Source organism: Oncorhynchus mykiss, chromosome 22 (assembly GCF_013265735.2).
Source record: "Oncorhynchus mykiss isolate Arlee chromosome 22, USDA_OmykA_1.1, whole genome shotgun sequence".
In the NCBI taxonomy this organism is placed as follows: domain Eukaryota; kingdom Metazoa; phylum Chordata; class Actinopteri; order Salmoniformes; family Salmonidae; genus Oncorhynchus; species Oncorhynchus mykiss.
Genome location: NC_048586.1, coordinates 1 through 270,682, shown reverse-complemented (window position 1 = coordinate 270,682; position 270,682 = coordinate 1). Strand labels below are relative to the sequence as shown.

Sequence of the window (270,682 nt, the reverse complement as noted above, 5' to 3'; positions counted from 1 at the left end):
ACTTTGCATAGATAATAAGCAGAGAGTAGCACCAGTTCAGGAGTCTTATGGCCTGGGGGTAGAAGCTCTTAAGAAGCCTTTTGGAACCGCTTGCCGTGCAGTAGCAGAGAGAACAGTCTATGATTGGGGTGGCTGGAGTCTTTGTACATTTTTTGGGCCTTCCTCTGACACCGCCTGGTATAGAGGTCCTGGATGGCAGGAGGCTTGGCCCCAGAGATGTACTGAGCCGTACGCACTACCCTCTGTAGTGCCTTGCGGTCGGAGGCCGAGCAGTTGCCATACCAGGCGGTGATGCAACCAGTCAGGATAATTTCGATGGTGCAGCTATAGAACTTTTTGAGGATCTGAGGACCCATGCCAAACCTTTTCAGTCTCCTGAGGGAAATAGGCTTTGTGGTGCCCTCTTCACAACTGTCTTGGTGTGTTTGGACCAAAGTAGTTTGTTGGTGATGTGGAAGGAACTTGAAGGGCTCAACCTGCTCCACTACAGTCTGGTAAATGAGAATGGGGGGCGTGCTCAGTCCTCCTTTTCCTGTAGTCCACAATCATCTCTTTTGTCTTGATCACGTTGAGGGAGAGGTTGTTATCCTAGCAGCAGCCTCAGCTCTGCTTCAGGGATGGTTAAAGTATGGAGGGATGCTCAGTCAAGAGTGACGAAATGATGAGCTGGATTGGGATGAGATGACAGGCAATTACCATCAACACTTCCAGGAGCTGGGCTTTATATGGTTGTGTCCTCTATGGTTGGATTGGCTAATTTACTGCAATGTCAGTGATGCCACCACAAGTGGTGAGTGACAATAATCCAGTTTGCTTCCATTCTGCTCCTGAGGTGCATGTACAGGTTTTGTTCCAGCCCAGTATTAATTCAACATCGTAAAATTAAAGTTAAGGTTGCAAAGGGAGGGAATACCACTGGCCATTTTCTAAATGTAAAAAACAACCATCTTTTTGGGAAACTTTTCATGTAAAATATTAAAATTAAAAATGTTCTATCTGAAAAATAAATTCACAAAGTAAAGCATTATCCTAAATATAACTCCTCAACTTAGTGAATACTGTTGCTGTAATATGAGGGTTACAGAATAGAACATACTTGATATTTTTGTTTTTTTAAATAATTCTACTATGCCAATATTAACCATGTACAACCATCCGGAAGTCTCTTGAGTGTGTGCAATCAGTCTGTTATATGAGACTGTATAAATATGGGTGCATTCCATTTCTGACACATGCTAGATCTTACAACGCCTGGATAGGTATTTTACGTATCAGCTAACCACATTATATGTTATAGCAATCTGGTGCTCGACGGCACAGTCGATGACGTGGCACGCAACCATTGGTTGTTGCATGCAATGTCTGAGCAAGTAAACATGACCAATGATTGCGTGCAACTTCGTCGACTGTGCAGTCGGGCACCAGATTGCTATAACATGGTTACTTTACCGGGTCAGATTCCACTTGCCTCCAGAACAGAACTGGATGTTTTTTGTTTGTCGCACAATTCTCTGTAAACCCTAGACACTGTCGTGTGTGAAAAGCCCAGGAGGCCGGCTGTTTCTGAGATACTGGAACCGGCACGCCTGGCATCGACGAGCATACCACGCTCACTGGTATACCGGACACCTCCGCAATGCGGGGGGGACCATGAGTTATGGGGGCCCGTGTGCCTGTCATCGATTAATGCGCCTGGACAGTCAATAAATTGGCAGATGCAAACAGATTATCATCTTCAGCAGAAACAGTCCTTGAGGGTTTGAACAAAAATATTTGTTTTCGATTTAGTTTGTGCTTGTGAACAGGCGTTTACAGTCCCTTATCTCTGGTGTATCACGGCATACATCAATCAAGACTAAGTTTAAATTGTGTGCAGTGCAATGGACATATTATGCACAATGTCTCAGGAAAGACTGTTTGGGTTGGCAATACTCAGTATAGAAAACAGTCGGGCCCGCAACCTGGATGTACAGACAGTGATGAAAAGATTTGCACACAAAAAAGGACTTCGGGACACCAGGGGAGTCTCTCAAGTTGGATTTAATAACATTTACCTTGAATTTTGCAGTCCATTTGTGTAGGCTATTAGCCTGCTAAGTTCAACAATAAAAAGTGGCTGAATTTATCTTCAAGCCGACAAATTTTTTCCCCTCATTGTTGACTGGTTTGCGTACACCTTTCCATCCAAGCTGGGAGACAGCGTGAGAACGGCTCATGTCATGCAGGTTCAGGTAGCCTATACAGAACAGTTCTACATTCAAAAAAATTACTCTGACCTTGCGGGGGGTCCAGAGAAAGAGCTTTACGCCAGTGACCATGCTCAAAGTTGCTTAGGTCACTCGTTTTGCCCATTCTAACGTTCAATTGAACGGTAACAGCATTCAACACCATAGTACCCTCCAAGCTCATCATCAAGCTGGAGGTCCTGGGTCCAAACCCACCCTGTGCAATTGGGTCCTGGACTTTCTGACGGGCCGCCCCCAGGTGGTGAAGGTAGGAAACAACATCTCCACTTCGCTGACCCTCAACACTGGGGCCCCACAAGGATGCGTGCTCAGCCCTCTCCTGTACTCCCTGTTCACCCACGACTGCATAGCCATGCACGTCTCCATCATCAATCAATCATCAAGTTTGCAGATGACACAACAGTAGTGGGCTTGATTTTAAAAGCATTTATTTAATTCATAATATTTAGTACTAACCATTTAAAACATGTTATAATTAGTTAAAACATTTGACTATTCCTTTCTTACAGATAAAGGGCCCGGTTATAGGTTTATACACCCGTCCGTTTCCAATTCCCCATGGTCAAGACAGGCTCTCTTGCTCGCTCCAGCATGGTAAGTTTTCACTCCATAGATAGATCAATCGTTTTGCATGTAGACCCTGGGTATGTCTTAAGGATAGAAGCGGCCAGCGACGTAATTGTTCACGATTTTGGAAAAGATTGTCCAGATTATTCATCATGGTTATGAATATATGGTAATCACACCATTTAAAGCTACACACTGGCATAAAATAGTTTACATCCTTGCAGGCTTTTGGAAAATACATATGAACTGACAGATTTTGTCGCATTTGTACTATCATATTGTTCACATGCTAAAATTGTCACTTTGGAGTCTGGGCTACACGCCATTGAAGTGATTCTTATGGCTTTCAAATCATCGCGCACGCACACCAACTCTTCCAAAGCATAGGCGGGTAGGGATGTACCACTCAGGGCCTGTTCAATTTGACACAACGCTAGCCGCATCTTAAGCCATTTTTCATACAGCGCAGGAGAAAAACTCAAGGGTTTTGCATGATAAAGGGGGTTGGGACCGCTGTCTGTGAAAATCTTCACAGTTGAATCCTCAGTTGGATTATGTAAGCCATATGTCCATCACTCGTATCCAAAACTCATTTAAAACATTCAGGGGCCTCACACAAAAGGTCCTCGAGGGGCACAGTACCCCCAGAATTGGCCTAGGAGACATAATTTTCTGTTTAATGTTCTGGGTTTATTTTTAAATCTTGTTTAGTGACCACTTTAATAAATGGATCACATATCTTATTTTACTCATATCACATGTACGTACGTACAGTATATACTACATTTTATATCATCTATTGCACCTTGCCTATGCCGCTCGTCCATCGCTCATATACTTACATGTACATATTCTCATCCACCTCTTTAGATTTGTGTGTATTAGGTAGTTGTTGGGGAATTGTTAGATTACTTGTTAGATATTACTAAACTGTTTGAACTAGAAGCACAAGCATTTTGTTATACTCGCATTAACATCTGCTAACCATGTGTTTGTGACAAATAACATTTGATTTGATAACTGAATGCCTCGATGCCTGTCTATCTGATTTACAGTGCATTCGGAAAGTATTCAGACCCCTTGACTTTTTCCACATTTTGTTGCGTTACAGCCTTATTCTAAAATGGATTAAATCGTTTTTTAAAAACATATATCTACACACAATATCCCATAATGACAAAGCAAAAACAGGTTTTTAGAAATCTTTGCAAAATGTATTAAAATAAAAAATATCACATTTACATAAGCATTCAGACCCTTTACTCAGTACATTGTTGAAGCACCTTTGACAGCGCTTACTGCCTCGAGTCTTCTTGGGCATGACGCTACAAGCTTGGGACACCTGTAATTGGGGTGTTTCTCCCATTCCTCTCTGCAAGTCTGAGGTCCTGAGAGCTGTGGAGAAGTTTTTTTTAAATCAAGGATCTTTCTGTACTTTGCGCCGTTCATCCTTCCCTCGATCCTGACTAGTCTCCCAGTCCCTGCCGCTGAAAAACATCCCCACAGCATGATGCTGCCACCACTATGTTTCACAGTAGGGATGGTGCCAGGTTTCCTCCAGACGTAATGCTTGTCATTCAGGCCAAAGAGTTCAGTCTTGGTTTCATCAGACCAGAGAATCTTGTTTCTCATGGTTTGAGTGTCCTTTAGGTGCCTTTTGGCAAACTCTAAGCGGGCTGTCATGTGCCTTTTACTGAGGAGTGGCTTCTGTTTGGCCACTCTACCATAAAGGCCTGATTGGTGGAGTGCTGCAGAGATGGTTGTCCTTCTGGAAGGTTCTACCATCTCCACAGAGGAACTCTGGAGCTCTGTCAGAGTGACCATCGGGTTCTTGGTCACCTCCCTGACTAAGGCCCTTCTCCCCTGATTGCATAGTTTGGCCAGGCGGCCAGCTCTAGGAAGAGTCTTGGGTGGTTCCAAACTTCTACCATTTAAGAATGATGTAGGCCACTGTGTTCTTGGGGACCTTCAATGCTGCAGAAATGTTTTGGTGTCCTTCCCCAGATCTGTGCCTCAACACAATCCTTTCTCGGAGCTCTACGGACAATTCCTTTGACCTCATGGCTTGGTGTTTTGCTCTGATATGCACTGTCAACTGTGGGACCTTATATAGACAGTTGTCCAAATCCTGTGAAATCAATTGAATTTACCACAGGTGGACTCCAATCGAGTTGAAGAAACATCTCAAGTATGCACCTGAGCTCAATTTCGAGTCACATAGCAAAGGGTCTGAATACTTATGTAAATAAGCTAACCCTGTTCTTGCTTTGTCATTATGGGGTATTGTGTGTAGATTGATGAGTAAAACATGTATTTAATCCATTTTAGAGTAAGGCTGTAATGTATCAAAATGTCGAAAAAGTCAAGGGGTCTGAATACTTTCCGAATGCACTGTGTATAACAAGCCACCGCCACGTTATCCACGGTCAGTGGGAGTTAACCATTTTTGTGTACCTAAAAACTGGCCGCTGAGTGTATCTACTTTAAATCTACTAGAAACTCATGGACAACATGGACACAGATAGAGATATGGGAAAAAAATAATATATATTTTTTAAGATTATAACAAATGTATTACCATTATTCCATAGATTTCCCAAATGTCTGAAAATGTCAGTAACTTTGATAAATTAGTTTTGCAACCCTAATCAAAGTGTTAGTAATGATAGACACTATCTTTATTCATAACATGGATGGATCAAACTCAAAGGGTTGTGTGATATGGTATGGTGTATCGATGATGATTTTGGTAAAAAGGTGTGAAATTAACATGTCACACTGCATTAAGATGTGGTAATGGAATATACTGTCAAAAGTGTTTATACGTGTAGCTGTTAGCTGATACAAGGTGTGCGTTTCCAAAGGGGATTTCCTCACACTCTTTATTGTAAAAGAAGGCTTTGGACTATGTCAACTCGTCAACACACTGTTTTTATTGGTCAATAAACGAGATCACCTGAGATCATCTAGTGCTGAGGAATTATGTGATACGCTACCGTAAGATACCTATGATTAATGTTTTCATTTTTATGATGGCACCATCTAGTGTCATTTATGCACTTTTGGGAAACATATTCTGAGAAACCTTGAGAATTTTTCATTACTTATCTTTTGTAGATTATTAATTGGGAGCGTTTGAAGTGAGATAGCTCCCTGTCATAGTTACTTTGAGTTACTCTGAGTAGAAGTTGCATAAGGACAAAAATCTAACTTACCCTTCACAAAATCCTGACCTCAAATTTAGGGAGGAGACAAACTGACCTTAGATCAGTATCTAGGAGCAACTGATTAATACTCAGTCAAAGTTCGCCCTGTGCCTCTACAATAACACAGCTGTTTACAGTTAGTGCATTCCTCTGGCGTCGTCCATGGTTACGCTATGGGAGGGTGCACTACAAATCACGTCCTGTCCTCTGTCACACCCTCCCGGGCTATGCACTTTTCTTCATACCTTCCGTCTGCTTCAAAGGGCACTTGAGGCACTCCCAACAACCAAGCTAACGATGAGTGACGTGCATTCATTTCAACGATCAAGTCTGACTCTGCTTTTCACCTGAATGTGTCTTTCCCATGAGTGTCTAAAAACCACACCTAACAACCTTCATTCCTGTCTGATTGTAAGATCTTTGAACTTATACTGTCCTAACACAACTTGTGTCGTGGAATTAATTTGATATGAGGCACTGGTATTTATGGTGTGACGTGAGCAGTTTTTAAAAATGTATATCCAAATTATACAGCAGGAGTAAAATAAGTACCCAGCTAGCACTTTCGGTTTCTTGGAAGTTGTGGGAATTTTATATTTATATATATATTTTTTTTTTTTAGGTTGCGGGGACGTTCTGAGAAAGTTTAAAACGTTTTCCTGGGAGTTTTTATTAAAGCTCTAAGAACAGCTCTATCAAATTGAAATATTGCACCTCACCTAGATTTGAGTTAAAGAGAGGAATTAAGCAAGGTTGTCCTATCTCTCCGTACCTGTATTTATTAAATCAACTTTCTGCTTTTCAATGGCAGGTTTTCTTGTCATGGTACTTAATTCAACGGCTGTTGGAAGGAGAGGACCAAAGCGCAGTGTTGGTACGTGTTCATACTTTATTTGAACTGAACACTGAAATAACAAAAATAACAAAGAGAATGAAAGACAACCGAAACCGTCCTGTCAGGTGCAGAAAGACACAAAACTACCCACAAAAACCATGTGGGAAAAAGCTACCTAAGTATGGTTCTCAATCAAAAACAATAGACAGCTACCACTGATTGAGAACCATCATTTTGACCCCACGGGGGGAGATCTTGCGTAGAGCCCCAGATCGAGGGAGATTATCAGTGGTCTTGTATGTCTTCCATTTCCTAATAATTGCTCCCACAGTTGATTTCTTCAAACCAAGCTGCTTACCTATTGCAGATTCAGTCTTCCCAGCCTGGTGCAGGTCTACAATTTTGTTTCTGGTGTCCTTTGACAGCTCTTTGGTCTTGGCCATAGTGGAGTTTGGAGTGTGACTATTTGAGGTTGTGGACAGGTGTCTTTTATACTGATAACAAGTTCAAACAGGTGCCATTAATACAGGTAACGAGTGGAGGACAGAGGAGCCTCTTAAAGAAGAAGTTACAGGTCTGTGAGAGCCAGAAATCTTGCTTGTTTGTAGGTGACCAAATACTCCATCATAATTTGCAAATAAATTCATTAAAAATCCTACAATGTGATTTTCTGGATTTTTTTTCTCATTTTGTCTGTCATAGGTGAAGTGTACCTATGATGATAATTACAGGCCTCTCTCATCTTTTTAAGTGGGAGAACTTGCGCAATTGGTGGCTGACTAATTACTTTTTTGCCTCACTGTATATATATATATTTTTGGCAGTGAAACGAGAAAAAAACGAGAAAAAAACTCACCCAAATGTATAGCCCCTTTGGAAAATATTAATGGACTGTTTGAAAATGTGAAGAAAAAAAAGTTTTAAAATGGTACAAAATAAAAAAGTTTTACATAAAAAAAAAAATGGGAATCACATCGACGGCATTGCATGTTCCCCAGTTTGGGGAATCTAAGGCATTTGTAATATAATTTACCACAAACATGGTAGCCGTAGTGGTGCTATGTTTAGGTCTGAATCCTGATTGATTAATATTAAGAATACATTTTACAAATAGAAAATAACGCAACTGTTTTATGACCAATGATTCTGGTATTATTGGTAGACAAGGGAGCCTGGAAATAGGTTGTTAATTATTAAGATCCCTACTATCCATTATGGAGTGGTAACAAAAAATCTGCTTTCCACACTTTTGTAAGATTTCTTGATGCTAAAAAAAATTAGGTGTGCTGCATATTTAAGCAAAGACTGGTTTCAATTGTCAGCCCCTAACTTCTTGGTGTCAATAGCTAATAAGGCATCAAGAATGTCTGTTTCTGTGAGTTGCCAAAAAGGATAATCCTGACTACCATTTCCCAAGTCACATGACGTTGACTGATCATCCATCGAGGCAACTGGAGGCTGTGTGTGGGAAGAACAGTCAACTGACTGACCAAGGCCAGTATGACCACCATTTCTTTACATTTGGGAACCAGCTGAGGAAAAAAATGCTAATTAAAATTAGCACAAATCTTAACTACTTGTCACTGGAGAGGGTCACTGCAGACCCCATGGATTGTGTGTGTGACAGACCATCGAAGTTTCGAAGCACATATGGATAGAGGGGTGCTGTAGACGTTCTTCAGAACCTCAACGATCACCTGGCGGCTGCAGCTTAGACCCACTGGACCAAGAGGGCAAACTACATACAAGTAAGTGGTTTTGCTGTTGGTAGCTATCTTGCAATATAAGCTGAATATCACAATGAATCAAAATGAATTGATCCAGGAGTTAAAGTAAACATTGTATTGGTTTCTGATGCAGCTGGACTCATTTTTGTCACTTGACTCATTTAGTCAGTACACTAAAAAGTATTATATAAAACTCCTTTATATACAAATGTACAAGAGTTAGCAATATCTATACCACAGTGCAGTTGCGAGCATACAAGGTATTCTATATTATACTACAACATCTGTCTAACTGAATATGGATGTTGTGTTGACTGAATGTTCCAGTCAGGGTCCTGAATGTTCTTCAGCCGGTGAACCTCGTCTTGTGTTGAAGGGGTGGGTTTTGGGCTCGTGCACTTTCTTCACTACCCACTGCCTTGACCTCTTGTAGAAGGTTTGTTTGTACTGCAAGTCTCCAGGAAAGACATGAAGACAGACCATAAGGATGTGTAAACATACAAGAAACCATGGTAATGGTTGTGTATGTGTTTTGTTACACTCAAGGGTCAATGATTGAGATGGGCTGTTAGCAAAGGTGTGAAAAGTTTGAGGTTGGCTTAACTTGTAGAGGGTTAGGGTTAACTTGTAGACAGTCTAGTGATGTAGGGGTGGCAGGTAGCCTAGTGGTTAGATCGCTGGACTAGAAACCGAAAGGTTGCAAGATTGAATCCCAGAGTTGACAAGGTAAAAATCTGCCGTTCTGCACCTGACTGTTCCTAGGCCGTCAATGAAAATAAGAATTTGTTCTTAACTGACTTGCCTAGTTAAATAATGGAAAAATGAATGTATTGTTGTGTATGAGCACCTACAGTTGTAATGTTAAGTACCCAAGCACAGCTAACAATAGAAAGAAGGGATCGGGAGACAGGCACAGGAATGCGTAATAGTTTTAAAAATGTCTTTACCCAATTACAGCGTGCCATGTAAAGGCACGGGGACAAAGACCAAACAAACACGTATACAAAACACAGGGTTGAGACCCAAACAAAAGAGCGAGGATTACCTCGAATAAATACACCGGCCCCGAGGACGATCACAGGAACGCAGTGCGGGTTGATCAGGACCTGATGCAGCTGCTGAAGTTGCATCGTTGTCGGAAGGGCCAGTTGCTGCTGTTGAAGTTGCAGTGCATCACTGCAGTCGCCCGAACAGTGTAATGAAAACCTGAAGCAAGGCACCAGCCCTATGTACTGTATTACATACAGTAGATATAAGTAGTAAGTAGCCTTGCACAAGCCTTGGCTGCCTCCTTTTTCTGTTGCGTGAGGCAGCTTGATGTATACATTCACCACCTGGACAGAACACTAGTCTATCGCAGGGTCTATTACATAGATATAGTAAGAAATTATTATCCTTCAAAGAATTGATGCTAGTGCCACTACTAACGCAGAACATATCTGGTATCTGTATTTCTTGCCTCACAAGATGGTTAATTTAGTTCATGACAGGTGTTCAAATATCTTGTATGATATAAAACATGAAAAATGGCCCATAGACACGCACATCCACTGTAGGGCTATGCTTCTCATACATTCCTGTTGAAGCAAAAGCTGGTGACCTTAGAGGTGTCCCTCCTACTCTACTCCACCTAGCTGATTCCATTCTCTGTGAAACCCCAAACAATACATGCAGCAATCAGTGGAGTGCGAAGATGAGGAAAGAAAGAGAGAGAGAGAAAGAGAGATGTCTCAGAGGCCACACCCTCGGGTGCCATTGGCCAGTTTGGTGTCCCCTCCCTGGAGGTTAAAAACATGGATAGAGAATAAAGAAAGGCGTAATAACAAGTGACTAAACTAGTGACTGATAGACTTGTAAGAGTACCTAGGCGTTAGTAAAACTTTTGAATATCTGTTGCGTGAGTGGACCAGCTTTCAGCTTCCAGGGGTATGTAGCCTGTCTCTCTGCCAAATCATATACGCAAAGTCAGTGTTTTTTATTCAGTATCATTAGAAGGCCGGAGGTATGTAAAGACAAACGTATGTTTCGTTTTTCGTATTTCTCTTATCACAGAAGATTTGAATGTATGTTGTTCGTTGTAACATAGGCTGTTGTGTTAATTAAGATAATGTGCTATGAAACAAAAGTATGTTGTATTGAATGAATATGTTCACAAAATGATCTGCATGTGTGAATGTATTTGTCAGAGCATTTAAATGGGTTATGAGAATTCTGTCATGAATAGGATCTTATATACTGACTGTAAATAATGATATGTACATATTTTTTACATTGACATGAAATTTGAAAATATAGTCTAATTTCTTAAAATCATCTATAGATAATGCCTATTGCAAAGCTTTAAAAAAAAACTCTATATTCATAATGTGAGCTGTTAATCAATCTCAAATCGTAGCAGCAGTCTGCTCTCACCTCATGTAAAATGTAGAATGGGAGGCAACAGGGATATGACAGAGTTAGAGCATTCTTTGTGACCTGGTCCCTGATCTGTCTGTGATACTGTCTTGCCAGGCATGACAATGACCATATGAGTTGGCAACACAGCACAAGCAGGATACTTTTTCTGTCTAAGGTTATGAAGCACAGCTGGAGTCCTTTGCTAGGAATCAAACTGATTATGCATTAGAAATGAGTAACACAACATAATCTACTCTGGATCTCGGTGCCACCTCTAGATTGACATTAGCTGTATGAGTTACAATAACCAATCCATCAATCACTATTCAATAACTAGTGGTTAAAAAAATATTAAAAGTCGTTTTTATTTATTTATATTCCTTCTCTGTAGGCAGATACAAAGCCATATATAGAGAATTATATGGCTCTGGACAGATACTGTACTTCCCAGCTCAGATACCCAGGCCTGCTAATGAAAGGCTTGCTAATGTTTTGTCAAGGTTGTGCTCTCACCGAATAATGTGGGTGTTAGTGGGAGAGAGTATACTCCTTATCATGAATGGCCTGAAGAATGTTGCTTATGTGCAGCTCTGTGTTCCTCTGCCAAAGGTGTGTATAGGAAAGGTGTGTCGTTGAGGGTGTGTCTGCGTCTCACTCTTTGGGGCAGAGCAAGACAGACAGGTTTGCGGGCTTAACTGGTGAGTCAGGGATTAGAGAGCACTGGCAGTTGGCACTGTTGGTACAACAACATAATGTGGACAAGGGTTGTTATCTGAAGAGCAAATTCTGCCTATGTCGACATACTACAGTACAGACAGATAGTTTGGTCTGTCGTGTGTGAGTGTTGTGTCGTTGGGCTGCGTCATGTTACAGCAAAATGAAAAATGTCCATTGCCTCTGGGTCATTCTTGAATTGGAGTGACATTTGCATCCATTTTTGAAACTCCTTAGTTAGCAAAAATCTGAAAAAATTACCTTGATCTTGGTTTCCGTTTCCGGTGGCATGCATTGAAACATGTGGCTTGCTCATTTGCAAAATAACAATGAATTAACAGACCTATTTTAAAATAGTTATCAACATATAATACTATATTAAGTTATTACAAGGAACAACTAGCAGCTTTATTTCGCTCCAGCAGCTAGCATAATCTCTCCATTCACAATTCACCTGTGGGAACATGGCAGCTCTCAACACCCGACAACAGAAAGAGTTGGCTGCTACTATTTGAAAGATTGCTACCTCTCTTTCCAAAGTCAAGACAGAACTTAATTTATTGATAAGACAGAGAGCACAATTTGCCACTCAGGCCTGCTAATGAAGACTCATCCATTAATTTCACGATAATCGTCCTAGTCGTTTCCTCACCAACTGTCATGTACTGTCATGTTGTGTCTTGTCTCTGTCCTTTCCCTTCACCCTGTCTCCCTCTGCTGGTCGTTGTTAGGTTACCTTTTCTCCCCCGCTTTCCCCCAGCTGTTCCTTGTCTCCTCTAACTACCCATTCACCCCGTTTCCCACCTGTTCCCTTTTTCCCTCTGATTAGGTCCCTATATCTCTCTCTGTTTCTGTTCCTGTCCTTGTCGGATTCTTGTTTGTTGTGTTTCATGCCTGAGCCAGACTATCGTCATGTTTGCTGTAACCTTGTCCTGTCCTGTCGGAATCTGCCGGCCTATCTGAGCCTACCACAGTTTGGTTATTAAAGAAGCTCTGTTTAAGTTAGTTCGCTTTTGGGTCCTCATTCACTCACCGTAACACCAACAAGCTACACAGTAATGATCAATTAGTTGATAAAGCAACCATTGAATCTGAAACAGGAGAATTATTATCCGTTTTTTAATTCTCTGAACAGCATATTGTTAGAATGAACTGAATTCCATCTGGTTATTGGGACAGACATGAAGGCCATTTTGGCATTCAGTCATAATCACATCATCAGGGCATCCTTATGGTTAGAATGTTTGTGTTTTCAGAAGCGTGAAAGCATTCTCACCCACCTGGAGATCTGATCTGAGTGTATTATCAGTCGTCACGCTAAGATGTTGGTTTTCCTATCCTTGTTGTTTAAAACTGGGAATGGTAAATGTACTGACCTGGTCCCTGATCTGTCTGTGATACTGTCTTGCCAGGCATGACAATGACCATATGAGTTGGCAACACAGCACAAGCAGGATACTTTTTCTGTCTAAGGTTATGAAGCACAGCTGGAGTCCTTTGCTAGGAATCAAACTGATTATGCATTAGAAATGAGTAACACAACATAATCTACTCTGGATCTCGGTGCCACCTCTAGATTGACATTAGCTGTATGAGTTACAATAACCAATCCATCAATCACTATTCAATAACTAGTGGTTAAAAAAATATTAAAAGTCGTTTTTATTTATTTATATTCCTTCTCTGTAGGCAGATACAAAGCCATATATAGAGAATTATATGGCTCTGGACAGATACTGTACTTCCCAGCTCAGATACCCAAGCCTGCTAATGAAAGGCTTGCTAATGTTTTGTCAAGGTTGTGCTCTCACCGAATAATGTGGGTGTTAGTGGGAGAGAGTATACTCCTTATCATGAATGGCCTGAAGAATGTTGCTTATGTGCAGCTCTGTGTTCCTCTGCCAAAGGTGTGTATAGGAAAGGTGTGTCGTTGAGGGTGTGTCTGTGTCTCACTCTTTGGGGGCAGAGCAAGACAGACAGGTTTGCGGGCTTAACTGGTGAGTCAGGGATTAGAGAGCACTGGCAGTTGGCACTGTTGGTACAACAACATAATGTGGACAAGGGTTGTTATCTGAAGAGCAAATTCTGCCTATGTCGACATACTACAGTACAGACAGATAGTTTGGTCTGTCGTGTGTGGGTGTTGTGTCGTTGGGCTGCGTCATGTTACAGCAAAATGAAAAATGTCCATTGCCTCTGGGTCATTCTTGAATTGGAGTGGCATTTGCATCCCATTTGCAACCCGTTTATGAAAATCCTCAATGATCTGAAATGTGACAAAATGACCCTGATCTTGGTAGCTGATTTGCTTGATCCCTTTCTACTGCATCTTTCTTCCCCCCTCATTGGAGAACCTTGGACGCACATTTTTTATTTAAACGTTGCTTCCGGGTCCCTAAGATCTGGAAGGCGGAGCATGTCCTCTCCCTTTACTAAGGTGGGGATCCTTCTGACCTAGATAACTACCGTCCAGTTTCTACACTATCTTGCCTTGCAAAAATATTAGAATCACTGGCAAACTTTTTTAACTTCAAATGATATTGTTACCAGTCTGTTTTAGACCTGGACATAGAACCGTTTCAGCTGCTATGCTTGTCTTAAATTTTATATAAAATTGCTTAGATCATAGGAATCACTGTGATGCCATATTTATAGACCGATCCAAGGCCTTTGATACTGTTGACCATCACCTGGTCATTCAAAGTCTGAAATGGGCCTCGACTAGGCGTCTTGCAAGTGGTTTGGGAACTATTTGTCAGATTGGACACAGTGTGTGCTTTCTGATGGTGTCAAGTCAAATTACCTTGATATTACTAAAGGTGTCCCATGGGGGTCGATTTTGGGACCTGTCCTCTTTACTATTTATATAAATAATATTGGTCTATCTGCAAAAATCTGTTACATTAATCTATATGCAGATGACACTGTTTTGTACACTATTGCCCCTAAGGCTGACCAGGCTATGTAATAATAGATAATGCCTCTCCCTGAACAGTAGGAGGCAGATTGTACAGGCAACTTTCCTGTGTTACGTCCGTCATTAGATGAATGAGACCAAAGCGCAGCGTGGAAAGTGTTCATGATTTTTAATACTGAACTCCGACAAAACAACAAAATATAAAACCGAACGTAAAGTTCTGCAGGGCTAGACAGCAACTATTCAAAAACAAGAAAAAGGGCTGCCTAAGTATGATCCCCAATCAGAGACAATGATAGACAGCTGCCTAAGTATGATCCCCAATCAGAGACAACGATAGACAGCTGCCTCAGTATGATCCCCAATCAGAGACAACGATAGACAGCTGCCTAAGTATGATCCCCAATCAGAGACAACGATAGACAGCTGCCTAAGTATGATCCCCAATCAGAGACAACGATAGACAGCTGCCTAAGTATGATCCCCAATCAGAGACAACGATAGACAGCTGCCTCAGTATGATCCCCAATCAGAGACAACGATAGACAGCTGCCTAAGTATGATCCCCAATCAGAGACAACGATAGACAGCTGCCTCTGATTGGGAACCATACCCAGCCAACAAAGAAATAGAAAAACTAGAATGCCCACCCAACTCACACCCTGACCTAACCAAATAGAGAAATAAAAAGGCTCTCTAAGGTCAGGGCGTGACATCCTGCCAGTTCTTGACTACGGGGACACCATTTATTGGAATGAAACAGCCACTACTCTTAAACCTTTGGATGCCATGTACCATAACATCCTTGGCTTTATCACAGGTGATAGCTTAATACGCGCCACTGTATCCTGTATCCAAAGGTAAATCTAAAAGGTAAATCTAAAAGGTAAATCTAAAAGGTAAATCCGCTTTCAGTTTTAACATTCCACGTTTTTGGATTCACTTTCAAAATGAATTACATTTGAATTCCCTGTTGCCATTAGGACAGTTTTAAAACCCTGATGATAAATCAGTTCACCGAGGTGTGGATTGTTTTGATTGATGACTTGAATAGTTTGTTTATGATGCCTGTGATGTTTGTGATGTTCTAATGTAATGTACTTGTTATTGTATCTTGTTATTCTATCTTATATCGTGTAGTTTATTTTTCAATTATATGTCCTCAGGGCACCAGTGAAAATGAGACCCTGGTCTCAATTGGTTTCACCTGATTAAATAAAAGTGAATAAATAAACTACTGAACCATCCAATGATGGCTCCTGAAAGGACTGATCTCTATAATATATAAACAACTTTTGGAAAGTTACAGTAGCCATTAAAAAAGTATGGTCTACAGATCTAATTGAATCTAAACAATCCTTTAAAACTGGAACAGAACATGGAAAAATATGACCTCCGAATCACCAATTTATATATTTTAAGTTTGTTCACAGACTATTTAACACCAAGGAAATGTTTTACAATTAAATTGGCCCCAACTCCCAACTGTTCACTGTGTCCCCTAAATCAGGTAGGCACATTCTGTCATATGATGTGGGAGTGCCCTGCAGTTGAACGCTTCTGGGGCAAAGTTACAAAATTCATTTTGAAGTGCATGAATTTAAATATTCAATGCTTTGCATCTATTATGTTACTTATCGATGATAGCCCCTTGAATCTCTCAATCTATCAACATGGGAAACATGGTTCCCGGGTGGGAAGGGAGGATGGGGACTGAGGGCTAGGCTAATGGTTTTGGTTCATCTTTGTATGCATTTCTTTGATCATTTCTGTACCTGTAACACCCCCCCCCCCCCCCTTCCTCCCCCACAAAAAGAGACCAAAAAAGTACATAATTGGTTACCAAAAAAAATTGGTCATTGGTGTTACCGTCATTGGTGTTACTACTCCTACTTGTGGGACAATGTTATCAAGATGGTAAACATTTTTTAAAGCAAATCAGCTGTCATAATAGTTGATTTAGGATGGGAAATACATTTTTAAAAATATAACCCTAAAGACTTAGGATTTTGTGTAGGAGTTGGATATATTTCTCTATAACAACACAGTTGTTAAGATGACATAAGATGACAGGTGACATGTCCTGGTCACCTCAATGCTATAGTTTCTCTGAATGTATATATTACCCCAGTAGTGGCTTACCTTGTTCTTGAACACAGCTCCATATTGTCATACAGTAACAGTATTGTGACCAATAGCACCACCCTGTGGATGAATGATGGGTACTGAATTTAGAATATTTCCCTTTTTTCCAGATTCAACAAAAGTGACAATATCAACATGTCTTATTCCTACTCCAAGAGGTCTTCTTCTACCAGTACCGGTAAGTAACTATGTGCCTAGTGAAAGTCTACACACCCCTTGCACAGTTTTCACATTTTGCTGCCTTCAATTTTAATATGAAAAGGATTAAATCAATATTTTCCCACTACTGATATAATTTTGCACGCCCAATTTTTCAGTTTTTGATTTGTTAAAAAAGTTTGAAATATCCAATAAATGTCGTTCCACTTCATGATTGTGTCCCACTTGTTGTTGATTCTTCACAAAAAAATACAGTTGTATATCTTTATGTTTGAAGCCTGAAATGTGGCAAAAGGTCGCAAAGTTCATGGGGGCCGAATACTTTCGCAAGGCACTGTATGTGTTCGGGTAAAATGAACATTTTAGTTTTATTCTATAAACTACTGACAACATTTCTCCCAAATTCCAAATCAAAATATTGTCATTTAGAGCATTTATTTGCAGAAAATGACAACTGGTCAAAATAATAAAATAGGTGCAGTGTTATGAGACCTCAAATAATGCAAAGAAAATAAGTTAATATTAATTTATAAAAAGCACAATACTAATGTTTTAACTGAGGAAGAGTTCAGAAATGAATATTGGTGGAATAAACCTGATTTTCAATCACAGCTTTCATGCGTCTTGGAATGCCCTCCACCAGTCTTTCACATTGATGTTGGGTGACTTATGCCACTCCTGGTACAAAAATTCAAGCAGCTCGGCTTTGTTTGATGGCTTGTGACCATCCATCTTCCTCTTGATCACATTCCAGAGGTTTTCAATGGGGTTCAGGTCTGGAGATTGGGCTGGCCATGACATTGTCTTGATGTGGTTGTCCTCCATCCACACCTTGACCGACCTGGCTGTGTGCCATGGAGCATTGTCCTGCTGGAAAAAACAATCCTCAGTGTTGGGGAAAATTGTCAGAGCAGAAAGGAAGCGTTTTCTTCCAGGACGACCTTGTACGTGGCTTGATGCATGTGTCCTTAACAAAGACAAATCGGCCTGATTCCAGCCTTGCTGAAGCACCCCCAGATCATCACCAATCCTCCACAAAATTTCACAGTGGGTGCAAGACACTGTGGCTTGTAGGTCTCTCCAGGTCTCGCACCCACTGCCCAATCTCCAGACCTGAACCCCATTGAAAACCTCTGGAATGTGATCAAGAGGAAGATGGATGGTCACAAGCCAACATTTTCTACAATGTAGAAAATAGTAAAAATAAAGAAAAACCCTTGAATGAGTAGGTGTGTCCAAACTTTTGACTACAGCTAGTTTTCCGTTTTCCCCTACCCACTCTGAACACTCCTGAGACAGTACTAGCAACATTTTTGGTTATGAAATTGCTCATTACTCATAGCTAAGAAGCTATTTTTGTTTATTTTTGACCATTTTAATTTAAAACAATCACAATAAGGTACTTAATTGTTACCCAGAAATAATTTGAAATTGAGATAAAACATCTGCATTGGACCTATAAGCACCATAGTGATATCTCTGAGCAGTTTCCATTCTCCCTCACAGCTCAGTTAGGAAGGATGACCATATCTTTGCAGTGTCTGGGTGATATGATACATCATCCACAGATGAATTACCATACTTGACAAATACTCAAAGGGATATTCGGTGACTTGGAATGATTTTGTAACCTCCCCTGATCTATGCCTGTCTAAAAAATGCATTCAGACATGCTTCTAAAGATCATTGGTGGCTCTGAGGTTAAATCATTGTTTAAAATGCACTATCCAACTGAGGGACTTTACACTTTACAGAGACAGGGGAAGTTAGTCTTAAATAGTGAGAACCATTTATTTTGCAAACGGATGGACCTCATTCAACAAATTGTGGGATTTTCCATGAACATATTTTTACCTGAACTTATTTAGGTGTGCCACAAGGGGTTTGGAGACTTTTGCAATCAAGACTTGTTTGTTTTTGATTTTGTATTAATTGCAGAACATTTCTATAACTGTGGAGTAGGCTGTGGAAAACAAATCCCAATGTAATAACTTTCAGATTGAAATTTAAAAGAAGCTAAATGTGAAAACTGTGCTGTAGACTTTTGCTAGGCACTGTACACAGAATAACACAGCATATGAGCATGATCCGTGCCACACAGCTGGAATTTCACATTCCTAACAACAATGAGGTAGACATATGATTTTCACAAAGGCTGTCTGTTTTTACTGTTCTTATACACCCAGTGTTCACTCCTCCATTTGTCCATTCATTCAGCCATGTTTTGTGTCCCAATCCACCCCTAAGCTTTGTTAATGGAGCAAAAGCAGAATGGCCGTTGTGTGAGGACTTAACAGCAAGGGCACTAGTTAAATATTAAGGGCGGGTAAGAGTACCTAACTCCTCAGTGGATTTTGACAGAGGGTGCGGTTTCACAGTGTCATAACCTCACAAAGGGGTCAGCATTGTAACCGGTGTTGAGTAACCAGAATGACTGGATCAGGTTTAAGACAAAGACCGTCCCTGAGTTAGATGTACTAATAGGACAACAGTAATAGTTATGCACTTTCAATTGTGATAATATTGTCATTATTATGCAGTACTGATTTTGTTCAGTCTATATTTGCTATAAGATCAATGTATAGGTCAATTGGTCAGTGTTTTGTGTCTGTGTGTGGTGTTGTGCTGGTTGTAGCTAAGAGCAGCAGTCCCAGCCAGGCGATTGAGGACCCTAAGAAGAAGACTTCTCTGCTAAAGGACAGAAGTTGGATCAGGAGCAACGCAGATCAGGACGAAGCAGTCGAGTGAGACACTGGCATCACACAACAAACACACCACACGAACAAACATACAAACCACACACACACACCTCCACCGATCTTCTGAATGGAACATTACTGTAGGGTGTGGTAGAAGTTTAGGACGTGACTAAACATGGCTGCTGTGTCATTACTGTTAAATAAAAAAATATTAGTAGTGGTTGCTCAAACAACAAGAAACTGCCTCTCAACATGTCCTCTTCTTTTCTCTCATTTAGCCAGGATCCAAACTTTGGCAGAGTGGTTCTGAACAAATACCGGTCCAATGAGGCTCTTGACAGGTAAAAATTCTTATTTCCTGATACTGTATCTCCCGAAGTCCCTTCCCTCATATATCTCCTCATCTTGGCGTATATAGATCCATGAAAACCCGAAGCACTCTAATAATACACATTTTCATGGATCTTTCATGAATACTTACTGAAAAAACAGCAGCCTCCTTCGAGATAATGAAATGAAAACCACTGATCATTACTGAAAGATTGCGGTCTACTTACTACATCATGAGTGTTATTATCCAAGGTTCAATATAATCATAGTAGCTCTCTTTGACCTATGGTTTTAACAAACGTATTCATTCACAGTGCTGAGCCTGCAGACTCAAAATCCCCTCAAACGACAACCACCAAGACATTGTCCTCCGTAGAGGCACTAAAAAAGAGGTATCAATATCACTGTACAACACACACTGTCATCCTCCTCAGAAACCAATATGTGTCCTATACCTAAAGTGCATATCATAAATATTCACTCCCCTTGGATTTCTTCATATTTTATTTTGTTACAAAGTGAGATTAAAATAGATTTAATTATACGTTTTTGTCAACGATCTACACAAAATACTCTGTAATGTCAAAGTGGAAGAACATTTCTAAAAAATATGTATTCATGAAAAATAAAACACTAATAGATATATATTGATTAGTAAGTATTCACCCCCCTGAGTCAATACCCCAGCAGCGATTATGGCTTTTTGGGTAAGCTTGCATTGTAAAATATTTGGCCATTATTCTTTTTAAAGTTATTTATGCTCTGTCAAGTTGGTTGATGATCATTGATAAACAGCCATTTTCAAGTCTTGCCATAGAAAATCTGGAAAAATCTGGAAAATTCACTCTTCTTGGTAAGGATCTGCAATATAAACTCAGCAAAAAAATAAACGTTCTGAACAAAATGGAGGGGGGGTGTCAAAATCAAAAGTAACAGTCAGTATCTGGTGTGGCCACCAGCTGCATTAAGTCCTGCAGTGCGTATCCTCCTCATGGACTGCACCAGATTTGCAAGTTCTTGCTGTGAGATGTTACCCCACTCTTCCACCAAGGCCCCTGCAAGTTCCCGGACATTTCTGGGAGGAATGGCCCTAGCCCTCACTCTCCAATCCAACAGGTCCCAGACGTGGTCAGGTGATTGAGATCCGGGCTCTTCGCTGGCCATGGCAAAACACTGACATTCCTGTCTTGCAGGAAGTCACGCACAGAACGAGCAGTATGGCTGGTGGCATTGTCATGCTGGAGGGTCATGCCAGGATGAGCCTGCAGGAAGGGTACCACATGAGGGAGGAGGATGTCTTCCCTGTAACGCACAGCTTGGAGATTGCCTACAATGACAACAAGTTCAGTCCGATGATGCTGTGACACACTGCCCCAGACCATGACGGACCCTCCACCTCCAAATCGATCCCACTCCAGAGTACAGGCCTCGGTGTAATGCTCATTCCTTCAACGATAAACGCGAATCCAACCATCACCCCAGGTGAGACAAAACCGCGACTTGTCAGTGAAGATAACTTTTTGCCAGTCCTGTCTGGTCCAGCGACGGTGGTTTTGTGCCCATAGATGACGTTGTTGCCGGTGATGTCTGGTGAGGACCTGCCTTGCAACAAGCCTACAAGCCCTCAGTCCAGCCTCTCTCACCTTATTGCGGACAGTCTGAGTACTGATGGAGGGATTGTGCGTTCCTGGTGTACCTCGGGCAGTTGTTGTTGCCATCTTGTACCTGTCCCGCAGGTGTGATGTTCAGATGTACCGATCCTGTGCAGGTGTTGTTACACATGGTCTGCCACTGCGAGGATGATCAGCTGTCAGTCCTGTCTCCCTGTAGCGCTGTCTTAGGCATCTCACAGTACGGACATTGCAATTTATTGCCCTGGCCACTTCTGCGGTCCTCATGCCTCCTTGCAGCATGCCTAAGGCACATTCACGCAGATGAGCAGGGACCCTAGGAATCTTTCTTTTGGTGTTTTTCAGAGTCAGTAGAAAGGCCTCTTTAGTGTCCTACGATTTCATAACTGTGACCTTAATTGCCTACCGTCTGTATGCTGTTAGTGTCTTAACGACCGTTCCACAGGTGCATGTTCATTAATTGTTTATGGTTCATTAAACAAGCATGGGAAACCGTGTTGAAACCCTTTACAATGAAGATCTGTGAAGTTATTTGGATTTTTACGAATTATCTTTGAAAGACAGGGTCCTGAAAAAGGGATGTTTCTTTTTTTGCTGAGTTTAGATTTGGCCTTGTGTTTTAGATTATTGTCCTGCTAAAATGTTCATTTGTCTCCCAGCGTCTGGTAGAAAGCAGACTGAACTAGGTTTCCTCTAGGAGTTTGCCTGTATTTAGCTCCATTCGGTTTATTTTTTATCCTGGACAAACTCCCCAGTACTTGCCGATGAAAGCATTCCCATAACATGGTCTTGTGCATACAGTTGAAGTTGGAAGTTTACATACTCCTTAGCCAAATACATTTAAACTTAGTTTTTCACAATTCCTAACATTTAGTTCCTTGTCTTAGGTCAGTTAGATCACTACTTTATTTTAAGAATGGGAAATGTCAGAATAATAGTGGAGAGAATTTTTTATTTCAGCTTTTATTTCTTTGATCACATTCCCAGTGGGTCAGAAGTTTACATACACTCAATTAGTATTTGGTAGCATTGCCTTTAAATTGTTTAACTTGGGTCAAACATTTCAGGTAGCTTTCCACAAGCTTCCCACAATAAGTTGGGTGAATTATGGCCCATTCCTCCTGACAGAGCTGGTGTCACTGAGTCAGGTTTTTTGGCCTCCTTGCTCGCACACTCTTTTTCAGTTCTGCCCACAAATTTTCTATCGGATTGAGGTCAGGGCTTTGTGATGGCCACACCAATACCTTGACTTTGCTGTCCTTAAGCCATTTTGCCACAACTTTGGAAGTATGTTTGGGGTCATTGTCCATTTGGAAGACCCATTTACGATTAAGCTTTAACTGATGTCTTGAAGGTAGGACTTGAAATCCATCCACAGGTACACCTCCAATTGACTCAAATTATATCAATTAGCCTATCAGAAGCTTCTAAAGTCATGACATCATTTTCTGGAATTTTCCAAGCTGTTTAAAGGCCCAGTCAACTTAGTGTGTGTAAACTTCTAACCCACTGGAATTGTGATACAGTGAATAATAAGTTAAATAATCTGTCTGTAAACAATTGTTGGAAAAATGACTTGTGTCATGCACAAAGTAGATGTCGTAACCGACTTGCCAAAACTATAGTTTGTTAATTAACAAGACATTTTTGGAATGGTTGAAAAGCGAGTTTTAATTACTTCAACATAAGTGTATGTAAACTTCCGTCTTGAACTGTAGATTTGCAGATGCTACCACAGGGGCAGCGAAATGGTTGTGTTTCTAGCTCTAACAGTGCAGTAATACCCCAAAATACATACATAACCCAAAAAGTAAAAAAATAAAAAAGAAATGATGCAGCCTTGAAAATATGGGGAGTGGTACTCAGTGATGTCTTGGAGAATTACTTCAGTGCCTTGTTGCAAACACGATGCATGTTTTGGAATATTTTTTATTCTGTATTGGCTTCCTTCTTTTCACTTAGTCCTTTTGGTTGGTATTGTGGAGTAACTACGATGTTGTTGATCCACACCTATCACAGCCATTAAACTAACTTTTTTTAAATCACCATTGGCCTTATGGTGGAATTCCTGAGTGGTTTCCTTCCTCTGCATCAACTCAGTTAGGAGGAACGCCCGTATCTCTGTATTGACAGGCTGTATTGGTACATAATGCTCAAAGGGAGCTTCAGTCTCTGCTTTTTAATTTTTTAAAATTTTTTTTATCGCTGCCCTTCTTTGTGAGGCATTGGAAAAGCTCCCTGGTCTTTGAGGTTGAATCTGTGCTTTAAATACACTGCTCGACCGAGGGACCTTACAGATAATTGTATGTGTGGGGTACAGAGATGAGGTAGTCATTCAAAACTCATGTTAACCCCTTTATTATTACACAGAGTGAGTCCATGCAACTTATTGTATGATTTGTTAAGCACATTTTAACTTATTTAGGCTTGCCATAACAAGGGGGGTGAATACTTACATAACCAAGACATTTTAGTTATACATTTTGTATTCATTTGTAAACATTTATATAATTATTTATAGAAATACATCACAAATAAATCAATTTCAATCCCACTTTGTAATGCCCAAAAAATCCAAGGGGGGTGAATACTTACACTGACTGATGACATGCACTCTAAAAGTAATCTGATTGCAGATTTGGTGGGAGTCAGGATGAATTGAGCAAGGGCAGGTCAGTAGGCTTTTCTCCTCCTTTACAGAACTCACACCTTTACTTGTTGCAGTAATATGTTCCCAGTAGACAAAATTGCATGAAAAGACGCAATGGTCAGGTTGTAAACTTGAAAAATATGTCTTTACCTGGTTATAATCTGGTTAGCTGACATCACTTTAAACCAAAAAAACAGATTCCAACCAGAAAATTACACAATTATGACACCCATGCCCACATTTTGTCCACTCAGTTAGCAGTTATATTATTGTTAATAAAATTTAATTTCCCCTTTTGATGTAGCACCCTGCCTTCAACTTATGGACGTACTAGCACATCCTACACAAAAAGGTAATGTTCGAATGTGAACAGAATTGTTTTGTAAGTGGATATTTAGCTGTTGTGAAAGAGATGATCTCCAAATGCTGTCTTTTGTTTGTTACAGTACCTCCCCACCGAAGTCAGATTGTCTCAAGACGTAGGTGACCCTATACGATCATGAATTCCAGTTGTGCTTGTGCACTGAATAGTTTGTGTAATAAAATGTATTGTCCATGAAATGTCTCATATTCAGCCTCTACTAATGTAATGTCATTACAGAACCACTGTCTCTAAAACAACAGTCACAGAGGAACCTAAGAAAACAAGGTAGATCATTAGTTTTACACTTAAAAATTGTGAGTGCTTTTATTCTGTTTCTATTTTTCCTTTTTTTGGAGTGGGGTGGGCAAGCTAATCATCTATTATGCAAGGGAGCTTTGGCCAAGTGTATTCACCGCCTTTATAAACGTATTGCTATCAAAGGTGACACAGTAACATTTTAATGTTTTGATATCCTGTTGAATTCATTCCTTCAGCACCACAACAACTACCACCACCATAGGTGGAACAACTACTGAGACTACCATCTCCACAAGCCAGCGTGTGAGCAGGTATGGCATTTACATACGCACACCTGTTTTAGTTTTACTAATCCCCATCAAAGGATGTACAGAAACATTCTTGGTTCTGTTTACAGATCCCCAGTTGTGAAATCGCCCACCACCAACACTGAGAGCTTCACCGACCGAGTCTTCAGCTCCAGAAAAGGGTAAAACTGCACCCTTTGAAAATAGGGGTGGCAGATAGTCTAGTGGTTAGAGAGGCGAGCAAGGAACGGGAGGGTTGCCAGTTTGAATCCGGGTCGGAAAAATCTTTCGGGAAGTGAGCTGGCAAAGGCTTGCTGTATCAAAATCCTATGTGCTATTTTGTGACCTTGAGCAAGGCACTTAAACCCCCACAACTACTGCTCCACGGGTACCCAGTGTGGCAGCCCTCTGCTCCAAACTTTTCAACCTGTATATGTGTCAGTGTCTTTCAGAGGGGTTGGGACAAGTCAACATTTGGTTTGACCTTGTGTACAATTGTCAATTTAAGTAATCTTAATACAACACCGTATTAAAACATCTATGGCCTGTACTATAAATAACCATGATGCTATATATGATAAGCTTGTGATAGGCCTGTGAGGGATTGCAGGGAGAATATGTTTACCTGTGTTGGCAGAGGACCCAGACAGGCCCATTGATCATACAATCATGTTCCTGCTGCAGCTTCTCACACAGAGACATATATACGAGCACACATACTTTTCTTTTTTACCCCCAGTGCTATTTTCTTTTCCCTGCTGCATCCAAGAGGATGTCTTATCATGTCAGTGGTAGGCAGACTGGTGACACAGCTGGCAGCAGGGCTGTAGACTGACATGCAACTTGTTGAGTGAAGCTTTGAAGTACCATTCTGTAGTGTTTGCGTAATTGCGTTTGATGCACGATTTAGTTCTGGGGGGAGATGTGTTAGACAAGCGAAGTAGTGTCCTCTAACATTCTAAACAAAAACTCTCAGCCCGTTTTTGGTGAGTCTATGGGCCAAATGCCCCCTTCCGAAATTCAAAAGATGTGAGCACCTGTAAAATCATGATTTGTCCAAATTAATTACATAAGACACTCTACTCACCACCTTCAAGGCCATGCTGAGAATGATGTTGCTGTTAATTATAATACACATATTTTTGAAATACAAAATACTTGTATTTAAATTAAATAAATATATTTTGTAGTTTATTTTGGTACACTTGATCTTTATATTATTTTGTAATTGTATTTTGTCAAAGAAGTCAAAGTGACCACCCCTAAAGTGTAAGATCAGTCTTGACAAGGCTCATAATGACATAATAATTATCCCCCTTAGAGTCTATTGACGCACCGGCGAATCAATCTAAGTAACATAATAAGAAATTCCCCATCAAAATCCGTCAATTTAATCTAGAGATACTGTGTCTGTTTTTTGCATGGACTGTGTCTCAATCTACCACATCCATCTATGGTGGCCTCCCGCATGTGAGGTGGAAGGTGGCCAAGCTACAGCAGTGTTTGTCAGACCATGAAAATGTGTCTTCTCATGAAACGTCTGTAGCGTCGATGTGCCAACTTCTTTTTGTAGCGTCCGAACCGTTTGAGTTACAAACTACTGGGACCCCACTGTGGAAAGGGGAGATTCTCACGAACACGATGTGTCATGGGAAACGTCTGAAGGTAATTAGTACCGGTAAAAAAATGTAATGCAATTATGGAGGTAGTTTTATGCCTAACCCCCAAAAGTTAGTAAAATATGTGTAAAACAAAATCATATATAAATACACACTACCGCATTTTTTGCAAATCAAATTGATCAGAAATACAGTGTGGACATTGGTAATGTTGTAAATGACTATTGTAGCTGGAAATTGCAGATTTTTTATGGAATATCTACATTGAGGCCAGAGGCCCATTATCAGCAATCATCACTCCTGTGTTCCAATGGCACGTTGTGTCAGTTGATCATTTTAAAAGGCTAAGTGATCATTAGAAACCCCTTTTGCAATTATGTTAACACAGCTGAAAACTGTTGTTCTGATTAAAGAAGCAATAAAACTGGTCTTCTTTAGACTAGTTGAGTGTGTGGAGCATCAGCATTTGTGGGTTCGATTACAGGCTCTAGATGGCCAGAAACAAAGACCTTTCTTCTGAAACTCGTCAGTCAATTAACCTTTATTTAACATGGCAAGTCAGTTAAGATGAAATTCTTATTTACAATGACGGCCTACCCCGTCCAAACCCGGACGACATGGGGCCAATTGTATATACAGTATATACAGTATATATATTTCCAGAGCTTTCTTATATCTCCTAGATATAGGACAGACACTCCAAAACCGTAGTCCTTAAGATGTTTTAGCCATTTATGAATTTGTTATTCAATGCATTATGGTAGTGAAGGCCAAATTCAATATTTTATCAAATCATTTGTTAACTTTTTTTTTTTATACCTAAAGGGCTCCTAGAATTCTAAATCAAATAGCTGAATGATCCATTGTATAACCATCTTAAAACCATTCCACATGTCAGCTTAGAACCCCCCTCCCCAGCTGTAGTAAATCTGGCAGAGATTTAACAGTAACAGTAACAATGCAATAGGAACAGTAATGTAACATGCGATGGTAACGTGTAACGGTAGCGGTAACAGTAACATATTCCATACATAGAACACCACCTTCAAAGCCAAAAGTGAGCGAGAAGTCAAAGTGACCACCCCCAACGTGTAAAATCAGGCTTGACAAGTGACACAATAACATAGGATGTGTAACATGTGCTATACTGTATGTCTGTATAATCTCCAAACAATATAATCAATTCAATCCATGCAGAATCTGGTTAATAATAAATGAGTTACTGTTGTCTTGGCAGGACTGAGGATCAGTTAGTCAGTAGTCTGATACCAACATCCGTCAAAACGGAATACTTGATCCCAGACAGGTAAGATCTTTGTTTAACAATTTTTTCATCAATAGATAAACATTCACATTATTTTTAAGATTTTAGAAGGCGATTAAAAAACGTTCTCATACTTGATTTGGTCGTGTCCACATTCACCAATGAACTAGTGTAGGAATATTGATGAATATTGGTCAACATATTGATCCATTTCTTCCATGTTTCTCAAGCACGACAAGTGTCTCCAAAACAGACACTGTGACACTGAAAACCACTAAAAAGGAAAGCACTTCTGGGTGAGTTTGAGCAGCGATATGCACTAAACACAAACACACAATGTGAACGACTTTTACAAAACCGTAATGAAATGCTATATTTCCCTAAAAACACATTCCTTTTTATTCAGAGATGTCAGCAAGAAACCCCCCACTATCCCAAAGGGGACTTCCTCAAAGTAAGCATACTGACCTTCAATTGAAGGCCTTGGATTGGTCCATTATTTTCATATTGTCCCTTCTGTCAAATATGTTTTGTGCAAAAATCCATTTAGCTAACGATAATGACTTTGGTGTTCAAATTGATATAAGGGTGTTGACATTGAACATAATTTAATAATGTATCTAATTACAGTATAATTATAATCTTCACAGGACCGAGGATGACCTCTTTGATACTCTCCTGCCGACAACCATGAATGCTCGCTACTCCTCCCCTGACAGGTAAGGTCTCCCTTAGGGAGGTGTTCATGTTATTCCAGATACTGCAGGATACTGCACTCTGTATTGAATTGAAAGGTTCACTAAGAAGTCTGTTGAATCCAATAAACTTCTACAGTACCTGTGTAATATAATACATTTAATTCAGTACAAGCTAGAATAATCTATATTATTCAATATTGAGACTTGCGAAGCAAGGTGGCTGTCTGAAAGGAGCCTCCCGATAAAACCCTCCCAATTTCATCAAAGTTCGATAAAATAGTCAATTTAGTATCATTGTTTTTGAGGGGAAAGTTATTTTTATTTGTTTTATCAAAGTATTTCAACAATGTCTGTGTTGAATTCAGCTTCAGCACGTACACGTAGCACAATCGCTAGCGCTTCGTCTAAAAGGGCTAGCATGGCTGCCTTGAACAGGCAGAACATAGAACCCAGCTCGTTGTCGGCCTTGCAATCATCCCTACAGAAGGCGATGGAAGAAATGGGTAGAGTCAGCACCATTCTCGAATCGAATGTTCCTCAGGTCATGCAATCTCAGATGGATATGCAAGAAGATGTATTGGGCGTATTTACAGAGGCTAGATGAGGCAGAGGGTTGGATATCAACGCTGGAGGATGACTGATTAAGAAAGCCGAGAACAACGGCAAACTGTATGAGGACCTCCGCAGAATCGTGCAAGACACAGCTAACTGAGACAGGCGCCTTAATTTGAGTTTTGTCATGTTAAAGCAACATAAGGATGAGAGAGGAAAGATGTGTGTTGAAGCACTGATAAATGGTAATAAGGTTAATATGTGTATTAATATTTATGCACCAAACAAGAAGGATCCTGGGTTTTTCCATAAGGACATGGGAAAAATAAATAGTGGCGGGAGACTTTAACCAGGTTCAAGATGGTATCCTTGATGAAACTACTTATTGTAAAACTGTACCAAGGAACAGCGCAGCAATACACCTATTAATGAGGGATCTTGGTCCGGTAGATATATATGGAGACGTGTAAATCCTAGGAAGAAGGAATATACATTTCATTCACATAACCATAAATCTCATTCCAGGATAGATTACTTCCTAATTTCCAAGAGTATGACTAAAGATGTGATAGATTGTAAAATGGGGTTATTGCTTTGACTGACCACGCAACAGTGGAATTATCTATAGTAGTTGAGGCTGATATGGCTAAGAAAAGCATTAGATGGAGGATGAATACATCCTTATTCCAAGATGAAACATTTAATATTTCCCTCGAAGATCTCAAGTGTTTTTTTTCAAACAAACATTATTTCCACTGACAAATTGATTACGGTGTTGGAGAATTCTGAAACGTATGTTTACGGGCAAAATAATAGCACACACCAGTAGAAAGAAAAGGGAATATAGAGTTGAAATACTCGTCTCAAATTAAAGAGTTGGGAAAAATAGTTATCCAAGAAAAATATTGAGTCACTGTTGAAAAGTCTGTCATCTGACGATTCAATTACATGAGATCTATAACAAAAAGGCTGAATATGTTTCGGCTGAGGACAAACTTTTATGAAAGTGGTGGAAAAGCAGGTAAATTATTGACAATTGAAACAAAAAGATGCCAGTTTTGTAATACCAGCTATCAAAAATGGAAGTGGGGAGGTACTGACTGGTACAAAATATAATAACAATGTGTTTTGTGACTTTTATTCAACTCTTTTTGTGTCTGACTGTAACTTAGACCCAGCTAAATTGAATGGCTTTTTTTCAAAGATAGAGTTTCCAGGGGTGTCCCCAGAACAAATAAAACATTTGGATGCTCCTATATTAGAATCTGAGATAAGAACAGCCATCATATCAATGAAGTCTGGAACATCACCAGGATTAGACGGCTTGCCGGTTGAATATTACAAGAGGAACATTGACGTATTAGCTCCTATATTAACACGGCAGAAGCTCTGGAACTGGAGCAGCTACCTGACGCTGTTAATAAGGCACTAATTTCATTCATTCTCAAGAAGGATAGAGACCCCACTGACCTAGGGAGTTTTTTGCTTTCAAAAGTACTAGCCAGGCTGGAAAAGGTTTTGCCTCATATTATTCACACAGCTCAGGTTTGTAAAAAGTAGAACCTCCACAGACAATCTTAGAAATGTGCTTCACCTCATGTCAAAAAGAGTACTCAGCCTTTCACCTGGATGCAGAGAATACATTTGATAGGGTGGACTGGGGCTTTTTGACAAATACCCTTAAAGTTTTGCTTTGGCCCTGGATTTATCAAGTGGGTTAAGGTATTGTACTCCAATCCAATATGATCGCTTCCTTTTTTAAATTTGTCGAGGGGAACACAGCAGGGTAGTCCTCTCACCTCTCCTTTTTACTACATTTTTGGAACCCTTGTTAATCATCCGAACACTCAAGTGGTCCACAGTATATAACATTTCTGATTATAAAAATTGGTTTCATCATGTGATATTTGTAGATCAACTCAAACTGAGCATATCATTTCCATTGTTTATACTTACAGTACTACAACCATCACCAATAAAGAAGTTGTCACTGTCGACAGCCCCAAAGGGTAAGTTTTACTGATTTAATCAAATCGATTTCAGCAAAATACTTCTCAATATTAGTAACGGTTCATTATCTGTGTGTGAGGTGAGTAACCAAAATGTATCCCATCTTTGTTTCCATTTAGGGATGTCAAAACTGTGAAATCTCCGACCTCTACAACTAGGACCATTACCAGGTAAACATAATAACCTCTAAACAAGAACCAGTAGTTAATGATATATTCTTCTTCAACAATATTGTATTTACAACTTATATGATCAACAGTTACTGTCCTTCATGCAACTTAACTATAGCTTTCTAGGGACTGCATATTGGACCGATAGTTGACATCAAATTATAACATTTCTGTTGTCATTTCAGTCATATTTCACAATAACACATGGTTGATGATATTACTAGATATTTCATTAACCTTTGATAATATCTAGTAATATCATCAACCATGTGTAGTTAACTAGTGATTATGATTGATTGTTTTTTACAAGATAAGTTTAATGCTAGCTAGCAACTTACCTTGGCTTACTGCATTCGCGTAACAGGCAGGCTCCTCGTGGAGTGCAATGTAATCAGGTGGTTAGAGCGTTGGACTAGTTAACTAGTGATTATGATTGATTGTTTTTTACAAGATAAGTTTAATGCTAGCTAGCAACTTACCTTGGCTTACTGCATTCGCATAACAGGCAGCCTCCTTGTGGAGTGCAACGAGAAAGAGGCAGGTCGTTATTGTGTCCTGCGTTGCATATAATCTGACTGAGCATACAAGTATCTGACTGAGCGGTGGTAGGCAGAAGCAGGTGCATAAACATTAATTCAAACAGCACTTTCGTGTGTTTTGCCAGCAGCTCTTCGTTATGTGTCAAGCATTGCGCTGTTTATGACTTCAAGCCTATCAACTCCCGAGATGAGGCTCGTGTAACCGAAGTGAAATGGCTAGCTAGTTAGCGCGCGCTAATTGTCGATGTGTTCCTGGTTTGAGCCCAGGTAGGGGCGAGGAGAGGCACGGAAGCTATACTGTTACACTGGCAATACTAAAGTGCCTATAAGAACATCCAATAGTCAAAGGTTAATGAAATACAAATGGTATAGAGGGAAATAGTCCTATAATTCCTATAATAACTACAACCAAAAACTTCTTACTTGGGAATATTGAAGACTCATTTTAAAAGGAACCACCAACTTTCATATGTTCTCATGTGCTGAGCAAGGAACTGAAACGTTAGCTTTCTTACAAGGCACATATTTTACATGGAACATATTGCACTTTTACTTTCTTCTCCAACACTTTAAAAAAATATATTTAAACCAAATTGAACATGTTTCATTATTTACTTGAGGCTAAATTGATTTTATTGATGTATTATATTAAGTTAAAATAAGTGTTCATTCAGTATTGTTGTAATTGTCATTATTACAAATAAATAAATATAAAAAAATTGGCCGATTAATCGATATCGGCTTTTATGGTCCTCCAATAATCGGTATCGTTATCGGCGTTGAAAAATCATAATCGGTCGACCTCTAGTAAAAACTGGTTCAATCAACACTATTTCCACCCCATTTCAACCCCCAAAAATCTATATGACATTGAATCCACGAGGAACACTCAATGGATTTGCAAAAACTCATCAGCATTAAGGGCATTTAGTTTTCCCCCACTTTTAACCTAAATCCAATGACATAGTGAAATGTTTTGTTGAATTCACAATAGTTGACAACTCAACCAAATCAAAATTAAAAGTTGAAGTGACGTCTACGTCTAGTAGGTGGTGTCAGACTGACTAATGTACAGATAATAATGAGTTGTTTTTTAGGATGAAAGGTGATTCGCAGACTGCAATGCAATCATCTCGAGAACAACCTATCAGAGATGGATTTCACAGCCCATAAATCCTCACAAGTCTTTGAAAATAACCTACAATCCCACCCTATTTCCTCACACACAGTGAGGAATACACCTCAACCAACACCCGTAGAAGCTACTCCAGCAAGCCAGACAACAGGTACGTAATGCTCTTTAAATTAATCTGATGAAATGGTTAATGGCATCATGCCTGGGATTGTATCTATCTTTATCACTAAACATAGTTTCAAAGCCAATGCCACTCACAAAGCAGGCAGTACGCTTGACCTCATCTTTACTAGAGTCTGTTCGACCACTACTCTCACTACCCTCACTCTCACTACCCTCCAGGTCTATGATCACTATTTTGTTTCCTTTTCTGTCTCCCTTTCCTCCAACCCTAGCCACTCAGCCCCTACCCAGATGCTCATGTGCTGTTGCAATCTTCGCTCTCTCTCTCTACCACTACTCTACTTTTCTATTCTACCATCTCTCCCTTCTGCTAAATCCTACTCCCTCCTGTCTCTTGATTCTGCCTCTTCAACCCCACATTTCTCCTATTCCACATCCTATGACTCCCTCTGTCCTCCTCCCGGCCTAGTCGGCCCTCCCCTCCTGCTCCATAGCTGAGTGACTCATTGTGAGCTTACAGAAAAGGTCTGCGGACAGCTGAGCGAAAATTTGGGGAAACTAAACTTCCCGGAGGACCTATCATCCTTTCGCTCCCTCCTCGTCACACAGGAAGCGGCGCCAGTCCTAATCCAGGCAATTGTCCAGGCATCTCTCGTCTGGACTACTTCAACTGGATGTTGGCCGGACTCCACTGGACTCCACATCAAACCCCTGAAATTCATTCAGAACGCTGCAGCCCGCCTGGTGTTCAACCTTCCCAAGTTTTCCCATGTCACCCTGCTCTTCTTCACACTCCACTGGCTTCCAGTCGAAACTCGCATCCACCTCAAGACCGTAGTACTTGTCTACGGAGCAACAAGAGGAACTGACCCTCCCTATCTTCAGGCTATGCTCAAACCCTACACCCCAACCCGAGCACTCCCTCTGGTCTCTAGTCTCTTGGCCCTCCCACCCAGATGGGAGGGCAGCTCTCGCTTTGTCCAGTCCAAGCTCTTCTCTGTCCTGGCAGCCCAATGGTGGAACCAGCTTCCCCCTCAAGCTAGGATAGCAGAGTACCTGCCCATCTTTCGAAAACTTCTTCAGAGTATTTTAAATAATCCCAGTGCACCCTCTTCTCACCCCAACCCCACTCACCCAAAAAAAGGCTTTTGTGAACTCTCGCAGTTGACTTTTTCCCCGCCTTACTATCTTGACTTTTCTGATAGCTACTTTATTGAGAAAACCTTTACTATGACTGATATGTGGTTGTCCCACTTAGCTATCTTAAAATGAATGCACTAACTGTATGTCGCTCTGGATAAGAGCGTCTGCTGAATGACAAATGTACAGTGCCTTGCGAAAGTATTTGCCCCCCTTGAACTTTGCGACATTTCAGGCTTCAAACATAAAGATATAAAACTGTATTTTTTTTAACCTTAAGTTAATACTTTGTAGCGCCACCTTTTGCTGCGATTACAGCTGTAAGTCTCTTGGGGTATGTCTCTATCAGTTTTGCACATCGAGAGACTGAAATTTTTTCCCATTCCTCCTCGCAAAACAGCTCGAGCTCAGTGAGGTTGGATGGAGAGCATTTGTGAACAGCAGTTTTCAGTTCTTTCCACAGATTCTCGATTGGATTCAGGTCTGGACTTTGACTTGGCCATTCTAACACCTGGATATGTTTATTTTTGAACCATTCCATTGTAGATTTTGCTTTATGTTTTGGATCATTGTCTTGTTGGAAGACAAATCTCCGTCCCAGTCTCAGGTCCTTTGCAGACTCCATCAGGTTTTCTTCCAGAATGGTCCTGTATTTGGCTCCATCCATCTTCCCATCAATTTTAACTATCTTCCCTGTCCCTGCTGAAGAAAAGCAGGCCCAAACCATGATGCTGCCACCACCATGTTTGACAGTGGGGATGGTGTGTTCAGGGTGATGAGCTGTGTTGCTTTTACGCCAAACATAACGTTTTGCATTGTTGCCAAAAAGTTCAATTTTGGTTTCATCTGACCAGAGCACCTTCTTCCACATGTTTGGTGTGTCTCCCAGGTGGCTTGTGGCATGTTCTTCATGATGCTCTCTGCGCTTTTAACGGACCTCTGAGACTATCACAGTGCAGGTGCATTTATACGGAGACTTGATTACACACAGATGGATTGTATTTATCATCATTAGTCATTTAGGTCAACATCGGATCATTCAGAGATCCTCACTGAACTTCTGGAGAGAGTTTGCTGCACTGAAAGTAAAGGGGCTGAATAATTTTGCACGCCCAATTTTTCAGTTTTTGATTTGTTAAAAAAGTTTGAAATATCCAATAAATGTCGTTCCACTTCATGATTGTGTCCCACTTGTTGTTGATTCTTCACAAAAAAATACAATTGTATATCTTTATGTTTGAAGCCTGAAATGTGGCAAAAGGTCGCAAAGTTCAAGGGGGCCGAATACTTTCGCAAGGCACTGTAAATGGTTGTGATTTTTCTTATGTGCACCTATATGACAATATATATTATGTTACTACACTAGTGTCAGTGTCACCAGCCCCATTGTCTACACCACGTCTACTACCTACAAGGACAGCAGGTACGTTAGTATTAATCGACTCCTACCTGGCAGTGATTTGCATGCAAATTAACTAGACCACCTCTAGGCCACCATCGACATCCATTTTGAAGAATACATGTAACAAACTGTATTTGAACGATTCCATTCTCATCTTCAGCCGGGCTGAGGACGATCTGTTCGATTCTCTCATGTCAAAACCCACCAAGACGGTGTATTCTACTCCTGAAAGGTGAGATTGCAGGAATGCATATCATCTCATATGGGATTCCTGAAAGACAGGACAAGCTCTACTTTATGTTGTTGATAAACCAAAGTATTAGCGATTACACCATATAAAGGAACAACCTCCTAATTATTTATTTTTTCATAAAATGATTGTCAACTCCTTCAGACACCATAAAAGGCATTACATTTTTTAAAACATTTTTTATTGTCCAGCAAGTGTTTAAAGGCCTTGATCATGTCATTCTAACATATTATTTAAATATTTAATACACATTTTCAAACATATATACTATATTTTTTTTATAGCACAATATAATGCTCCAGGGCTAATTTCATTAGCACAAGGATTGTCCCAACTTTCAAGAATCCCGTCATCTATGTCATAATCATCATGCTTTCAAACTGTGCTATTTATATCCATGTTTTCCTCTGACTGTGCACATGATTAAGATATCACATGTACAAACAAAAACATGTATTTTATGGTTATTACATATAACAGTTGTAACAGACCAATAACATAGTTACAACATATGACATAGTTATCTAGCCACAAATAAAAAGCTGCTGATGGTTTTGATAAAATAACTCCCCTAGCTGATGCAGTCTGGCCTTGCATGAGGTCCATGCATGCTCTCTCATACAGCCATGTGATGATAAGTCCCTCTAGGACTGTTTTGGAGAGAGACCTTTGCTCTTACTGCCGTAAGCCCATGAGTTCCGACCCCAAGATGGTGCTGGAGGATATGAAGATCAACTGCCACACTACCTGCTTTAAGGTAAACTATTGAAATACTATATTCTAGCATCCATGCCTGAGTGTGTGTACAGAGGCCTCTGTCTTCTTATCAGATCTGCAATATTGTGATAGAAATATGTTACATTTGCACCACTACATCCAATAATTGATTGATTGGATTACATCCAACCATCTTCTCATTGAGATTATCGGACTCTGTGTCTGCCTTGAGATGTAACAATCAATACACATGCATCATGATCTTCTTCTTCGCCTAATGAGAGTTTCTGACATTGTGTGTCTCTGTGTTCTCAGTGTGAGGTGTGTAGCAGTGACCTGGGCCATCTCAAGGCAGGGGACAGTATGTGGGTCTACAGACGCACTGTCCACTGTGAGCGCTGCTTCGAAGTCACCAGAGGTAAGCACATTTAGAAACACACACAACTAGAGCTCATACGGATGATTTACTGTATACACTGTATCAATATTTCACAAATAATGGGTCAAAATTGACTGGCTTTCAATTGATTTGCTTAATTTTGGGGGCATAAGATCTCCAAACCTATGTTGGGTCACTGTGAGGTAACACATATTTTATTTTACAGAAAAATGGCATCGTTGAACCTCAAGTTCACGTGGATGAAGATGGGGTCTTTATTCTATGGTCGTTTAAATAGATTGAAGTTTTGAATTACATTTTGGTGACATGGGTCCTCCTTATATAGGTACGGAAATGTATAGCATATTTTTCAGAATTGGGTATGAATTCTTGTGTTTATAAAATGGAGAGGATATTAATATTTTACATAACCCTTGACAGTTAATGTTTTCATGCATGAATATACTATATGGGATATGTAATCATGGTTATTATCTCTGTTATTTTTTATTTTAGTAACCTATAATTACTTGACTCTGTTTCTGAATCATGATAGGTTAAACATCCACAGTAAAATGCATGTAAGCCAAACATTTTATTTTTTATACCTGTCTCAGCCAGCTGTTTGTCTCCATAATCAACATATTTCACAGGCAGTCAGGCTACCAAAATAGGCTTACGGTAAGATATCCATATGGTGCAATAATTAGGGCCGGGGGTTGGTTGTGTGTGCAATACAAAACTATTAAGCATTCTTTATTAAAATTGACAGAAGTTACACAAAACAGTTTGTTTTCTTTAAAGTACGGTTTTTGTATGCATTTTGAGTAAACATACCGCTCAGTACAAAGCGTAACGCAATCTAGCAAACGCTCAAGCGAACTGAACGCACCCCAATGTAAGGCTCGACTCTGGAGACAGGAAGCACGTACATGGAGTAGACATTTAACTAAACCAACGGACATGGAACAGGACAGGAACACACAACGACATTATACGGGGAACACACAGAGGCAACAGACAGATAAAGGGGAGGCAATCAAATAATGGGTTCAGGTGAGTCCAATGATTCCCTGCTGCGCGTGATGGTAACCGGCGATGAAGCGCAGGTGCGCCTAACGATGTTAGTGAAGACAGTTTGGCGCCAGAGAGGGAGAGCGGGAGCAGGCGTGACACCCAAAGCATGCGCCAAATATCCCCTCCCCTTCCGAAATTTAAAGGAAAAAGATTGGTTGCGTTGCACTATTTTACCTATCAACTAACCACAACATACAGTATGTTATCTGTCAATCCATGATCTGTAATCTGTCAATCCATGACACAGTCAATGACATTGGCACGCAACCATTGGTTGATGCATACAACGTCTAAGCAGTGGAATGCTTAAATAATGATTTGCCCAAATGATCAGGGACAAAAAAATCTGTGCATTGGGACAACATTCTTTGTTAGTCGTCGCATCCCACAGCCTGTTGACAGACATTACCATACCATCCTATGTTAAGTGCGTCTCTCCACGAAAGATTAATTCAACCCCTAATGCTGTGGTTTATATGGAACAGAGGAGGATTCAAGGGGACTGCTGCTTGCTGGTCACCCACTGTTTTGAAGCAGCAAGACATTTGAGAAGCTAAAGAAATGCATAATTAATGCCTACATTTGTTTTTGCCAAGTGTATTTTATTAAAGACACCTTAATGCATACTTAATATATCATGCGAACAAAACATTTATATATTTACAGTTGAAGTGGGAAGTTTACTTACACCTTAGCCAAATACATTTAAACACAGTTTTTCCTGTTTTAGGTCAGTTAGGATCACCACTTTATTTTAAGAATGGGAAATGTCAGAATAATAGGAGAGAGAATGATTTATTTCAGCTTTTATTTCTTTCATCACATTCCCAGTGGGTCAGAAATGTACATACACTAAATTAGTATTTGGTAGCATTGCCTTTAAATAGTTTAACTTGGCTCAAACGTTTCGGGTAGTCTTCTACAAGCTTCCCACAATAAGTTGGGTGAATTTTGGCCCATTCTTCCTGACAGAGCTGGTGTAACTGAGTCAGGTTTGTAGGCCTCCTTGCTCGCACACGCTTTTTCAGTTCTGCCCACACATTTTCTATAGGATTGAGATCAGGGCTTTGTGATGGCCACACCAATACCTTGACTTTGCTGTCCTTAAGCCATTTTGCCACAACTTTGGAAGTATGTTTGGGGTCATTGTCCATTTGGAAGACCCATTTACGATTAAGCTTTAACTGATGTCTTGAGATGTTGCTTCAATATATCCATATAATTTTCCTGTCTCATGATAACATCTATTTTGTGAAGTGCACCAGTCCATCCTGCAGCAAAGCACCCCCACAACATGATGCTGCCACCCCCGTGCTTCACGGTTGGGATGGTGTTCTTCGGCTTGCAATCATCCCCCTTTTCCTCCAAACATAACGATGGTCATTATGGCCTAACAGTTCTATTTTTGTTTCATCAGACCACAGGCCATTTCTCCAATTGACTCAAATGATGTCAATTAGCCTATCAGAAGCTTCTGAAATCATGACATCCTTTCTGAATTTTTCCAAGCTGTTTAAAGGCACATTCAACTTAGTGTAGGTTAACTTCTGACCCACTGGAATTGAGATACAGTGAAATAATCTAATTTGTACTATTTTCTACATTGTAGAATAATAGTGAACACATCAAAACTTTAAATAACACAATCCTGTAGTAACCAAAAAAGTGTTAAACAAATCAAGTTCTTCAAAGTAGCCACCCTTTTCCTTGATGACAGCTTTGCACACTGTTGGCATTCTCTCAACTAGCTTCATGAGGTAGTCACTTGGAATGCATTTCAATTAACAGGTGTGCCTTGGTAAAAGTTAATTTGTGGAATTTCTTTCCTTCTTTTTGCGTTTGAGCCAATCAGTTGTGTTGTGACAAGGTAGGGGTGGTATGTAGAAGAAAGCCCTATTTGTTAAAAGACCAAGTCCGTTTTATGGCAAGAACAGCTAAAATAAGCAACAGAAAAAAATGAAGGTCAGTCAATTAGGAAAATGTGAAGAATTTAACACATGCGAGGCCATGTGTTAAACAAAGTGAGTATGGTAGTATACTTAACAACCAAAGATTTATAGAGTAAAGGCGGGTTTATATTACGTCTATCGACATGTCTGTAGACAGTTGTCATTGTGACATCATGAACATTCTATTGTTGTCCGACATCAAACTTGTCGTTGTAGTTATGAATATATACATTTGTATAAACACAAAAACAACAGGCTGCATGACATCAGCAGCCTGGTGGTCCGACATAGCATAACTGGTGTATTTTAACACAAATTATCCCATCCTTTTAAAAATTAATGTCAATCTAGCAAAAAGCATATGTCAAAAAGCAACTTTTTAACAATGTTTGCTGGCTAGCCAGTTCAAATAATGCCATATCATAGCTAACAACGTATTAATTTGTATTAATTATTACAGGAAAATAAACTCACAACAATATAATTATTTACAAGTTAATGGTGAGCTAATTACAGAAAATAGCTTATGGTTGTGAGTGTGATGAAATGAAAGCAGGGCATTCTGACGGATAATGTTTTTATTTGGACTCTCTCCAGTTGGCCTAAAGTTATATCCTCGACTTTGGTGCAGGTCATGCTGTTCTTCACATTACCGTCTCTGGTAAACACACACTATATCAAGTACAATTGTATTTTTCACATGCACAGGATACAGAAGGTGTAAATGGTACTGTTAAGGTTTTCTTCCTCCTCCTCTGAAGAGGAGGTGTAGCAGGGATCAGACCAAAATGCAGCGTGGTTATTTGTAAACATCTTTAATAAAGATGAAAAAACAAACAATACAAAATCAATAAACGTAACGTAAAAAACCTAAACAGCCTTATCTGGTGCAAACAAACACAGAGACAGGAACAATCACCCACAAAACACTCAAAGAATATGGCTGCCTAAATATGGTTCCCAATCAGAGACAACGATAAACACCTGCCTCTGATTGAGAACCACTCTGAGATATAAATTATATTACTACACAGATCATACAAACAGCACAGGAATGAAATCATCAACATGTATTGATCACATCTTTACTAATGCTGCAGAAATTTGCTTTAAAGCACTATCCAGATCCATCGGATGTAGTGATCACAATATAGGCCCATAACTAGGAAAACTAAAGTTCCAAAGGCTGGGCCTAATATAGTGTATAAGAGGTCAAACAAAGTTTTGTAGTAATTCCTATGTTGATGGTGTAAAGAATATTTGCAGATCTGTGGTGTGTAATGAGGAGCAACCAGAAGCTGCACTTGACATATGAAATTGCTTATTCCAGTTACTAATAAGCATGCACCCATTAAGAAAAGGACTGTAAAAAGTGTTCAATTCCAGTGGATTGAGGAGGAATTTAAAAATTGTATGGTTGAGGGGGATGAGGCAAAAGGAATGGCAAATAAGTCTGGCTGCATAACTGATTGGCAAACATACTGAAAATTGAGAAATCCTTTGACTAAACTGAATGAAAAGAAGAAGAAACTATACTATGAAACAAAGATAAATTACATAAAGAATGATAGTAAAAAGCTTCGAGCACCTTAAATGAAATTTGGGGCACAAACTCATCATTCATTGAATCAGATGGCTCATCCATCACAAAGCCCACTGATATTGCCAATTACTTTAATTATGTTTTCATTGGCAAGATTAGCCAATTTTAGCCATGACATACCAGCAGCAAACACTAACACTAAACATACAAGTATAACTGACCAAAATATGAAGGACAAGAATTGTAATTTTGAATTCTGTAAAGTGAGTGTGGAAGACAATGACAAGCCATTGGGGTCTGACAACTTGGGTGGAAAATTACTGAGGATAATAGTGGACGATATTGCCATATTTGCCTTATCTTCAATCTAAGTCTACTAGAAAGTGTGGGCCCCCTGGCCTTATCAGGGAATCAAAAGTCATTCCGCTACCCAAGAATAGTAAAGCCTTCTTTACTGGCTCAAATAGCCAATAATTCAGCTTGTTACCAACCCTTAGTAAATCTTTGGAAAAAAATGTGTTTGACCAGATACAATGCTATTTTAGTGTAAAATTGACAACTGACTTTCAGTACGCTTATAGGGAAGGACATTCAACAAGCACAGCACTTACATAAATGACTGATGATTGGCTGAGAGCAAATGATGATAAAAAGATTGTGGGAGCCGTTTTGTTAGACTTCAGTAGATCATAGTCTGCTGCTGGAAAAACGTACTGTATGTGTTATGGCTTTGCACCCCCTGCTTTGAGTAAAGCCAGTGTGTCTATGTATGCAAATGACTCAACAATATATACATCAGCTACTATAGCGAGTGAAATCACTGCAAATCTTAACAAAGAGCTGCAGTTAGTTTCAGAATGGAATAAGTTAGTCCTAAATGTTAAAAAAAACTAAAAGCATTGTATTTGGGACAAATCATTCACTAAACCTTAGACCTCAACCAAATCTTGTAATGAATAATGTAGAAATTGTGCAAGTGACTAAACTGCTTGGAGTAATCCTGGATTGTAAACTGTCATGGTCAAAACATATTGATACAGCAGTAGCTAAGACGAGGAGAAGTATGTCCATATTAAATCGCTGCTCTGCCTTCTTAACAACATTATCAACAAGGCAGGTCTTACAGGCTCTAGTTTAGTCGCACCTGGACTACTGTTCAGGTGCAACAAAGAGGGACTTAGAAAAATTACAATTGGCTCATAACAGGGCAGCACTGCTGGCCATTAAAAGTACACAGAGAGCTAACGTTAATAATACGCATGAGAGGAGGAGAGACTGACTTCATAACTACTTGTTTTTGTTGACATGCTGAATTCACTGAGGTGTCTGTTTAAACTACTACTACACAGCTCGGACACCCATGCATACCCCACAAAACATGTCACCAGTGGTCTCTTCACAACCACCAAGTCCAGAACAGACTATGGGAGGCACACAGTACTACATAGAGCCATGACTACATGGAACTCTATTCCACATCAGGTAAATGATGCCACCTGTAGAATCAGATTCCAAAAACAGATAAAAATGCACCTTATAGATACGCACATGCACACACATGCTAGCACACAAACTCTACACACACATACAGTGTAATATTGTTGTGTGGTGGTATTAAACATGTTGTATTGTAGATATAGTGGTGTAATGATGTTATATCTTTAGTTTTATGTGTGATTCAAGTGCCTTAAAACCTCTTAAGGATTAGCCCCTTTTTAAACTTTTCTCCTAAAATGAGGAAACACTTAGAAGTTTATGGAAATGTGAAAGGAATGTAGTATAATATAACACAATAGATCTGGTAAAAGAATATATAATGAATATATAATTTTTTGTACCATCACATTTGAAATTACTCCAGCCCAGGTGCAATTTAGATTTTGGCCACTAGATGGCATCAGTGTATGTGCAACGTTTTAGACTGATCCAATGAACCATTGCATTTCTGTTCAAAATGTTGTATCAAGACTGCTCAAATGTGCATAATTTGTTTATTAATAACTTTTCATGTTCAAAATTGTGCACTCTCCTCAAACAATAGCATGTTATTATTTCACTGTAATAGATTCTGTAAATTGGACAGTGCAGTAGATTAACAAGAATTTAAGCTTTCTGCCAATATCAGATATGTCTATGTCCTGGGAAATGTTCTTGTTACTTACAATCTCATGCTAATCGCATTAGCCTACGTTAGCTCAACCGTCCCGTGGAAGGGACACCGATCCCGAAGAAGACTCCAGGAAAAGAAGCTGCTATTGCGGATCCCTAATAAATACATATAAATACAAAGTAACGTTAGCTAGCGAGCTAGCCAGATAAAGTTAGCTAGCTAACAATACTCTTTAACTTGCAATAAAAATGACTTTCTGAGAAAATTACAAAGTATACTATCTGAAAATGTAGCTAGCTAGTCTCTCTTACCTGTATACATGGATCAATGCTTCTTCCGCTCTGTCAGGGATGCCATGGTTGCCCTTAGTTTTTAGATGGAATCCCAAGACAGGTGTTTTATACAACAACCTGTAGCTATGCTCCTGAGCTCAATTTTGAGTCTCATAGCAAAGAGTCTGAATATTTAGGTAAATATGGTATTTCTGTTTTTCTGTTTAATACATTTGCTGACATCTGTTTTCGCTTTGTCATTATTATTGTGTGTAATGTCATGAGGGGAAAAAAATAATAATACATTTTAGAATAATGCTGTAACATAACAAAATGTGTAAAAAGTCAAGCGGTCTGAATTCTTTCCAAATGCACTGTATTACTTTCACAATGCAACTTGTTTATTATAATATTAATAATAATAATAATAGGCCTTTAAACTTTTACATTCACTGATAAAATATCTTGCCGGTCAAATTTAGTGAATTTTATGTAAACAATATCTGAGACTCCGTGGATGGTGGTCATAGAGCTTTAGATGGTAATTTGATGGTTCCCGGAACAGAAAAGATTTGGAAACGTTGCTCTAAGGTGATTAATGTACTGTAGTAGTTCACCAAAATCCAAGTAATTTACACGTTTATATCTGGTGTTACCAGGCCATTTCTGCCACTTAAGGCAGGTTATTTCTGAAATATAATGGCATATTATTGAAGATCCACTCCTCACAAATACACATTGTTGTTTTTATATATGGCACTGAAAATCCAATGATAATATCTACTTTCCAAATTCTGATTCAGTATTTGGTCGGCCATATTGGATTATGCATCAAGAAAATGTTGGCTAGCTCTTCTAATATCAATTTATTTATGCCTAAGAGCATCTCTAGCAAATTTGATGTTTTTATCTGGCGTGTAACGGTTTCATAAATTTGTCGGTAAGACCCAACTTACAGTGTAGGTAGCTAGCGTGCCAGCTAGCATTGTTGCTATGGGATTGTGCACCTTACATTGTTTTGCTAAGTAGCTAAACAACTAGCTGCTGGTTGATGTTTTCCTTTTTTTCAACCAGGGCAGACAAAACATTCACCTGCACAAACTTTCCACTTAATTTAAAGGAGATATGTTCCTTAAAATGTTTCGTGTAACTGACTTAAAGTTAAGGGATCTTAAAATGTTTCGTGTAACTGACTTAAAGTTAAGGGATCTTAAGATGTTTTATGCAACCAGGCGCAGGAATACATGGTGTTTTATTGTATTACAGTTTAACATTGAAAACTGTAATACAAGTGTCTAAGTAAGTATGGATTTATAGGAATTTATATTTTAAAAGTAGAAGTCCATAGAAGTGTTGGAATTAATTTTATTAACTGTATTTATCAGAACGATTGGCACTTATTTCTAGTACTGTTATTGTTACAGACAAATGATCAGAATTATTTCAGAAAGTGTTGCATTCATAATAGCTCAAATGTAGCTCTGCACCCCTTTCTCTTCATTATCATGACTGTTTACACTGCAGTTCTTTTAATGTTCATACTGAGTAACATTTGCACATATAGGGGAGTTGAGTCTTTTTCTATAACACACTGTGTTGAAAAGGAATGACTGCATTTTACAAAATAATGCCCATTGTCCTACACATTTAAAGGAATTGAATGCGTTCCGTCATGTCTCTTTCCATCATTTGTGAAAACCCTTATTGCTGAAACAAAATAATTATTTTGTTCTATGCTGGAAATCAACAGCAGGGTTGTTTTATGTAAAATAAAAGAGAGAAGAACAGTAATATATTTGAAACAACAGTGGGCTGACATGAAACACGTATGTTTCATTTTAAATTCAATATTTCCCAACTCTAGTTCATATTGTGATAGTTTTGCTCTATATCTTGGCTGTTGGTACTGATCTAATCTGAGTGAACCTCTGCTTACAGTAGTTTACATGGTAGGAGGCCCAATTCTCTGAAATTAATAAGGTGGAACAGAGTCACTGAGGCTAAAAAGCTTAATTTTTAACAGGATTGTATGTTGTTGATGAATCTCTAAGGCAACATTCCCATTGAACAGCTATGAGGTGAGAGAGCCTTTTCAGTTTTATTTTAGATTGTTATTTTCCAGAAATGTCTCAAAAATAGGCTAGTAGCTATTGTTGACTTGGTTGAAAGTACGAAAAAACAGCAAAACAGATAAGCTGGTGAAGACTGAGTAGATATTATTGTTGTATCTTTCTTTTGGGAAAATAGCCCAATAATTTAAGAGCATTCTTTTTGAAATTGTATTGGCAAATCAACGAAAGTGTGGCTGCTGTGCCTTGTGTGGAGCCGAGACGTCACAATGCCAAGTAAAGCACAAGAGGTAAGTCAAAGCGCAAGTTGGAAAGTTTGTTGAGAAAAGCAAAATAGCAGGAAGTTGACTGTACCTGTGTAATGTGGTTTAGAAATTATGCATGTAAATGCTTTTGTAAAAAGCCATGAGCTATTACAAGTCCTTTATAGTCTCATAATGCACAACATGTAATAAAAATATTTATTAAGTACTATTCTACTTGGAAATTCATTTTTTCCCTCCAGGTCATCTTCATTAAAGTTGTTTGATGCAGTTTACCAGCACACTTTGTTTTACTACCAGGGGCGAGAGGTTCAGGTTCATCATAACATTCTTTACCAGAAAGTAGGCCGAGCCTCTTTGAAGTAACTTACTGTAGATCAATTCATTGCTCTCTTTTTTTTTAACAAAAATATAAACGCAACATGCAACAATTTCAAAGATTTTACTCAGTTACAGTTCATATAAGGAAATCAGAAATACATGCCCTAATCTATGGATTTCACATGACTGGGAATACATATTTGCATCTGTTGGCCACAGATACCTTAAAAAAAATAGGTAGGGGCATGGATCAAAAAACAGTCAGTATCTGGTGTGACTGCAACACATCCCTTTCGCATAGAGTTGATCAGGCTGTTGATTGTGGCCTGTGGAATGTTGTCCCACTCCTCTTCAATGGCTGTGTGAAGATGCTGGATATTGATGGGAATTAGAACTAGTTGATCCAGAGCATCCCAGACATGCTCAATGGGTGAAATGTCTGGAGAGTAATGCAGGCCATGGAAGAACTGGGACATTTTTAGCTTCCAGGAATTGTGTACAGATCCTTACATCATGCATTATCATGCTGAAACATGACTGATGGCGATGGATGAATGGCATGACAATGGGCCTCAGGATCTAATCACTGTATGTCTGTGCATTCAAATTGCCATCAAAAAAATGCAATTGTGTTTATTGTTCATAGCTTATGCTATCGCCACCATGGGGCACTCTTTTCACAATGTTGACATCAGCAAACTGCTCGCCCACATGACACAATTTGCATTGACTGCGGTTGTGAGGCCGTTTGGACGTACTGCCAAATTCTTTAAAATATGTTGGAGACGGCTTATGGTACAGAAATTAACATTAAATTATCTGGCAGGAGCTTTGGTGGACATTCCTGTAGTCAGCCTGCTAATTGCATGCTCCCTCAAAACTTGAGACATCTTTGGCATTGTGTTGTGTGACAAAACTGCATATTTTAAAGTGGCCGTTTATTGCCCCCAACACAATGTGTAACGGTCATGCTGTTTAATCAGCTTCTTGGTATGCCACAGCTGTCAGGTGGATGGATTATCTTGGCAAAGGAGAAATGCTCACTAACTGGGACAAAATTTGAGATAAATAAGCTTTCGTGCATTTTTCAGCTCATGAAGCATGGGACCAACACTTTACAAGTTGCGTTTATATTTAGTTTTAGTGTATTTATAAAGCTATTTTACAAAAACTGCGCTGACCTAACATCAATTATTAACCTTTAGACATAAGAGTTACCATACCCAGTCGCAGGGATGGCCAACTCTAGAAATCCCTTCAGTCTCCTCAGAGTTAGGTAAATCAGCTTTTAATTTCTTTGCACCCCATATATGGAACAATCTACAGAGTTTCCGACAACTGGATGTATTGGTGCCTTTCTGGCAGGTTAAAATTATGAATGGGGACCTCTGCTGAGGAATTGATTGTTTTGAATTTTGTGTATTTGTATTATTTTGTCAATTGTGTGCATGCAGGGCTCCCTTGCGACAGGGATCCCTCAACTGACAAAGGTAAATAATAATCAAACAAAGGTTAATCATCACAAATGTAGCCTTCACTTAGTTTTTGTCTGTGGCACACCGTAGCAAAACGTTTTGCAACGAAAAACAGCCGTTTTAACTTTTTTAGATTTCGGTCCCTCAATTCCACCTCCGCCACATTTTGAGCCTATTGTGTTTTCTAGGATGCTGTGATCAACCTGAAGTCTGTCCAGGAGATGTCCAGGGAGCTGGGGTTTGAGTGGACTGTTCTGGCCTACGAGCTGGGCTTCTCCAGGACTGAGGTTCATCAGTTCCATACCACATCCACAGAGAAGACGGTCCAGGCCAGAAGCATGCTAGAGTGCTGGTGAGTGAATGGCCCCGTTTGAATAGCTTTCCAATGCATCCTTCTTTCCTCCTGTCCTTGATATAATCACAGATATAAGATGACTGGATTGGTTGCTTTGACCTATCCATATCTCGTACAGATCTGTGACTAGGAAAGGGGTCAAGGGGATGCATTTTTGGAGGGTTCGAACAGGGCCTCTGTCATGGAATGATTCCCTAATGTAATGTGGAAGAAATGTCTTGTAAAGATCAGACATGAATCTTTATTCTTTGTCAGAGGGGCATTGTCTTTGTTCTACACACAGGTAATACCATAATAGGTTTATATCATAATGTACCCTGTTTAACTCAGCCTATGTCTCAATAGAGGGCTGCAGTGTGTGTGTATAAGAGAGACAGATGATTACTGATCATTCTTGTGCTATTAACGCATGATTGGATTTATTCTGTAAAACAGATGTATTTATGATCAACAGCATAGATACTAACATCACAAGAACAACACTTGAAATGTACATAGTCATAACATTAATTGATTATAGAAAATATTAATTTCCAATGCAGAGACATAATGTTAAACCCTCTTCCCCTCGCTCTATTCCTCTATCAATCTATTCCTGTATCTCCCTCCCATCCCAGGTATGAAAGATCTTGGGACAAGTCCAACAAGACCAAGTTGCTGCAGAACGGTTTGGAGCGTGCCGGGCGCCGCGACCTGGCTGAGAGGCTGCGTTGCCTCCACTGGGGCCACCAGAAATTGAGCCGCAGGGTGGAGCTGCCCTCCGCCTTCCCCTTCCTCATCACTGTCCACAGGACCATCGAGAACCGTGACGGCCTCCGCCGGATCAATGACCTCAGCCGCAGATTCACCTGAGGCATGAGAAAAATATGCCTTGATACACCTGAAAACACATGGACATACAGATATACACATTCTCTAAGCACATGCAAACACACACAGGAAGACATCTATTGATCTATCACTGATGAGATGGATGTCTGTACAGCCACTTCAAATAACTGATTGGATTCACATTCAAAACAGTCTTTGAAAAATATAGACAAATAAACAGATTTTAGATAATGGATTTCAGTGCGTCTTCTTTTTTGAAAACACTGCACTGTCACTACATACCATAAAAAAGTTCAATAAAATTCAGAAAACCGCCAACATGCAGTATTACTGTAAATAGTCAGTAATATATAGCCAGTAATAAATAGCCAGTAATAAATAGCCAGTAATAAATAGCCAGTAATAAATAGCCAGTAATAAATAGTCAGTAATAAATAGTCAGTAATAAATAGCCAGTAATAAATAGCCAGTAATAAATAGTCAGTAATAAATAGCCAGTAATAAATAGCCAGTAATAAATAGCCAGTAATAAATAGTCAGTAATAAATAGCCAGTAATACATAGCCAGTAATAAATAGCCAGTAATAAATAGGCAGTAATAAATAGCCAGTAATAAATAGTCAGTAATAAATAGCCAGTAATAAATAGCCAGTAATAAATAGCCAGTAATAAATAGTCAGTAATAAATAGCCAGTAATAAATAGCCAGTAATAAATAGTCAGTAATAAATAGTCAGTAATAAATAGTCAGTAATATATAGCCAGTAATAAATAGTCAGTAATAAATAGTCAGTAATAAATAGTCAGTAATAAATAGTCAGTAATAAATAGTCAGTAATAAATAGTCAGTAATATATAGTCAGTAATAAATAGCCAGTTATAAATAGCCAGTAATAAATAGCCAGTAATAAATAGTCAGTAATATATAGTCAGTAATAAATAGTCAGTAATAAATAGTCAGTAATATATAGTCAGTAATAAATAGCCAGTTATAAATAGCCAGTAATAAATAGCCAGTAATAAATAGTCAGTAATATATAGTCAGTAATAAATAGCCAGTTATAAATAGCCAGTAATAAATAGCCAGTAATAAATAGTCAGTAATAAATAGCCAGTAATAAATAGTCAGTAATATATAGTCAGTAATAAATAGTCAGTAATAAATAGTCAGTAATAAATAGTCAGTAATAAATAGCCAGTAATAAATAGTCAGTAATAAATAGCCAGTTATAAATAGCCAGTAATAAATAGCCAGTAATAAATAGTCAGTAATAAATAGTCAGTAATAAATAGTCAGTAATAAATAGTCAGTAATAAATAGCCAGTAATAAATAGCCAGTAATAAATAGCCAGTAATAAATAGCCAGTAATAAATAGCCAGCTCTCCATATCGAGGTCAGAGGTAGTTTCTCTGGGTTCAAGTAGTGAACTTCAAAGTATCCTTTCCTCCTGAGGATGTGAAATTAACTCAATTATTTTGAGTTAGCGATCTAGCTAACGACTTCCTCAGGTGTTGAATGAGCACCAAATTAATTTAGCCCATTTGATGTTAGTGCCCAAAAAGATGTAGACAAATACAAAAGTTCAGGAATCCTATTTTGACAGTAAATAAAAGGAACAATTGCCTTACTGTCTAACCCAAAATTCATGAAAATAACTGGTTTAGGTTGCACATCCAAATATAGGACACTCATATTTTCCATTGTCTGACCGCAACAAAATGTTGGTGCAACCAAATCATTGGCTCGTGCCCCAAATTAAATGTTAGTATGCAGCCCTTTGACTATGCTTTCAGACATAGGCTATAATTCACATAATCAATATTATATTTAGGACCATTATGCTCTTACACAATTCTCAATTTGGAAATAGTTATCATGACACAAGGCGAGACCCAGATGCAGACACAGGAGGCAGATGGTTGGAGTCTTACAATGTATAACAATCCAAAGGTCTAGGCAAGAGAATGGTCGTGGACAGGCAAAGGTCAAATCCAGATCAGAGTCCAGGAGGTACAGAGTGGCAGACAGGCTTGTGGTTAAGGCAGGCAGAATGGTCAAGGAAGACGGGTACAAAGTCCAGAAACAGGCAAGGGTCAAAACCGAGAGGACTAGAAAAAGGAGAATAGCAAAAAGGAGTACGGGAAAACCGCTGGTTGACTTGGAAAACATGCAAGACAAACTGGCACAGAGAGACAGGAAACACAGGGATAAATACACTGGTACAGAGAGACAGGAAACACAGGGATAAATACACTGGCACAGAGAGACAGGAAACACAGGGATAAATACACTGGTACAGAGAGACAGGAAACACAGGGATAAATACACTGGCACAGAGAGACAGGAAACACAGGGATAAATACACTGGTACAGAGAGACAGGAAACACAGGGATAAATACACTGGCACAGAGAGACAGGAAACACAGGGATAAATACACTGGTACAGAGAGACAGGAAACACAGGGATAAATACACTGGCACAGAGAGACAGGAAACACAGGGATAAATACACTGGGGAAAATCAGCGACACCTGGAGGGGGTGGAGACAATCACAGGGACAGGTAGAACAGATCAGGCCATGACAAATAGTATTGTTACTAAATTAAATAATGCTATATAAGAACACGTTTTAAAAACTTTTTACAATATGTCTGCGAGTTAGAAGTGAAAGTAATCAAAAAGTACATTATTCCACAGGATTAGGCTACTGATTTGCCTACTTTATTCATCAAGTAGGCTAACTGTAATCAGTAACATCAGCAAACTGCTCTCCCACATGATGCCATACCCGCTGTCTGCCATCTGCCCGGTACAGTTGAAAATGGGATTCATCTGTGAAGAGCATACTTCTCCAGCGTGCCATTGGCCATCAAAGGTGAGTTATAATTCCAAACTACAGTCAGGTCAAGATCCTGGTGAGGACGATGAGCAAGCAGATGAGACGGTTTCTGACAGTTTGTGCAGAAGTTCTTCAGTTGTGCAAACACAGACTTTCAACAGCTGTCCAAGTGGCTGATCTCAGACGATCCTGCAGGTGAAGAAGCCAGATGGAGGTCCAGGCTGGCATGGTTACATGTGGCCTGCGGTTGTGAGGCCATTTGGACGTACTGCCAAATTCTCTAAAACGATTTGGTGGTGGCTTATGGTAGAGAAATGAACATATATTTTCTCTGGCAACAGCTCTGGTGGACATTCCTGCAGTCAGCATGCCAATTACATGCTCCCTCAAAACGTGAAATATCTCTGGCATTATGTTGTGCTGCACATTTTAGAATGGCCTTTTCTTGTCCCCAGCACAAGGTGCACCTGTGTAATGATCATGCTGTTTAATCGATGGATTATCTTGTCAAAGGAGAAATGCTCTCTAACAGGGATGTAAACAAATTTGTGCACAACATTTGAGAAATAAGCTTTTTGATCTTTTCTGGGATCTTTTTGTTCAGTATACATTTTTCAAGTAGGCTTCTTTCAGGTTCTTTCAATCGCATTCAACTCATACTACACCTGTCTGCCTATTTGTCTGTCTTGAGCTATCGCTAGTGAAATTGTATCAACTGGGTCGAGCTCGCTAGCGAGCTTGCAACACTGATTCAACTGGGATCTGGAATCAGGAGGAGACACACAGTTCCAAGAGGAAACCATGAACAAGCTACGTGTTACATCTTCGGTCGTTGTGGGAAAACATTTGTAACTGCTGCTTGCAGTTCTGAGCCAAACTAGATACTAAGGAGATCCTTAGGGATATCGACGAGCATTAACAGCTTTATGTTAAGTAGTGTTAAATCGTACTCCATCGTGGAAAGATCCGGCTACCTCACAAAATAACACTAAACCGACAAAAATAATAAAGACAGATTCATCTACATACAAGGACAATTTACTTACCATTCAGGTAGAGGCTAGTGCTCTAGCTGGAATCCATGAAACACTTGAAAAGTTGTGTGAGGAGGTAGCAGGGCAGAGGGGGAGCTTGGAATTTAGCCAGAGTGAAATTCTCACGCTTCAAGGAGAGAACAAGGCACTCACAGCCAAAGTAAAAACCCTCGATTCCAACATGGATTGTCTACTCAGGTAAAACAGGGTGATGAGGGAGTCGATACTAGATATACAAACCCGAAGTGTCTAATTATCCAGAGGGGAGACTGTAAAGAAGGTTGCATTCCACCGAGTGCACAGAGTTGGAGCTCGGAGTGACAAATCAAATCAAACGTTATTTGTCACATGCGCCGAATACAAAAGGTGTAGACCTTACAGTGAAATGCTTAGTTACGAGCCCTTAACCAACAACGCTTTAAAAAAAATAAGTGTTAAGGTCCTTGTGTAATTGTAATGTGATATTGTACCCCCTAGCTCGATTGTCCATTAGAAGTTAATACTATCACGAATATCCTACCAACGGGACATCAAAAACTGTAACATCTTATGTTTCACGGAATCGTGGCTGAATGATGACATGGATATTCAACTAGCGGGATATGCGCTGCACCGGCAGGATGGAACAGCACACTCTGGTGAGACAGGTGGGGGGGGGGGGGGGGGGGGGGGGGTGCATATTTGTAAACAACAGCTAGTGCACGAAATCTAACGAAGTCTCTAGATTTTGCTGGCCTGAAGTATAATCTTTTTTTTCTATTGGAGGTATTGTATCAAATCTTTTCCATATGTATTATATTCCCTAAATCCCGTAACCACATTTCAAAGGTAGGTACAGTCTCCAATTTCCAATATGAGCCTTTTGGCAAATAGAGTACAAAGAGAGACAGCTTTCCCTTCCTGGTTATTCCCATCAACTGTACCAAACAGAGCAATGGCTCTAGATAAGTAATCAAAAACGAGAGCCCATTAAACATGTAACTTAGGACATGTCCAGAATAAGTGGGTCAACGTCCCCTCATCCTGCTTGCACCTCTCACACAGTGGTGAGGTGTCCGGGAATATTTTATGCAGTTTTACTTTTGAGTAATGTAACCTGTGTATCACCTTAAACTGAACATGGTTGTGTCTGGCATTCACTGAACTGTGGTTTATATTCCTGAGAGCTTCTACCAGTCCTCATCTGAGATTTCTGAACCAAGTTCTTGTTCCCAAGCCCTTTTAGTGGTGTCTGTGGATACCTCTATGTGGGCCTGTAGCACATCATACAGTCTAGAGACCGACCCTTTTGAATGGGGTTTGACAAGGATCAAGTCCTAAAAAAAAAAGTATACCAGTGACTGAGCCTACGAGTTACTAGAAAAGGCCAGCCAACCCTGGTATACAAAGTGTAGTGGTGCGTAAGGGTTTTGCAGTTTAAAATAAATCTCAAAGTGCCATGGTAAAGGGTGTCAATTGATCTCAAACACTGAGCGGAAGCATTCATATATAAAATATCCCCATAGTCTAGTAAAGGCATAAACGTAGCTGATACTAGCCTCCTTCTGGCTTCAAAAGAAAAACAGGCCTAATTCCTAAAATAAAATCCCAATTTCAGCTTCAAGTTTTTGTAAGTTGTTGAATATAAAATATATTTATATATATATAAAATTCCAATATATTTATGAGGTTACAACCTCAATCTCTTTGCCCTGACAGGTGGTAATAGGTGAAAGGTTTAGAGGTCTATGTATTGCTTTAGAAAACACCATTCGTTTAGTTTTGTCAGTATTGAGGATAAGCTTCCATTGACACGAGGTATGTTGAACAGTATAAAAAGCAGTTTGCAAGTTCTGGAAAGCTTGATAACAGTATCATCAGCATAAAAATGAAGTTGCGCATGTAATTGAGTTAGTAAATAAAAAGCTGTTCACTCACAAGGGTTTCAAGTATTTTCACCAGGGGTGACAGCTTTGAGATTGGCCTATAATTATTTAAAAGAGTTGGATCTCCCCCTCTTAAAAGTGGTAGGACAAATGCTGATTTCCAGATCTTTGGAATTTCATTACATTCCAGGGTTGGATTGAACAGATATGTAAGTGGTTCAGCTATGAAATCAGCTGCCAGAATTAAAAAGAAGGGATCCAAAAGATCAGGACCTGCCGGCTTTGTCTGATCTAAGGATTTCAGGGCTTTATGTACCACCTGCACTGATTCATGCACACAGGGTTGAACAGAGACAGAGGACACTGAATCAAACAGCCTACTAGATGATACAAAGTGCTCATTGAAACAATTCAGCATTTCAGTTTTGTCATATACAGCAACATAGTCCTTTAAAACACATGACGGTAATTCATTAACATTACTGTTACCAGACATAGACTTAATAGCCTTCCAAAACTTTCTAGGGTCTGTAACGATTGTCGTCGGGAGAAGGAGAAGAGGACCAAGGTGCAGCATGGGAAGTATTCATAATGCTTTCAATAAATACGAATACTTGAACAAAAAACAACAACAAGCCTCCCGGGAGGCGCAGTGGTTAAGGGTGCTGTACTGCAGCGCCAGCTGTGCCACCAGAGACTCTGGGTTCGCGCCCAGGCTCTGTCGTAACCGGCCGCGACCGGGAGGTCCGTGGGGCGAAGCACAATTGCCCTAGCGTCGTCCGGGTTAGGGAGGGCTTGGTCGGTAGGGATGTCCTTGTCTCATCGCGCACCAGCGACTGCTGTGGCGGGCCGGGCGCAGTGCGAGCTAACCAAGGTTGCCAGGTGCACGGTATTTCCTCCGACACATTGGTGCGGCTGGCTTCCGGGTTGGATGCGCACTGTGTTAAGAAGCAGTGCGGCTTGGTTGGGTTGTGTATCGGAGGACGCATGACTTTCAACCTTCGTCTCTCCTGAGCCCGTACGGGAGTTGTAGCGATGAGACAAGAAAGTAACTACCAAACAATTGGATAACACGAAATTGGGGAGAAAACAGTCTAAAAGTTCACCAAAAAAACACACACACAAAAAAAAAAACAACAACACGAGAAATGAACAGTTCTGCAAGGTGCAACACACACAAAACAGAAAACGACTACCCACAACCCATAGTGGGAAAACAGGCTGCCTAAGTATGGTTCTCAATCAGAGACAACGATTGCCATACTGTGGGATATGTGTCCTTACGAAATTCCTGATTTGGAGGTATCTGAAAAAACGTGTTGTTGGCATGTTGAACTTTCCCTATAATTGTTGAAATGAAGCTAACTGACCATCCATGTATAAATGACCAATTGTTGTGAGCCCCTTCTTCCTCCACTGTGAAAACACCACATCATCCAATGCAGCGTGGAAAGCATGATTCAGGCAAATTGGGCTGTCTATGTAAACAGTGGGTGTTAAGAAAATTCCTCATCTGTTTCCAGATCCTAAGCGTATGACAAATGACTGGGTTAGAGTCATAAGTTGATTTTTTTTGTTGATGGGCTATTAACAAGTGCAGGGAGTGAGGAACGTTGACACGAGGCCTGCTCAATCAAAAGCCATGAAGGCACATCCTTCTGTCTCATCGCAGGTAAACTTTCCCTCCAGAAAGACACAATGTTCAGATTAGCAGCCCAATAATACAGTTTAAAGTGAGGAAGGCCAAAGCCCCGCTCTATATTGTAGTTGCATAAATGCTTCTTTGAAATTCTGGCTGCCTTGTTATCCCATAAAAATGGAGTTACTATTGAATCCAGTTTCTTAAAATAGCTTTGTGGAATGAAATTGGGTAGACATTGGAAGAGGTAAAGAAACCTGGGTAGGACAACCATTTTAATAGCATTTATACGACCAACCAAGGAGATAGGCAGAGTTTTCCCAAAATCTTTATTTTGTTTAAGCTGATATATTTTCATGTCCCAATTCGCTTTCAATAGCTGATCTGTCACTACAAGGCTTGTGAACTTGTCCATCACTGTTCTAAACGGGGTAGATTGCATAAATTACACAAATACAATACATAAATACACAGGCCGTGATATTGGCATCAACTCACTTTTTTGCCAGTTTATCTTGTAGGCAGAGAAGGAGCCAAATGTTTTTATCAAGTTAAGTTAGGGTGGAATAGAAGTTTTAGGCTTGGACAAAAAGAAAAGAACATCGTCTGCATATCGGGAAATGTTGTGCTGTGTGTCCTTTATTTTAACAGAAGCTATATCGGCACATGCCCGATTGCGAGTAGCAAGGGGTTCCATGGCTATAGCGAAGAGAGCAGGCGAAATAGGTCACCGCTGTCGGCACCCCTTGAACAAGCGGAATGACTGCGACATTTCATTTCTTTCTAACTATGAGGATTTCAGGTTTTCGATCATCCACCTGAAGGGAGAGTGGCGGGGGAAAGCTTGTTTCATCTCAGACAGGGGATGAGGAGCACACAAGACTTTGCACTGGACTTTTGAACTCTGGCCGCCGGTGCGGGATGGAATGAACGGGCCCTGATCGACCACTACAGGTGTAGTCTACTCGAGGATGTTCATCGGGAGCTAGCCTGCAGGGACACCGCCCTTACATTTGACCAGCTGGTGGACCTATCCATCCGGCTGGATAACCTGTTGGCCTCCCGTGGACGTCCGGATCGGGGACCGTCAGTTCCATCCCCCAGCACCTCCGATCCAACACCTATGGAGCTAGGAGGTGCTGCTATGAGGGGGACCGGAGGGGGGGCCATTCCTTGCACCACCTGTGGCCGCAGAGGGCACACTGCTGGACGGTGCTGGGGAGGTTCCCCAGGGAGTCGAGTTAGCAGGCAGAGCACTGGTGGATCATCCCAGGTGAGTAGGCAGCCGACTCACATGTTTGTGTTCATAGAATTTCCTGAGTTTTCCCCGCATTCCCAGCATAAGGCGCTAGTAGATTCAGGCGCAGCTGGGAACTTTATTGATCGTTCATTTGCACATAGTTTAGGGATCCCTATAGTTCCTGTTGATATGCCCTTCCCTGTGCACACCTTAGATAGTCGACCATTAGGGTCAGGGCTGATTAGGGAAGCCACCTCTCCCTTATGCATGATAACGCAGGAGGGTCATGAGGAGAGAATTAAACTCTTCCTTATTAATTCTCCTGCATTTCCCGTGGTGCTGGGCCTACCCTGGTTGGCCTATCATGAATCCACTATTTCGTGGCAACAGAGGGCTCTCAAGGGATGGCCACGTAAGTGCTTGGGAAGGTATGTAGGTGTTTCCATCGGTGCAACTACGGTGGAAAGTCCAAACCAGGTCTCCATCGTGCACATCCCCTCTGAATATGCCGATTTGGCTCTCGCTTTCTGTAAAAAGAAGGCGACTCAATTACCACCCCATCGACGGGGGGATTGTGCGATAAATCTCATGGTAGACGCAGCACTTCCCAGGAGTCATGTGTATCCTCTGTCACAGGAGGAGACCGTGGCTATGGAAACATATGTCTCCTCTGGGGCAGGGATACATTCGGCCTTCCACTTCACCTGCCTCGTGGTGTATATTGATGACATTTTGATATACTCCGCTACACGCGCCGAGCATGTGTCCCTGGTGTGCAGGGTGCTTGGTCAACTGTTGGAGCATGACCTGTACGTCAAGGCTGAGAAATCTGTTCTTTCAACAGTCCATCTCTTTCCTAGGGTACCGCCTTTCCGAGTCAGGAGTGGAGATGGAAAGTGACCACCTTTCAGCTCAGCTACGCGGAGCGTAACTATGATGTGGGGGACCAGGAGGTGGGCCATGTTTTTCACCTGTTTTGTTTTCACCCTATCTTACAGACCAGGTTCCCAGAACGCTAAGGCGGACGCACTTCCCTGGATGTATGACACGGAGGAGCGGTCCACGGATCCCACTCCCATAATTCCGGCTTCTTGCCTGGTGGCAAGGTTGGAGGTTGACGCGGACATCGAGCGGGCGTTGAGTACAGAGCCAACCTCTCCCCAGTGTCCAGTTGGACGTACCGTCTGTACGTACCGTCTGCTGTCCGTGACCGTTTGATCTGTTGGGCTCACACGTCACCCTCCTCTGGTCATCCTGGCATTGGTTGGACGGTGCGCTGTCTTAGTGGGAAGTACTGGTGGCCCACTTTAGCTAAAGACTTGAGGGTGTATGTTTCCTACTGCTCGGTGTGCGCCCAGTGCAAGGCACCTAGACACCTGCCCAGAGGGAAATTACAACCCCTACCCGTTCCACAACAGCCGTGGTCACACCTATCGGTGGATTTTGTGACGGATCTTCCTCCGTCACAAGAAAACACCACGATTCTGGTTGTTGTGGATCGGTTTTCTATGTCCTGCCGTCTCATTCCTTTGCCCGGTCTCCCTACGGCCCTACAGACTGTGGAGGTCCTGTTTACACACGTCTTCCGGTACTACGGGGTGCCTGAGTATATAGTGTCTGATCGGGGTCCCCAGTTCATATCTAGGGTCTGGAGGGCGTTCATGGAACGTCTGGGGGTCTCGGTCAGCCTGACCTCAGGGTTCTACCCCGAAGGTAATGGGCAGGTGGAGAGAGTGAACCAGGATGTGGGTAGGTTTCTGCGGTCTTATTGGCAGGACCGGCTGGGGGAGTGGTCGGCTTTCATCCCCTGGGCAGAGATGGCCCAAAACTCCCTCCACCACTCCTCCACTAACCTGTCTCCGTTTCGGTGTGTACTAGGTTATCAGCTGGTCCTGGCACCGTGGCATCAGAGCCAGATCGAGGCACCTGCGATGGATGAATGGTTTCGGCGCTCGAATGAATGGTTTCGGACGCTGCCCATGTACGCCTTCAACGGGCCATCAGGCAACAGAAGGTGAACGCCAACCACCACCGCAGTGCACCAGGAGACCAGAAATCTGTCTCTCGACCCAAAAACTGCCCCTTCGCCTGCCCTGCCGGAAGCTGGGCAGTCTCATGAGGAGACTGAATGTGGTATGTTATAGGTTACAGCTTCCCCCTGATTATCGTATTAACCCCTTGTTCCATGTGTCTCTCCTAAGGCCGGTGGTGGCTGGTCCGCTCCAGCAGTCTGAGGTGCGAGAGGTTCCTCCGCCCCCTCTGGACATCGAGGGGGCCCGGCGTATACTGTGCGAGCCATCATGGACTGCCGAGATCCTGGGTGCCGGTGGAGGACATCCTGGACCCTTCCTTACTGTTGGAATTTCACCGTCTCCACCCAGATCGCCCTGCGCGTCGTCCTTGAGGCCGGTGTCGGCGCGTCGGGGGAGGTACTGTCACGACTTCCACCGAAGTTGGTGCCTCTCCTTGTTCGGACGGCGTTCGGCGGTTGTCGTCACGCCGCTTTTTAGCAGCCACCGATCTACGTTCTTTTTCCATTTGTTTTGTCTTGATTGTACACACCTGGTTCCCATTACGTTACAATTATTTCCCTATTTAACCCTCAGGTTCCCATTATGTTTTGTGCGTGATTGTTCCTTGTTGAGTGTTAGTCTTCTGTATCATGGTGTGTTTTTCCCTGCGTGGAATTTATGATTGTTTATTTTTCGAGTAAAGTACGTTATTTTACTCACTTCTGTGTCCTGCGCCTGACTCCGTCCTCACCTCTGCACACTGACACTTGACAAGTTGGGTCTACTCTTCATTATAAAACAATTGTTTTAATGGTTTAACATCCATCAGAAGCTGCTATCAATTCATGGTGGCTCTGAATAAGTCTTGACGGAGACAGAGCTTGTTTTGCCAAGGAAAGTGAAAAGGACTGAGGGAAAGTCAAATGGAAATACATGGAAAGGAACATGGAAGAACCTCAAAGAACATTGCATTTTCAAGATCATGTAACATCAAACATAACGTCAAAATGGATCTCATATTCCTACCCTGACAGAAAAACCACATGATTTCAACTTACATTTTATGTGAAATCATGTGAAAACATGTTTTGGAACACAACGTGATCACATTTTCACATGTGTAGTTTAATGTAATCACATGTTGCTTTACATGTTATCACATTATCTTCACATAAGATTACAGGAAAACATGTTCACGTGAAATTCATGTGGTTTTTGCATGAACGCCCTGCAGTTCCACACTCAAGGTTCTTAATAATGCTTTAAAATGCACATGTACGATTGTGCATCTGTAATGGGTTGAAAACAAAGTCACTAAAAACAGACACCCATTTATTATTTATCCCCCCCCCCAATGGATCTTTTTACTATTACAGGTATGTAACAGCACTTCAAACATTCAAATATATACACAATATGTAATAACATGCTATTTAACAACTTTGTCAAGATATTATCACGTTAGGAAAGGTTTTGTTTTGGCTTTGTGTCGAACTGAGTGAGAGAAGAACGTGATTTACATTGAGTGAGAGTATATGTTAGCTTGATGCTAGCTGAGTCACAGAGACTATGTTTACTGATGAGTTGACTTGTACTGGATGTTGTCTAGGAGATTATTTTATAAAGAATCAATTTGTTAGGGATTTCTGAGTTGGTTTCACATGTTATTGGTTGTTTTGTGTAAAATTGTGCTCACTAGCTGGTAAACTGGCCGAGCACGCTCAGTCTGGTGGACTTTTAGTGCATACAGTGAGAGAGAGACAATTTTCTGGAGGTGCCCCTATCTTAAAGCTGAATGTATTGTTGGCACTTTTCTATAGAGGTAGCGGTATATAGAAAAACATTCAGTTATTTATGGTTTCATATATAGGTGTTTCTATTGTATGAATTTGAAATACATTGGGGTTTTGGAAACCATACGCTAAGACAGGGTTATTTTTTTAATACTAATTTAGGTAAAGTGTATACTAATTTAGGTAAAGTGCATTTATGTTGTGTAATTTAAAGTGTGCACTTGTTTGATGTGAATATTTTCAAAGTACGAACAAGAAAATAAGCAATTGAACAAGAGAAAAAAAACATTCTTCAGAATAAAGAAAGCGCCAGAACTTTGCAGATGTAAACTTGTGTCCATTCTTTTTACTATTGCAGGCCACCTCAGCTACATGTACTCTGTCTGCACACGCATCCACGCATGCACATACACACGGACAAACACACACTAATGTTCTCTCTCTTGTGTTTGTCAGCAGTTCATCGTGGCCCTGTCGTTCGCCTCCGTCACCAAAGCTCTGTCAGGGACCTACATGAAGAGTGCCATCACTCAGAGAGACACTTTGACCTGTCCAGCTCTCTCATCGGACTCATAGACGGCAGCTTTGAGATGTGTATCAACAATAACATTGAGTTGCTTGAGAATTCATGTAGTAAAAACCAGATACAGACTACAGTATCTGTAGTTTAATGTAATCACATGTTGCATCACCGTTAAAAACTATACAACAACATTAAGTATAGTATTTAAGAGAACATACAAGGTGTATATATAAAAAATTAAAATAACCATCCCTTTTTTTGTGGTTCAATCAGAGTCTGCTCTCAATACTGTCCAGTTTTATAGTGTTCCTATAAATTGATTGACTGACATTTGTCCATGACTCTACTGTGAAACCCCTAACATTGTTTAATGTGATGCTATGTTGTTGCAGCCTGGTATGCAAACTGATATGCCATTTTTTGTTTAAAAAATTGTGTTTATAATTTGCGATTCCTGGCTACTGTAGTGTTGTGGTTTCTTGCAGGTAACCTGCTGTTCCTGGCTGTGGTCAGCCATTTTGGGGTGAAGCTGCACCGGCCCAGGCTCATTGCTATGGGCTGTTTCCTCATGGCTGTAGGATCCTTCCTCACAGGCCTGCCACACTTCTTCATGGGACGGTAAAACAACTGAAATACTGGTTAAACTTGTACTTGTAGAGGTACTCCAATGCGGAGGATAGTTTCACTTTAGAAATAAAGAAATGTATCCAGTTGTTGATTCATCTCAGTTAATTTAGAACTAAAGTCTTGCGTAATTGGTCAGCTGCTTGATTATGTTTTGGGGCCATACATGTTAAGAGAAGGGATTAAGAGATGCTATAACTGTGACGTGGTAAGGTTGGACCCAGGTGCAGAGAAGAGACCAGAAGATAGGAAATCGTTTATTTACCTGGTAACAGCCAAGCGTCACGTCCACAGACGTCTCGTGGCGGAGGTGAGACACATAGTGGGTCACCCTGCCAACCACATGCTGACAGAGAGAGAATACATGGTAAGGCCAAATGGAATAAGTGAAGAAAAGCCTAATCTACTACTATTTCAGTAGTATTTACTTCTTACCTGGATCCAAGTGATGGACTGTACTTTGGTGGCACAGTAAGGGATGCCCTCTGGACTAAGCCTGGCTGTCTCCTTGGAGATGGCCCACACCAGTTGAATCTCCAGGCCTCTCACCCTACTCACGTGGTGCATCCTCACCACCACCTGCTGTTGACATAAGCAACAAAACAACATCAACAAAACCACTTCAGCAATTGCTGTGACACATTTCCATCAAGATCAAATGACTGACCATGTAGATTAGGATTAGGTAGTTACAAAAACACATACCCGGGATCCCCCACGCATGTAGGTGATGGGGCTGATGAACTGGAAAGTTCTCCAAGCTTTAACCACCGGACCGGAATTGTTCTGCACATTACAAAACATTCATGTTGGAAACAGTAAACATTGTAACCGTGATGTGACTGTGTGTGTGTGTGTGTGTGGGGGGGTCTCTTACCCTGATCACAACAGGCCCACAGTACAGGGGGCTGAACCTAATCAGAATCAACTGCCAATTGCCAGTGGCCTCCTAAAGCAGAAAGCAGACAAGAGATTTGTTTCATGTCAAAGAGACACAACTTGAATATCTGGGATATTTTTCAAACATAAAACTCCAAACTTTCAGAAAATTGTACCTCAAGGATAGTCTGCACATATGGCACATCCTCAAGGATGATAGCAGCATTCTGGACATCAAGGAGGACTGGCAGCTGTGTAACATCTGGCACATCATCCAATGGCACATCCAACTGGACCTCATCCAGGACAGTTGTTTCTAAAATGAGGAACATTGGAATATAAAATAAACTATTGTTAGTTAAAACATAGCAAGATTGCTAATACTAGCTAGCTAGGAAGCTAAAGTCGATAACTTAGCAACAGTTACTTAAGTTAATGTTAGCTAGCAAGCTGGCTAGCTACAACATCTCTAGCACATTTCTGCCAAGTCCGAATGATAGAAATACACAACATTTCGCAAATTATAATGACATTGTTAAATGTAGTAAAAGAAGAGCTGTAAACTCCACATACCCTCTTCGAAGTCGCTGTCCACCTGTCGACGATCACGAACCCTGCAAAACAGAAAAAGACAAGAAAAACAAGCCACAAATGAATTTGAACAACCTGTCGAAGCATTAGGCCGCCGACGTCCACGCACTCTCTCCGCCAGTCTTGAAAACCCAGGCATTTTCCAGTCGATTGTTCTCAGGTCTCAAAAATCAAACAAGTTTGTTGTCAGCAGCAAACTGAAGTTGTTGTTTTCGCACAGAAAACGTTCCATAGAACGTCGGTTAGATAACTCTTGGCAACCCACGTTCGAAAATGATTGTTTACAAAATTGACAACTGTGTTGCCATAGAAATGAGTTTGGAATTCTATGATTCCCTTTAGAATCCGTTAAAATTGCTTGTCATCATTCTAGTGACGTCGATGTGCTCCTTCGTAGCTCAGTTGATAGAGCACGACGTGTTGCAAACATTGCTAAGAAGATAGATAATAATTTCAGGGATTTTTGTGATGATGAGTTATCTGAAATTGAGATAAAAGACTGTATTAAAAGCCATAAGGACAATAGGTCCCCTGGAAATGGAGGTTTAATAAGCAAGTTTTATAAAGCATTCAATGATAAATTGATTCCTTTCATTCTTGCTATGTTTCACGAATCAATAGAAAATGGGGAGTTACCGGCGTCCTTAAAGCAAGGTGTAATTACTTTGATTCCCAAACTTAATAAGGATACTCTTTATATAGACAACTGGAGACCCATTAGCCTGTTGCATAATGATGGAAAATTATCACATTAGATATTTTCGCATCAGCTCTTTTTCAGAGCATATTCTGATTGGTCAAAAGAGCAATTTCTCAAAGAAATGACGGAATTTGGCTGCCTGTCTCAACGAAGCAATAGAAACCTGGACATGCTCCAGCTGAAATGTTCCATCCTGTCAGTACTGATGTTGAATGGCATTAAATACACTTTTTTTGATCTCTCCCGTCCGCTGTAGGTTTGTTGAACATGAGTGGAAATGAAACTCCAGCACACTGGTAGCACTAAAGACGTGTGAGTGTAACTTTTCCAGGTGAGTTGAATCTGCCTGTGGGTGCGGTGGGGATATTCCTGGGAGGTCTACTGATGAAGAGGTTTTAGCTTGGCGTTGTGTCTGGAGCCTAGCTGTCTTTAGTCACCTCCTTCATGGCCTACGTCCTCCTCCCTCTGCAGTCTGGCACTAAGTGTGACAACGTTCAGGTGGCTGGTCTGACCGTGTCCTTCAACAAGTAAATATGACATCTGATTGGTTGGTGGGTGGGTTGATAAAAACAAAAGTTTTGATCAGTGGAATATGAGGGAGAGTTAGACCAAAACACACATGGGCTTGTGCCGGGGCTCCCTCTTGTGGGAATATACAGTATGGTTTTTACTGAGCCAGGATTCCTGGCTATTTTGTCACTGTGCCTATGTCAATGATAGTTCAGCAACAATTATTTAAACATCATTATTCCCAGCCATTTTCTCTGTCCCCCAGGTCCCCTGGTGTACAATGGCAGCCTGTTGTCAGAGTGTAAAAGAGACTGCTCCTGCTTGGCTGGGGAGTGGGACCCTGTGTGTTCAGACAACGGCATCACCTACACCTCCCCCTGCCTCTCAGGCTGCTCCAGCTTTACAGGTTACGGCAAGAACACGGTACCAATACTATTAATGTACTGAGTGTACAACACATTCACAGTGATGCTGGCCCATGTTGACTCCAATGCTTCCCACAGTTGTGTTAAGTTGCCTGTATGTCTTTTGAGTGGTGGATCATTCTTGATACACACGGGAAACTGTTGAGCTTAAACAACCCAGCAGCGTTGCAGTTCTTGACACAAACTGGTACCCCTGGCACCTACTACCTTGCCCCGTTTAAAGGCACTTAAATATTTTGTCTTGCCCATTCACCCTCTGAATGGCACACATACTCAATCCATGTCTCAACTGTTTCAAACCGTACAATATTTTTTTAAACATAAGTTATTTTCAACCTTTAACTGGGCCTTGTTGAGGCCTTATGTAAGTGGGTAATTGCTGATTGACAATAAAGTACTATTTTAATGTATGGGGAAAAAATAGTATGCAATTCCTATGTAGAGAAGGTTCTCTCTGGTAGTTGTTCAATATGAATTCAACTTTTACAGGGCACTCTTGTAAAATAGATGTTTAATCTCAATGTGACTCCATGTTTAAATAAAAGTTAAATACAATTTAAAAAACATCAACACAAACACAGGATATGGGGTACACATGCTATCACATCATTACATATTAGGCCCTACTGCACCTGCATTCCAGCACCATTCCAGAATCTGGAATTGACTCAACATGTTTGAGGTGGGGGATCAATACATGTGGGGGAAGAGGTGGCTGTTGAATGTATGATTCTGATATGTACAGGTAAGTTCATGTCCATGTTTGTGTCCGTACTCTGAGGTGTGTTTGAATATGAATGAGCTGCAGTGTTCTGATGTGTCCTATCCCGTCCTTGCAGACTGATCTTCCTTGGCCTCATCACATGTCTCAGTGGCTCCTCCTTAGGAGGGAGGAGGACATGTTATATAAATATTCATACACATTGCTCATATAAACAAAGACATTCCATCGCAAGAACACATACACCCAGCCATAAGACTGACCCCCTCTGTTCTCTTCTTTCACGACCCCCTCTGCTCTCCGGTATCAGATTTCCAGACACACAAATATCTCCTTGTATAAACACACATCTCATCCCCCTCTACTGGTCGGGTCCCAAGAGCAAAGGACTTTTGCTGTGCACCAATGGGGCCCGCTCTGGCTGGAGCAAGGTCCGCCTCCAACCCTTTGTGACCAATCAGAAGACCAAAACGACAAGACTCCACCTACTTTATTCTATGTATAAAAATGAATGTAACTGTTGTATAAGGTCTCTTTTTCACCTGACTCCTTGCCGAGTTGTATGAACTAGATCCGTGCACGTAAAACTGCGGGACAAGATATCTTTGACTCATTAAAACTGTCTTTTGTTACAACTGAAATCCACTCTGTCCAGCGTCTGTGATTTGGTCTCAACTCTCCAGTATTTAAACACTAACAGACACCACCACGGGACAGGCCCCACACTCATCGCTTAAGATCGAACTTCAGACTCCCTCTAAAACCACTGAACCCCTCAACACACCGAAAAAGATTACGGTGCACACCCTTAGAGGGAGCTGGAACAGGATAACTCCATCCAAACTCACAAAGACATAGAGGAGGAGGAACTATCCAACACCCAGGGAGAGAGAATGAGTGACCTCAGTCGAACACAGTCAGAAAGAGGAGGTGGAAGAGGCGTTAGATAGAGGAGGATATTACCCCAGAGGCCATTCCTCCTGTTCATGTGAGCAAGAAAGAGCAGAAGGCTTCTGATCAGCCAAATGGCAGGCAGAGGGAGAGGTCATAGTGATTCACACCCACAGAGAGAAAGACAACCCACACAACCTCTTGGTTGAGATGAACCACACAGAGGTAGAGGCAGAGGGCCTTCAGAGCTAGCCAGTCAGCCTGCCTGCTCTGATCCTCAAGTCATTTATTGTATTTAAATTCATGTTCATTAAAGATTTTTATTCAAGAATTGAAATGTCCCATTTAATTAATGATCATTTTTTACTGTCGTCAACCCTCAAGAACCAGGGTGAGTCTGGGTCACCCTTTTCCTGTGCAAACACAACTTGCACATCATCATAGACTAGGCCCGAAACGTTAATCTTTTAACCTTGCCCGAATTAAAAAAAAATTATAGTGAGCAAGAGTTGCGCTTTTTCCTTTTCTATGATGATTCAAATTTTTTGGTTGCACCTCACCTGAACGTTGGTTGAGCGCCCTCTGTTTTTTTGTTGTCAAATAATATATTTATTTTAATTGTACAAAGTAAATTATTAAAAGCATTAAAATAGTGATGTTTCTCACTTCTTTACACAACCTACTCCACACTTGCAAAGTGAAAGTTTATAGAAATTTTCTGAAATGAAGTAGTAAACAGAAGAAAAGCAGAATTGAGACCAACGTGGCCACCGTAGGTGTGACGTCCACAACCTCCAAGAGGGAAGAGATGGGATCTGCCTCTGTGTTAGGGGTGATGTCCACAACATTCAGGTGGAAAGAAGCCGGATCTGCCTCTGTATTAGGGGTGATGTCCACCACATTCAGGTGGAAAGAAGCCGGATCTGCCTCTGTATTAGGGGTGATGTCCACCACATTTAGGTTGGAAGAAGCTGGATCTGCCTCTGTGTTAGGGGTGATGTCTACCACATTCAGGTGGAAAGAAGCCGGATCTGCCTCTGTATTAGGGGTGATGTCCACCACATTCAGGTGGAAAGAAGCCGGATCTGCCTCTGTATTAGGGGTGATGTCCACCACATTTAGGTTGGAAGAAGCTGGATCTGCCTCTGTGTTAGGGGTGATGTCTACCACATTCAGGTGGAAAGAAGCCGGATCTGCCTCTGTATTAGGGGTGATGTCCACCACATTCAGGTGGAAAGAAGCCGGATCTGCCTCTGTATTAGGGGTGATGTCCACCACATTTAGGTTGGAAGAAGCTGGATCTGCCTCTGTGTTAGGGGTGATGTCCACCACATTCAGGTGGGAAGAAGCCGGATCTGCCTCTGTGTTAGGGGTGATGTCTACCACATTCAGGTGGAAAGAAGCCGGATCTGCCTCTGTATTAGGGGTGATGTCCACCACATTCAGGTGGAAAGAAGCCGGATCTGCCTCTGTATTAGGGGTGATGTCCACCACATTTAGGTTGGAAGAAGCTGGATCTGCCTCTGTGTTAGGGGTGATGTCCACCACATTCAGGTTGGAAGAAGCCGGATATGCCTCTGTGTTAGTGGTGATGTCCTGAAATTCCAGGTGGGAAGAAGCTGGATCTGCCTCTGTGTTAGTGGTGATGTCCTGAACCTCCAGGTGGGAAGAAGCCTGATCTGCCTCTGTGTTAGGGGTGATGTCTACAACCTCCAGGTGGGAAGCTGCCGGGTCTGTGTTATGGGTGACAACAACAATCCTAATGAGCTACTACTTCAAGGCACCAAGATGTCATCAGAACAGGTGTCTGTCAGAGTGCTCTCTGTCATTGCTACTCACCTGCTTAGATGTCAGCTGATAGTGTGGTGGTGACGGCCACCGCGAGGACAGGGGGGACTGGTAGGGTGGCTGCAGGGGGCTGGAAGCAGCTCTGCACCTCGTCCGCCACAAAGGCACAAACAGAGCTCATATAAAAAGGGCTCTGCAGGTCATCGGTGGAGAAGGACTGACTGATTCTCCCAAGGATCGACCACACAGAGTCAAAAGCAGCAGCCCAGGAGAAAGGGATGTGAGGGGAGGGGTCCTTTAACATGCAGGAGAGCTTCTCCACTACGGCCGCCACCATGCCCACGGCCATCCCGCTTATTAGGATTGGGTGCTCTGAATGGCCTTCCTCTGGCTGAAGCCACAGGGCCAGGAGGAGCCTGGGCACCACCTCCACCACCACCTGAGATGGGCTGAGCAGGTTGCTACGGGGCTCATTGGACTGCTCGCCCAGAATGCTCTTCACAGCTCTTTCCACGATGCTGTGGACCTTGGGATCGCTGAAATCAACAAAAAGCAGAAGACAAAGCTAAACGATGTGCAATGTGCTCACAGAGAACACTGTCTTAGTCTGTTTCTGCGTAGTTCCAGATGTGTAGATAAATGGATCAAGTCATATGCAGGGCAGTACATGGAACTCAGATGTCAGCTGGCGAGGTGGAGTGCATGGAGCGACGGAGCTTGCAGAAAGCCTTGTGCTATATGTTCATCATTTTTAGGCAAGTATTTACTTCCCAGGCCTGCAGTATGAAACAGGAAGTCCCATTAGTGTAATTTCACAACAGGTCTATAATGGCAGTGAAGTTGAGTGCTGACGTGGTACTCACCTCTCCCTAAGTGATTTTTTTGCCCTGAGACACCAGCCAGTTGCTCATGTGCTCTGTGGTGACATGGGGCGGGACCTGGCCTTGACTCTGGAGCAGCAGATAGTGGACCATGAGCTTCTTCTGCAAGATGAGGTAAGGTGTGAGACCGTGCCACGAAATACCATATCATGTGCTTTCAGAAGGGCCTCTCTCAACATTTCACATCTGCCCCACAATTTGCAAGTGATATTAAGAACTCTTATGACCACCTTCTCTAAACTGGCTTAAAATACAATTATCTTTCTGTTGTTTATGTTTTTGTGGATTGAATCTTACCTGTTTATTGTAATATGTTTCCTCCCAGCAGGCCTGCAGAGTCTGAAAATAAAGGCTGCTTCTACAGAATTATTTTGAAGATAATGACTATAATGATGCTTTGTTATGCACATAATGTACAGTCATTTACAGTATGCTAAAATGAATTTATCCTAAGATTACCTATGTGGGACCATAAGTGAACTCCGGAATGCACCAAACCCTATCCATGGTAAGATGGGGAAGAAATGCAGCACTATAGATATACGGGATGCTCTAGAGATAACAGGAATGACTTAAAGTCGCGTTGAGTTGTAGGCGATGTTTGGCGCAAAATAGAACGTTTACATTCTATTGCCATGGAGAAATAGAATGTGTAGAACCTGTATAAATGGGTATGCTTCTATGTCTTTATTTCGTGAAAGATTAAACTCTTTATTATGTCATAATGTGTATATCAGGACGTAGGAGCCCGTCCCGATTCATGACGCAATTATCCAGGTGCATGTTGCCAACTAACCCAACCTTGGTTTACAAGTTAAATACATTGTTTATATATGCCTATACAAATCGACCACATCCATTTAAAGCAATGATTGTCAATTGAAATTGTGGTTGTTGTGTTATCCTGTTGTGCGCCTTGAGTGTCAGTCCCCTTAAGCACATTATTCCAATATTTTCGAGCTCTGAATTGACACTGAACACTTTTGAAAAGATATTCGGTTAAAAATAAGTATGAATGACAATAAATGTATGACTTGGATTGTATGCATAACAGTGTAGTAAACAATATCTCTCAGCGTGGGAACTTTTGGTGTTGGTATCTGTTATAAGTCTCTATGGCACGTATCACTTCGTTTTCTTGTTGGTAGTAGTAAAAATGCATGACAGTCCGCATTGTAATGGTCTAACAGGTGTTTTTCATTTTGTTTCTTACATTAAACAGACATTTCAGAACGGAATTGCTTACAGTTGTACCTACGACCTCAACACCCAATCTACTCACACGCGCAAATAGTCACATTCAGACTCATACATGCACGCTGTCCTTCTCTCCACTTACCTTCGTTGGCCTCTATTTTTTACATTTGTCAGAGAAAATGGGTGATGTTAGAGTTGCGTCAATTCGAATCTGGTATCAGGATAAATATGACAATGAGTCACCGATTGTATACTATGTATTTTTTATTAGCTAAGCAATAAGTGGTAAATGCATTTTCGTATATATGGGCTCTCTGTCCCACCTCGCAGGGCAAAACAGAGAACTGACTTGTTCCTGACAAAGATATTATAATATACCCTGATGACAGTAGTAGTTCCTGCTTCCCGAGCCGGCCCGTCAGAGTAGAGACTGGGCATGGTTTAGACTCACCCAGCCTATTGTTGATTGTTGGCGCAGAGGCTGGTCCCAGCCCCCTAAGCGCTTCAGTTGATAGATGTAACTGTTGCTGTGAAGAATATCTATGCACTCATGCTCGATACCATTATCTCGCACCTGGCTCCTGTTATCTAACAAAAGACTGTTTGTTCTCGCAACACTACGTTCTGAATGTGCCTCCCCAACTCATTGCACAGTTCCTGTCACTCATTATCCTTTATTTCAGTGGTCCCAACATAGTAATATGTTAATAGCATTTCATGACAATAATAAAACGTTTATATAAAAAAAAAATCATTTCCCCCCCCCCCAGGAAAACAGAAAATCAACAAAGAAAAATAAGAAAAAATCAATATATGCTTCTGTCTCCCCCTTTTGACACCCATAAGGGTGTCACTTACCAAAAATAGGATAAAACTTTATTGTTTATTGACATGTAAGATATAGGATAAAACTTTGGTCATGGAAAACAGAGTAAAGCAGAGCAAAGCATTATTATAAACCATCTGGTCCTCTCAGCTACTCCTATCCTGTACCAGGTGGGCACCTTGCCACCCAGGGACTCCAAACCTTCACATAAGAGAGGACAAATTATATCGTACACGTTATGTATTTAAGAAGTTATCATTCCATGACCTCACCCACAGCAAACCAGGGGTCATCCTCAGTCAGCCCCATCTTTCTCTGGAAGTTAGATTCCATATCTGCATCTCCTTCAGGAGCATCAAGCAAGGGCATCATACCTGAAGCCTGTACCACATCTGTAACAGACTTCTTCAAACAAGGTATGATGCAAGCAGCACAACACATCAATAACAAAAATACAATAGTTAGGGTCAGAAATCCAGTAACCACCATACCAGTGTACTTACCAAACCAGGCTCCCAACCAAGAGAACAGTCCAGACTCCTCCACCCCCGCCATGGTCCTCATCTCAGCAGATGTGCATCAAGCCCACTAAGGGCCTTAGATATACTACCATCTGGACTGGTGTTATTAGGAATACACGTGCAACATTGTTCACCGAACATCTTGCAGACACCCCCCTGACTGGCAAGAAGCATATCCTAAGCAAGTCTATTCTGTCTGGCAACCATAGATGTGGCCTCAAGCTGTTCAGACATACCAGTGAGTGCATCACGGGAGTAATTCACAAAACGCTGTTGATTATAGTAGATATAATTAATCCATGCAGTCCATCTTGCATCCACTATGGCTGGACCGATAATAGGTAGTAAGTGCCAGAGTCCATCATTCCTACCCAATGCCTGAAATTCATGAGGAACCCCAACAGGCACCCCCAACAGATTAGTGTGTATGTCAACTACATCCTCCGTCCATGGAGCACTACGTCTATGTCTTCCATGGGATGGAATGTTTTCAGGTCCCCTGGATACAGAACCCAACAGCTGTTCAGCAGTAACATCAACAATGGTCAGTGGAATTATCAAACTGTTCAGAGCACACATACCTTGCCAGTCTCCTCTAAGAATGGGTCTCAGTACTCTTTTGGGTCCACATATCCACAACACATCAGCCAGACCACTAGTTTGGTTTAGGCCTGCAACTGGCCAAGTGGCATTGATGGTCATGTTACTACTGCAATCAGCTTCAGGCAATCTCCCATATTCCATGCCATTACCTGTACCCGTGATGCAACTGTAATTGCCAACATATGCCTTAACACCCCAAGGGGCCCGATGAGGAGGTATTGTAGGAAACACAAGGCTCAAAGAGGAACAGAGGGTTGAACTGGGCTGAACCTGGTAAAAACCTCTCAGAATACACAACCACCCCTTTCCTTCTCCTATAGCAAATGGGTGTGTAGCCAGAACAGGTCTAGCATGACCAAATATAATGAAGTCCTTTCTTTTCAGGGTTTTAGCTGTATACCTCATATAAGACAGCCACAAATTGTCCCTACCATCAAAACCAGTCTCAGTGCCTAATTGATCAATAGCTGAATAGTCTCTAACGTTAATTACCTGAATGGGATTTGACACAGTGGTGGTACCGTAGGTGGCAGGTTCGGTCCAGGGGTGGTAGAGGAGTGTGTCTGGCTCTGGTTCGTCTGGGACCTCTGTGGTTTTGGCAGCACCTTAATAGAAAACACACCCATCGTGTCTGTCCCGGTCCTTTGTAGTCCGAGGGTGTAAGTGCCTGCATCAGAGAGCTTAATAGTTTTGATGGTTAGTAGGATTTCATCACCTTTACAAAGTTCAACAGTGCTCCCAGGTTTCCCCCATATCATGGAAAACCTATCCACCTTTGTGGGATCCCCTATGCTCTTCTCCAATCCCAGAACTGTCCCAAGTTGGTTATCATGTAATCCCCATACGGACACCCTCCCCCATTACACAGGTACACTGTAATCCTCCTATACACAGGTGTTAAAACCAAACACAAATATCTCAATTTCTTCCCTGCCCTGTTGGCTCAAAATATGTCCCAAATACTTAACATGAGTCTACCATAATTAAAACTTATCCTAGCTAATTTTCACACCACATTCAACAGAGAAAATATAATGACACTATAATGTAAATTTCACTGCCTTTTTGTATTAAATTACCTTAATATCAGTATTACAAATGACCCTAGATTCTCCATCCAAATGGCTTTCCAATGAGGCTGATCAGACCACAAAGGAAAGTTACAATGGAGATCATAAATCATCCCACCCATCCAAAGAAGTGTTTCTTACTATATTAAACAACATTCCTTGATCAAAAGATTTCACCTATTTAATTAAGACTCAGAAAATAAACACTTCTAATATTTCATATGTTAGTGTACCCCTTTAAGATATCTTGTCTCTGGGAACATGGAAATCCCCTTAAACCCAAAACGTTTGTTACAAACAAAACCTAATAATTATAATAATACCCTCAAATCATTCGTTTTAAATTTCCTCAATGTTTCATGTAACTCATTCAGTCTTTAAAGGATTGTCTCCCCAAAATGCTTTATATCCCGTCATTAGACTCACACAACTGTGATAAACGTGCACTGTCCCTTTAACATAAAATAAACTCGGCCTGCAATCCACTTTGTGGGCCTTTCATTGTTCCCCGTAATGAAAACAGATTCTAATGTTAGTATACCCTAACCTCCTGTTTAACTTCAAATGGTGTTATCTGAACAATCAAACCAAAATCAATAACCGGGAATTATTGTAAAACGATATTCAACTACTTAAAAAAGAAAGAAATGTATTTGGAACTTTTTCTTTCTGTAAAGTGACTCAAAGCTATAATGCACGCATTTTCCCTCTAAATGACACAACCAATTTTCTCTGTCATAATTTGAGGCACGTTATTGTGTAGTCAACGTAATAACGCAGTTTTACCTTCCAACTTCCTCTACCCCAAAATGTAAACGTACCATGTACTACGCTAAATTCATAAGAACATTTCGATGGGCACAAATCTATCGTAATTGTCTCTTCATTATTATTTAGAATTCATCAGATTTAGATAACTGTCTCATCCCATGACCCAGCACCTTTAAAAAAAATACGACTCCATTCCCAATAGGCTATTCCAGTGATCATTTGGGAAACACAATGTATTACATAGAAATTGCCTCGGATTAGTCTCTCAATTCAACCTAAACAAACTATCAAAACATTCAGTCATATCTTGAACAAATACTAATAACCGTATCAATCCGGGCAAAACCCATAAATATTTTAACTACAATCAGAATTCATTTTAGTCTATCGATGTCAAGGCTGAGACATGAACCCCAGTCCCCCCGCATCAAAGGCAAAAACTTTTCCCAATCAGAGGCAGTTGTCAATCGTTGTCTCTGATTGAGAACCATACTTAGGCAGCCTGTTTTCCCACTATGGGTTGTGGGTAGTTGTTTTTTGTTTTGTGTGTGTTGCACCTTGCAGAACTGTTCATTTCTCGTGTTGTTTTTTTTTTTTGTGTGTGTGTTTTTTTGGTGAACTTTTAGACTGTTTTCTCCCCAATTTCGTGTTATCCAATTGTTTGGTAGTTACTTTCTTGTCTCATCGCTACAACTCCCGTACGGGCTCAGGAGAGACGAAGGTTGAAAGTCATGCGTCCTCCGATACACAACCCAACCAAGCCGCACTGCTTCTTAACACAGTGCGCATCCAACCCGGAAGCCAGCCGCACCAATGTGTCGGAGGAAATACCGTGCACCTGGCAACCTTGGTTAGCTCGCACTGCGCCCGGCCCGCCACAGCAGTCGCTGGTGCGCGATGAGACAAGGACATCCCTACCGACCAAGCCCTCCCTAACCCGGACGACGCTAGGGCAATTGTGCTTCGCCCCACGGACCTCCCGGTCGCGGCCGGTTACGACAGAGCCTGGGCGCGAACCCAGAGTCTCTGGTGGCACAGCTGGCGCTGCAGTACAGCACCCTTAACCACTGCGCCTCCCGGGAGGCTTGTTGTTGTTTTTTGTTCAAGTATTCGTATTTATTGAAAGCATTATGAATACTTCCCATGCTGCACCTTGGTCCTCTTCTCCTTCTCCCGACGACAATCGTTACAGACCCTAGAAAGTTTTGGAAGGCTATTAAGTCTATGTCTGGTAACAGTAATGTTAATGAATTACCGTCATGTGTTTTAAAGGACTATGTTGCTGTATATGACAAAACTGAAATGCTGAATTGTTTCAATGAGCACTTTGTATCATCTAGTAGGCTGTTTGATTCAGTGTCCTCTGTCTCTGTTCAACCCTGTGTGGATGAATCAGTGCAGGTGGTACATAAAGCCCTGAAATCCTTAGATCAGAGAAAGCCGGCAGGTCCTGATCTTTTGGATCCCTTCTTTTTAATTCTGGCAGCTGATTTCATAGCTAAACCACTTACATCTCTGTTCAATCTAACCCTGGAATGTAATGAAATTCCAAAGATCTGGAAATCAGCATTTGTCCTACCACTTTTAAGAGGGGGAGATCCAACTCTTTTAAATAATTATAGGCCAATCTCAAAGCTGTCACCCCTGGTGAAAATACTTGAAACCCTTGTGAGTGAACAGCTTTTTATTTACTAACTCAATTACATGCGCAACTTCATTTTTATGCTGATGATACTGTTATTTACTGTTGTGCCTCATCTCTTACAAAAGCTTTCCAGAACTTGCAAACTGCTTTTTATACTGTTCAACATACCTCGTGTCAATGGAAGCTTATCCTCAATACTGACAAAACTAAACGAATGGTGTTTTCTAAAGCAATACATAGACCTCTAAACCTTTCACCTATTACCACCTGTCAGGGCAAAGAGATTGAGGTTGTAACCTCATAAATATATTGGAATTTTATATATATATAAATATATTTTATATTCAACAACTTACAAAAACTTGAAGCTGAAATTGGGATTTTATTTTAGGAATTAGGCCTGTTTTTCTTTTGAAGCCAGAAGGAGGCTAGTATCAGCTACATTTATGCCTTTACTAGACTATGGGGATATTTTATATATGAATGCTTCCGCTCAGTGTTTGAGATCAATTGACACCCTTTACCATGGCACTTTGAGATTTATTTTAAACTGCAAAACCCTTACGCACCACTACACTTTGTATACCAGGGTTGGCTGGCCTTTTCTAGTAAGTCTTATTTTAAGCCATTCTCTCATCCTTAGCGCTGGAGAAAAACTCTCGGGTTCTGCCCGATAAAAGGGTTGGGACACGCTGTCTGTGAATATCTTAACCGTAGATTCCTCAGATTGGAATATGTAAGACATATGTCCCTCACTCGTACCCAAAAATCCTTTAAAACATTCTGGAGCCTCACGCAAAACATCCTCCAGGCTTTTGTCATTGGGTTCATGACATGAGCTGCAGAGCACCCAGAGAATTGGCCTAGGAGACATATTTTTTATGTTTAATATTCTGGCCTTCATTTTAAAATTTGCAGGCCTTGTTCTGGACATTTATAATGCGTATGCCACAGCCAATACCCCAGGACATTCCTGCTTCATCAGATAACAACCATAAGGGCAATAAAACTGGGGGTGGGGACATACACGTTCAAAGGTTCAAACACTTTTTCTTTGACATCTGTTGGGAGAAATGACTGATTTACAGTTCATGAGGGTTACCTAGTCACACGTATGAAGTTTTGGAAAGATGTGACTTTTTTAAACCTTAAAAACAGACACTGTGAACCCAATTAAAGGTACTTCCGGTTGGCACAGGAAGCTATAAATAAACACATATCTTGCTTACAAAATCCTGAGTTTAAAGTCTTTATGTTAAGAATTGACTGATCTACACAGGGTTGAATGCAGTCATTTTCACATTTGCAGGTTATGTCCATCAAAATAACTTTTGGCTTAATTTAACAACTTCCGGCTGCTCCAGGAAGCTTAGAATCGACACAGGTAGACCTCATAGTGGCCTGATGGATTGTCATCGAAGACAGGTTCATAAGGCAATATTAACCCACATAGGCTCTAGGTTGAATTTAGGGGAGCAGTCAATGTTTTCCTATAAGGAGAGATGTCATTGTAATCTGTGAGACCAAAAAACCCTGATTTACTGTTAAGGGTTAGTGCCACACGGTCAAGGTTAGGCTTGCACAGATCGGGAGGACCTCAGGAATGTACCTGAGGTTGAATTGTGCTTCTCACCCTAACGGTTCTCTCACTGTCACCCAAAAGCAAATGACATTCAGGGACAGGCTTAATTTTGGCCCTAGTTTTTTCACGGTCGCTGCACGTTCAGCTTCCTGTAAGGTATTTTGATGTACATAACCTGCAAATGTGAAATTGACTGCATTCAACCCTGTCTAGATCAGTCAATTTTTAACATAAAGACTTTAAACTCAGGATTCTGTAAGAGAATACCCCAAGCAAGATATGTGTTTACTTATAGCTTCCTGTGCCAACCGGAAGTGCCTTTAATTGGGTCACAGTGTCTGTTTCGAAGGGTTAAAAAGTCACATCTTTCCAAAACTTCACATGTGTGATTAGGCAACCCTCATGAACTGTAAATCGGTCTTTCTCTAAAGAGATGTCAAAGAAAAGCTCTCTCACATACACACACACACACACACACACAGCAAGGATGGAGTGACACAGTGCGGTGCTTAAAGACACACAGAGCCTGCAATGGCATTACCATTATCTTTAGCCTGTGCCGAGTTCAACAAGACACCCCACTTGACCGTAGCTCACTTGGTCTGACCACAGTGACCATGCAAAAAAGTAGTCTCATGTAGCAGGCTTTGTCTGCGTAAAAAGTAATCTCATGTAGCTCACTCGGTCTGACCGGTGACTGCAGGGACCATGCAAAAAAAGTTGTATCATGTAGCTCACTCAGACCGGTCTGACCGCAGGGACCGTGCAAAAAAGTAATCTCATGTAGCTCACTTGGTCTGAGCATAGGGGCCATTTTAAAAAAGTAGTCTCATCAATGTGATTGTTTTTAATGGGAAAATAGAGAATTTGACTATGAGATGACAAAATAGTAGTTTGGGGAGTATTTTCTATAATAGAATGTATTTGACTACAAGCAGAGTAGGGGCCTCATCCTGAGCATTCTCAAATGGAAAAACACAGAGTTTGATCATATGCTGACAGAGAGAGAGGGAGGAGTTTGGGGAGTGTTTAAAATGAGAAGAGTGATTTGTTTCTAATAGGCTGCATTTCACTTTGAGCTGACAAGGAGATGAGCATTCTAGAGTGGTGAGGAGTGGTTTCATATATATTTATGAGTATCAATTAAGCAGCCAGAAGCACTGTACTTTCTTTATTGCTTAAGGGATTGTGTTAAGTTTTTTTATTTACTATTATTTCCCTTTTCAATAGAATAGAATAGTATAGAATAGTATAGATGGCTCCAGTGCGCTCATGTCCAATATGCTATAAGGGTGTGATTGGCTTCAGTCAGCACCTTAGGTATGTACACCATGTGAGGAACAGTGCGGAGAGGGTACTCCTCTGTAAGTGGCAGTCGGGCCGCGTTAATGTCAGGCAGGTGCGGTGTCCAGTGTCAGGATGCTCCACACATCTTAGCAGACTAGACCGGCATATAGACTCCCACTCAGAGCTCAACAGAGCACAGAGGAGACAGGTTTTAGAGGACCTTAGGAGACGGCTGACGATGGAGAGGCTGGCGGTGTTGAGGGCATCGACCCCTGCCATCCCTATGGCGACAGATTTCGATATTGTGGAGACTGTAAGGAAAGAAGAGGAGGAGGAGGAAATGTTATGTTCACCTACAGAAGCAGAAGAGGAAGTGGACTGCAAAGAGGATTCCTGCCACTGCCATGCACCAATCCTGAGACTGAAAAAAGCTGTGCAAGAGAGGGATGAGGCACTGCATACAAGAAGTGAGACCAACAAATCCATTAAAGAGGACAACCTGAAGTTGATCTCTGATCTGCAAAGGGTGAGGAAGAAGTACCAGCTGCTGAAAAGGCAGATGGGGATTGGCATGGTGAAGGCCCTCAACTTTCAGGCAGAGTCAGACACAAAGCAAGAGGAGCAGGACCAAGCTACAGGTTCAGGGGACCAGAGAGAGGAGCCTACAGTGTCCGGATCTAGCTGCAAACTCATCTTCCCGGGCTCTGCTATGAGTAAGTACTGTTTCTTCAAATAGTTACAAGAGTTTGTGTTTGAAAAGGATATGATAAACCTCCTGACTGATTCATGTAGTGTGACGACCCTCCCACTCTGTCTGCCGTATTTTGTCTTTGTTCTTGTTTCCTTCCTTATTAGGATGCCGGTGGGCGGAGTTGAGAGGGTCGTCAGCTACATGGGAAACACCTGGGCCCAGGTGTTTCCCAGGATAAATACACCCCTTCCCCATTCTTGGAGGAGACTCTCTCCATGCAGACATTTGTAGATTGTGTTGTGGTTCTTGTTGACTTTCTGTTTGTTTGCTTTGACACCTTTCAACACCCTGCATTATCACATTCATGCATACAAAACACTCACTTACGCTACAGATTACTGATTACACACATCATTGTATATTTTCCTTAGTTGCTTTAGTTAATAAATATATTTTGTTACTCCTTATCTCCACGTTGTCTCCCTTTGTTACGGGCTTTGAGCCGGTTCGTGACAAGTGGGAGCTCATCCGGGATATTTGAACTATTGGTTTGGAAGACTGTGGAGGTACGTGTTTGGTTTGCATATTGTGGTTGAGTTTAATAGGCCCAGTATTGGTTGCCTTTGTTTGGATTGTGTGCTGCGTTGGAGAGAGTATAATGGTTAGTTTCCAGGCCCTGCCTAGCCTGGAAACGTTTGTTCTACTTTCTGTTGGGACATCAGTCTGAGGAGGTGAGTAAATCGGCTGTGTACCTCGGTAGGAGATTTGTGTAGGGTAGTGGAACTTGCTACCTGGAGCTATAGCCTTTTCCCCTGATAGGCTTAGCGACGTGTTTCAATTTTGGACATGTTGGGCATGGTTAAATGTTTGTTATTTTTGTGTGGTGTCTGTGGACTGAGCAGTTGTCTCGGGGGCACATCCGTGGCTTGGTGGAATTTGCCAGCATGCTGGGGAGTTCTATTTCCTTGCCAGCGGGCTACAGTGCGTAAATACCCACCGCAAATCTGCATGAAGACTAGGGTTGAGTTATTGTAGGTTTTGGGGAAGCTCCGTATCTCATCTCTCTTCTGTGGTGCTCAGGGTGATTGTCATTTCTCTGGTTGTGGTCTGATGTGCTCAGCAGAGGGGTTGAGCAAGATTATTTACTTATGACTATGGTGTCTCATGTAGACAAGTTCATTCGCTTTCATCAGAGGAACTGTTAGAATTAGGTACTAAAGAACAGCTGTTGAAGATCGCTGAACACTACAAGGTTAAATGATTGAAATTAGTGAAATTCTGTTTCGTTGGAAGTGACTATGAATTGTTGGAAGTGACTATGAATCGTTGGAAGTGACTAGGAATCGTTGGGAGTTGTAAAAAATTAAGAAGGACCCTGATGTTCTTTTCGTTGGAGTTTGTAGCTGTTGTGGTCTTTTGTGCCATGTTCCTGAATGTTTACGTGACTGACCATTGGTTGGGGTTGTCATGTTCTATCTTTCCTGTCTGTTCCCTCCTGGTCTTGTGTTCTTCTTTCCTCTTAAATATTGCTTCCTATGCGCAAAGGTTGCTGAGGTTTGGGGAGGAGGTTGGCTGGGGCAAAATTGTAAGTGTGAACACATAACCCCTCACCAATTTGGGACTGCAGGGGCTGGTATGTTGTTCCGGGGTCCTTGTTGGTCCCCGGTTTTATGGGGGGGAATGTGACGACCCTCCCACTCTGTCTGCCGTATTTTGTCTTTGTTCTTGTTTCCTTTCTTATTAGGATGCCGGTGGGCGGAGTTGAGAGGGTCGTCAGCTACATGGGAAACACCTGGGCCCAGGTGTTTCCCAGGATAAATACACCCCTTCCCCATTCATGGAGGAGACTCTCTCCATGCAGACATTTGTAGATTGTGTTGTGGTTCTTGTTGACTTTCTGTTTGTTTGCTTTGACACCTTTCAACACCCTGCATTATCACATTCATGCATGCAAAACACTCACTTACACTACTGATTACTGATTACACACACCATTGTATATTTTCCTTAGTTGCTTTAGTTAATAAATATATTTTGTTACTCCTTATCTCCACGTTGTCTCCCTTTGTTACGGGCTTTGAGCCGGTTCGTGACAGTAGCCTCATGAGATTGTAATTATAGTCTAAAATATTATGTTTTTTTGATTAGGTGTGTTTATCGAGGGATTCAGGAAGACCTGTGAGGGCCCTAATCCAAATTATAAGCTGAGTGAAAATTGTGCCTCAAAGGTCAAGAGGGTGACGCAATTTTTAAACTACATGGCGAAGAATGAGACCTACCAGTCCTCTCTCATTTTCCTGACAGACCATGACAAAATAAGGAAGTAAGCAGAATTATTTTTTATCTCTAGCCTCACAAGCATTAACCAACAATACAGTATTTGATTGTATGATTTGTGTGTGTGTGTTTTTAGATGGGTTCAATTCCTCCAGAAGAACAAGGCAATCACCACAGTCAACCACTACACCTTGACTATTGGTGCATTTCTTAAATATTCTGAGGAGACCCCTCCACCTGGCTGCCGGCTGACCGTGAACCAATGGAGGGGATCAACCGGTTGATGAAGGGCATTAGCAAGTCCATGAGACGACCAGTTTCCCTTCACCAGGTAAAGGTGAAGGACAGCAAGGAAGGCAAGGTGGTGTCCAAAAAGAGCCTGCTGGAGTGCCAGTCTCTTGCCAAGGCAAAAATCCCTCAAGTGCTGAGTATGTAACGGTTCTCTTGTTGTGAAGTAGAGGCGGACCAAAACGCAGCGTGGTGGTTGTTCATTGTATTTTAATGAAGACACTATACATGAACAAACTAACGAAAACAAGAAACGTGAGAACTCAAAACAGCCCGATCTGGTGCAAACACAAAGACAGGAACAATCACCCACAAACACAGTGAAACCCAGGCTAAGTATGATTCTCAATCAGAGACAACTAATGACACCTGCCTCTGATTGAGAACCATACTAGGCCGAAAACATAGAACTGCCCCACAACATAGAAAAACAAACACAGACTGCCCACCCAACTCACGCCCTGACCATACTAAATAAATACAACACAAAGGAAATAGAGGTCAGAACGTGACAGAGTAAGTTTTTCTCAATCTGTGAAGTCACTGTTTTTACACACTTTTAGACGTCAGAGATGTATAGAATGCATTATGGAGTGGGATTATGAAGCTGCCTTTTTTATTTTCATGTTCACAGAAACATTGGAAGAAACAAGGACACAGAGGAATCAGTACCGGTTTTATGGGTACCTGTGTGCCTACTTTACATCCATATACGGCCACAGACCAGGCCTATATAAAAACATGTTGATGAAAGAGGTGGAGGAGGCAAAATGTGACCAGTCTGGGGTGTATCTGATCAATGTAAGTCTATGAAATACAGCTGGCTGTGTTTATTTGTTTGTTTGCTTGGTTGGTTATCTTTGGAAACAATTGCAGTCGCAGGAGTGTAATGTGTTTTTTTGTGTTTTTTCTCTGTTCAATTTCTATTAGGTGGGGGAACACAAAACAAATCGGGAGTACGGTATGGTCCAGATGTCGCTGACAAAGGAGTAGTACAGTTGGTTTTCCGACTTCCTCAAATTCAAGCACTGTCTCTTAGGGGGAAAGAAGGCCCAGCACTTCTTTTTCAATTCCACAAACACTCAGATGAAGAACCTGCCTGCCTACCTGAGGGAGGTGTGGAAGGAGATGGGTCTGCCCGAATGTCCTTCGTTCACTGACCTGAGGACCTCCATTGTCACTCATGTAGGTCAGATTAGATAGGAATCTAATTATTGTAAGATCCTATTCTATTGTTGTCTGAAGTAATATCAATAATATCATATTTGTGTGTGTGTGTGTGTCTTACAGGTAAAAAAAACATGCTCCCAAAGGTTGACAGGGAAAGGGTGGCCAACTTCATGTGCCACAACATCCAGATGGCAGACAAATATTATGCCATGAATTTAAATCCAACCCATGCAAATGAAACCAGGGCACTCTTTGAGGCTGCACTGAAGGGGGAAGATAACACCGTCATCGCAGAGAACCAGCCCTCCACCTCAGGAGAAAGAAAGCAGAAGGTGAGAGAGGATGCCTCCCTCTCCGACGGGAGCACCACCCCTGAAGAGACCAAGGTTATGTACCAGGAGTCTGGCACGTCCGCCGGGGACTCGGAAGAGGATGAAGATGAGGAACAGATGGCCAGACAACCTCCAGTAAGATCAGCTATTCTGACAGGACACATTCGATTATCAAAATGTACTTGTAAACTATGTAACAGTCAAGTGTGAATTCTGAGATATATCTAATTTCTTGTGTTTGCTCTGTCAGGAGACACCCTCCAAGGTGACCAATCCTCAGGTGGAGATGGAACTTACCCCAAAGAGGAAGCGGAGCATCTGCAAGCGCCGCACGGTGGTCGCCATCAGCCCCATGCTAGTCTCACCCCTCAAAGTGAAGCTCAAGTCGCCCCACCATTCCCCCATTGTCACATCAAAAGGGATGCAACTAAAAAATGCCATTGCCTCAAGGAGGTTAAAGCTGCAGGAGAAGGTGCAAAAGAGAGGAGGGGACCCCTGATGCAGCTCGAAGGAAGGGGAGCCGACCTACAACAAGACTTCCTCTTCCAAATAGTCATATAGATTGTTATAGACTCTCACATTTACACTGTTCTGATTTTGTTTGGTTTGATTTTCAATTTTGGTGTGCTTGTTTAAATTTTAGAAGTGTAAAATGTGTGTAATTTAGTCTAACTGTCTGTTAAATGTTCTATTTTGGTGTGATTCTTTATAATGTAAAGGTTTGTTCTGTTTTATTAAATAACTAGTTGAGTAATTTTTTGTGTTGTGCTTTCTTTAAGGTTTATATTTAGTTAGTCTCTTAATTTGTAAGTGTTAAACATTCACTGTCTTGTGTTGTTGTCTGTGAAGGTAGGAAAAAATATTTAGGCATTATTGGCATGGGAATCATGTTTACATTGGCAAAGCAAATTAAGTAGATAATAAACAAAAGTGAAATTAACAATAAAGTCCTGCTGTAGACTGTACTACTGCTGTTCAGGAAGCACAATTTGAACTAGAAACTTACACAGGCTGAAATAAACACAAAAAAATAACAAATGGCATCACCGTAATCTCTAGGCCGTGCGGAGTTCAACGAGATATCCCGCTTGACCGTAGCTCGCTCGGTCTAAGCGCAGTGACCATGAGAAAAAGTAGGCCCAAAATGAAGCCTAGCCCTAAATGTCATTTGCTTTTGGGTGACAGTGAGAGAACTGAATCACCCTAAAAGTGTTTTTAAACACATAACCTGTCATTATGAAAATCACTGCATTCAACCCTGTGTAGATCAGTCAATTCTTAACTTAAAGACTTAAAACTCAGGATTCTGTAAGAGGCTACCTCAGTCAAGACATGTGTTTACCTATAGCTACCTGTGCCAACCGGAAGTGCCTTTAATTGGGTCACACTGTCTGTTTTGAAGGGTTAGAAAAGTCACATCTCTCCAAAACTTCATATGTGTGACTAGGTAACCCTCCTGAACTGTAAATCAGTCATTTCTCCCAACAGATCTCAAAGAAAAGCTCCCTCACACACACACAGGAAGGATGGAGTGACAAAGTGCGGTGCTTAAAGACAGAGAGCAGGCAATGACATTACCATAATCCCTAGGCCGTGCCGAGTTCAACGAGCAAGATATGTGTTTACCTATAGCTTCCCGTGCCAACCGGAAGTGCCTTTAATTGGGTCACAGTGTCTGTTTCGAAGGGTTAAAAAGTCCCATCTTTCCAAAACTTCATATGTGTGATTAGGCAAACCTCATGAACTGTAAATCGGTCTTTCTCTAAAGAGATGTCAAAGAAAAGCTCTCTCACATACACACACACACACACACAGCAAGGATGGAGTGACACAGTGCGGTGCTTAAAGACACAGAGTCTGCAATGGCATATCCATAATCTCTAGGCCGTGCCGAGTTCAACGAGACGCCCCGCTTGACCATAGCTCGCTCGGTCTTAGCACAGCGACCATGAGAAAAAGTAGGCCCAAAATGAAGCCTGGCACTAAATGTAATTTGCTTTTGGGTGACAGTGAGACAACCGTTAGGGTGAGAAGCACAATTCGACCTCAGGTACATTCCTGAGGTCCTCCCGATCTGTGCAAGCCTAACCTTGACCATGTGGCATTAACCCATAGCAGTAAAACAGGGGTTTTTGATCTCACAGATTACAATGACATCACTCCCCATAGGAATACATTGCCTGCTCCTCTAAAGTCAACCTGAAGCCTATGTGGGTTATGAATGCCTTATGAACCTGTCTTCGATGACAGTCCATCAGGACACTATGAGGTCTACCTGTGTTGATTCTAAGCTTCCTGGACCAACCGGAAGTGGTTAAAATCACCCTAAAAGTGTATATCCATACCTTACCTGCAGTTTGATAGAAATAGTGCATTCAACCCTGTGTGAATCACGTAAGGACTTAAAACTCAGGATTCTGTAAAAGCATACCCCAATGAGGGTATGTGTTGATTTATAGCTTCCTGTGCCAACCGGAAGTGCCATAATTGGTGTCACAGGGGCTGTTTCGAAGGGTTAAAAAAGTCAGATCTGTCCAAAACTTTATATGTGTGATTAGGCAACCCCCATGAATTGTAAATCAGTCATTTTTCCCATAAAATTTCAAAGGAAAACTAAATCACACAGACACACAACTTGGAAGGAGGGACGTTTTGGGGTGCGTAGAGACAGACAGTGCCTGCAATAGTTAGCTTTGTTCGAGCTAAAAAAGAACCGTCAGACCTAGAGTTCCGAAACTTTAGAAACCTGTTCTAGACCTCAGGTCGATAGTGCGTGGTGAGTTAGGTGGCTCTAGAAGCTTCTCAGACCGAGAAACAGCCTCGTACATTTGCAATGACTTCAATTCATTTTGACCATTACGAAAATGACGACATTTAGAAAAGTCTGAGAGACACAAGACTAGGTGCATTGAAACCGGCTCGGCCCATAGAGACGGACACCAACGTTTCTGTCCGATAGCTCATTCAAGGATCCCATAGCAAGGCATGGAAAAAAGTGGATTTTCAGCACCAATTAGGGTTTTACTCGGGCACCAAAGGACCTATCCAGACGAAACTCGGGATTCGGGGTCGCCTCAGCTAGGCCTACACATGACATCTGAACTGGACCCGCAGCTGGAACGTAACTACGTGTTTTACGTTTTTATTATGGTTTGAATAGAATGCGTTGTGAATTTTGGGCCATCTCTGTAGTATGTGATAGTTGACTACTAAACGAGTTGGAAAAAGTGGGTTTGGTGTCAGTTTGTATCAGTTTGGTGTCAGAATGATATCTAATTGACTGATGGACGGTGACTTGCTGGTGACTCTTGTCCACTTGCAATATGTTTAAGCCTAGCATTCAGCAGGCAACATTTTCACAAAAACAAGAAAAGCATTCAAATAAAATAATTTACCTTTGAAGAACTTCGGATGTTTTCAATGAGGAGACTCTCAGTTAGATAGCAAATGTTCAGTTTTTCCAAAGAGATTATTTGTGTAGAAGAAATCGGTCCGTTTTGTTCATCACGTTTGGCTAAGAGAACCCCCCGAAAATTCAGTCATTACAACGCCAAACTTTTTTCAAAATTAACTCCATAATATCGACAGAAACATGGCAAACGTTGTTTAGAATCAATCCTCAAGGTGTTTTTCACATATCTATTCGATGATAAGTCATTCTTGGCAGTTGGGTTTCTCCTCCGAAGCAAATGGAAAAATGCACGTAGCTGGAGATTACGCAATAATTGCAACGGAGGACACCTAGCGAGCACCTGGTAAATGTAGTCTCTTATGGTCAATCTTCCAATGATATTCCTACAAATACGTCACAATGCTGCAGACACCTTGGGGAAACGACAGAAAGTGTAGGCTCATTCCTTGCGCATTCACAGCCATATAAGGAGACATTGGAACACAGCGCCTTCAAAATCTGGGGCATTTCCTGTTTGAAATTTCATCTTGGTTTCGCCTGTAGCATCAGTTCTGTGGCACTCACAGATAATATCTTTGCAGTTTTGGAAACGTCAGAGTGTTTTCTTTCCAACGCTGTCCATTATATGCATAGTCGAGCATCTTTTCGTGACAAAATATCTTGTTTAAAACGGGAACGTTTTTTTATCCAAAAATTAAAAGAGTGCCCCCTATATCGAAGAAGTTAAACAGTGAGGTACCATCACCAAAGTGACATTCTGAAATCAACCCTAACGAGCGATTGAGAGGAACCAGAACCACTGCCCAGCCATCCCGAGTTCATCGGGCCAGTCAATTTCGCATTCCTGCAGCCCATTGAACCATATTGCAAATGCACAGTGACTTTGCAAAAGTGAGAAAACATAAACAAATGGACATAATGAAATCAACACAACGAGCGATGGAGAAGACCCACTATCAATGCCCGGTCTTCCTGTGTTCATCAGGCCAGTCAATTTTGCATTTCTGCAGGATTTTTGAGCATGCCAAATTCGTGATGGTACATGCCCATTGAAACATATTGCAAATGCACGTGCATTTGCAATATGATTCTATAGTGAAAAAACATCACCAAATGGACATGATGAAATCAACACAACGAGTGATGGAAAGGAACCACAATTACTGCCCAGCCATCCCGAGTTCATCAGGCCAGTCAATTTTGCATTTCTGCAGGATTTTTGAGCATGTCAAATTTCTTATGGCATTTGGCCCCAAAAAAGTGACTTTTGACTCTGACTTTTGACTTCCTATGAAATCATATTGCAAATGGACAAATCATGTTCCTTATGCACAAGTAAAAAAAAAAAATTGTACAAAAGTATATTCATACAGTAAGGAACGGCTGGGGACTGTTCTTATGCAAGAGGCAACGCGGAGTGCCTGGTTACAGCCCTTAGCCGTGGTATATTGGCCATATACCACAAACCCCCGAGGTGCCTTATTGCTTAAATATACCAGAGTTTCAGCCAATCAACATCCAGGACCCAAACTACCCAGTTTATAATGTCTGCTTTATTCCACAGATTAAGGATAGATTTGAGTTGGCCTGATGGAGAGATCTTCCAGACTACTCCGGCCCATGGAGGATGCAGAGCATCACATAAGATCAAACATTGATAAGCCAGTACTTTACCAGTGTTTTATCAATATCTTTAAAGGTAAGGTGAATATTGAATATATTTCTGACAGTCCTAAATATGACAGCTATGAATCAGATGTATATTTTAGAGGTTAGTGGGAAACAGTGAATTGGGATATATGGGCACAGTCACCCAGGAAAAAGGTTTAAAGGAATAGTTTGCCATGTCTTTGTATTATGGTCATATGATTCTTAAAGGTTCACTACAGTCACATGATGCTCCATTTGAAATCTCCTTCCACCCGAGAAGGCCCACCTTGAAAACGAATCATTGGTTTAGAAGACAAAGTAAGAGTGACAACTGAATCTAGCCTCTTGAAACAGACAGATCAGTGCATCTCCCCCCTCCCCCCCCCAAACCCCCTGCTGCACACCTGCACCTCATTTTGATTAGCGGTGATATGTGTGGGATCACTTTTAGACAGTGTGAGGTCACTTTATAGGAGCAGTTGTTTTTGGAGAAGCTTGGCAAGTTGAATGGGGTGATCATGTGACCAGAGTGGATTATTCTCTGTAATAATTGACAAGCATAATGCAATATCTCCTAATGTTTGTATTTTTTGTCTGCTAAGGACGAGGAGTTTTTGCCACTGAATTCATATCCAAAGGAGACTTTGTTGTGGAGTACCGAGGTGAATTGCTTACACAACAGGAGAGCGAGGTACGAGCTAATCAGTACAATCATTCTGAAAAGGTGTTTATTTTCAATGGAAAGGAAGAACATGGTGGTAAGTAGGATTGATGAGAACAAAATAAACACATTACTACCTTTTGAGATCATAAAAAAGCAACAACATTCAAATGGAGACAGACATTTTAATGGTTGGTGGCACAGTATGCACTGTAGGTCTGTCTCAGGCCAAGATCCTAATTTGACCTTGTCCCTGACCTAAACAGTGAGGAAAAATATTAGTCTTCAAACCAACTGGTTCGCTATCAGAGCATCTGCACTCCTTTTTTAAACAACGCGTTAGGGACTTTCAAATCAAATCAACATTTATTTGTCACATACACATGGTTAGCAGATGTAAATGCTTGGGACTTTTCTGTCCCTTTTCTGAAATATAAACCCTGTGCTGCAATATCTTCATTAAACTGTGACATGTTATGTTTCTATGCAGCATTGATGCATCTGAAGAGGACTCCTCCCTTGGGAGACTCGTTAATGATGATCACAAAAGACACAATCTCAAAATGAAGGCCATACAAGCAAACGATGAGCCACACTTGTGCCTCTTCGCGACTCGAGATATTGTAGTTGGCGAAGAGTTGACTTATAGTTACGGTGATTCTGACTGGCCATGGACAACACAGGTGAGGAACTTTTTTTTTTAAGATGCTAGATGAAATTACCACCCATCTTGGAAGAGCCAGGATGATGAGCAATTCACTACCCTGTCATGCAATATGTTGTAATGCAGACAGTGTCTCTTAACTACCAAGATGTAATTGATGTCTAATTGTTGTCTTGGTTCACTTATTTCAGGTCATCAAAGCTGATGTGTCGTCCAGCCCAAAACCTATGGTAAGAACTTTACTAAAGTCATAGATCAATATGAGTTTCTATTTTCACATTTACTATTTCACTTTAACAAATACACATTTATAGTCTAACATCAATTGCACTGGAATGCAGTGCACTTGTTGCATACTAAATATACAATACATTCAAATATATTAAATAAAAACATTAGCAATAAGAACTCAGTAGTTAGGCTCTTGTGGGCTCATTTAGGTAGCCCAACTAATGAGAGTATTGCGCTTCTCCTGAAAAGTTCAGTCCTGCATCTGACCAGAATAGGATGTTCAAAACTAAATGTTACACCTATGGCATTTCCTGTAAGCTTTCTTTTACAGTAAGTCCCCAGATGTATACAATGCATTAGATCACATTTTTGGCCAAACCCTGAGTTGATTTGAGGGGATTTTTCAGTGTTTTAAAAATGTTGATTATGTGTCAGCATCCAGGGGTGTGTCAGTTTCTACAAAAACAGTCTCATAGTGCGTAGATGTCTGTAACTATTTTGCCTGTTGGTCACAGGCTGGGAGCAGCACGGGCTGTGGCAGAGCAGAGCACCTGGAGCACTTAGGGGTGAAGTCCCTTGCTCAAAGGCAAAACAGCAGTAGGTAGGACACAGGGACATTGAAGCCGGTAACCCACCGGGCTTCAATATCCCCGTATACTACCTATTGCCGTTGTGCCCATCAGCAAGGCACTTTACAACACACACATCACAGGCTGATAGCAGGACAGGGGCTCCATAAAGTGATTGTTCTCTGTAATAATTGACTAGCACAATGCAATAACTACTAATGTTTTTATTTTTGTGTCTGCTAAGGACGACAAGTTTTGTGCCAATGAATTCCTGTATACAGTAGGCCACCAGATGTAAACAATGCATTAGATCAGGGGTCGGCAACTAGGTTTGGCCTCGGGCCAAATTTTTTCTGAGCTAATAGTCGGCAGGCCAGAACATAATTTGTATAATAACAACCCAATTCATAGACCTATACAACACTACAAATGAGTATATTAAACAATTCGATGTCAATAACATAATTTCGATCTGATTCACACTGATAAAATCACCAGTCTATGGCAAGGCGATCCCCTAGGGGAACTCCCCCCCCCCCCCCCCCCCCCCCCCCCATTCAGCTGAAAAGGTGGCGCAGGGAATTCAAAAATATTCTTTAGAAATATTTAACTTTCATACAAGTCCAATACAGCAAATGAAAGATAAACATCTTGTTCATCTACCCATGTCCGATTTTTAAAATGTTTTACAGCGAAAACACAACATATACCAAATAACCAAATAAATAAAAAAACAGCCATTTTTCCCAGCCAAAGATAGTCACAAAAGCAGGATTAGAGATAAAATGAATCACTAACCTTTTGAAAATCTTCATCAGATGACACTCATATGACATGTTACACAATACATTTATGTTTTGTTCGATAATATGCATATTTATATCCACAAATCTCGGTTTACATTGACGCCATGTTCAGAAATGCCTCAAATATCCGGAGGAATTATAGAAAGCTACGCCAGATAACAGAAATACTCATCATAAACTTTGACTAAAGATGCATGTTCTACATATAATTAAAGATGGTTCTTAATGCAACCGCTGTGTCAGATTTTTAAAAAACGTTACGAAAAAAGCCTACCATGCAATATTCTGAGACAGCGCTCAGACGTAAATATATTTCTCCGCCATGTTGGAGTCAACAGAAATACGAAATTACATCATAAATATTCCCTTACCTTTGATGATCTTTCATCAGAATACAGTGCAAGGAGTCCTAGTTCCACAATAAATCGTTGTTTTGTTCCATAATGTCCAATACTAGTGTCCAATTAGCTGCATTTGCTAGCACTTTCAGCTCACGTGCCCAAAAGCTGATGCTGGTCCAGGAGAACTCGGATGAAAACTTCTAAAATATATATTCCAGGTTGAATAAACTGGTCGAACTAAGTAGAGAATCAATCTTCAGGATGTTATTTTCATATACAGTGCCTTGCGAAAGTATTCGGCCCCCTTGAACTTTGCGACCTTTTGCCACATTTCAGGCTTCAAACATAAAGATATAAAACTGTATTTTTTTGTGAAGAATCAACAACAAGTGGGACACAATCATGAAGTGGAACGACATTTATTGGATATTTCAAACTTTTTTAACAGATCAAAAACTGAAAAATTGGGCGTGCAAAATTATTCAGCCCCTTTTACTTTCAGTGCAGCAAATTCTCTCCAGAAGTTCAGTGAGGATCTCTGAATGATCCAATGTTGACCTAAATGACTAATGATGATAAATACAATCTACCTGTGTGTAATCAAGTCTCTGTATAAATGCACCTGCACTGTGATAGTCTCAGAGGTCCGTTAAAAGCGCAGAGAGCATCATGAAGAACAAGGAACACACCAGGCAGGTGCGAGATACTGTTGTGAAGAAGTTTAAAGCCGGATTTGGATACAAAAAGATTTCCCAAGCTTTAAACATCCCAAGGAGCACTGTGCAAGCGATAATATTGAAATGGAAGGAGTATCAGACCACTGCAAATCTACCAAGACTTGGCCGTCCCTCTAAACTTTCAGCTCATACAAGGAGAAGACTGACCAGAGATGCAGCCAAGAGGCCCATGATCACTCTGGATGAACTGCAGAGATCTACAGCTGAGGTGGGAGACTCTGTCCATAGGACAACAATCAGTCGTATATTGCACAAATCTGGCCTTTATGGAAGAGTGGCAAGAAGAAAGCCATTTCTTAAAGATATCCATAAAAAGTGTCGTTTAAAGTTTGCCACAAGCCACCTGGGAGACACACCAAACATGTGGAAGAAGGTGCTCTGGTCAGATGAAACCAAAATTGAACTTTTTGGCAACAATGCAAAACGTTATGTTTGGCGTAAAAGCAACACAGCTGAACACACCATCCCCACTGTCAAACATAGTGGTGGCAGCATCATGGTTTGGGCCTGCTTTTCTTCAGCAGGGACAGGGAAGATGGTTAAAATTGATGGGAAGATGGATGGAGCCAAATACAGGACCATTCTGGAAGAAAACCTGATGGAGTCTGCAAAAGACCTGAGACTGGGACGGAGATTTGTCTTCCAACAAGACAATGATCCAAAACATAAAGCAAAATCTACAATGGAATGGTTCAAAAATAAACATATCCAGGTGTTAGAATGGCCAAGTCAAAGTCCAGACCTGAATCCAATCGAGAATCTGTGGAAAGAACTGAAAACTGCTGTTCACAAATGCTCTCCATCCAACCTCACTGAGCTCGAGCTGTTTTGCAAGGAGGAATGGGAAAAAATGTCAGTCTCTCGATGTGCAAAACTGATAGAGACATACCCCAAGCAACTTACAGCTGTAATCGCAGCAAAAGGTGGCGCTACAAAGTATTAACAGGACTGGACACTCTTGGTTGCTCCTTGTGGCAATTCCATCCGGCTGGAGAATTAGATCAAATGGAAGAGTGCTTGCTTAGCGTGTGAGAGGTAGTGGGCTTGATCCACTAGGGGGTGCTCTTGCATCATTTCATCAGCATCACTGCCTTGTAAAATTAAAACTCTTTGTCTGTTTTTTCCCACAAGGCTGAAACATGTGCCCTCGCTTTGATATAAGTAAGCAAGGTTAATTTGTATTTCATCCAACGATCTGTGCTACAAAGTGAAGGCTACATTATATGCAATTTCTTCCACTTTTTGTGTGACACAAAGATGCTTATCTAAATGGTGAAAATGCAACATGTTAATCAGACTCACTTTGACTTTATAGTGCACCAAGAGATAATTTCTTGCTTACGGCCATACCGGCCTGAGTGAGCACTTCCTGTTTGTAAAGTGAGACAGGTGTTGGTGATTAAGTCGTGAGTGAGTGTTTGTTTGCTTGAGAGCTTTTTTGGTTATTTTCAACGTTTTTTGAAGTATAATTTAGATTTTTGCATTTGAACAAGTTTAAGTTTGCTTCGTTTTTTTCTCCCTTTGCAGTTTTGCTGCTTGGGGGATAGTTTTTGTTCTCATTTTTGTCTACTATGACGGACAACATGGCAATGACTAATGGAATGGACAAGGACAAAGAAAATGCTCAACGGAAGAAACATGGAGATGAAGGAGGACTGAAATATGGCAAAGAATTTACGGTGGCATTGGAGTTGATGGGAGAAGATAAAGTTACAACAATGGAGTTACTATGTTCGATTAAAGAGCTGTGTGGGGACGTGGTGGGATGTAGAATGAAAGGAGAAAGAAAGTACGAAATTACAATGCGAAATGGAAAAGGAAAGGATCGGTTAATGGATGATTTAATGATTACAGATACAGGGATCATGGCGAGAGATATGATTGCCATTGAGCTAGTTGTATCTTTCATGAATCTTCCGGCATACATCGAAGACAAAGTTATACTGGATAAGCTGAGTAGCTGGGGTGTAACTGCTGTCTCAGAAATAAGGAGGGTGGCCAAGTACAGAGATTGTGGACGGGACGAGATTCTGTAAAGTAAAATTCACTGAAACAGTACAATCTTTGCCATATTCAACAAAATTTGAGACACTGGAGGGAGGAGAGTATTTCCGAGTAATACACGATAAGCAGGTCAGGGTTTGTCGACTGTGTATCCAGTCTGGGCACATAGTCAAGGACTGGGGACTCAAAGACTTTGGGGGGGACCTCGAGCGATGTGGGTGCCTCGGAAGGAGGTGAAGTGGAGGGGAGTGGGATGCTGACAACGATACAGGAGACACAAATGGATACAGGAAGCACAACAGGCACAGGAAAGAAGATTTTGAGTTGGTTGGATGAGATGGATTTAGAGTCCATTTCAGATTCAGATGACATGTAAAATATTGATAGAACAAGGGGAGGCTACAGGAAGAGGAAAGCGGCGGTGGAGGTGAAAAAGGACAGAAAAGGAAGCAACATGACATAGGTAGAGGATAATGAGAAAATATAGATATTTTTAATTGATTGGAATGGTTAATTTTATGTCAATCAATGTGAATGGTTTAAGAACAATGGAAAAATTCCAAAGAATTGTAAAACTGAAGAATTCTGATATTTTATGCCTTCAAGAAACACATTGTATGTATTTTAGAAGTTAAAAAAATATGGAGAGATTTTATTTTTGTAGCAATGGCAGGGGGAATTCAAGTGGTGTTGCTATTTTATTGAGGATGTGGTAGAGAATGTGAAACATATATAATGATAATAATGGGAGGATTTTAATTCTAGATTTTGAATACATGAATATGGTTTTTAGAATTATAAATATTTACGCGCCTAATACTGAAATAGAGCGCAAAGATTTATTTTTAGAATTAGGAAAATGGTGTGAGGGAAACTGTATTGTAGTTGGGGATTTTAATGTTAAAATGGATAGACTGGATATGACAAGAGGAGCTATTTTTTAGAAGAGATGAATCTGGGGGATTTTAAAGAAGATGATGTTAGAAAAAGGAATGATTGATATGTGGAGAGGAAAATCCAGACAAAATATAATTTTCTAGAAGGCAGGTGGTTTTAGGGGATTTGAAACAAACAAGGATAGATCTGCTTTTAGTAGAAGAAAGTTTAAGGAATTTTATGAAGGATATTATGTATGTTTTTACAACTTTTAGTGATCATGCAGGTTTAACATTTTTAGTGGGCTTAGATAAGGAAAGAGCAGGGGGTGGAATATGGTGTAATAATGCAGGGTATTTAGAAGATGAGGAATATGGGAAACAACTTAAATCTTTGATAGCATGTGAAATGGAGGACAAGCAGAAAGAGAATGATAAGTGTTTATGGTGGGACAAGGTTAAGGAAAAAATAAAAGTTTTTAGTATAAGATATGGAAGGAAACTGAGGGGTAGGATGAAAATAAAATAAAATGAGTTGAGAGCTAAATTGGAAGAAGAAATGGGGAAGTGTGACAGTGAACTTAATTATAATATAGAAAAGTTTCTAGAGTTGAAAGAAACATTTAGTAAATATGAAATAGATAAGTGTAAAGGGGGCTATTATAAGAAGTTAAGCAAAGTATTTTTTGGAGGGGGAGAAATGCACTTAGTTTTTTCTTGGATTAGAGAAGAATAAACAGAGGAGAACATACACTGCTCAAAAAAATAAAGGGAACACTTAAACAACACAATGTAACTCCAAGTCAATCACACTTCTGTGAAATCAAACTGTCAACTTAGGCAGCAACACTGATTGACAATAAATTTCACATGCTGTTGTGCAAATGGAATAGACAACAGCTGGAAATTATAGGCAATTAGCAAGACACCCCCAATAAAGGAGTGGTTCTGCAGGTGGTGACCACAGACCACTTCTCAGTTCCTATGCTTCCTGGATGATGTTTTGGTCACTTTTGAATGCTGGCGGTGCTTTCAATCTAGTGGTAGCATGAGACGGAGTCTACAACCCACACAAGAGGCTCAGGTAGTGCAGCTCATACAGGATGGCACATCAATGCGAGATGTGGCAAGAAGGCCTCTCCATGTGCTCGCCAGAGTTAGCCTGACTGCCATTAGGTACCGAGATGAGATCCTCAGACCCCTTGTGAGACCATATGCTGGTGCGGTTGGCCCTGGGTTCCTCCTAATGCAAGACAATGCTAGACCTCATGTCGCTGGAGTGTGTCAGCAGTTCCTGCAAGAGGAAGGCATTGATGCTATGGACTGGCCTGCCCGTTCCCCAGACCTGAATCCAATTGAGCACATCTGGGACATCATGTCTCGCTCCATCAACCAACGCCACGCCACGTTGCACCACAGACTGTCCAGTAGTTGGCGGATGCTTTAGTCCAGGTCTGGGAGGAGATCCCTCAGGAGACCATCCGCCATCTCATCAGGAGCATGCCCAGGCGTTGTAGGGAGGTCATGGTTTTCCACTTTAATTTTGAGTGCGAATCCAAATCCAGACCTCCATGGGTTGATAAATTTGATTTCCATTGATAATTTTTGTGTGATTTTGTTGTCAGCACATTCAACTGTGTAAAGAAAAAAGTATTTAATAAGAATATTTCATTAATTCAGATCTAGGATGAGTTATTTTAGTGTTCCCTTTATTTTTTTGAGCAGTGTATATTAGAAAGATTGAAAATGTAAAGGGTGAAGTTGTCAATGTTTATGTAGAGATATTAGAAACAGTGCAGAATTTTTATAAGGATTTATTTAAGAAAGGGGAGGTGGATGAGGGGTGTGTAAAGGAGATATTGGATAGTGTGGATGTGCAAATTGATGTAGAGGATAAAGAAATGTGTGATGGGAAGATAACAGTGAATGAAGTTAAAGATGCGATTAAGGGTTTACAAGTAAATAAGAGTCCTGGAGTAGATGGGATAATTGAGAGTTTTATAAAATATATGAATGTTTTTAGCACCTATTTTATTGGAAGTTTATCAATATATGGAGGATAATAATAGTGTTTCAGAATCTATGGTGACAGGGCTGATAACGATTTTATATAAAAATAAGGGGAGCAAATTGAAACTGGAGAATAATAGGCCAATTACTTTATTAAATTCAGATTATAAGGTATTAGCTAACATACTGGCAAATAGAATGAAGCAAGTTTTAAATTATATTATAGCACCTACACATAATTATAGTGTGCCTGGTAGAGATATTGCTGATACAATTAATACAATTAGAGATGTGATAAATAAAATTATTTTAAGCATAGATTTAAATAAAGCTTTTGATAGGGTGGAACATGATTTTATGTTTAGGGTAATGGATAAATATGGTTTTGGTAATAGAATAATAGGATGAATAAAAGTATTATATAAGGCGGCAAAAAGTAGGGTGAAGTGTAATGGGGTTTTAACTGATTCTTTTATTCTTGAGAGATCTGTGAGACAGGGGTCCCCTTTATCAGCTTTATTGTTTGTTTTATCGGTAGAACCTTTAGCAGCATTTTTTAAAAAAGATCATCTTATAAATTGTGTACAGACTCAGCGAGGACGTTTTAGTTTGATTCATCAATATGCAGATGATACCACTATAACAGTTAGAGATGAGGGAAGTGTAAAATGGGTGATGGAGTGTTTTAAAGTATATGGACAGGCATCGGGTGCAAAGGTTAACATGGAGAAGTCAGTAGTAATGAGTAAGATTAATGAGGGGAATTTTCCTTTTAAGGTGGTAAAAGATTATTTTAAGGTGTTAGGAGTGTTTTTAGGGGTGAAGGAAATGGAAGCTAGGGATTTGACATGGAGTGGTGTAATAAATAAAGTTAAGAAGGTGGTAAATATGTGGAGGGGGAGGTCTTTGTAAAGTAATTGTAATAAATGTATTGTTGATGTCAATTTTTATTTATGTAATGAACGTTTTGGATATGCCAGAATGGGTTTTATCTGAAATGAATAAGATTTTAGTTTATTTTTTTATGGGATGGGAAGGGGGTGAAAATAGCTTTAAAACTTTGATTGCAGGTTATGAGGAGGGGGGTTTGAAGTTTGTAGATTTAAGTGTAAGGAAAACAGCTATTAGAATAAAAATGGTACGGAAATATTTATTTGGTGAATTGGATTATGGGTGGAAAATGTTTTTTTAAGAGTATTTGCAGGAGGTTGGGAGGATTGGGGACAATGGTTTATTGAGGAGTATGAAGAAGGAAATGTTAGGTAATATACCTTTGTTTTATAGAGAAGTGTTTGAGGCTTGGGGGCAGTTTTTACCAAAGATTTATTATGAATGTACTATTTTTGAAAATATTTTAAATCAGCCGATATTTTAAAATCCAAAGATAAAGTGTAATAATATGTTGTTTTGTAAATATTTTATGAGGGCTGGGATGAGGCAGATAGGTGATAGGGGTTTACCGGTTTTATATTATGAAAGTAATGGGGAGAAACATGATTTGTCAGGTTTAAAACTTAAAATGGTTTATGGAAAATGTATTTTAAAAGAGATAAAAGTCACTGCTTCGGAAAAAGTGTGGTCTAGGGTGTTTGCAAACATGTATGTGAAATCAATATGGAAGAAGGTAAATGTAAAATAAATCTATAGAATGTGAAGACAATGATTTTAAATTGAAACATAATAGGATTTTTACAAATGTGGTTTTACATCAAATTTATAGGGATATTAAAAGAGAATGTGATATAATGTATTTTAAAAGAGATAAAAGTCACTGCTTCGGAAAAAGTGTGGTCTAGGGTGTTTGCAAACATGTATGTGAAATCAATATGGAAGAAGGTAAATGTAAAATAAATCTATAGAATGTGAAGACAATGATTTTAAATTGAAACATAATAGGATTTTTACAAATGTGGTTTTACATCAAATTTATAGGGATATTAAAAGAGAATGTGATATTTGTGGTACGGGGGCGGAACATTTTATGCACTTTTTTGTTGAATGTAGTAGGTTAAAAGATTTTCACGAGTTTTTAAAAGGGCTTTAAGTAAAACATTGGGGAGAAGAGATGTTTACTGGAGTGGAGGTTGTTTCTTTTTGGTTTAAATGGGAAAAGTAAAGTTTTAAATTTTAATTTGGTGAATTTTGTCCTTAGTCATGCTAGATATGCAATAAGATTAAGGAATTTAGGTCATTATGAAGGGGAAATTGTGAGTGTGGAGTTTTTTTTAGGAGTATTTTAGAGAAAGATAGAGATAATATATAGATACGGTGGAGGAAACTGTGTGGGTGAGTACTTTAATTGAAATTCTATCAAATGGAAAACTTGTTATTCATTAATTGGTTTTAGTGGATAATTGTTTTACTTTTTCTTTTTCTGATTTTGTTAAAGGGTGAATTGTTCATATTTTATTGTTGTCTGAATGTTGTAAATATTGTGTGTTTTTTATATAATAAAAATACATTTTTTAAATGTGCCCGATCTCGGAAGCTAAGCAGGGTCGGTCGGGCCTGGTTAGTACTTGGATGGGAGACCGCCTGGGAATACCAGGTGCTGTAAGCGTTTTGCTCCAGCAGAGGGTTCTCTTGTGTCATGCGTGGAGCAACTGCCTTTTATTTATCCCCCTAATAATGTTGTGTCTTTTTATTGGACTAAAGGCAGTTTGTTAGTGCTTACCTGCCATGCCCTGATCAAATCCAATAATGGACAGTGCGTTTCCCACAAAATCTAGGCAGTGCATTCAGCATTTGTTTTTAGGCTAGGATACTGTCAATGTCTGTAGTCCATTAGGGCCCTGTAAAATCCCCTTCAATGTTTTGAAACCCTAAATATGTTTAGAACTACAAATTAACTTTCTTCTGTCGATTCTTCTTTTTTTTAATGTCACAATTCCAGCCCTCCTTTGTTGGCTTGGGGCCAACAAAAGTGACCCAAAAGAGACACTCTGGCGGAGCAACTTAGTTTTTAATTCTATTTTAAATTGTATTTTTTAGTTTTTCAGTTTAGTTTTCTTAATTTGGTTTGGTTTTTAACCACTTAGGAGCCTACAACAAGTCACAGTAAAACATTAACATTTTTAAACATAACATAAAAAATAAAAAAATTCATTAACAATCTAAATGGACCAAAAAGATACAATAGAAAAAACTTTCAATGGCAATGTAAGCCAGGGCGGGATTCATTTGTAGTCTGGACGGGGAGGGGTGAACATCTCCCTGACTGCAGCTGGAAGGGACTGCTGCAAGAGGACTAGGCCGCCTGTCAATAACAAAATTGAAGGGAAAAAAATAAAAAAAGGCAATAAATAGGCCATAGTAGCGAAGTAATCACAATTTAGCAAATGAACACTGGAGTGATAGATGAGCAGATTATGATGTGCAAGTAGAAATACTGGTGTGCAAAAGTGCAGAAAGTAAATAAAAACAATATGGCAATGAGGTAGGTAGATTGGGTGGGCTATTTACAGATGGGCATATCCTGCTCTGACTGCAGCTGGAAGGGACTGCTGCGCGAGGACTAGGCCGCCTGTGAATGCTTTGATAAGGCGGAGCTTTACCTAGCATAGACTTACAGATGACCTGGAGCCAGTGGTTCTGGCGATGAGTTACACATGGAACAAACAAGCGCACAGTCAATAACAAAATAGCCAGTGGTTCTGGCGACGAATATGTAGCGAGGGCCAGCCGACTAGAGCATACAGGTCGCAGTGGCCATATCAAGAAAATTGACCTTTTCTTTACACTGTTGTGATGAAAGTACATTTCCATAATATCAGCTATCTACCATAAACGTCGAACAGGGATTGAACCCATGTGCTTCAGTTAACAAAAACAGATGACTTTGCACATCTATTTCATTCTTAGAATGTCAACATTGTGGAAAGTGGGAGTTGTGCAAAAGCTAATTTAACAAGTGAATACTCTCAAAAGAGAAGTTGGGGAATACTGTAGGACAGCAAACATGTAAAGTGCCTCTATCGTAGAGATACTTCCCCATAATATAATAGTTGTGTTCAAATATTGATACAACATGATTGTTCTACAAAGTCCCCCAATGAATGTAAATTTTAATGGAATTTGAAGTCTTTCCTATAGAGGCACGGATGGGATTTGAACCCATGATCTTCGGTTTACGAGACCGACGCCTTACCACTTGGCCACCATGCCACTCTATGCTGGCCATATATATATATATATATATATATATATATATATATCAACATTCTGGAAAGTAGTAGTTGTGCAAATGTGAATTTGGCACACAAACTCAGTGGAGAAAGGACCTCATACATATATAGCATGCACTCCCCCTCTGAGCTTCCATCCCATTTCATTTGCAGATAAAACGCAATATCAATACAATGTACTTTATATATACACCACTCCATTGAAACTACAATGAAATGATAGCAGCAATTCTTAAAACAGGTACGGACAGGGATCGAAAACATGAACTTCAGTTTTTGAAAATGATGCCATAAAAGTTGGCAACCATTCCACTTCTGTTCTATACATGTACTGACAGGGATTGAACACATGTTCTTCAGATTACTAGACCAAATGATTTAGCACATCTCTGTTTCCTGCTTAGAATTTCAACATTCCGGAAGTAGAAGTTGGGTCTTTGCAAAAAAATCATGGAGAAGCTGAGCATTGAACCCAGGACCTCATACATGCAAAGCATGCACTCTACCACTGAGCTACAACCCCTTTCTTAGGAAAAAAAAAATTGTTTCTTATTTTTTTAAATTTCTCCTATATTATACCAGGTAAGCCAGTTAAGAACAAGTTCTCATACACAACTGCGACCTGGCCAAGATAAAGCAAAGCAGTGCAACACAAACAACAACACAGAGTTACACATGGAACAAACAAGTGCACAGTCAATAACAAAATAGAAGGGGAAAAAAATTAAAAAGGCAATAAATAGGCCATAGTAGCGAAGTAATCACAATTTAGCAAATGAACACTGGAGTGATAGATGAGCAGATGATGATGTGCAAGTAGAAATACTGGTGTGCAAAAGTGCAGAAAGTAAATAAAAACAATCTGGCGGTGAGGTAGGTAGATTGGGTGGGCTATTTACAGATGGGCAATGTACAGCTGCAGCGATCGGTTAGCTGCTCAGATAGCTGATGTTTAAAGTTAGCAGTGTTGCCAACTCCTCAGTAAGGAAAGTAGCTATTGGCTGTCCTAAAAGACGCTAGAAGTCGCTACATGACGTCATCGCCTAATTTGCATAATTAGCCATGATCATGTAATTGTGATAGGATGCTGTAGGAGAGAGGAATAACTCCGTGGGAGAGACAAGAAGTGAGTAAAAAACACCCTAAATATGTTTAGAACTACAAATGAACTTTCTTCTGTCGATTCTTCTTTTTTTTTATGTCACAATTCCAACCCTCCTCCTTCCAAACTTCCAATGGCAATGTGAGAAAATGATGGGAACTAGTCTGGCCCTAATTCAGATTAATTGTGTTTTTTTTTTAAGTAGGCCAGGGAGGGATCAGCCAGCGGCGGCTTCCCACATGCGGGATTGATTTGCAGTCTGGACGCGGAGGGGAGGACTAGGCTGCCTGTTAGTGCTTTGATAAGGCGGAGCTTTACCTAGCATATACTTACAGATGACCTGTGGTTCTGGCGACGAATATGTAGCGAGGGCCAGCCGACTAGAGCATACAGGTCGCAGTGGCCATATCAAGAAAATTGACCTTTTCTTTACACTGTTGTGATGAAAGTACATTTCCATAATATCAGCTATCTACCATAAACGTCGAACGGGGATTGAACCCATGTGCTTCAGTTAACAAAAACAGATGACTTTGCACATCTATTTCATTCTTAGAATGTCAACATTGTGGAAAGTGGGAGTTGTGCAAAAGCTAATTTAACAAGTGAATACTCTCAAAAGAGAAGTTGGGGAATACTGTAGGACAGCAAACATGTAAAGTGCCTCTATCGTAGAGATACTTCCCCATAATATAATAGTTGTGTTCAAATATTGATACAACATGATTGTTCTACAAAGTCCCCCAATGAATGTAAATTTTAATGGAATTTGAAGTCTTTCCTATAGAGGCACGGATGGGATTTGAACCCATGATCTTCGGTTTACGAGACCGACGCCTTACCACTTGGCCACCATGCCACTCTATGCTGGCCATATATATATATATATATATATATATATATATCAACATTCTGGAAAGTAGTAGTTGTGCAAATGTGAATTTGGCACACAAACTCAGTGGAGAAAGGACCTCATACATATATAGCATGCACTCCCCCTCTGAGCTTCCATCCCATTTCATTTGCAGATAAAACGCAATATCAATACAATGTACTTTATATATACACCACTCCATTGAAACTACAATGAAATGATAGCAGCAATTCTTAAAACAGGTACGGACAGGGATCGAAAACATGAACTTCAGTTTTTGAAAATGATGCCATAAAAGTTGGCAACCATTCCACTTCTGTTCTATACATGTACTGACAGGGATTGAACACATGTTCTTCAGATTACTAGACCAAATGATTTAGCACATCTCTGTTTCCTGCTTAGAATTTCAACATTCCGGAAGTAGAAGTTGGGTCTTTGCAAAAAAATCATGGAGAAGCTGAGGATTGAACCCAGGACCTCATACATGCAAAGCATGCACTCTACCACTGAGCTACAACCCCTTTCTTAGGAAAAAAAAAATTGTTTCTTATTTTTTTAAATTTCTCCTATATTATACCAGGTAAGCCAGTTAAGAACAAGTTCTCATACACAACTGCGACCTGGCCAAGATAAAGCAAAGCAGTGCAACACAAACAACAACACAGAGTTACACATGGAACAAACAAGTGCACAGTCAATAACAAAATAGAAGGGGAAAAAAATTAAAAAGGCAATAAATAGGCCATAGTAGCGAAGTAATCACAATTTAGCAAATGAACACTGGAGTGATAGATGAGCAGATGATGATGTGCAAGTAGAAATACTGGTGTGCAAAAGTGCAGAAAGTAAATAAAAACAATCTGGCGGTGAGGTAGGTAGATTGGGTGGGCTATTTACAGATGGGCAATGTACAGCTGCAGCGATCGGTTAGCTGCTCAGATAGCTGATGTTTAAAGTTAGCAGTGTTGCCAACTCCTCAGTAAGGAAAGTAGCTATTGGCTGTCCTAAAAGACGCTAGAAGTCGCTACATGACGTCATCGCCTAATTTGCATAATTAGCCATGATCATGTAATTGTGATAGGATGCTGTAGGAGAGAGGAATAACTCCGTGGGAGAGACAAGAAGTGAGTAAAAAACACCCTAAATATGTTTAGAACTACAAATGAACTTTCTTCTGTCGATTCTTCTTTTTTTTTATGTCACAATTCCAACCCTCCTCCTTCCAAACTTCCAATGGCAATGTGAGAAAATGATGGGAACTAGTCTGGCCCTAATTCAGATTAATTGTGTTTTTTTTTTAAGTAGGCCAGGGAGGGATCAGCCAGCGGCGGCTTCCCACATGCGGGATTGATTTGCAGTCTGGACGCGGAGGGGAGGACTAGGCTGCCTGTTAGTGCTTTGATAAGGCGGAGCTTTACCTAGCATATACTTACAGATGACCTGTGGTTCTGGCGACGAATATGTAGCGAGGGCCAGCCGACTAGAGCATACAGGTCGCAGTGGCCATATCAAGACAATTGACCTTTTCTTTACACTGTTGTGATGAAAGTAAATTTCCATAATATCAGCTATCTACCATAAACGTCGAACAGGGATTGAACCCATGTGCTTCAGTTAACAAAAACAGATGACTTTGCACATCTATTTCATTCTTAGAATGTCAACATTGTGGAAAGTGGGAGTTGTGCAAAAGCTAATTTAACAAGTGAATACTCTCAAAAGAGAAGTTGGGGAATACTGTAGGACAGCAAACATGTAAAGTGCCTCTATCGTAGAGATACTTCCCCATAATATAATAGTTGTGTTCAAATATTGATACAACATGATTGTTCTACAAAGTCCCCCAATGAATGTAAATTTTAATGGAATTTGAAGTCTTTCCTATAGAGGCACGGATGGGATTTGAACCCATGATCTTCGGTTTACGAGACCGACGCCTTACCACTTGGCCACCATGCCACTCTATGCTGGCCATATATATATATATATATATATATATATATATATCAACATTCTGGAAAGTAGTAGTTGTGCAAATGTGAATTTGGCACACAAACTCAGTGGAGAAAGGACCTCATACATATATAGCATGCACTCCCCCTCTGAGCTTCCATCCCATTTCATTTGCAGATAAAACGCAATATCAATACAATGTACTTTATATATACACCACTCCATTGAAACTACAATGAAATGATAGCAGCAATTCTTAAAACAGGTACGGACAGGGATCGAAAACATGAACTTCAGTTTTTGAAAATGATGCCATAAAAGTTGGCAACCATTCCACTTCTGTTCTATACATGTACTGACAGGGATTGAACACATGTTCTTCAGATTACTAGACCAAATGATTTAGCACATCTCTGTTTCCTGCTTAGAATTTCAACATTCCGGAAGTAGAAGTTGGGTCTTTGCAAAAAAATCATGGAGAAGCTGAGCATTGAACCCAGGACCTCATACATGCAAAGCATGCACTCTACCACTGAGCTACAACCCCTTTCTTAGGAAAAAAACAAATGTTTCTTATTTTTTTAAATTTCTCCTATATTATACCAGGTAAGCCAGTTAAGAACAAGTTCTCATACACAACTGCGACCTGGCCAAGATAAAGCAAAGCAGTGCAACACAAACAACAACACAGAGTTACACATGGAACAAACAAGTGCACAGTCAATAACAAAATAGAAGGGGAAAAAAATTAAAAAGGCAATAAATAGGCCATAGTAGCGAAGTAATCACAATTTAGCAAATGAACACTGGAGTGATAGATGAGCAGATGATGATGTGCAAGTAGAAATACTGGTGTGCAAAAGTGCAGAAAGTAAATAAAAACAATCTGGCGGTGAGGTAGGTAGATTGGGTGGGCTATTTACAGATGGGCAATGTACAGCTGCAGCGATCGGTTAGCTGCTCAGATAGCTGATGTTTAAAGTTAGCAGTGTTGCCAACTCCTCAGTAAGGAAAGTAGCTATTGGCTGTCCTAAAAGACGCTAGAAGTCGCTACATGACGTCATCACCTAATTTGCATAATTAGCCATGATCATGTAATTGTGATAGGATGCTGTAGGAGAGAGGAATAACTCCGTGGGAGAGACAAGAAGTGAGTAAAAAACACCCTAAATATGTTTAGAACTACAAATGAACTTTCTTCTGTCGATTCTTCTTTTTTTTTATGTCACAATTCCAACCCTCCTCCTTCCAAACTTCCAATGGCAATGTGAGAAAATGATGGGAACTAGTCTGGCCCTAATTCAGATTAATTGTGTTTTTTTTTTTAAGTAGGCCAGGGAGGGATCAGCCAGCGGCGGCTTCCCACATGCGGGATTGATTTGCAGTCTGGACGCGGAGGGGAGGACTAGGCTGCCTGTTAGTGCTTTGATAAGGCGGAGCTTTACCTAGCATATACTTACAGATGACCTGTGGTTCTGGCGACGAATATGTAGCGAGGGCCAGCCGACTAGAGCATACAGGTCGCAGTGGCCATATCAAGAAAATTGACCTTTTCTTTACACTGTTGTGATGAAAGTACATTTCCATAATATCAGCTATCTACCATAAACGTCGAACAGGGATTGAACCCATGTGCTTCAGTTAACAAAAACAGATGACTTTGCACATCTATTTCATTCTTAGAATGTCAACATTGTGGAAAGTGGGAGTTGTGCAAAAGCTAATTTAACAAGTGAATACTCTCAAAAGAGAAGTTGGGGAATACTGTAGGACAGCAAACATGTAAAGTGCCTCTATCGTAGAGATACTTCCCCATAATATAATAGTTGTGTTCAAATATTGATACAACATGATTGTTCTACAAAGTCCCCCAATGAATGTAAATTTTAATGGAATTTGAAGTCTTTCCTGTAGAGGCACGGATGGGATTTGAACCCATGATCTTCGGTTTACGAGACCGACGCCTTACCACTTGGCCACCATGCCACTCTATGCTGGCCATATATATATATATATATATATATATATCAACATTCTGGAAAGTAGTAGTTGTGCAAATGTGAATTTGGCACACAAACTCAGTGGAGAAAGGACCTCATACATATATAGCATGCACTCCCCCTCTGAGCTTCCATCCCATTTCATTTGCAGATAAAACGCAATATCAATACAATGTACTTTATATATACACCACTCCATTGAAACTACAATGAAATGATAGCAGCAATTCTTAAAACAGGTACGGACAGGGATCGAAAACATGAACTTCAGTTTTTGAAAATGATGCCATAAAAGTTGGCAACCATTCCACTTCTGTTCTATACATGTACTGACAGGGATTGAACACATGTTCTTCAGATTACTAGACCAAATGATTTAGCACATCTCTGTTTCCTGCTTAGAATTTCAACATTCCGGAAGTAGAAGTTGGGTCTTTGCAAAAAAATCATGGAGAAGCTGAGCATTGAACCCAGGACCTCATACATGCAAAGCATGCACTCTACCACTGAGCTACAACCCCTTTCTTAGGAAAAAAACAAATGTTTCTTATTTTTTTAAATTTCTCCTATATTATACCAGGTAAGCCAGTTAAGAACAAGTTCTCATACACAACTGCGACCTGGCCAAGATAAAGCAAAGCAGTGCAACACAAACAACAACACAGAGTTACACATGGAACAAACAAGTGCACAGTCAATAACAAAATAGAAGGGGAAAAAAATTAAAAAGGCAATAAATAGGCCATAGTAGCGAAGTAATCACAATTTAGCAAATGAACACTGGAGTGATAGATGAGCAGATGATGATGTGCAAGTAGAAATACTGGTGTGCAAAAGTGCAGAAAGTAAATAAAAACAATCTGGCGGTGAGGTAGGTAGATTGGGTGGGCTATTTACAGATGGGCAATGTACAGCTGCAGCGATCGGTTAGCTGCTCAGATAGCTGATGTTTAAAGTTAGCAGTGTTGCCAACTCCTCAGTAAGGAAAGTAGCTATTGGCTGTCCTAAAAGACGCTAGAAGTCGCTACATGACGTCATCGCCTAATTTGCATAATTAGCCATGATCATGTAATTGTGATAGGATGCTGTAGGAGAGAGGAATAACTCCGTGGGAGAGACAAGAAGTGAGTAAAAAACACCCTAAATATGTTTAGAACTACAAATGAACTTTCTTCTGTCGATTCTTCTTTTTTTTTATGTCACAATTCCAACCCTCCTCCTTCCAAACTTCCAATGGCAATGTGAGAAAATGATGGGAACTAGTCTGGCCCTAATTCAGATTAATTGTGTTTTTTTTTTTAAGTAGGCCAGGGAGGGATCAGCCAGCGGCGGCTTCCCACATGCGGGATTGATTTGCAGTCTGGACGCGGAGGGGAGGACTAGGCTGCCTGTTAGTGCTTTGATAAGGCGGAGCTTTACCTAGCATATACTTACAGATGACCTGTGGTTCTGGCGACGAATATGTAGCGAGGGCCAGCCGACTAGAGCATACAGGTCGCAGTGGCCATATCAAGAAAATTGACCTTTTCTTTACACTGTTGTGATGAAAGTACATTTCCATAATATCAGCTATCTACCATAAACGTCGAACAGGGATTGAACCCATGTGCTTCAGTTAACAAAAACAGATGACTTTGCACATCTATTTCATTCTTAGAATGTCAACATTGTGGAAAGTGGGAGTTGTGCAAAAGCTAATTTAACAAGTGAATACTCTCAAAAGAGAAGTTGGGGAATACTGTAGGACAGCAAACATGTAAAGTGCCTCTATCGTAGAGATACTTCCCCATAATATAATAGTTGTGTTCAAATATTGATACAACATGATTGTTCTACAAAGTCCCCCAATGAATGTAAATTTTAATGGAATTTGAAGTCTTTCCTATAGAGGCACGGATGGGATTTGAACCCATGATCTTCGGTTTACGAGACCGACGCCTTACCACTTGGCCACCATGCCACTCTATGCTGGCCATATATATATATATATATATATATATATATATCAACATTCTGGAAAGTAGTAGTTGTGCAAATGTGAATTTGGCACACAAACTCAGTGGAGAAAGGACCTCATACATATATAGCATGCACTCCCCCTCTGAGCTTCCATCCCATTTCATTTGCAGATAAAACGCAATATCAATACAATGTACTTTATATATACACCACTCCATTGAAACTACAATGAAATGATAGCAGCAATTCTTAAAACAGGTACGGACAGGGATCGAAAACATGAACTTCAGTTTTTGAAAATGATGCCATAAAAGTTGGCAACCATTCCACTTCTGTTCTATACATGTACTGACAGGGATTGAACACATGTTCTTCAGATTACTAGACCAAATGATTTAGCACATCTCTGTTTCCTGCTTAGAATTTCAACATTCCGGAAGTAGAAGTTGGGTCTTTGCAAAAAAATCATGGAGAAGCTGAGCATTGAACCCAGGACCTCATACATGCAAAGCATGCACTCTACCACTGAGCTACAACCCCTTTCTTAGGAAAAAAACAAATGTTTCTTATTTTTTTTAATTTCTCCTATATTATACCAGGTAAGCCAGTTAAGAACAAGTTCTCATACACAACTGCGACCTGGCCAAGATAAAGCAAAGCAGTGCAACACAAACAACAACACAGAGTTACACATGGAACAAACAAGTGCACAGTCAATAACAAAATAGAAGGGGAAAAAAATTAAAAAGGCAATAAATAGGCCATAGTAGCGAAGTAATCACAATTTAGCAAATGAACACTGGAGTGATAGATGAGCAGATGATGATGTGCAAGTAGAAATACTGGTGTGCAAAAGTGCAGAAAGTAAATAAAAACAATCTGGCGGTGAGGTAGGTAGATTGGGTGGGCTATTTACAGATGGGCAATGTACAGCTGCAGCGATCGGTTAGCTGCTCAGATAGCTGATGTTTAAAGTTAGCAGTGTTGCCAACTCCTCAGTAAGGAAAGTAGCTATTGGCTGTCCTAAAAGACGCTAGAAGTCGCTACATGACGTCATCACCTAATTTGCATAATTAGCCATGATCATGTAATTGTGATAGGATGCTGTAGGAGAGAGGAATAACTCCGTGGGAGAGACAAGAAGTGAGTAAAAAACACCCTAAATATGTTTAGAACTACAAATGAACTTTCTTCTGTCGATTCTTCTTTTTTTTTATGTCACAATTCCAACCCTCCTCCTTCCAAACTTCCAATGGCAATGTGAGAAAATGATGGGAACTAGTCTGGCCCTAATTCAGATTAATTGTGTTTTTTTTTTTAAGTAGGCCAGGGAGGGATCAGCCAGCGGCGGCTTCCCACATGCGGGATTGATTTGCAGTCTGGACGCGGAGGGGAGGACTAGGCTGCCTGTTAGTGCTTTGATAAGGCGGAGCTTTACCTAGCATATACTTACAGATGACCTGTGGTTCTGGCGACGAATATGTAGCGAGGGCCAGCCGACTAGAGCATACAGGTCGCAGTGGCCATATCAAGAAAATTGACCTTTTCTTTACACTGTTGTGATGAAAGTACATTTCCATAATATCAGCTATCTACCATAAACGTCGAACAGGGATTGAACCCATGTGCTTCAGTTAACAAAAACAGATGACTTTGCACATCTATTTCATTCTTAGAATGTCAACATTGTGGAAAGTGGGAGTTGTGCAAAAGCTAATTTAACAAGTGAATACTCTCAAAAGAGAAGTTGGGGAATACTGTAGGACAGCAAACATGTAAAGTGCCTCTATCGTAGAGATACTTCCCCATAATATAATAGTTGTGTTCAAATATTGATACAACATGATTGTTCTACAAAGTCCCCCAATGAATGTAAATTTTAATGGAATTTGAAGTCTTTCCTGTAGAGGCACGGATGGGATTTGAACCCATGATCTTCGGTTTACGAGACCGACGCCTTACCACTTGGCCACCATGCCACTCTATGCTGGCCATATATATATATATATATATATATATATCAACATTCTGGAAAGTAGTAGTTGTGCAAATGTGAATTTGGCACACAAACTCAGTGGAGAAAGGACCTCATACATATATAGCATGCACTCCCCCTCTGAGCTTCCATCCCATTTCATTTGCAGATAAAACGCAATATCAATACAATGTACTTTATATATACACCACTCCATTGAAACTACAATGAAATGATAGCAGCAATTCTTAAAACAGGTACGGACAGGGATCGAAAACATGAACTTCAGTTTTTGAAAATGATGCCATAAAAGTTGGCAACCATTCCACTTCTGTTCTATACATGTACTGACAGGGATTGAACACATGTTCTTCAGATTACTAGACCAAATGATTTAGCACATCTCTGTTTCCTGCTTAGAATTTCAACATTCCGGAAGTAGAAGTTGGGTCTTTGCAAAAAAATCATGGAGAAGCTGAGCATTGAACCCAGGACCTCATACATGCAAAGCATGCACTCTACCACTGAGCTACAACCCCTTTCTTAGGAAAAAAACAAATGTTTCTTATTTTTTTAAATTTCTCCTATATTATACCAGGTAAGCCAGTTAAGAACAAGTTCTCATACACAACTGCGACCTGGCCAAGATAAAGCAAAGCAGTGCAACACAAACAACAACACAGAGTTACACATGGAACAAACAAGTGCACAGTCAATAACAAAATAGAAGGGGAAAAAAATTAAAAAGGCAATAAATAGGCCATAGTAGCGAAGTAATCACAATTTAGCAAATGAACACTGGAGTGATAGATGAGCAGATGATGATGTGCAAGTAGAAATACTGGTGTGCAAAAGTGCAGAAAGTAAATAAAAACAATCTGGCGGTGAGGTAGGTAGATTGGGTGGGCTATTTACAGATGGGCAATGTACAGCTGCAGCGATCGGTTAGCTGCTCAGATAGCTGATGTTTAAAGTTAGCAGTGTTGCCAACTCCTCAGTAAGGAAAGTAGCTATTGGCTGTCCTAAAAGACGCTAGAAGTCGCTACATGACGTCATCGCCTAATTTGCATAATTAGCCATGATCATGTAATTGTGATAGGATGCTGTAGGAGAGAGGAATAACTCCGTGGGAGAGACAAGAAGTGAGTAAAAAACACCCTAAATATGTTTAGAACTACAAATGAACTTTCTTCTGTCGATTCTTCTTTTTTTTTATGTCACAATTCCAACCCTCCTCCTTCCAAACTTCCAATGGCAATGTGAGAAAATGATGGGAACTAGTCTGGCCCTAATTCAGATTAATTGTGTTTTTTTTTTTAAGTAGGCCAGGGAGGGATCAGCCAGCGGCGGCTTCCCACATGCGGGATTGATTTGCAGTCTGGACGCGGAGGGGAGGACTAGGCTGCCTGTTAGTGCTTTGATAAGGCGGAGCTTTACCTAGCATATACTTACAGATGACCTGTGGTTCTGGCGACGAATATGTAGCGAGGGCCAGCCGACTAGAGCATACAGGTCGCAGTGGCCATATCAAGAAAATTGACCTTTTCTTTACACTGTTGTGATGAAAGTACATTTCCATAATATCAGCTATCTACCATAAACGTCGAACAGGGATTGAACCCATGTGCTTCAGTTAACAAAAACAGATGACTTTGCACATCTATTTCATTCTTAGAATGTCAACATTGTGGAAAGTGGGAGTTGTGCAAAAGCTAATTTAACAAGTGAATACTCTCAAAAGAGAAGTTGGGGAATACTGTAGGACAGCAAACATGTAAAGTGCCTCTATCGTAGAGATACTTCCCCATAATATAATAGTTGTGTTCAAATATTGATACAACATGATTGTTCTACAAAGTCCCCCAATGAATGTAAATTTTAATGGAATTTGAAGTCTTTCCTATAGAGGCACGGATGGGATTTGAACCCATGATCTTCGGTTTACGAGACCGACGCCTTACCACTTGGCCACCATGCCACTCTATGCTGGCCATATATATATATATATATATATATATATATATCAACATTCTGGAAAGTAGTAGTTGTGCAAATGTGAATTTGGCACACAAACTCAGTGGAGAAAGGACCTCATACATATATAGCATGCACTCCCCCTCTGAGCTTCCATCCCATTTCATTTGCAGATAAAACGCAATATCAATACAATGTACTTTATATATACACCACTCCATTGAAACTACAATGAAATGATAGCAGCAATTCTTAAAACAGGTACGGACAGGGATCGAAAACATGAACTTCAGTTTTTGAAAATGATGCCATAAAAGTTGGCAACCATTCCACTTCTGTTCTATACATGTACTGACAGGGATTGAACACATGTTCTTCAGATTACTAGACCAAATGATTTAGCACATCTCTGTTTCCTGCTTAGAATTTCAACATTCCGGAAGTAGAAGTTGGGTCTTTGCAAAAAAATCATGGAGAAGCTGAGGATTGAACCCAGGACCTCATACATGCAAAGCATGCACTCTACCACTGAGCTACAACCCCTTTCTTAGGAAAAAAAAAAATGTTTCTTATTTTTTTAAATTTCTCCTTTATTATACCAGGTAAGCCAGTTAAGAACAAGTTCTCATACACAACTGCGACCTGGCCAAGATAAAGCAAAGCAGTGCAACACAAACAACAACACAGAGTTACACATGGAACAAACAAGTGCACAGTCAATAACAAAATAGAAGGGGACATTTTTAAAAAGGCAATAAATAGGCCATAGTAGCGAAGTAATCACAATTTAGCAAATGAACACTGGAGTGATAGATGAGCAGATGATGATGTGCAAGTAGAAATACTGGTGTGCAAAAGTGCAGAAAGTAAATAAAAACAACATGGCGATGAGGTAGGTAGATTGGGTGGGCTATTTACAGATGGGCAATGTACAGCTGCAGCGATCGGTTAGCTGCTCAGATAGCTGATGTTTAAAGTTAGCAGAGTTGCCAACTCCTCAGTAAGGAAAGTAGCTATTGGCTGTCCTAAAAGACGCTAGAAGTCGCTACATGACGTCATCACCTAATTTGCATAATTGGCCATGATCATGTAATTGTGATAGGACGCTGTTGGAGAGAGGAATAACTCCGTGGGAGAGACAAGAAGTGAGTAAAAAACACCCTAAATATGTTTAGAACTACAAATGAACTTTCTTCTGTCGATTCTTCTTTTTTTTAATGTCACAATTCCAACCCTCCTCCTTTATCCGGGCTTGGGACCAACAAAAGTGACCCAAAAGAGACACTCTGGCGGAGCAACTTAGTTTTTAATTGTATTTTTAATTGTATTTTTTTGTTTTTCAGTTTAGTTTTCTTAATTTGGTTTGGTTTTTAACCTTATGGTCCACTTAGGAGCCTACAACAAGTCACAGTAAAACATTAACATTTTAACCATAACATTTAAAATAAAATAAAATCTATACAAGTCTACATTAACAATCTAAATGGACCAAAAAGAGACAATAGAAAAAACTTTCAATGGCAATGTGAGAAAATGATGGGAACTAGTCTGGCCCTAATTCAGGTTAATTGTGTTTTTTTTTAAGTAGGCCAGGGCGGGATCAGCCAGCGGAGGCTTCCCACATGCGCGATTGATTTGCAGTCTGTACGCAGAGGGGTGAACATCTCCTGCTCGGGCTGCAGCTGGAAGGGACTGCTGCGCGAGGACTAGGCCTCCTGTTAGTGCTTTGATAAGGCGGAGCTTACCTAGCATATACTTACAGATGACCTGTGGTTCTGGCGACGAATATGTAGCGAGGGCCAGCCGACTAGAGCATACAGGTCGCAGTGGCCATATCAAGAAAATTGACCTTTTCTTTACACTGTTGTGATTAAAGTAAATTTCCATAATATCAGCTATCTACCATAAACGTCGAACAGGGATTGAACCCATGTGCTTCAGTTAACAAAAACAGATGACTTTGCACATCTATTTCATTCTTAGAATGTCAACATTGTGGAAAGTGGGAGTTGTGCAAAAGCTAATTTAACAAGTGAATACTCTCAAAAGAGAAGTTGGGGAATACTGTAGGACAGCAAACATGTAAAGTGCCTCTATCGTAGAGATACTTCCCCATAATATAATAGTTGTGTTCAAATATTGATACAACATGATTGTTCTACAAAGTCCCCCAATGAATGTAAATTTTAATGGAATTTGAAGTCTTTCCTATAGAGGCACGGATGGGATTTGAACCCATGATCTTCGGTTTACGAGACCGACGCCTTACCACTTGGCCACCATGCCACTCTACGCTGGCCATATATATATATATATATATATATATCAACATTCTGGAAAGTAGTAGTTGTGCAAATGTGAATTTGGCACACAAACTCAGTGGAGAAAGGACCTCATACATATATAGCATGCACTCCCCCTCTGAGCTTCCATCCCATTTCATTTGCAGATAAAACGCAATATCAATACAATGTACTTTATATATACACCACTCCATTGAAACTACAATGAAATGATAGCAGCAATTCTTAAAACAGGTACGGACAGGGATCGAAAACATGAACTTCAGTTTTTGAAAATGATGCCATAAAAGTTGGCAACCATTCCACTTCTGTTCTATACATGTACTGACAGGGATTGAACACATGTTCTTCAGATTACTAGACCAAATGATTTAGCACATCTCTGTTTCCTGCTTAGAATTTCAACATTCCGGAAGTAGAAGTTGGGTCTTTGCAAAAAAATCATTGAGAAGCTGAGGATTGAACCCAGGACCTCATACATGCAAAGCATGCGCTCTACCACTGAGCTACAACCCCTTTCTTAGGAAAAAAAAAAATGTTTCTTATTTTTTTAAATTTCTCCTTTATTATACCAGGTAAGCCAGTTAAGAACAAGTTCTCATACACAACTGCGACCTGGCCAAGATAAAGCAAAGCAGTGCAACACAAACAACAACACAGAGTTACACATGGAACAAACAAGCGCACAGTCAATAACAAAATAGAAGGGGACATTTTTAAAAAGGCAATAAATAGGCCATAGTAGCGAAGTAATCACAATTTAGCAAATGAACACTGGAGTGATAGATGAGCAGATGATGATGTGCAAGTAGAAATACTGGTGTGCAAAAGTGCAGAAAGTAAATAAAAACAACATGGCGATGAGGTAGGTAGATTGGGTGGGCTATTTACAGATGGGCAATGTACAGCTGCAGCGATCGGTTAGCTGCTCAGATAGCTGATGTTTAAAGTTAGCAGAGTTGCCAACTCCTCAGTAAGGAAAGTAGCTATTGGCTGTCCTAAAAGACGCTAGAAGTCGCTACATGACGTCATCACCTAATTTGCATAATTGGCCATGATCATGTAATTGTGATAGGACGCTGTTGGAGAGAGGAATAACTCCGTGGGAGAGACAAGAAGTGAGTAAAAAACACCCTAAATATGTTTAGAACTACAAATGAACTTTCTTCTGTCGATTCTTCTTTTTTTTAATGTCACAATTCCAACCCTCCTCCTTTATCCGGGCTTGGGACCAACAAAAGTGACCCAAAAGAGACACTCTGGCGGAGCAACTTAGTTTTTAATTGTATTTTTAATTGTATTTTTTTGTTTTTCAGTTTAGTTTTCTTAATTTGGTTTGGTTTTTAACCTTATGGTCCACTTAGGAGCCTACAACAAGTCACAGTAAAACATTAACATTTTAACCATAACATTTAAAATAAAATAAAATCTATACAAGTCTACATTAACAATCTAAATGGACCAAAAAGAGACAATAGAAAAAACTTTCAATGGCAATGTGAGAAAATGATGGGAACTAGTCTGGCCCTAATTCAGGTTAATTGTGTTTTTTTTTAAGTAGGCCAGGGCGGGATCAGCCAGCGGCGGCTTCCCACATGCGCGATTGATTTGCAGTCTGTACGCGGAGGGGTGAACATCTCCTGCTCGGGCTGCAGCTGGAAGGGACTGCTGCGCGAGGACTAGGCCTCCTGTTAGTGCTTTGATAAGGCGGAGCTTACCTAGCATATACTTACAGATGACCTGGAGCCAGTGGTTCTGGCGACGAATATGTAGCGAGGGCCAGCCGACTAGAGCATACAGGTCGCAGTGGCCCTATCAAGACAATTGACCTTTTCTTTACACTGTTGTGATTAAAGTAAATTTCCATAATATCAGCTATCTACCATAAACGTCGAACAGGGATTGAACCCATGTGCTTCAGTTAACAAAAACAGATGACTTTGCACATCTATTTCATTCTTAGAATGTCAACATTGTGGAAAGTGGGAGTTGTGCAAAAGCTAATTTAACAAGTGAATACTCTCAAAAGAGAAGTTGGGGAATACTGTAGGACAGCAAACATGTAAAGTGCCTCTATCGTAGAGATACTTCCCCATAATATAATAGTTGTGTTCAAATATTGATACAACATGACTGTTCCACCAAGTCCCCCAATGAATGTAAATTTTAATGGAATTTGAAGTCTTTCCTATAGAGGCACGGATGGGATTTGAACCCATGATCTTCGGTTTACGAGACCAACGCCTTACCACTTGGCCACCATGCCACTCTACGCTGGCCATATATATATATATATATATATCAACATTCTGGAAAGTAGTAGTTGTGCAAATGTGAATTTGGCACACAAACTCAGTGGAGAAAGGACCTCATACATATATAGCATGCACTCCCCCTCTGAGCTTCCATCCCATTTCATTTGCAGATAAAACGCAATATCAATACAATGTACTTTATATATACACCACTCCATTGAAACTACAATGAAATGATAGCAGCAATTCTTAAAACAGGTACGGACAGGGATCGAAAACATGAACTTCAGTTTTTGAAAATGATGCCATAAAAGTTGGCAACCATTCCACTTCTGTTCTATACATGTACTGACAGGGATTGAACACATGTTCTTCAGATTACTAGACCAAATGATTTAGCACATCTCTGTTTCCTGCTTAGAATTTCAACATTCCGGAAGTAGAAGTTGGGTCTTTGCAAAAAAATCATGGAGAAGCTGAGCATTGAACCCAGGACCTCATACATGCAAAGCATGCACTCTACCACTGAGCTACAACCCCTTTCTTAGGAAAAAAAAAATTGTTTCTTATTTTTTTAAATTTCTCCTATATTATACCAGGTAAGCCAGTTAAGAACAAGTTCTCATACACAACTGCGACCTGGCCAAGATAAAGCAAAGCAGTGCAACACAAACAACAACACAGAGTTACACATGGAACAAACAAGTGCACAGTCAATAACAAAATAGAAGGGGAAAAAAATTTAAAAGGCAATAAATAGGCCATAGTAGCGAAGTAATCACAATTTAGCAAATGAACACTGGAGTGATAGATGAGCAGATGATGATGTGCAAGTAGAAATACTGGTGTGCAAAAGTGCAGAAAGTAAATAAAAACAATCTGGCGGTGAGGTAGGTAGATTGGGTGGGCTATTTACAGATGGGCAATGTACAGCTGCAGCGATCGGTTAGCTGCTCAGATAGCTGATGTTTAAAGTTAGCAGTGTTGCCAACTCCTCAGTAAGGAAAGTAGCTATTGGCTGTCCTAAAAGACGCTAGAAGTCGCTACATGACGTCATCGCCTAATTTGCATAATTAGCCATGATCATGTAATTGTGATAGGATGCTGTAGGAGAGAGGAATAACTCCGTGGGAGAGACAAGAAGTGAGTAAAAAACACCCTAAATATGTTTAGAACTACAAATGAACTTTCTTCTGTCGATTCTTCTTTTTTTTTATGTCACAATTCCAACCCTCCTCCTTCCAAACTTCCAATGGCAATGTGAGAAAATGATGGGAACTAGTCTGGCCCTAATTCAGATTAATTGTGTTTTTTTTTTTAAGTAGGCCAGGGAGGGATCAGCCAGCGGCGGCTTCCCACATGCGGGATTGATTTGCAGTCTGGACGCGGAGGGGAGGACTAGGCTGCCTGTTAGTGCTTTGATAAGGCGGAGCTTTACCTAGCATATACTTACAGATGACCTGTGGTTCTGGCGACGAATATGTAGCGAGGGCCAGCCGACTAGAGCATACAGGTCGCAGTGGCCATATCAAGAAAATTGACCTTTTCTTTACACTGTTGTGATGAAAGTACATTTCCATAATATCAGCTATCTACCATAAACGTCGAACAGGGATTGAACCCATGTGCTTCAGTTAACAAAAACAGATGACTTTGCACATCTATTTCATTCTTAGAATGTCAACATTGTGGAAAGTGGGAGTTGTGCAAAAGCTAATTTAACAAGTGAATACTCTCAAAAGAGAAGTTGGGGAATACTGTAGGACAGCAAACATGTAAAGTGCCTCTATCGTAGAGATACTTCCCCATAATATAATAGTTGTGTTCAAATATTGATACAACATGATTGTTCTACAAAGTCCCCCAATGAATGTAAATTTTAATGGAATTTGAAGTCTTTCCTATAGAGGCACGGATGGGATTTGAACCCATGATCTTCGGTTTACGAGACCGACGCCTTACCACTTGGCCACCATGCCACTCTATGCTGGCCATATATATATATATATATATATATATATATATATATATCAACATTCTGGAAAGTAGTAGTTGTGCAAATGTGAATTTGGCACACAAACTCAGTGGAGAAAGGACCTCATACATATATAGCATGCACTCCCCCTCTGAGCTTCCATCCCATTTCATTTGCAGATAAAACGCAATATCAATACAATGTACTTTATATATACACCACTCCATTGAAACTACAATGAAATGATAGCAGCAATTCTTAAAACAGGTACGGACAGGGATCGAAAACATGAACTTCAGTTTTTGAAAATGATGCCATAAAAGTTGGCAACCATTCCACTTCTGTTCTATACATGTACTGACAGGGATTGAACACATGTTCTTCAGATTACTAGACCAAATGATTTAGCACATCTCTGTTTCCTGCTTAGAATTTCAACATTCCGGAAGTAGAAGTTGGGTCTTTGCAAAAAAATCATGGAGAAGCTGAGCATTGAACCCAGGACCTCATACATGCAAAGCATGCACTCTACCACTGAGCTACAACCCCTTTCTTAGGAAAAAAACAAATGTTTCTTATTTTTTTAAATTTCTCCTATATTATACCAGGTAAGCCAGTTAAGAACAAGTTCTCATACACAACTGCGACCTGGCCAAGATAAAGCAAAGCAGTGCAACACAAACAACAACACAGAGTTACACATGGAACAAACAAGTGCACAGTCAATAACAAAATAGAAGGGGAAAAAAATTAAAAAGGCAATAAATAGGCCATAGTAGCGAAGTAATCACAATTTAGCAAATGAACACTGGAGTGATAGATGAGCAGATGATGATGTGCAAGTAGAAATACTGGTGTGCAAAAGTGCAGAAAGTAAATAAAAACAATCTGGCGGTGAGGTAGGTAGATTGGGTGGGCTATTTACAGATGGGCAATGTACAGCTGCAGCGATCGGTTAGCTGCTCAGATAGCTGATGTTTAAAGTTAGCAGTGTTGCCAACTCCTCAGTAAGGAAAGTAGCTATTGGCTGTCCTAAAAGACGCTAGAAGTCGCTACATGACGTCATCACCTAATTTGCATAATTAGCCATGATCATGTAATTGTGATAGGATGCTGTAGGAGAGAGGAATAACTCCGTGGGAGAGACAAGAAGTGAGTAAAAAACACCCTAAATATGTTTAGAACTACAAATGAACTTTCTTCTGTCGATTCTTCTTTTTTTTTATGTCACAATTCCAACCCTCCTCCTTCCAAACTTCCAATGGCAATGTGAGAAAATGATGGGAACTAGTCTGGCCCTAATTCAGATTAATTGTGTTTTTTTTTTTAAGTAGGCCAGGGAGGGATCAGCCAGCGGCGGCTTCCCACATGCGGGATTGATTTGCAGTCTGGACGCGGAGGGGAGGACTAGGCTGCCTGTTAGTGCTTTGATAAGGCGGAGCTTTACCTAGCATATACTTACAGATGACCTGTGGTTCTGGCGACGAATATGTAGCGAGGGCCAGCCGACTAGAGCATACAGGTCGCAGTGGCCATATCAAGAAAATTGACCTTTTCTTTACACTGTTGTGATGAAAGTAAATTTCCATAATATCAGCTATCTACCATAAACGTCGAACAGGGATTGAACCCATGTGCTTCAGTTAACAAAAACAGATGACTTTGCACATCTATTTCATTCTTAGAATGTCAACATTGTGGAAAGTGGGAGTTGTGCAAAAGCTAATTTAACAAGTGAATACTCTCAAAAGAGAAGTTGGGGAATACTGTAGGACAGCAAACATGTAAAGTGCCTCTATCGTAGAGATACTTCCCCATAATATAATAGTTGTGTTCAAATATTGATACAACATGATTGTTCTACAAAGTCCCCCAATGAATGTAAATTTTAATGGAATTTGAAGTCTTTCCTATAGAGGCACAGATGGGATTTGAACCCATGATCTTCGGTTTACGAGACCGACGCCTTACCACTTGGCCACCATGCCACTCTATGCTGGCCATATATATATATATATATATATATATATCAACATTCTGGAAAGTAGTAGTTGTGCAAATGTGAATTTGGCACACAAACTCAGTGGAGAAAGGACCTCATACATATATAGCATGCACTCCCCCTCTGAGCTTCCATCCCATTTCATTTGCAGATAAAACGCAATATCAATACAATGTACTTTATATATACACCACTCCATTGAAACTACAATGAAATGATAGCAGCAATTCTTAAAACAGGTACGGACAGGGATCGAAAACATGAACTTCAGTTTTTGAAAATGATGCCATAAAAGTTGGCAACCATTCCACTTCTGTTCTATACATGTACTGACAGGGATTGAACACATGTTCTTCAGATTACTAGACCAAATGATTTAGCACATCTCTGTTTCCTGCTTAGAATTTCAACATTCCGGAAGTAGAAGTTGGGTCTTTGCAAAAAAATCATGGAGAAGCTGAGGATTGAACCCAGGACCTCATACATGCAAAGCATGCACTCTACCACTGAGCTACAACCCCTTTCTTAGGAAAAAAAAAAATGTTTCTTATTTTTTTAAATTTCTCCTTTATTATACCAGGTAAGCCAGTTAAGAACAAGTTCTCATACACAACTGCGACCTGGCCAAGATAAAGCAAAGCAGTGCAACACAAACAACAACACAGAGTTACACATGGAACAAACAAGTGCACAGTCAATAACAAAATAGAAGGGGACATTTTTAAAAAGGCAATAAATAGGCCATAGTAGCGAAGTAATCACAATTTAGCAAATGAACACTGGAGTGATAGATGAGCAGATGATGATGTGCAAGTAGAAATACTGGTGTGCAAAAGTGCAGAAAGTAAATAAAAACAACATGGCGATGAGGTAGGTAGATTGGGTGGGCTATTTACAGATGGGCAATGTACAGCTGCAGCGATCGGTTAGCTGCTCAGATAGCTGATGTTTAAAGTTAGCAGAGTTGCCAACTCCTCAGTAAGGAAAGTAGCTATTGGCTGTCCTAAAAGACGCTAGAAGTCGCTACATGACGTCATCACCTAATTTGCATAATTGGCCATGATCATGTAATTGTGATAGGACGCTGTTGGAGAGAGGAATAACTCCGTGGGAGAGACAAGAAGTGAGTAAAAAACACCCTAAATATGTTTAGAACTACAAATGAACTTTCTTCTGTCGATTCTTCTTTTTTTTAATGTCACAATTCCAACCCTCCTCCTTTATCCGGGCTTGGGACCAACAAAAGTGACCCAAAAGAGACACTCTGGCGGAGCAACTTAGTTTTTAATTGTATTTTTAATTGTATTTTTTTGTTTTTCAGTTTAGTTTTCTTAATTTGGTTTGGTTTTTAACCTTATGGTCCACTTAGGAGCCTACAACAAGTCACAGTAAAACATTAACATTTTAACCATAACATTTAAAATAAAATAAAATCTATACAAGTCTACATTAACAATCTAAATGGACCAAAAAGAGACAATAGAAAAATTTTCAATGGCAATGTGAGAAAATGATGGGAACTAGTCTGGCCCTAATTCAGGTTAATTGTGTTTTTTTTTAAGTAGGCCAGGGCGGGATCAGCCAGCGGCGGCTTCCCACATGCGCGATTGATTTGCAGTCTGTACGCGGAGGGGTGAACATCTCCTGCTCGGGCTGCAGCTGGAAGGGACTGCTGCGCGAGGACTAGGCCTCCTGTTAGTGCTTTGATAAGGCGGAGCTTACCTAGCATATACTTACAGATGACCTGTGGTTCTGGCGACGAATATGTAGCGAGGGCCAGCCGACTAGAGCATACAGGTCGCAGTGGCCATATCAAGAAAATTGACCTTTTCTTTACACTGTTGTGATTAAAGTAAATTTCCATAATATCAGCTATCTACCATAAACGTCGAACAGGGATTGAACCCATGTGCTTCAGTTAACAAAAACAGATGACTTTGCACATCTATTTCATTCTTAGAATGTCAACATTGTGGAAAGTGGGAGTTGTGCAAAAGCTAATTTAACAAGTGAATACTCTCACAAGACAAGTTGGGGAATACTGTAGGACAGCAAACATGTAAAGTGCCTCTATCGTAGAGATACTTCCCCTTAATATAATAGTGGTGTTCAAATATTGATACAACATGACTTTTCTACAAAGTCCCCCAAAGAATGAAAATTTCCATGGAATTTGAAGTCTTTCCTATAGAGGCACGGATGGGATTTGAACCCATGATCTTCGGTTTACGAGATCGACGCCGTACCACTTGGCCACCATGCCACTCTATGCTGCGATATATATATATCAACATTCTGGAAAGTAGTAGTTGTGCAAATGTGAATTTGGCACACAAACTCAGTGGAGAAAGGACCTCATACATATATAGCATGCACTCCCCCTCTGAGCTTCCATCCCATTTCATTTGCAGATAAAACGCAATATCAATACAATGTACTTTATATATACACCACTCCATTGAAACTACAATGAAATGATAGCAGCAATTCTTAAAACAGGTACGGACAGGGATCGAAAACATGAACTTCAGTTTTTGAAAATGATGCCATAAAAGTTGGCAACCATTCCACTTCTGTTCTACTAACAGGGATTGAACACATGTTCTTCAGATTACAAGACCAAATGATTTAGCACATCTCTGTTTCCTGCTTAGAATTTCAACATTCCGGAAGTAGAAGTTGGGTCTTTGCAAAAAAATCATGGAGAAGCTGAGGATTGAACCCAGGACCTCATACATGCAAAGCATGCACTCTACCACTGAGCTACAACCCCTTTCTTAGGAAAAAAAAAATTGTTTCTTATTTTTTTAAATTTCTCCTATATTATACCAGGTAAGCCAGTTAAGAACAAGTTCTCATACACAACTGCGACCTGGCCAAGATAAAGCAAAGCAGTGCAACACAAACAACAACACAGAGTTACACATGGAACAAACAAGTGCACAGTCAATAACAAAATAGAAGGGGAAAAAAATTAAAAAGGCAATAAATAGGCCATAGTAGCGAAGTAATCACAATTTAGCAAATGAACACTGGAGTGATAGATGAGCAGATGATGACGTGCAAGTAGAAATACTGGTGTGCAAAAGTGCAGAAAGTAAATAAAAACAATCTGGCGGTGAGGTAGGTAGATTGGGTGGGCTATTTACAGATGGGCAATGTACAGCTGCAGCGATCGGTTAGCTGCTCAGATAGCTGATGTTTAAAGTTAGCAGTGTTGCCAACTCCTCAGTAAGGAAAGTAGCTATTGGCTGTCCTAAAAGACGCTAGAAGTCGCTACATGACGTCATCGCCTAATTTGCATAATTAGCCATGATCATGTAATTGTGATAGGATGCTGTAGGAGAGAGGAATAACTCCGTGGGAGAGACAAGAAGTGAGTAAAAAACACCCTAAATATGTTTAGAACTACAAATGAACTTTCTTCTGTCGATTCTTCTTTTTTTTAATGTCACAATTCCAACCCTCCTCCTTCCAAACTTCCAATGGCAATGTGAGAAAATGATGGGAACTAGTCTGGCCCTAATTCAGATTAATTGTGTTTTTTTTTTAAGTAGGCCAGGGAGGGATCAGCCAGCGGCGGCTTCCCACATGCGGGATTGATTTGCAGTCTGGACGCGGAGGGGAGGACTAGGCTGCCTGTTAGTGCTTTGATAAGGCGGAGCTTTACCTAGCATATACTTACAGATGACCTGTGGTTCTGGCGACGAATATGTAGCGAGGGCCAGCCGACTAGAGCATACAGGTCGCAGTGGCCATATCAAGAAAATTGACCTTTTCTTTACACTGTTGTGATTAAAGTAAATTTCCATAATATCAGCTATCTACCATAAACGTCGAACAGGGATTGAACCCATGTGCTTCAGTTAACAAAAACAGATGACTTTGCACATCTATTTCATTCTTAGAATGTCAACATTGTGGAAAGTGGGAGTTGTGCAAAAGCTAATTTAACAAGTGAATACTCTCACAAGACAAGTTGGGGAATACTGTAGGACAGCAAACATGTAAAGTGCCTCTATCGTAGAGATACTTCCCCTTAATATAATAGTGGTGTTCAAATATTGATACAACATGACTTTTCTACAAAGTCCCCCAAAGAATGAAAACTTCCATGGAATTTGAAGTCTTTCCTATAGAGGCACGGATGGGATTTGAACCCATGATCTTCGGTTTACGAGACCGACGCCTTACCACTTGGCCACCATGCCACTCTATGCTGGCCATATATATATATATATATATATCAACATTCTGGAAAGTAGTAGTTGTGCAAATGTGAATTTGGCACACAAACTCAGTGGAGAAAGGACCTCATACATATATAGCATGCACTCCCCCTCTGAGCTTCCATCCCATTTCATTTGCAGATAAAACGCAATATCAATACAATGTACTTTATATATACACCACTCCATTGAAACTACAATGAAATGATAGCAGCAATTCTTAAAAAGGTACGGACAGGGATCGAAAACATGAACTTCAGTTTTTGAAAATGATGCCATAAAAGTTGGCAACCATGCCACTTCTGTTCTATAAATGTACTAACAGGGATTGAAAACATGTTCTTCAGATTACAAGACCAAATGATTTAGCACATCTCTGTTTCCTGCTTAGAATTTCAACATTCTGGAAAGTAGAAGTTGGGTGTTTGCAAAAAAAACATGGAGAAGCTGAGGATTGAACCCAGGACCTCATACATGCAAAGCATGCGCTCTACCACTGAGCTTTATTAGAAAAAAAAAAAATTGTTTCTTATTTTTTTAAATTTCTCCTTTATTATACCAGGTATGCCAGTTAAGAACAAGTTATCATACACAACTGCGACCTGGCCAAGATAAAGCAAAGCAGTGCAACACAAACAACAACACAGAGTTACACATGGAACAAACAAGCGCACAGTCAATAACAAAATAGAAGGGGAAAAAATTTAAAAAGGCAATAAATAGGCCATAGTAGCAAAGTAATCACAATTTAGCAAATGAACACTGGAGTGATAGATGAGCAGATGATGATGTGCAAGTAGAAATACTGGTGTGCAAAAGTGCAGAAAGTAAATAAAAACAATATGGCGATGAGGTAGGTAGATTGGGTGGGCTATTTACAGATGGGCAATGTACAGCTGCAGCGATCGGTTAGCTGCTCAGATAGCTGATGTTTAAAGTTAGCAGTGTTGCCAACTCCTCAGTAACATCTCCTGCTCTGACTTCTGCTGGAAGGGACTTCTGCGCGAGGACTAGAACTCCTTTAAGGGAATACCCCCCTGATTTGGACAAAAATTAATGGCAAAATATTGGCATTTTTGGACAAACCATATACACGATGTCCAATACCACCCAATTTGGCGTTGATTCATTCAAAGTATATTGCAAATGCCATATGGCATATGTTTTGTCCATTTGCAATATGATTTCATAGGAAGTCAAAAGTCAAAAGTCAAAAATGTCAAAATTTGGTAAAAAACTTCACACATCCTTAAAAAAGTGCTTTCTGGACCGTTTTTCAAAATTCTTTCGATTTTTGTGTCAATAACACATGTATAAGAACTTTATCAACATACTTTAGTCATACTTTATTATCATATTTTTTTTTTTTTTACTTGTGCATAAGGCATATGTTTTCTCCATTTGCAATATGATGTCATAGGAAGTCAAAAGTCAAAGTCAAAAGTTATGATTTTCCTCCGTGCAACTGGTGATCTGAAATGTGCAACTGGTGATCTAAAATGTGCAACTGGTGATCTGAAATGTGCAACTGGTAACCCAAAAAAAAAAAAGTTTGTTTGTTTGTTTATGTTTCCTTACTTTTTCAAAGTCACTGTGCATTTGCAATATGTTTTAATGGGCAGGTACCATCACGAATTTGTCATGCTCAAAATTCAAACTTTACTTTGCTCAAACTATACCTTTGTCAACTTGTATTATCATATTTTTTTTTTGTTTTACTTGTGAATAAGGCATATGTTTTCTCCATTTGCAATATGATGTCATAGGAAGTCAAAAGTCAAAGTCAAAAGTAACGATTTTCCTCCGTGCAACTGGTGATCTGAAATGTGCAACTGGTGATCTGAAATGTGCAACTGGTGATCTAAAATGTGCAACTGGTAACCCCAAAAAAAATGTTTTGGATTTTTTTTGTTTATGTTTCCTTACTTTTTCAAAGTCACTGTGCATTTGCAATTTGTTTTAATGGGCAGGTACCATCACGAAATTGTCATGCTCAAAATTCAAACTTTACTTTGCTCAAACTATACCTTTGTCAACTTGTATTATCATATTTTTTTTTGTTTTACTTGTGCATAAGGCATATGTTTTCTCCATTTGCAATATGATGTCATAGGAAGTCAAAAGTCAAAGTCAAAAGTAACGATTTTCCTCCGTGCAACTGGTGATCTGAAATGTGCAACTGGTGATCTGAAATGTGCAACTGGTGATCTAAAATGTGCAACTGGTAACCCCAAAAAAATTTTGGGGATTTTTTTTGTTTATGTTTCCTTACTTCCTTACTTCCTTACTTACCATCACGAATTTGTCATGCTATAAAAATCCTGCAGGAATGTGAAATTGACTGGCCCGATGAACTCGGGATGGCTTTGCAGTGATTCTGGTTCATCTCAATCGTTCGTTAGGGTTGATTTCAGAATGTGACTTTGGTGATGTTTTTTCACTATAGAATCATATTGCAAATGCACATGCAACTGGTCACCCAAAAATAAAAAAAATGTTGATTTCATTATGTCCATTTGTTTATTTTTCCTTACTTTTTCAAAGTCACTGTGAATTTGCAATATGTTTCAATGGGCAGGTACCATCACGAATTTGTCATGCTATAAAAATCCTGCAGGAATGTGAAATTGACTGGACCTTAGGAACATTCCTGTGGTGGAATTTTTCTTCTCACTCTAACGGTTCTCTCACTCTCACCCAAAATCAAATGACATTGTGGGGCAGGCTTCATTTTGGGCCTACTATTCTAATGGTCGCTGCGCCTAGACCGAGCGAGCTACGGTCAAGCGGGATATCTCGTTGAACTCGGTACAGCCTAGGGATTATGGTAATGCCATTTCCTGCTCTCTGTGTCTTTAAGCACCGCACTTTATCACTCCATCCTTCCTGTGTGTGTGTGAGGGAGCTTTTCTTTGACATCTGTTGGGATTAATGACTGATTTACAGTTCAGAAGGGTTACCTAGTCACACATATGAAGTTTTGGAGAGATGTGACTTTTTTAACCCTTCGAAACAGAGAGTGTGACCCAATTAAAGGCACTTCCGTTTGGCACAGGAAGCTATAAGTAAACACATGTCTTGATTGACATAGCCACTTACAGAATCCTGAGTTTTAAGTCTTTACGTTAAGAATTGACTGATCTACACAGGGTTGAATGCACTATGTCTATCAAACTGCATGCAGTGTATGGGTATACACTTTTAGGGTGATTTTAACCACTTCCGGTTGCTCCAGGAAGCTTAGATTCGACACAGGTAGACCTCATAGTGGCCTGATGGACTGTCATAGAAGACAGGTTCATAAGGCATTCATAACCCACATAGGCTTCAGGTTGAATTTAGAGGTGCAGGCAATGAATTCCTATGGGGAGAGAAGTCAAAGCAAGCTGTTTCAAGTAAACACCTTCTTTTTACTGTGAAGGGTTAATGCCACACGGTCAAGGTTAGGCTTGCACGGATCGGGAGGACCTCAGGAACGTACCTGAGGTCGAATTGTGCTTCTCACCCTAACGGTTCTCTCACTGCCACCCAAAATCAAATGACATTGTGGAGCAGGCTTCATTTTGGGCCTTCTTTTTTTCAAGTTCGCTGCACTCAGAACGAGCTACGGTCAAGCGGGGCGTCTCGTTGAACTCGGCACAGTCTGGAGACTATGGTGATGTCATTTTTTTTGTTGATTTCAGAATGCCATTTTGGTGATGGTCCCTCTCCGTTTAAACATATTGCAAATGCACAAAAGTCAACTAGCAAGTCAGTGTCCATCAGTCAATTAGATGTCATTATGACACCAAACGGATATCAATTGACACCAAACCCACTTTTTCCTACTCATTTAGTAGCCAACTATCACATATGTCAGAGCAGGCCCATAATTCACAGCGCCTTCAGTTGAAAACATAATAAAAAGGTAAAACACATAGTTACGTTCTAGCTGCGGGTCCAGTTCGGACATTATGTGAAGGCCTATGTGAGGCGACCCCGAATCCCGAGTTTCGGCTCGATAGGTCATTTGGTGTCCGAGAAAAACCCTAATTGGTGCTGAAAATCCACTTATTTCCATGCCTTGCTACGGGGTCCTTGAACGAGCTATCAGACAGAAACGTTGGGGTCCGTCTCTATGGGCCGAGCCGGTTTCAATGCACCTAGCCTTGCGTCTCTGAGACTTTTCTAAACGTCGTCATTTTCGTGATGCAAAAATGAATTGAAAGTATTGCAAATGTGCGAGGCTGTTTCTCGGTCCGGGAACCTTCTAGAGCCACGTAACTCACCACGCACCATCGACCGGAGGTCTAGAACAGGTTTCTAAAGTTTCGGAACTCTAGGTCTGACGGTTCTTTTTTAGCTCGAACAAAGCTAACTATTGCAGCCACTGTCTGTCTCTACGCACCCCAATACGTCCCTCCTTCCAAGTTGTGTTTTAGTGTGATTTTTTTCCCTTTGAATTATTTGGGGAAAAATGACTGGTTTACAGTTCATGGGGGTTGCCTAATCACATATATGAAGTTTTGGACAGATCTGACTTTTTTAACCCTTCGAAACAGCCCCTGAGACACCATTTAAGGCGCTTCCGGTTGGCACAGGAAGCTATAAATAAACTCATATCCTGATTGGGGTATGCCTTTACATAATCCTGAGTTTTAAGTCTTTACGTTAAGAACTGAGTTATTTACGGAGGGTTTAGTATGTGTGTGTTATTTCAGAAAATCATAGAAAATCACAGAAATCTCGCAGAGCTCCGCAGCACACTTTATAAAGATTCGTATGAGCACCCTGCAACTGGATCTGTAACCGTTGAAAAAAAAACGCCTATTTGTGAACATCACCAAGTTGTCATTGTTCCGTTTCTCTTAAATGACGATAGATAAATGGCTGGTTCTTATTTTATTGACACCGGAGGCTCCTTGACTTTGACGTGAAGTGGAAAAATAATTTCTCTATTTCCATTTTGGACCTTTAATCCCAGAAAAATGGCCATAACTCAAAAACCGTTGAGGCCTAGACGCCATCTTGTTCGGGGCCAACTGCCCATTATGCCAAACCTACGCTCAACAAGTTTCGGCTTCGAAATATTTTTGGACCAAAATGTGTTTATTTTATAAAACGGAAACCGAATGTCCGACAAAGTTCATTTGATGACTTCCAGGTAGGTCCGGCCCGACGCCGACCACGAAATTTACAAAAGTTTTTGGACGTCTAGTAAGGGACCGTACATTTCCAATATGGACTTTCTCACTAACCATACACGAAATGTCAAAATGTTCCCTTAAGGTATGTTAATGTAGACTTGTATAGATTTTTTTAAATTTAAAATGTTATGGTTAAAATGTTAATGTTTTACTGTGACTTGTTGTAGGCTCCTAAGTGGACCATAAGGTTAAAAACCAAACCAAATTAAGAAAACTAAACTGAAAAACAAAAAAATACAATTAAAAATACAATTAAAAACTAAGTTGCTCCGCCAGAGTGTCTCTTTTGGGTCACTTTTGTTGGTCCCAAGCCCGGATAAAGGAGGAGGGTTGGAATTGTGACATTAAAAAAAAGAAGAATCGACAGAAGAAAGTTCATTTGTAGTTCTAAACATATTTAGGGTGTTTTTTACTCACTTCTTGTCTCTCCCACGGAGTTGTTCCTCTCTCCAACAGCGTCCTATCACAATTACATGATCATGGCCAATTATGCAAATTAGGTGATGACGTCATGTAGCAACTTCTAGCGTCTTTTAGGACAGCCAATAGCTACTTTCCTTACTGAGGAGTTGGCAACACTGCTAACTTTAAACATCAGCTATCTGAGCAGCTAACCGATTGCTGCAGCTGTACATTGCCCATCTGTAAATAGCCCACCCAATCTACCTACCTCATCGCCATATTGTTTTTATTTACTTTCTGCACTTTTGCACACCAGTATTTCTACTTGCACATCATCATCTGCTCATCTATCACTCCAGTGTTCATTTGCTAAATTGTGATTACTTCGCTACTATGGCCTATTTATTGCCTTTTTAATTTTTTTCCCCTTCTATTTTGTTATTGACTGTGCGCTTGTTTGTTCCATGTGTAACTCTGTGTTGTTGTTTGTGTTGCACTGCTTTGCTTTATCTTGGCCAGGTTGCAGTTGTGTATGAGAACGTGTTCTTAACTGGCATACCTGGTATAATATAGGAGAAATTTAAAAAAATAAGAAACAATTATTTTTTTTCTAAGAAAGGAGTTGTAGTTCAGTGGTAGAGCGCATGCTTTGCATGTATGAGGTCCTGGGTTCAATCCTCAGCTTCTCCATGTTTTTTTTGCAAAGACCCAACTTCTACTTTCCAGAATGTTGAAATTCTAAGCAGGAAACAGAGATGTGCTAAATCATTTGGTCTTGTAATCTGAAGAACATGTGTTCAATCCCTGTTAGTAGAACAGAAGTGGCATGGTTGCCAACTTTCATGGCATGATTTTCAAAAACTGAAGTTCATGTTTTCGATCCCTGTCCGTACCTGTTTTAAGAATTGCTGCTATCATTTCATTGTAGTTTCAATGGAGTGGTGTATTTATAAAGTACATTGTATTGATATTGTGTTTTATCTGCAAATGAAATGGGATGGAAGCTCAGAGGGGGAGTGCATGCTATATATGTATGAGGTCCTTTCTCCACTGAGTTTGTGTGCCAAATTCACATTTGCACAACTACTACTTTCCAGAATGTTGATATATATATATATATATAGCATAGGATGGCCTGGTGGCCAAGTGGTACGGCGTCGGCCTCGTAAACCGAAGATCATGGGTTCAAATCCCATCCGTGCCTCTATAGAAAAGACTTGAAATTCCATTAAAATTTACATTCATTGGGGGACTTTGTAGAACAATCATGTTGTATCAATATTTGAACACAACTATTATATTATGGGGAAGTATCTCTACGATAGAGCCACTTTACATGTTTGCTGTCCTACAGTATTCCCCAACTTGTCTTTTGAGAGTATTCACTTGTTAAATTAGCTTTTGCACAACTCCCACTTTCCACAATGTTGACATTCTAAGAATGAAATAGATGTGCAAAGTCATCTGTTTTTGTTAACTGAAGCACATGGGTTCAATCCCTGTTCGACGTTTATGGTAGATAGCTGATATTATGGAAATGTACTTTCATCACAACAGTGTAAAGAAAGGGACAATTGTCTTGATATGGCCACTGCGACCTGTATGCTCTAGTCGGCTGGCCCTCGCTACATATTCGTCGCCAGAACCACTGGCTCCAGGTCATCTGTAAGTATATGCTAGGTAAGCTCCGCCTTATCAAAGCACTAACAGGAGGCCTAGTCCTCGCGCAGCAGTCCCTTCCAGCTGCAGCCCGAGCAGGAGATGTTCACCCCTCCGCGTCCAGACTGCAAATCAATCGCGCATGTGGGAAGCCGCCGCTGGCTGATCCCGCCCTGGCCTACTTAAAAAAAAACACAATTAACCTGAATTAGGGCCAGACTAGTTCCCATCATTTTCTCACATTGCCATTGAAAGTTTTTTCTATTGTCTCTTTTTGGTCCATTTAGATTGTTAATGTAGACTTGTATAGATTTTATTTTATTTTAAATGTTATGGTTAAAATGTTAATGTTTTACTGTGACTTGTTGTAGGCTCCTAAGTGGACCATAAGGTTAAAAACCAAACCAAATTAAGAAAACTAAACTGAAAAACAAAAAAATACAATTAAAAATACAATTAAAAACTAAGTTGCTCCGCCAGAGTGTCTCTTTTGGGTCACTTTTGTGGGTCCCAAGCCCGGATAAAGGAGGAGGGTTGGAATTGTGACATTAAAAAAAAGAAGAATCGACAGAAGTTCATTTGTAGTTCTAAACATATTTAGGGTGTTTTTTACTCACTTCTTGTCTCTCCCACGGAGTTATTCCTCTCTCCAACAGCGTCCATCACAAATACATGATCATGGCCAATTATGCAAATTAGGTGATGACGTCATGTCGCGACTTCTAGCGTCTTTTAGGACAGCCAATAGCTACTTTCCTTACTGAGGAGTTGGCAACACTGCTAACTTTAAACATCAGCTATCTGAGCAGCTAACCGATCGATGCAGCTTTACATTGCCCATCTGTATATAGCCCACCCAATCTACCTACCTCATCGCCATATTGTTTTTATTTACTTTCTGCACTTTTGCACACCAGTATTTCTACTTGCACATCATCATCTGCTCATCTATCACTCCAGTGTTCATTTGCTAAATTGTGATTACTTCGCTACTATGGCCTATTTATTGCCTTTTTAATTTTTTTCCCCTTCTATTTTGTTATTGACTGTGCGCTTGTTTGTTCCATGTGTAACTCTGTGTTGTTGTTTGTGTTGCACTGCTTTGCTTTATCTTGGCCAGGTTGCAGTTGTGTATGAGAACGTGTTCTTAACTGGCATACCTGGTATAATATAGGAGAAATTTAAAAAAATAAGAAACAATTATTTTTTTTCTAAGAAAGGAGTTGTAGTTCAGTGGTAGAGCGCATGCTTTGCATGTATGAGGTCCTGGGTTCAATCCTCAGCTTCTCCATGTTTTTTTTGCAAAGACCCAACTTCTACTTTCCAGAATGTTGAAATTCTAAGCAGGAAACAGAGATGTGCTAAATCATTTGGTCTTGTAATCTGAAGAACATGTGTTCAATCCCTGTTAGTAGAACAGAAGTGGCATGGTTGCCAACTTTCATGGCATGATTTTCAAAAACTGAAGTTCATGTTTTCGATCCCTGTCCGTACCTGTTTTAAGAATTGCTGCTATCATTTCATTGTAGTTTCAATGGAGTGGTGTATTTATAAAGTACATTGTATTGATATTGCGTTTTATCTGCAAATGAAATGGGATGGAAGCTCAGAGGGGGAGTGCATGCTATATATGTATGAGGTCCTTTCTCCACTGAGTTTGTGTGCCAAATTCACATTTGCACAACTACTTCTTTCCAGAATGTTGATATATATATATAGCATAGGGTGGCATGGTGGCCAAGTGGTAAGGCGTCGGTCTCGTAAACTGAAGATCATGGGTTCAAATCCCATCCGTCCCTCTATAGGAAAGACTTCAGATTCCATTAAAATTTACATTCATTGGGGGACTTGGTGGAACAGTCATGTTATATCAATATTTGAACACAACTATTATATTATGGGGAAGTATCTCTACGATAGAGCCACTTTACATGTTTGCTGTCCTACAGTATTCCCCAACTTGTCTTGTGAGAGTATTCACTTGTTAAATTAGCTTTTGCACAACTCCCACTTTCCACAATGTTGACATTCTAAGAATGAAATAGATGTGCAAAGTCATCTGTTTTTGTTAACTGAAGCACATGGGTTCAATCCCTGTTCGACGTTTATGGTAGATAGCTGATATTATGGAAATGTACTTTCATCACAACAGTGTAAAGAAAGGGACAATTGTCTTGATATGGCCACTGCGACCTGTATGCTCTAGTCGGCTGGCCCTCGCTACATATTCGGCGCCAGAACCACAGGTCATCTGTAAGTATATGCTAGGTAAAGCTCCGCCTTATCAAAGCACTAACAGGCAGCCTAGTCCTCCCCTCCGCGTCCAGACTGCAAATCAATCGCGCATGTGGGAAGCCGCCGCTGGCTGATCCCGCCCTGGCCTACTTAAAAAAAAACACAATTAACCTGAATTAGGGCCAGACTAGTTCCCATCATTTTCTCACATTGCCATTGAAAGTTTTTTCTATTGTCTCTTTTTGGTCCATTTAGATTGTTAATGTAGACTTGTATAGATTTTATTTTATTTTAAATGTTATGGTTAAAATGTTAATGTTTTACTGTGACTTGTTGTAGGCTCCTAAGTGGACCATAAGGTTAAAAACCAAACCAAATTAAGAAAACTAAACTGAAAAACAAAAAAATACAATTAAAAATACAATTAAAAACTAAGTTGCTCCGCCAGAGTGTCTCTTTTGGGTCACTTTTGTTGGTCCCAAGCCCGGATAAAGGAGGAGGGTTGGAATTGTGACATTAAAAAAAAGAAGAATCGACAGAAGAAAGTTCATTTGTAGTTCTAAACATATTTAGGGTGTTTTTTACTCACTTCTTGTCTCTCCCACGGAGTTATTCCTCTCTCCTACAGCATCCTATCACAATTACATGATCATGGCTAATTATGCAAATTAGGCGATGACGTCATGTAGCGACTTCTAGCGTCTTTTAGGACAGCCAATAGCTACTTTCCTTACTGAGGAGTTGGCAACACTGCTAACTTTAAACATCAGCTATCTGAGCAGCTAACCGATCGATGCAGCTTTACATTGCCCATCTGTATATAGCCCACCCAATCTACCTACCTCATCGCCATATTGTTTTTATTTACTTTCTGCACTTTTGCACACCAGTATTTCTACTTGCACATCATCATCTGCTCATCTATCACTCCAGTGTTCATTTGCTAAATTGTGATTACTTCGCTACTATGGCCTATTTATTGCCTTTTTAATTTTTTTCCCCTTCTATTTTGTTATTGACTGTGCGCTTGTTTGTTCCATGTGTAACTCTGTGTTGTTGTTTGTGTTGCACTGCTTTGCTTTATCTTGGCCAGGTTGCAGTTGTGTATGAGAACGTGTTCTTAACTGGCATACCTGGTATAATATAGGAGAAATTTAAAAAAATAAGAAACAATTATTTTTTTTCTAAGAAAGGAGTTGTAGTTCAGTGGTAGAGCGCATGCTTTGCATGTATGAGGTCCTGGGTTCAATCCTCAGCTTCTCCATGTTTTTTTTGCAAAGACCCAACTTCTACTTTCCAGAATGTTGAAATTCTAAGCAGGAAACAGAGATGTGCTAAATCATTTGGTCTTGTAATCTGAAGAACATGTGTTCAATCCCTGTTAGTAGAACAGAAGTGGCATGGTTGCCAACTTTCATGGCATGATTTTCAAAAACTGAAGTTCATGTTTTCGATCCCTGTCCGTACCTGTTTTAAGAATTGCTGCTATCATTTCATTGTAGTTTCAATGGAGTGGTGTATTTATAAAGTACATTGTATTGATATTGCGTTTTATCTGCAAATGAAATGGGATGGAAGCTCAGAGGGGGAGTGCATGCTATATATGTATGAGGTCCTTTCTCCACTGAGTTTGTGTGCCAAATTCACATTTGCACAACTACTTCTTTCCAGAATGTTGATATATATATATAGCATAGGGTGGCATGGTGGCCAAGTGGTAAGGCGTCGGTCTCGTAAACTGAAGATCATGGGTTCAAATCCCATCCGTCCCTCTATAGGAAAGACTTCAGATTCCATTAAAATTTACATTCATTGGGGGACTTGGTGGAACAGTCATGTTATATCAATATTTGAACACAACTATTATATTATGGGGAAGTATCTCTACGATAGAGCCACTTTACATGTTTGCTGTCCTACAGTATTCCCCAACTTGTCTTGTGAGAGTATTCACTTGTTAAATTAGCTTTTGCACAACTCCCACTTTCCACAATGTTGACATTCTAAGAATGAAATAGATGTGCAAAGTCATCTGTTTTTGTTAACTGAAGCACATGGGTTCAATCCCTGTTCGACGTTTATGGTAGATAGCTGATATTATGGAAATGTACTTTCATCACAACAGTGTAAAGAAAGGGACAATTGTCTTGATATGGCCACTGCGACCTGTATGCTCTAGTCGGCTGGCCCTCGCTACATATTCGGCGCCAGAACCACAGGTCATCTGTAAGTATATGCTAGGTAAAGCTCCGCCTTATCAAAGCACTAACAGGCAGCCTAGTCCTCCCCTCCGCGTCCAGACTGCAAATCAATCGCGCATGTGGGAAGCCGCCGCTGGCTGATCCCGCCCTGGCCTACTTAAAAAAAAACACAATTAACCTGAATTAGGGCCAGACTAGTTCCCATCATTTTCTCACATTGCCATTGAAAGTTTTTTCTATTGTCTCTTTTTGGTCCATTTAGATTGTTAATGTAGACTTGTATAGATTTTATTTTATTTTAAATGTTATGGTTAAAATGTTAATGTTTTACTGTGACTTGTTGTAGGCTCCTAAGTGGACCATAAGGTTAAAAACCAAACCAAATTAAGAAAACTAAACTGAAAAACAAAAAAATACAATTAAAAATACAATTAAAAACTAAGTTGCTCCGCCAGAGTGTCTCTTTTGGGTCACTTTTGTTGGTCCCAAGCCCGGATAAAGGAGGAGGGTTGGAATTGTGACATTAAAAAAAAGAAGAATCGACAGAAGAAAGTTCATTTGTAGTTCTAAACATATTTAGGGTGTTTTTTACTCACTTCTTGTCTCTCCCACGGAGTTATTCCTCTCTCCTACAGCATCCTATCACAATTACATGATCATGGCTAATTATGCAAATTAGGCGATGACGTCATGTAGCGACTTCTAGCGTCTTTTAGGACAGCCAATAGCTACTTTCCTTACTGAGGAGTTGGCAACACTGCTAACTTTAAACATCAGCTATCTGAGCAGCTAACCGATCGCTGCAGCTGTACATTGCCCATCTGTAAATAGCCCATCCAATCTACCTACCTCACCGCCAGATTGTTTTTATTTACTTTCTGCACTTTTGCACACCAGTATTTCTACTTGCACATCATCATCTGCTCATCTATCACTCCAGTGTTCATTTGCTAAATTGTGATTACTTCGCTACTATGGCCTATTTATTGCCTTTTTAATTTTTTTCCCCTTCTATTTTGTTATTGACTGTGCACTTGTTTGTTCCATGTGTAACTCTGTGTTGTTGTTTGTGTTGCACTGCTTTGCTTTATCTTGGCCAGGTCGCAGTTGTGTATGAGAACTTGTTCTTAACTGGCTTACCTGGTATAATATAGGAGAAATTTAAAAAAATAAGAAACAATTTTTTTTTTCCTAAGAAAGGGGTTGTAGCTCAGTGGTAGAGTGCATGCTTTGCATGTATGAGGTCCTGGGTTCAATGCTCAGCTTCTCCATGATTTTTTTGCAAAGACCCAACTTCTACTTCCGGAATGTTGAAATTCTAAGCAGGAAACAGAGATGTGCTAAATCATTTGGTCTAGTAATCTGAAGAACATGTGTTCAATCCCTGTCAGTACATGTATAGAACAGAAGTGGAATGGTTGCCAACTTTTATGGCATCATTTTCAAAAACTGAAGTTCATGTTTTCGATCCCTGTCCGTACCTGTTTTAAGAATTGCTGCTATCATTTCATTGTAGTTTCAATGGAGTGGTGTATATATAAAGTACATTGTATTGATATTGCGTTTTATCTGCAAATGAAATGGGATGGAAGCTCAGAGGGGGAGTGCATGCTATATATGTATGAGGTCCTTTCTCCACTGAGTTTGTGTGCCAAATTCACATTTGCACAACTCCCACTTTCCACAATGTTGACATTCTAAGAATGAAATAGATGTGCAAAGTCATCTGTTTTTGTTAACTGAAGCACATGGGTTCAATCCCTGTTCGACGTTTATGGTAGATAGCTGATATTATGGAAATGTACTTTCATCACAACAGTGTAAAGAAAGGGACAATTGTCTTGATATGGCCACTGCGACCTGTATGCTCTAGTCGGCTGGCCCTCGCTACATATTCGTCGCCAGAACCACTGGCTCCAGGTCATCTGTAAGTATATGCTAGGTAAGCTCCGCCTTATCAAAGCACTAACAGGAGGCCTAGTCCTCGCGCAGCAGTCCCTTCCAGCTGCAGCCCGAGCAGGAGATGTTCACCCCTCCGCGTCCAGACTGCAAATCAATCGCGCATGTGGGAAGCCGCCGCTGGCTGATCCCGCCCTGGCCTACTTAAAAAAAAACACAATTAACCTGAATTAGGGCCAGACTAGTTCCCATCATTTTCTCACATTGCCATTGAAAGTTTTTTCTATTGTCTCTTTTTGGTCCATTTAGATTGTTAATGTAGACTTGTATAGATTTTATTTTATTTTAAATGTTATGGTTAAAATGTTAATGTTTTACTGTGACTTGTTGTAGGCTCCTAAGTGGACCATAAGGTTAAAAACCAAACCAAATTAAGAAAACTAAACTGAAAAACAAAAAAATACAATTAAAAATACAATTAAAAACTAAGTTGCTCCGCCAGAGTGTCTCTTTTGGGTCACTTTTGTGGGTCCCAAGCCCGGATAAAGGAGGAGGGTTGGAATTGTGACATTAAAAAAAAGAAGAATCGACAGAAGTTCATTTGTAGTTCTAAACATATTTAGGGTGTTTTTTACTCACTTCTTGTCTCTCCCACGGAGTTATTCCTCTCTCCAACAGCGTCCATCACAATTACATGATCATGGCCAATTATGCAAATTAGGTGATGACGTCATGTCGCGACTTCTAGCGTCTTTTAGGACAGCCAATAGCTACTTTCCTTACTGAGGAGTTGGCAACACTGCTAACTTTAAACATCAGCTATCTGAGCAGCTAACCGATCGATGCAGCTTTACATTGCCCATCTGTATATAGCCCACCCAATCTACCTACCTCATCGCCATATTGTTTTTATTTACTTTCTGCACTTTTGCACACCAGTATTTCTACTTGCACATCATCATCTGCTCATCTATCACTCCAGTGTTCATTTGCTAAATTGTGATTACTTCGCTACTATGGCCTATTTATTGCCTTTTTAATTTTTTTCCCCTTCTATTTTGTTATTGACTGTGCGCTTGTTTGTTCCATGTGTAACTCTGTGTTGTTGTTTGTGTTGCACTGCTTTGCTTTATCTTGGCCAGGTTGCAGTTGTGTATGAGAACGTGTTCTTAACTGGCATACCTGGTATAATATAGGAGAAATTTAAAAAAATAAGAAACAATTATTTTTTTTCTAAGAAAGGAGTTGTAGTTCAGTGGTAGAGCGCATGCTTTGCATGTATGAGGTCCTGGGTTCAATCCTCAGCTTCTCCATGTTTTTTTTGCAAAGACCCAACTTCTACTTTCCAGAATGTTGAAATTCTAAGCAGGAAACAGAGATGTGCTAAATCATTTGGTCTTGTAATCTGAAGAACATGTGTTCAATCCCTGTTAGTAGAACAGAAGTGGCATGGTTGCCAACTTTCATGGCATGATTTTCAAAAACTGAAGTTCATGTTTTCGATCCCTGTCCGTACCTGTTTTAAGAATTGCTGCTATCATTTCATTGTAGTTTCAATGGAGTGGTGTATTTATAAAGTACATTGTATTGATATTGCGTTTTATCTGCAAATGAAATGGGATGGAAGCTCAGAGGGGGAGTGCATGCTATATATGTATGAGGTCCTTTCTCCACTGAGTTTGTGTGCCAAATTCACATTTGCACAACTACTACTTTCCAGAATGTTGATATATATATATATATATATAGCATAGGATGGCCTGGTGGCCAAGTGGTACGGCGTCGGCCTCGTAAACCGAAGATCATGGGTTCAAATCCCATCCGTGCCTCTATAGAAAAGACTTGAAATTCCATTAAAATTTACATTCATTGGGGGACTTTGTAGAACAATCATGTTGTATCAATATTTGAACACAACTATTATATTATGGGGAAGTATCTCTAGAGCCACTTTACATGTTTGCTGTCCTACAGTATTCCCCAACTTGTCTTTTGAGAGTATTCACTTGTTAAATTAGCTTTTGCACAACTCCCACTTTCCACAATGTTGACATTCTAAGAATGAAATAGATGTGCAAAGTCATCTGTTTTTGTTAACTGAAGCACATGGGTTCAATCCCTGTTCGACGTTTATGGTAGATAGCTGATATTATGGAAATGTACTTTCATCACAACAGTGTAAAGAAAGGGACAATTTTCTTGATATGGCCACTGCGACCTGTATGCTCTAGTCGGCTGGCCCTCGCTACATATTCGTCGCCAGAACCACTGGCTCCAGGTCATCTGTAAGTATATGCTAGGTAAGCTCCGCCTTATCAAAGCACTAACAGGAGGCCTAGTCCTCGCGCAGCAGTCCCTTCCAGCTGCAGCCCGAGCAGGAGATGTTCACCCCTCCGCGTCCAGACTGCAAATCAATCGCGCATGTGGGAAGCCGCCGCTGGCTGATCCCGCCCTGGCCTACTTAAAAAAAAACACAATTAACCTGAATTAGGGCCAGACTAGTTCCCATCATTTTCTCACATTGCCATTGAAAGTTTTTTCTATTGTCTCTTTTTGGTCCATTTAGATTGTTAATGTAGACTTGTATAGATTTTATTTTATTTTAAATGTTATGGTTAAAATGTTAATGTTTTACTGTGACTTGTTGTAGGCTCCTAAGTGGACCATAAGGTTAAAAACCAAACCAAATTAAGAAAACTAAACTGAAAAACAAAAAAATACAATTAAAAATACAATTAAAAACTAAGTTGCTCCGCCAGAGTGTCTCTTTTGGGTCACTTTTGTGGGTCCCAAGCCCGGATAAAGGAGGAGGGTTGGAATTGTGACATTAAAAAAAAGAAGAATCGACAGAAGTTCATTTGTAGTTCTAAACATATTTAGGGTGTTTTTTACTCACTTCTTGTCTCTCCCACGGAGTTATTCCTCTCTCCAACAGCGTCCATCACAATTACATGATCATGGCCAATTATGCAAATTAGGTGATGACGTCATGTCGCGACTTCTAGCGTCTTTTAGGACAGCCAATAGCTACTTTCCTTACTGAGGAGTTGGCAACACTGCTAACTTTAAACATCAGCTATCTGAGCAGCTAACCGATCGATGCAGCTTTACATTGCCCATCTGTATATAGCCCACCCAATCTACCTACCTCATCGCCATATTGTTTTTATTTACTTTCTGCACTTTTGCACACCAGTATTTCTACTTGCACATCATCATCTGCTCATCTATCACTCCAGTGTTCATTTGCTAAATTGTGATTACTTCGCTACTATGGCCTATTTATTGCCTTTTTAATTTTTTTCCCCTTCTATTTTGTTATTGACTGTGCGCTTGTTTGTTCCATGTGTAATTTTGTGTTGTTGTTTGTGTTGCACTGCTTTGCTTTATCTTGGCCAGGTTGCAGTTGTGTATGAGAACTTGTTCTTAACTGGCTTTCCTGGTATAATAAAGGAGAAATTTAAAAAAATAAGAAACAATTTTTTTTTCCTAAGAAAGGGGTTGTAGCTCAGTGGTAGAGCGCATGCTTTGCATGTATGAGGTCCTGGGTTCAATCCTCAGCTTCTCCATGTTTTTTTTGCAAAGACCCAACTTCTACTTTCCAGAATGTTGAAATTCTAAGCAGGAAACAGAGATGTGCTAAATCATTTGGTCTTGTAATCTGAAGAACATGTGTTCAATCCCTGTTAGTAGAACAGAAGTGGCATGGTTGCCAACTTTTATGGCATCATTTTAAAAAACTGAAGTTCATGTTTTCGATCCCTGTCCGTACCTGTTTTAAGAATTGCTGCTATCATATCATTGTAGTTTCATTGGAGTGGTGTATTTATAAAGTACATTGTATTGATATTGCGTTTTATCTGCAAATGAAATGGGATGGAAGCTCAGAGGGGGAGTGCATGCTATATATGTATGAGGTCCTTTCTCCACTGAGTTTGTGTGCCAAATTCACATTTGCACAACTACTTCTTTCCAGAATGTTGATATATATATATAGCATAGGGTGGCATGGTGGCCAAGTGGTAAGGCGTCGGTCTCGTAAACCGAAGATCATGGGTTCAAATCCCATCCGTCCCTCTATAGGAAAGACTTCAGATTCCATTAAAATTTACATTCTTTGGGGGACTTGGTGGAGCAGTCATGTTATATCAATATTTGAACACAACTATTATATTATGGGGAAGTATCTCTACGATAGAGCCACTTTACATGTTTGCTGTCCTACAGTATTCCCCAACTTGTCTTGTGAGAGTATTCACTTGTTAAATTAGCTTTTGCACAACTCCCACTTTCCACAATGTTGACATTCTAAGAATGAAATAGATGTGCAAAGTCATCTGTTTTTGTTAACTGAAGCACATGGGTTCAATCCCTGTTCGACGTTTATGGTAGATAGCTGATATTATGGAAATGTACTTTCATCACAACAGTGTAAAGAAAGGGACAATTGTCTTGATATGGCCACTGCGACCTGTATGCTCTAGTCGGCTGGCCCTCGCTACATATTCGGCGCCAGAACCACAGGTCATCTGTAAGTATATGCTAGGTAAAGCTCCGCCTTATCAAAGCACTAACAGGCAGCCTAGTCCTCCCCTCCGCGTCCAGACTGCAAATCAATCGCGCATGTGGGAAGCCGCCGCTGGCTGATCCCGCCCTGGCCTACTTAAAAAAAAACACAATTAACCTGAATTAGGGCCAGACTAGTTCCCATCATTTTCTCACATTGCCATTGAAAGTTTTTTCTATTGTCTCTTTTTGGTCCATTTAGATTGTTAATGTAGACTTGTATAGATTTTATTTTATTTTAAATGTTATGGTTAAAATGTTAATGTTTTACTGTGACTTGTTGTAGGCTCCTAAGTGGACCATAAGGTTAAAAACCAAACCAAATTAAGAAAACTAAACTGAAAAACAAAAAAATACAATTAAAAATACAATTAAAAACTAAGTTGCTCCGCCAGAGTGTCTCTTTTGGGTCACTTTTGTTGGTCCCAAGCCCGGATAAAGGAGGAGGGTTGGAATTGTGACATTAAAAAAAAGAAGAATCGACAGAAGAAAGTTCATTTGTAGTTCTAAACATATTTAGGGTGTTTTTTACTCACTTCTTGTCTCTCCCACGGAGTTATTCCTCTCTCCTACAGCATCCTATCACAATTACATGATCATGGCTAATTATGCAAATTAGGCGATGACGTCATGTAGCGACTTCTAGCGTCTTTTAGGACAGCCAATAGCTACTTTCCTTACTGAGGAGTTGGCAACACTGCTAACTTTAAACATCAGCTATCTGAGCAGCTAACCGATCGCTGCAGCTGTACATTGCCCATCTGTAAATAGCCCATCCAATCTACCTACCTCACCGCCAGATTGTTTTTATTTACTTTCTGCACTTTTGCACACCAGTATTTCTACTTGCACATCATCATCTGCTCATCTATCACTCCAGTGTTCATTTGCTAAATTGTGATTACTTCGCTACTATGGCCTATTTATTGCCTTTTTAATTTTTTTCCCCTTCTATTTTGTTATTGACTGTGCACTTGTTTGTTCCATGTGTAACTCTGTGTTGTTGTTTGTGTTGCACTGCTTTGCTTTATCTTGGCCAGGTCGCAGTTGTGTATGAGAACTTGTTCTTAACTGGCTTACCTGGTATAATATAGGAGAAATTTAAAAAAATAAGAAACAATTTTTTTTTTCCTAAGAAAGGGGTTGTAGCTCAGTGGTAGAGTGCATGCTTTGCATGTATGAGGTCCTGGGTTCAATGCTCAGCTTCTCCATGATTTTTTTGCAAAGACCCAACTTCTACTTTCCGGAATGTTGAAATTCTAAGCAGGAAACAGAGATGTGCTAAATCATTTGGTCTAGTAATCTGAAGAACATGTGTTCAATCCCTGTCAGTACATGTATAGAACAGAAGTGGAATGGTTGCCAACTTTTATGGCATCATTTTCAAAAACTGAAGTTCATGTTTTCGATCCCTGTCCGTACCTGTTTTAAGAATTGCTGCTATCATTTCATTGTAGTTTCAATGGAGTGGTGTATATATAAAGTACATTGTATTGATATTGCGTTTTATCTGCAAATGAAATGGGATGGAAGCTCAGAGGGGGAGTGCATGCTATATATGTATGAGGTCCTTTCTCCACTGAGTTTGTGTGCCAAATTCACATTTGCACAACTACTACTTTCCAGAATGTTGATATATATATATATATATATATATATATGGCCAGCATAGAGTGGCATGGTGGCCAAGTGGTAAGGCGTCGGTCTCGTAAACCGAAGATCATGGGTTCAAATCCCATCCGTGCCTCTATAGGAAAGACTTCAAATTCCATTAAAATTTACAATTCATTGGGGGACTTTGTAGAACAATCATGTTGTATCAATATTTGAACACAACTATTATATTATGGGGAAGTATCTCTACGATAGAGGCACTTTACATGTTTGCTGTCCTACAGTATTCCCCAACTTCTCTTTTGAGAGTATTCACTTGTTAAATTAGCTTTTGCACAACTCCCACTTTCCACAATGTTGACATTCTAAGAATGAAATAGATGTGCAAAGTCATCTGTTTTTGTTAACTGAAGCACATGGGTTCAATCCCTGTTCGACGTTTATGGTAGATAGCTGATATTATGGAAATGTACTTTCATCACAACAGTGTAAAGAAAGGGACAATTGTCTTGATATGGCCACTGCGACCTGTATGCTCTAGTCGGCTGGCCCTCGCTACATATTCGTCGCCAGAACCACTGGCTCCAGGTCATCTGTAAGTATATGCTAGGTAAGCTCCGCCTTATCAAAGCACTAACAGGAGGCCTAGTCCTCGCGCAGCAGTCCCTTCCAGCTGCAGCCCGAGCAGGAGATGTTCACCCCTCCACGTCCAGACTGCAAATCAATCGCGCATGTGGGAAGCCGCCGCTGGCTGATCCCGCCCTGGCCTACTTAAAAAAAAACACAATTAACCTGAATTAGGGCCAGACTAGTTCCCATCATTTTCTCACATTGCCATTGAAAGTTTTTTCTATTGTCTCTTTTTGGTCCATTTAGATTGTTAATGTAGACTTGTAAGATTTTATTTTATTTTAAATGTTATGGTTAAAATGTTAATGTTTTACTGTGACTTGTTGTAGGCTCCTAAGTGGACCATAAGGTTAAAAACCAAACCAAATTAAGAAAACTAAACTGAAAAACAAAAAAATACAATTAAAAATACAATTAAAAACTAAGTTGCTCCGCCAGAGTGTCTCTTTTGGGTCACTTTTGTGGGTCCCAAGCCCGGATAAAGGAGGAGGGTTGGAATTGTGACATTAAAAAAAAGAAGAATCGACAGAAGTTCATTTGTAGTTCTAAACATATTTAGGGTGTTTTTTACTCACTTCTTGTCTCTCCCACGGAGTTATTCCTCTCTCCAACAGCGTCCATCACAATTACATGATCATGGCCAATTATGCAAATTAGGTGATGACGTCATGTCGCGACTTCTAGCGTCTTTTAGGACAGCCAATAGCTACTTTCCTTACTGAGGAGTTGGCAACACTGCTAACTTTAAACATCAGCTATCTGAGCAGCTAACCGATCGATGCAGCTTTACATTGCCCATCTGTATATAGCCCACCCAATCTACCTACCTCATCGCCATATTGTTTTTATTTACTTTCTGCACTTTTGCACACCAGTATTTCTACTTGCACATCATCATCTGCTCATCTATCACTCCAGTGTTCATTTGCTAAATTGTGATTACTTCGCTACTATGGCCTATTTATTGCCTTTTTAATTTTTTTCCCCTTCTATTTTGTTATTGACTGTGCGCTTGTTTGTTCCATGTGTAACTCTGTGTTGTTGTTTGTGTTGCACTGCTTTGCTTTATCTTGGCCAGGTTGCAGTTGTGTATGAGAACGTGTTCTTAACTGGCATACCTGGTATAATATAGGAGAAATTTAAAAAAATAAGAAACAATTATTTTTTTTTTAAGAAAGGAGTTGTAGTTCAGTGGTAGAGCGCATGCTTTGCATGTATGAGGTCCTGGGTTCAATCCTCAGCTTCTCCATGTTTTTTTTGCAAAGACCCAACTTCTACTTTCCAGAATGTTGAAATTCTAAGCAGGAAACAGAGATGTGCTAAATCATTTGGTCTTGTAATCTGAAGAACATGTGTTCAATCCCTGTTAGTAGAACAGAAGTGGCATGGTTGCCAACTTTCATGGCATGATTTTCAAAAACTGAAGTTCATGTTTTCGATCCCTGTCCGTACCTGTTTTAAGAATTGCTGCTATCATTTCATTGTAGTTTCAATGGAGTGGTGTATTTATAAAGTACATTGTATTGATATTGCGTTTTATCTGCAAATGAAATGGGATGGAAGCTCAGAGGGGGAGTGCATGCTATATATGTATGAGGTCCTTTCTCCACTGAGTTTGTGTGCCAAATTCACATTTGCACAACTACTACTTTCCAGAATGTTGATATATATATATATATATATAGCATAGGATGGCCTGGTGGCCAAGTGGTACGGCGTCGGCCTCGTAAACCGAAGATCATGGGTTCAAATCCCATCCGTGCCTCTATAGAAAAGACTTGAAATTCCATTAAAATTTACATTCATTGGGGGACTTTGTAGAACAATCATGTTGTATCAATATTTGAACACAACTATTATATTATGGGGAAGTATCTCTAGAGCCACTTTACATGTTTGCTGTCCTACAGTATTCCCCAACTTGTCTTTTGAGAGTATTCACTTGTTAAATTAGCTTTTGCACAACTCCCACTTTCCACAATGTTGACATTCTAAGAATGAAATAGATGTGCAAAGTCATCTGTTTTTGTTAACTGAAGCACATGGGTTCAATCCCTGTTCGACGTTTATGGTAGATAGCTGATATTATGGAAATGTACTTTCATCACAACAGTGTAAAGAAAGGGACAATTGTCTTGATATGGCCACTGCGACCTGTATGCTCTAGTCGGCTGGCCCTCGCTACATATTCGTCGCCAGAACCACTGGCTCCAGGTCATCTGTAAGTATATGCTAGGTAAGCTCCGCCTTATCAAAGCACTAACAGGAGGCCTAGTCCTCGCGCAGCAGTCCCTTCCAGCTGCAGCCCGAGCAGGAGATGTTCACCCCTCCGCGTCCAGACTGCAAATCAATCGCGCATGTGGGAAGCCGCCGCTGGCTGATCCCGCCCTGGCCTACTTAAAAAAAAACACAATTAACCTGAATTAGGGCCAGACTAGTTCCCATCATTTTCTCACATTGCCATTGAAAGTTTTTTCTATTGTCTCTTTTTGGTCCATTTAGATTGTTAATGTAGACTTGTATAGATTTTATTTTATTTTAAATGTTATGGTTAAAATGTTAATGTTTTACTGTGACTTGTTGTAGGCTCCTAAGTGGACCATAAGGTTAAAAACCAAACCAAATTAAGAAAACTAAACTGAAAAACAAAAAAATACAATTAAAAATACAATTAAAAACTAAGTTGCTCCGCCAGAGTGTCTCTTTTGGGTCACTTTTGTGGGTCCCAAGCCCGGATAAAGGAGGAGGGTTGGAATTGTGACATTAAAAAAAAGAAGAATCGACAGAAGTTCATTTGTAGTTCTAAACATATTTAGGGTGTTTTTTACTCACTTCTTGTCTCTCCCACGGAGTTATTCCTCTCTCCAACAGCGTCCATCACAATTACATGATCATGGCCAATTATGCAAATTAGGTGATGACGTCATGTCGCGACTTCTAGCGTCTTTTAGGACAGCCAATAGCTACTTTCCTTACTGAGGAGTTGGCAACACTGCTAACTTTAAACATCAGCTATCTGAGCAGCTAACCGATCGATGCAGCTTTACATTGCCCATCTGTATATAGCCCACCCAATCTACCTACCTCATCGCCATATTGTTTTTATTTACTTTCTGCACTTTTGCACACCAGTATTTCTACTTGCACATCATCATCTGCTCATCTATCACTCCAGTGTTCATTTGCTAAATTGTGATTACTTCGCTACTATGGCCTATTTATTGCCTTTTTAATTTTTTTCCCCTTCTATTTTGTTATTGACTGTGCGCTTGTTTGTTCCATGTGTAATTTTGTGTTGTTGTTTGTGTTGCACTGCTTTGCTTTATCTTGGCCAGGTTGCAGTTGTGTATGAGAACTTGTTCTTAACTGGCTTTCCTGGTATAATAAAGGAGAAATTTAAAAAAATAAGAAACAATTTTTTTTTCCTAAGAAAGGGGTTGTAGCTCAGTGGTAGAGCGCATGCTTTGCATGTATGAGGTCCTGGGTTCAATCCTCAGCTTCTCCATGTTTTTTTTGCAAAGACCCAACTTCTACTTTCCAGAATGTTGAAATTCTAAGCAGGAAACAGAGATGTGCTAAATCATTTGGTCTTGTAATCTGAAGAACATGTGTTCAATCCCTGTTAGTAGAACAGAAGTGGCATGGTTGCCAACTTTTATGGCATCATTTTAAAAAACTGAAGTTCATGTTTTCGATCCCTGTCCGTACCTGTTTTAAGAATTGCTGCTATCATATCATTGTAGTTTCATTGGAGTGGTGTATTTATAAAGTACATTGTATTGATATTGCGTTTTATCTGCAAATGAAATGGGATGGAAGCTCAGAGGGGGAGTGCATGCTATATATGTATGAGGTCCTTTCTCCACTGAGTTTGTGTGCCAAATTCACATTTGCACAACTACTTCTTTCCAGAATGTTGATATATATATATAGCATAGGGTGGCATGGTGGCCAAGTGGTAAGGCGTCGGTCTCGTAAACCGAAGATCATGGGTTCAAATCCCATCCGTCCCTCTATAGGAAAGACTTCAGATTCCATTAAAATTTACATTCTTTGGGGGACTTGGTGGAACAGTCATGTTATATCAATATTTGAACACAACTATTATATTATGGGGAAGTATCTCTACGATAGAGCCACTTTACATGTTTGCTGTCCTACAGTATTCCCCAACTTGTCTTGTGAGAGTATTCACTTGTTAAATTAGCTTTTGCACAACTCCCACTTTCCACAATGTTGACATTCTAAGAATGAAATAGATGTGCAAAGTCATCTGTTTTTGTTAACTGAAGCACATGGGTTCAATCCCTGTTCGACGTTTATGGTAGATAGCTGATATTATGGAAATGTACTTTCATCACAACAGTGTAAAGAAAGGGACAATTGTCTTGATATGGCCACTGCGACCTGTATGCTCTAGTCGGCTGGCCCTCGCTACATATTCGGCGCCAGAACCACAGGTCATCTGTAAGTATATGCTAGGTAAAGCTCCGCCTTATCAAAGCACTAACAGGCAGCCTAGTCCTCCCCTCCGCGTCCAGACTGCAAATCAATCGCGCATGTGGGAAGCCGCCGCTGGCTGATCCCGCCCTGGCCTACTTAAAAAAAAACACAATTAACCTGAATTAGGGCCAGACTAGTTCCCATCATTTTCTCACATTGCCATTGAAAGTTTTTTCTATTGTCTCTTTTTGGTCCATTTAGATTGTTAATGTAGACTTGTATAGATTTTATTTTATTTTAAATGTTATGGTTAAAATGTTAATGTTTTACTGTGACTTGTTGTAGGCTCCTAAGTGGACCATAAGGTTAAAAACCAAACCAAATTAAGAAAACTAAACTGAAAAACAAAAAAATACAATTAAAAATACAATTAAAAACTAAGTTGCTCCGCCAGAGTGTCTCTTTTGGGTCACTTTTGTTGGTCCCAAGCCCGGATAAAGGAGGAGGGTTGGAATTGTGACATTAAAAAAAAGAAGAATCGACAGAAGAAAGTTCATTTGTAGTTCTAAACATATTTAGGGTGTTTTTTACTCACTTCTTGTCTCTCCCACGGAGTTATTCCTCTCTCCTACAGCATCCTATCACAATTACATGATCATGGCTAATTATGCAAATTAGGCGATGACGTCATGTAGCGACTTCTAGCGTCTTTTAGGACAGCCAATAGCTACTTTCCTTACTGAGGAGTTGGCAACACTGCTAACTTTAAACATCAGCTATCTGAGCAGCTAACCGATCGCTGCAGCTGTACATTGCCCATCTGTAAATAGCCCATCCAATCTACCTACCTCACCGCCAGATTGTTTTTATTTACTTTCTGCACTTTTGCACACCAGTATTTCTACTTGCACATCATCATCTGCTCATCTATCACTCCAGTGTTCATTTGCTAAATTGTGATTACTTCGCTACTATGGCCTATTTATTGCCTTTTTAATTTTTTTCCCCTTCTATTTTGTTATTGACTGTGCACTTGTTTGTTCCATGTGTAACTCTGTGTTGTTGTTTGTGTTGCACTGCTTTGCTTTATCTTGGCCAGGTCGCAGTTGTGTATGAGAACTTGTTCTTAACTGGCTTACCTGGTATAATATAGGAGAAATTTAAAAAAATAAGAAACAATTTTTTTTTTCCTAAGAAAGTTGTTGTAGCTCAGTGGTAGAGTGCATGCTTTGCATGTATGAGGTCCTGGGTTCAATGCTCAGCTTCTCCATGATTTTTTTGCAAAGACCCAACTTCTACTTCCGGAATGTTGAAATTCTAAGCAGGAAACAGAGATGTGCTAAATCATTTGGTCTAGTAATCTGAAGAACATGTGTTCAATCCCTGTCAGTACATGTATAGAACAGAAGTGGAATGGTTGCCAACTTTTATGGCATCATTTTCAAAAACTGAAGTTCATGTTTTCGATCCCTGTCCGTACCTGTTTTAAGAATTGCTGCTATCATTTCATTGTAGTTTCAATGGAGTGGTGTATATATAAAGTACATTGTATTGATATTGCGTTTTATCTGCAAATGAAATGGGATGGAAGCTCAGAGGGGGAGTGCATGCTATATATGTATGAGGTCCTTTCTCCACTGAGTTTGTGTGCCAAATTCACATTTGCACAACTACTACTTTCCAGAATGTTGATATATATATATATATATATATATATATGGCCAGAATAGAGTGGCATGGTGGCCAAGTGGTAAGGCGTCGGTCTCGTAAACCGAAGATCATGGGTTCAAATCCCATCCGTGCCTCTATAGGAAAGACTTCAAATTCCATTAAAATTTACAATTCATTGGGGGACTTTGTAGAACAATCATGTTGTATCAATATTTGAACACAACTATTATATTATGGGGAAGTATCTCTACGATAGAGGCACTTTACATGTTTGCTGTCCTACAGTATTCCCCAACTTCTCTTTTGAGAGTATTCACTTGTTAAATTAGCTTTTGCACAACTCCCACTTTCCACAATGTTGACATTCTAAGAATGAAATAGATGTGCAAAGTCATCTGTTTTTGTTAACTGAAGCACATGGGTTCAATCCCTGTTCGACGTTTATGGTAGATAGCTGATATTATGGAAATTTACTTTCATCACAACAGTGTAAAGAAAAGGTCAATTGTCTTGATATGGCCACTGCGACCTGTATGCTCTAGTCGGCTGGCCCTCGCTACATATTCGTCGCCAGAACCACTGGCTATTTTGTTATTGACTGTGCGCTTGTTTGTTCCATGTGTAACTCATCGCCAGAACCACTGGCTCCAGGTCATCTGTAAGTCTATGCTAGGTAAAGCTCCGCCTTATCAAAGCATTCACAGGCGGCCTAGTCCTCGCGCAGCAGTCCCTTCCAGCTGCAGTCAGAGCAGGATATGCCCATCTGTAAATAGCCCACCCAATCTACCTACCTCATTGCCATATTGTTTTTATTTACTTTCTGCACTTTTGCACACCAGTATTTCTACTTGCACATCATAATCTGCTCATCTATCACTCCAGTGTTAATTTGCTAAATTGTGATTACTTCGCTACTATGGCCTATTTATTGCCTTTTTTTATTTTTTTCCCTTCAATTTTGTTATTGACAGGCGGCCTAGTCCTCTTGCAGCAGTCCCTTCCAGCTGCAGTCAGGGAGATGTTCACCCCTCCCCGTCCAGACTACAAATGAATCCCGCCCTGGCTTACATTGCCATTGAAAGTTTTTTCTATTGTATCTTTTTGGTCCATTTAGATTGTTAATGAATTTTTTTATTTTTTATGTTATGTTTAAAAATGTTAATGTTTTACTGTGACTTGTTGTAGGCTCCTAAGTGGTTAAAAACCAAACCAAATTAAGAAAACTAAACTGAAAAACTAAAAAATACAATTTAAAATAGAATTAAAAACTAAGTTGCTCCGCCAGAGTGTCTCTTTTGGGTCACTTTTGTTGGCCCCAAGCCAACAAAGGAGGGCTGGAATTGTGACATTAAAAAAAAGAAGAATCGACAGAAGAAAGTTAATTTGTAGTTCTAAACATATTTAGGGTTTCAAAACATTGAAGGGGATTTTACAGGGCCCTAATGGACTACAGACATTGACAGTATCCTAGCCTAAAAACAAATGCTGAATGCACTGCCTAGATTTTGTGGGAAACGCACTGTCCATTATTGGATTTGATCAGGGCATGGCAGGTAAGCACTAACAAACTGCCTTTAGTCCAATAAAAAGACACAACATTATTAGGGGGATAAATAAAAGGCAGTTGCTCCACGCATGACACAAGAGAACCCTCTGCTGGAGCAAAACGCTTACAGCACCTGGTATTCCCAGGCGGTCTCCCATCCAAGTACTAACCAGGCCCGACCGACCCTGCTTAGCTTCCGAGATCGGGCACATTTAAAAAATGTATTTTTATTATATAAAAAACACACAATATTTACAACATTCAGACAACAATAAAATATGAACAATTCACCCTTTAACAAAATCAGAAAAAGAAAAAGTAAAACAATTATCCACTAAAACCAATTAATGAATAACAAGTTTTCCATTTGATAGAATTTCAATTAAAGTACTCACCCACACAGTTTCCTCCACCGTATCTATATATTATCTCTATCTTTCTCTAAAATACTCCTAAAAAAAACTCCACACTCACAATTTCCCCTTCATAATGACCTAAATTCCTTAATCTTATTGCATATCTAGCATGACTAAGGACAAAATTCACCAAATTAAAATTTAAAACTTTACTTTTCCCATTTAAACCAAAAAGAAACAACCTCCACTCCAGTAAACATCTCTTCTCCCCAATGTTTTACTTAAAGCCCTTTTAAAAACTCGTGAAAATCTTTTAACCTACTACATTCAACAAAAAAGTGCATAAAATGTTCCGCCCCCGTACCACAAATATCACATTCTCTTTTAATATCCCTATAAATTTGATGTAAAACCACATTTGTAAAAATCCTATTATGTTTCAATTTAAAATCATTGTCTTCACATTCTATAGATTTATTTTACATTTACCTTCTTCCATATTGATTTCACATACATGTTTGCAAACACCCTAGACCACACTTTTTCCGAAGCAGTGACTTTTATCTCTTTTAAAATACATTATATCACATTCTCTTTTAATATCCCTATAAATTTGATGTAAAACCACATTTGTAAAAATCCTATTATGTTTCAATTTAAAATCATTGTCTTCACATTCTATAGATTTATTTTACATTTACCTTCTTCCATATTGATTTCACATACATGTTTGCAAACACCCTAGACCACACTTTTTCCGAAGCAGTGACTTTTATCTCTTTTAAAATACATTTTCCATAAACCATTTTAAGTTTTAAACCTGACAAATCATGTTTCTCCCCATTACTTTCATAATATAAAACCGGTAAACCCCTATCACCTATCTGCCTCATCCCAGCCCTCATAAAATATTTACAAAACAACATATTATTACACTTTATCTTTGGATTTTAAAATATCGGCTGATTTAAAATATTTTCAAAAATAGTACATTCATAATAAATCTTTGGTAAAAACTGCCCCCAAGCCTCAAACACTTCTCTATAAAACAAAGGTATATTACCTAACATTTCCTTCTTCATACTCCTCAATAAACCATTGTCCCCAATCCTCCCAACCTCCTGCAAATACTCTTAAAAAAACATTTTCCACCCATAATCCAATTCACCAAATAAATATTTCCGTACCATTTTTATTCTAATAGCTGTTTTCCTTACACTTAAATCTACAAACTTCAAACCCCCCTCCTCATAACCTGCAATCAAAGTTTTAAAGCTATTTTCACACCCTTCCCATCCCATAAAAAAATAAACTAAAATCTTATTCATTTCAGATAAAACCCATTCTGGCATATCCAAAACGTTCATTACATAAATAAAAATTGACATCAACAATACATTTATTACAATTACTTTACAAAGACCTCCCCCTCCACATATTTACCACCTTCTTAACTTTATTTATTACACCACTCCATGTCAAATCCCTAGCTTCCATTTCCTTCACCCCTAAAAACACTCCTAACACCTTAAAATAATCTTTTACCACCTTAAAAGGAAAATTCCCCTCATTAATCTTACTCATTACTACTGACTTCTCCATGTTAACCTTTGCACCCGATGCCTGTCCATATACTTTAAAACACTCCATCACCCATTTTACACTTCCCTCATCTCTAACTGTTATAGTGGTATCATCTGCATATTGATGAATCAAACTAAAACGTCCTCGCTGAGTCTGTACACAATTTATAAGATGATCTTTTTTTAAAAATGCTGCTAAAGGTTCTACCGATAAAACAAACAATAAAGCTGATAAAGGGGACCCCTGTCTCACAGATCTCTCAAGAATAAAAGAATCAGTTAAAACCCCATTACACTTCACCCTACTTTTTGCCGCCTTATATAATACTTTTATTCATCCTATTATTCTATTACCAAAACCATATTTATCCATTACCCTAAACATAAAATCATGTTCCACCGTATCAAAAGCTTTATTTAAATCTATGCTTAAAATTATTTTATTTATCACATCTCTAATTGTATTAATTGTATCAGCAATATCTCTACCAGGCACACTATAATTATGTGTAGGTGCTATAATATAATTTAAAACTTGCTTCATTCTATTTGCCAGTATGTTAGCTAATACCTTATAATCTGAATTTAATAAAGTAATTGGCCTATTATTCTCCAGTTTCAATTTGCTCCCCTTATTTTTATATAAAATCGTTATCAGCCCTGTCACCATAGATTCTGAAACACTATTATTATCCTCCATATATTGATAAACTTCCAATAAAATAGGTGCTAAAAACATTCATATATTTTATAAAACTCTGCAATTATCCCATCTACTCCAGGACTCTTATTTACTTGTAAACCCTTAATCGCATCTTTAACTTCATTCACTGTTATCTTCCCATCACACATTTCTTTATCCTCTACATCAATTTGCACATCCACACTATCCAATATCTCCTTTACACACCCCTCATCCACCTCCCCTTTCTTAAATAAATCCTTATAAAAATTCTGCACTGTTTCTAATATCTCTACATAAACATTGACAACTTCACCCTTTACATTTTCAATCTTTCTAATATACACTGCTCAAAAAAATAAAGGGAACACTAAAATAACTCATCCTAGATCTGAATTAATGAAATATTCTTATTAAATACTTTTTTCTTTACACAGTTGAATGTGCTGACAACAAAATCACACAAAAATTATCAATGGAAATCAAATTTATCAACCCATGGAGGTCTGGATTTGGATTCGCACTCAAAATTAAAGTGGAAAACCATGACCTCCCTACAACGCCTGGGCATGCTCCTGATGAGATGGCGGATGGTCTCCTGAGGGATCTCCTCCCAGACCTGGACTAAAGCATCCGCCAACTACTGGACAGTCTGTGGTGCAACGTGGCGTGGCGTTGGTTGATGGAGCGAGACATGATGTCCCAGATGTGCTCAATTGGATTCAGGTCTGGGGAACGGGCAGGCCAGTCCATAGCATCAATGCCTTCCTCTTGCAGGAACTGCTGACACACTCCAGCGACATGAGGTCTAGCATTGTCTTGCATTAGGAGGAACCCAGGGCCAACCGCACCAGCATATGGTCTCACAAGGGGTCTGAGGATCTCATCTCGGTACCTAATGGCAGTCAGGCTAACTCTGGCGAGCACATGGAGAGACCTTCTTGCCACATCTCGCATTGATGTGCCATCCTGTATGAGCTGCACTACCTGAGCCACTTGTGTGGGTTGTAGACTCCGTCTCATGCTACCACTAGATTGAAAGCACCGCCAGCATTCAAAAGTGACCAAAACATCATCCAGGAAGCATAGGAACTGAGAAGTGGTCTGTGGTCACCACCTGCAGAACCACTCCTTTATTGGGGGTGTCTTGCTAATTGCCTATAATTTCCAGCTGTTGTCTATTCCATTTGCACAACAGCATGTGAAATTTATTGTCAATCAGTGTTGCTGCCTAAGTTGACAGTTTGATTTCACAGAAGTGTGATTGACTTGGAGTTACATTGTGTTGTTTAAGTGTTCCCTTTATTTTTTTGAGCAGTGTATGTTCTCCTCTGTTTATTCTTCTCTAATCCAAGAAAAAACTAAGTGCATTTCTCCCCCTCCAAAAAATACTTTGCTTAACTTCTTATAATAGCCCCCTTTACACTTATCTATTTCATATTTACTAAATGTTTCTTTCAACTCTAGAAACTTTTCTATATTATAATTAAGTTCACTGTCACACTTCCCCATTTCTTCTTCCAATTTAGCTCTCAACTCATTTTATTTTCATCCTACCCCTCAGTTTCCTTCCATATCTTATACTAAAAACTTTTATTTTTTCCTTAACCTTGTCCCACCATAAACACTTATCATTCTCTTTCTGCTTGTCCTCCATTTCACATGCTATCAAAGATTTAAGTTGTTTCCCATATTCCTCATCTTCTAAATACCCTGCATTATTACACCATATTCCACCCCCTGCTCTTTCCTTATCTAAGCCCACTGAAAATGTTAAACCTGCATGATCACTAAAAGTTGTAAAAATATACATAATATCCTTCATAAAATTCCTTAAACTTTCTTCTACTAAAAGCAGATCTATCCTTGTTTGTTTCAAATCCCCTAAAACCACCTGCCTTCTAGAAAATTATATTTTGTCTGGATTTTCCTCTCCACATATCAATCATTCCTTTTTCTAACATCATCTTCTTTAAAATCCCCCAGATTCATCTCTTCTAAAAAATAGCTCCTCTTGTCATATCCAGTCTATCCATTTTAACATTAAAATCCCCAACTACAATACAGTTTCCCTCACACCATTTTCCTAATTCTAAAAATAAATCTTTGCGCTCTATTTCAGTATTAGGCGCGTAAATATTTATAATTCTAAAAACCATATTCATGTATTCAAAATCTAGAATTAAAATCCTCCCATTATTATCATTATATATGTTTCACATTCTCTACCACATCCTCAATAAAATAGCAACACCACTTGAATTACCCCTGCCATTGCTACAAAAATAAAATCTCTCCATATTTTTTTAACTTCTAAAATACATACAATGTGTTTCTTGAAGGCATAAAATATCAGAATTCTTCAGTTTTACAATTCTTTGGAATTTTTCCATTGTTCTTAAACCATTCACATTGATTGACATAAAATTAACCATTCCAATCAATTAAAAATATCTATATTTTCTCATTATCCTCTACCTATTGTCATGTTGCTTCCTTTTCTGTCCTTTTTCACCTCCACCGCCGCTTTCCTCTTCCTGTAGCCTCCCCTTGTTCTATCAATATTTTACATGTCATCTGAATCTGAAATGGACTCTAAATCCATCTCATCCAACCAACTCAAAATCTTCTTTCCTGTGCCTGTTGTGCTTCCTGTATCCATTTGTGTCTCCTGTATCGTTGTCAGCATCCCACTCCCCTCCACTTCACCTCCTTCCGAGACACCCACATCGCTCGAGGTCCCCCCCAAAGTCTTTGAGTCCCCAGTCCTTGACTATGTGCCCAGACTGGATACACAGTCGACAAACCCTGACCTGCTTATCGTGTATTACTCGGAAATACTCTCCTCCCTCCAGTGTCTCAAATTTTGTTGAATATGGCAATGATTGTACTGTTTCAGTGAATTTTACTTTACAGAATCTCGTCCCGTCCACAATCTCTGTACTTGGCCACCCTCCTTATTTCTGAGACAGCAGTTACACCCCAGCTACTCAGCTTATCCAGTATAACTTTGTCTTCGATGTATGCCGGAAGATTCATGAAAGATACAACTAGCTCAATGGCAATCATATCTCTCGCCATGATCCCTGTATCTGTAATCATTAAATCATCCATTAACCGATCCTTTCCTTTTCCATTTCGCATTGTAATTTCGTACTTTCTTTCTCCTTTCATTCTACATCCCACCACGTCCCCACACAGCTCTTTAATTGAACGTAGTAACTCCATTGTTGTAACTTTATCTTCTCCCATCAACTCCAATGCCACTGTAAATTCTTTGCCATATTTCAGTCCTCCTTCATCTCCATGTTTCTTCCGTTGAGCATTTTCTTTGTCCTTGTCCATTCCATTAGTCATTGCCATGTTGTCCGTCATAGTAAACAAAAATGAGAACAAAAACTATCCCCCAAGCAGCAAAACTGCAAAGGGAGAAAAAAACAAAGCAAACTTAAACTTGTTCAAATGCAAAAATCTAAATTATACTTCAAAAAACGTTGAAAATAACCAAAAAAGCTCTCAAGCAAACAAACACTCACTCACGACTTAATCACCAACACCTGTCTCACTTTACAAACAGGAAGTGCTCACTCAGGCCGGTATGGCCGTAAGCAAGAAATTATCTCTTGGTGCACTATAAAGTCAAAGTGAGTCTGATTAACATATGTTGCATTTTCACCATTTAGATAAGCATCTTTGTGTCACACAAAAAGTGGAAGAAATTGCATATAATGTAGCCTTCACTTTGTAGCACAGATCGTTGGATGAAATACAAATTAACCTTGCTTACTTATATCAAAGCGAGGGCACATGTTTCAGCCTTGTGGGAAAAAACAGACAAAGAGTTTTAATTTTACAAGGCAGTGATGCTGATGAAATGATGCAAGAGCACCCCCTAGTGGATCAAGCCCACTACCTCTCACACGCTAAGCAAGCACTCTTCCATTTGATCTAATTCTCCAGCCGGATGGAATTGCCACAAGGAGCAACCAAGAGTGTCCAGTCCTGTTAATACTTTGTAGCGCCACCTTTTGCTGCGATTACAGCTGTAAGTTGCTTGGGGTATGTCTCTATCAGTTTTGCACATCGAGAGACTGACATTTTTTCCCATTCCTCCTTGCAAAACAGCTCGAGCTCAGTGAGGTTGGATGGAGAGCATTTGTGAACAGCAGTTTTCAGTTCTTTCCACAGATTCTCGATTGGATTCAGGTCTGGACTTTGACTTGGCCATTCTAACACCTGGATATGTTTATTTTTGAACCATTCCATTGTAGATTTTGCTTTATGTTTTGGATCATTGTCTTGTTGGAAGACAAATCTCCGTCCCAGTCTCAGGTCTTTTGCAGACTCCATCAGGTTTTCTTCCAGAATGGTCCTGTATTTGGCTCCATCCATCTTCCCATCAATTTTAACCATCTTCCCTGTCCCTGCTGAAGAAAAGCAGGCCCAAACCATGATGCTGCCACCACTATGTTTGACAGTGGGGATGGTGTGTTCAGCTGTGTTGCTTTTACGCCAAACATAACGTTTTGCATTGTTGCCAAAAAGTTCAATTTTGGTTTCATCTGACCAGAGCACCTTCTTCCACATGTTTGGTGTGTCTCCCAGGTGGCTTGTGGCAAACTTTAAACGACACTTTTTATGGATATCTTTAAGAAATGGCTTTCTTCTTGCCACTCTTCCATAAAGGCCAGATTTGTGCAATATACGACTGATTGTTGTCCTATGGACAGAGTCTCCCACCTCAGCTGTAGATCTCTGCAGTTCATCCAGAGTGATCATGGGCCTCTTGGCTGCATCTCTAATCAGTCTTCTCCTTGTATGAGCTGAAAGTTTAGAGGGACGGCCAGGTCTTGGTAGATTTGCAGTGGTCTGATACTCTTTCCATTTCAATATTATCGCTTGCACAGTGCTCCTTGGGATGTTTAAAGCTTGGGAAATCTTTTTGTATCCAAATCCGGCTTTAAACTTCTTCACAACAGTATCTCGGACCTGCCTGGTGTGTTCCTTGTTCTTCATGATGCTCTCTGCGCTTTTAACGGACCTCTGAGACTATCACAGTGCAGGTGCATTTATACGGAGACTTGATTACACACAGGTGGATTGTATTTATCATCATTAGTCATTTAGGTCAACATTGGATCATTCAGAGATCCTCACTGAACTTCTGGAGAGAGTTTGTTGCACTGAAAGTAAAGGGGCTGAATAATTTTGCACGCCCAATTTTTCAGTTTTTGATTTGTTAAAAAAGTTTGAAATATCCAATAAATGTCGTTCCACTTCATGATTGTGTCCCACTTGTTGTTGATTCTACACAAAAAAATACAGTTTTATATCTTTATGTTTGAAGCCTGAAATGTGGCAAAAGGTCGCAAAGTTCAAGGGGGCCGAATACTTTCGCAAGGCACTGTATATCTCACTGATCACCCCCAAAGCCAATTCCCCCTTTGATCGCCGTTCCTTACAGTTCTCTGCTGCCAATGACTGGAACGAACTGCAAAAATCACTGAAGCTGGAGACTGTCACGTTCTGACCATAGTTCTTTTGTGTTTTCTTTGTTTTAGTGTTGGTCAGGACGTGAGGAAGTGCTTTGAGAGACTAGTCAAGGACCATATCACCTCCACCCTACCTGACACCCTAGACCCACTCCAATTTGCTTACCGCCCAAATAGGTCCACAGACGATGCAATCTCAACCACACTGCACACTGCCCTAACCCATCTGGACAAGAGGAATACCTACGTGAGAATGCTGTTCATTGACTACAGCTCGGCATTCAACACCATAGTACCCTCCAAGCTCGTCATCAAGCTCGAGACCCTGGGTCTCGACCCCGCCCTGTGCAACTGGGTACTGGACTTCCTGACGGGCCGCCCCCAGGTGGTGAGGGTAGGCAACAACATCTCCTCCCCGCTGATCCTCAACACTGGGGCCCCACAAGGGTGCGTTCTGAGCCCTCTCCTGTACTCCGTGTTCACCCACGACTGCGTGGCCACGCACGCCTCCAACTCAATCATCAAGTTTGCGGACGACACAACAGTGGTAGGCTTGATTACCAACAACGACGAGACGGCCTACCCTAACCCTAACCCTAACCCAACCCCCCCTTTGTTTTTACACTGCCACTACTTGCTGTTTATTATATATGCATAGTCACTTTACCCCTACCTACATGTGCAAATTACCTAAATTACCTCGACTAACCTGTACCCCCGCACATTGAATTGGTACTGGTACCCCCTGTATATAGCTTCATTATTTTGTAACTTTTTTTTACATTTGTTTATTTAATAAAGATTATTTAGTAAAACTCTATTTTCTTAAAATTCCATTGTTGGTTAAGGGTTTGTAAGTAAGCATTTCAAGGTAATGTCTACACCTGTTGCGTTCGATGCAGTTGACAAATACAATTTGATTTGATTTGATTTTAACTCTGTGTTTGATACACTTGTTGGTGTTTATTTTATTTTGGCAGATACAGTACATGCACTGTATGTGTTTTTGATAGTTATTATTTTAGAAACTATTGATCCTCTTTGGCTAAAGTATGCTCTCTGTTGTATTTTAAACATTGAGAGCGGGCTCCTGTGGTTGGATAAAAAAATAAAAAAAATTGTAAAAAGTATTTATTTTGTATTTGTTTTGCCCCTTGGGTCCCCTACGGGCTTGGTCCCAGCTCCTGAATCACACAATTTACTAGTCACATTGATTTATTATGCAGTTAATATATTTTTCTTAATCAATTACCCAAGTTGCCCCCCTACCTCCTCTCCTCCCCATCTACAAATAACAAAGTGGCCGCAGCAGCAGGCCTCTACACTCATTGAGAGTGGGCTCCTGAATCCCCCTGTGGTTGGCGGTTGCAGTAAAAAATAAATATATAATACATACTGTATATATGGGGCCCAGGGGCAATAGCCCCAGTAAGCCAGCCCTTCCTATGTCAGAAAATAGCCAAGGCATATGACCTTGGCCTGACCTTATTTCTATGTGTTTCTGGATCAATCAATACAATTTCTGAATCCTTAAAATTTCCATTTTGGTGTCTTGAGGTTTCCTATGACCTATAGGCCTAGGCGAAATACATTAATTTTGCAATGTATTAGCCTACTTCTTAGGTCTATATAATATTTACTACACAACTGAAATATCAACATCAGTCATGGCGATTTTATAGGATTCCAGAGCCTTGACAGATGCACACACACCACTGTGGTGACACGTCCCCAAATGACTATCTCTGTCCCCACGTTGTAATTACCCCTCCCCCACTCCTCTTTACCGCGCAGAGCCAGAGAGGGAAAATCACTTTCACCTGGAGAAGCGCGTGCCAAATGCAGGTCACCGCTGTCCCTAAAAAAAGGGTGAGTAATATAATATTTTCATGCTGTAGTACAATTCCACCGCCATAAATCCTTGTATTGGTTTATGAACTATGTTAGCCTAGTTAGTAGTTAGTGAGCTAGCATTAGCAACAAACAAGCTATCTAGCTAATGCACTAGTGAGCCAGTTTTGTTGACATTTGGGCGGGTAGCTTGGTTAGCTAAGTATTGATATTAATGGATAGCTATTTCAGTCAATTCTATCAGTGTGGTTATAAGTAACATGCATTGACAGCTAAATGGGACGCGTGATAACCTTGAGTAGGTCTAAGGTAACAGTTTGATAACATTAGATGGTGCATTGTTAGTTTAGCTAGCTAAAGTTGGCTAGCTTGCAACCAGGTGTTGTGCACCCCACCTTGCATCTCATGGCAGAGTGGAAGAGGGAAAGTATGATATTTATTTTTTTACTGCTTCTAACGTGCTTGTTTTGTAGTCAAACAACAAACATTCATATACATATCATCTAACAAACATTGTTTCTTATAAATTGTGGTTTAAGCCATGAATGTTGATGTTCTGATTTTCTGCCTTGGTATATTTAAGCAGTAAGGAACGGCTGAGGACTCTTCTTATGCAAGAGGCAACGCGGAGTGCCTGGTTACAGCCCTTAGCCGTGGTATATTGGCCATATACCACAAACCCCCGAAGTGCCTTATTGCTTAAATATACCAGAGTTACAGCCAATCAACATCCAGGACCCAAACTACCCAGTTTATAATGTCTGCTTTATTCCACAGATTAAGGATAGATTTGAGTTGGCCTGATGGAGAGATCTTCCAGACTGCTCCGGCCCATGGAGGATGCAGAGCATCACATAAGATCAAACATTGATAAACCAGTACTTTACCAGCGTTTTACCAATATCTTTAAAGGTGAGGTGAATATTGAATATATTTCTGACAGTCCTATATTTTAGAGGTTAGTGGGAAACAGTGAATTGGGATATATGGGCACAGTCACCCAGGAAAAAGGTTTTAAGGAATAGTTTGCCATGTCTTTGTATTATGGTCATATGATTCTTAAAGGTTCACTACAGTCACATGATGCTCCATTTGAAATCTCCTTCCACCTGAGAAGGCCCACCTTGAAAACAAATCATTAGTTTAGAAGATAAAGTAAGAGTGACAACTGAATCTAGCCTCTTGAAACAGACAGAGCAGTGCATCCCCCTCCCCAAACTCCCTGCTGCACACCTGAACCTCATTTTGATTGGCGGTGATATGTGTGGGATCACTTTTAGACAGTGTGAGGTCACTTTATAGGAGCAGTTGTTTTTGAAGAAGCTTGGCAAGTTTAATGGGGTGATCATGTGACCAGAGTGGATTATTCTCTGTAATAATTGACAAGCACAATGCAATATCTCCTAATGTTTGTATTTTTTGTCTGCTAAGAACGAGGAGTTTTTGCCACTGAATTCATATCCAAAGGAGACTTTGTTGTGGAGTACCGAGGTGAACTGCTTACACAACAGGAGAGCGAGGTCCGAGCTGATCAGTACAGTGATTCTGAAAAGGTGTTTATTTTCAATGGAAAGGAAGAACATGGTGGTAAGTAGGATTGATGAGAACAAAATAAACACATTACTACCTTTTGAGATCTTAAAAAAGCAACAACATTCAAATGGAGACAGACATTTTAATGGTTGGTGGCACAGTATGCACTGTAGGTCTGTCTCAGGCCAAGATCCTAATTTGACCTTGTCCCTGACCTAAACAGTGAGGAAAAATATTATTCTTCAAACCAACTGGTTTGCTATCAGAGCATCTGCACTCCTTTTTTTTAAACAACGCGTTAGGGACTTTCAAATCAAATCAAAATGTATTTGTCACATACACATGGTTAGCAGATGTTAATGCGAGTGTAGCGAAATGCTTGGGACTTTTCTGTCCCTTTTCTGAAATATAAACCCTGTGCTGCAATATCTTCATTAAACTGTGACATGTTATGTTTCTATGCAGCATTGATGCATCTGAAGAGGACTCCTCCCTTGGGAGACTCGTTAATGATGGTCACAAAAGACACAATCTCAAAATGAAGGCCATACAAGCAAACGATGAGCCACACTTGTGCCTCTTCGCGACTCGAGATATTGTAGTTGGCGAAGAGTTGACTTATAGTTACGGTGATTCTGACTGGCCATGGACAACACAGGTGAGAAACTTTTTTTTTAAAGATGCTAGATGAAATTACCACCCATCTTGGAAGAGCCAGGATGATGAGCAATTCACTACCCTGTCATGCAATATGTTGTAATGCAGACAGTGTCTCTTAACTACCAAGATGTAATTGATGTCTAATTGTTGTCTTGGTTCACTTATTTCAGGTCATCAAAGCTGATGTGTCGTCCAGCCCAAAACCTATGGTAAGAACTTTACTAAAGTCATAGATCAATATGAGTTTCTATTTTCACATTTACTATTTCACTTTAACAAATACACATTTATAGTCTAACATCAATTGCACTGGAATGCAGTGCACTTGTTGCATACTCAATATACAATACATTCAAATATATTAAATAAAAACATTAGCAATAAGAACTCAGTAGTTAGGCTCTTGTGGGCTCATTTAGGTAGCCCAACTAATGAGAGTATTGCGCTTCTCCTGAAAAGTTCAGTCCTGCATCTGACCAGAATAGGATGTTCAAAACTAAATGTTACACCTATGGCATTTCCTGTAAGCTTTCTTTTACAGTAAGTCCCCAGATGTATACAATGCATTAGATCACATTTTTGGCCAAACCCTGAGTTGATTTGAGGGGATTTTTCAGTGTTTTAAAAATGTTGATTATGTGTCAGCATCCAGGGGTGTGTCAGTTTCTACAAAAACAGTCTCATAGTGCGTAGATGTCTGTAACTATTTTGCCTGTTGGTCACAGGCTGGGAGCAGCACGGGCTGTGGCAGAGCAGAGCACCTGGAGCACTTAGGGGTGAAGTCCCTTGCTCAAAGGCAAAACAGCAGTAGGTAGGACACAGGGACATTGAAGCCGGTAACCCACCGTGCTTCAACATCCCCGTATACTACCTATTGCTGTTGTGCCCATCAGCAAGGCACTTTACTCTCTCTCTCTCTCTCTGTCGCTGTGTCTCTGTGTCTGTGACCTTCTTTTTATCCACAGCCCTCGAAAACTTGGAAGAGTGGGTTCCGGGAGCACCCGCGGGAACCCTGCCTAGAGTGCACAGAGTGTGTCTCGGGCCCCGACCTCTTGACTTCCATATGACTCTGGTTTCTCTTCATTACGCACAAGCCTTTCGCCTTTTACTAAAGACTTCCGTGGAGAGGAACACTTACGAGTTCAACGTATTTTTGGAGCGGCTTTGCTTCTTGCAGAGCCCGGTATCTTGTTTCAAGAGAAATTGACAGAGATGGGCCAGGATAGTGACTTAAAGACGCATTAGCGACTTTTTCCAAAAAACACCTGCCTGTTTGTTGCCAGGGAAACGGTGGGTGGGTGGTTGAGTGGGGGTTGGAGGGAGAGAGGAGCTGGCTTTTGCCAACCCACCCGCTGAGGTCTGTCGAGACCCCCGGGGGTCCGGCGGTTTCAGGGTTCCATTTGTGGGTTATCGCTTCTCGGCCTTTTGGCTAAGTTCAAGTTGGGTACCGAGGTGCCGTAACCCCTTAGCCAAAAGCCGAAGGCCGGAGGGCGGAAAAAAGACAAAGTTGTGCGGGAAAGATATCCAATTTTTTTTTCTCTTTCTTACAGAAAATGGCGAAGTTTTCCTCACCAAGGATGCCCGGGATCGGGATCGCAAATACGGTGAGATTTGCCTGGAGGAACAAGGAGGTGGAGCCCTTCGGGAGGGAAACCTTCGGAAGGTCAGTACTGATGAGAACTTTGAAGTTGGAGGTAGGAGAGGTGATGTGCCTCCAGGTGAACCAGGCGGAGGCATCTTTTGATGTAACGCTTCACAAGGAGAAGAAGTTTGAGGAGATACTGAAGAATGCGAGAGAGGTGGGGAAGGAGAGGCCCATGAGCAAGGTGACCAGCCTGGGAAAGAGCAATTTAAGGCTGGTCACAGTTAACATGTACAACCCCCATGTGACTGATGAGGAAGTAAGATCGTTCTTGGGACGCTATATGGACAATGTATCGTCGGCTAGACTCATCAGGGACTCCCTGGGCTTCTGGACTGGGAAGAGAGTCTTCCAGAGTTTGCTCAGGGAGGACCCAAAGGGGCAGGACGGATTCCTCCATCCCCCGGCGATGTTCTCCCTGGGGGCTGACAGGGGAACTTTATATTATGCCCGTCAGCCGCCATTTTGCAGGCGGTGTATGGCCTACGGTCATATCCTCGCCTCGTGCGACACAAGGAAGTGTAGGTATTGTGGATCTGGGGAGCACGAGGCGAGGGACTGCAAAGTGCCTAAGGCGTGCCACGGGTGTGGATCATCTGCACACCTGTGGCGGGAGTGCCCGGCCAGGCAGAGGTCATACGCGTCTGCAGCTGGAGGGAGGGCAGGAGAGTGGGATGGGGGAAGAAGAGGAGGGGAAGGACGGCCTTTTCAGGCGCAGACGGCTGGCCCAGAGGGCAAGAAGAAAGAAGAAGAGAAAGGAGTGACAGCGGGAGGAGAAAGAAAGAAGGAAGAGCGTGAAAGATCAACGGGGGAGGGAGTGGTGGGGGAGGGGGTTCCTGTGGTAGGACCTGTGGGGGGTGGGGGGGGGGGGGGGGGGTGTGCCTGTGGCAGGACCTGGGGGGGGGGGGGAGTGGGGGAACTGCATGTCGAATTTCCTAGTGGACGAGATGAGGGAATTGGTAGAGGAGCTAGCGGGGAAAGGGGGTTGTGTCTCCCTGCTACCTCTTACACCTCTTGCACCTCTTACACACAAAAAAAGAAGAAAGGGAAGAGGGGGGGGGGGGGTGTGGAAGGGGAGGGGGGGGGGGGGTAAGCGAGTGATGGGGGAGAGGAGGGGTTCTTTGTCCTCACTGTTTACCGAAGCCCCTCAGCACTTGGGGGAGGGTGAATCCCTGGAAATGGATCAGGTCTGTTTGGCGGGGGGTTCCCAAATCCTCTTTGAGGGGATGGGGTCCCCTAGCCTCAGCTTGGACGCTTTCAGGGAGGGAGCTGGTGGGGAGCCCGGAGTGCAGGGTACTCCAAACCCTAACACCCTACCTGGATCCTGGGTTGGAGGGATGGAGGTGGACGGAGGGACGTCAGAGGAGGAGGGGACGTCCCTGCCGGAGGTGATGGAGAAGGGGAGCATCGGGTGAGCCTCCTCTTTTATTTGGGGGTTTTGGGAGTAAGGGGTTTTGTATTGGTTTAATTTAAAATGAATATTTCTGTTTCTTTTCTTAGTTTAAATGTTAGGGGATTGAGGGACTATGTTAAAAGGAGGGCGGTGTTTAGTTTTTTAGAGGGGGTAGGTTTTGATGTTTGTTTCTTACAGGAGGTTCACCTGAGGGATGGAGGGGATGTTGAAAGGTTTAGGAGGGAGTGGGTAAAGGGAGAGTCATTGTGGGGCATAGGAGGGGTGCACTCAACGGGGGTAGGGATTTTGTTCGGGAATAAGGAGATTAAATTAGAGGGCACTTTTGTGGTAATGCAGGGTAGAGTTTTGGGGGTTGATGTCAAGTATAGGGAGATTAGATATAGGTTATTTGGGGTGTATGGGCCACAGGCGGCGGCAGACAGGAGGGAGATGGTGGACTGTCTGGCGCCCCTGTGTGTTACAAACAGGCACTTGGTGATAGGGGGTGATTTCAACGTAGATTTAGGGGTAGGGGGGGATAGTAGTGCAGGCGCCATCACCGGGCTAATGGCTTGCCATGGTCTGGTTGATGGTGGCCTGCACACTACTCCGGCAATGGTCAGTCCTACATGGCGCAACTCCAGGGGGGTTGCGCGGAGGCTCGACTATATTTTTGTACCTAGGTCTTTGGGTCGGTTGTCTGGGCAGCTGTTGCCTGTCTTTTTTTCGGACCATGACGGGGTGCTCCTGCAGGTGGGGTCGCCAGTCTGCCTCTTCGGAAGGGGGTACTGGAAACTAGATCGGGATTTACTGGATGAGCAGGTCTTTGTCAATGCCGTCACAGGGGTGTTTCGAAGGCTTGAAGCCCTCCGGCCCATGTGTGAGGGGGTGTTAGAATGGTGGGATTTAGTAAAGGTAAGGATTAGGGCCTTTATTATAGGATATGGTAAGAGGAAAAAAAGGGAGGAAAGGAGGGAGGTGGATCATATCCAAAGGTTGCTCGAACTCGAGTACGAGGCAGGCAACCTCGGCGGGTCGATTGACTGGGAGAGATCCACAGCCCTGAAGGCGCAGCTCAGGGAGCTGCAGGAGCAGAAGGCTCGAGCTTTCCTGGAGCGTGCACATAGTGGCTTTTTAGAACATAATGAGACTTGTTCCGCTATGTTCTTTAAGTCGGTTAGGGCCAGGCAGAGTAGGAAGGTAATGCATGGAGTTAGAGAAGAAGATGGTAGTGTAGTAAGTAAACCAGAGGAGATGGTCAGGGTGACAACTGAGCATTTCCGAGGTTTATTTAAGGAAAGGGAAATAGATGTAGAGCAGGGAAATGTGTTTTTAGAACACTTGTCCAGGCGGTTGCCGGAGGACATTAGAGACGTGATGGAGGCCCAGATCTCCCTCGAGGAGGTTGAGAGCGCCCTCAGGAGGATGGGTAAAGGGAAGGTGCCTGGGATGGATGGTCTACCGGCCGAGTTTTACCTCAAGTTTTGGGGTATACTTGGACCGGTGGTCCTCGAAGTCTTGAAGGCCATCCTTGAGACAGGGGTCCCAGGGGGATCAATGGCTGTTGGTGTGCTGTCACTTCTGTACAAGAAGGGGGATGCAACAGACCTTCCTTCCGGCGGTTTCAGGGTTCCATTTGTGGGTTATCGCTTCTCGGCCTTTTGGCTAAGATCAAGCTTGACACCGAGGTGTCCCACAGCTCGCTTAGCCAGAAGGTCGTCCTAGGAGAGCGGTAAAACGGGTTTTGATATTGATCAAAAATAATTTGTGGTTATTTAATCAATTTCTTTATTTTTCTTAGGCTTCTTTAAAAGAGAGCTTTTTTTCTCAACAAAGAAAATGGAGCAGCAGAAGGAGAGAAGGCCAGTTCCGGCAATAGGGTTGGCCAATACTCTAAGGTTTGCCTGGAAGGACATGGAGAAGGAGCCGTGGGGGAGAGACACGTTTGGGAGGAACATCCTGATGGGATACCTGAAACTACAGGTGAGAGATGTGCTCTGCCTGCAAGGAAACGCCATGGAGAAGGCATTTGATGTCACGTTCCACACGGAAGAGAGACATGATGGTGTTTTTAAAAAAGCGAAGGAAGAGAAAGGAGATGGTCCCCTGTGCCATTACGCGGTGACCAGCCTGGCAAGGAACAATTTCAGGGTGGTCACCGTAAACATGTACAATCCGCACGTAAAGGATGAGGAGGTGAGGGCCTTTCTGGGGAGATACGTAGACAACGTCTCCTCAGCGAGGTACCTCAGGGACTCCCTGGGTTTCTGGAACGGGAGGAGAGGGTTCCAGATATTACTCAGGGAGGACCCGAAGGGAGTGGATGGCTACCTCCATCCCCCGGCAATGTTCTCCCTGGGGGCTGACAGGGGAACACTATACTACGCCCGTCAGCCTCCATTTTGCAGGCGTTGTATGGCCTACGGTCATGTCCTGGCCTCGTGCAACACCAAGAAGTGTCGATATTGTGGGTCGGGAGAGCACGAGGCCAAGGAGTGTGACGAGCCCAAGGCTTGCCACGGGTGTGGCTCGTCAGCACACCTGTGGCGTGATTTCCCGGCTCGTCACAGGTCATACGCGTCTGCAGCTGGAGGGGGAGCGGGGGATGGGGGGAGGAATGAACGGAAGGGTGCGGATGACATGGATGGCACAGGGGAGAAGAGGATGCAGGAAGAGGAGAGAAAGAAGAAGGAAAAGAAAGAAGAGAGGAGAGAAGAAGAGAAGGCGAAGGAGGTGGAAGGTGTGGAAGGACGTGACGGAGAAAAGAAGGTGGCGGGGACAGTGGAGAGAGAAAAGGAGAAGGACGGAAAGATCAAGAAAAAGAAGGCAAAAGAGAAGATGGGACAGGGAAGACGGAAGAAAGGAGTGGGGGAGTGATTTGGTGGATCAAATGAGGGAGATGGTGGAGGGACTGGCGGGGATGGCGGACAATATCACCCCTTTGACCCCTTTGCCGCCATCTCCGAAGAGGAGAGGGAAGAAGAGAGTGGACTTGGAGGACAGAAGGGGGGGAGGGGGTGAGGGGGGGGGGAGGGGGAGGCCAAACGAGGGATGGGGGAGGGAAGAGTTAGTCTGGCCTCTTTGTTTTCAGTTTCTCCTCACAGTTTGGTGGAGGGATTATCACAGGGTGAGGATCGGGGTTGTCTGTCTGGGGGGGGATCTCAACTCCTGTTTGGGGAGGAGGGATCCCCAACACTCAGTCCCGAGGCCTATAGGGAGGGAGGGTTGGAGGGTGATGTTGGTGGTGATGGTGAGGAACCCAGGATGCAGGACACTCGGCCTAACACACTGCCTGCATCCTGGGTTGGAGGAATGGAGGAGGACGGGGGGACATCAGGTGAGGTGGAGATGTCCCCGCCGGGGGAGATGGACCAGGGGAGCATCGGGTGAGTCTCCTGTTTTTCTTTGGTTTGGGTTTATTTGTTGAGGGTTTCTTTTTTGTTGTTAATTATTAAATGGTTTTGTTTATTAAATTGTTTAGTTTAAATGTAAGGGGATTGAGGGATTTTATTAAGAGGAGGGTGGTATTTAGTTTTTTGGAAGGAGTGGGTTTTGATGTTTGTTTTTTACAGGAGGTTCACCTGAGGGATGGAGGGGATGTTGTGAGGTTTAAAAGGGAGTGGGATAAGGGGGAATCAGTTTGGGGTATAGGTGGGGTTCATTCAACGGGAGTGGGGATTTTGTTTGGTAATAGGGAGATGAAGGTAGAGGGCACTTTTGTAGTAATGCAGGGGAGGGTTTTGGGGGTAGATGTCACTTTTAGGGATAGTAGGTATAGGTTAGTGGTGGTGTATGGACCACAGGCGGCGGCAGACAGGAGGGAGATGGTGGACTGTCTGACGCCCCTGTGTGTTACAAATAGGCACTTGGTGATAGGAGGTGATTTCAATATAGATTTAGGGATAGGGGGGGATAGCAGTGCAGGCGCTATCACCGGGCTAATGGCTTGCCATGGTCTGGTTGATGGTGGCCTGCACACTACTCCGACAATGGCCGGTCCTACATGGCGCAACTCCAGGGGGGTTGCGCGGAGGCTCGACTACATTTTTGTATCCAGGTCTTTGGGTCAGTTGTCTGGGTGGCTGTTGCCTGCTTTCTTTTCGGACCACGACGGGGTGTTCCTGCAGGTGGGGACGCCAGTCTGTCTCTTCGGTAGGGGGTACTGGAAGTTAGATCGAGATGTGCTGGAGGAGCAGGCTTTCGTTGACGCCTTTTTTGGTTTCTTTCGGAAGCTTGAGGGCCTCCGGTCCATGTGCGAGGGGGTGTTAGAGTGGTGGGATTTAGTTAAGGTAAGGATTAGGGCCTTTATAATAGGATATTGTAAGAGGAAGAAAAGGGAGGAAAGGAGGGAGGTGGATCTTATCCAAAGGTTAATTGAACTCGAGTACGAGGCAGGCAACCTCGGCGGGTCTATTGACTGGGAGAGATTCTCAGCCCTGAAGGCGCAGCTCAGGGAGCTGCAGGAGCGGAATGCTCGAGCTTTCCTGGAGCATGCGCATAATGGCTTTCTAGAACATAATGAGACTTGTTCCGCTATGTTCTTTAAGTCGGTTAGGGCCAGACAGAGTAGGAAGGTAATGCATGGCGTTAGGGAAGAAAATGGTAGTGTAGCTAAAGAGCCGGAGGAGATGGTCAGAGTGACAACTGACCATTTCCGAGGTTTCTTTAAGGAGAGGGATGTAGATGTAGAGCAGGGAAGTGTGTTTTTAGAACACTTGTCCCGGCGATTGCCGGAGGACATTAGAGAAGCGATGGAGGCTCAGATCTCCCTTGAAGAGGTTGAGAGCGCCCTCAGGAGGATGGGAAAAGGGAAGGTACCTGGGATGGATGGGCTGCCGGCCGAGTTTTACCTCAAGTTTTGGGGGATACTCGGGCCGGTGGTCCTCGAAGTCTTGAAGGCCATCCTTGAGACGGGGGTCCCGGGGGGATCAATGGCCGTCGGTGTGCTGTCACTTCTTTACAAGAAGGGGGACGCCACAGACCTTGGCAACTGGCGGCCATTGACCATGCTGTGTGTAGACTACAAGTTGCTTGCAAAGGTCCTAGCGGATCGGTTGCGCACAGCCCTTCCCTACGTCGTCCATGAGGATCAGACGTGCGGGGTAGAGGGTCGCTCTATCAGGTGGAACCTGCAGTTGGTCAGGGACTCCATCGCTTGGGTAGAAGATAGAGGGCTGCCTTTAATGGTAGCAGCGCTAGATCAGGCGAAAGCCTTTGATCGCGTGAATAGATCCTTTCTTTACAGGGTGTTAGGTAGGTTAGGATTTGGGGAGAAGTTTATAGGATGGATCCGTACTTTATATGTCGGAGCGGGGTGCCGGGTTAGCGTAAACGGTCACACGAGTGACGTTTTTGACCTCTCGTCAGGGGTCAGGCAGGGATGCCCGCTCTCGGCTCTCCTCTTCGTTCTGTACATGGAGCCTCTGGGGGCTGCCATTAGGGCAGACACAGGGGTGGAGGGCTTGTTGATCCCTGGAAGCGGTGGTTTGCACGTCAAGTTGACGCAGTACGCCGATGACACTTCCTTGCTGCTTTGCAAGGACTCGTGCCTGACAAGGTCCCTTGCCATTATTGGGGACTTCACCCGAGCGTCGGGAGCGGTCCTGAACCACGCAAAGTCTTCCGTTAAATTTTTCGGAAGATGGCGTGGCAGGACGGATGTGCCCGGGGGGTTATCTCTCTGTGAGGGGGCCCTGAGGATTCTTGGGGTCCATTTTGAGACCTCTGGCTCAGCGACGCTGAACTGGAACATTGGTATCGCAGTGGTACAGAAGAAGCTGGCAATGTGGAAGGCTAGGTCTTTGTCTTTTATGGGCAAGGTCCTGGTCCTAAAGGTGGATGTATTGCCATCTCTTTTGTACTTGGCGTACATCTACCCATTGCCTGCTTGTCTGAGGAGGCCTCTAGTGAGGCTTGTGTTTCAGTTCATGTGGGGTGGCAGGTACGAGTGGGTCGCCAGGGCTCGCATGCTCTGTCCCATCGGGGAGGGAGGTAGGGGGATACCACATTTCCCCCTCAAGCTGGATGCAATTTTTGTTTCGTTCTTGTTGACGGAGCTTGCTCATCCAGTGATACACCCGTCCGGTTACCTCCTGCGGGTGTTCTTCTCGTATCAGGCGAGAAGCGTAATGGTGTGGTCTAACACGGGTCCTCGGGCAGAACAGCTGCCGTGGCACTTTGGTCATGCGGCCAAGTGGCTGCGTGCGCACCCCGAGGTTGAAGTTGCCCGAGTAGGTTTAGATCACAGGCACCTGTACGAGGAGGTCAGGCAGGCAGGGAGTCCTGCGCCTGTAGCGGGCATCTCGTCAGTGGTCTGGGAGGGAGTGCAGGCGCGGGGCCTGGACAACAGGCTCAAGGACCTGAATTGGTTGAGCCTCCACAAGTGCTTGCCGGTACGCTCCATCATGTACCGGCATAGCTTGGCGCGATCCCCCACCTGTCCAAGACCCACTTGTGGCAGGGAGGAGACTGTGCGTCATGCTTTTTGGGACTGTGCCTTTGCCGGAGTAGTATGGGCTAGGGCACGGGTGTTGTTGGGATTGGTAAGAGGTGATTTTGTGCTAACGTGGGCAAGGTTAGAGAGAGGTGTAGGGAGAGCGAGAGGTACGGGTAGGGATAGGTTTCTGCTCTGGCTTCTCATAAGTCTCTTTAAACAGGGGCTTTGGGAAGCCAGGCAGAACTTTGTCAAGACAGGGAGAGATTGGGGGGTGGAAGGAATAGTGAGGAGGGTGGAAGGGGACTTGAGAGGGAGGATGAAGAGGGAGGAGAGGAAGTGGGGGCAGCATGCTGCCCGGGAGAGGTGGAAGGGAGGTTTAGGGCTGGATGTGATTTAGATTTGTAAGGGGATAGATTATGACGGGAAGATAGGGAAAGGTAGTTTGTAGGATGACGGGGAGGGAAGATGCTCCCCTGAGGTTTTTGTTTTGGGGTTTGTGGTTGTTAAAAATATACCATTGTTTGAGTTATATATCATTGTTTGACTTTGAATGAGAAGTATGTTTTTTGTAAAGAATGAATGGTATGGAACGTAATAAATTATTTTTCAAAAAAAAAAAAATCTGTTCTTATCAGTTTAATATCTGATACGTCCCCCATCGGGGGACTACATATTAAATGGATTTTTCGAACAGGGAGTCGGAAATGGGGCTTGCTCCGTCCGCTCCACGCATCGACCCGGTATTGCAGTACCTCCGGGAACGGTGCAACACTTTTCTCCCGTTGTCAAGGGAAAATGCACATTCACAAAGCTATGTAAACAGCTGGCTAGCTAGCTAGCTGGCTAGCAGAAGAAGAGAAGGAAAGAAACATTCAAACTGAAAGAAAGGCGAAGCGCTCTTCAATGGGGTCCCCCGTTTCCCGCCATTTTACTTAAAAAAAAAAAAAAAAAAGAATTGGGGCCAGGATTTTGTCTCTCTGTCTCTCTGTCTCTCTGTCTCTCTGTCTCTCTGTCTCTGTCTGTCTCTGTCTGTCTCTGTCTCTGTCTGTCTGCGACCTTCTTTTTATCCACAGACAGCCCTCCAAAACTTGGAAGAGTGGGTTCCGGGAGCACCCGCGGGAACCCTGCCTAGAGTGCACAGAGTGTGTCTCGGGCCCCGACCTCTTGACTTCCATATGACTCTGGTTTCTCTTCATTACGCACAAGCCTTTCGCCTTTTACTAAAGACTTCCGTGGAGAGGAACACTTACGAGTTCCACGTATTTTTGGAGCGGCTTTGCTTCTTGCAGAGCCCGGTATCTTGTTTCAAGAGAAATTGACAGAGATGGGCCAGGATAGTGACTTAAAGACGCATTAGCGACTTTTTCCAAAAAACACATGCCTGTTTGTTGCCAGGGAAACGGTGGGTGGGTGGGTGGGTGGGTGGGTGGTTGAGTGAGTGGGGGTTGGAGGGAGAGAGGAGCTGGCTTTTGCCAACCCACCCGCTGGGGTCTGTCGAGACCCCCGGGGGTCCGGCGGTTTCAGGGTTCCATTTGTGGGTTATCGCTTCTCGGCCTTTTGGCTAAGATCACGTGCATTGTCCTTGACAGTGCTGCGCTTGATCAGAGAAGCGATCGCAGGCCGGAGGGCGCCCGGGAGATTGTGCTAATTACTTTTGTTTAAAATCATTATTGTTGTATTGTTTCACTATTATTTTTGTCCTGGGTTAGGTGGTGGGTCTGGTGGTGGACTACAGGTGCACCAGCACCTGTAGGGTGAGTTTGAAGGCCCTCTGGTCCTTTTCTTTCTTATTTAATTTAAATTTCAGTTTCCCCTTGTTTGTCCTGTTTAGTACCTATCCTCCCCCTTGTATCCTACCCTCCCCCCTTCAATTATTTCCTACTGTTTTGAGTTTTGTGTTGCCTGCTAGCCGGAGGGGCTTTCTGGCTTGTTGGAACGCTAGCCTCCTGGCCCTTTAGGCGTGGCAGGCATTGCATTGTTGTGTGTTTGTCTGACCGTATTCTCCCATCCACCTTGTACTTGCTAGTTCACCCCCTAAATTGCCTTTTGTCTCTGTTTCTTGTCTTGTGTTGTCAACTGGGGGACCTTTGGCCTGCCGGCTTGCTAGCTGGTTGGCTTGGCCTGGCCTACTGGTGAGGCTTGCTAGCTGGTTGGCTTGGCCTGGCCTACTGGTGAGGCTTGCTAGCTGGTTGGCTTGGCCTGGCCTACTGGTGAGGCTTGCTAGCTGGTTAGCTTGGCCTGGCCTGCTGGTGAGGCCTGCTAGCTCTCTCGGCCCTCAAGTTTGGCAGGTGTTGTGTTGGTCAGTGTTCCTTTTGTTATCCCCTTAATTCCCCTTACCTAAATTTGTTTGTTTGTTAGTTCGCCCCACCCCCCTCCCCCCGTTTTTGTTTGTTTTGTTCATTATTGTCCTTCCCCTTCGTGCCTTTCCCCTCCGGGGAAAATTTATTTTAAAAAATTACACACAAAAAAAAAAAAAAAATCCCTCCTTGTGTCCCTTCCCATTGTTGATAAGATTAGTTTGGTGCTGTGCTAGATAGTTTGTTGTGTGTCCCGTGGTACTGGTAGGCCCTGTTCAGCACAGTCTGGCTGAGCCTGCTAGTTCCTTGGCTGTTTTACACCCCTTCCCCTCCCTTTCCCCTTCCCTTCCCCCTCCCCTCTCACTGGTGTTGGGCTGTAAAGGGAGTGGGCCTCCATCATGTCAGCAGCACAGGCTGGCATGAGGAGGCACCATGCAGTGCGCCTCCTTCTAAAGGAGAGGGGAGGAAAAATAATGGAGCTATCCCGATTGGATTTCTCCAGAAAATTCCTCCAGAAAGAGCTCGGCTTTCATCCCGCGCAGGTAAACTGCATCTTAGCCCTCCCCTATAGGAAGGGCTTCGATGTCAGTTTTGCCAACGCCAGCTTCCTGAGGGAGTTCTGGGGGAAACTCCAGAACGCCCTGAACACCCAGGGGTCCCTCACAGCGATGTTTGAGGTGACCAAGCTGACGGATAATAGCATTAAAACCGTTATTGTCCGTATGTACAATGAAACCGTACAGCCGGAGGACGTTGCAGTATGGCTGGGCAGGTACTGCAACGTGAAGGGTCCCCTGATCCAGGTAAAAGACCTCGATGGGATCTGGACAGGGGCCTGGAGGGTCACTGTCCAGCAAAGGGAGGACCCTGGGGGCTATGGTGGGTTGAAAGCCATCCCATCCACCATAGTCCTCGGAGAGAACAGGGGCCATGTTCACTACCAGGACCAGCCCAAGCTGTGCCGTAAGTGTGGTGAACATGGCCACCTTGCAGACGCCTGTCAGAAGGTCGTCTGCATGAAGTGCCGGGAGGTGGGCCACCGCTACGAGGAGTGCACGAACGGAAGGTCGTGCAACCTCTGTGGCGAGCGGTCCCACCTCATCCGCGACTGCCCCTCCTCCTGGGCCAACAGGGCCAAGGCTGGAAGGAGGGAGTGGGCGGCCGCGGACCGGGCTTTCGAGCGCCAGAGGGCTGGAACGGCAGTTGCCGAGGTGGTAGTGGAGGAGCCGGTGGTGGAGGAGGAGGCAGTAGTGGAGCCGGCAGTGGTGGTAGAGGAGACAGTGGTGGAGCCGGTGGTGGTGGCTGTAGTGGAGGGCGCGGAAGGTGCAGTGGGGGAAGAAGTGGGAGGAGAGGACAAAACCCTCCCCACCCCAACCCCCCTGCCCCAGACTAATGTGACCCCTGAAGGAGAAAGGGCCGAGAAAGACGGCTCCGGAGAGATGTTTAGCGAAAGCTCCCCAAGTGGGTCAGACATCATAGGGTCGGTGTCGGAAAGCACCATGGAGACTGTGTCAGAAGGTACGGGAGAGGAGGGGGAGAGTAAGGAACACCTCCCCCTACGTAAAAGAAACGCTGAGGAGCTCTCTGACCCCGAACAGGGTGAGGAGAAAAAGGGAAAGGTGGAGTGGGAGAGCTCCCAGGGGGAGGAAGAACCCAGAACCTTCCCCTCCAACTCCCCCAATCAAGTCTCCTTTTTAAGTCCTGTTTTAACCTCCTCTCCCTTCCAAACCCCCTTACCCCGGAGGGAGAGAGAGAAAGTCCCTGAAGACTAACCCCCTTTTAACTTTTCAATGGCTTTTCTTCTAGCACTGTTTTTACTCACCCCTTTCATGGCTTTTAAAATCACCACTATAAACGTGAGGAGCGTAAAGACAGCAACAAGAGCACAGTCGGTTTTATCCTTTTTAGAAAGGTTTAACTCTGATGTGTTTTTACTACAGGAGTGTGGTCTACCCTTTTTATCCTCTTACAGGAAATGGGAGGATAAGTGGCGGCACGGGCCCTCCATTTGGAGTGGTTCCAATTTTAACAAGAACGACGGTGTTGCCATTTTAATCAAGACCCCACAGGTGGTGGTGAAGGGGAGCACAGTGGTGGTAGGTGGGCGTGCTCTTTTAGCCAACTGTACTTTTATGGGGAGGGATTTTAACGTGCTAAACGTGTATGGTTTTAACGATAAACATGACCGGTGTGCACTTTTAGAGGACCTGCAGTCCCACATGCTAGGGAGGGATCCTCTAGTGGTGGGTGGGGATTTTAATTGTGTTTTAAGCAGAGCAGACAGGAGAGGGGCAGGAGGGGATTTTAAGGTAGACAGGTCAAGTGTTTTATTGCAAGTGCTGTGCAGGGATTTTAAACTGACTGACTGTTTTAAAACCCTGCATCCAAGAGAGGAGGGCTTCACCTGGACCAGTGGTGATGGCACCAGAGCCTCTCGCATTGATTATCTGTTTACCCGGGACTGTCCCCCAACTGATGCTAGAATAACCCCTGCTTTCTTCTCAGACCACGTAATGCTGACGTGCACCCTTTCACTATCTTCGGGTGTGACTGTGGGAAGAGGGCCCTGGAAACTGAACTGCTCCCTTCTAGAAGATGATAGAGTAGTTAGTCAGTACAGAGAGCAGTTCAGCCAGTGGCAGACGCTACAGGACTTCTTTGACACGCGAGCACAGTGGTGGGAAATGGTGAAGGAAAGGACAAGGACCTTCTTTAGAGAGATAGGAAAGGAAAAAAGCAGAGAAAAAGATAGACGCATGGTGGGACTGCAAAAGCGACTGGAAAGGTATTTTAACCTATGCCAACAGGGCCTTGATTTTAACCAAGAAATTAAAGAAGTAAAGAAGGAAATGGCACTTTTAGCAGAACAGAGAAGCAAGGGGGTTATTTTAAGAAGCAAGGAAAGGGAATTAGAAGAGGGTGAGAAGTGCACTAGGTACTTTTTTAAGAAAATAATTAGTAAGGGTAGGATTATGACAGGATTGAGAAACAAGGACGGGGTTTTAAAAACAGACACAGAGGGAATAAAGGAAGTGGTCGAGGACTTTTATGGGGAACTGTTTGGGGTAAAAGATGTGTGCGAGGGAACAATGGGGGACCTTTTAACATACATCGACAAGACCTTACCCAATACAGACGACCTGAAAAAAGACCTGACGAGGACAGAAATCGACCAAGGACTGAAACGTTTTAAGAGGGGTAAATCACCGGGGGAGGACGGCCTCCCTTTGGAGTTTTATCTGACCTTTTGGGATGTTTTAGCCGACGAACTTCTGACTGTTTTTACTGACTTCGAACACCTCGACAGACTACCCGACAGTTTTAGAGTGGGGATCGTGACTCTTTTACATAAGGAAAACGACAGGACGGACCTGAAAAACTGGAGACCGATTACCCTTTTAAACTTTGATTGTAAACTTTTTACCAAGGTTTTAACACTCAGAATGTCTTCTGTTTTAGGGGAGGTGATCCACCCGGACCAAACCTGTGCCGTGCCCGGAAGGAAGATCACGGACAGCCTGATACTGATCCGAGATGCCATCTGTTATGCGAGAGACAGAAACATGCGGCTTGTAGTCCTAAATTTAGATTTTGAAAAAGCCTTTGATCGGGTCTCGCACCAGTACCTCTTTAAGGTACTGCAAAAATGGGTTTCCCGGACAGGTTCTTAGCTTGGGTGGGACTGCTGTACGGGGACATCACCAGCAAAATCCTTGTAAATGGGCATCTGTCAAAAGCAGTGGGAGTACACTGCGGCGTCCGTCAGGGCTGTCCGTTATCTCCCCTTCTGTTCGTGGCCTGTATTGAACCACTGGCACAGGTCTTGAGAAGGGACCAACGGATCAGTGGGGTGGGTATCCCGGGGAGTGGGGGGATGACCGCCAAGTGCGTCTTTTACATGGACGACGTCAACATTTTATGTACCGACCTTTTATCCGTCGACAGGACTCTGGACAGGACTGACTGGTACGGACGAGCCTCTGGGGCGAGACTGAACAGAGACAAGACAGAGGCCCAATTCTTCGGACCGTGGGCAGACCCAGACTTGACCAGACTACCTCTGACAGTTAAACTGACGGACATAAGGGTACTGGGGGTAAAGTTTGACCGGGGGGGAGGAGGGAGCGGTAACTGGAGCGGAATCCTGGGGACGGTAAGACAGAGACTGGGTTTTTGGGGACTACGACAGCTGACTTTTGAGGGCAAGGTTTTAATCATTAAAGCTGTGATTTTACCTGTGCTTTTATTAATCAGTTCTGTTTTTATCCCCCCTCGAAGGAGCATTTTAGACCTGGAGCGGACGCTGTTTTACTTCCTGTGGGGATGCAAGTGGGAGAGGCTGAGGAGGGAGGTGGTCAAGAGGCCCAGGTCCAAGGGGGGGAAAGGCTTGCCTGACCTCTACTTGTTCCTGGGCAGCCGCTACACAGCGTTACATCTGACTCTTGCCACCTCCCCGGTCAACAACAAGACCCAGGCCCTCGCACGGTTCTGGCTGGGATCTTACCTCAGGACTCTGAGGCTGATCCCAGTCGACCTGCGAGCCCCAGTCTCTTTCCTGCTACCCCCGCACTACGTCCAGCTCCAGAAGTTTTTAAGACATTTTAAACTGGAAAAAGAAACAGTCACGGTTTTAACAAAACACCGCTCTCTTCTCTCTCTTGTGCAGGATCGGGAACCAGTGTGTCCAGTGCGCGGGCTCGCTATAGGTGAGCCCACAACGGTTTGGCGCAACGTGGCCCATCCTGCTCTCCTGAATCGGCATCGGGACCTGTCCTGGATGGTCGCCCACGAGATCCTCCCGGTCAGGGCCGTTATGCACTCACGGGGCATGGCGAGGACATCCGCGTGCCCCCGACCAGGCTGCGGCCAAGAAGAGTCGGTGAGGCACATGCTCTGGGAGTGCAGAGCCGCCAGGGACCTGTGGAAGGAAGCAGGCCCCCTGATCACCTCGTGTCTGCCAGCAGGGGAGGACCTAACACCTCAGCTCGTGCTGTATGGGGTGGGCCGAAGGCCCATTCCATCGAAGGCCTTCACCAAGCTCTGGCCCACCCTCACGTGCCTGAAGGAAGCACTGTGGTCCTCCCGTAACCTGCTGGTAGCGAAAAACGTAGAGACCACCCCCCAGGCAGTGGCCATGGTAGCCACGGAAGCCCTGGGGTGGTACGGAAGGAAGGGGGCCTCGACCCCAGGCGAAGGGTCCCCCACAACACCCTAGGTCCCGGCGGCCACGGCCTGACAGCGCTGCGGCGCCTAGGGCGATGCGCCTAGGGGAGGGATCTCCTCTGGGCCCCGAAGGACGGGACGATGATCTATTCAGAAGAGCAGGATGAGGTGAGCTTGATAAAGACTCACCCCCCTCCTGTACAAGGGACTGAAGACAGCCTTTTAACAAAGTGACTTTTTAACATGGTTTTTCATGTCTTAAAAATGTTTTACCTTTGTTAGATCATTAGTACACATTTTAAATGGCTTTTACAGATTTGATGTTTTTACAAGGAAAGTACTTTTATCCATGGTTGTTTTCATTGGTTTTAACAACATGTACTTTTTAACAAATTTAAATGTAACTTTCAAATGCTGTGTTTTATGCTTTGCTGCCGTTTTTATGTGTATCAATGATGTAAAAAATGTATGAGCTGTTTTTAAAGGAAATGTATCAATAAAACTTTTCCAAAAGAAAAAAATCTGTTCTTATCAGTTTAATATCTGATACGTCCCCCATCGGGGGACTACATATTAAATGGATTTTTCGAACAGGGAGTCGGAAATGGGGCTTGCTCCGTCCGCTCCACGCATCGACCCGGTATTGCAGTACCTCCGGGAACGGTGCAACACTTTTCTCCCGTTGTCAAGGAAAAATGCAAATTCACAAAGCTATGTAAACAGCTGGCTGGCTAGCTAGCAGAAGAAGAGAAGGAAAAAAACATTCAAACTGAAAGAAAGGCGAAGCGCCCTTCAATGGGGTCCCCCGTTTCCCGCCATTTTACTTAAAAAAAAAAAAAAAAAAAAAGAATTGGGGCCAGGATTGTGTGTGTGTGTCTCTCTCTCTCTCTCTCTCTCTCTCTCTCTCTCTCTCTCTCTCTCTCTCTCTCTCTCTCTCTCTCTCTCTCTCTGTGTGTGTCTGCGACCTTCTTTTTATCCACAGACAGCCCTCCAAAACTTGGAAGAGTGGGTTCCGGGAGCACCCGCGGGAACCCTGCCTAGAGTGCACAGAGTGTGTCTCGGGCCCCGACCTCTTGACTTCCATATGACTCTGGTTTCTCTTCATTACGCACAAGCCTTTCGCCTTTTACTAAAGACTTCCGTGGAGAGGAACACTTACGAGTTCCACGTATTTTTGGAGCGGCTTTGCTTCTTGCAGAGCCCGGTATCTTGTTTCAAGAGAAATTGACAGAGATGGGCCAGGATAGTGACTTAAAGACGCATTAGCGACTTTTTCCAAAAAACACCTGCCTGTTTGTTGCCAGGGAAACGGTGGGTGGGTGGGTGGGTGGTTGAGTGAGTGGGGGTTGGAGGGAGAGAGGAGCTGGCTTTTGCCAACCCACCCGCTGGGGTCTGTCGAGACCCCCGGGGGTCCGGCGGTTTCAGGGTTCCATTTGTGGGTTATCGCTTCTCGGCCTTTTGGCTCAGATCAAGCTCGGTACTGAGGTGCCCCAGAGCCCGCTGAGTCAAAGGTCGAAGGCCGGTGGGCGTTAAGAGTTTTTTTGGAATTTTGAGAAAAATTTCTGAAAACAAATTAAACTACAGCCATACAGATATGGCTGGTAGTGGGAGCACAGGGTCGGTTCCGAGGGCCGGACTAAAGAACACCATTCGGTTTGCATGGAAGAAGGACGAAGAAGTACGAATGCCAAGAGATACATTTGGAAGAACTGTGCTGATGGGGGCCCTGAAACTGAAGATCCCAGAGGTGATGTGTCTCCAAGGCAACACTATGGAAGAGGCTTACGACGTGACTCTTCACACAGAAGGAATGTGCGATGTGGTGATGGACAGAGCAAAAGCGGCGGCTGGGGAGAGGCCTTTGTCATTTTTTGACATAACGTGCCTGGCAAAGACCAACTTTAGGACGATAAATGTACATATGTACAATCCGCATGTGGCAGACAGTGCGATAGGAGCGTTCCTGGGCCGTTATTGCGATGTGACGTCGGGGGCAAGGTACGTGAAGGACTCGTTGGGGTTCTGGAATGGACGCCGCCAGTTCCAGGTGCTGCTGAGGCCGGATAAAGAAGGGTTCGAAGGCTTCCTCCATCCCCCGGCGGTCTTTTCTCTGGGCTCAGACAGAGGGATGCTGTTCTACACCCGTCAACCCCCCTTTTGCAAGAAGTGTAGGGAGTATGGGCACGTCACGGCTGCCTGCAGTAAGGGAAAATGCCGTTTCTGCAGATCGGGGGAGCATGAGGCAAAGGACTGTAAGGAGCCGAAGGAGTGCCATGGGTGTGGTAGTAGGCTGCACCTGTTCCGCGACTGCCCGTCACGTCGGCAGTCATATGCCGAGGCAGCGGCAGGAAGGAAGCAAGGAGGAGATTCGGTGGGGGAGCAACTGGAGAGGAAGGACCCAGAGAGGACGGAGCAGGAGAGACCAGCATCACCAACGCCCAGTCCAGGTGGCAGGGCCGGGAAGGAGGTGTCATTAGAGACGCCAGCTATGCAGAAGACGGCGGTGGAGAAGGCGGGGGGTGGAATGGAGGAGATGGGATCATCACTGGATGGAGTGGAGGGGCTAGGGGCCCTTGTTGAAATGGTGGGAAACCTTCCAGTGTTGGGGTCAAGGGCAGGGGAGTGGGCCTCACACTCCGGTGTGAAGGAACCGTCAGTCGGGGGGGTGACACAGGAGCCTGAACAGGGCCCCTATGTCGGAAAAAAGAAGAAGCGGAAGAATGAGGTGGGGGTCCTAGGGGAGGGGGTGGGCAAGCGTGTGATGGGGGCTAAAGACGACACCGCTGCTGTGAACCCCCAGTCCTCATCTCTCCCTTTACCCTTAGTGGAGTTGGACATGACGACCTCCGCTCTATCTCTGCCTACGGAGGATGGAGGATCGCAGGGTGTTTCAGGGGAGCCGGAAACCTCCGCCCCCAACCCTAACCCTTTCCCGGCTTCATGGGTAGATGACATGGGGGTCATAGAGGAGGGGGGAAACAGGATGTCTCTAGTGGGGTGTGAGCAGGGGGCCACAACTGTAGAGGACCTGTATTCTTCAGACGAGGGGAGCATTTTTGCATCCCTGTCGGACGAGATGGAGCAGGGGAGCATCGGGTGAGCCTCCTGTTTGGTTTTTGTTATTAGTAGTTGTATTTTGATGTTTTTCGTAATGGATAAATGTACCTTTGTTAGTGTAAATATAAGGGAGTTGAGGGATAGGGTTAAAAGAAGGGCGGTTTTAAGTTATTTAGAGGGGTTATATTTAATTAATAATGAATATTTCTGTTAAATTGTTTAGTTTAAATGTAAGGGGATTAAGGGATTTTGTTAAGAGGAGGGCGGTTTTTAGCTTTTTGGAAGGAGTGGGTTTTGATGTTTGTTTTTTACAGGAGGTTCACCTGAGGGATGGAGGGGATGTTGTGAGGTTTAAAAGGGAGTGGGATAAGGGGGAATCAGTTTGGGGTATAGGTGGGGTCCATTCAACGGGAGTGGGGATTTTGTTTGGTAATAGGGAGATGAAGGTAGAGGGCACTTTTGTAGTTATGCAGGGGAGGGTTTTGGGGGTAGATGTCACTTTTAGGGATAGTAGGTATAGGTTAGTGGTGGTGTATGGACCACAGGTGGCGGCAGACAGGAGGGAGATGGTGGACTGTCTGACGCCCCTGTGTGTTACAAATAGGCACTTGGTGATAGGTGGTGATTTTAACATAGATTTAGGGATAGCGGGGGACAGTAGTGCAGGTGCCATCACCGGGCTAATGGCTTGCCATGGTCTGGTTGATGGCGGCCTGCACACTACTCCGGCAATGGTCGGTCCCACATGGCGCAACTCCAGGGGGGTTGCGCGGAGGCTCGACTACATTTTTGTATCCAGGTCTTTGGGTCAGTTGTCTGGGCGGCTGCTGCCTGCTTTCTTTTCGGACCACGACGGGGTGTTCCTGCAGGTGGGGTCGCCAGTCTGTCTCTTCGGTAGGGGGTACTGGAAGTTAGATCGAGATGTGCTGGAGGAGCAGGCTTTCGTTGACGCCTTTTTTGGTTTCTTTCGGAAGCTTGAGGGCCTCCGGTCCATGTGCGAGGGGGTGTTAGAGTGGTGGGATTTAGTTAAGGTAAGGATTAGGGCCTTTATAATAGGATATTGTAAGAGGAAGAAAAGGGAGGAAAGGAGGGAGGTGGATCGTATCCAAAGGTTAATTGAACTCGAGTACGAGGCAGGCAACCTCGGCGGGTCTATTGACTGGGAGAGATTCTCAGCCCTGAAGGTGCAGCTCAGGGAGCTGCAGGAGCGGAATGCTCGAGCTTTCCTGGAGCGTGCGCATAATGGCTTTCTAGAACATAATGAGACTTGTTCCGCTATGTTCTTTAAGTCGGTTAGGGCCAGACAGAGTAGGAAGGTAATGCATGGCGTTAGGGAAGAAAATGGTAGTGTAGCTAAAGAGCCGGAGGAGATGGTCAGAGTGACAACTGACCATTTCCGAGGTTTCTTTAAGGAGAGGGATGTAGATGTAGAGCAGGGAAGTGTGTTTTTAGAACACTTGTCCCGGCGATTGCCGGAGGACATTAGAGAAGCGATGGAGGCTCAGATCTCCCTTGAAGAGGTTGAGAGCGCCCTCAGGAGGATGGGAAAAGGGAAGGTACCTGGGATGGATGGGCTGCCGGCCGAGTTTTACCTCAAGTTTTGGGGGATACTCGGGCCGGTGGTCCTCGAAGACTTGAAGGCCATCCTTGAGACGGGGGTCCCGGGGGGATCAATGGCCGTCGGTGTGCTGTCACTTCTTTACAAGAAGGGGGACGCCACAGACCTTGGCAACTGGCGGCCATTGACCATGCTGTGTGTAGACTACAAGTTGCTTGCAAAGGTCTTAGCGGATCGGTTGCGCACAGCCCTTCCCTACGTCGTCCATGAGGATCAGACGTGCGGGGTAGAGGGTCGCTCTATCAGGTGGAACCTGCAGTTGGTCAGGGACTCCATCGCTTGGGTAGAAGATAGAGGGCTGCCTTTAATGGTAGCAGCGCTAGATCAGGCGAAAGCCTTTGATCGCGTGAATAGATCCTTTCTTTACAGGGTGTTAGGTAGGTTAGGATTTGGGGAGAAGTTTATAGGATGGATCCGTACTTTATATGTCGGAGCGGGGTGCCGGGTTAGCGTAAACGGTCACACGGGTGACGTTTTTGACCTCTCGTCAGGGGTCAGGCAGGGATGCCCGCTCTCGGCGCTCCTCTTCGTTCTGTACATGGAGCCTCTGGGGGCTGCCATTAGGGCAGACACAGGGGTGGAGGGCTTGTTGATCCCTGGAAGCGGTGGTTTGCGCGTCAAGTTGACGCAGTACGCCGATGACACTTCCTTGCTGCTTTGCAAGGACTCGTGCCTGACAAGGTCCCTTGCCATTATTGGGGACTTCACCCGAGCGTCGGGAGCGGTCCTGAACCACGCAAAGTCTTCCGTTAAATTTTTCGGAAGATGGCGCGGCAGGACGGATGTGCCCGGGGGGTTATCTCTCTGTGAGGGGGCCCTGAGGATTCTCGGGGTCCATTTTGAGACCTCTGGCTCAGCGACGCTGAACTGGAACATGGGTATCGCAGTGGTACAGAAGAAGCTGGCAATGTGGAAGGCTAGGTCTTTGTCTTTTATGGGCAAGGTCCTGGTCCTAAAGGTGGATGTAGGGAGTGCAGGGAGTCCGGCGCCTGTAGCGGGCATCTCGGCAGGGGTCTGGGAGGGAGTGCAGGCGCGTGGCCTGGACAACAGGCTCAAGGACCTGAATTGGTTGAGCCTCCACAAGTGCTTGCCGGTACGTTCCATCATGTACCGGCATAGCTTGGCGCGATCCCCCACCTGTCCAAGACCCACTTGTGGCAGGGAGGAGACTGTGCGTCATGCTTTTTGGGACTGTGCCTTTGCCGGAGTAGTATGGGCTAGGGCACGGGTGTTGTTGGGATTGGTAAGAGGTGATTTTGTGCTAACGTGGGCAAGGTTAGAGAGAGGTGTAGGGAGAGCGAGAGGTACGGGTAGGGATAGGTTTCTGCTCTGGCTTCTCATAAGTCTCTTTAAACAGGGGCTTTGGGAAGCCAGGCAGAACTTTGTCAAGACAGGGAGAGATTGGGGGGTGGAAGGAATAGTGAGGAGGGTGGAAGGGGATTTGAGAGGGAGGATGAAGAGGGAGGAGAGGAAGTGGGGGCAGCATGCTGCCCGGGAGAGGTGGAAGGGGGGTTTAGGGCTGGGTGTGATTTAGATTTGTAAGGGGATAGATTATGACGGGAAGATAGGGAAAGGTAGTTTGTAGGATGACGGGGAGGGAAGATGCTCCCCTGAGGTTTTTGTTTTGGGTTTTGTGTTTGTTAAAAATATACCATTGTTTGAGTTATATATCATTGTTTGACTTTGAATGAGAAGTATGTTTTTTGTAAAGAATGAATGGTATGGAACGTAATAAATTATTTTTCAAAAAAAAAAAAAATCTAAGATCAAGTGTAGTATCTGTTCTTATCAGTTTAATATCTGATACGTCCCCCATCGGGGGACTACATATTAAATGGATTTTTCGAACAGGGAGTCGGAAATGGGGCTTGCTCCGTCCGCTCCACGCATCGACCCGGTATTGCAGTACCTCCGGGAACGGTGCAACACTTTTCTCCCGTTGTCAAGGAAAAATGCAAATTCACAAAGCTATGTAAACAGCTGGCTGGCTAGCTAGCAGAAGAAGAGAAGGAAAAAAACATTCAAACTGAAAGAAAGGCGAAGCGCCCTTCAATGGGGTCCCCCGTTTCCCGCCATTTTACTTAAAAAAAAAAAAAAAAAAAAAAAAGAATTGGGGCCAGGATTGTGTGTGTGTGTCTCTCTCTCTCTCTCTCTCTCTCTCTCTCTCTCTCTCTCTCTCTCTCTCTCTCTCTCTCTCTCTCTCTCTCTCTCTCTCTCTCTCTCTCTCTCTCTCTCTCTCTCTGTGTGTGTCTGCGACCTTCTTTTTATCCACAGACAGCCCTCCAAAACTTGGAAGAGTGGGTTCCGGGAGCACCCGCGGGAACCCTGCCTAGAGTGCACAGAGTGTGTCTCGGGCCCCGACCTCTTGACTTCCATATGACTCTGGTTTCTCTTCATTACGCACAAGCCTTTCGCCTTTTACTAAAGACTTCCGTGGAGAGGAACACTTACGAGTTCCACGTATTTTTGGAGCGGCTTTGCTTCTTGCAGAGCCCGGTATCTTGTTTCAAGAGAAATTGACAGAGATGGGCCAGGATAGTGACTTAAAGACGCATTAGCGACTTTTTCCAAAAAACACCTGCCTGTTTGTTGCCAGGGAAACGGTGGGTGGGTGGGTGGGTGGGTGGGTGGGTGGGTGGGTGGTTGAGTGAGTGGGGGTTGGAGGGAGAGAGGAGCTGGCTTTTGCCAACCCACCCGCTGGGGTCTGTCGAGACCCCCGGGGGTCCGGCGGTTTCAGGGTTCCATTTGTGGGTTATCGCTTCTCGGCCTTTTGGCTAAGATCAAGTGTAGTATCTGTTCTTATCAGTTTAATATCTGATACGTCCCCCATCGGGGGACTACATATTAAATGGATTTTTCGAACAGGGAGTCGGAAATGGGGCTTGCTCCGTCCGCTCCACGCATCGACCCGGTATTGCAGTACCTCCGGGAACGGTGCAACACTTTTCTCCCGTTGTCAAGGAAAAATGCAAATTCACAAAGCTATGTAAACAGCTGGCTGGCTAGCTAGCAGAAGAAGAGAAGGAAAAAAACATTCAAACTGAAAGAAAGGCGAAGCGCCCTTCAATGGGGTCCCCCGTTTCCCGCCATTTTACTTAAAAAAAAAAAAAAAAAAAAAAAAGAATTGGGGCCAGGATTGTGTGTGTGTGTCTCTCTCTCTCTCTCTCTCTCTCTCTCTCTCTCTCTCTCTCTCTCTCTCTCTCTCTCTCTCTCTCTCTCTCTCTCTCTCTCTCTGTGTGTGTCTGCGACCTTCTTTTTATCCACAGACAGCCCTCCAAAACTTGGAAGAGTGGGTTCCGGGAGCACCCGCGGGAACCCTGCCTAGAGTGCACAGAGTGTGTCTCGGGCCCCGACCTCTTGACTTCCATATGACTCTGGTTTCTCTTCATTACGCACAAGCCTTTCGCCTTTTACTAAAGACTTCCGTGGAGAGGAACACTTACGAGTTCCACGTATTTTTGGAGCGGCTTTGCTTCTTGCAGAGCCCGGTATCTTGTTTCAAGAGAAATTGACAGAGATGGGCCAGGATAGTGACTTAAAGACGCATTAGCGACTTTTTCCAAAAAACACCTGCCTGTTTGTTGCCAGGGAAACGGTGGGTGGGTGGGTGGGTGGGTGGGTGGGTGGGTGGGTGGTTGAGTGAGTGGGGGTTGGAGGGAGAGAGGAGCTGGCTTTTGCCAACCCACCCGCTGGGGTCTGTCGAGACCCCCGGGGGTCCGGCGGTTTCAGGGTTCCATTTGTGGGTTATCGCTTCTCGGCCTTTTGGCTAAGATCACGTGCATTGTCCTTGACAGTGCTGCGCTTGATCAGAGAAGCGATCGCAGGCCGGAGGGCGCCCGGGAGATTGTGCTAATTACTTTTGTTTAAAATCATTATTGTTGTATTGTTTCACTATTATTTTTGTCCTGGGTTAGGTGGTGGGTCTGGTGGTGGACTACAGGTGCACCAGCACCTGTAGGGTGAGTTTAAAGGCCCTCTGGTCCTTTTCTTTCTTATTTAATTTAAATTTCAGTTTCCCCTTGTTTGTCCTGTTTAGTACCTATCCTCCCCCTTGTATCCCACCCTCCCCCCTTCAATTATTTCCTACTGTTTTGAGTTTGGTGTTGCCTGCTAGCCGGAGGGGCTTTCTGGCTTGTTGGAACGCTAGCCTCCTGGCCCTTTAGGCGTGGCAGGCATTGCATTGTTGTGTGTTTGTCTGACCGTATTCTCCCATCCACCTTGTACTTGCTAGTTCACCCCCTAAATTGCCTTTTGTCTCTGTTTCTTGTCTTGTGTTGTCAACTGGGGGACCTTTGGCCTGCCGGCTTGCTAGCTGGTTGGCTTGGCCTGGCCTACTGGTGAGGCTTGCTAGCTGGTTGGCTTGGCCTGGCCTACTGGTGAGGCTTGCTAGCTGGTTGGCTTGGCCTGGCCTACTGGGGAGGCTTGCTAGCTGGTTAGCTTGGCCTGGCCTGCTGGTGAGGCCTGCTAGCTCTCTCGGCCCTCAAGTTTGGCAGGTGTTGTGTTGGTCAGTGTTCCTTTTGTTATCCCCTTAATTCCCCTTACCTAAATTTGTTTGTTTGTTAGTTTGCCCCACCCCCCTCCCCCCGTTTTTGTTTGTTTTGTTCATTATTGTCCTTCCCCTTCGTGCCTTTCCCCTCCGGGGAAAATTTATTTTAAAAAATTACACACAAAAAAAAATAAAAAATCCCTCCTTGTGTCCCTTCCCATTGTTGATAAGATTAGTTTGGTGCTGTGCTAGATAGTTTGTTGTGTGTCCCGTGGTACTGGTAGGCCCTGTTCAGCACAGTCTGGCTGAGCCTGCTAGTTCCTTGGCTGTTTTACACCCCTTCCTTTCCCCTTCCCTTCCCCCTCCCCTCCCCTCTCACTGGTGTTGGGCTGTAAAGGGAGTGGGCCTCCATCATGTCAGCAGCACAGGCTGGCATGAGGAGGCACCATGCAGTGCGCCTCCTTCTAAAGGAGAGGGGAGGAAAAATAATGGAGCTATCCCGATTGGATTTCTCCAGAAAATTCCTCCAGAAAGAGCTCGGCTTTCATCCCGCGCAGGTAAACTGCATCTTAGCCCTCCCCTATAGGAAGGGCTTCGATGTCAGTTTTGCCAACGCCAGCTTCCTGAGGGAGTTCTGGGGGAAACTCCAGAACGCCCTGAACACCCAGGGGTCCCTCACAGCGATGTTTGAGGTGACCAAGCTGACGGATAATAGCATTAAAACCGTTATTGTCCGTATGTACAATGAAACCGTACAGCCGGAGGACGTTGCAGTATGGCTGGGCAGGTACTGCAACGTGAAGGGTCCCCTGATCCAGGTAAAAGACCTCGATGGGATCTGGACAGGGGCCTGGAGGGTCACTGTCCAGCAAAGGGAGGACCCTGGGGGCTATGGTGGGTTGAAAGCCATCCCATCCACCATAGTCCTCGGAGAGAACAGGGGCCATGTTCACTACCAGGACCAGCCCAAGCTGTGCCGTAAGTGTGGTGAACATGGCCACCTTGCAGACGCCTGTCAGAAGGTCGTCTGCATGAAGGGCCGGGAGGTGGGCCACCGCTACGAGGAGTGCACGAACGGAAGGTCGTGCAACCTCTGTGGCGAGCGGTCCCACCTCATCCGCGACTGCCCCTCCTCCTGGGCCAACAGGGCCAAGGCTGGAAGGAGGGAGTGGGCGGCCGCGGACCGGGCTTTCGAGCGCCAGAGGGCTGGAACGGCAGTTGCCGAGGTGGTAGTGGAGGAGCCGGTGGTGGAGGAGGAGGCAGTAGTGGAGCCGGCAGTGGTGGTAGAGGAGACAGTGGTGGAGCCGGTGGTGGTGGCTGTAGTGGAGGGCGCGGAAGGTGCAGTGGGGGAAGAAGTGGGAGGAGAGGACAAAACCCTCCCCACCCCAACCCCCCTGCCCCAGACTAATGTGACCCCTGAAGGAGAAAGGGCCGAGAAAGACGGCTCCGGAGAGATGTTTAGCGAAAGCTCCCCAAGTGGGTCAGACATCATAGGGTCGGTGTCGGAAAGCACCATGGAGACTGTGTCAGAAGGTACGGGAGAGGAGGGGGAGAGTAAGGAACACCTCCCCCTACGTAAAAGAAACGCTGAGGAGCTCTCTGACCCCGAACAGGGTGAGGAGAAAAAGGGAAAGGTGGAGTGGGAGAGCTCCCAGGGGGAGGAAGAACCCAGAACCTTCCCCTCCAACTCCCCCAATCAAGTCTCCTTTTTAAGTCCTGTTTTAACCTCCTCTCCCTTCCAAACCCCCTTACCCCGGAGGGAGAGAGAGAAAGTCCCTGAAGACTAACCCCCTTTTAACTTTTCAATGGCTTTTCTTCTAGCACTGTTTTTACTCACCCCTTTCATGGCTTTTAAAATCACCACTATAAACGTGAGGAGCGTAAAGACAGCAACAAGAGCACAGTCGGTTTTATCCTTTTTAGAAAGGTTTAACTCTGATGTGTTTTTACTACAGGAGTGTGGTCTACCCTTTTTATCCTCTTACAGGAAATGGGAGGATAAGTGGCGGCACGGGCCCTCCATTTGGAGTGGTTCCAATTTTAACAAGAACGACGGTGTTGCCATTTTAATCAAGACCCCACAGGTGGTGGTGAAGGGGAGCACAGTGGTGGTAGGTGGGCGTGCTCTTTTAGCCAACTGTACTTTTATGGGGAGGGATTTTAACGTGCTAAACGTGTATGGTTTTAACGATAAACATGACCGGTGTGCACTTTTAGAGGACCTGCAGTCCCACATGCTAGGGAGGGATCCTCTAGTGGTGGGTGGGGATTTTAATTGTGTTTTAAGCAGAGCAGACAGGAGAGGGGCAGGAGGGGATTTTAAGGTAGACAGGTCAAGTGTTTTATTGCAAGTGCTGTGCAGGGATTTTAAACTGACTGACTGTTTTAAAACCCTGCATCCAAGAGAGGAGGGCTTCACCTGGACCAGTGGTGATGGCACCAGAGCCTCTCGCATTGATTATCTGTTTACCCGGGACTGTCCCCCAACTGATGCTAGAATAACCCCTGCTTTCTTCTCAGACCACGTAATGCTGACGTGCACCCTTTCACTATCTTCGGGTGTGACTGTGGGAAGAGGGCCCTGGAAACTGAACTGCTCCCTTCTAGAAGATGATAGAGTAGTTAGTCAGTACAGAGAGCAGTTCAGCCAGTGGCAGACGCTACAGGACTTCTTTGACACGCGAGCACAGTGGTGGGAAATGGTGAAGGAAAGGACAAGGACCTTCTTTAGAGAGATAGGAAAGGAAAAAAGCAGAGAAAAAGATAGACGCATGGTGGGACTGCAAAAGCGACTGGAAAGGTATTTTAACCTATGCCAACAGGGCCTTGATTTTAACCAAGAAATTAAAGAAGTAAAGAAGGAAATGGCACTTTTAGCAGAACAGAGAAGCAAGGGGGTTATTTTAAGAAGCAAGGAAAGGGAATTAGAAGAGGGGGAGAAGTGCACTAGGTACTTTTTTAAGAAAATAATTAGTAAGGGTAGGATTATGACAGGATTGAGAAACAAGGACGGGGTTTTAAAAACAGACACAGAGGGAATAAAGGAAGTGGTCGAGGACTTTTATGGGGAACTGTTTGGGGTAAAAGATGTGTGCGAGGGAACAATGGGGGACCTTTTAACATACATCGACAAGACCTTACCCAATACAGACGACCTGAAAAAAGACCTGACGAGGACAGAAATCGACCAAGGACTGAAACGTTTTAAGAGGGGTAAAGCACCGGGGGAGGACGGCCTCCCTTTGGAGTTTTATCTGACCTTTTGGGATGTTTTAGCCGACGAACTTCTGACTGTTTTTACTGACTTCGAACACCTCGACAGACTACCCGACAGTTTTAGAGTGGGGATCGTGACTCTTTTACATAAGAAAAACGACAGGACGGACCTGAAAAACTGGAGACCGATTACCCTTTTAAACTTTGATTGTAAACTTTTTACCAAGGTTTTAACACTCAGAATGTCTTCTGTTTTAGGGGAGGTGATCCACCCGGACCAAACCTGTGCCGTGCCCGGAAGGAAGATCACGGACAGCCTGATACTGATCCGAGATGCCATCTGTTATGCGAGAGACAGAAACATGCGGCTTGTAGTCCTAAATTTAGATTTTGAAAAAGCCTTTGATCGGGTCTCGCACCAGTACCTCTTTAAGGTACTGCAAAAAATGGGTTTCCCGGACAGGTTCTTAGCTTGGGTGGGACTGCTGTACGGGGACATCACCAGCAAAATCCTTGTAAATGGGCATCTGTCAAAAGCAGTGGGAGTACACTGCGGCGTCCGTCAGGGCTGTCCGTTATCTCCCCTTCTGTTCGTGGCCTGTATTGAACCACTGGCACAGGTCTTGAGAAGGGACCAAGGGATCAGTGGGGTGGGTATCCCGGGGAGTGGGGGGATGACCGCCAAGTGCGTCTTTTACATGGACGACGTCAACATTTTATGTACCGACCTTTTATCCGTCGACAGGACTCTGGACAGGACTGACTGGTACGGACGAGCCTCTGGGGCGAGACTGAACAGAGACAAGACAGAGGCCCAATTCTTCGGACCGTGGGCAGACCCAGACTTGACCAGACTACCTCTGACAGTTAAACTGACGGACATAAGGGTACTGGGGGTAAAGTTTGACCGGGGGGGAGGAGGGAGCGGTAACTGGAGCGGAATCCTGGGGACGGTAAGACAGAGACTGGGTTTTTGGGGACTACGACAGCTGACTTTTGAGGGCAAGGTTTTAATCATTAAAGCTGTGATTTTACCTGTGCTTTTATTAATCAGTTCTGTTTTTATCCCCCCTCGAAGGAGCATTTTAGACCTGGAGCGGACGCTGTTTTACTTCCTGTGGGGATGCAAGTGGGAGAGGCTGAGGAGGGAGGTGGTCAAGAGGCCCAGGTCCAAGGGGGGGAAAGGCTTGCCTGACCTCTACTTGTTCCTGGGCAGCCGCTACACAGCGTTACATCTGACTCTTGCCACCTCCCCGGTCAACAACAAGACCCAGGCCCTCGCACGGTTCTGGCTGGGATCTTACCTCAGGACTCTGAGGCTGATCCCAGTCGACCTGCGAGCCCCAGTCTCTTTCCTGCTACCCCCGCACTACGTCCAGCTCCAGAAGTTTTTAAGACATTTTAAACTGGAAAAAGAAACAGTCACGGTTTTAACAAAACACCGCTCTCTTCTCTCTCTTGTGCAGGATCGGGAACCAGTGTGTCCAGTGCGCGGGCTCGCTATAGGTGAGCCCACAACGGTTTGGCGCAACGTGGCCCATCCTGCTCTCCTGAATCGGCATCGGGACCTGTCCTGGATGGTCGCCCACGAGATCCTCCCGGTCAGGGCCGTTATGCACTCACGGGGCATGGCGAGGACATCCGCGTGCCCCCGACCAGGCTGCGGCCAAGAAGAGTCGGTGAGGCACATGCTCTGGGAGTGCAGAGCCGCCAGGGACCTGTGGAAGGAAGCAGGCCCCCTGATCACCTCGTGTCTGCCAGCAGGGGAGGACCTAACACCTCAGCTCGTGCTGTATGGGGTGGGCCGAAGGCCCATTCCATCGAAGGCCTTCACCAAGCTCTGGCCCACCCTCACGTGCCTGAAGGAAGCACTGTGGTCCTCCCGTAACCTGCTGGTAGCGAAAAACGTAGAGACCACCCCCCAGGCAGTGGCCATGGTAGCCACGGAAGCCCTGGGGTGGTACGGAAGGAAGGGGGCCTCGACCCCAGGCGAAGGGTCCCCCACAACACCCTAGGTCCCGGCGGCCACGGCCTGACAGCGCTGCGGCGCCTAGGGCGATGCGCCTAGGGGAGGGATCTCCTCTGGGCCCCGAAGGACGGGACGATGATCTATTCAGAAGAGCAGGATGAGGTGAGCTTGATAAAGACTCACCCCCCTCCTGTACAAGGGACTGAAGACAGCCTTTTAACAAAGTGACTTTTTAACATGGTTTTTCATGTCTTAAAAATGTTTTACCTTTGTTAGATCATTAGTACACATTTTAAATGGCTTTTACAGATTTGATGTTTTTACAAGGAAAGTACTTTTATCCATGGTTGTTTTCATTGGTTTTAACAACATGTACTTTTTAACAAATTTAAATGTAACTTTCAAATGCTGTGTTTTATGCTTTGTTGCCGTTTTTATGTGTATCAATGATGTAAAAAATGTATGAGCTGTTTTTAAAGGAAATGTGTCAATAAAACTTTTCCAAAAAAAAAAAAAAAAAAAAAAAAATCTGTTCTTATCAGTTTAATATCTGATACGTCCCCCATCGGGGGACTACATATTAAATGGATTTTTCGAACAGGGAGTCGGAAATGGGGCTTGCTCCGTCCGCTCCACGCATCGACCCGGTATTGCAGTACCTCCGGGAACGGTGCAACACTTTTCTCCCGTTGTCAAGGAAAAATGCAAATTCACAAAGCTATGTAAACAGCTGGCTGGCTAGCTAGCAGAAGAAGAGAAGGAAAAAAACATTCAAACTGAAAGAAAGGCGAAGCGCCCTTCAATGGGGTCCCCCGTTTCCCGCCATTTTACTTAAAAAAAAAAAAAAAAAAAAAAAAGAATTGGGGCCAGGATTGTGTGTGTGTGTCTCTCTCTCTCTCTCTCTCTCTCTCTCTCTCTCTCTCTCTCTCTCTCTCTCTCTCTCTCTCTCTCTCTCTCTCTCTCTCTGTGTGTGTCTGCGACCTTCTTTTTATCCACAGACAGCCCTCCAAAACTTGGAAGAGTGGGTTCCGGGAGCACCCGCGGGAACCCTGCCTAGAGTGCACAGAGTGTGTCTCGGGCCCCGACCTCTTGACTTCCATATGACTCTGGTTTCTCTTCATTACGCACAAGCCTTTCGCCTTTTACTAAAGACTTCCGTGGAGAGGAACACTTACGAGTTCCACGTATTTTTGGAGCGGCTTTGCTTCTTGCAGAGCCCGGTATCTTGTTTCAAGAGAAATTGACAGAGATGGGCCAGGATAGTGACTTAAAGACGCATTAGCGACTTTTTCCAAAAAACACCTGCCTGTTTGTTGCCAGGGAAACGGTGGGTGGGTGGGTGGGTGGGTGGGTGGGTGGGTGGGTGGTTGAGTGAGTGGGGGTTGGAGGGAGAGAGGAGCTGGCTTTTGCCAACCCACCCGCTGGGGTCTGTCGAGACCCCCGGGGGTCCGGCGGTTTCAGGGTTCCATTTGTGGGTTATCGCTTCTCGGCCTTTTGGCTAAGATCAAGTGTAGTATCTGTTCTTATCAGTTTAATATCTGATACGTCCCCCATCGGGGGACTACATATTAAATGGATTTTTCGAACAGGGAGTCGGAAATGGGGCTTGCTCCGTCCGCTCCACGCATCGACCCGGTATTGCAGTACCTCCGGGAACGGTGCAACACTTTTCTCCCGTTGTCAAGGAAAAATGCAAATTCACAAAGCTATGTAAACAGCTGGCTGGCTAGCTAGCAGAAGAAGAGAAGGAAAAAAACATTCAAACTGAAAGAAAGGCGAAGCGCCCTTCAATGGGGTCCCCCGTTTCCCGCCATTTTACTTAAAAAAAAAAAAAAAAAAAAAAAAGAATTGGGGCCAGGATTGTGTGTGTGTGTCTCTCTCTCTCTCTCTCTCTCTCTCTCTCTCTCTCTCTCTCTCTCTCTCTCTCTCTCTCTCTCTCTCTCTCTGTGTGTGTCTGCGACCTTCTTTTTATCCACAGACAGCCCTCCAAAACTTGGAAGAGTGGGTTCCGGGAGCACCCGCGGGAACCCTGCCTAGAGTGCACAGAGTGTGTCTCGGGCCCCGACCTCTTGACTTCCATATGACTCTGGTTTCTCTTCATTACGCACAAGCCTTTCGCCTTTTACTAAAGACTTCCGTGGAGAGGAACACTTACGAGTTCCACGTATTTTTGGAGCGGCTTTGCTTCTTGCAGAGCCCGGTATCTTGTTTCAAGAGAAATTGACAGAGATGGGCCAGGATAGTGACTTAAAGACGCATTAGCGACTTTTTCCAAAAAACACCTGCCTGTTTGTTGCCAGGGAAACGGTGGGTGGGTGGGTGGGTGGGTGGGTGGGTGGTTGAGTGAGTGGGGGTTGGAGGGAGAGAGGAGCTGGCTTTTGCCAACCCACCCGCTGGGGTCTGTCGAGACCCCCGGGGGTCCGGCGGTTTCAGGGTTCCATTTGTGGGTTATCGCTTCTCGGCCTTTTGGCTAAGTTCAAGTTGGGTACTGAGGTGCCGTAACCCCTTAGTTAAAAGCCGATGGCCGGAGGGCAGGATCAACAGTCAGCCAGAGGGGCTGGACTGCGCAATACGTTGCAATTCGTTTGGAAGAACAAGGGCCAGCAAATTGGGAACAGAGAATGGTTCATCAAGACGGTGATCATTGAAGGGTTAAAGGTGGACCCAGGGCACGTTTACTGCTTGCAGCGGAACATGGCGGCGGAGGGCTATGACCTATCCCTAAACAGTGAGGCCTTGTACAGGAGATGTATGGACACCTGCAAAGAGAAGGCAGCCAGTGAGCCGTTCTCAAACTTCCAGGTTTACCCTTTGTGCCGTTTGGACTTGAAGGTCATCACCGTACACGTTTACAATCCCTATGTGGGGGATGACAGCATCGGGGCGTTCCTAGGCCGGTTTGGAAAAGTGAGTCCCGGGGTGCGGTACCTGCGGGACGGGTATGGCATCTGGTCAGGGAGGAGACAGTTCCGGGTCGCACTGAATAGGGACCCGGATGGAGCTGAGAAGCTGGCTCACCCACCAGCCTATTTCTCCATTGGAGCGGACCGGGGGTACCTGTTTTATTCAGGCCAGCCAAGTTTTTGTAGACACTGCCGTAGCTTCGGTCATGTGGCCACGGGGTGCAACCTGCTGAAGTGCAGGAATTGCGGGAAACCAGGTCACGGGGCAGCTACCTGCAGGGAGGCTCGAGTCTGCAATGGCTGTGGGAAGCAGGGCCATTTGTTTAAAGACTGTCCCAATAGACAACGGACCTATGCGGAGGCAGCAGGCAACGGCCCTGAGGAGGGCACGGCGGGACCTCCCCTCCGGCAAATAGAGGAGGTTCTTGAGGAAATTCGAGCGGCGGCAGCGGAGGTGGCAAAATCCCCCGGGGGAAGTGCAGTAAAGGAGGTCCGTCCGAAGGGGACTGAGGAGGAGATGGAGCTGCTGACGGGAGCCTGGGAGGATAGTCTGATGGGTGAGATGTCAGACGACCCGGCTACCCGAACCCCTACCCGGAAGATGAGGTCGTCCTCGGCGGACGGGTCGACTGGATCGGCATCTTCAGATAATGGAGAGTCCAGGAAGGTGTACAAGGGGAAAAGAAAGAAGAGGAGGAAGGTCACTGACCGGGTGGCGGTGGAAGAGCATAAGCAGCCAGCGGTGGCCACCTCCAACCGGTTTTTAGTGCTGAACCCGGATACCGGGGATGAAGGGTCAGATGTGGGGGATGAGCACCAGGATCAAGTGGTGGCGGACTCTGAAACCTCGGTGGGGGGGTCTGGGGAGCAGGTCCATGAGGCCTGTTTGGGTCCTGAGCTTCCTGTGTCAGGAACTTTGGAGATGGATACCAATCCTGAAGAGGGTTCAATGGACTGTGCACAGGTACAGGCCAGGGGAGACTACTCTTCCAGTCCTGGGGAAGCATCACAGGACAGTGGACAGGTATTAACCTGTGAGGACTTTTCCAGTCCTGAACACTCATTCGTGGCACCAGGCACGCCGAACAGTGACCTATACCTGGAAGGGGTGAGTGGCTTCGGGATGGGGGAGGCTCCTATCTGACAGACAGTATAGAGACGCTGGGTGGTCTTGTTTCTTATTCATTGGTATGGTTTTCTTTACAATTGTAACAGTGAATGTAAGGGGATTAAGGGATATGGGGAAGAGAGGAGGGGTGTTTCAGTATCTTTCCTGTGTCTCCTTCCAGGTTTGTTTTTTACAAGAGGTTCATTTAAGGGACATGGGGGATGTTTCTGTGTTTACAAGGGAGTGGGCGAAAGGAGAGTCCAGATGGGGGATAGGGGGGGTGCACTCCTCTGGGGTGGGGATTTTGTTTGGGGATAGGGACTTTTGTGTGGTGGGTTCCTTTTCTGTAATACAGGGGAGAGTTTTAGTGGTTGATGCTGACTGGAGGGGGGCGAAGTTTCGTTTTGTTAACATTTATGCTCCTGCTGAACCACGAGGTAGGAAAGATATTTTTTTGGCTCTGCCAGATATTTGTGTTACTAATCGAACTGTGGTGTTGGGCGGGGATTTCAATGTCTCTTTTGAAGGCACTGGGGATTTTAGCCTACCCTATTTGGTTTCTGTAGTTAAAGACTTTTCTTTGAGGGACTCTTTCAGAGTCTGCGACCCCAACGGGGAAGGTATGACATGGGCAAACTCAAGGGGTTCCCGTAGTCGTATAGATTTTATTTTTTTACCAGTTACTGTGCCAATCTCAAAAGTCACTGTGTCTCCGGTTTGGTTTTCTGACCACTGCCAAGTTCAGGTAGTGTTCTCGATAGACGTGCCGATATTCGGCAGAGGCTTTTGGAAATTAAACTCCAAAATTTTGGCCGATCTTTCGTTTAGGGAGGCTTTTAAATTCCATTACGAGATATGGGGGGATCTCAAGCCTTTTTTTGGTTCTCTAGTTGAATGGTGGGAGTGTGTAAAGCGCAATGTGCGCACCCTGGCCATTTCACACTGTGTCACTAAGTCCCGAGCAGATAGGAAGGTTTTTCAGCGGCTTCAGGGGGAGCTGACTGCCTTGGTGTCAGCTGAGAATAAGGGTGAGGGGAGGGATGTGGAGAGGATGGAGAGTTTAAAAAATAAGTTGGGGATGTATTTTCAGGGGAAGGCCAGGGACTTTCTCTTCAGATGTCAAAGAGACAAGTTTGAGTTTGGTGAGGCTAGCAGCTCATATTTTTTTAAACAGATTAAAGCTGCCCGGGCCAAAGCAGTTATTGCCCAGTTGCGAACAGAAGGGGGGGGAATGGTATCTGACCCAAAGGGGATGGTGGAAGCAGCGTCCTCTTTCTACCAAGAATCCTTTAGGGAGAAGGACATAGATGGTTCGAAAGAAAGTGTCTTTCTGGGGTATTTGAGGGAAAAGGTTCCCCCGGATGCAGCCTCTGATCTCGACCGCCCTTTCGAGTTTGAGGAAGTTGAGGCTGCATTGCGGGGTTTACCAGCCAACAAGGTGCCAGGCTACGATGGGCTTCCGCGTGAGTTTTATGTCACCTTCTGGGAGATTTTGGGGAGAGATTTTTTTTCGGTAATTAAAGCGGTGTACGACTCAGGGCTCCTGGGGTCTTCAATGAGGGAGGGGGTCTTGACGCTGCTTTACAAGAAAGGGGAAAGGGACAACCTGGGGAATTACAGGCCCATTACGCTTTTGTGTGCAGATTATAAGGTGGTAGCCCGTGTCCTAGCGGGCCGTCTAAGGAAGGTTCTGCCCCATGTCATACATGAGGACCAGACCTGTGGGGTGGAGGGGAGGTCCATACATTGGAACCTGAGTTTGGTGAGAGACTGTATTGCTTGGGCCCAAGACAGAGGGGTGCACCTCATGTTGGTGGGTTTAGACATGGAAAAAGCTTTTGATAAGGTGCACCATGGGTTTCTCTTTTCAGTTTTGGAAAGGATGGGTTTTGGGGCTGGGTTTTTGAGGTGGGTGGGGATTCTATATACGGCAGTGGGAAGTAGGGTTTTAGTAAATGGGCATGTAGGGGAGGTGGTCCCTCAGCAGACTGGGGTACGTCAAGGCTGCCCGTTGTCTCCATTGCTCTTTGTGTTGTACATGGAGCCTCTGGCAGCAGCTATCCGGGCAGACTTACGTATTAAGGGCCTCCGGCTCCCTGGCGGGGGCTCTTCTGAAGTCAAGATCTCCCAGTATGCAGACGACATGACTTTGTTTCTGACGTCCGAGGGGAGTGTAGCCAGGGTGGTGGAGGTCCTGGGGGATTTCGGACAGGCATCTGGGGCTAAGGTCAACCTGGGGAAATCCTCAGTTAAGTTTTTTGGACCGTGGGCTGGGAGAGAGGAAGGCCTCAGTGGCCTCCCGCTCTGCTCGGGGCCTATGAGGGTCTTGGGAGTGGATTTTGAAGTGACAGGTAGCGAGGGCATCAACTGGGGGCAGAGGATCGCGAAAGTGCGCACCAGGGTGGGGCTTTGGAAAGCTCGTCGGCTCTCTATGAGTGGACGGGTTCTTGTCATTAAAGCAGACATTCTTCCGTCCTTGGTTTATTTGGCCTATGTTTTTCCTTTGCCTCCTCGTTACAGGAAGGATTTAGTGCGAACCATGTTTTCCTTTGTTTGGGGGGGCTATGAGTATGTAAAAAGGGATTGGATGGTGCAATCAGTGGAGGAGGGAGGAAGGGGAGTTCCTGACCTCCCTCTGAAGTTGGACACTATTTTCTTTTCTTCAATATGTAAAAGTATGGTTAACCCGTGTAACCATGGCTTCAAGGCCTTTGTTTTGTTTTGGCTATCCTTCCCTCTGCGAAGGTTGATAGCATGGGACAACTCCCGACCTAAGGCGGAATCCCTCCCGGCTCATTTCCAACATGCAGTGAAGTGGAGCAGAAGGCATACTGAGTGCCAGGAGGGTTTGCTTTGCATGGATCACAGGGCTTTATACAGGACCTTGGTGGCTAAGCGGGGTCCTGTCAGAGTCTATGGGGTGGGGCCGGAGGTGTGGAAGGCGATTCAGCAGAAGGGTCTCTCTAATAGGTTGAAGGATCTAAATTGGTTATGTTTACATGGGCGTCTGCCAGTTAGGGAGGTCCTTTACAGACACGGCCTGTCAAAGGTCAAGGTATGCCCAAGGGAGGGGTGTAAAGCTGAGGAGACGCTCCGGCACACTTTTTGGGAGTGCTCCTTTGCCAGGAAGGTTTGGGGGGATTTGGGCTCTTTCTTCCAGGTGCTGGGGATTCTATCTTTTGATGCAATTATGTTGGGACGGGGTTTGGGGATAAGGAGCGGTAGGGGTTCTTTTTTAATTTGGCTCCTGATTTCCTTGGGGAAGACGGCTCTGTGGGATTCAAGGGCGGTTTTGGTTAAATCCAATGTGGATTGGGGAGTGGGTGGAGTGGTCAGTAGGGTTAGAGCTGATCTAAGGAAAAGGTTTGAATTTGATGTGGACAAATACGGCTTCCATGCCTCTAAGGAACGCTGGAAGTACCTTTATAAATAAGAGGCCTTGTGTCTGGCCAAAGTGTATTTTCTATTTTGATGGTGTTGGTTTTGTCAAATGTCTTGAAATGTACAATATTTGGAAAATGTGAAGTGTTTGAAATGAATGGTTTGGTTTAAATAAAATAAAAAATAAAAAAAAAATCTGTTCTTATCAGTTTAATATCTGATACGTCCCCCATCGGGGGACTACATATTAAATGGATTTTTCGAACAGGGAGTCGGAAATGGGGCTTGCTCCGTCCGCTCCACGCATCGACCCGGTATTGCAGTACCTCCGGGAACGGTGCAACACTTTTCTCCCGTTGTCAAGGAAAAATGCAAATTCACAAAGCTATGTAAACAGCTGGCTGGCTAGCTAGCAGAAGAAGAGAAGGAAAAAAACATTCAAACTGAAAGAAAGGCGAAGCGCCCTTCAATGGGGTCCCCCGTTTCCCGCCATTTTACTTAAAAAAAAAAAAAAAAAAAAAAGAATTGGGCCAGGATTGTGTGTGTGTGTCTCTCTCTCTCTCTCTCTCTCTCTCTCTCTCTCTCTCTCTCTCTCTCTCTCTCTCTCTCTCTCTCTCTCTCTCTCTCTCTCTCTCTCTCTCTCTCTCTCTCTCTCTGTGTGTGTCTGCGACCTTCTTTTTATCCACAGACAGCCCTCCAAAACTTGGAAGAGTGGGTTCCGGGAGCACCCGCGGGAACCCTGCCTAGAGTGCACAGAGTGTGTCTCGGGCCCCGACCTCTTGACTTCCATATGACTCTGGTTTCTCTTCATTACGCACAAGCCTTTCGCCTTTTACTAAAGACTTCCGTGGAGAGGAACACTTACGAGTTCCACGTATTTTTGGAGCGGCTTTGCTTCTTGCAGAGCCCGGTATCTTGTTTCAAGAGAAATTGACAGAGATGGGCCAGGATAGTGACTTAAAGACGCATTAGCGACTTTTTCCAAAAAACACCTGCCTGTTTGTTGCCAGGGAAACGGTGGGTGGGTGGGTGGGTGGGTGGGTGGGTGGTTGAGTGAGTGGGGGTTGGAGGGAGAGAGGAGCTGGCTTTTGCCAACCCACCCGCTGGGGTCTGTCGAGACCCCCGGGGGTCCGGCGGTTTCAGGGTTCCATTTGTGGGTTATCGCTTCTCGGCCTTTTGGCTAAGATCAAGTGTAGTATCTGTTCTTATCAGTCAAAAGCAGTGGGAGTACACTGCGGCGTCCGTCAGGGCTGTCCGTTATCTCCCCTTCTGTTCGTGGCCTGTATTGAACCACTGGCACAGGTCTTGAGAAGGGACCAAGGGATCAGTGGGGTGGGTATCCCGGGGAGTGGGGGGATGACCGCCAAGTGCGTCTTTTACATGGACGACGTCAACATTTTATGTACCGACCTTTTATCCGTCGACAGGACTCTGGACAGGACTGACTGGTACGGACGAGCCTCTGGGGCGAGACTGAACAGAGACAAGACAGAGGCCCAATTCTTCGGACCGTGGGCAGACCCAGACTTGACCAGACTACCTCTGACAGTTAAACTGACGGACATAAGGGTACTGGGGGTAAAGTTTGACCGGGGGGGAGGAGGGAGCGGTAACTGGAGCGGAATCCTGGGGACGGTAAGACAGAGACTGGGTTTTTGGGGACTACGACAGCTGACTTTTGAGGGCAAGGTTTTAATCATTAAAGCTGTGATTTTACCTGTGCTTTTATTAATCAGTTCTGTTTTTATCCCCCCTCGAAGGAGCATTTTAGACCTGGAGCGGACGCTGTTTTACTTCCTGTGGGGAGGCAAGTGGGAGAGGCTGAGGAGGGAGGTGGTCAAGAGGCCCAGGTCCAAGGGGGGGAAAGGCTTGCCTGACCTCTACTTGTTCCTGGGCAGCCGCTACACAGCGTTACATCTGACTCTTGCCACCTCCCCGGTCAACAACAAGACCCAGGCCCTCGCACGGTTCTGGCTGGGATCTTACCTCAGGACTCTGAGGCTGATCCCAGTCGACCTGCGAGCCCCAGTCTCTTTCCTGCTACCCCCGCACTACGCCCAGCTCCAGAAGTTTTTAAGACATTTTAAACTGGAAAAAGAAACAGTCACGGTTTTAACAAAACACCGCTCTCTTCTCTCTCTTGTGCAGGATCGGGAACCAGTGTGTCCAGTGCGCGGGCTCGCTATAGGTGAGCCCACAACGGTTTGGCGCAACGTGGCCCATCCTGCTCTCCTGAATCGGCATCGGGACCTGTCCTGGATGGTCGCCCACGAGATCCTCCCGGTCAGGGCCGTTATGCACTCACGGGGCATGGCGAGGACATCCGCGTGCCCCCGACCAGGCTGCGGCCAAGAAGAGTCGGTGAGGCACATGCTCTGGGAGTGCAGAGCCGCCAGGGACCTGTGGAAGGAAGCAGGCCCCCTGATCACCTCGTGTCTGCCAGCAGGGGAGGACCTAACACCTCAGCTCGTGCTGTATGGGGTGGGCCGAAGGCCCATTCCATCGAAGGCCTTCACCAAGCTCTGGCCCACCCTCACGTGCCTGAAGGAAGCACTGTGGTCCTCCCGTAACCTGCTGGTAGCGAAAAACGTAGAGACCACCCCCCAGGCAGTGGCCATGGTAGCCACGGAAGCCCTGGGGTGGTACGGAAGGAAGGGGGCCTCGACCCCAGGCGAAGGGTCCCCCACAACACCCTAGGTCCCGGCGGCCACGGCCTGACAGCGCTGCGGCGCCTAGGGCGATGCGCCTAGGGGAGGGATCTCCTCTGGGCCCCGAAGGACGGGACGATGATCTATTCAGAAGAGCAGGATGAGGTGAGCTTGATAAAGACTCACCCCCCCTCCTGTACAAGGGACTGAAGACAGCCTTTTAACAAAGTGACTTTTTAACATGGTTTTTCATGTCTTAAAAATGTTTTACCTTTGTTAGATCATTAGTACACATTTTAAATGGCTTTTACAGATTTGATGTTTTTACAAGGAAAGTACTTTTATCCATGGTTGTTTTCATTGGTTTTAACAACATGTACTTTTTAACAAATTTAAATGTAACTTTCAAATGCTGTGTTTTATGCTTTGCTGCCGTTTTTATGTGTATCAATGATGTAAAAAATGTATGAGCTGTTTTTAAAGGAAATGTGTCAATAAAACTTTTCCAAAAGAAAAAATCTGTTCTTATCAGTTTAATATCTGATACGTCCCCCATCGGGGGACTACATATTAAATGGATTTTTCGAACAGGGAGTCGGAAATGGGGCTTGCTCCGTCCGCTCCACGCATCGACCCGGTATTGCAGTACCTCCGGGAACGGTGCAACACTTTTCTCCCGTTGTCAAGGAAAAATGCAAATTCACAAAGCTATGTAAACAGCTGGCTGGCTAGCTAGCAGAAGAAGAGAAGGAAAAAAACATTCAAACTGAAAGAAAGGCGAAGCGCCCTTCAATGGGGTCCCCCGTTTCCCGCCATTTTACTTAAAAAAAAAAAAAAAAAAAAAGAATTGGGGCCAGGATTGTGTGTGTGTGTGTGTCTCTCTCTCTCTCTCTCTCTCTCTCTCTCTCTCTCTCTCTCTCTCTCTCTCTCTCTCTCTCTCTCTCTCTCTCTCTCTCTCTCTCTCTCTCTCTCTGTGTGTGTCTGCGACCTTCTTTTTATCCACAGACAGCCCTCCAAAACTTGGAAGAGTGGGTTCCGGGAGCACCCGCGGGAACCCTGCCTAGAGTGCACAGAGTGTGTCTCGGGCCCCGACCTCTTGACTTCCATATGACTCTGGTTTCTCTTCATTACGCACAAGCCTTTCGCCTTTTACTAAAGACTTCCGTGGAGAGGAACACTTACGAGTTCCACGTATTTTTGGAGCGGCTTTGCTTCTTGCAGAGCCCGGTATCTTGTTTCAAGAGAAATTGACAGAGATGGGCCAGGATAGTGACTTAAAGACGCATTAGCGACTTTTTCCAAAAAACACCTGCCTGTTTGTTGCCAGGGAAACGGTGGGTGGGTGGGTGGGTGGGTGGGTGGGTGGTTGAGTGAGTGGGGGTTGGAGGGAGAGAGGAGCTGGCTTTTGCCAACCCACCCGCTGGGGTCTGTCGAGACCCCCGGGGGTCCGGCGGTTTCAGGGTTCCATTTGTGGGTTATCGCTTCTCGGCCTTTTGGCTAAGATCAAGTGTAGTATCTGTTCTTATCAGTTTAATATCTGATACGTCCCCCATCGGGGGACTACATATTAAATGGATTTTTCGAACAGGGAGTCGGAAATGGGGCTTGCTCCGTCCGCTCCACGCATCGACCCGGTATTGCAGTACCTCCGGGAACGGTGCAACACTTTTCTCCCGTTGTCAAGGAAAAATGCAAATTCACAAAGCTATGTAAACAGCTGGCTGGCTAGCTAGCAGAAGAAGAGAAGGAAAAAAACATTCAAACTGAAAGAAAGGCGAAGCGCCCTTCAATGGGGTCCCCCGTTTCCCGCCATTTTACTTAAAAAAAAAAAAAAAAAAAAAGAATTGGGGCCAGGATTGTGTGTGTGTGTCTCTCTCTCTCTCTCTCTCTCTCTCTCTCTCTCTCTCTCTCTCTCTCTCTCTCTCTCTCTCTCTCTCTCTCTCTCTCTCTCTCTCTCTCTCTCTCTCTCTCTCTCTCTCTGTGTGTGTCTGCGACCTTCTTTTTATCCACAGACAGCCCTCCAAAACTTGGAAGAGTGGGTTCCGGGAGCACCCGCGGGAACCCTGCCTAGAGTGCACAGAGTGTGTCTCGGGCCCCGACCTCTTGACTTCCATATGACTCTGGTTTCTCTTCATTACGCACAAGCCTTTCGCCTTTTACTAAAGACTTCCGTGGAGAGGAACACTTACGAGTTCCACGTATTTTTGGAGCGGCTTTGCTTCTTGCAGAGCCCGGTATCTTGTTTCAAGAGAAATTGACAGAGATGGGCCAGGATAGTGACTTAAAGACGCATTAGCGACTTTTTCCAAAAAACACCTGCCTGTTTGTTGCCAGGGAAACGGTGGGTGGGTGGGTGGGTGGGTGGGTGGGTGGTTGAGTGAGTGGGGGTTGGAGGGAGAGAGGAGCTGGCTTTTGCCAACCCACCCGCTGGGGTCTGTCGAGACCCCCGGGGGTCCGGCGGTTTCAGGGTTCCATTTGTGGGTTATCGCTTCTCGGCCTTTTGGCTAAGATCAAGTGTAGTATCTGTTCTTATCAGTTTAATATCTGATACGTCCCCCATCGGGGGACTACATATTAAATGGATTTTTCGAACAGGGAGTCGGAAATGGGGCTTGCTCCGTCCGCTCCACGCATCGACCCGGTATTGCAGTACCTCCGGGAACGGTGCAACACTTTTCTCCCGTTGTCAAGGAAAAATGCAGATTCACAAAGCTATGTAAACAGCTGGCTGGCTAGCTAGCAGAAGAAGAGAAGGAAAAAAACATTCAAACTGAAAGAAAGGCGAAGCGCCCTTCAATGGGGTCCCCCGTTTCCCGCCATTTTACTTAAAAAAAAAAAAAAAAAAAAAAGAATTGGGGCCAGGATTGTGTGTGTGTGTGTCTCTCTCTCTCTCTCTCTCTCTCTCTCTCTCTCTCTCTCTCTCTCTCTCTCTCTCTCTCTCTCTCTCTCTCTCTCTCTCTCTCTCTCTCTCTCTCTCTCTCTCTGTGTGTGTCTGCGACCTTCTTTTTATCCACAGACAGCCCTCCAAAACTTGGAAGAGTGGGTTCCGGGAGCACCCGCGGGAACCCTGCCTAGAGTGCACAGAGTGTGTCTCGGGCCCCGACCTCTTGACTTCCATATGACTCTGGTTTCTCTTCATTACGCACAAGCCTTTCGCCTTTTACTAAAGACTTCCGTGGAGAGGAACACTTACGAGTTCCACGTATTTTTGGAGCGGCTTTGCTTCTTGCAGAGCCCGGTATCTTGTTTCAAGAGAAATTGACAGAGATGGGCCAGGATAGTGACTTAAAGACGCATTAGCGACTTTTTCCAAAAAACACCTGCCTGTTTGTTGCCAGGGAAACGGTGGGTGGGTGGGTGGGTGGGTGGTTGAGTGAGTGGGGGTTGGAGGGAGAGAGGAGCTGGCTTTTGCCAACCCACCCGCTGGGGTCTGTCGAGACCCCCGGGGGTCCGGCGGTTTCAGGGTTCCATTTGTGGGTTATCGCTTCTCGGCCTTTTGGCTAAGATCAAGTGTAGTATCTGTTCTTATCAGTTTAATATCTGATACGTCCCCCATCGGGGGACTACATATTAAATGGATTTTTCGAACAGGGAGTCGGAAATGGGGCTTGCTCCGTCCGCTCCACGCATCGACCCGGTATTGCAGTACCTCCGGGAACGGTGCAACACTTTTCTCCCGTTGTCAAGGAAAAATGCAAATTCACAAAGCTATGTAAACAGCTGGCTGGCTAGCTAGCAGAAGAAGAGAAGGAAAAAAACATTCAAACTGAAAGAAAGGCGAAGCGCCCTTCAATGGGGTCCCCCGTTTCCCGCCATTTTACTTAAAAAAAAAAAAAAAAAAAAAAGAATTGGGGCCAGGATTGTGTGTGTGTGTCTCTCTCTCTCTCTCTCTCTCTCTCTCTCTCTCTCTCTCTCTCTCTCTCTCTCTCTCTCTCTCTCTCTCTGTGTGTGTCTGCGACCTTCTTTTTATCCACAGACAGCCCTCCAAAACTTGGAAGAGTGGGTTCCGGGAGCACCCGCGGGAACCCTGCCTAGAGTGCACAGAGTGTGTCTCGGGCCCCGACCTCTTGACTTCCATATGACTCTGGTTTCTCTTCATTACGCACAAGCCTTTCGCCTTTTACTAAAGACTTCCGTGGAGAGGAACACTTACGAGTTCCACGTATTTTTGGAGCGGCTTTGCTTCTTGCAGAGCCCGGTATCTTGTTTCAAGAGAAATTGACAGAGATGGGCCAGGATAGTGACTTAAAGACGCATTAGCGACTTTTTCCAAAAAACACCTGCCTGTTTGTTGCCAGGGAAACGGTGGGTGGGTGGGTGGGTGGGTGGTTGAGTGAGTGGGGGTTGGAGGGAGAGAGGAGCTGGCTTTTGCCAACCCACCCGCTGGGGTCTGTCGAGACCCCCGGGGGTCCGGCGGTTTCAGGGTTCCATTTGTGGGTTATCGCTTCTCGGCCTTTTGGCTAAGATCAAGTGTAGTATCTGTTCTTATCAGTTTAATATCTGATACGTCCCCCATCGGGGGACTACATATTAAATGGATTTTTCGAACAGGGAGTCGGAAATGGGGCTTGCTCCGTCCGCTCCACGCATCGACCCGGTATTGCAGTACCTCCGGGAACGGTGCAACACTTTTCTCCCGTTGTCAAGGAAAAATGCAGATTCACAAAGCTATGTAAACAGCTGGCTGGCTAGCTAGCAGAAGAAGAGAAGGAAAAAAACATTCAAACTGAAAGAAAGGCGAAGCGCCCTTCAATGGGGTCCCCCGTTTCCCGCCATTTTACTTAAAAAAAAAAAAAAAAAAAAAAGAATTGGGGCCAGGATTGTGTGTGTGTGTGTCTCTCTCTCTCTCTCTCTCTCTCTCTCTCTCTCTCTCTCTCTCTCTCTCTCTCTCTCTCTCTCTCTCTCTCTCTCTCTCTCTCTCTCTCTCTCTCTCTCTCTCTCTCTCTCTCTCTCTCTGTGTGTGTCTGCGACCTTCTTTTTATCCACAGACAGCCCTCCAAAACTTGGAAGAGTGGGTTCCGGGAGCACCCGCGGGAACCCTGCCTAGAGTGCACAGAGTGTGTCTCGGGCCCCGACCTCTTGACTTCCATATGACTCTGGTTTCTCTTCATTACGCACAAGCCTTTCGCCTTTTACTAAAGACTTCCGTGGAGAGGAACACTTACGAGTTCCACGTATTTTTGGAGCGGCTTTGCTTCTTGCAGAGCCCGGTATCTTGTTTCAAGAGAAATTGACAGAGATGGGCCAGGATAGTGACTTAAAGACGCATTAGCGACTTTTTCCAAAAAACACCTGCCTGTTTGTTGCCAGGGAAACGGTGGGTGGGTGGGTGGGTGGGTGGTTGAGTGAGTGGGGGTTGGAGGGAGAGAGGAGCTGGCTTTTGCCAACCCACCCGCTGGGGTCTGTCGAGACCCCCGGGGGTCCGGCGGTTTCAGGGTTCCATTTGTGGGTTATCGCTTCTCGGCCTTTTGGCTAAGATCAAGTGTAGTATCTGTTCTTATCAGTTTAATATCTGATACGTCCCCCATCGGGGGACTACATATTAAATGGATTTTTCGAACAGGGAGTCGGAAATGGGGCTTGCTCCGTCCGCTCCACGCATCGACCCGGTATTGCAGTACCTCCGGGAACGGTGCAACACTTTTCTCCCGTTGTCAAGGAAAAATGCAAATTCACAAAGCTATGTAAACAGCTGGCTGGCTAGCTAGCAGAAGAAGAGAAGGAAAAAAACATTCAAACTGAAAGAAAGGCGAAGCGCCCTTCAATGGGGTCCCCCGTTTCCCGCCATTTTACTTAAAAAAAAAAAAAAAAAAAAAAAAAAAGAATTGGGGCCAGGATTGTGTGTGTCTCTCTCTCTCTCTCTCTCTCTCTCTCTCTCTCTCTCTCTCTCTCTCTCTCTCTCTCTCTGTGTCTGCGACCTTCTTTTTATCCACAGACAGCCCTCCAAAACTTGGAAGAGTGGGTTCCGGGAGCACCCGCGGGAACCCTGCCTAGAGTGCACAGAGTGTGTCTCGGGCCCCGACCTCTTGACTTCCATATGACTCTGGTTTCTCTTCATTACGCACAAGCCTTTCGCCTTTTACTAAAGACTTCCGTGGAGAGGAACACTTACGAGTTCCACGTATTTTTGGAGCGGCTTTGCTTCTTGCAGAGCCCGGTATCTTGTTTCAAGAGAAATTGACAGAGATGGGCCAGGATAGTGACTTACAGACGCATTAGCGACTTTTTCCAAAAAACACCTGCCTGTTTGTTGCCAGGGAAACAGTGGGTGGGTGGGTGGGTGGGTGGGTGGGTGGGGGTTGGAGGGAGAGAGGAGCTGGCTTTTGCCAACCCACCCGCTGGGGTCTGTCGAGACCCCCGGGGGTCCGGCGGTTTCAGGGTTCCATTTGTGGGTTATCGCTTCTCGGCCTTTTGGCTAAGATCAAGTGTAGTATCTGTTCTTATCAGTTTAATATCTGATACGTCCCCCATCGGGGGACTACATATTAAATGGATTTTTCGAACAGGGAGTCGGAAATGGGGCTTGCTCCGTCCGCTCCACGCATCGACCCGGTATTGCAGTACCTCCGGGAACGGTGCAACACTTTTCTCCCGTTGTCAAGGAAAAATGTAAATTCACAAAGCTATGTAAACAGCTGGCTGGCTGGCTAGCTAGCTAGCTAGCTAGCAGAAGAAGAGAAGGAAAGAAACATTCAAACTGAAAGAAAGGCGAAGCGCCCTTCAATGGGGTCCCCCGTTTCCCGCCATTTTACTTAAAAAAAAAAAAAAAAAAAAAAAAAAAAAAAGAATTGGGGCCAGGATTGTGTGTGTCTCTCTCTCTCTCTCTCTCTCTCTCTCTCTCTCTCTCTCTCTCTCTCTCTCTCTGTGTCTGCGACCTTCTTTTTATCCACAGACAGCCCTCCAAAACTTGGAAGAGTGGGTTCCGGGAGCACCCGCGGGAACCCTGCCTAGAGTGCACAGAGTGTGTCTCGGGCCCCGACCTCTTGACTTCCATATGACTCTGGTTTCTCTTCATTACGCACAAGCCTTTCGCCTTTTACTAAAGACTTCCGTGGAGAGGAACACTTACGAGTTCCACGTATTTTTGGAGCGGCTTTGCTTCTTGCAGAGCCCGGTATCTTGTTTCAAGAGAAATTGACAGAGATGGGCCAGGATAGTGACTTACAGACGCATTAGCGACTTTTTCCAAAAAACACCTGCCTGTTTGTTGCCAGGGAAACAGTGGGTGGGTGGGTGGGTGGGTGGGTGGGTGGGGGTTGGAGGGAGAGAGGAGCTGGCTTTTGCCAACCCACCCGCTGGGGTCTGTCGAGACCCCCGGGGGTCCGGCGGTTTCAGGGTTCCATTTGTGGGTTATCGCTTCTCGGCCTTTTGGCTAAGATCAAGTGTAGTATCTGTTCTTATCAGTTTAATATCTGATACGTCCCCCATCGGGGGACTACATATTAAATGGATTTTTCGAACAGGGAGTCGGAAATGGGGCTTGCTCCGTCCGCTCCACGCATCGACCCGGTATTGCAGTACCTCCGGGAACGGTGCAACACTTTTCTCCCGTTGTCAAGGAAAAATGTAAATTCACAAAGCTATGTAAACAGCTGGCTGGCTGGCTAGCTAGCTAGCTAGCTAGCAGAAGAAGAGAAGGAAAGAAACATTCAAACTGAAAGAAAGGCGAAGCGCCCTTCAATGGGGTCCCCCGTTTCCCGCCATTTTACTTAAAAAAAAAAAAAAAAAAAAAAAAAAAAAAAAAAGAATTGGGGCCAGGATTGTGTGTGTCTCTCTCTCTCTCTCTCTCTCTCTCTCTCTCTCTCTCTCTCTCTCTCTCTCTCTCTCTCTCTCTCTCTCTCTCTCTCTCTCTCTCTCTGTGTCTGCGACCTTCTTTTTATCCACAGACAGCCCTCCAAAACTTGGAAGAGTGGGTTCCGGGAGCACCCGCGGGAACCCTGCCTAGAGTGCACAGAGTGTGTCTCGGGCCCCGACCTCTTGACTTCCATATGACTCTGGTTTCTCTTCATTACGCACAAGCCTTTCGCCTTTTACTAAAGACTTCCGTGGAGAGGAACACTTACGAGTTCCACGTATTTTTGGAGCGGCTTTGCTTCTTGCAGAGCCCGGTATCTTGTTTCAAGAGAAATTGACAGAGATGGGCCAGGATAGTGACTTACAGACGCATTAGCGACTTTTTCCAAAAAACACCTGCCTGTTTGTTGCCAGGGAAACAGTGGGTGGGTGGGTGGGTGGGTGGGTGGGTGGGGGTTGGAGGGAGAGAGGAGCTGGCTTTTGCCAACCCACCCGCTGGGGTCTGTCGAGACCCCCGGGGGTCCGGCGGTTTCAGGGTTCCATTTGTGGGTTATCGCTTCTCGGCCTTTTGGCTAAGATCAAGTGTAGTATCTGTTCTTATCAGTTTAATATCTGATACGTCCCCCATCGGGGGACTACATATTAAATGGATTTTTCGAACAGGGAGTCGGAAATGGGGCTTGCTCCGTCCGCTCCACGCATCGACCCGGTATTGCAGTACCTCCGGGAACGGTGCAACACTTTTCTCCCGTTGTCAAGGAAAAATGTAAATTCACAAAGCTATGTAAACAGCTGGCTGGCTGGCTAGCTAGCTAGCTAGCTAGCAGAAGAAGAGAAGGAAAGAAACATTCAAACTGAAAGAAAGGCGAAGCGCCCTTCAATGGGGTCCCCCGTTTCCCGCCATTTTACTTAAAAAAAAAAAAAAAAAAAAAAAAAAAAAAAAGAATTGGGGCCAGGATTGTGTGTGTCTCTCTCTCTCTCTCTCTCTCTCTCTCTCTCTCTCTCTCTCTCTCTCTCTCTCTCTCTCTCTCTCTCTCTCTCTCTCTCTCTCTCTCTCTCTCTCTCTCTCTCTGTGTCTGCGACCTTCTTTTTATCCACAGACAGCCCTCCAAAACTTGGAAGAGTGGGTTCCGGGAGCACCCGCGGGAACCCTGCCTAGAGTGCACAGAGTGTGTCTCGGGCCCCGACCTCTTGACTTCCATATGACTCTGGTTTCTCTTCATTACGCACAAGCCTTTCGCCTTTTACTAAAGACTTCCGTGGAGAGGAACACTTACGAGTTCCACGTATTTTTGGAGCGGCTTTGCTTCTTGCAGAGCCCGGTATCTTGTTTCAAGAGAAATTGACAGAGATGGGCCAGGATAGTGACTTACAGACGCATTAGCGACTTTTTCCAAAAAACACCTGCCTGTTTGTTGCCAGGGAAACAGTGGGTGGGTGGGTGGGTGGGTGGGTGGGTGGGGGTTGGAGGGAGAGAGGAGCTGGCTTTTGCCAACCCACCCGCTGGGGTCTGTCGAGACCCCCGGGGGTCCGGCGGTTTCAGGGTTCCATTTGTGGGTTATCGCTTCTCGGCCTTTTGGCTAAGATCAAGTGTAGTATCTGTTCTTATCAGTTTAATATCTGATACGTCCCCCATCGGGGGACTACATATTAAATGGATTTTTCGAACAGGGAGTCGGAAATGGGGCTTGCTCCGTCCGCTCCACGCATCGACCCGGTATTGCAGTACCTCCGGGAACGGTGCAACACTTTTCTCCCGTTGTCAAGGAAAAATGTAAATTCACAAAGCTATGTAAACAGCTGGCTGGCTGGCTAGCTAGCTAGCTAGCTAGCAGAAGAAGAGAAGGAAAGAAACATTCAAACTGAAAGAAAGGCGAAGCGCCCTTCAATGGGGTCCCCCGTTTCCCGCCATTTTACTTAAAAAAAAAAAAAAAAAAAAAAAAAAAAAAAAAGAATTGGGGCCAGGATTGTGTGTGTCTCTCTCTCTCTCTCTCTCTCTCTCTCTCTCTCTCTCTCTCTCTCTCTCTCTCTCTCTCTCTCTCTCTCTCTCTCTCTCTCTCTGTGTCTGCGACCTTCTTTTTATCCACAGACAGCCCTCCAAAACTTGGAAGAGTGGGTTCCGGGAGCACCCGCGGGAACCCTGCCTAGAGTGCACAGAGTGTGTCTCGGGCCCCGACCTCTTGACTTCCATATGACTCTGGTTTCTCTTCATTACGCACAAGCCTTTCGCCTTTTACTAAAGACTTCCGTGGAGAGGAACACTTACGAGTTCCACGTATTTTTGGAGCGGCTTTGCTTCTTGCAGAGCCCGGTATCTTGTTTCAAGAGAAATTGACAGAGATGGGCCAGGATAGTGACTTACAGACGCATTAGCGACTTTTTCCAAAAAACACCTGCCTGTTTGTTGCCAGGGAAACAGTGGGTGGGTGGGTGGGTGGGTGGGTGGGTGGGGGTTGGAGGGAGAGAGGAGCTGGCTTTTGCCAACCCACCCGCTGGGGTCTGTCGAGACCCCCGGGGGTCCGGCGGTTTCAGGGTTCCATTTGTGGGTTATCGCTTCTCGGCCTTTTGGCTAAGATCAAGTGTAGTATCTGTTCTTATCAGTTTAATATCTGATACGTCCCCCATCGGGGGACTACATATTAAATGGATTTTTCGAACAGGGAGTCGGAAATGGGGCTTGCTCCGTCCGCTCCACGCATCGACCCGGTATTGCAGTACCTCCGGGAACGGTGCAACACTTTTCTCCCGTTGTCAAGGAAAAATGTAAATTCACAAAGCTATGTAAACAGCTGGCTGGCTGGCTAGCTAGCTAGCTAGCTAGCAGAAGAAGAGAAGGAAAGAAACATTCAAACTGAAAGAAAGGCGAAGCGCCCTTCAATGGGGTCCCCCGTTTCCCGCCATTTTACTTAAAAAAAAAAAAAAAAAAAAAAAAAAAAAAAAAAGAATTGGGGCCAGGATTGTGTGTGTCTCTCTCTCTCTCTCTCTCTCTCTCTCTCTCTCTCTCTCTCTCTCTCTCTCTCTCTCTCTCTCTCTCTCTCTCTCTCTCTCTCTCTCTCTGTGTCTGCGACCTTCTTTTTATCCACAGACAGCCCTCCAAAACTTGGAAGAGTGGGTTCCGGGAGCACCCGCGGGAACCCTGCCTAGAGTGCACAGAGTGTGTCTCGGGCCCCGACCTCTTGACTTCCATATGACTCTGGTTTCTCTTCATTACGCACAAGCCTTTCGCCTTTTACTAAAGACTTCCGTGGAGAGGAACACTTACGAGTTCCACGTATTTTTGGAGCGGCTTTGCTTCTTGCAGAGCCCGGTATCTTGTTTCAAGAGAAATTGACAGAGATGGGCCAGGATAGTGACTTACAGACGCATTAGCGACTTTTTCCAAAAAACACCTGCCTGTTTGTTGCCAGGGAAACAGTGGGTGGGTGGGTGGGTGGGTGGGTGGGTGGGGGTTGGAGGGAGAGAGGAGCTGGCTTTTGCCAACCCACCCGCTGGGGTCTGTCGAGACCCCCGGGGGTCCGGCGGTTTCAGGGTTCCATTTGTGGGTTATCGCTTCTCGGCCTTTTGGCTAAGATCAAGTGTAGTATCTGTTCTTATCAGTTTAATATCTGATACGTCCCCCATCGGGGGACTACATATTAAATGGATTTTTCGAACAGGGAGTCGGAAATGGGGCTTGCTCCGTCCGCTCCACGCATCGACCCGGTATTGCAGTACCTCCGGGAACGGTGCAACACTTTTCTCCCGTTGTCAAGGAAAAATGTAAATTCACAAAGCTATGTAAACAGCTGGCTGGCTGGCTAGCTAGCTAGCTAGCTAGCAGAAGAAGAGAAGGAAAGAAACATTCAAACTGAAAGAAAGGCGAAGCGCCCTTCAATGGGGTCCCCCGTTTCCCGCCATTTTACTTAAAAAAAAAAAAAAAAAAAAAAAAAAAAAAAAAAGAATTGGGGCCAGGATTGTGTGTGTCTCTCTCTCTCTCTCTCTCTCTCTCTCTCTCTCTCTCTCTCTCTCTCTCTCTCTCTCTCTCTCTCTCTCTCTCTCTCTCTCTCTGTGTCTGCGACCTTCTTTTTATCCACAGACAGCCCTCCAAAACTTGGAAGAGTGGGTTCCGGGAGCACCCGCGGGAACCCTGCCTAGAGTGCACAGAGTGTGTCTCGGGCCCCGACCTCTTGACTTCCATATGACTCTGGTTTCTCTTCATTACGCACAAGCCTTTCGCCTTTTACTAAAGACTTCCGTGGAGAGGAACACTTACGAGTTCCACGTATTTTTGGAGCGGCTTTGCTTCTTGCAGAGCCCGGTATCTTGTTTCAAGAGAAATTGACAGAGATGGGCCAGGATAGTGACTTACAGACGCATTAGCGACTTTTTCCAAAAAACACCTGCCTGTTTGTTGCCAGGGAAACAGTGGGTGGGTGGGTGGGTGGGTGGGTGGGTGGGGGTTGGAGGGAGAGAGGAGCTGGCTTTTGCCAACCCACCCGCTGGGGTCTGTCGAGACCCCCGGGGGTCCGGCGGTTTCAGGGTTCCATTTGTGGGTTATCGCTTCTCGGCCTTTTGGCTAAGATCAAGTGTAGTATCTGTTCTTATCAGTTTAATATCTGATACGTCCCCCATCGGGGGACTACATATTAAATGGATTTTTCGAACAGGGAGTCGGAAATGGGGCTTGCTCCGTCCGCTCCACGCATCGACCCGGTATTGCAGTACCTCCGGGAACGGTGCAACACTTTTCTCCCGTTGTCAAGGAAAAATGTAAATTCACAAAGCTATGTAAACAGCTGGCTGGCTGGCTAGCTAGCTAGCTAGCTAGCAGAAGAAGAGAAGGAAAGAAACATTCAAACTGAAAGAAAGGCGAAGCGCCCTTCAATGGGGTCCCCCGTTTCCCGCCATTTTACTTAAAAAAAAAAAAAAAAAAAAAAAAAAAAAAAAAAAGAATTGGGGCCAGGATTGTGTGTGTCTCTCTCTCTCTCTCTCTCTCTCTCTCTCTCTCTCTCTCTCTCTCTCTCTCTCTCTCTCTCTCTCTCTCTCTCTCTCTCTCTCTCTGTGTCTGCGACCTTCTTTTTATCCACAGACAGCCCTCCAAAACTTGGAAGAGTGGGTTCCGGGAGCACCCGCGGGAACCCTGCCTAGAGTGCACAGAGTGTGTCTCGGGCCCCGACCTCTTGACTTCCATATGACTCTGGTTTCTCTTCATTACGCACAAGCCTTTCGCCTTTTACTAAAGACTTCCGTGGAGAGGAACACTTACGAGTTCCACGTATTTTTGGAGCGGCTTTGCTTCTTGCAGAGCCCGGTATCTTGTTTCAAGAGAAATTGACAGAGATGGGCCAGGATAGTGACTTACAGACGCATTAGCGACTTTTTCCAAAAAACACCTGCCTGTTTGTTGCCAGGGAAACAGTGGGTGGGTGGGTGGGTGGGTGGGTGGGTGGGGGTTGGAGGGAGAGAGGAGCTGGCTTTTGCCAACCCACCCGCTGGGGTCTGTCGAGACCCCCGGGGGTCCGGCGGTTTCAGGGTTCCATTTGTGGGTTATCGCTTCTCGGCCTTTTGGCTAAGATCAAGTGTAGTATCTGTTCTTATCAGTTTAATATCTGATACGTCCCCCATCGGGGGACTACATATTAAATGGATTTTTCGAACAGGGAGTCGGAAATGGGGCTTGCTCCGTCCGCTCCACGCATCGACCCGGTATTGCAGTACCTCCGGGAACGGTGCAACACTTTTCTCCCGTTGTCAAGGAAAAATGTAAATTCACAAAGCTATGTAAACAGCTGGCTGGCTGGCTAGCTAGCTAGCTAGCTAGCAGAAGAAGAGAAGGAAAGAAACATTCAAACTGAAAGAAAGGCGAAGCGCCCTTCAATGGGGTCCCCCGTTTCCCGCCATTTTACTTAAAAAAAAAAAAAAAAAAAAAAAAAAAAAAAAAGAATTGGGGCCAGGATTGTGTGTGTCTCTCTCTCTCTCTCTCTCTCTCTCTCTCTCTCTCTCTCTCTCTCTCTCTCTCTCTCTCTCTCTCTCTCTCTCTCTCTCTCTCTGTGTCTGCGACCTTCTTTTTATCCACAGACAGCCCTCCAAAACTTGGAAGAGTGGGTTCCGGGAGCACCCGCGGGAACCCTGCCTAGAGTGCACAGAGTGTGTCTCGGGCCCCGACCTCTTGACTTCCATATGACTCTGGTTTCTCTTCATTACGCACAAGCCTTTCGCCTTTTACTAAAGACTTCCGTGGAGAGGAACACTTACGAGTTCCACGTATTTTTGGAGCGGCTTTGCTTCTTGCAGAGCCCGGTATCTTGTTTCAAGAGAAATTGACAGAGATGGGCCAGGATAGTGACTTACAGACGCATTAGCGACTTTTTCCAAAAAACACCTGCCTGTTTGTTGCCAGGGAAACAGTGGGTGGGTGGGTGGGTGGGTGGGTGGGTGGGGGTTGGAGGGAGAGAGGAGCTGGCTTTTGCCAACCCACCCGCTGGGGTCTGTCGAGACCCCCGGGGGTCCGGCGGTTTCAGGGTTCCATTTGTGGGTTATCGCTTCTCGGCCTTTTGGCTAAGATCAAGTGTAGTATCTGTTCTTATCAGTTTAATATCTGATACGTCCCCCATCGGGGGACTACATATTAAATGGATTTTTCGAACAGGGAGTCGGAAATGGGGCTTGCTCCGTCCGCTCCACGCATCGACCCGGTATTGCAGTACCTCCGGGAACGGTGCAACACTTTTCTCCCGTTGTCAAGGAAAAATGTAAATTCACAAAGCTATGTAAACAGCTGGCTGGCTGGCTAGCTAGCTAGCTAGCTAGCAGAAGAAGAGAAGGAAAGAAACATTCAAACTGAAAGAAAGGCGAAGCGCCCTTCAATGGGGTCCCCCGTTTCCCGCCATTTTACTTAAAAAAAAAAAAAAAAAAAAAAAAAAAAAAAAAAGAATTGGGGCCAGGATTGTGTGTGTCTCTCTCTCTCTCTCTCTCTCTCTCTCTCTCTCTCTCTCTCTCTCTCTCTCTCTCTCTCTCTCTCTCTCTCTCTCTCTCTCTCTGTGTCTGCGACCTTCTTTTTATCCACAGACAGCCCTCCAAAACTTGGAAGAGTGGGTTCCGGGAGCACCCGCGGGAACCCTGCCTAGAGTGCACAGAGTGTGTCTCGGGCCCCGACCTCTTGACTTCCATATGACTCTGGTTTCTCTTCATTACGCACAAGCCTTTCGCCTTTTACTAAAGACTTCCGTGGAGAGGAACACTTACGAGTTCCACGTATTTTTGGAGCGGCTTTGCTTCTTGCAGAGCCCGGTATCTTGTTTCAAGAGAAATTGACAGAGATGGGCCAGGATAGTGACTTACAGACGCATTAGCGACTTTTTCCAAAAAACACCTGCCTGTTTGTTGCCAGGGAAACAGTGGGTGGGTGGGTGGGTGGGTGGGTGGGTGGGGGTTGGAGGGAGAGAGGAGCTGGCTTTTGCCAACCCACCCGCTGGGGTCTGTCGAGACCCCCGGGGGTCCGGCGGTTTCAGGGTTCCATTTGTGGGTTATCGCTTCTCGGCCTTTTGGCTAAGATCAAGTGTAGTATCTGTTCTTATCAGTTTAATATCTGATACGTCCCCCATCGGGGGACTACATATTAAATGGATTTTTCGAACAGGGAGTCGGAAATGGGGCTTGCTCCGTCCGCTCCACGCATCGACCCGGTATTGCAGTACCTCCGGGAACGGTGCAACACTTTTCTCCCGTTGTCAAGGAAAAATGTAAATTCACAAAGCTATGTAAACAGCTGGCTGGCTGGCTAGCTAGCTAGCTAGCTAGCAGAAGAAGAGAAGGAAAGAAACATTCAAACTGAAAGAAAGGCGAAGCGCCCTTCAATGGGGTCCCCCGTTTCCCGCCATTTTACTTAAAAAAAAAAAAAAAAAAAAAAAAAAAAAAAAGAATTGGGGCCAGGATTGTGTGTGTCTCTCTCTCTCTCTCTCTCTCTCTCTCTCTCTCTCTCTCTCTCTCTCTCTCTCTCTCTCTCTCTCTCTCTCTCTCTCTCTGTGTCTGCGACCTTCTTTTTATCCACAGACAGCCCTCCAAAACTTGGAAGAGTGGGTTCCGGGAGCACCCGCGGGAACCCTGCCTAGAGTGCACAGAGTGTGTCTCGGGCCCCGACCTCTTGACTTCCATATGACTCTGGTTTCTCTTCATTACGCACAAGCCTTTCGCCTTTTACTAAAGACTTCCGTGGAGAGGAACACTTACGAGTTCCACGTATTTTTGGAGCGGCTTTGCTTCTTGCAGAGCCCGGTATCTTGTTTCAAGAGAAATTGACAGAGATGGGCCAGGATAGTGACTTACAGACGCATTAGCGACTTTTTCCAAAAAACACCTGCCTGTTTGTTGCCAGGGAAACAGTGGGTGGGTGGGTGGGTGGGTGGGTGGGTGGGGGTTGGAGGGAGAGAGGAGCTGGCTTTTGCCAACCCACCCGCTGGGGTCTGTCGAGACCCCCGGGGGTCCGGCGGTTTCAGGGTTCCATTTGTGGGTTATCGCTTCTCGGCCTTTTGGCTAAGATCAAGTGTAGTATCTGTTCTTATCAGTTTAATATCTGATACGTCCCCCATCGGGGGACTACATATTAAATGGATTTTTCGAACAGGGAGTCGGAAATGGGGCTTGCTCCGTCCGCTCCACGCATCGACCCGGTATTGCAGTACCTCCGGGAACGGTGCAACACTTTTCTCCCGTTGTCAAGGAAAAATGTAAATTCACAAAGCTATGTAAACAGCTGGCTGGCTGGCTAGCTAGCTAGCTAGCTAGCAGAAGAAGAGAAGGAAAGAAACATTCAAACTGAAAGAAAGGCGAAGCGCCCTTCAATGGGGTCCCCCGTTTCCCGCCATTTTACTTAAAAAAAAAAAAAAAAAAAAAAAAAAAAAAAAAGAATTGGGGCCAGGATTGTGTGTGTCTCTCTCTCTCTCTCTCTCTCTCTCTCTCTCTCTCTCTCTCTCTCTCTCTCTCTCTCTCTCTCTCTCTCTCTCTCTCTGTGTCTGCGACCTTCTTTTTATCCACAGACAGCCCTCCAAAACTTGGAAGAGTGGGTTCCGGGAGCACCCGCGGGAACCCTGCCTAGAGTGCACAGAGTGTGTCTCGGGCCCCGACCTCTTGACTTCCATATGACTCTGGTTTCTCTTCATTACGCACAAGCCTTTCGCCTTTTACTAAAGACTTCCGTGGAGAGGAACACTTACGAGTTCCACGTATTTTTGGAGCGGCTTTGCTTCTTGCAGAGCCCGGTATCTTGTTTCAAGAGAAATTGACAGAGATGGGCCAGGATAGTGACTTACAGACGCATTAGCGACTTTTTCCAAAAAACACCTGCCTGTTTGTTGCCAGGGAAACAGTGGGTGGGTGGGTGGGTGGGTGGGTGGGTGGGGGTTGGAGGGAGAGAGGAGCTGGCTTTTGCCAACCCACCCGCTGGGGTCTGTCGAGACCCCCGGGGGTCCGGCGGTTTCAGGGTTCCATTTGTGGGTTATCGCTTCTCGGCCTTTTGGCTAAGATCAAGTGTAGTATCTGTTCTTATCAGTTTAATATCTGATACGTCCCCCATCGGGGGACTACATATTAAATGGATTTTTCGAACAGGGAGTCGGAAATGGGGCTTGCTCCGTCCGCTCCACGCATCGACCCGGTATTGCAGTACCTCCGGGAACGGTGCAACACTTTTCTCCCGTTGTCAAGGAAAAATGTAAATTCACAAAGCTATGTAAACAGCTGGCTGGCTGGCTAGCTAGCTAGCTAGCTAGCAGAAGAAGAGAAGGAAAGAAACATTCAAACTGAAAGAAAGGCGAAGCGCCCTTCAATGGGGTCCCCCGTTTCCCGCCATTTTACTTAAAAAAAAAAAAAAAAAAAAAAAAAAAAAAAAGAATTGGGGCCAGGATTGTGTGTGTCTCTCTCTCTCTCTCTCTCTCTCTCTCTCTCTCTCTCTCTCTCTCTCTCTCTCTCTCTCTCTCTCTCTCTCTCTCTGTGTCTGCGACCTTCTTTTTATCCACAGACAGCCCTCCAAAACTTGGAAGAGTGGGTTCCGGGAGCACCCGCGGGAACCCTGCCTAGAGTGCACAGAGTGTGTCTCGGGCCCCGACCTCTTGACTTCCATATGACTCTGGTTTCTCTTCATTACGCACAAGCCTTTCGCCTTTTACTAAAGACTTCCGTGGAGAGGAACACTTACGAGTTCCACGTATTTTTGGAGCGGCTTTGCTTCTTGCAGAGCCCGGTATCTTGTTTCAAGAGAAATTGACAGAGATGGGCCAGGATAGTGACTTACAGACGCATTAGCGACTTTTTCCAAAAAACACCTGCCTGTTTGTTGCCAGGGAAACAGTGGGTGGGTGGGTGGGTGGGTGGGTGGGTGGGGGTTGGAGGGAGAGAGGAGCTGGCTTTTGCCAACCCACCCGCTGGGGTCTGTCGAGACCCCCGGGGGTCCGGCGGTTTCAGGGTTCCATTTGTGGGTTATCGCTTCTCGGCCTTTTGGCTAAGATCAAGTGTAGTATCTGTTCTTATCAGTTTAATATCTGATACGTCCCCCATCGGGGGACTACATATTAAATGGATTTTTCGAACAGGGAGTCGGAAATGGGGCTTGCTCCGTCCGCTCCACGCATCGACCCGGTATTGCAGTACCTCCGGGAACGGTGCAACACTTTTCTCCCGTTGTCAAGGAAAAATGTAAATTCACAAAGCTATGTAAACAGCTGGCTGGCTGGCTAGCTAGCTAGCTAGCTAGCAGAAGAAGAGAAGGAAAGAAACATTCAAACTGAAAGAAAGGCGAAGCGCCCTTCAATGGGGTCCCCCGTTTCCCGCCATTTTACTTAAAAAAAAAAAAAAAAAAAAAAAAAAAAAAAAGAATTGGGGCCAGGATTGTGTGTGTCTCTCTCTCTCTCTCTCTCTCTCTCTCTCTCTCTCTCTCTCTCTCTCTCTCTCTCTCTCTCTCTCTCTCTCTCTCTCTCTCTCTGTGTCTGCGACCTTCTTTTTATCCACAGACAGCCCTCCAAAACTTGGAAGAGTGGGTTCCGGGAGCACCCGCGGGAACCCTGCCTAGAGTGCACAGAGTGTGTCTCGGGCCCCGACCTCTTGACTTCCATATGACTCTGGTTTCTCTTCATTACGCACAAGCCTTTCGCCTTTTACTAAAGACTTCCGTGGAGAGGAACACTTACGAGTTCCACGTATTTTTGGAGCGGCTTTGCTTCTTGCAGAGCCCGGTATCTTGTTTCAAGAGAAATTGACAGAGATGGGCCAGGATAGTGACTTACAGACGCATTAGCGACTTTTTCCAAAAAACACCTGCCTGTTTGTTGCCAGGGAAACAGTGGGTGGGTGGGTGGGTGGGTGGGTGGGTGGGGGTTGGAGGGAGAGAGGAGCTGGCTTTTGCCAACCCACCCGCTGGGGTCTGTCGAGACCCCCGGGGGTCCGGCGGTTTCAGGGTTCCATTTGTGGGTTATCGCTTCTCGGCCTTTTGGCTAAGATCAAGTGTAGTATCTGTTCTTATCAGTTTAATATCTGATACGTCCCCCATCGGGGGACTACATATTAAATGGATTTTTCGAACAGGGAGTCGGAAATGGGGCTTGCTCCGTCCGCTCCACGCATCGACCCGGTATTGCAGTACCTCCGGGAACGGTGCAACACTTTTCTCCCGTTGTCAAGGAAAAATGTAAATTCACAAAGCTATGTAAACAGCTGGCTGGCTGGCTAGCTAGCTAGCTAGCTAGCAGAAGAAGAGAAGGAAAGAAACATTCAAACTGAAAGAAAGGCGAAGCGCCCTTCAATGGGGTCCCCCGTTTCCCGCCATTTTACTTAAAAAAAAAAAAAAAAAAAAAAAAAAAAAAAGAATTGGGGCCAGGATTGTGTGTGTCTCTCTCTCTCTCTCTCTCTCTCTCTCTCTCTCTCTCTCTCTCTCTCTCTCTCTCTCTCTCTCTCTCTCTCTCTCTCTCTCTCTGTGTCTGCGACCTTCTTTTTATCCACAGACAGCCCTCCAAAACTTGGAAGAGTGGGTTCCGGGAGCACCCGCGGGAACCCTGCCTAGAGTGCACAGAGTGTGTCTCGGGCCCCGACCTCTTGACTTCCATATGACTCTGGTTTCTCTTCATTACGCACAAGCCTTTCGCCTTTTACTAAAGACTTCCGTGGAGAGGAACACTTACGAGTTCCACGTATTTTTGGAGCGGCTTTGCTTCTTGCAGAGCCCGGTATCTTGTTTCAAGAGAAATTGACAGAGATGGGCCAGGATAGTGACTTACAGACGCATTAGCGACTTTTTCCAAAAAACACCTGCCTGTTTGTTGCCAGGGAAACAGTGGGTGGGTGGGTGGGTGGGTGGGTGGGTGGGGGTTGGAGGGAGAGAGGAGCTGGCTTTTGCCAACCCACCCGCTGGGGTCTGTCGAGACCCCCGGGGGTCCGGCGGTTTCAGGGTTCCATTTGTGGGTTATCGCTTCTCGGCCTTTTGGCTAAGATCAAGTGTAGTATCTGTTCTTATCAGTTTAATATCTGATACGTCCCCCATCGGGGGACTACATATTAAATGGATTTTTCGAACAGGGAGTCGGAAATGGGGCTTGCTCCGTCCGCTCCACGCATCGACCCGGTATTGCAGTACCTCCGGGAACGGTGCAACACTTTTCTCCCGTTGTCAAGGAAAAATGTAAATTCACAAAGCTATGTAAACAGCTGGCTGGCTGGCTAGCTAGCTAGCTAGCTAGCAGAAGAAGAGAAGGAAAGAAACATTCAAACTGAAAGAAAGGCGAAGCGCCCTTCAATGGGGTCCCCCGTTTCCCGCCATTTTACTTAAAAAAAAAAAAAAAAAAAAAAAAAAAAAAAAGAATTGGGGCCAGGATTGTGTGTGTCTCTCTCTCTCTCTCTCTCTCTCTCTCTCTCTCTCTCTCTCTCTCTCTCTCTCTCTCTCTCTCTCTCTCTCTCTCTCTCTCTCTCTCTCTCTGTGTCTGCGACCTTCTTTTTATCCACAGACAGCCCTCCAAAACTTGGAAGAGTGGGTTCCGGGAGCACCCGCGGGAACCCTGCCTAGAGTGCACAGAGTGTGTCTCGGGCCCCGACCTCTTGACTTCCATATGACTCTGGTTTCTCTTCATTACGCACAAGCCTTTCGCCTTTTACTAAAGACTTCCGTGGAGAGGAACACTTACGAGTTCCACGTATTTTTGGAGCGGCTTTGCTTCTTGCAGAGCCCGGTATCTTGTTTCAAGAGAAATTGACAGAGATGGGCCAGGATAGTGACTTACAGACGCATTAGCGACTTTTTCCAAAAAACACCTGCCTGTTTGTTGCCAGGGAAACAGTGGGTGGGTGGGTGGGTGGGTGGGTGGGTGGGGGTTGGAGGGAGAGAGGAGCTGGCTTTTGCCAACCCACCCGCTGGGGTCTGTCGAGACCCCCGGGGGTCCGGCGGTTTCAGGGTTCCATTTGTGGGTTATCGCTTCTCGGCCTTTTGGCTAAGATCAAGTGTAGTATCTGTTCTTATCAGTTTAATATCTGATACGTCCCCCATCGGGGGACTACATATTAAATGGATTTTTCGAACAGGGAGTCGGAAATGGGGCTTGCTCCGTCCGCTCCACGCATCGACCCGGTATTGCAGTACCTCCGGGAACGGTGCAACACTTTTCTCCCGTTGTCAAGGAAAAATGTAAATTCACAAAGCTATGTAAACAGCTGGCTGGCTGGCTAGCTAGCTAGCTAGCTAGCAGAAGAAGAGAAGGAAAGAAACATTCAAACTGAAAGAAAGGCGAAGCGCCCTTCAATGGGGTCCCCCGTTTCCCGCCATTTTACTTAAAAAAAAAAAAAAAAAAAAAAAAAAAAAAAAAGAATTGGGGCCAGGATTGTGTGTGTCTCTCTCTCTCTCTCTCTCTCTCTCTCTCTCTCTCTCTCTCTCTCTCTCTCTCTCTCTCTCTCTCTCTCTCTCTCTCTCTCTCTCTCTCTGTGTCTGCGACCTTCTTTTTATCCACAGACAGCCCTCCAAAACTTGGAAGAGTGGGTTCCGGGAGCACCCGCGGGAACCCTGCCTAGAGTGCACAGAGTGTGTCTCGGGCCCCGACCTCTTGACTTCCATATGACTCTGGTTTCTCTTCATTACGCACAAGCCTTTCGCCTTTTACTAAAGACTTCCGTGGAGAGGAACACTTACGAGTTCCACGTATTTTTGGAGCGGCTTTGCTTCTTGCAGAGCCCGGTATCTTGTTTCAAGAGAAATTGACAGAGATGGGCCAGGATAGTGACTTACAGACGCATTAGCGACTTTTTCCAAAAAACACCTGCCTGTTTGTTGCCAGGGAAACAGTGGGTGGGTGGGTGGGTGGGTGGGTGGGTGGGGGTTGGAGGGAGAGAGGAGCTGGCTTTTGCCAACCCACCCGCTGGGGTCTGTCGAGACCCCCGGGGGTCCGGCGGTTTCAGGGTTCCATTTGTGGGTTATCGCTTCTCGGCCTTTTGGCTAAGATCAAGTGTAGTATCTGTTCTTATCAGTTTAATATCTGATACGTCCCCCATCGGGGGACTACATATTAAATGGATTTTTCGAACAGGGAGTCGGAAATGGGGCTTGCTCCGTCCGCTCCACGCATCGACCCGGTATTGCAGTACCTCCGGGAACGGTGCAACACTTTTCTCCCGTTGTCAAGGAAAAATGTAAATTCACAAAGCTATGTAAACAGCTGGCTGGCTGGCTAGCTAGCTAGCTAGCTAGCAGAAGAAGAGAAGGAAAGAAACATTCAAACTGAAAGAAAGGCGAAGCGCCCTTCAATGGGGTCCCCCGTTTCCCGCCATTTTACTTAAAAAAAAAAAAAAAAAAAAAAAAAAAAAAAAGAATTGGGGCCAGGATTGTGTGTGTCTCTCTCTCTCTCTCTCTCTCTCTCTCTCTCTCTCTCTCTCTCTCTCTCTCTCTCTCTCTCTCTCTCTCTCTCTCTCTCTCTGTGTCTGCGACCTTCTTTTTATCCACAGACAGCCCTCCAAAACTTGGAAGAGTGGGTTCCGGGAGCACCCGCGGGAACCCTGCCTAGAGTGCACAGAGTGTGTCTCGGGCCCCGACCTCTTGACTTCCATATGACTCTGGTTTCTCTTCATTACGCACAAGCCTTTCGCCTTTTACTAAAGACTTCCGTGGAGAGGAACACTTACGAGTTCCACGTATTTTTGGAGCGGCTTTGCTTCTTGCAGAGCCCGGTATCTTGTTTCAAGAGAAATTGACAGAGATGGGCCAGGATAGTGACTTACAGACGCATTAGCGACTTTTTCCAAAAAACACCTGCCTGTTTGTTGCCAGGGAAACAGTGGGTGGGTGGGTGGGTGGGTGGGTGGGTGGGGGTTGGAGGGAGAGAGGAGCTGGCTTTTGCCAACCCACCCGCTGGGGTCTGTCGAGACCCCCGGGGGTCCGGCGGTTTCAGGGTTCCATTTGTGGGTTATCGCTTCTCGGCCTTTTGGCTAAGATCAAGTGTAGTATCTGTTCTTATCAGTTTAATATCTGATACGTCCCCCATCGGGGGACTACATATTAAATGGATTTTTCGAACAGGGAGTCGGAAATGGGGCTTGCTCCGTCCGCTCCACGCATCGACCCGGTATTGCAGTACCTCCGGGAACGGTGCAACACTTTTCTCCCGTTGTCAAGGAAAAATGTAAATTCACAAAGCTATGTAAACAGCTGGCTGGCTGGCTAGCTAGCTAGCTAGCTAGCAGAAGAAGAGAAGGAAAGAAACATTCAAACTGAAAGAAAGGCGAAGCGCCCTTCAATGGGGTCCCCCGTTTCCCGCCATTTTACTTAAAAAAAAAAAAAAAAAAAAAAAAAAAAAAAAGAATTGGGGCCAGGATTGTGTGTGTCTCTCTCTCTCTCTCTCTCTCTCTCTCTCTCTCTCTCTCTCTCTCTCTCTCTCTCTCTCTCTCTCTCTCTCTCTCTCTCTCTCTGTGTCTGCGACCTTCTTTTTATCCACAGACAGCCCTCCAAAACTTGGAAGAGTGGGTTCCGGGAGCACCCGCGGGAACCCTGCCTAGAGTGCACAGAGTGTGTCTCGGGCCCCGACCTCTTGACTTCCATATGACTCTGGTTTCTCTTCATTACGCACAAGCCTTTCGCCTTTTACTAAAGACTTCCGTGGAGAGGAACACTTACGAGTTCCACGTATTTTTGGAGCGGCTTTGCTTCTTGCAGAGCCCGGTATCTTGTTTCAAGAGAAATTGACAGAGATGGGCCAGGATAGTGACTTACAGACGCATTAGCGACTTTTTCCAAAAAACACCTGCCTGTTTGTTGCCAGGGAAACAGTGGGTGGGTGGGTGGGTGGGTGGGTGGGTGGGGGTTGGAGGGAGAGAGGAGCTGGCTTTTGCCAACCCACCCGCTGGGGTCTGTCGAGACCCCCGGGGGTCCGGCGGTTTCAGGGTTCCATTTGTGGGTTATCGCTTCTCGGCCTTTTGGCTAAGATCAAGTGTAGTATCTGTTCTTATCAGTTTAATATCTGATACGTCCCCCATCGGGGGACTACATATTAAATGGATTTTTCGAACAGGGAGTCGGAAATGGGGCTTGCTCCGTCCGCTCCACGCATCGACCCGGTATTGCAGTACCTCCGGGAACGGTGCAACACTTTTCTCCCGTTGTCAAGGAAAAATGTAAATTCACAAAGCTATGTAAACAGCTGGCTGGCTGGCTAGCTAGCTAGCTAGCTAGCAGAAGAAGAGAAGGAAAGAAACATTCAAACTGAAAGAAAGGCGAAGCGCCCTTCAATGGGGTCCCCCGTTTCCCGCCATTTTACTTAAAAAAAAAAAAAAAAAAAAAAAAAAAAAAAAGAATTGGGGCCAGGATTGTGTGTGTCTCTCTCTCTCTCTCTCTCTCTCTCTCTCTCTCTCTCTCTCTCTCTCTCTCTCTCTCTCTCTCTCTCTCTCTCTCTCTCTCTGTGTCTGCGACCTTCTTTTTATCCACAGACAGCCCTCCAAAACTTGGAAGAGTGGGTTCCGGGAGCACCCGCGGGAACCCTGCCTAGAGTGCACAGAGTGTGTCTCGGGCCCCGACCTCTTGACTTCCATATGACTCTGGTTTCTCTTCATTACGCACAAGCCTTTCGCCTTTTACTAAAGACTTCCGTGGAGAGGAACACTTACGAGTTCCACGTATTTTTGGAGCGGCTTTGCTTCTTGCAGAGCCCGGTATCTTGTTTCAAGAGAAATTGACAGAGATGGGCCAGGATAGTGACTTACAGACGCATTAGCGACTTTTTCCAAAAAACACCTGCCTGTTTGTTGCCAGGGAAACAGTGGGTGGGTGGGTGGGTGGGTGGGTGGGTGGGGGTTGGAGGGAGAGAGGAGCTGGCTTTTGCCAACCCACCCGCTGGGGTCTGTCGAGACCCCCGGGGGTCCGGCGGTTTCAGGGTTCCATTTGTGGGTTATCGCTTCTCGGCCTTTTGGCTAAGATCAAGTGTAGTATCTGTTCTTATCAGTTTAATATCTGATACGTCCCCCATCGGGGGACTACATATTAAATGGATTTTTCGAACAGGGAGTCGGAAATGGGGCTTGCTCCGTCCGCTCCACGCATCGACCCGGTATTGCAGTACCTCCGGGAACGGTGCAACACTTTTCTCCCGTTGTCAAGGAAAAATGTAAATTCACAAAGCTATGTAAACAGCTGGCTGGCTGGCTAGCTAGCTAGCTAGCTAGCAGAAGAAGAGAAGGAAAGAAACATTCAAACTGAAAGAAAGGCGAAGCGCCCTTCAATGGGGTCCCCCGTTTCCCGCCATTTTACTTAAAAAAAAAAAAAAAAAAAAAAAAAAAAAAAGAATTGGGGCCAGGATTGTGTGTGTCTCTCTCTCTCTCTCTCTCTCTCTCTCTCTCTCTCTCTCTCTCTCTCTCTCTCTCTCTCTCTCTCTCTCTCTCTCTCTGTGTCTGCGACCTTCTTTTTATCCACAGACAGCCCTCCAAAACTTGGAAGAGTGGGTTCCGGGAGCACCCGCGGGAACCCTGCCTAGAGTGCACAGAGTGTGTCTCGGGCCCCGACCTCTTGACTTCCATATGACTCTGGTTTCTCTTCATTACGCACAAGCCTTTCGCCTTTTACTAAAGACTTCCGTGGAGAGGAACACTTACGAGTTCCACGTATTTTTGGAGCGGCTTTGCTTCTTGCAGAGCCCGGTATCTTGTTTCAAGAGAAATTGACAGAGATGGGCCAGGATAGTGACTTACAGACGCATTAGCGACTTTTTCCAAAAAACACCTGCCTGTTTGTTGCCAGGGAAACAGTGGGTGGGTGGGTGGGTGGGTGGGTGGGTGGGGGTTGGAGGGAGAGAGGAGCTGGCTTTTGCCAACCCACCCGCTGGGGTCTGTCGAGACCCCCGGGGGTCCGGCGGTTTCAGGGTTCCATTTGTGGGTTATCGCTTCTCGGCCTTTTGGCTAAGATCAAGTGTAGTATCTGTTCTTATCAGTTTAATATCTGATACGTCCCCCATCGGGGGACTACATATTAAATGGATTTTTCGAACAGGGAGTCGGAAATGGGGCTTGCTCCGTCCGCTCCACGCATCGACCCGGTATTGCAGTACCTCCGGGAACGGTGCAACACTTTTCTCCCGTTGTCAAGGAAAAATGTAAATTCACAAAGCTATGTAAACAGCTGGCTGGCTGGCTAGCTAGCTAGCTAGCTAGCAGAAGAAGAGAAGGAAAGAAACATTCAAACTGAAAGAAAGGCGAAGCGCCCTTCAATGGGGTCCCCCGTTTCCCGCCATTTTACTTAAAAAAAAAAAAAAAAAAAAAAAAAAAAAAAAAGAATTGGGGCCAGGATTGTGTGTGTCTCTCTCTCTCTCTCTCTCTCTCTCTCTCTCTCTCTCTCTCTCTCTCTCTCTCTCTCTCTCTCTCTCTCTCTCTCTCTCTCTCTCTCTCTGTGTCTGCGACCTTCTTTTTATCCACAGACAGCCCTCCAAAACTTGGAAGAGTGGGTTCCGGGAGCACCCGCGGGAACCCTGCCTAGAGTGCACAGAGTGTGTCTCGGGCCCCGACCTCTTGACTTCCATATGACTCTGGTTTCTCTTCATTACGCACAAGCCTTTCGCCTTTTACTAAAGACTTCCGTGGAGAGGAACACTTACGAGTTCCACGTATTTTTGGAGCGGCTTTGCTTCTTGCAGAGCCCGGTATCTTGTTTCAAGAGAAATTGACAGAGATGGGCCAGGATAGTGACTTACAGACGCATTAGCGACTTTTTCCAAAAAACACCTGCCTGTTTGTTGCCAGGGAAACAGTGGGTGGGTGGGTGGGTGGGTGGGTGGGTGGGGGTTGGAGGGAGAGAGGAGCTGGCTTTTGCCAACCCACCCGCTGGGGTCTGTCGAGACCCCCGGGGGTCCGGCGGTTTCAGGGTTCCATTTGTGGGTTATCGCTTCTCGGCCTTTTGGCTAAGATCAAGTGTAGTATCTGTTCTTATCAGTTTAATATCTGATACGTCCCCCATCGGGGGACTACATATTAAATGGATTTTTCGAACAGGGAGTCGGAAATGGGGCTTGCTCCGTCCGCTCCACGCATCGACCCGGTATTGCAGTACCTCCGGGAACGGTGCAACACTTTTCTCCCGTTGTCAAGGAAAAATGTAAATTCACAAAGCTATGTAAACAGCTGGCTGGCTGGCTAGCTAGCTAGCTAGCTAGCAGAAGAAGAGAAGGAAAGAAACATTCAAACTGAAAGAAAGGCGAAGCGCCCTTCAATGGGGTCCCCCGTTTCCCGCCATTTTACTTAAAAAAAAAAAAAAAAAAAAAAAAAAAAAAAGAATTGGGGCCAGGATTGTGTGTGTCTCTCTCTCTCTCTCTCTCTCTCTCTCTCTCTCTCTCTCTCTCTCTCTCTCTCTCTCTCTCTCTCTCTCTCTCTCTCTCTCTCTCTCTCTCTCTGTGTCTGCGACCTTCTTTTTATCCACAGACAGCCCTCCAAAACTTGGAAGAGTGGGTTCCGGGAGCACCCGCGGGAACCCTGCCTAGAGTGCACAGAGTGTGTCTCGGGCCCCGACCTCTTGACTTCCATATGACTCTGGTTTCTCTTCATTACGCACAAGCCTTTCGCCTTTTACTAAAGACTTCCGTGGAGAGGAACACTTACGAGTTCCACGTATTTTTGGAGCGGCTTTGCTTCTTGCAGAGCCCGGTATCTTGTTTCAAGAGAAATTGACAGAGATGGGCCAGGATAGTGACTTACAGACGCATTAGCGACTTTTTCCAAAAAACACCTGCCTGTTTGTTGCCAGGGAAACAGTGGGTGGGTGGGTGGGTGGGTGGGTGGGTGGGGGTTGGAGGGAGAGAGGAGCTGGCTTTTGCCAACCCACCCGCTGGGGTCTGTCGAGACCCCCGGGGGTCCGGCGGTTTCAGGGTTCCATTTGTGGGTTATCGCTTCTCGGCCTTTTGGCTAAGATCAAGTGTAGTATCTGTTCTTATCAGTTTAATATCTGATACGTCCCCCATCGGGGGACTACATATTAAATGGATTTTTCGAACAGGGAGTCGGAAATGGGGCTTGCTCCGTCCGCTCCACGCATCGACCCGGTATTGCAGTACCTCCGGGAACGGTGCAACACTTTTCTCCCGTTGTCAAGGAAAAATGTAAATTCACAAAGCTATGTAAACAGCTGGCTGGCTGGCTAGCTAGCTAGCTAGCTAGCAGAAGAAGAGAAGGAAAGAAACATTCAAACTGAAAGAAAGGCGAAGCGCCCTTCAATGGGGTCCCCCGTTTCCCGCCATTTTACTTAAAAAAAAAAAAAAAAAAAAAAAAAAAAAAAAGAATTGGGGCCAGGATTGTGTGTGTCTCTCTCTCTCTCTCTCTCTCTCTCTCTCTCTCTCTCTCTCTCTCTCTCTCTCTCTCTCTCTCTCTCTCTCTCTCTCTCTGTGTCTGCGACCTTCTTTTTATCCACAGACAGCCCTCCAAAACTTGGAAGAGTGGGTTCCGGGAGCACCCGCGGGAACCCTGCCTAGAGTGCACAGAGTGTGTCTCGGGCCCCGACCTCTTGACTTCCATATGACTCTGGTTTCTCTTCATTACGCACAAGCCTTTCGCCTTTTACTAAAGACTTCCGTGGAGAGGAACACTTACGAGTTCCACGTATTTTTGGAGCGGCTTTGCTTCTTGCAGAGCCCGGTATCTTGTTTCAAGAGAAATTGACAGAGATGGGCCAGGATAGTGACTTACAGACGCATTAGCGACTTTTTCCAAAAAACACCTGCCTGTTTGTTGCCAGGGAAACAGTGGGTGGGTGGGTGGGTGGGTGGGTGGGTGGGGGTTGGAGGGAGAGAGGAGCTGGCTTTTGCCAACCCACCCGCTGGGGTCTGTCGAGACCCCCGGGGGTCCGGCGGTTTCAGGGTTCCATTTGTGGGTTATCGCTTCTCGGCCTTTTGGCTAAGATCAAGTGTAGTATCTGTTCTTATCAGTTTAATATCTGATACGTCCCCCATCGGGGGACTACATATTAAATGGATTTTTCGAACAGGGAGTCGGAAATGGGGCTTGCTCCGTCCGCTCCACGCATCGACCCGGTATTGCAGTACCTCCGGGAACGGTGCAACACTTTTCTCCCGTTGTCAAGGAAAAATGTAAATTCACAAAGCTATGTAAACAGCTGGCTGGCTGGCTAGCTAGCTAGCTAGCTAGCAGAAGAAGAGAAGGAAAGAAACATTCAAACTGAAAGAAAGGCGAAGCGCCCTTCAATGGGGTCCCCCGTTTCCCGCCATTTTACTTAAAAAAAAAAAAAAAAAAAAAAAAAAAAAAAAGAATTGGGGCCAGGATTGTGTGTGTCTCTCTCTCTCTCTCTCTCTCTCTCTCTCTCTCTCTCTCTCTCTCTCTCTCTCTCTCTCTCTCTCTCTCTCTCTCTCTCTCTCTCTCTGTGTCTGCGACCTTCTTTTTATCCACAGACAGCCCTCCAAAACTTGGAAGAGTGGGTTCCGGGAGCACCCGCGGGAACCCTGCCTAGAGTGCACAGAGTGTGTCTCGGGCCCCGACCTCTTGACTTCCATATGACTCTGGTTTCTCTTCATTACGCACAAGCCTTTCGCCTTTTACTAAAGACTTCCGTGGAGAGGAACACTTACGAGTTCCACGTATTTTTGGAGCGGCTTTGCTTCTTGCAGAGCCCGGTATCTTGTTTCAAGAGAAATTGACAGAGATGGGCCAGGATAGTGACTTACAGACGCATTAGCGACTTTTTCCAAAAAACACCTGCCTGTTTGTTGCCAGGGAAACAGTGGGTGGGTGGGTGGGTGGGTGGGTGGGTGGGGGTTGGAGGGAGAGAGGAGCTGGCTTTTGCCAACCCACCCGCTGGGGTCTGTCGAGACCCCCGGGGGTCCGGCGGTTTCAGGGTTCCATTTGTGGGTTATCGCTTCTCGGCCTTTTGGCTAAGATCAAGTGTAGTATCTGTTCTTATCAGTTTAATATCTGATACGTCCCCCATCGGGGGACTACATATTAAATGGATTTTTCGAACAGGGAGTCGGAAATGGGGCTTGCTCCGTCCGCTCCACGCATCGACCCGGTATTGCAGTACCTCCGGGAACGGTGCAACACTTTTCTCCCGTTGTCAAGGAAAAATGTAAATTCACAAAGCTATGTAAACAGCTGGCTGGCTGGCTAGCTAGCTAGCTAGCTAGCAGAAGAAGAGAAGGAAAGAAACATTCAAACTGAAAGAAAGGCGAAGCGCCCTTCAATGGGGTCCCCCGTTTCCCGCCATTTTACTTAAAAAAAAAAAAAAAAAAAAAAAAAAAAAAAAGAATTGGGGCCAGGATTGTGTGTGTCTCTCTCTCTCTCTCTCTCTCTCTCTCTCTCTCTCTCTCTCTCTCTCTCTCTCTCTCTCTCTCTCTCTCTCTCTCTCTCTCTCTGTGTCTGCGACCTTCTTTTTATCCACAGACAGCCCTCCAAAACTTGGAAGAGTGGGTTCCGGGAGCACCCGCGGGAACCCTGCCTAGAGTGCACAGAGTGTGTCTCGGGCCCCGACCTCTTGACTTCCATATGACTCTGGTTTCTCTTCATTACGCACAAGCCTTTCGCCTTTTACTAAAGACTTCCGTGGAGAGGAACACTTACGAGTTCCACGTATTTTTGGAGCGGCTTTGCTTCTTGCAGAGCCCGGTATCTTGTTTCAAGAGAAATTGACAGAGATGGGCCAGGATAGTGACTTACAGACGCATTAGCGACTTTTTCCAAAAAACACCTGCCTGTTTGTTGCCAGGGAAACAGTGGGTGGGTGGGTGGGTGGGTGGGTGGGTGGGGGTTGGAGGGAGAGAGGAGCTGGCTTTTGCCAACCCACCCGCTGGGGTCTGTCGAGACCCCCGGGGGTCCGGCGGTTTCAGGGTTCCATTTGTGGGTTATCGCTTCTCGGCCTTTTGGCTAAGATCAAGTGTAGTATCTGTTCTTATCAGTTTAATATCTGATACGTCCCCCATCGGGGGACTACATATTAAATGGATTTTTCGAACAGGGAGTCGGAAATGGGGCTTGCTCCGTCCGCTCCACGCATCGACCCGGTATTGCAGTACCTCCGGGAACGGTGCAACACTTTTCTCCCGTTGTCAAGGAAAAATGTAAATTCACAAAGCTATGTAAACAGCTGGCTGGCTGGCTAGCTAGCTAGCTAGCTAGCAGAAGAAGAGAAGGAAAGAAACATTCAAACTGAAAGAAAGGCGAAGCGCCCTTCAATGGGGTCCCCCGTTTCCCGCCATTTTACTTAAAAAAAAAAAAAAAAAAAAAAAAAAAAAAAAGAATTGGGGCCAGGATTGTGTGTGTCTCTCTCTCTCTCTCTCTCTCTCTCTCTCTCTCTCTCTCTCTCTCTCTCTCTCTCTCTCTCTCTCTCTCTCTCTCTCTCTCTCTCTCTCTGTGTCTGCGACCTTCTTTTTATCCACAGACAGCCCTCCAAAACTTGGAAGAGTGGGTTCCGGGAGCACCCGCGGGAACCCTGCCTAGAGTGCACAGAGTGTGTCTCGGGCCCCGACCTCTTGACTTCCATATGACTCTGGTTTCTCTTCATTACGCACAAGCCTTTCGCCTTTTACTAAAGACTTCCGTGGAGAGGAACACTTACGAGTTCCACGTATTTTTGGAGCGGCTTTGCTTCTTGCAGAGCCCGGTATCTTGTTTCAAGAGAAATTGACAGAGATGGGCCAGGATAGTGACTTACAGACGCATTAGCGACTTTTTCCAAAAAACACCTGCCTGTTTGTTGCCAGGGAAACAGTGGGTGGGTGGGTGGGTGGGTGGGTGGGTGGGGGTTGGAGGGAGAGAGGAGCTGGCTTTTGCCAACCCACCCGCTGGGGTCTGTCGAGACCCCCGGGGGTCCGGCGGTTTCAGGGTTCCATTTGTGGGTTATCGCTTCTCGGCCTTTTGGCTAAGATCAAGTGTAGTATCTGTTCTTATCAGTTTAATATCTGATACGTCCCCCATCGGGGGACTACATATTAAATGGATTTTTCGAACAGGGAGTCGGAAATGGGGCTTGCTCCGTCCGCTCCACGCATCGACCCGGTATTGCAGTACCTCCGGGAACGGTGCAACACTTTTCTCCCGTTGTCAAGGAAAAATGTAAATTCACAAAGCTATGTAAACAGCTGGCTGGCTGGCTAGCTAGCTAGCTAGCTAGCAGAAGAAGAGAAGGAAAGAAACATTCAAACTGAAAGAAAGGCGAAGCGCCCTTCAATGGGGTCCCCCGTTTCCCGCCATTTTACTTAAAAAAAAAAAAAAAAAAAAAAAAAAAAAAAAAGAATTGGGGCCAGGATTGTGTGTGTCTCTCTCTCTCTCTCTCTCTCTCTCTCTCTCTCTCTCTCTCTCTCTCTCTCTCTCTCTCTCTCTCTCTCTCTCTCTCTCTCTGTGTCTGCGACCTTCTTTTTATCCACAGACAGCCCTCCAAAACTTGGAAGAGTGGGTTCCGGGAGCACCCGCGGGAACCCTGCCTAGAGTGCACAGAGTGTGTCTCGGGCCCCGACCTCTTGACTTCCATATGACTCTGGTTTCTCTTCATTACGCACAAGCCTTTCGCCTTTTACTAAAGACTTCCGTGGAGAGGAACACTTACGAGTTCCACGTATTTTTGGAGCGGCTTTGCTTCTTGCAGAGCCCGGTATCTTGTTTCAAGAGAAATTGACAGAGATGGGCCAGGATAGTGACTTACAGACGCATTAGCGACTTTTTCCAAAAAACACCTGCCTGTTTGTTGCCAGGGAAACAGTGGGTGGGTGGGTGGGTGGGTGGGTGGGTGGGGGTTGGAGGGAGAGAGGAGCTGGCTTTTGCCAACCCACCCGCTGGGGTCTGTCGAGACCCCCGGGGGTCCGGCGGTTTCAGGGTTCCATTTGTGGGTTATCGCTTCTCGGCCTTTTGGCTAAGATCAAGTGTAGTATCTGTTCTTATCAGTTTAATATCTGATACGTCCCCCATCGGGGGACTACATATTAAATGGATTTTTCGAACAGGGAGTCGGAAATGGGGCTTGCTCCGTCCGCTCCACGCATCGACCCGGTATTGCAGTACCTCCGGGAACGGTGCAACACTTTTCTCCCGTTGTCAAGGAAAAATGTAAATTCACAAAGCTATGTAAACAGCTGGCTGGCTGGCTAGCTAGCTAGCTAGCTAGCAGAAGAAGAGAAGGAAAGAAACATTCAAACTGAAAGAAAGGCGAAGCGCCCTTCAATGGGGTCCCCCGTTTCCCGCCATTTTACTTAAAAAAAAAAAAAAAAAAAAAAAAAAAAAAAGAATTGGGGCCAGGATTGTGTGTGTCTCTCTCTCTCTCTCTCTCTCTCTCTCTCTCTCTCTCTCTCTCTCTCTCTCTCTCTCTCTCTCTCTCTCTCTCTCTCTGTGTCTGCGACCTTCTTTTTATCCACAGACAGCCCTCCAAAACTTGGAAGAGTGGGTTCCGGGAGCACCCGCGGGAACCCTGCCTAGAGTGCACAGAGTGTGTCTCGGGCCCCGACCTCTTGACTTCCATATGACTCTGGTTTCTCTTCATTACGCACAAGCCTTTCGCCTTTTACTAAAGACTTCCGTGGAGAGGAACACTTACGAGTTCCACGTATTTTTGGAGCGGCTTTGCTTCTTGCAGAGCCCGGTATCTTGTTTCAAGAGAAATTGACAGAGATGGGCCAGGATAGTGACTTACAGACGCATTAGCGACTTTTTCCAAAAAACACCTGCCTGTTTGTTGCCAGGGAAACAGTGGGTGGGTGGGTGGGTGGGTGGGTGGGTGGGGGTTGGAGGGAGAGAGGAGCTGGCTTTTGCCAACCCACCCGCTGGGGTCTGTCGAGACCCCCGGGGGTCCGGCGGTTTCAGGGTTCCATTTGTGGGTTATCGCTTCTCGGCCTTTTGGCTAAGATCAAGTGTAGTATCTGTTCTTATCAGTTTAATATCTGATACGTCCCCCATCGGGGGACTACATATTAAATGGATTTTTCGAACAGGGAGTCGGAAATGGGGCTTGCTCCGTCCGCTCCACGCATCGACCCGGTATTGCAGTACCTCCGGGAACGGTGCAACACTTTTCTCCCGTTGTCAAGGAAAAATGTAAATTCACAAAGCTATGTAAACAGCTGGCTGGCTGGCTAGCTAGCTAGCTAGCTAGCAGAAGAAGAGAAGGAAAGAAACATTCAAACTGAAAGAAAGGCGAAGCGCCCTTCAATGGGGTCCCCCGTTTCCCGCCATTTTACTTAAAAAAAAAAAAAAAAAAAAAAAAAAAAAAAAGAATTGGGGCCAGGATTGTGTGTGTCTCTCTCTCTCTCTCTCTCTCTCTCTCTCTCTCTCTCTCTCTCTCTCTCTCTCTCTCTCTCTCTCTCTCTCTCTCTCTCTCTCTCTCTCTGTGTCTGCGACCTTCTTTTTATCCACAGACAGCCCTCCAAAACTTGGAAGAGTGGGTTCCGGGAGCACCCGCGGGAACCCTGCCTAGAGTGCACAGAGTGTGTCTCGGGCCCCGACCTCTTGACTTCCATATGACTCTGGTTTCTCTTCATTACGCACAAGCCTTTCGCCTTTTACTAAAGACTTCCGTGGAGAGGAACACTTACGAGTTCCACGTATTTTTGGAGCGGCTTTGCTTCTTGCAGAGCCCGGTATCTTGTTTCAAGAGAAATTGACAGAGATGGGCCAGGATAGTGACTTACAGACGCATTAGCGACTTTTTCCAAAAAACACCTGCCTGTTTGTTGCCAGGGAAACAGTGGGTGGGTGGGTGGGTGGGTGGGTGGGTGGGGGTTGGAGGGAGAGAGGAGCTGGCTTTTGCCAACCCACCCGCTGGGGTCTGTCGAGACCCCCGGGGGTCCGGCGGTTTCAGGGTTCCATTTGTGGGTTATCGCTTCTCGGCCTTTTGGCTAAGATCAAGTGTAGTATCTGTTCTTATCAGTTTAATATCTGATACGTCCCCCATCGGGGGACTACATATTAAATGGATTTTTCGAACAGGGAGTCGGAAATGGGGCTTGCTCCGTCCGCTCCACGCATCGACCCGGTATTGCAGTACCTCCGGGAACGGTGCAACACTTTTCTCCCGTTGTCAAGGAAAAATGTAAATTCACAAAGCTATGTAAACAGCTGGCTGGCTGGCTAGCTAGCTAGCTAGCTAGCAGAAGAAGAGAAGGAAAGAAACATTCAAACTGAAAGAAAGGCGAAGCGCCCTTCAATGGGGTCCCCCGTTTCCCGCCATTTTACTTAAAAAAAAAAAAAAAAAAAAAAAAAAAAAAAAGAATTGGGGCCAGGATTGTGTGTGTCTCTCTCTCTCTCTCTCTCTCTCTCTCTCTCTCTCTCTCTCTCTCTCTCTCTCTCTCTCTCTCTCTCTCTCTCTCTCTCTCTCTCTCTGTGTCTGCGACCTTCTTTTTATCCACAGACAGCCCTCCAAAACTTGGAAGAGTGGGTTCCGGGAGCACCCGCGGGAACCCTGCCTAGAGTGCACAGAGTGTGTCTCGGGCCCCGACCTCTTGACTTCCATATGACTCTGGTTTCTCTTCATTACGCACAAGCCTTTCGCCTTTTACTAAAGACTTCCGTGGAGAGGAACACTTACGAGTTCCACGTATTTTTGGAGCGGCTTTGCTTCTTGCAGAGCCCGGTATCTTGTTTCAAGAGAAATTGACAGAGATGGGCCAGGATAGTGACTTACAGACGCATTAGCGACTTTTTCCAAAAAACACCTGCCTGTTTGTTGCCAGGGAAACAGTGGGTGGGTGGGTGGGTGGGTGGGTGGGTGGGGGTTGGAGGGAGAGAGGAGCTGGCTTTTGCCAACCCACCCGCTGGGGTCTGTCGAGACCCCCGGGGGTCCGGCGGTTTCAGGGTTCCATTTGTGGGTTATCGCTTCTCGGCCTTTTGGCTAAGATCAAGTGTAGTATCTGTTCTTATCAGTTTAATATCTGATACGTCCCCCATCGGGGGACTACATATTAAATGGATTTTTCGAACAGGGAGTCGGAAATGGGGCTTGCTCCGTCCGCTCCACGCATCGACCCGGTATTGCAGTACCTCCGGGAACGGTGCAACACTTTTCTCCCGTTGTCAAGGAAAAATGTAAATTCACAAAGCTATGTAAACAGCTGGCTGGCTGGCTAGCTAGCTAGCTAGCTAGCAGAAGAAGAGAAGGAAAGAAACATTCAAACTGAAAGAAAGGCGAAGCGCCCTTCAATGGGGTCCCCCGTTTCCCGCCATTTTACTTAAAAAAAAAAAAAAAAAAAAAAAAAAAAAAAAGAATTGGGGCCAGGATTGTGTGTGTCTCTCTCTCTCTCTCTCTCTCTCTCTCTCTCTCTCTCTCTCTCTCTCTCTCTCTCTCTCTCTCTCTCTCTCTCTCTCTCTCTCTCTCTCTCTCTCTCTCTGTGTCTGCGACCTTCTTTTTATCCACAGACAGCCCTCCAAAACTTGGAAGAGTGGGTTCCGGGAGCACCCGCGGGAACCCTGCCTAGAGTGCACAGAGTGTGTCTCGGGCCCCGACCTCTTGACTTCCATATGACTCTGGTTTCTCTTCATTACGCACAAGCCTTTCGCCTTTTACTAAAGACTTCCGTGGAGAGGAACACTTACGAGTTCCACGTATTTTTGGAGCGGCTTTGCTTCTTGCAGAGCCCGGTATCTTGTTTCAAGAGAAATTGACAGAGATGGGCCAGGATAGTGACTTACAGACGCATTAGCGACTTTTTCCAAAAAACACCTGCCTGTTTGTTGCCAGGGAAACAGTGGGTGGGTGGGTGGGTGGGTGGGTGGGTGGGGGTTGGAGGGAGAGAGGAGCTGGCTTTTGCCAACCCACCCGCTGGGGTCTGTCGAGACCCCCGGGGGTCCGGCGGTTTCAGGGTTCCATTTGTGGGTTATCGCTTCTCGGCCTTTTGGCTAAGATCAAGTGTAGTATCTGTTCTTATCAGTTTAATATCTGATACGTCCCCCATCGGGGGACTACATATTAAATGGATTTTTCGAACAGGGAGTCGGAAATGGGGCTTGCTCCGTCCGCTCCACGCATCGACCCGGTATTGCAGTACCTCCGGGAACGGTGCAACACTTTTCTCCCGTTGTCAAGGAAAAATGTAAATTCACAAAGCTATGTAAACAGCTGGCTGGCTGGCTAGCTAGCTAGCTAGCTAGCAGAAGAAGAGAAGGAAAGAAACATTCAAACTGAAAGAAAGGCGAAGCGCCCTTCAATGGGGTCCCCCGTTTCCCGCCATTTTACTTAAAAAAAAAAAAAAAAAAAAAAAAAAAAAAAAGAATTGGGGCCAGGATTGTGTGTGTCTCTCTCTCTCTCTCTCTCTCTCTCTCTCTCTCTCTCTCTCTCTCTCTCTCTCTCTCTCTCTCTCTCTCTCTCTCTCTCTCTCTCTCTGTGTCTGCGACCTTCTTTTTATCCACAGACAGCCCTCCAAAACTTGGAAGAGTGGGTTCCGGGAGCACCCGCGGGAACCCTGCCTAGAGTGCACAGAGTGTGTCTCGGGCCCCGACCTCTTGACTTCCATATGACTCTGGTTTCTCTTCATTACGCACAAGCCTTTCGCCTTTTACTAAAGACTTCCGTGGAGAGGAACACTTACGAGTTCCACGTATTTTTGGAGCGGCTTTGCTTCTTGCAGAGCCCGGTATCTTGTTTCAAGAGAAATTGACAGAGATGGGCCAGGATAGTGACTTACAGACGCATTAGCGACTTTTTCCAAAAAACACCTGCCTGTTTGTTGCCAGGGAAACAGTGGGTGGGTGGGTGGGTGGGGGGTTGGAGGGAGAGAGGAGCTGGCTTTTGCCAACCCACCCGCTGGGGTCTGTCGAGACCCCCGGGGGTCCGGCGGTTTCAGGGTTCCATTTGTGGGTTATCGCTTCTCGGCCTTTTGGCTAAGATCAAGTGTAGTATCTGTTCTTATCAGTTTAATATCTGATACGTCCCCCATCGGGGGACTACATATTAAATGGATTTTTCGAACAGGGAGTCGGAAATGGGGCTTGCTCCGTCCGCTCCACGCATCGACCCGGTATTGCAGTACCTCCGGGAACGGTGCAACACTTTTCTCCCGTTGTCAAGGAAAAATGTAAATTCACAAAGCTATGTAAACAGCTGGCTGGCTGGCTAGCTAGCTAGCTAGCTAGCAGAAGAAGAGAAGGAAAGAAACATTCAAACTGAAAGAAAGGCGAAGCGCCCTTCAATGGGGTCCCCCGTTTCCCGCCATTTTACTTAAAAAAAAAAAAAAAAAAAAAAAAAAAAAAAGAATTGGGGCCAGGATTGTGTGTGTCTCTCTCTCTCTCTCTCTCTCTCTCTCTCTCTCTCTCTCTCTCTCTCTCTCTCTCTCTCTCTCTCTCTCTCTGTGTCTGCGACCTTCTTTTTATCCACAGACAGCCCTCCAAAACTTGGAAGAGTGGGTTCCGGGAGCACCCGCGGGAACCCTGCCTAGAGTGCACAGAGTGTGTCTCGGGCCCCGACCTCTTGACTTCCATATGACTCTGGTTTCTCTTCATTACGCACAAGCCTTTCGCCTTTTACTAAAGACTTCCGTGGAGAGGAACACTTACGAGTTCCACGTATTTTTGGAGCGGCTTTGCTTCTTGCAGAGCCCGGTATCTTGTTTCAAGAGAAATTGACAGAGATGGGCCAGGATAGTGACTTACAGACGCATTAGCGACTTTTTCCAAAAAACACCTGCCTGTTTGTTGCCAGGGAAACAGTGGGTGGGTGGGTGGGTGGGTGGGTGGGTGGGGGTTGGAGGGAGAGAGGAGCTGGCTTTTGCCAACCCACCCGCTGGGGTCTGTCGAGACCCCCGGGGGTCCGGCGGTTTCAGGGTTCCATTTGTGGGTTATCGCTTCTCGGCCTTTTGGCTAAGATCAAGTGTAGTATCTGTTCTTATCAGTTTAATATCTGATACGTCCCCCATCGGGGGACTACATATTAAATGGATTTTTCGAACAGGGAGTCGGAAATGGGGCTTGCTCCGTCCGCTCCACGCATCGACCCGGTATTGCAGTACCTCCGGGAACGGTGCAACACTTTTCTCCCGTTGTCAAGGAAAAATGCACATTCACAAAGCTATGTAAACAGCTGGCTAGCTAGCTAGCTAGCTGGCTAGCAGAAGAAGAGAAGGAAAGAAACATTCAAACTGAAAGAAAGGCGAAGCGCTCTTCAATGGGGTCCCCCGTTTCCCGCCATTTTACTTAAAAAAAAAAATAAAAAAAAAAAATAAAAAAATTTGGGGCCAGGATTGTGTGTGTGTGTCTCTCTCTCTCTCTCTCTCTCTCTCTCTCTCTCTCTCTCTCTCTCTCTCTCTCTCTCTCTCTCTCTCTCTCTCTCTCTCTCTCTCTGTGCCTCTGTGCCTCTGTGTCTGTGACCTTTCTTTTTATCCACAGACAGCCCTCGAAAACTTGGAAGAGTGGGTTCCGGGAGCACCCGCGGGAACCCTGCCTAGAGTGCACAGAGTGTGTCTCGGGCCCCGACCTCTTGACTTCCATATGACTCTGGTTTCTCTTCATTACGCACAAGCCTTTCGCCTTTTACTAAAGACTTCCGTGGAGAGGAACACTTACGAGTTCAACGTATTTTTGGAGCGGCTTTGCTTCTTGCAGAGCCCGGTATCTTGTTTCAAGAGAAATTGACAGAGATGGGCCAGGATAGTGACTTAAAGACGCATTAGCGACTTTTTCCAAAAAACACCTGCCTGTTTGTTTCCAGGGAAACGGTGGGTGGTTGGGTGGGTGGTTGAGTGAGTGAGTGAGTGGGGGTTGGAGGGAGAGAGGAGCTGGCTTTTGCCAACCCACCCGCTGAGGTCTGTCGAGACCCCCGGGGGTCCGGCGGTTTCAGGGTTCCATTTGTGGGTTATCGCTTCTCGGCCTTTCGGCTAGGACCAAGCTTGGTACTGCGGTGCCCCAGAGCTCGCCTAGTTGAGGGTCGAAGGCCGGAGGGCGGTACAACTTTTTTGGATTTTGGATCTCACCCTTTTTTTCTGTTTTTGGAAAAGTGTGGGAAACGTGTGCGTCATCCTCCTGGTGGAGATGGCGCAAAACACATCGTATAGGTCGGTCCCAGGGACTGGACTTGCAAACACGATTAGGTTTTCGTGGAGAGAGAAGACAAAAGAGCCTTTTGGACGTGAGACTTTCGGTAGGACCATTTTGATTGGGATACTGAAGCTAAAGGTGAATGAAGTTTTTTGCCTACAAGGGAACTCGTTGGAGGGAGTCTTCGATGTTGCGTTTTACACGGAGAGTAAACATGATGAGGTGCTAAAGAAGGTAAAAGAAGTTGGAGTCACGGGGCCGATGGGTCACTACGAGGTCAAGAGTTTGGCAAAAAACAACTTTAGAATGGTGACGGTGAACATTTACAACCCCTATGTAAAAGATGAAGAGGTGAGGGCCTTTCTGGGGAGATATATGGATAATGTCTCCTCAGGAAGGCACCTCACAGACTCTTTGGGATTTTGGACGGGGAGGAGAGGGTTTCAGGCCCTCCTCAGGGAAGACCCTAAGGGGGTGGGAGGGTACCTCCATCCCCCAGCTATGTTCTCCCTGGGGGCTGACAGGGGGACTTTATACTATGCACGTCAGCCCCCATTCTGCAGGCGCTGTATGGCCTATGGACATATCCTGGCCTCGTGCAGCACTAGAAAGTGCCGATTTTGTGGGTCTGGGGAGCACGAGGCCAGGGACTGTGACGAGCCGAAGGCTTGCCACGGGTGTGGTTCCACTCAGCACCTGTGGCGCGATTGCCCGGCTCGTCAGCGGTCATACGCGTCTGCAGCCGGAGGGGGAGCAGGAGCAGGGGATGGGGGTAGAAGAGGAGGGGAAGGAAGTAAATCCCAGGCCAAGGGCGTGAGCCCAGAGGATAAGGACGAACGAAAAGAAGAGGAGAAAGGAGTGACTACAGGAGAAGTGGGAAGAGAAGGAACTGGAGCGGAAGAAGGAAAGGAGAAGAATGGAAGAAAGGAAGAGCGAGAGAGAATAATAGAGGAGGGAGTGGTGGTGGAGGGGGTGCCGGTGGAAGGACCTGTGGAGGTGGAGGAGGGGGGAGGGGGTGTGAGAGAGTGGGGGGACAGCATGTCAGTTTCCTGTGTAGAGGAGATGAGAGAAATGGTGGAGGGGCTAGCGGGGAAGAGGGGTGGTGTTTCCCCGCTACCTCCTACACCAAAAAAGAAAGGAAAGAGGAGGGAGAGGGAGGGGGTTACGGACGGAGGGGGGGGGGTAGCCAAACGAGGGATGGGTGAGGGAAACGTGAATTTGTCCTCTCTTTTTTCCTCAGCCCCACAGCTTTTGGTGGAAGGTGAATCCCTGGAGGTTGTTCGGGACGATTTGACTGGGGGTTCTCAACTCCTCTTTGAGGGGGTGGGGTCCCCTAGTCTCAGCCCGGCAGCTTTCAGGGAGGAAGAAATGGAGGGTGTTGGTGGGGAACCCAGGATGCAGGGCAGTCCGAGGCCGAACACCATACCTGCATCCTGGGTTGGAGTAATGGAGGAGGACGGGGGGACGTCAGATGAGGGGAAGACGTCCCTGCCGGATGTTATGGACCAGGGGAGCATCAGGTGAGCCTCCTGTTGTTTGGGATTGTTTGGGGTTTTAGTTTTGGAAAAGTTAGGTTATTTTGTGTTTAGTTTATAATATAATCTTATGATAATTTTGTTTAGTTTAAATGTAAGGGGTTTAAGAGATTTTGTTAAGAGGAGGGCGGTGTTTAGTTTTTTAGAAGGGGTGGGTTTTGACGTTTGTTTTTTGCAGGAGGTTCACCTGAGGGATGGAGGGGATGTCAAAAGGTTTAGGAGAGAGTGGGATAAGGGTTATTCGTTGTGGGGCATAGGAGGGGTGCACTCAACGGGGGTAGGGATATTGTTTGGGAATAGGGAGATTATGGTAGAGAGCACTTTTGGCGTAGTACAGGGGAGAGTTTTGGGTGTAGACATCACATATAGGGATATTAGATATAGGTTATTTGGGGTGTATGGGTCACAGGTGGCGGCAGACAGGAGGGAGATGGTGGACTGTCTGGCGCCCCTGTGTGTCACAAATAGGCACTTAGTGATAGGAGGTGATTTTAATATAGATTTGGGGATAGGGGGAGACAGTAGTGCAGGCGCCATCACCGGGCTAATGGCTTGCCATGGCCTGGTTGATGGTGGCCTGCACACTACTCCGGCAATGGTCGGTCCCACATGGCGCAACTCCAGGGGGGTTGCGCGGAGGCTCGACTATATTTTTGTATCTAGGTCTTTGGGCCGGTTGTCTGGGCGGCTGTTGCCTGTCTTCTTTTCGGACCATGACGGGGTGCTCCTGCAGGTGGGGTCGCCAGTCTGCCTCTTCGGTAGGGGGTACTGGAAACTAGATCGGGATTTACTGGATGAGCAGGTGTTTGTTAATGCTGTCACAGGGGTGTTTCGGAGGCTTGAAGGCCTCCGGCCCATGTGTGAGGGGGTGTTAGAGTGGTGGGATATAGTAAAGGTAAGGATTAGGGCCTTTATTATAGGATATGGGAAGAGGAAGAAAAGGGAGGAAAGGAGGGAGGTGGATCGTATCCAAAGGTTGCTCGAACTTGAGTACGAGGCAGGCAACCTCGGTGGTTCGATTGACTGGGAGAAATCCACAGCCCTGAAGGCGCAGCTCAGGGAGCTGCAGGAGCTGAAGGCTCGAGCTTTCCTGGAGCGTGCACATAGTGGCTTTTTAGAACATAATGAGACTTGTTCCGCTATGTTCTTTAAGTCGGTTAGGGCAAGACAGAGTAGGAAGGTAATGCATGGAGTTAGAAAAGAAGATGGTAGTGTAGTAAGTAAACCAGAGGAGATGGTCAGGGTGACAACTGATCATTTCCGAGGTTTATTTAAGGAAAGGGAAATAGATGTAGAGCAGGGAAATGTGTTTTTAGAACACTTGTCCCGGCGGTTGCCGGAGGACATTAGAGACGTGATGGAGGCCCAGATCTCACTAGAAGAGGTTGAGAGCGCTCTTAGGAGGATGGGAAAAGGGAAGGTGCCTGGGATGGATGGGCTGCCGGCGGAGTTTTACCTCAAGTTTTGGGGTATACTTGGACCGGTGGTACTCGAAGTCTTGAAGGCCATCCTCGAGACGGGTGTCCCGGGGGGTTCAATGGTAGTCGGTGTGCTGTCACTTCTTTACAAGAAGGGGGACGCAATCGACCTTGGCAACTGGCGGCCATTGACCATGCTGTGTGTAGATTACAAGTTGCTTGCAAAGGTCTTAGCGGACCGGTTGCGCACAGCACTTCCCTACGTCGTCCATGAGGATCAGACGTGCGGGGTAGAGGGACGCTCAATTAGATGGAACCTTCAGTTGATCAGGGACTCCATCGCCTGGGTTGAAGATAGAGGTCTGCCTTTAATGGTAGCAGCGCTTGATCAGGCGAAAGCCTTTGATCGCGTGAATAGATCCTTTCTATTCAGGGTATTAGGTAGATTAGGGTTTGGGGAGAAGTATATAGGATGGATCCGTACATTATATGTCGGAGCGGGGTGTCGAGTTAGCGTAAACGGTCACTTGGGTGACGTTTTTGACCTCTCGTCTGGGGTCAGGCAGGGGTGCCCGCTCTCGGCACTCCTCTTCGTTCTGTACATGGAGCCTCTGGGGGCTGCCATTAGGGCAGACACAGGGGTGGAGGGCTTGTTGATCCCTGGAAGCGGTGGGCTGCGTGTTAAGATGACGCAGTACGCCGACGACACTTCCTTGCTCCTATGCAAGGACTCGTGCCTGACAAGGTCCCTTGCCATCATTGGGGATTTCACCCGAGCGTCGGGGGCGGTTCTGAACCATGCAAAGTCTTCCGTTAAGTTTTTCGGAAGATGGCGCGGTAGAACGGATGTGCCCGGGGGGCTATCTCTCTGTGAGGGGGCCCTGAGGATTCTCGGGGTCCATTTTGAGACCTCTGGCTCAGCGACGCTGAACTGGAACATGAGGATCGCAGTGGTACAGAGGAAGCTAGCAATGTGGAAGGCTAGGTCTTTGTCTTTTATAGGTAAGGTCCTGGTCCTAAAGGTGGATGTATTGCCATCTCTATTGTATTTGGCATACATCTACCCATTGCCGGCTTGTCTGAGGAGGCCTCTAGTGAGGCTGGTGTTTCAGTTCATGTGGGGTGGCAGGTACGAGTGGGTCGCCAGGGCACGCATGCTCTGTCCCATCGGGGAGGGAGGTAGGGGGGTACCTAACATCCCCCTCAAGCTGGACACAATTTTTGTGTCCTTTGTGTTGACAGAACTGGCTCATCCGGTGATACACCCGTCCGGTTACCTCCTGCGGGTGTTCTTCTCCTACCAAGCGAGAAGCGTAATGGTGTGGTCTAACACGGGTCCTCGGGCGGAACAGCTGCCGTGGCACTTTGGCCATGCGGCCAAGTGGTTGCGTGCGCACCCCGAGGTTGAAGTTGCCCGAGTAGGTTTAGACCACAGGCACCTGTACGAAGAGGTCAGGCAGGCAGGGAGTCCTGCGCCTGTAGCGGGCATTTCGTCGGTGGTCTGGGAGGGAGTGCAGGCGCGGGGCCTGGACAACAGGCTCAAGGACCTGAATTGGTTGAGCCTCCACAAGTGTTTGCCGGTACGGTCCACCATGTACCGGCATAGCTTGGCGCGATCCCCCACCTGCCCAAGGTCTGCTTGTGGCAGGGAGGAGACTGTGCGCCATGCTTTTTGGGACTGTGCCTTTGCCGGAGTGGTATGGGCGAGGGCACGGGTGTTGATAGTTTTGGTAAGAGGTGATTTTGTGGTGACATGGGCTAGGTTAGAGAGAGGTGTAGGGAGAGCGAGGGGTACAGATAGGGATAGATTTCTGCTCTGGCTTCTCATGAGCCTCTTTAAACGGGGGCTGTGGGAAGCCAGGCAGAATTTGGTAAAGACAGGGAGAGATTGGGGGGTGGAAGGGATATTTAGGAGGGTGGAAGGAGATTTAAGAGGTAGGATGAAGAGGGAGGAGAGGAAGTGGGGGAAACATGCGGCACGGGAGAGATGGAAAGGGGGTTTAGGGCTAGGGGTGTTAGATTGAGATTATAAGGGGATAGATTAGGGGCGGAAAGATAGGGAAAGGTAATGGTTAGGAATGACGGGGAGGGATGATGCTCCCCTGAGGTTTGTTTTTGTTTGGTGTTTTTGTAAATATGATTTTGTAAAGTATGAATGAGAAATATGATTTTGTAAAAGAATGAATGGTATTGATGGTAAATAAATTATTTTTCTAAAAAAAAAAAAAAAAATCTGTTCTTATCAGTTTAATATCTGATACGTCCCCCATCGGGGGACTACATATTAAATGGATTTTTCGAACAGGGAGTCGGAAATGGGGCTTGCTCCGTCCGCTCCACGCATCGACCCGGTATTGCAGTACCTCCGGGAACGGTGCAACACTTTTCTCCCGTTGTCAAGGAAAAATGCACATTCACAAAGCTATGTAAACAGCTGGCTAGCTAGCTAGCTAGCTGGCTAGCAGAAGAAGAGAAGGAAAGAAACATTCAAACTGAAAGAAAGGCGAAGCGCTCTTCAATGGGGTCCCCCGTTTCCCGCCATTTTACTTAAAAAAAAAAAAAAAAAAAAAAAAAAAAAAAAAATTTGGGGCCAGGATTGTGTGTGTGTTCTCTCTCTCTCTCTCTCTCTCTCTCTCTCTCTCTCTCTCTCTCTCTCTCTCTCTCTCTCTCTCTCTCTCTCTCTCTCTCTCTCTGTGCCTCTGTGCCTCTGTGTCTGTGACCTTTCTTTTTATCCACAGACAGCCCTCGAAAACTTGGAAGAGTGGGTTCCGGGAGCACCCGCGGGAACCCTGCCTAGAGTGCACAGAGTGTGTCTCGGGCCCCGACCTCTTGACTTCCATATGACTCTGGTTTCTCTTCATTACGCACAAGCCTTTCGCCTTTTACTAAAGACTTCCGTGGAGAGGAACACTTACGAGTTCAACGTATTTTTGGAGCGGCTTTGCTTCTTGCAGAGCCCGGTATCTTGTTTCAAGAGAAATTGACAGAGATGGGCCAGGATAGTGACTTAAAGACGCATTAGCGACTTTTTCCAAAAAACACCTGCCTGTTTGTTTCCAGGGAAACGGTGGGTGGTTGGGTGGGTGGTTGAGTGAGTGAGTGAGTGGGGGTTGGAGGGAGAGAGGAGCTGGCTTTTGCCAACCCACCCGCTGAGGTCTGTCGAGACCCCCGGGGGTCCGGCGGTTTCAGGGTTCCATTTGTGGGTTATCGCTTCTCGGCCTTTTGGCTCAGATCAAGTGTAGTATCTGTTCTTATCAGTTTAATATCTGATACGTCCCCCATCGGGGGACTACATATTAAATGGATTTTTCGAACAGGGAGTCGGAAATGGGGCTTGCTCCGTCCGCTCCACGCATCGACCCGGTATTGCAGTACCTCCGGGAACGGTGCAACACTTTTCTCCCGTTGTCAAGGAAAAATGCACATTCACAAAGCTATGTAAACAGCTGGCTAGCTAGCTAGCTAGCTGGCTAGCAGAAGAAGAGAAGGAAAGAAACATTCAAACTGAAAGAAAGGCGAAGCGCTCTTCAATGGGGTCCCCCGTTTCCCGCCATTTTACTTAAAAAAAAAAAAAAAAAAAAAAAAAAAAAAAAAATTTGGGGCCAGGATTGTGTGTGTGTGTCTCTCTCTCTCTCTCTCTCTCTCTCTCTCTCTCTCTCTCTCTCTCTCTCTCTCTCTCTCTCTCTCTCTCTCTCTCTCTCTCTCTGTGCCTCTGTGCCTCTGTGTCTGTGACCTTTCTTTTTATCCACAGACAGCCCTCGAAAACTTGGAAGAGTGGGTTCCGGGAGCACCCGCGGGAACCCTGCCTAGAGTGCACAGAGTGTGTCTCGGGCCCCGACCTCTTGACTTCCATATGACTCTGGTTTCTCTTCATTACGCACAAGCCTTTCGCCTTTTACTAAAGACTTCCGTGGAGAGGAACACTTACGAGTTCAACGTATTTTTGGAGCGGCTTTGCTTCTTGCAGAGCCCGGTATCTTGTTTCAAGAGAAATTGACAGAGATGGGCCAGGATAGTGACTTAAAGACGCATTAGCGACTTTTTCCAAAAAACACCTGCCTGTTTGTTTCCAGGGAAACGGTGGGTGGTTGGGTGGGTGGTTGAGTGAGTGAGTGAGTGGGGGTTGGAGGGAGAGAGGAGCTGGCTTTTGCCAACCCACCCGCTGAGGTCTGTCGAGACCCCCGGGGGTCCGGCGGTTTCAGGGTTCCATTTGTGGGTTATCGCTTCTCGGCCTTTTGGCTCAGATCAAGTGTAGTATCTGTTCTTATCAGTTTAATATCTGATACGTCCCCCATCGGGGGACTACATATTAAATGGATTTTTCGAACAGGGAGTCGGAAATGGGGCTTGCTCCGTCCGCTCCACGCATCGACCCGGTATTGCAGTACCTCCGGGAACGGTGCAACACTTTTCTCCCGTTGTCAAGGAAAAATGCACATTCACAAAGCTATGTAAACAGCTGGCTAGCTAGCTAGCTAGCTGGCTAGCAGAAGAAGAGAAGGAAAGAAACATTCAAACTGAAAGAAAGGCGAAGCGCTCTTCAATGGGGTCCCCCGTTTCCCGCCATTTTACTTAAAAAAAAAAAAAAAAAAAAAAAAAAAAAAAAAATTTGGGGCCAGGATTGTGTGTGTGTGTGTCTCTCTCTCTCTCTCTCTCTCTCTCTCTCTCTCTCTCTCTCTCTCTCTCTCTCTCTCTCTCTCTCTCTCTCTCTCTCTCTCTCTCTCTCTCTGTGCCTCTGTGCCTCTGTGTCTGTGACCTTTCTTTTTATCCACAGACAGCCCTCGAAAACTTGGAAGAGTGGGTTCCGGGAGCACCCGCGGGAACCCTGCCTAGAGTGCACAGAGTGTGTCTCGGGCCCCGACCTCTTGACTTCCATATGACTCTGGTTTCTCTTCATTACGCACAAGCCTTTCGCCTTTTACTAAAGACTTCCGTGGAGAGGAACACTTACGAGTTCAACGTATTTTTGGAGCGGCTTTGCTTCTTGCAGAGCCCGGTATCTTGTTTCAAGAGAAATTGACAGAGATGGGCCAGGATAGTGACTTAAAGACGCATTAGCGACTTTTTCCAAAAAACACCTGCCTGTTTGTTTCCAGGGAAACGGTGGGTGGTTGGGTGGGTGGTTGAGTGAGTGAGTGAGTGGGGGTTGGAGGGAGAGAGGAGCTGGCTTTTGCCAACCCACCCGCTGAGGTCTGTCGAGACCCCCGGGGGTCCGGCGGTTTCAGGGTTCCATTTGTGGGTTATCGCTTCTCGGCCTTTTGGCTCAGATCAAGTGTAGTATCTGTTCTTATCAGTTTAATATCTGATACGTCCCCCATCGGGGGACTACATATTAAATGGATTTTTCGAACAGGGAGTCGGAAATGGGGCTTGCTCCGTCCGCTCCACGCATCGACCCGGTATTGCAGTACCTCCGGGAACGGTGCAACACTTTTCTCCCGTTGTCAAGGAAAAATGCACATTCACAAAGCTATGTAAACAGCTGGCTAGCTAGCTAGCTAGCTGGCTAGCAGAAGAAGAGAAGGAAAGAAACATTCAAACTGAAAGAAAGGCGAAGCGCTCTTCAATGGGGTCCCCCGTTTCCCGCCATTTTACTTAAAAAAAAAAAAAAAAAAAAAAAAAAAAAAAAATTTGGGGCCAGGATTGTGTGTGTGTGTCTCTCTCTCTCTCTCTCTCTCTCTCTCTCTCTCTCTCTCTCTCTCTCTCTCTCTCTCTCTCTCTCTCTCTCTCTCTCTCTCTCTGTGCCTCTGTGCCTCTGTGTCTGTGACCTTTCTTTTTATCCACAGACAGCCCTCGAAAACTTGGAAGAGTGGGTTCCGGGAGCACCCGCGGGAACCCTGCCTAGAGTGCACAGAGTGTGTCTCGGGCCCCGACCTCTTGACTTCCATATGACTCTGGTTTCTCTTCATTACGCACAAGCCTTTCGCCTTTTACTAAAGACTTCCGTGGAGAGGAACACTTACGAGTTCAACGTATTTTTGGAGCGGCTTTGCTTCTTGCAGAGCCCGGTATCTTGTTTCAAGAGAAATTGACAGAGATGGGCCAGGATAGTGACTTAAAGACGCATTAGCGACTTTTTCCAAAAAACACCTGCCTGTTTGTTTCCAGGGAAACGGTGGGTGGTTGGGTGGGTGGTTGAGTGAGTGAGTGAGTGGGGGTTGGAGGGAGAGAGGAGCTGGCTTTTGCCAACCCACCCGCTGAGGTCTGTCGAGACCCCCGGGGGTCCGGCGGTTTCAGGGTTCCATTTGTGGGTTATCGCTTCTCGGCCTTTTGGCTCAGATCAAGTGTAGTATCTGTTCTTATCAGTTTAATATCTGATACGTCCCCCATCGGGGGACTACATATTAAATGGATTTTTCGAACAGGGAGTCGGAAATGGGGCTTGCTCCGTCCGCTCCACGCATCGACCCGGTATTGCAGTACCTCCGGGAACGGTGCAACACTTTTCTCCCGTTGTCAAGGAAAAATGCACATTCACAAAGCTATGTAAACAGCTGGCTAGCTAGCTAGCTAGCTGGCTAGCAGAAGAAGAGAAGGAAAGAAACATTCAAACTGAAAGAAAGGCGAAGCGCTCTTCAATGGGGTCCCCCGTTTCCCGCCATTTTACTTAAAAAAAAAAAAAAAAAAAAAAAAAAAAAAAAAATTTGGGGCCAGGATTGTGTGTGTGTGTCTCTCTCTCTCTCTCTCTCTCTCTCTCTCTCTCTCTCTCTCTCTCTCTCTCTCTCTCTCTCTCTCTCTCTCTCTCTCTCTCTCTCTCTCTCTCTCTCTCTCTCTCTCTCTCTCTCTCTCTCTCTCTCTCTGTGCCTCTGTGCCTCTGTGTCTGTGACCTTTCTTTTTATCCACAGACAGCCCTCGAAAACTTGGAAGAGTGGGTTCCGGGAGCACCCGCGGGAACCCTGCCTAGAGTGCACAGAGTGTGTCTCGGGCCCCGACCTCTTGACTTCCATATGACTCTGGTTTCTCTTCATTACGCACAAGCCTTTCGCCTTTTACTAAAGACTTCCGTGGAGAGGAACACTTACGAGTTCAACGTATTTTTGGAGCGGCTTTGCTTCTTGCAGAGCCCGGTATCTTGTTTCAAGAGAAATTGACAGAGATGGGCCAGGATAGTGACTTAAAGACGCATTAGCGACTTTTTCCAAAAAACACCTGCCTGTTTGTTTCCAGGGAAACGGTGGGTGGTTGGGTGGGTGGTTGAGTGAGTGAGTGAGTGGGGGTTGGAGGGAGAGAGGAGCTGGCTTTTGCCAACCCACCCGCTGAGGTCTGTCGAGACCCCCGGGGGTCCGGCGGTTTCAGGGTTCCATTTGTGGGTTATCGCTTCTCGGCCTTTTGGCTCAGATCAAGTGTAGTATCTGTTCTTATCAGTTTAATATCTGATACGTCCCCCATCGGGGGACTACATATTAAATGGATTTTTCGAACAGGGAGTCGGAAATGGGGCTTGCTCCGTCCGCTCCACGCATCGACCCGGTATTGCAGTACCTCCGGGAACGGTGCAACACTTTTCTCCCGTTGTCAAGGAAAAATGCACATTCACAAAGCTATGTAAACAGCTGGCTAGCTAGCTAGCTAGCTGGCTAGCAGAAGAAGAGAAGGAAAGAAACATTCAAACTGAAAGAAAGGCGAAGCGCTCTTCAATGGGGTCCCCCGTTTCCCGCCATTTTACTTAAAAAAAAAAATAAAAAAAAAAAAAAAAAAAAATTTGGGGCCAGGATTGTGTGTGTGTGTCTCTCTCTCTCTCTCTCTCTCTCTCTCTCTCTCTCTCTCTCTCTCTCTCTCTCTCTCTCTCTCTCTCTCTCTCTCTCTCTCTCTCTGTGCCTCTGTGCCTCTGTGTCTGTGACCTTTCTTTTTATCCACAGACAGCCCTCGAAAACTTGGAAGAGTGGGTTCCGGGAGCACCCGCGGGAACCCTGCCTAGAGTGCACAGAGTGTGTCTCGGGCCCCGACCTCTTGACTTCCATATGACTCTGGTTTCTCTTCATTACGCACAAGCCTTTCGCCTTTTACTAAAGACTTCCGTGGAGAGGAACACTTACGAGTTCAACGTATTTTTGGAGCGGCTTTGCTTCTTGCAGAGCCCGGTATCTTGTTTCAAGAGAAATTGACAGAGATGGGCCAGGATAGTGACTTAAAGACGCATTAGCGACTTTTTCCAAAAAACACCTGCCTGTTTGTTTCCAGGGAAACGGTGGGTGGTTGGGTGGGTGGTTGAGTGAGTGAGTGAGTGGGGGTTGGAGGGAGAGAGGAGCTGGCTTTTGCCAACCCACCCGCTGAGGTCTGTCGAGACCCCCGGGGGTCCGGCGGTTTCAGGGTTCCATTTGTGGGTTATCGCTTCTCGGCCTTTTGGCTCAGATCAAGTGTAGTATCTGTTCTTATCAGTTTAATATCTGATACGTCCCCCATCGGGGGACTACATATTAAATGGATTTTTCGAACAGGGAGTCGGAAATGGGGCTTGCTCCGTCCGCTCCACGCATCGACCCGGTATTGCAGTACCTCCGGGAACGGTGCAACACTTTTCTCCCGTTGTCAAGGAAAAATGCACATTCACAAAGCTATGTAAACAGCTGGCTAGCTAGCTAGCTAGCTGGCTAGCAGAAGAAGAGAAGGAAAGAAACATTCAAACTGAAAGAAAGGCGAAGCGCTCTTCAATGGGGTCCCCCGTTTCCCGCCATTTTACTTAAAAAAAAAAAAAAAAAAAAAAAAAAAAAAAAATTTGGGGCCAGGATTGTGTGTGTGTGTCTCTCTCTCTCTCTCTCTCTCTCTCTCTCTCTCTCTCTCTCTCTCTCTCTCTCTCTCTCTCTCTCTCTCTCTCTCTCTCTCTCTCTCTCTCTCTCTCTCTCTCTCTCTCTCTCTCTCTGTGCCTCTGTGCCTCTGTGTCTGTGACCTTTCTTTTTATCCACAGACAGCCCTCGAAAACTTGGAAGAGTGGGTTCCGGGAGCACCCGCGGGAACCCTGCCTAGAGTGCACAGAGTGTGTCTCGGGCCCCGACCTCTTGACTTCCATATGACTCTGGTTTCTCTTCATTACGCACAAGCCTTTCGCCTTTTACTAAAGACTTCCGTGGAGAGGAACACTTACGAGTTCAACGTATTTTTGGAGCGGCTTTGCTTCTTGCAGAGCCCGGTATCTTGTTTCAAGAGAAATTGACAGAGATGGGCCAGGATAGTGACTTAAAGACGCATTAGCGACTTTTTCCAAAAAACACCTGCCTGTTTGTTTCCAGGGAAACGGTGGGTGGTTGGGTGGGTGGTTGAGTGAGTGAGTGAGTGGGGGTTGGAGGGAGAGAGGAGCTGGCTTTTGCCAACCCACCCGCTGAGGTCTGTCGAGACCCCCGGGGGTCCGGCGGTTTCAGGGTTCCATTTGTGGGTTATCGCTTCTCGGCCTTTCGGCTAGGACCAAGCTTGGTACTGCGGTGCCCCAGAGCTCGCCTAGTTGAGGGTCGAAGGCCGGAGGGCGGTACAACTTTTTTGGATTTTGGATCTCACCCTTTTTTTCTGTTTTTGGAAAAGTGTGGGAAACGTGTGCGTCATCCTCCTGGTGGAGATGGCGCAAAACACATCGTATAGGTCGGTCCCAGGGACTGGACTTGCAAACACGATTAGGTTTTCGTGGAGAGAGAAGACAAAAGAGCCTTTTGGACGTGAGACTTTCGGTAGGACCATTTTGATTGGGATACTGAAGCTAAAGGTGAATGAAGTTTTTTGCCTACAAGGGAACTCGTTGGAGGGAGTCTTCGATGTTGCGTTTTACACGGAGAGTAAACATGATGAGGTGCTAAAGAAGGTAAAAGAAGTTGGAGTCACGGGGCCGATGGGTCACTACGAGGTCAAGAGTTTGGCAAAAAACAACTTTAGAATGGTGACGGTGAACATTTACAACCCCTATGTAAAAGATGAAGAGGTGAGGGCCTTTCTGGGGAGATATATGGATAATGTCTCCTCAGGAAGGCACCTCACAGACTCTTTGGGATTTTGGACGGGGAGGAGAGGGTTTCAGGCCCTCCTCAGGGAAGACCCTAAGGGGGTGGGAGGGTACCTCCATCCCCCAGCTATGTTCTCCCTGGGGGCTGACAGGGGGACTTTATACTATGCACGTCAGCCCCCATTCTGCAGGCGCTGTATGGCCTATGGACATATCCTGGCCTCGTGCAGCACTAGAAAGTGCCGATTTTGTGGGTCTGGGGAGCACGAGGCCAGGGACTGTGACGAGCCGAAGGCTTGCCACGGGTGTGGTTCCACTCAGCACCTGTGGCGTGATTGCCCGGCTCGTCAGCGGTCATACGCGTCTGCAGCCGGAGGGGGAGCAGGAGCAGGGGATGGGGGTAGAAGAGGAGGGGAAGGAAGTAAATCCCAGGCCAAGGGCGTGAGCCCAGAGGATAAGGACGAACGAAAAGAAGAGGAGAAAGGAGTGACTACAGGAGAAGTGGGAAGAGAAGGAACTGGAGCGGAAGAAGGAAAGGAGAAGAATGGAAGAAAGGAAGAGCGAGAGAGAATAATAGAGGAGGGAGTGGTGGTGGAGGGGGTGCCGGTGGAAGGACCTGTGGAGGTGGAGGAGGGGGGAGGGGGTGTGAGAGAGTGGGGGGACAGCATGTCAGTTTCCTGTGTAGAGGAGATGAGAGAAATGGTGGAGGGGCTAGCGGGGAAGAGGGGTGGTGTTTCCCCGCTACCTCCTACACCAAAAAAGAAAGGAAAGAGGAGGGAGAGGGAGGGGGTTACGGACGGAGGGGGGGGGGTAGCCAAACGAGGGATGGGTGAGGGAAACGTGAATTTGTCCTCTCTTTTTTCCTCAGCCCCACAGCTTTTGGTGGAAGGTGAATCCCTGGAGGTTGTTCGGGACGATTTGACTGGGGGTTCTCAACTCCTCTTTGAGGGGGTGGGGTCCCCTAGTCTCAGCCCGGCAGCTTTCAGGGAGGAAGAAATGGAGGGTGTTGGTGGGGAACCCAGGATGCAGGGCAGTCCGAGGCCGAACACCATACCTGCATCCTGGGTTGGAGTAATGGAGGAGGACGGGGGGACGTCAGATGAGGGGAAGACGTCCCTGCCGGATGTTATGGACCAGGGGAGCATCAGGTGAGCCTCCTGTTGTTTGGGATTGTTTGGGGTTTTAGTTTTGGAAAAGTTAGGTTATTTTGTGTTTAGTTTATAATATAATCTTATGATAATTTTGTTTAGTTTAAATGTAAGGGGTTTAAGAGATTTTGTTAAGAGGAGGGCGGTGTTTAGTTTTTTAGAAGGGGTGGGTTTTGACGTTTGTTTTTTGCAGGAGGTTCACCTGAGGGATGGAGGGGATGTCAAAAGGTTTAGGAGAGAGTGGGATAAGGGTTATTCGTTGTGGGGCATAGGAGGGGTGCACTCAACGGGGGTAGGGATATTGTTTGGGAATAGGGAGATTATGGTAGAGAGCACTTTTGGCGTAGTACAGGGGAGAGTTTTGGGTGTAGACATCACATATAGGGATATTAGATATAGGTTATTTGGGGTGTATGGGTCACAGGTGGCGGCAGACAGGAGGGAGATGGTGGACTGTCTGGCGCCCCTGTGTGTCACAAATAGGCACTTAGTGATAGGAGGTGATTTTAATATAGATTTGGGGATAGGGGGAGACAGTAGTGCAGGCGCCATCACCGGGCTAATGGCTTGCCATGGCCTGGTTGATGGTGGCCTGCACACTACTCCGGCAATGGTCGGTCCCACATGGCGCAACTCCAGGGGGGTTGCGCGGAGGCTCGACTATATTTTTGTATCTAGGTCTTTGGGCCGGTTGTCTGGGCGGCTGTTGCCTGTCTTCTTTTCGGACCATGACGGGGTGCTCCTGCAGGTGGGGTCGCCAGTCTGCCTCTTCGGTAGGGGGTACTGGAAACTAGATCGGGATTTACTGGATGAGCAGGTGTTTGTTAATGCTGTCACAGGGGTGTTTCGGAGGCTTGAAGGCCTCCGGCCCATGTGTGAGGGGGTGTTAGAGTGGTGGGATATAGTAAAGGTAAGGATTAGGGCCTTTATTATAGGATATGGGAAGAGGAAGAAAAGGGAGGAAAGGAGGGAGGTGGATCGTATCCAAAGGTTGCTCGAACTTGAGTACGAGGCAGGCAACCTCGGTGGTTCGATTGACTGGGAGAAATCCACAGCCCTGAAGGCGCAGCTCAGGGAGCTGCAGGAGCTGAAGGCTCGAGCTTTCCTGGAGCGTGCACATAGTGGCTTTTTAGAACATAATGAGACTTGTTCCGCTATGTTCTTTAAGTCGGTTAGGGCAAGACAGAGTAGGAAGGTAATGCATGGAGTTAGAAAAGAAGATGGTAGTGTAGTAAGTAAACCAGAGGAGATGGTCAGGGTGACAACTGATCATTTCCGAGGTTTATTTAAGGAAAGGGAAATAGATGTAGAGCAGGGAAATGTGTTTTTAGAACACTTGTCCCGGCGGTTGCCGGAGGACATTAGAGACGTGATGGAGGCCCAGATCTCACTAGAAGAGGTTGAGAGCGCTCTTAGGAGGATGGGAAAAGGGAAGGTGCCTGGGATGGATGGGCTGCCGGCGGAGTTTTACCTCAAGTTTTGGGGTATACTTGGACCGGTGGTACTCGAAGTCTTGAAGGCCATCCTCGAGACGGGTGTCCCGGGGGGTTCAATGGTAGTCGGTGTGCTGTCACTTCTTTACAAGAAGGGGGACGCAATCGACCTTGGCAACTGGCGGCCATTGACCATGCTGTGTGTAGATTACAAGTTGCTTGCAAAGGTCTTAGCGGACCGGTTGCGCACAGCACTTCCCTACGTCGTCCATGAGGATCAGACGTGCGGGGTAGAGGGACGCTCAATTAGATGGAACCTTCAGTTGATCAGGGACTCCATCGCCTGGGTTGAAGATAGAGGTCTGCCTTTAATGGTAGCAGCGCTTGATCAGGCGAAAGCCTTTGATCGCGTGAATAGATCCTTTCTATTCAGGGTATTAGGTAGATTAGGGTTTGGGGAGAAGTATATAGGATGGATCCGTACATTATATGTCGGAGCGGGGTGTCGAGTTAGCGTAAACGGTCACTTGGGTGACGTTTTTGACCTCTCGTCTGGGGTCAGGCAGGGGTGCCCGCTCTCGGCACTCCTCTTCGTTCTGTACATGGAGCCTCTGGGGGCTGCCATTAGGGCAGACACAGGGGTGGAGGGCTTGTTGATCCCTGGAAGCGGTGGGCTGCGTGTTAAGATGACGCAGTACGCCGACGACACTTCCTTGCTCCTATGCAAGGACTCGTGCCTGACAAGGTCCCTTGCCATCATTGGGGATTTCACCCGAGCGTCGGGGGCGGTTCTGAACCATGCAAAGTCTTCCGTTAAGTTTTTCGGAAGATGGCGCGGTAGAACGGATGTGCCCGGGGGGCTATCTCTCTGTGAGGGGGCCCTGAGGATTCTCGGGGTCCATTTTGAGACCTCTGGCTCAGCGACGCTGAACTGGAACATGAGGATCGCAGTGGTACAGAGGAAGCTAGCAATGTGGAAGGCTAGGTCTTTGTCTTTTATAGGTAAGGTCCTGGTCCTAAAGGTGGATGTATTGCCATCTCTATTGTATTTGGCATACATCTACCCATTGCCGGCTTGTCTGAGGAGGCCTCTAGTGAGGCTGGTGTTTCAGTTCATGTGGGGTGGCAGGTACGAGTGGGTCGCCAGGGCACGCATGCTCTGTCCCATCGGGGAGGGAGGTAGGGGGGTACCTAACATCCCCCTCAAGCTGGACACAATTTTTGTGTCCTTTGTGTTGACAGAACTGGCTCATCCGGTGATACACCCGTCCGGTTACCTCCTGCGGGTGTTCTTCTCCTACCAAGCGAGAAGCGTAATGGTGTGGTCTAACACGGGTCCTCGGGCGGAACAGCTGCCGTGGCACTTTGGCCATGCGGCCAAGTGGTTGCGTGCGCACCCCGAGGTTGAAGTTGCCCGAGTAGGTTTAGACCACAGGCACCTGTACGAAGAGGTCAGGCAGGCAGGGAGTCCTGCGCCTGTAGCGGGCATTTCGTCGGTGGTCTGGGAGGGAGTGCAGGCGCGGGGCCTGGACAACAGGCTCAAGGACCTGAATTGGTTGAGCCTCCACAAGTGTTTGCCGGTACGGTCCACCATGTACCGGCATAGCTTGGCGCGATCCCCCACCTGCCCAAGGTCTGCTTGTGGCAGGGAGGAGACTGTGCGCCATGCTTTTTGGGACTGTGCCTTTGCCGGAGTGGTATGGGCGAGGGCACGGGTGTTGATAGTTTTGGTAAGAGGTGATTTTGTGGTGACATGGGCTAGGTTAGAGAGAGGTGTAGGGAGAGCGAGGGGTACAGATAGGGATAGATTTCTGCTCTGGCTTCTCATGAGCCTCTTTAAACGGGGGCTGTGGGAAGCCAGGCAGAATTTGGTAAAGACAGGGAGAGATTGGGGGGTGGAAGGGATATTTAGGAGGGTGGAAGGAGATTTAAGAGGTAGGATGAAGAGGGAGGAGAGGAAGTGGGGGAAACATGCGGCACGGGAGAGATGGAAAGGGGGTTTAGGGCTAGGGGTGTTAGATTGAGATTATAAGGGGATAGATTAGGGGCGGAAAGATAGGGAAAGGTAATGGTTAGGAATGACGGGGAGGGATGATGCTCCCCTGAGGTTTGTTTTTGTTTGGTGTTTTTGTAAATATGATTTTGTAAAGTATGAATGAGAAATATGATTTTGTAAAAGAATGAATGGTATTGATGGTAAATAAATTATTTTTCTAAAAAAAAATCTGTTCTTATCAGTTTAATATCTGATACGTCCCCCATCGGGGGACTACATATTAAATGGATTTTTCGAACAGGGAGTCGGAAATGGGGCTTGCTCCGTCCGCTCCACGCATCGACCCGGTATTGCAGTACCTCCGGGAACGGTGCAACACTTTTCTCCCGTTGTCAAGGAAAAATGCACATTCACAAAGCTATGTAAACAGCTGGCTAGCTAGCTAGCTAGCTGGCTAGCAGAAGAAGAGAAGGAAAGAAACATTCAAACTGAAAGAAAGGCGAAGCGCTCTTCAATGGGGTCCCCCGTTTCCCGCCATTTTACTTAAAAAAAAAAAAAAAAAAAAAAAAAAAAAAAATTTGGGGCCAGGATTGTGTGTGTGTGTCTCTCTCTCTCTCTCTCTCTCTCTCTCTCTCTCTCTCTCTCTCTCTCTCTCTCTCTCTCTCTCTCTCTCTCTCTCTCTCTCTCTCTCTCTCTGTGCCTCTGTGCCTCTGTGTCTGTGACCTTTCTTTTTATCCACAGACAGCCCTCGAAAACTTGGAAGAGTGGGTTCCGGGAGCACCCGCGGGAACCCTGCCTAGAGTGCACAGAGTGTGTCTCGGGCCCCGACCTCTTGACTTCCATATGACTCTGGTTTCTCTTCATTACGCACAAGCCTTTCGCCTTTTACTAAAGACTTCCGTGGAGAGGAACACTTACGAGTTCAACGTATTTTTGGAGCGGCTTTGCTTCTTGCAGAGCCCGGTATCTTGTTTCAAGAGAAATTGACAGAGATGGGCCAGGATAGTGACTTAAAGACGCATTAGCGACTTTTTCCAAAAAACACCTGCCTGTTTGTTTCCAGGGAAACGGTGGGTGGTTGGGTGGGTGGTTGAGTGAGTGAGTGAGTGGGGGTTGGAGGGAGAGAGGAGCTGGCTTTTGCCAACCCACCCGCTGAGGTCTGTCGAGACCCCCGGGGGTCCGGCGGTTTCAGGGTTCCATTTGTGGGTTATCGCTTCTCGGCCTTTTGGCTCAGATCAAGTGTAGTATCTGTTCTTATCAGTTTAATATCTGATACGTCCCCCATCGGGGGACTACATATTAAATGGATTTTTCGAACAGGGAGTCGGAAATGGGGCTTGCTCCGTCCGCTCCACGCATCGACCCGGTATTGCAGTACCTCCGGGAACGGTGCAACACTTTTCTCCCGTTGTCAAGGAAAAATGCACATTCACAAAGCTATGTAAACAGCTGGCTAGCTAGCTAGCTAGCTGGCTAGCAGAAGAAGAGAAGGAAAGAAACATTCAAACTGAAAGAAAGGCGAAGCGCTCTTCAATGGGGTCCCCCGTTTCCCGCCATTTTACTTAAAAAAAAAAAAAAAAAAAAAAAAAAAATTTGGGGCCAGGATTGTGTGTGTGTGTCTCTCTCTCTCTCTCTCTCTCTCTCTCTCTCTCTCTCTCTCTCTCTCTCTCTCTCTCTCTCTCTCTCTCTCTCTCTCTCTCTCTCTGTGCCTCTGTGCCTCTGTGTCTGTGACCTTTCTTTTTATCCACAGACAGCCCTCGAAAACTTGGAAGAGTGGGTTCCGGGAGCACCCGCGGGAACCCTGCCTAGAGTGCACAGAGTGTGTCTCGGGCCCCGACCTCTTGACTTCCATATGACTCTGGTTTCTCTTCATTACGCACAAGCCTTTCGCCTTTTACTAAAGACTTCCGTGGAGAGGAACACTTACGAGTTCAACGTATTTTTGGAGCGGCTTTGCTTCTTGCAGAGCCCGGTATCTTGTTTCAAGAGAAATTGACAGAGATGGGCCAGGATAGTGACTTAAAGACGCATTAGCGACTTTTTCCAAAAAACACCTGCCTGTTTGTTTCCAGGGAAACGGTGGGTGGTTGGGTGGGTGGTTGAGTGAGTGAGTGAGTGGGGGTTGGAGGGAGAGAGGAGCTGGCTTTTGCCAACCCACCCGCTGAGGTCTGTCGAGACCCCCGGGGGTCCGGCGGTTTCAGGGTTCCATTTGTGGGTTATCGCTTCTCGGCCTTTTGGCTCAGATCAAGTGTAGTATCTGTTCTTATCAGTTTAATATCTGATACGTCCCCCATCGGGGGACTACATATTAAATGGATTTTTCGAACAGGGAGTCGGAAATGGGGCTTGCTCCGTCCGCTCCACGCATCGACCCGGTATTGCAGTACCTCCGGGAACGGTGCAACACTTTTCTCCCGTTGTCAAGGAAAAATGCACATTCACAAAGCTATGTAAACAGCTGGCTAGCTAGCTAGCTAGCTGGCTAGCAGAAGAAGAGAAGGAAAGAAACATTCAAACTGAAAGAAAGGCGAAGCGCTCTTCAATGGGGTCCCCCGTTTCCCGCCATTTTACTTAAAAAAAAAAAAAAAAAAAAAAAAAAAAAAAAATTTGGGGCCAGGATTGTGTGTGTGTGTCTCTCTCTCTCTCTCTCTCTCTCTCTCTCTCTCTCTCTCTCTCTCTCTCTCTCTCTCTCTCTCTCTCTCTCTCTCTCTCTCTGTGCCTCTGTGCCTCTGTGTCTGTGACCTTTCTTTTTATCCACAGACAGCCCTCGAAAACTTGGAAGAGTGGGTTCCGGGAGCACCCGCGGGAACCCTGCCTAGAGTGCACAGAGTGTGTCTCGGGCCCCGACCTCTTGACTTCCATATGACTCTGGTTTCTCTTCATTACGCACAAGCCTTTCGCCTTTTACTAAAGACTTCCGTGGAGAGGAACACTTACGAGTTCAACGTATTTTTGGAGCGGCTTTGCTTCTTGCAGAGCCCGGTATCTTGTTTCAAGAGAAATTGACAGAGATGGGCCAGGATAGTGACTTAAAGACGCATTAGCGACTTTTTCCAAAAAACACCTGCCTGTTTGTTTCCAGGGAAACGGTGGGTGGTTGGGTGGGTGGTTGAGTGAGTGAGTGAGTGGGGGTTGGAGGGAGAGAGGAGCTGGCTTTTGCCAACCCACCCGCTGAGGTCTGTCGAGACCCCCGGGGGTCCGGCGGTTTCAGGGTTCCATTTGTGGGTTATCGCTTCTCGGCCTTTTGGCTCAGATCAAGTGTAGTATCTGTTCTTATCAGTTTAATATCTGATACGTCCCCCATCGGGGGACTACATATTAAATGGATTTTTCGAACAGGGAGTCGGAAATGGGGCTTGCTCCGTCCGCTCCACGCATCGACCCGGTATTGCAGTACCTCCGGGAACGGTGCAACACTTTTCTCCCGTTGTCAAGGAAAAATGCACATTCACAAAGCTATGTAAACAGCTGGCTAGCTAGCTAGCTAGCTGGCTAGCAGAAGAAGAGAAGGAAAGAAACATTCAAACTGAAAGAAAGGCGAAGCGCTCTTCAATGGGGTCCCCCGTTTCCCGCCATTTTACTTAAAAAAAAAAAAAAAAAAAAAAAAAAAAAAAAAAAATTTGGGGCCAGGATTGTGTGTGTGTGTCTCTCTCTCTCTCTCTCTCTCTCTCTCTCTCTCTCTCTCTCTCTCTCTCTCTCTCTCTCTCTCTCTCTCTCTCTCTCTCTCTCTCTCTGTGCCTCTGTGCCTCTGTGTCTGTGACCTTTCTTTTTATCCACAGACAGCCCTCGAAAACTTGGAAGAGTGGGTTCCGGGAGCACCCGCGGGAACCCTGCCTAGAGTGCACAGAGTGTGTCTCGGGCCCCGACCTCTTGACTTCCATATGACTCTGGTTTCTCTTCATTACGCACAAGCCTTTCGCCTTTTACTAAAGACTTCCGTGGAGAGGAACACTTACGAGTTCAACGTATTTTTGGAGCGGCTTTGCTTCTTGCAGAGCCCGGTATCTTGTTTCAAGAGAAATTGACAGAGATGGGCCAGGATAGTGACTTAAAGACGCATTAGCGACTTTTTCCAAAAAACACCTGCCTGTTTGTTTCCAGGGAAACGGTGGGTGGTTGGGTGGGTGG

General features: G+C 44.2%; 4 protein-coding genes, 1 long non-coding RNA gene, 155 other non-coding genes and 6 pseudogenes across 169 annotated transcripts; 141 read left to right on the top strand and 25 right to left on the bottom strand.

Annotated features, from left to right (window-relative positions):
• The first annotated feature begins 10,558 nt into the window (after positions 1–10,558).
• Positions 10,559–37,917, top strand: scel (sciellin). Its single transcript, XM_036959613.1, has 23 exons — positions 10,559–10,583; positions 16,865–16,932; positions 19,549–19,657; positions 19,891–19,953; positions 20,257–20,334; positions 24,210–24,245; positions 24,528–24,575; positions 24,670–24,702; positions 24,825–24,872; positions 25,082–25,156; positions 25,243–25,314; positions 27,989–28,057; positions 28,246–28,311; positions 28,422–28,469; positions 28,666–28,734; positions 31,224–31,274; positions 31,395–31,445; positions 33,214–33,270; positions 35,749–35,805; positions 35,945–36,016; positions 36,674–36,791; positions 37,067–37,169; positions 37,357–37,917. The coding sequence occupies exons 2-23, from the start codon at positions 16,890–16,892 to the stop codon at positions 37,371–37,373; spliced, it is 1,383 nt and encodes a 460-aa protein (XP_036815508.1). The 5' UTR covers positions 10,559–10,583; positions 16,865–16,889; the 3' UTR covers positions 37,374–37,917.
• Positions 37,918–45,252: 7,335 nt separating this feature from the next.
• wu:fc50b12 (Death domain-containing protein) lies at positions 45,253–61,369 on the top strand. 8 transcript variants are annotated; one of them, XM_036959610.1, is made up of 5 exons: positions 45,253–46,159; positions 46,382–46,440; positions 48,189–48,224; positions 48,398–48,561; positions 60,217–61,369. In XM_036959610.1, exons 2-5 carry the CDS (start codon positions 46,420–46,422, stop codon positions 60,707–60,709), a joined length of 714 nt encoding a protein of 237 aa, XP_036815505.1. In that variant the 5' UTR covers positions 45,253–46,159; positions 46,382–46,419; the 3' UTR covers positions 60,710–61,369. The 8 variants fall into 8 exon arrangements, with proteins under 8 accessions (XP_036815505.1, XP_036815504.1, XP_036815507.1 ...); XM_021578589.2 differs by lacking the exon at positions 60,217–61,369 and adding an exon at positions 49,182–49,629 and having other exon boundaries at positions 45,266–46,159; XM_036959609.1 differs by having other exon boundaries at positions 45,253–46,440.
• Positions 61,370–102,665: 41,296 nt separating this feature from the next.
• trnat-cgu lies at positions 102,666–102,737 on the bottom strand. The gene has a single exon. It is a non-coding gene; the product is annotated as a tRNA-Thr (tRNA).
• Positions 102,738–103,208: 471 nt separating this feature from the next.
• On the bottom strand, positions 103,209–103,280 carry trnaa-ugc. The gene has a single exon. It is a non-coding gene; the product is annotated as a tRNA-Ala (tRNA).
• Positions 103,281–104,646: 1,366 nt separating this feature from the next.
• On the bottom strand, positions 104,647–104,718 carry trnat-cgu. Its single transcript has one exon. It is a non-coding gene; the product is annotated as a tRNA-Thr (tRNA).
• A 467-nt stretch (positions 104,719–105,185) lies between these two features.
• trnaa-ugc lies at positions 105,186–105,257 on the bottom strand. The gene has a single exon. It is a non-coding gene; the product is annotated as a tRNA-Ala (tRNA).
• A 1,366-nt stretch (positions 105,258–106,623) lies between these two features.
• trnat-cgu lies at positions 106,624–106,695 on the bottom strand. The gene has a single exon. It is a non-coding gene; the product is annotated as a tRNA-Thr (tRNA).
• A 469-nt stretch (positions 106,696–107,164) lies between these two features.
• Positions 107,165–107,236, bottom strand: trnaa-ugc. The gene has a single exon. It is a non-coding gene; the product is annotated as a tRNA-Ala (tRNA).
• Positions 107,237–108,603: 1,367 nt separating this feature from the next.
• Positions 108,604–108,675, bottom strand: trnat-cgu. Its single transcript has one exon. It is a non-coding gene; the product is annotated as a tRNA-Thr (tRNA).
• Positions 108,676–109,138: 463 nt separating this feature from the next.
• Positions 109,139–109,210, bottom strand: trnaa-ugc. Its single transcript has one exon. It is a non-coding gene; the product is annotated as a tRNA-Ala (tRNA).
• A 1,367-nt stretch (positions 109,211–110,577) lies between these two features.
• On the bottom strand, positions 110,578–110,649 carry trnat-cgu. Its single transcript has one exon. It is a non-coding gene; the product is annotated as a tRNA-Thr (tRNA).
• Positions 110,650–111,116: 467 nt separating this feature from the next.
• On the bottom strand, positions 111,117–111,188 carry trnaa-ugc. The gene has a single exon. It is a non-coding gene; the product is annotated as a tRNA-Ala (tRNA).
• Positions 111,189–112,555: 1,367 nt separating this feature from the next.
• trnat-cgu lies at positions 112,556–112,627 on the bottom strand. The gene has a single exon. It is a non-coding gene; the product is annotated as a tRNA-Thr (tRNA).
• A 463-nt stretch (positions 112,628–113,090) lies between these two features.
• On the bottom strand, positions 113,091–113,162 carry trnaa-ugc. Its single transcript has one exon. It is a non-coding gene; the product is annotated as a tRNA-Ala (tRNA).
• A 1,367-nt stretch (positions 113,163–114,529) lies between these two features.
• trnat-cgu lies at positions 114,530–114,601 on the bottom strand. Its single transcript has one exon. It is a non-coding gene; the product is annotated as a tRNA-Thr (tRNA).
• Positions 114,602–115,068: 467 nt separating this feature from the next.
• Positions 115,069–115,140, bottom strand: trnaa-ugc. Its single transcript has one exon. It is a non-coding gene; the product is annotated as a tRNA-Ala (tRNA).
• Positions 115,141–116,811: 1,671 nt separating this feature from the next.
• trnat-cgu lies at positions 116,812–116,883 on the bottom strand. The gene has a single exon. It is a non-coding gene; the product is annotated as a tRNA-Thr (tRNA).
• A 461-nt stretch (positions 116,884–117,344) lies between these two features.
• Positions 117,345–117,416, bottom strand: trnaa-ugc. The gene has a single exon. It is a non-coding gene; the product is annotated as a tRNA-Ala (tRNA).
• Positions 117,417–119,094: 1,678 nt separating this feature from the next.
• trnat-cgu lies at positions 119,095–119,166 on the bottom strand. The gene has a single exon. It is a non-coding gene; the product is annotated as a tRNA-Thr (tRNA).
• A 457-nt stretch (positions 119,167–119,623) lies between these two features.
• On the bottom strand, positions 119,624–119,695 carry trnaa-ugc. The gene has a single exon. It is a non-coding gene; the product is annotated as a tRNA-Ala (tRNA).
• A 1,367-nt stretch (positions 119,696–121,062) lies between these two features.
• On the bottom strand, positions 121,063–121,134 carry trnat-cgu. Its single transcript has one exon. It is a non-coding gene; the product is annotated as a tRNA-Thr (tRNA).
• A 473-nt stretch (positions 121,135–121,607) lies between these two features.
• Positions 121,608–121,679, bottom strand: trnaa-ugc. The gene has a single exon. It is a non-coding gene; the product is annotated as a tRNA-Ala (tRNA).
• A 1,367-nt stretch (positions 121,680–123,046) lies between these two features.
• On the bottom strand, positions 123,047–123,118 carry trnat-cgu. Its single transcript has one exon. It is a non-coding gene; the product is annotated as a tRNA-Thr (tRNA).
• A 463-nt stretch (positions 123,119–123,581) lies between these two features.
• trnaa-ugc lies at positions 123,582–123,653 on the bottom strand. Its single transcript has one exon. It is a non-coding gene; the product is annotated as a tRNA-Ala (tRNA).
• A 1,670-nt stretch (positions 123,654–125,323) lies between these two features.
• trnat-cgu lies at positions 125,324–125,395 on the bottom strand. The gene has a single exon. It is a non-coding gene; the product is annotated as a tRNA-Thr (tRNA).
• A 438-nt stretch (positions 125,396–125,833) lies between these two features.
• trnaa-ugc lies at positions 125,834–125,905 on the bottom strand. Its single transcript has one exon. It is a non-coding gene; the product is annotated as a tRNA-Ala (tRNA).
• A 1,366-nt stretch (positions 125,906–127,271) lies between these two features.
• trnat-cgu lies at positions 127,272–127,343 on the bottom strand. The gene has a single exon. It is a non-coding gene; the product is annotated as a tRNA-Thr (tRNA).
• Positions 127,344–133,567: 6,224 nt separating this feature from the next.
• On the top strand, positions 133,568–133,639 carry trnaa-ugc. The gene has a single exon. It is a non-coding gene; the product is annotated as a tRNA-Ala (tRNA).
• A 442-nt stretch (positions 133,640–134,081) lies between these two features.
• On the top strand, positions 134,082–134,153 carry trnat-cgu. The gene has a single exon. It is a non-coding gene; the product is annotated as a tRNA-Thr (tRNA).
• A 1,674-nt stretch (positions 134,154–135,827) lies between these two features.
• trnaa-ugc lies at positions 135,828–135,899 on the top strand. The gene has a single exon. It is a non-coding gene; the product is annotated as a tRNA-Ala (tRNA).
• Positions 135,900–136,335: 436 nt separating this feature from the next.
• Positions 136,336–136,407, top strand: trnat-cgu. Its single transcript has one exon. It is a non-coding gene; the product is annotated as a tRNA-Thr (tRNA).
• A 1,628-nt stretch (positions 136,408–138,035) lies between these two features.
• On the top strand, positions 138,036–138,107 carry trnaa-ugc. The gene has a single exon. It is a non-coding gene; the product is annotated as a tRNA-Ala (tRNA).
• A 436-nt stretch (positions 138,108–138,543) lies between these two features.
• On the top strand, positions 138,544–138,615 carry trnat-cgu. Its single transcript has one exon. It is a non-coding gene; the product is annotated as a tRNA-Thr (tRNA).
• A 1,628-nt stretch (positions 138,616–140,243) lies between these two features.
• Positions 140,244–140,315, top strand: trnaa-ugc. The gene has a single exon. It is a non-coding gene; the product is annotated as a tRNA-Ala (tRNA).
• Positions 140,316–142,184: 1,869 nt separating this feature from the next.
• Positions 142,185–142,256, top strand: trnaa-ugc. The gene has a single exon. It is a non-coding gene; the product is annotated as a tRNA-Ala (tRNA).
• Positions 142,257–142,700: 444 nt separating this feature from the next.
• trnat-cgu lies at positions 142,701–142,772 on the top strand. Its single transcript has one exon. It is a non-coding gene; the product is annotated as a tRNA-Thr (tRNA).
• A 1,668-nt stretch (positions 142,773–144,440) lies between these two features.
• Positions 144,441–144,512, top strand: trnaa-ugc. Its single transcript has one exon. It is a non-coding gene; the product is annotated as a tRNA-Ala (tRNA).
• A 436-nt stretch (positions 144,513–144,948) lies between these two features.
• On the top strand, positions 144,949–145,020 carry trnat-cgu. Its single transcript has one exon. It is a non-coding gene; the product is annotated as a tRNA-Thr (tRNA).
• A 1,628-nt stretch (positions 145,021–146,648) lies between these two features.
• On the top strand, positions 146,649–146,720 carry trnaa-ugc. Its single transcript has one exon. It is a non-coding gene; the product is annotated as a tRNA-Ala (tRNA).
• Positions 146,721–147,184: 464 nt separating this feature from the next.
• trnat-cgu lies at positions 147,185–147,256 on the top strand. Its single transcript has one exon. It is a non-coding gene; the product is annotated as a tRNA-Thr (tRNA).
• Positions 147,257–148,930: 1,674 nt separating this feature from the next.
• On the top strand, positions 148,931–149,002 carry trnaa-ugc. The gene has a single exon. It is a non-coding gene; the product is annotated as a tRNA-Ala (tRNA).
• Positions 149,003–149,446: 444 nt separating this feature from the next.
• trnat-cgu lies at positions 149,447–149,518 on the top strand. The gene has a single exon. It is a non-coding gene; the product is annotated as a tRNA-Thr (tRNA).
• Positions 149,519–151,186: 1,668 nt separating this feature from the next.
• trnaa-ugc lies at positions 151,187–151,258 on the top strand. Its single transcript has one exon. It is a non-coding gene; the product is annotated as a tRNA-Ala (tRNA).
• A 436-nt stretch (positions 151,259–151,694) lies between these two features.
• Positions 151,695–151,766, top strand: trnat-cgu. The gene has a single exon. It is a non-coding gene; the product is annotated as a tRNA-Thr (tRNA).
• A 2,163-nt stretch (positions 151,767–153,929) lies between these two features.
• trnat-cgu lies at positions 153,930–154,001 on the top strand. Its single transcript has one exon. It is a non-coding gene; the product is annotated as a tRNA-Thr (tRNA).
• An 11,312-nt stretch (positions 154,002–165,313) lies between these two features.
• LOC110502102 lies at positions 165,314–167,794 on the top strand. Its single transcript, XR_005038971.1, has 5 exons — positions 165,314–165,395; positions 166,155–166,289; positions 166,809–166,964; positions 167,376–167,568; positions 167,741–167,794. It is a non-coding gene; the product is annotated as an uncharacterized LOC110502102 (long non-coding RNA).
• Positions 167,795–168,634: 840 nt separating this feature from the next.
• Positions 168,635–168,751, top strand: LOC118943678. The gene has a single exon (XR_005038996.1). It is a non-coding gene; the product is annotated as a U5 spliceosomal RNA (small nuclear RNA).
• Positions 168,752–177,639: 8,888 nt separating this feature from the next.
• Positions 177,640–177,815, top strand: LOC118943656 (annotated as a pseudogene).
• A 402-nt stretch (positions 177,816–178,217) lies between these two features.
• Positions 178,218–178,334, top strand: LOC118943728. The gene has a single exon (XR_005039046.1). It is a non-coding gene; the product is annotated as a U5 spliceosomal RNA (small nuclear RNA).
• Positions 178,335–178,801: 467 nt separating this feature from the next.
• On the top strand, positions 178,802–184,142 carry LOC118936583. Of its 2 annotated transcripts, none has more exons than XM_036959606.1 (2): positions 178,802–181,434; positions 184,005–184,142. In XM_036959606.1, exon 1 carries the CDS (start codon positions 179,737–179,739, stop codon positions 181,108–181,110), a length of 1,374 nt encoding a protein of 457 aa, XP_036815501.1. In that variant the 5' UTR covers positions 178,802–179,736; the 3' UTR covers positions 181,111–181,434; positions 184,005–184,142. The 2 variants fall into 2 exon arrangements, with proteins under 2 accessions (XP_036815501.1, XP_036815502.1); XM_036959607.1 differs by having other exon boundaries at positions 178,802–181,438; positions 184,005–184,137.
• LOC110513786 lies at positions 182,970–209,398 on the top strand. 2 transcript variants are annotated; one of them, XM_036959605.1, is made up of 2 exons: positions 182,980–183,104; positions 207,488–209,398. In XM_036959605.1, the coding sequence occupies exons 1-2, from the start codon at positions 182,985–182,987 to the stop codon at positions 208,934–208,936; spliced, it is 1,569 nt and encodes a 522-aa protein (XP_036815500.1). In that variant the 5' UTR covers positions 182,980–182,984; the 3' UTR covers positions 208,937–209,398. The 2 variants fall into 2 exon arrangements, with proteins under 2 accessions (XP_036815499.1, XP_036815500.1); XM_036959604.1 differs by lacking the exon at positions 207,488–209,398 and having other exon boundaries at positions 182,970–185,009.
• On the top strand, positions 185,000–185,175 carry LOC118943658 (annotated as a pseudogene).
• LOC118943727 lies at positions 185,587–185,703 on the top strand. Its single transcript, XR_005039045.1, has one exon. It is a non-coding gene; the product is annotated as a U5 spliceosomal RNA (small nuclear RNA).
• On the top strand, positions 190,912–191,107 carry LOC118943654. The gene has a single exon (XR_005038979.1). It is a non-coding gene; the product is annotated as a U2 spliceosomal RNA (small nuclear RNA).
• On the top strand, positions 191,554–191,670 carry LOC118943726. Its single transcript, XR_005039044.1, has one exon. It is a non-coding gene; the product is annotated as a U5 spliceosomal RNA (small nuclear RNA).
• LOC118943768 lies at positions 191,931–192,121 on the top strand. Its single transcript, XR_005039086.1, has one exon. It is a non-coding gene; the product is annotated as a U2 spliceosomal RNA (small nuclear RNA).
• On the top strand, positions 192,546–192,662 carry LOC118943725. The gene has a single exon (XR_005039043.1). It is a non-coding gene; the product is annotated as a U5 spliceosomal RNA (small nuclear RNA).
• On the top strand, positions 199,340–199,528 carry LOC118943659. Its single transcript, XR_005038980.1, has one exon. It is a non-coding gene; the product is annotated as a U2 spliceosomal RNA (small nuclear RNA).
• LOC118943724 lies at positions 199,949–200,065 on the top strand. Its single transcript, XR_005039042.1, has one exon. It is a non-coding gene; the product is annotated as a U5 spliceosomal RNA (small nuclear RNA).
• LOC118943767 lies at positions 200,326–200,516 on the top strand. Its single transcript, XR_005039085.1, has one exon. It is a non-coding gene; the product is annotated as a U2 spliceosomal RNA (small nuclear RNA).
• On the top strand, positions 200,929–201,045 carry LOC118943723. The gene has a single exon (XR_005039041.1). It is a non-coding gene; the product is annotated as a U5 spliceosomal RNA (small nuclear RNA).
• On the top strand, positions 206,397–206,587 carry LOC118943661. The gene has a single exon (XR_005038981.1). It is a non-coding gene; the product is annotated as a U2 spliceosomal RNA (small nuclear RNA).
• LOC118943722 lies at positions 207,031–207,147 on the top strand. Its single transcript, XR_005039040.1, has one exon. It is a non-coding gene; the product is annotated as a U5 spliceosomal RNA (small nuclear RNA).
• On the top strand, positions 207,400–207,508 carry LOC118943664 (annotated as a pseudogene).
• On the top strand, positions 209,384–209,558 carry LOC118943660 (annotated as a pseudogene).
• A 437-nt stretch (positions 209,559–209,995) lies between these two features.
• On the top strand, positions 209,996–210,112 carry LOC118943721. Its single transcript, XR_005039039.1, has one exon. It is a non-coding gene; the product is annotated as a U5 spliceosomal RNA (small nuclear RNA).
• A 252-nt stretch (positions 210,113–210,364) lies between these two features.
• Positions 210,365–210,555, top strand: LOC118943766. Its single transcript, XR_005039084.1, has one exon. It is a non-coding gene; the product is annotated as a U2 spliceosomal RNA (small nuclear RNA).
• Positions 210,556–211,002: 447 nt separating this feature from the next.
• Positions 211,003–211,119, top strand: LOC118943720. Its single transcript, XR_005039038.1, has one exon. It is a non-coding gene; the product is annotated as a U5 spliceosomal RNA (small nuclear RNA).
• Positions 211,120–211,371: 252 nt separating this feature from the next.
• Positions 211,372–211,562, top strand: LOC118943765. Its single transcript, XR_005039083.1, has one exon. It is a non-coding gene; the product is annotated as a U2 spliceosomal RNA (small nuclear RNA).
• A 444-nt stretch (positions 211,563–212,006) lies between these two features.
• LOC118943719 lies at positions 212,007–212,123 on the top strand. The gene has a single exon (XR_005039037.1). It is a non-coding gene; the product is annotated as a U5 spliceosomal RNA (small nuclear RNA).
• Positions 212,124–212,367: 244 nt separating this feature from the next.
• Positions 212,368–212,558, top strand: LOC118943764. Its single transcript, XR_005039082.1, has one exon. It is a non-coding gene; the product is annotated as a U2 spliceosomal RNA (small nuclear RNA).
• A 408-nt stretch (positions 212,559–212,966) lies between these two features.
• On the top strand, positions 212,967–213,083 carry LOC118943717. Its single transcript, XR_005039035.1, has one exon. It is a non-coding gene; the product is annotated as a U5 spliceosomal RNA (small nuclear RNA).
• A 244-nt stretch (positions 213,084–213,327) lies between these two features.
• LOC118943763 lies at positions 213,328–213,518 on the top strand. The gene has a single exon (XR_005039081.1). It is a non-coding gene; the product is annotated as a U2 spliceosomal RNA (small nuclear RNA).
• A 460-nt stretch (positions 213,519–213,978) lies between these two features.
• On the top strand, positions 213,979–214,095 carry LOC118943716. The gene has a single exon (XR_005039034.1). It is a non-coding gene; the product is annotated as a U5 spliceosomal RNA (small nuclear RNA).
• Positions 214,096–214,339: 244 nt separating this feature from the next.
• LOC118943762 lies at positions 214,340–214,530 on the top strand. The gene has a single exon (XR_005039080.1). It is a non-coding gene; the product is annotated as a U2 spliceosomal RNA (small nuclear RNA).
• Positions 214,531–214,925: 395 nt separating this feature from the next.
• On the top strand, positions 214,926–215,042 carry LOC118943715. Its single transcript, XR_005039033.1, has one exon. It is a non-coding gene; the product is annotated as a U5 spliceosomal RNA (small nuclear RNA).
• A 240-nt stretch (positions 215,043–215,282) lies between these two features.
• Positions 215,283–215,473, top strand: LOC118943761. Its single transcript, XR_005039079.1, has one exon. It is a non-coding gene; the product is annotated as a U2 spliceosomal RNA (small nuclear RNA).
• Positions 215,474–215,882: 409 nt separating this feature from the next.
• Positions 215,883–215,999, top strand: LOC118943714. Its single transcript, XR_005039032.1, has one exon. It is a non-coding gene; the product is annotated as a U5 spliceosomal RNA (small nuclear RNA).
• A 240-nt stretch (positions 216,000–216,239) lies between these two features.
• LOC118943760 lies at positions 216,240–216,430 on the top strand. The gene has a single exon (XR_005039078.1). It is a non-coding gene; the product is annotated as a U2 spliceosomal RNA (small nuclear RNA).
• A 446-nt stretch (positions 216,431–216,876) lies between these two features.
• On the top strand, positions 216,877–216,993 carry LOC118943713. The gene has a single exon (XR_005039031.1). It is a non-coding gene; the product is annotated as a U5 spliceosomal RNA (small nuclear RNA).
• Positions 216,994–217,233: 240 nt separating this feature from the next.
• On the top strand, positions 217,234–217,424 carry LOC118943759. Its single transcript, XR_005039077.1, has one exon. It is a non-coding gene; the product is annotated as a U2 spliceosomal RNA (small nuclear RNA).
• Positions 217,425–217,884: 460 nt separating this feature from the next.
• On the top strand, positions 217,885–218,001 carry LOC118943712. Its single transcript, XR_005039030.1, has one exon. It is a non-coding gene; the product is annotated as a U5 spliceosomal RNA (small nuclear RNA).
• Positions 218,002–218,241: 240 nt separating this feature from the next.
• On the top strand, positions 218,242–218,432 carry LOC118943758. Its single transcript, XR_005039076.1, has one exon. It is a non-coding gene; the product is annotated as a U2 spliceosomal RNA (small nuclear RNA).
• A 441-nt stretch (positions 218,433–218,873) lies between these two features.
• LOC118943711 lies at positions 218,874–218,990 on the top strand. Its single transcript, XR_005039029.1, has one exon. It is a non-coding gene; the product is annotated as a U5 spliceosomal RNA (small nuclear RNA).
• A 240-nt stretch (positions 218,991–219,230) lies between these two features.
• Positions 219,231–219,421, top strand: LOC118943757. The gene has a single exon (XR_005039075.1). It is a non-coding gene; the product is annotated as a U2 spliceosomal RNA (small nuclear RNA).
• A 448-nt stretch (positions 219,422–219,869) lies between these two features.
• On the top strand, positions 219,870–219,986 carry LOC118943710. Its single transcript, XR_005039028.1, has one exon. It is a non-coding gene; the product is annotated as a U5 spliceosomal RNA (small nuclear RNA).
• A 240-nt stretch (positions 219,987–220,226) lies between these two features.
• LOC118943756 lies at positions 220,227–220,417 on the top strand. Its single transcript, XR_005039074.1, has one exon. It is a non-coding gene; the product is annotated as a U2 spliceosomal RNA (small nuclear RNA).
• Positions 220,418–220,859: 442 nt separating this feature from the next.
• LOC118943709 lies at positions 220,860–220,976 on the top strand. The gene has a single exon (XR_005039027.1). It is a non-coding gene; the product is annotated as a U5 spliceosomal RNA (small nuclear RNA).
• Positions 220,977–221,216: 240 nt separating this feature from the next.
• LOC118943755 lies at positions 221,217–221,407 on the top strand. Its single transcript, XR_005039073.1, has one exon. It is a non-coding gene; the product is annotated as a U2 spliceosomal RNA (small nuclear RNA).
• A 445-nt stretch (positions 221,408–221,852) lies between these two features.
• LOC118943708 lies at positions 221,853–221,969 on the top strand. The gene has a single exon (XR_005039026.1). It is a non-coding gene; the product is annotated as a U5 spliceosomal RNA (small nuclear RNA).
• A 240-nt stretch (positions 221,970–222,209) lies between these two features.
• On the top strand, positions 222,210–222,400 carry LOC118943754. Its single transcript, XR_005039072.1, has one exon. It is a non-coding gene; the product is annotated as a U2 spliceosomal RNA (small nuclear RNA).
• Positions 222,401–222,841: 441 nt separating this feature from the next.
• On the top strand, positions 222,842–222,958 carry LOC118943706. Its single transcript, XR_005039024.1, has one exon. It is a non-coding gene; the product is annotated as a U5 spliceosomal RNA (small nuclear RNA).
• A 240-nt stretch (positions 222,959–223,198) lies between these two features.
• On the top strand, positions 223,199–223,389 carry LOC118943753. The gene has a single exon (XR_005039071.1). It is a non-coding gene; the product is annotated as a U2 spliceosomal RNA (small nuclear RNA).
• Positions 223,390–223,831: 442 nt separating this feature from the next.
• LOC118943705 lies at positions 223,832–223,948 on the top strand. The gene has a single exon (XR_005039023.1). It is a non-coding gene; the product is annotated as a U5 spliceosomal RNA (small nuclear RNA).
• Positions 223,949–224,188: 240 nt separating this feature from the next.
• On the top strand, positions 224,189–224,379 carry LOC118943752. The gene has a single exon (XR_005039070.1). It is a non-coding gene; the product is annotated as a U2 spliceosomal RNA (small nuclear RNA).
• Positions 224,380–224,815: 436 nt separating this feature from the next.
• LOC118943704 lies at positions 224,816–224,932 on the top strand. Its single transcript, XR_005039022.1, has one exon. It is a non-coding gene; the product is annotated as a U5 spliceosomal RNA (small nuclear RNA).
• Positions 224,933–225,172: 240 nt separating this feature from the next.
• On the top strand, positions 225,173–225,363 carry LOC118943751. The gene has a single exon (XR_005039069.1). It is a non-coding gene; the product is annotated as a U2 spliceosomal RNA (small nuclear RNA).
• Positions 225,364–225,798: 435 nt separating this feature from the next.
• On the top strand, positions 225,799–225,915 carry LOC118943703. Its single transcript, XR_005039021.1, has one exon. It is a non-coding gene; the product is annotated as a U5 spliceosomal RNA (small nuclear RNA).
• Positions 225,916–226,155: 240 nt separating this feature from the next.
• Positions 226,156–226,346, top strand: LOC118943750. The gene has a single exon (XR_005039068.1). It is a non-coding gene; the product is annotated as a U2 spliceosomal RNA (small nuclear RNA).
• Positions 226,347–226,778: 432 nt separating this feature from the next.
• LOC118943702 lies at positions 226,779–226,895 on the top strand. The gene has a single exon (XR_005039020.1). It is a non-coding gene; the product is annotated as a U5 spliceosomal RNA (small nuclear RNA).
• Positions 226,896–227,135: 240 nt separating this feature from the next.
• LOC118943749 lies at positions 227,136–227,326 on the top strand. The gene has a single exon (XR_005039067.1). It is a non-coding gene; the product is annotated as a U2 spliceosomal RNA (small nuclear RNA).
• A 440-nt stretch (positions 227,327–227,766) lies between these two features.
• LOC118943701 lies at positions 227,767–227,883 on the top strand. Its single transcript, XR_005039019.1, has one exon. It is a non-coding gene; the product is annotated as a U5 spliceosomal RNA (small nuclear RNA).
• Positions 227,884–228,123: 240 nt separating this feature from the next.
• On the top strand, positions 228,124–228,314 carry LOC118943748. The gene has a single exon (XR_005039066.1). It is a non-coding gene; the product is annotated as a U2 spliceosomal RNA (small nuclear RNA).
• A 439-nt stretch (positions 228,315–228,753) lies between these two features.
• LOC118943700 lies at positions 228,754–228,870 on the top strand. The gene has a single exon (XR_005039018.1). It is a non-coding gene; the product is annotated as a U5 spliceosomal RNA (small nuclear RNA).
• Positions 228,871–229,110: 240 nt separating this feature from the next.
• LOC118943747 lies at positions 229,111–229,301 on the top strand. Its single transcript, XR_005039065.1, has one exon. It is a non-coding gene; the product is annotated as a U2 spliceosomal RNA (small nuclear RNA).
• A 448-nt stretch (positions 229,302–229,749) lies between these two features.
• On the top strand, positions 229,750–229,866 carry LOC118943699. The gene has a single exon (XR_005039017.1). It is a non-coding gene; the product is annotated as a U5 spliceosomal RNA (small nuclear RNA).
• A 240-nt stretch (positions 229,867–230,106) lies between these two features.
• On the top strand, positions 230,107–230,297 carry LOC118943746. Its single transcript, XR_005039064.1, has one exon. It is a non-coding gene; the product is annotated as a U2 spliceosomal RNA (small nuclear RNA).
• A 447-nt stretch (positions 230,298–230,744) lies between these two features.
• On the top strand, positions 230,745–230,861 carry LOC118943698. Its single transcript, XR_005039016.1, has one exon. It is a non-coding gene; the product is annotated as a U5 spliceosomal RNA (small nuclear RNA).
• Positions 230,862–231,101: 240 nt separating this feature from the next.
• On the top strand, positions 231,102–231,292 carry LOC118943745. The gene has a single exon (XR_005039063.1). It is a non-coding gene; the product is annotated as a U2 spliceosomal RNA (small nuclear RNA).
• A 438-nt stretch (positions 231,293–231,730) lies between these two features.
• Positions 231,731–231,847, top strand: LOC118943697. The gene has a single exon (XR_005039015.1). It is a non-coding gene; the product is annotated as a U5 spliceosomal RNA (small nuclear RNA).
• Positions 231,848–232,087: 240 nt separating this feature from the next.
• LOC118943744 lies at positions 232,088–232,278 on the top strand. Its single transcript, XR_005039062.1, has one exon. It is a non-coding gene; the product is annotated as a U2 spliceosomal RNA (small nuclear RNA).
• Positions 232,279–232,718: 440 nt separating this feature from the next.
• LOC118943695 lies at positions 232,719–232,835 on the top strand. Its single transcript, XR_005039013.1, has one exon. It is a non-coding gene; the product is annotated as a U5 spliceosomal RNA (small nuclear RNA).
• A 240-nt stretch (positions 232,836–233,075) lies between these two features.
• Positions 233,076–233,266, top strand: LOC118943743. Its single transcript, XR_005039061.1, has one exon. It is a non-coding gene; the product is annotated as a U2 spliceosomal RNA (small nuclear RNA).
• A 438-nt stretch (positions 233,267–233,704) lies between these two features.
• On the top strand, positions 233,705–233,821 carry LOC118943694. The gene has a single exon (XR_005039012.1). It is a non-coding gene; the product is annotated as a U5 spliceosomal RNA (small nuclear RNA).
• A 240-nt stretch (positions 233,822–234,061) lies between these two features.
• On the top strand, positions 234,062–234,252 carry LOC118943742. The gene has a single exon (XR_005039060.1). It is a non-coding gene; the product is annotated as a U2 spliceosomal RNA (small nuclear RNA).
• Positions 234,253–234,685: 433 nt separating this feature from the next.
• LOC118943693 lies at positions 234,686–234,802 on the top strand. Its single transcript, XR_005039011.1, has one exon. It is a non-coding gene; the product is annotated as a U5 spliceosomal RNA (small nuclear RNA).
• A 240-nt stretch (positions 234,803–235,042) lies between these two features.
• On the top strand, positions 235,043–235,233 carry LOC118943741. The gene has a single exon (XR_005039059.1). It is a non-coding gene; the product is annotated as a U2 spliceosomal RNA (small nuclear RNA).
• Positions 235,234–235,680: 447 nt separating this feature from the next.
• On the top strand, positions 235,681–235,797 carry LOC118943692. The gene has a single exon (XR_005039010.1). It is a non-coding gene; the product is annotated as a U5 spliceosomal RNA (small nuclear RNA).
• A 240-nt stretch (positions 235,798–236,037) lies between these two features.
• On the top strand, positions 236,038–236,228 carry LOC118943740. Its single transcript, XR_005039058.1, has one exon. It is a non-coding gene; the product is annotated as a U2 spliceosomal RNA (small nuclear RNA).
• A 449-nt stretch (positions 236,229–236,677) lies between these two features.
• LOC118943691 lies at positions 236,678–236,794 on the top strand. The gene has a single exon (XR_005039009.1). It is a non-coding gene; the product is annotated as a U5 spliceosomal RNA (small nuclear RNA).
• Positions 236,795–237,034: 240 nt separating this feature from the next.
• Positions 237,035–237,225, top strand: LOC118943739. Its single transcript, XR_005039057.1, has one exon. It is a non-coding gene; the product is annotated as a U2 spliceosomal RNA (small nuclear RNA).
• Positions 237,226–237,661: 436 nt separating this feature from the next.
• On the top strand, positions 237,662–237,778 carry LOC118943690. The gene has a single exon (XR_005039008.1). It is a non-coding gene; the product is annotated as a U5 spliceosomal RNA (small nuclear RNA).
• Positions 237,779–238,018: 240 nt separating this feature from the next.
• On the top strand, positions 238,019–238,209 carry LOC118943738. Its single transcript, XR_005039056.1, has one exon. It is a non-coding gene; the product is annotated as a U2 spliceosomal RNA (small nuclear RNA).
• Positions 238,210–238,653: 444 nt separating this feature from the next.
• LOC118943689 lies at positions 238,654–238,770 on the top strand. The gene has a single exon (XR_005039007.1). It is a non-coding gene; the product is annotated as a U5 spliceosomal RNA (small nuclear RNA).
• Positions 238,771–239,010: 240 nt separating this feature from the next.
• LOC118943737 lies at positions 239,011–239,201 on the top strand. The gene has a single exon (XR_005039055.1). It is a non-coding gene; the product is annotated as a U2 spliceosomal RNA (small nuclear RNA).
• A 440-nt stretch (positions 239,202–239,641) lies between these two features.
• LOC118943688 lies at positions 239,642–239,758 on the top strand. Its single transcript, XR_005039006.1, has one exon. It is a non-coding gene; the product is annotated as a U5 spliceosomal RNA (small nuclear RNA).
• A 240-nt stretch (positions 239,759–239,998) lies between these two features.
• LOC118943736 lies at positions 239,999–240,189 on the top strand. The gene has a single exon (XR_005039054.1). It is a non-coding gene; the product is annotated as a U2 spliceosomal RNA (small nuclear RNA).
• A 446-nt stretch (positions 240,190–240,635) lies between these two features.
• LOC118943687 lies at positions 240,636–240,752 on the top strand. Its single transcript, XR_005039005.1, has one exon. It is a non-coding gene; the product is annotated as a U5 spliceosomal RNA (small nuclear RNA).
• Positions 240,753–240,992: 240 nt separating this feature from the next.
• On the top strand, positions 240,993–241,183 carry LOC118943735. The gene has a single exon (XR_005039053.1). It is a non-coding gene; the product is annotated as a U2 spliceosomal RNA (small nuclear RNA).
• A 439-nt stretch (positions 241,184–241,622) lies between these two features.
• On the top strand, positions 241,623–241,739 carry LOC118943686. Its single transcript, XR_005039004.1, has one exon. It is a non-coding gene; the product is annotated as a U5 spliceosomal RNA (small nuclear RNA).
• Positions 241,740–241,979: 240 nt separating this feature from the next.
• On the top strand, positions 241,980–242,170 carry LOC118943729. Its single transcript, XR_005039047.1, has one exon. It is a non-coding gene; the product is annotated as a U2 spliceosomal RNA (small nuclear RNA).
• A 433-nt stretch (positions 242,171–242,603) lies between these two features.
• LOC118943684 lies at positions 242,604–242,720 on the top strand. The gene has a single exon (XR_005039002.1). It is a non-coding gene; the product is annotated as a U5 spliceosomal RNA (small nuclear RNA).
• Positions 242,721–242,960: 240 nt separating this feature from the next.
• LOC118943718 lies at positions 242,961–243,151 on the top strand. Its single transcript, XR_005039036.1, has one exon. It is a non-coding gene; the product is annotated as a U2 spliceosomal RNA (small nuclear RNA).
• A 446-nt stretch (positions 243,152–243,597) lies between these two features.
• Positions 243,598–243,714, top strand: LOC118943683. Its single transcript, XR_005039001.1, has one exon. It is a non-coding gene; the product is annotated as a U5 spliceosomal RNA (small nuclear RNA).
• Positions 243,715–243,954: 240 nt separating this feature from the next.
• LOC118943707 lies at positions 243,955–244,145 on the top strand. Its single transcript, XR_005039025.1, has one exon. It is a non-coding gene; the product is annotated as a U2 spliceosomal RNA (small nuclear RNA).
• Positions 244,146–244,589: 444 nt separating this feature from the next.
• On the top strand, positions 244,590–244,706 carry LOC118943682. Its single transcript, XR_005039000.1, has one exon. It is a non-coding gene; the product is annotated as a U5 spliceosomal RNA (small nuclear RNA).
• Positions 244,707–244,946: 240 nt separating this feature from the next.
• LOC118943696 lies at positions 244,947–245,137 on the top strand. The gene has a single exon (XR_005039014.1). It is a non-coding gene; the product is annotated as a U2 spliceosomal RNA (small nuclear RNA).
• Positions 245,138–245,593: 456 nt separating this feature from the next.
• Positions 245,594–245,710, top strand: LOC118943681. Its single transcript, XR_005038999.1, has one exon. It is a non-coding gene; the product is annotated as a U5 spliceosomal RNA (small nuclear RNA).
• A 240-nt stretch (positions 245,711–245,950) lies between these two features.
• LOC118943685 lies at positions 245,951–246,141 on the top strand. Its single transcript, XR_005039003.1, has one exon. It is a non-coding gene; the product is annotated as a U2 spliceosomal RNA (small nuclear RNA).
• Positions 246,142–246,585: 444 nt separating this feature from the next.
• On the top strand, positions 246,586–246,702 carry LOC118943680. The gene has a single exon (XR_005038998.1). It is a non-coding gene; the product is annotated as a U5 spliceosomal RNA (small nuclear RNA).
• A 229-nt stretch (positions 246,703–246,931) lies between these two features.
• LOC118943674 lies at positions 246,932–247,122 on the top strand. Its single transcript, XR_005038992.1, has one exon. It is a non-coding gene; the product is annotated as a U2 spliceosomal RNA (small nuclear RNA).
• A 427-nt stretch (positions 247,123–247,549) lies between these two features.
• On the top strand, positions 247,550–247,666 carry LOC118943679. Its single transcript, XR_005038997.1, has one exon. It is a non-coding gene; the product is annotated as a U5 spliceosomal RNA (small nuclear RNA).
• Positions 247,667–247,906: 240 nt separating this feature from the next.
• On the top strand, positions 247,907–248,097 carry LOC118943663. Its single transcript, XR_005038982.1, has one exon. It is a non-coding gene; the product is annotated as a U2 spliceosomal RNA (small nuclear RNA).
• A 457-nt stretch (positions 248,098–248,554) lies between these two features.
• On the top strand, positions 248,555–248,671 carry LOC118943677. The gene has a single exon (XR_005038995.1). It is a non-coding gene; the product is annotated as a U5 spliceosomal RNA (small nuclear RNA).
• Positions 248,672–254,256: 5,585 nt separating this feature from the next.
• LOC118943655 lies at positions 254,257–254,437 on the top strand (annotated as a pseudogene).
• Positions 254,438–254,893: 456 nt separating this feature from the next.
• On the top strand, positions 254,894–255,010 carry LOC118943676. Its single transcript, XR_005038994.1, has one exon. It is a non-coding gene; the product is annotated as a U5 spliceosomal RNA (small nuclear RNA).
• Positions 255,011–255,258: 248 nt separating this feature from the next.
• On the top strand, positions 255,259–255,449 carry LOC118943653. Its single transcript, XR_005038978.1, has one exon. It is a non-coding gene; the product is annotated as a U2 spliceosomal RNA (small nuclear RNA).
• Positions 255,450–255,906: 457 nt separating this feature from the next.
• Positions 255,907–256,023, top strand: LOC118943675. The gene has a single exon (XR_005038993.1). It is a non-coding gene; the product is annotated as a U5 spliceosomal RNA (small nuclear RNA).
• A 248-nt stretch (positions 256,024–256,271) lies between these two features.
• On the top strand, positions 256,272–256,462 carry LOC118943651. Its single transcript, XR_005038977.1, has one exon. It is a non-coding gene; the product is annotated as a U2 spliceosomal RNA (small nuclear RNA).
• Positions 256,463–256,929: 467 nt separating this feature from the next.
• On the top strand, positions 256,930–257,046 carry LOC118943673. Its single transcript, XR_005038991.1, has one exon. It is a non-coding gene; the product is annotated as a U5 spliceosomal RNA (small nuclear RNA).
• Positions 257,047–257,294: 248 nt separating this feature from the next.
• Positions 257,295–257,485, top strand: LOC118943650. The gene has a single exon (XR_005038976.1). It is a non-coding gene; the product is annotated as a U2 spliceosomal RNA (small nuclear RNA).
• Positions 257,486–257,941: 456 nt separating this feature from the next.
• LOC118943672 lies at positions 257,942–258,058 on the top strand. The gene has a single exon (XR_005038990.1). It is a non-coding gene; the product is annotated as a U5 spliceosomal RNA (small nuclear RNA).
• A 248-nt stretch (positions 258,059–258,306) lies between these two features.
• On the top strand, positions 258,307–258,497 carry LOC118943649. The gene has a single exon (XR_005038975.1). It is a non-coding gene; the product is annotated as a U2 spliceosomal RNA (small nuclear RNA).
• A 503-nt stretch (positions 258,498–259,000) lies between these two features.
• On the top strand, positions 259,001–259,117 carry LOC118943671. The gene has a single exon (XR_005038989.1). It is a non-coding gene; the product is annotated as a U5 spliceosomal RNA (small nuclear RNA).
• A 248-nt stretch (positions 259,118–259,365) lies between these two features.
• Positions 259,366–259,556, top strand: LOC118943648. Its single transcript, XR_005038974.1, has one exon. It is a non-coding gene; the product is annotated as a U2 spliceosomal RNA (small nuclear RNA).
• A 458-nt stretch (positions 259,557–260,014) lies between these two features.
• On the top strand, positions 260,015–260,131 carry LOC118943670. Its single transcript, XR_005038988.1, has one exon. It is a non-coding gene; the product is annotated as a U5 spliceosomal RNA (small nuclear RNA).
• Positions 260,132–260,379: 248 nt separating this feature from the next.
• LOC118943647 lies at positions 260,380–260,570 on the top strand. The gene has a single exon (XR_005038973.1). It is a non-coding gene; the product is annotated as a U2 spliceosomal RNA (small nuclear RNA).
• Positions 260,571–261,060: 490 nt separating this feature from the next.
• On the top strand, positions 261,061–261,177 carry LOC118943669. The gene has a single exon (XR_005038987.1). It is a non-coding gene; the product is annotated as a U5 spliceosomal RNA (small nuclear RNA).
• Positions 261,178–266,762: 5,585 nt separating this feature from the next.
• On the top strand, positions 266,763–266,935 carry LOC118943657 (annotated as a pseudogene).
• A 463-nt stretch (positions 266,936–267,398) lies between these two features.
• Positions 267,399–267,515, top strand: LOC118943668. The gene has a single exon (XR_005038986.1). It is a non-coding gene; the product is annotated as a U5 spliceosomal RNA (small nuclear RNA).
• A 248-nt stretch (positions 267,516–267,763) lies between these two features.
• Positions 267,764–267,954, top strand: LOC118943771. The gene has a single exon (XR_005039089.1). It is a non-coding gene; the product is annotated as a U2 spliceosomal RNA (small nuclear RNA).
• Positions 267,955–268,407: 453 nt separating this feature from the next.
• LOC118943667 lies at positions 268,408–268,524 on the top strand. The gene has a single exon (XR_005038985.1). It is a non-coding gene; the product is annotated as a U5 spliceosomal RNA (small nuclear RNA).
• Positions 268,525–268,772: 248 nt separating this feature from the next.
• On the top strand, positions 268,773–268,963 carry LOC118943770. The gene has a single exon (XR_005039088.1). It is a non-coding gene; the product is annotated as a U2 spliceosomal RNA (small nuclear RNA).
• A 454-nt stretch (positions 268,964–269,417) lies between these two features.
• LOC118943666 lies at positions 269,418–269,534 on the top strand. The gene has a single exon (XR_005038984.1). It is a non-coding gene; the product is annotated as a U5 spliceosomal RNA (small nuclear RNA).
• A 248-nt stretch (positions 269,535–269,782) lies between these two features.
• Positions 269,783–269,973, top strand: LOC118943769. Its single transcript, XR_005039087.1, has one exon. It is a non-coding gene; the product is annotated as a U2 spliceosomal RNA (small nuclear RNA).
• A 463-nt stretch (positions 269,974–270,436) lies between these two features.
• LOC118943665 lies at positions 270,437–270,553 on the top strand. Its single transcript, XR_005038983.1, has one exon. It is a non-coding gene; the product is annotated as a U5 spliceosomal RNA (small nuclear RNA).
• The last annotated feature ends 129 nt before the right edge of the window (positions 270,554–270,682 follow it).

What these genes read in the sequence shown, in the direction of transcription:
- scel (XM_036959613.1), top strand. Translation starts at nt 16,890, where the DNA reads ATGTCTTATTCCTACTCCAAGAGGTCTTCTTCTACCAGTACCG. An exon ending in CGCTACTCCTCCCCTGACAG is followed by an intron (nt 28,735 to 31,223) that starts GTAAGGTCTCCC and finishes TTATACTTACAG; the next exon opens with TACTACAACCATCACCAATA. An exon ending in GCCACACTACCTGCTTTAAG is followed by an intron (nt 36,792 to 37,066) that starts GTAAACTATTGA and finishes CTGTGTTCTCAG; the next exon opens with TGTGAGGTGTGTAGCAGTGA.
- wu:fc50b12 (XM_036959610.1), top strand. Translation starts at nt 46,420, where the DNA reads ATGCCAAGTAAAGCACAAGAG. An exon ending in TGCCAAGTAAAGCACAAGAG is followed by an intron (nt 46,441 to 48,188) that starts GTAAGTCAAAGC and finishes GTGTGCATGCAG; the next exon opens with GGCTCCCTTGCGACAGGGAT. An exon ending in AGAAGCATGCTAGAGTGCTG is followed by an intron (nt 48,562 to 60,216) that starts GTGAGTGAATGG and finishes GTCTCTCCTAAG; the next exon opens with GCCGGTGGTGGCTGGTCCGC.
- LOC118936583 (XM_036959606.1), top strand. Translation starts at nt 179,737, where the DNA reads ATGTCAGCAGCACAGGCTGGCATGAGGAGGCACCATGCAGTGCGCCTC.
- LOC110513786 (XM_036959605.1), top strand. Translation starts at nt 182,985, where the DNA reads ATGGGTTTCCCGGACAGGTTCTTAGCTTGGGTGGGACTGCTGTACGGG. An exon ending in TACACTGCGGCGTCCGTCAG is followed by an intron (nt 183,105 to 207,487) that starts GGCTGTCCGTTA and finishes GGCGTCCGTCAG; the next exon opens with GGCTGTCCGTTATCTCCCCT.